This window comes from Chrysemys picta, chromosome 6, assembly GCF_011386835.1.
Source record: "Chrysemys picta bellii isolate R12L10 chromosome 6, ASM1138683v2, whole genome shotgun sequence".
NCBI classification, from domain to species: Eukaryota; Metazoa; Chordata; order Testudines; family Emydidae; genus Chrysemys; species Chrysemys picta.
The window spans coordinates 125,951,254-126,236,755 of NC_088796.1; the positions used below are offsets into that span (position 1 = coordinate 125,951,254).

The window sequence follows — 285,502 nt, forward strand, 5'->3', positions numbered from 1 at the left end:
AGTGTCCTGCAAACTGGTTATGCTGGTTTAAAAGACGTCAGGGTTAGCTTACGTTGGGTGTTGATATATGAAATAAATATTAAGCCTTCTGCATTGTAATTCTTGGCAAGACACATTTTCAGAGGTTGCTAAAGAGATCACCTGTTTCTTTGTGGAGAGATTCTTGTCAGGTTTAAATTACCTAAATAAAGAGCAAATTTAAAATTAATATCAGGAAAATAAACTGTCTGACGGTGAGGTCAATTATGTTAAGGAATGATTTCCCATGAGAAAATGGTGGAAGCCCCAGCACCTGGGCAGTCTAAAAATAAAATGGACAATGTATTGGAAATTGTGAGTAAGAATCCTATATTGGCGAGGGGCACAGAGGAAATCCTCTGCTCTACCAGCTCTTTCCTTATTCAATTTCTGTTACCTTTCATAGAGTTTAGGAGGTTCTTCAACCCAAAATCCTTTTGGAGCAGGCTGAAGATGTAATAATCACAGAGCTAACCAAATACAGATCCCACCCACTACGAAATACGTGATGCACCAAGGAAAGAAAAGGAACTGCCGGTACCTGGCTCGTTAAAAAGCCACCTAGTGGTGCAACTGTGGCATTAAGACTTGGATAAAGTCAGAAGAATGGCAACATTTATAGTTTGCTGAATCTGATGGCAGTGTAATCATTCCCTATCTGCCAACATCCTTAACGGTAAAAGGAGTCACTTGTAAAGTGGCACGTTTTCATAGATTTGCGTAAATTCAGACAAGCCACTAGCAGCATGTTCTGTCCAATTTTAATGTCAGACTGTAATATCCTCAAGTTAAGAAGGTAAGTGCATAGCAGCATTGTTTATAATTGCCATAGGTAAGAATAGGGCATATAAATATTTTTTCAGCAGTTTGTAGAGAGTAATATACAAAGGCCCCAAACAGGAGCTAAAGCCTGCACAGTGTTAAAAACTATACACAGGGGGATAGCTCAGTGGTTTGAGCATTGGCCTGCTAAACCCAGGGTTGTGAGCTCAATCCTTGAGGGGGCCATTTAGGGATCTGGGGCAAAAAAAATAGTTGGGAATTGGCCCTGCTTTGAGCAGGGGGTTGGACTAGATGATCTCCTGAGGTCCCTTCCAACCCTGATATTCTATGAGAGAAAATTCCTGACCTCTGATCCAACTTTAAAATACTTGTAAGTGATGTCTCTCTTGGGGAGAGGTAGGGGTTTACACTTTGGCAACATTTGAACCTTCTGCATCAGATCAACACTCCAGCATTGTGTCCTTAATCTACAATTGTCTGCTTCAGGGTTTCTTCTTTCAAAGCCAATACCAGCTGCTTTGAAAGAAGAAACCTGGAAGCAGACAATTGTAGACTAACCTGGTCCCAGGAAAAGTTTGTGCCTAGCTTCAAATAGTTACTTTGGCATATGCCCTACAGCATGAGATTGAATGTCCTTCCAAAATGTTATCAATTATAATTTTGGACATTTGTATTATCTATATAAATATTGAATCCATTTTTGAATCCTACTAAACTCTTGGCCTATCTTGCACCAATGAGTTCACATCTAATTGTGCATTGTATGAAAAGGTATTTTCTTTTTGGTTTTGAACTGGCAATCTTTCAGTCTCATTGAAAGTCACCTCATTCTGATGTGATCAGAAAGGGAGAATAGAATTTTTAATTTTTGAATTTGTACACTTCCATCATATTCCCTCATATTTGTCTCCTTCTTCTGCTAAACTTGCCCAATTTTTAAAATCTCTCTTCAAATGCAAGTGTTTCCAAGTCCCTCTTCATTTTCATCATCTGCCACTGAAACTCCCTGTGTCTCATCCATCCTTATTGAGAAGAATGATCAGAATTGATCATAGTATCATTGTAGAGGCGGGGTATACCCTTTATTTATATAATAGCACAATTTCTTCCACATTATTTTATCAGTCCTTAGGCATCCTCACTTTCTCTGTTTTCTGGACCTCAACTGAACATTGACTAGAGATAGTCCATTAGGATACCCATCTCTTTTCTTTGAGTATATAGTTAATTTAGGATCTAGTAAGATATATGAGCAGTTCAGATGATTGCCTTCAATAAGCATTAATTACTTGGTAGTTGTTAACAGGGACTTGTATATGGCATCATGTGGCTCATTAACTTAGGTTACTAAAGTTACTCAGTTTTCTTGGGTCTTTACTAATCTCATTTGTACCACCTGCAAGTTGCCACCTCACTTCTCACCTCTTTTCCAAATCATTAATACAGTAGAGCACTCTGGGCTCCTACTGAACTGGTACAAAGAGCTTACGGTCCATATCCAGTATTGGTCCGGTTCTCTTTGATGGTAAGAATCCTTGGCTTGAAAAGGAACAATTGATTTTTGGGAGTACTTAACTGACCCCCAGAACATCTAAAGAAAAGGCAGAAGCATTAAGCATTAAGCTCCTACAACATGGTTTAGAAAAGCTGCTTCTGGTACATAGAAAGGTATGGGACCTCATAGACTCATAGACTTTAAGGTCAGAAGGGACCATTATGATCATCTGGTCTGACCCCCTGCATGCTGCAGGCCACAAAACCGTCCCTACCCCTTCCCTTGACTCTGCTGTTGAAGTCCCCAAATCCTGTGTTTTAGTGACTTCAATTGGCAGAGAACCCTCCTGCTAGCGATCCCTGCCCCATGCTGCGGAGGAAGGCGAAAAACCTCCAGGGCCTCAGCCAATCTACCCTGGAGGAAAATTCCTTCCCGACCCCAAATATGGCGATCAGTAAAACCCCGAACATGTAGGCAAGAGTCTCCAGCCTGACCCCTGTTAGCCATTATACTATTTATCTACCATTGCTTGGTATTCCTTGGCTAATCTGTTTTACCATTAAACCATTCCCTCCATAAACTTATCTAACTTAATCTTAAAACCAGACAGGTCCCTCGCCCCCACCGTTTCCCTCGGAAGGCCGTTCCAATATTTCACCCCTCTGACGGTCAGAAACCTTCGTCTAATTTCAAGCCTGAACTTCCCCACGGCCAGTTTATATCCATTCGTTCTCGTGTCCACATTAGTACTAAGCTGGAATAATTCCTCTCCCTCCCTTGTATTTATCCCTCTGATATATTTAAAGAGAGCAATCATATCCCCCCTCAGCCTTCGCTTTGTCAGACTAAACAACCCGAGCTCCTCTAGTCTCCTTTCATACGACAGGTTTTCCATTCCTCTGATCATCCTAGTGGCCCTTCTCTGCACCCGTTCCAGTTTGAGTTCATCTTTTTTAAACATGGGAGACCAGAACTGCACACAGTACTCCAAATGAGGTCTCACCAGCGCCTTATACAACGGAAGCAGCACCTCCTTATCCCTACTAGATATACCTCACCTAATGCATCCCAAGACCGCATTGGCTTTTTTCACCGCCACGTCACATTGTCGACTCATAGTCATCCTGCGGTCTACAAGGACCCCTAGGTCCTTCTCCTCCTCCGTTACTTCTAACCAATGCGTCCCCAGCTTGTAACTAAAATTGTTGTTAGTCATCCCTAAATGCATCACCTTACACTTTTCACTATTAAATTTCATCCTATTTCTGATACTCCAATTCACAAGCTCATTCAAGTCTCCCTGCAGAATATCCCTATCCTCCTCCGAATTGGCAACGCCTCCCACCTTCGTATCATCCGCAAACTTTATCAGTCCACTCCTGCAATCGGTTCCGAGGTCAGTTATAAATAGATTAAATAAAATGGGTCCCAAAACCGAACCTTGAGGAACTCCACTGGTCACCTCCCTCCAACCTGACAGTTCACCCTTCAATACGACCCGCTGCCTAAAAAATGCAGTCTGATTTTTTCCCCCCTGAAAAAATGCTTGTTCTCGGACCGGGGGGAACAAGATGAACAATCCCAAGGTAACTCCCAGGAAGTTGTTGTCCAACCCTTCAAAGCTGAATGGGATTAATACAAGAAAACCTTTAAAACAATGGGCCAGATGCACAGCTGATTTAGAGCAACATAGCTCCATTCATTGCACCAACTTTAACTTCACCCCCACTGAGGATCTGGCCCACAAGAGAGGGTCTCTGGCTTTGCCTATTCTAAAGTAGGGGAGAAGACGTAAATTAAAGACTCCTCCTCAGCAGTGTTATTTGATTTTATTTCATTTATTAAACACCCACCAATTAGTCCCAGCTTTCCGATGCCATTTGCTTGCCCTGACTCTGCCAGCCGCCCTTTACCCCGAGGTCACCACTTCAAACCCAGGGCAGTTTGTTAGTGTCCGAGAGCTGACAGTTGATGGCAGGTCCAGAGCTTGCAACAGTTTTAGATCAGAGTGGATCTATCAATGTCCATTTAATTGGAGTTCATCCTGCTCTTTGTGGTGAATTTGCACTTGTTCCTCCTTGGGATGTTCATGCTCAGGCACAACCTCTAAATCCCTCCATTCCCAACATTAAACAAGGCCATTAACCTCTGCCCTACGGCCAAGGCTTTTTTCATACTGCAGCTTCTGGGGTCTTGTCCCAAAGTCCTCTGGGGAGTTTGCTGCCTGTCATGACTGTGATGCAAGAACCTCTCCCCTACCCTTCCCTCCCAGCATCTGTCCAGCTGCATGGAGCCTTACAAATCCTCCATTCTCCTGTTAAGCCACATATACCCCATGAGACAGAAACACTGCTGCTGAAACGACAAGGAGTCCATATGGCACCTTAGAGACTAACAAATTTATTTGGGAATAAGCTTTTGTGGGCTAAAACCCACTTCATCAGATGCATGGAATGGAAAATACAGTAGCAGGTATATATACACAGTACATGAAAAGATGGGAGTTGCCTCACCAAGTGGGAAGTGAGTGCTAACGAGACAATTCAATTAAAGTGGAAGTGAGCTATTCTCAACAGTAAAATACCAAAGAGGAGGAGGTTTCAGAGGGGTAGCCGTGTTAGTCTGTATCCGCAAAAAGAACCAGGAGTCCTTGTGGCACCTTAGAGACTAACAAATTTATTTGGGCATAAGCTTTCGTGGGCAAAAACCCACTTCATCAGATGCATGGAGTGGAAAATACAGTAGGAAGATATATATATAGAGAGAGAGAGATACAGAGAATATGAAAAGATGCGGGTTTCCATACCAACTCTAATGAGACAAATCCAATTAAGGTGGGCTATTATCAGCAGGAGAAAATAAAACTTTTGTAGTGATAATCAGGATGGCCTATTTCAAACAGTTGACAAGAAGGTGTGAGTAAGAGTGGGGGGAGGGAAATTAGCATGGGAAAATAATTTTTAGTTTTTGTAATGACCCATCCACTCCCAGTCTTTATTCAAGCCTAAATTAATGGTGTCTAGTTTGCAAATTAATTCCAGTTCTGCAGTTTCTCGTTGGAGTCTGTTTTTGAAGTTTTTTGTTGTTGAAGAATTGCGACTTTTAGGTCTGTAATTGAGTGTCCAGGGAGGTTGAAGTGTTCTCCGACTGGTTTTTGAATGTTATAATTCTTGATGTCTGATTTGTGTCCATGTATTCTTTTGCGTAGAGACTGTCCAGTTTGGCCAATGTACATGGCAGAGGGGAATTGCTGGCACATGATAGCATATATCACATTGGAGGAAAAATCACTTTTGTAGTGGTAATGAGGGTACTGTAATCAGGGTGGCCCATTTCAAATAGTTGACAAGAAGGTGTGAGTAACAGTAGGGGGAAATTAGTGTGGGGAAATTAGTTTCTGTAATGATGCCACTTTGAAAAATTCTTCCATGCATTCAAAAGCAGGTCACACCCTACTGCTTTACAGAGTCATCAAGAGATGGCCTTGCCTCATTTAATAGCAGGGGGCGGGGGAAGGAAGTTAAAAATACATCCTGTTTTCTAAGTCTGTATGTTTAATTAAACCTTCATTATACATCAATGCAGGGTAAGCACGGAGTCCCCTTAGTTTTTCAAGTCTGATGTTCCACTTGGATTTTTAAGCAGTTCAGACACAGGTGCTGCATATATTTGTTTTGATTGTAGAGGTCCTCCAGAATCCCAAACATTTCTCCTCATATCTCTGGGAAACCAACTTAATCAAGAGGATGGCAGTTTCCTTGTGCAATTTGCTAGTGACATTCTGCAAGATAGTCAGTCATCACTGCCAGCAACTACCAGAGACGGCAGCAGTTGAAGTGTGATTTAATTTCATCTGTATTTCAAGGGCAAAATCGAAGACCTTTGAGAAAATCTCTGTTAAAGGACTATTACCAGCTGTCAGTACCACACATCTGAGAGTAAGCTAGAAGGATCTGACACCAGTTTCACATTCAGAGCGGGCCAGGTTTGCATCTGCAGGTTGGATTCATACCCACGAAGTATTCTAGAACAGAGTGGGGGTGGGTAACTATGCCTATCTTCTTTAATAAAGGGAAGTTTTTCTTTACAAGAGGGACATATCATTATTAGCTTTAAAATAATGGCATTTAAGCCTTTTCTTCCCCCTTCCCCCAAAGAGTCCTCATCACTCTTAATTTGAGCCCAAGCCTGAATGATCTCTAACTTGCCCACTGTGACTAAGCCGCTAAGAAGACAGGCAGCTGTAAAACGGCAGGAAGAAATGCAAGGAAATTATCTAACAAGTATCAGTACAGATGGAAGTGGAGCCAGATGCAGACTGCTAGTCTTGAATGATGACCTGATCACAAAGCATAAGGTGGCTGTCTTTGGACCAGACATACCTTATTATAGATCCAGTCCTGCTCTGGGGGCAGTGTGAAGCCACAACCTCCTGGACTCTACCATGCCAGTTTGCAAGTTGGAGTTGTTTGTGAAATTAGAAGAGAACTTCTTGGACGTTTGGATTCTGGGAACTGGGGGGGAAATTTTTAAAAATACAAATGTGCTTCCTCCTGATAAGAAAACCGGGTTACATTTTTGACATCATACTCTAACACATACATATTTTTACTTCACGTTCTTCCATAAGCATCTAGTGTTTGGGCCTGATTCTCCACTGTTTTACACCTTCAGCTGTCACACCTGTGCATGATCGGTGTAAAAGGCTGCCAATTCAGAATCGTCCCAGTGCATCTTTAACCTACTTTGTACAGGTGTGACTACACAAGGTTTAAGGCAATGCATCATCAGGCTCTTTATCTCTGAATATCCAAAGCCATTCTAAGTGCCAGACACCTGCTCTCCCAGCAGCCAAACCTTCCCAGATTGTCTGCACCAAGGGACATGCCACAGCCCAAGCTGACAAACCCTCTCAGATCCCCTATTTAGAAGCATCACCCACTCCTGCCTCAGAAGCCAAACCTCTAACCTCCAGTGAGGCAGGCTAAATCTAACTCCCATCTCCTTTTCAATTTTGTCACCTGCCTCGTTCATCACACCCCACTTCCAGCTGTCAATCTTTCATATTCCCTCAACTCAGTTGCTAAGTGCTCATCCTAGCCTCCAAACTTAACCAACTGACTCCTACCCCTCCGAGGTGGGACGTGCTCTCCTGGTACCGTTGTTAAATTTAACACAAGTCTTAACTATTTCCTGATTTATTTATTTTTGCTTGTTTTCTCACCATTTGTATTAAGTAACATTTTTCAACATTATAGATTCATAGACTTTAAGGCCAGAACGGACCATCATGATCCTCTAGTCTGACCTCCTGCACATTGAAGGCCACAGAACCCCACCCACCCGCTTCTGTAATAGACCCCTAACTTCTGGCTGAGTTACTGAAGTCCTCAAATCATGATATAAAGACTTCAAGTTACAGAGAATCCTCCATTTACACTAGTTTAAACCTGCAAGGTACCCATGCCCCATGCTGCAGAGAAAGGCAAAAAAAAAACAAAAAAAACCAACCAGCGTCTCTGCCAGTCTGACCCGGGGAGAAAATTCCCTCCTGATCCCAAATATGGCAATCAGTTAGACCCTGAGCATGTGGGCAAGTCCCACCAGCTAGATACCTAGGAAAATTATCTGTAGCAACTCAGCCCTCCCCATCTAGTGTCCCATGCTGTTGAAGGTATTTGCTACTAGTATTTGCAGATTACAGAGAACTTAACTCCACCTCTCTTTGTAATACAAAACATTACAAGACATCTACTCCCCACCCCCCAAGACCTTCAGCCTTGCCACCATCTCAATATAATGAAACCTTTTCCTTGCCATCACTGAGCACTGGATTGACATCCTGCTGGATGAACGTGTGTTCAGCTCTGCAAAGGAAGGGAGTGGGCAGGACTAAGGCACTTGAGGGGCAAGGCTGAGGTTTGCAGTCACCAGAGAATGTTGGGTGGGTTCAGGGACCCACAAACCTTCTGCACTGCCCCACTCCAGCCCAGCTGAAGACTTGGATGTGGTAAGGGGCCAAACATATTTATGTGAAATTCAGCTAATCAATTCAGTTGGCACTAGGTTCTTTGGCCACCAGCTGGGGAAATCATTGGCTTTTCGGTTTGTGGCAGCTCTGAAAAGTTGAAAAAGAAATTGGGTGGGGGTTGAACCAGACTTGAGTTTTTTGGTGGAGCAAAGAAGTCTGTTTTGGGTCTGAGCTAGAACAGAGATTTGAACCTGCATCTCAGGTGACTGCTCTAGCCACTGGCCTCCAGCTAAGGAGGCTGAGAGCGGGAGGCCAGTGGCAACACCATAGTCACATTCATTTTGAGGATTGCCAGCTTTCAGAAGAACATGGTTTGGAGGGGTAATGCATTGTAAACTATTCGTTTGGTTACAAGCCTTTTGTATTATTGTTTGTGCAAGCAGACATTGTTTGTTTTATTGCCATTAAGGTCACCTGACTTGGGTGGTTCTGGTAACAAAACCTTGCATTCTGGGTTATTACACCAGAAAAGTTATGACAATCTTGGCAACACATTTCTTACACTCCAGCTGAGGTTGAAGCTCAAGAGAGGGGGGGAAACCAATTGTTATAGATCTGTAATCTAAGATGCCCGTAATGCTACCTCAATTAACGGAGACTGTCCTTTCTTATGATTCCAACTACATCCCAGGGTAAGAGTTTAATATTTACCCTTCGAACACTGGTCGCTAGTGGTGTGCAGCATCATTAATGAATGCAGTCCTGATATGTTATTAATAAATCTAACTAGATATCCTCTTACAAGTTTGTCTGTATAGGGAATAATGCTTCCCCCCATTGGATGTCTTCCTAAGCACAAGCTCTCAGTACTACACTAGAAGAAGATGAGAATTCAAATACAGTTTCTCAATAGCAGAGCTGGTTTTTCTTGGTAATTTTGAAGATCTATGAAGTTTTTACTAGGAGTAGGAGCAATCATTAACTCCCGTATTGTGAAACGATGTTTGTGCAATATTGGGTCAAGTTTTCCCTTCGGACGATTGCACAATTCCCGTTGCTTCCAGGGCAGTTGTGTGTTGATTGAAGCCAAGGGCTGAATTTGATCCCTTTTAATATTTGTTCTCTGCTTACAGATATCTCGTTCAAAAGAATTTAAGGGCTTGACACACTGTGGAAAGACTCCCATTGATTTCACTGGGGTTTGGGTCAGGCCCGTAGATACTGAACACCTACTACTAGACATGGTCTCGGTATAATTCAGAGGTGCTGATTTAATCCTTGGACGGTACCACACCGTGATTGTACATTAAGATAGCAGCTGCTTGCCATTCTGCTGTTAAGATCTTATTGCCTGATGAAGATGCATGATGAATTTGATATGTTCCCTCAACAGCAGGGTACTCAGCAGTGTTATCGTCTGCACCCGTAGAAGAAGAGTTGACTGCAGGGGGATACTCCTTCACTCTCCCTCTATACAGGTCTGACAGTAGATCCAGGCAAGCAACTGGAAAGCAGTGTGCACACATGCACACAGTAACCACCGTGATAAGTATGTTACCTTTTCACTCGCATTTGTTACCGGCACAAGGATAAAGCATGAAAATATGTAGCTTTTAGTGTACTATAGATGGCTCAAGGGGCAAGAAACAGTAACTGGACACAATTTTAATGTATGAAATTCTGAGCCAACGCTAGCTTGACAGCATCCCTTAAAGTTAAAATGAAGCAACAAGATTTCAATTGACACTAGATATAAAGTTCAGTACGGTTTCAAACACATCTGAGTCATTTCTTACTGCTCCTCGTAGCTGGCAGCTGTAGGAACTACGGTCTTGTTGTTCTTTCAGGATACTAATGGCAACCAGTTTGCACAAAGAGGTTACATCTAGGATGGCAACCCTGGAAGCATTTCTGCCATCCAGACAATAGAAGAAATCAAAGCAGAGATAAACACACAGAAATCAAGGAAGTCCACAAAGCCTAACAAAAACAGTCATCACAGTCCAAGCTCAACAGCCCACCACAACTCCCTGCAGAACCAAGGGGAACAATTAAGGTATCAGTTTTTAAACATCTATGACAAAGGTACTTGACAAGTAGAGGAAAATGCCAATGTCAACATGCTTATCCAATAGCAAATATTTGGAGTTTTCCTCTTTTTCCCTTCTGAATGACCATTTCTGGCACAGCGTGGTGTCAGAACAGGTAGGGAATATTAGTTTTTACTGGCCGGCTGCCAGGATCCCTGGGTGCTGAGCAAGGCAACCCAATGCCTTGCATTCCACGACCCCTTTGAAAACCACTGATCTACACTGAACAAGAGTAAGTAGAAATGATTTAACACTCAAAAGATGACATATTATAAAAGCTTCTCATATCCAGGAACACCTCTAATTCTGTTCACACTCACCACTGACTTCCAAAGGGGCAGATTCAGACCCATTGTTTTATACTATCTACAGTAATACTAGAGGTTAGCCACCCCAGCTGGACAAAGAATCCCGTTACCCATAATGTTTCCAGTGTTTTTCACCTCCAGGTCACTAGTTTAAATTTGGCCCTGGTTGGTAATGACCTGAAGTTGCTACAGTCTAATGGCTTTTGGCAGCCTAATGTAGAACGATTTGTTCCCTTTCAGTTCTTAGTAGGTTATTTAGCACCACAAGACAATACCATCACTACTGGCACTAGTGAGTACCTTTATTGGCTTCCCTCACAGGGAGGCCAAAGAGCAAACTGACATGGACCCTCTAATCCCTGGAGTTGGGCCTTCAAGGTCAAGATTAAGGCTCATTATCTTGCTTTGCTACTGTCCCTGCGGTACATGTTCTGGGGAGACTAAACTAACATCCAGAGTAATCATTCAAAACACCCATACTACCGGGCAAATCCTGCCCTTCCCCGACTTACAAGCACAGAGGGCCCTAGAAGCAGTAGAAGCTGGTGTGGTTCCATCTTCCTAGCATGATATTGAGAGCCTGGACTGGAGACTATACCCTGCTGCCCAGTGCACACTGAGTGACTGAGTGATGGGTGGAGCTGCACCACCACAACGACCACCATACATAGCCCTTCCCTTCCCTGCATGGGTGGAAGCCCACAAGACTACATTAGCAATCATGTGGGAGCTCTACTGCTGTTCTGTGGCCTGGTCAAGATTCCTTTGCATCCTCATTCTGCAGCAGATCTCCACTCATCACAACCTGTGTACAATGATGGCTGCACACACAAGTGAGGATTTGACCCTCAGAGATGGAGGGGCTGGCAGCTTTCTAGAAGAGAACTTCTGCAAACAGCACAGAGGCAATTTACTAGCTGAGGGAAGACTCACGACCTTTGATGTCAGAAGTGAATGTGACAAACTGATGCGTTTCCTTAGGACATCTACACCAGCATTAACTGGACAAGCATACAATGCCTGCTCAGTAAATGCACGATTTGTATTGCCTTCCAAAGTAACTTGATCACTGCAATATCCTGCCACCAAGGGCTGGGAGTCAAATGATTTGAGATCTCTTCCTATCCCTGTTACAGATGTGCTGGGTGGCCTGGACCAAGTCACTTTACTACCCTACACCTCAATTGTCATATCTGTAAAATACTTCCTGTTTCAACAGGCAGAGGAGACGTTTGTGCAAAGCACTTTGAGATCCTATGATGGAAGGCACTGTAGAAAGTAAACATTTTCATTTCTGCATTTGATACCTGGGATGAGTAACTACATTTCAGTATGTTTTCCTTTTGTTTTAGAGTAGCTTCCATCTTCTGCAACACTTAGCTCATATCCTGAGACCACCACCATAATGACCACATCAGAAACAAACCACAGGCAGTCCCATGAGAAAGCACCAACAACTGTTGTACCTGAGGGCAGGGGAAGACATTCAGAAGAGACAGCAATCTGATATATAGAACAGATTGTGGCCTTGTTTTGAATTATGCCAGCTATCTCCCAGGTAACACCTTCTAGCTTTCAGTTTGGTATTTTATACACATTCATGTACTACTTGCTTTAATAGATTATATTACAAACCTGAATCTATTTCACTGCAGAAGCTTAAAAGCAAAAACAAGAAATTAAAAATGGTTTATCCTCTTTCAGATAGAATCATAATTTATTTGATTGCTGGGTACTGACCTGTCAGATGAATTATCAGTTAGAAAAAAAAATACTTCCTCTACATAGGTTGATGTAATCCAAGTGCAGCATGATTTTAGAAGGGGGTGGGGGGAGAGAGAGAAAATTTCAGTCATTTAAGAAGAAAAATGTGTTTCTTTTGGGGGGAAAAAAAGTACAAATAAAAGCAATAAAGATCATCAATTCAGATACTTCAACGTCTACATTTTTTTATCCTTATAACTGACAGTATACCAGGGCCTAATGTGGAGGTAGATTCCTATGCCTTGACAGACAGTAACAAGGACAATAATGTATGGTAAGTTTTTTTTTTTTTAAGCCTACCATCTTAATTTTGTGTGTCAGCATTGCTGATTCTAAATAAGAGATCACTTAGGGAGGGGGAAGATCTTGACTAAAAATGCATGAGATCACATAGGAGGGGCAAACAAAAGCTACTATATGAACATAAAGTATCTTTCTAGGCCAAATTAGCACAACCAGTTCATCCTGCCTCCTTTTCTCCCCCGTTCCCAAGGAATATGGTCACTCCAGTAGAGGTTTGATTTTTACCTTTGATGCAGTAGTCATGGAATCATATTTTAATGTTTAAAGTCAGTGTGAAAACTTGCAACTCTTCCTAATTGAATTGATTGCTAAATGCTAGAACAAAAGCAGAAGGAATTTACCCTCTAAATAGTTTTATTATATGCCTGTTTCCTCATCCCAGGGAAGATCCTATACACAAAGTGCTACCAGGAAGGGGGAGATAAACAGACTGTCATTTTCAGGAGAGACTGAAAACCACACTCCCCCGATCTCTTGGTTTTGGTCTTGTAAAGAGGAAGTTGAAAATTTCTGGCTCATTTCTGGCTCCTAAACTGAACAACACTGGAGAGGAAGTGGCGGAACACTGCCTCAGCTATGGTGCTTGGAAACATTATGGGCCTGATTTTCCACGGCGATAGCTCCAGTTCAAGTCCATGGAAGTTGTAAGCGCTCAGCAGCTGTGCACTTTATGCCTTCAAAAAGCATAATGCCTTTTGAGTGCAAGGGTGCATGACCCCAAGCTGTAGTTCGTGTACCTCCCAGCAGACAGGACTTCAGCCAGCCCTGCCTGGCACCTTGCCACTTGGGGAGAGTCAGCACCTGCCCGTCTCCACCTCACATGATTATGCCTACCCTGAGCCCCGGCACATTAGAAGTGTGAGATCCTTGCAGCCTCCAACAAGTATAATATAGCCCTTAGATGCTTATGAAAACTCATCCCACAAGCAAAAAGTTGCGTGTAGAAAAGGAAGCATTATTCAATGTGAGGGAAGCAGAACATGAAGGATCAGACTGCTACAGCTTTTATTTCCCTTTTTGTACAAGTCCTCTTCTGCCATCCTACAAAGCAAGATTCCACACAGTAAGCCTAAGTGCGGTCATTGTACTACTTGCAATGGGCTTCTCTGAAGTCTGGAGAGCTCCATCACCAAGAATCTGCATCGTTGGAGCAGGATACGTCTAGTCAGAATGCTTACACTAGGAAAATTGCCCATTGTGCTGAGGGGCATCAGCAGAACTGGCTGATACCAACTGTAGGTACCAATTGTTCAGCATCATTTCAAGAACTTCAGCTGCATCCAATACCAACCCCTCATCAGCAACGGGGACTTTCCTAACATAGATGACACTGTTTAATTAGGATACCTTACATAAAATCAGTTATCCCCTCCCACCCCCCAGCCTTCTTTGCTTAAGAAATAGCGATGCCTCAAGGTCTGTGAGCAGATGTTTGCAGGAGAAAGCTTGCTTTTCCTCTGTTGGACATATTGATAGTTTTTTAAACCCATCGCATGATTTAGAAGCTCTTAAGCTCTTGTTTCTCATTTAGAACACTAGGTTTGGACTTTAATAAAAGTTGTGTGTGTGTGGGGGGGGTAAATAAAATTAGATAGTCCTCTTAACTAGACTGCAAATATCCCTGTGCACAGGAGTTAGTGGGTTGCAAGAAGAGGAAAGTAGTTTGATTTATACTCTGAAAGCTTCAGGAATGAAATCTAGTAACAAGTTTAAAATTGTGCCGTTGAGTTCTGTGGCTACTGGAGTCAGTTCCCCTGTGCACCTAGGAGAGGAGATGGCAACTAAAGGTCACTTTGATAGAAAGCAAATGGAGACAAACTGAAGTCCACGTTGCTTTTAAAACAGAACACCACTGGCCATCACGAACAGCCCCCAGCTAAAACCTCTGCAGCGCATCATGAACGATGTACAACCTATCCTGGTAAATGATCTCTCACTCTCACAGACTTTGGGAGACAGGCCAGTCCTTGCTTACAAACAGCCCCTCTACCTGAAGCAAATACTCACCAGCAACTACACACCACAGAAACACTAACTCAGGAACCTATCCTTGCAATAAACCCTGTTGCCTACTCTGTCCCCAGATCTACTGGAGCAACACCATCATAGGATCCAGCCACATCAGCCACACCATCAGGGGCTCATTCACCTGCACATGTACTAATGTGATATATACCATCATGAGCCAGCAATGCCCCTCTGCCATGTACATTGGCCAAACCGGACAGTCTCTACATAAAAAAATAACTAGACACAAATCAGACATCAGGAATGGTAACATACAAAAGCCAGTAGGAGAACACTTCAATCTCCCTGGACATTCTATAACAGATATTTAAAAGTAGCCATCCTTCAAAAAACAAACAAAAAACGCTTCAAAAACAGACTTCAAAGAGAAACTGCAATTTTCCCTCTCTTGGTATTGAGACCTCCTCCTCAATTATTGGGATATGGACCACATCCACCCTGACTGAATTGGCCTTTTCAACACTGGTTCTCCACTTGTAAGGTAATTCCCTTCTCTTCATGTAACAGTATATTTATGCCTGTATCCAGGGTGGATACAAATCAATGAAATTTTTTAAAATCAATTTTTAATTTAAATCAGATTTTTTTGATAAAATGTTTTCTTCCCTCAAAAAGCAATCTAAAGATAGTTTTAATTATGATACATTATAGCTCAAAGATCTCTCATCATGGAATAGGGATTATAAATTCTAATTCTATAGTATGAGACAATATATTGATGTAATCTTTAAGAAAAGTTTTGTAAATGCGTTCCAAAAATTCATGGATTAGGGACCCAATCTTATGGGTTTCCAGGGGCTTCTGTATAGATTCTTTAGGTTAATCTTTCTATCTATCCAATGGGACACAGTGCTCAGTCTAGAAGATACGATCAGAGATGCTTAGTTTTGCAATTCTCACACTGTGGATTTGTGTCTCCAAAGATAACATGCTTGTTAACAGCAAAAAAAGTTTTTAAAATAAATAAATATATAGAGGTGAGAAATAACAGACCTCAACCCTATTGTCTCTGCAAATTTGTGTACACGGAGTCAATCCCTTACCTCTCTATAAAAGTGCAAAGTTTCAAAAAGTTCAATGAATAGAAGATTGTTGGGGGCAGAATAGATCTGGACAAGGAGAAGAAGTCTAGAGATAAATGTGAGAAGGGAGGGACAGGCAGTAGAAACAAAAGTGAAACTGTTTGAGCAGCATATTCTAGAAGTTGAGGTCTTTCTGAGTATAGCCTTCATTGACTTGAGATCTACCATACCATTCTCTCACTCGAACGGAAAACCTATAATGGCAGCAGGCCATAAGAGAAACCCAGTTTGGGAAAATTTTAATGAAGTTCCTCTACCTGTGGGTAAGACAGGCAAGCATGCAAAATGCAAACAGTGCAACAACAAAAATGCAAGGCCTAATTGCCCGAATGAAACAACATCATGAGAAGTGTTCCTTCTTAGGAGGAAGCTGCATTAAAGATGATGAAAGGAACATGTCTGAACATGAAGGATCTTCAGGTTGGTAAACTTTTTTATTTCATACTTTTCTTAAGGACTGCCTGTCTTCCTTCTGGACTATTCTTGAATTCTCATGTTTGAGCAAAAAATATAGTTGTTACTCTATGGCACTATCAATTTTAGATGCAGATGTAATAAAAAATAAACAGCTGAAATAGGCAGATCTTCCTTGTACAACTTCACCTTTAAAGTAGTACTGAGTGTCAGTCAATGCAATGAGTAATACTAAATGAGCAGTATGGTAATAAACAAAATAAGTCAATGCAGTTATTTAATTAGGAGACTCCATCTTCAACATACAGGATTCTGAAGACTAACCACCTTTAAGATCACAATCATCTTCTATAGTTTCAGAGTTATCTGCCAATGACAGCGTTTCAGACATATCATGTATGTCACATAGCCACAGTATATCACCTGTAGCAAAAAGGAAAAAAAAAAAAAAAACCTCCATCATCCAGAATCAACCATAGATAAGTTTGTGATAAGAACCAGCAGATTAGAAAAAGAGGTAATTGATGAAAAAATTGCCCAGTTTGTTTATGCAACAAACTGTCCTTTCTGTATGATTGAGAACCCATACTTCATTAACATGGTTCAGTCATTAGGACCAGGATATAGTCCACCCAACAGACCAGATGTCACAGGCAAATTGTTGGATAAAGTGTATGAAAGAGAAATTGAGCAGTGTGCAAAAGATCTAGAGGGTGAAATTGTTAACCTGAGTCTTGATAGGTGGAGCAATGTCCACAATGATCCTGTTGTATGTGCTTGTGTGACAACAGAAGGGAATGTCTTCCTTACAGAAACAATTGATACATCAGGAAATGCGCACACAGCAGAACACTTACAAGTAGCAGCAGTAAAAGCTATAACAAACCGTGAAAAAAAAATTCAAATATCTAGTACGCAGCTTAGTCACAGACAATGCTGCAAATGTATCCAAGATGAGAAGAAATTATTTAGAAGAAAGTGAAGAGTCCCAAGCTAATAACATACGATTGCAGTGCTCATTTGATTCACCTCCTAGCCAAAGACTTCAGTGTTCCAGAAATAAAGGCTAATGTTGTTGAAATTGCAAAATACTTCCGAAACAACCACTTTGCAGCAGCTGCTCTGAAAAAAGTGGGAGGATCCAAGCTAACTCTCCCACAAGACGTGCGATGGAACTCAGTAGTGGACTGTTTGGAGCACTATATCAAGAACTGGCCTAATCTGATGACAGTTTGTGAACAAAATTGTGAACAAATAGATGGCACTGTCATAGCCAAAGTTCTCAACACTGGGCTTAAGAGAAATGTTGAACACATGCTGAGTACCCTGAAGCCTAGTTCTGTAGCCTTGAACAAAATGCAGGGAAATAGCTGTTTTATTGCTGACGCTGTTGAAATTTGGAAGGAACGGAGTGAAATCTTAAAGAGAGAAATATGCAGTGACAGTTAAATTACAAGCATTAAAAAAACGAATGGGACAAGCACTATCTCCAGCTCATTTTCTTGCAAATATTCTCAATACTTGGTACGAGGGTCAAACCTTAACTGCTGAAGAAGAGGAGTTGGCTATGACATGGACATCCAGCAATCATCCCTCCATAATGCCAACTATAATAAACTTCAGAGCTAAGGGTGAACCGTTCAAGAAATATATGTTTGCTGATGATGTTTTAAAGAAAGTCACACCCGTGAACTGGTGGAAGTCACTTCAGCACTTGGATTCCGAGACTGTTGAAGTGATAATCTCACTTTTAACAGCAGTAGCTTCTTCTGCCGGTGTAGAAAGAACGTTTTCTTCCTTTGGACTAATTCATTCCACACTGAGAAATTGTTTGGGACCTGAAAAAGCAGGAAAGCTTGTTTCTCTTTTTCAGATTATGATCAAACAGGAAAATGAAGGTGAAGACGACTGAATTAGCTGTAGAAGCCATTATTTTAAGTTTCTCATGTTGACCTGGCTGACATAGTCCATTTAAGGTTTTTTTTTTTTTAAATATAAACAATTTGAACAAAAACAAACCTGATTTTAAAAAACTTGAATATTTAACTAAATTCAAAAATTCATATGCTTGTTTTGTTAAAGTATGTTTGCTGTTGAAGAAAAAAAATCCAGAATATACAACATTGTTGTTTTAGTTAAATAAAACAATTTAAAATGTCTGTCTGGTGATGTTCTCCTCCTAATACAATATGGCAAAAAAATCCTCCAAATATTAATGATTCATATGTTGAATTGGAGATATTTATGAAGTCATCGGGAGGTGAACTATCTGCTTCTATTACCTTTGGTAAATGAAATAACCAAACAATCCTTCATTATGATATAGCTGTAAAACTAATCTGAAAAGTTTTCAAAATAAATCACTTAAAAAATGTATAGTGCGTACCTTCTAAAATCTATCTCTGAGTTGTAAAGAATATGTATTAAGATTATAACCAACAAGAATGAATTTTAATATAGAAATCCATGATTAAATCGAGTCTTCCTGACTAATGATTTAAAGCAAATCCACCCTGTCTGAATCTGTAATTTTCACTCCATACATATGAAGAAGTGGGTTTTTTACCCACAAAAGCTTATGCCCAAATAAATCTGTTAGTCTTTAAGGTGCCACCCGACTCCTCGTTGTTTTTGAAGCATTCTACTTCAAGAAAAACAAATTTCACAGCACGAGTAAAATTAAATATTGATCAATTTCCAAATTTGTTTTTAAAGTTTACTAATGCACCATGAAATGGCTCCTTCTCAGACAAATTACTATTTTTAATTTATGAATGCCAGCTGTTCCCTTTGAGTTACAAAACAGCATACAAAACAACAAAATGTGTTTTGCAAATACTGTAGACGCATGAGATTTTCTTCAGAACCAGGAAGTGGTATCCCATTGAAAACAGACATCTTGACTAGTGCAGCTTTTTATTTAAGAGCACAACACACATCTTTTTATTATTTCAATTGCTTTTCACAATCACACTATATACAATAAGAAATATTTAAACACACATTTTTATTTTAGCCACAACATTATCCAGATCTCCTCAAAGCAGTTCAGACGGTTTACTCACTAATGTGAAGGTACATTTTCAGTTCCAGACATGATATTAATATGATAAAGTAAAAGAGAAAGTAAACAAAGTTGCATTTAACAGCTCAGATGATTAGGGATTGTGATCACTTCATTTCAACTAAGGTTTTTTGTTTTTTTTTCTCCCCCCTTGCTTCGTAATTGCCTGCAAGGCTTGCTTAAAAAGCAACAATGTTTGAGAGTTAATTGCGTGACAGGGTAAAACAATTAGACAGAATAATTAAGTATACGAAACCCTGCAAATCTGAACTTCATGAAAGAGTTGAGACAGTTCAAAGGCTTGAATATAAATATTTTTTTTTAAAAAAAGGATTATGTTAGCACTCTAGAAAAAAACAAATGTTCATTAGTAGAACAAAATGAGCCAGTTCAATATCATGCAGCCACACGGCTAAAGAAAGACAAGGTAAATACTTGAACTGTAGACTAAGACTTGCAGATGTTTGGTTGGAGTGTTTTAAAGACTTCACTAATTCAACGTGTTACTTTTAAGTGCTACTTTCTATTTTTATTTTCTAGCTAGGAAATAGAGTTCAAGGTACAATTGTGGTGCCACATAAATCCATTGCATGTGCCAATTCGATTGCCGGAGTTAGTCAAGGCACTGGCATCAAGGGTACAGTGTAAGTCGTCTTCTCTCCCGTCTATGAAAATAGTTAAGAGCTCAAGTGCCACAAAAAAATGAGTTACCCCGGCATTTCAGAGGGTGCAGCAGCAGGTTCCTTAATATCTGTTCTCATTTACTGTAGAGTTGAAAATCCCACTGGTATTGCTAGTTTTCTTTGAAAGATCTTTCTGAAAATATTTAAGAAATGGTTAGGTAGATTAAGTAGTAACAAGACAACATTACTATATAATCACAGCACAGTCAGTGGTACACTCACCCAATTAAAGTGATCTAGGTAGGACAACCCCATCTTCCTGCTTTACCATACTTCTCAGTTGTCTCTTGCAAAAGGAAGTCTATGCTTCTTTCAAACTTAGCCTGCCTCACTTCCCTCCACCAATATTTTACTGAATGTATTTTTGTTGTTTAAATGAAGTGAGCCCAGCCTGATTTCCCCGAACCCCACCCCGACACCTCATTTTCCTTGATTTGTGTTCTTATTTAAGAACGTACTCATTTATGATTTAATACAGCTGTTAAAATCACCTGTTGCTGCCTTATCCAGTTAGAGTGCCCTCTTTTGATCCTTTCCTTGTGTTTTTCTGACCTGGACTTTTGTCCAACTCTGCAGTTGAGGATGCAGTAATACTATTTGTGATATGGTGACCAATACTATATATTCCTAAGAAGATTTAACAACTGCCTTACACAACAGCATTACTGCTTGTTTTCCATCCCACTATTAACACAGCCCAGTCTATTCACTAGAGCTAACAGTAACATCGCTCCACCAAACCCTTTTTCTGATTAGTGAAATCAGTTGTTGCTGCCTTGCTACCAGGACTCAATTTTAGTGTATTTTCTGAACTGAAATGCATTTGTTATCCCCTAAATAAGCCAAAACCTTGGAAGTCATTACATTTCCCTCATGCTGCTCAGATTTTAGTTTTCGTGAGAAAGACATCTTAACAAAACCCATGTTTGAGATATGAAGACAGATAAGAAAATAAATCCATAAATCCCCTGCTCCAGAAGTTCCATACTGTCAAAGTTCCTATCTATAGCTACCCTTTCTGTCCAGCTTCCTGGTTAGTCCTCGATTAGCTGTGGACTCTTGACCCTCCTACTCTCAATATCTATTGGGTAACTCTGAACTGAGAGTTCTCCGGACAATATCTTTAAAACAGAATTTGTTAGATTCCTCAAAGTGGCATAGAATTTGAGAATTTAGTTTCCTGTCCCTTGGATAAGTTTAAAATATCTAAGAGTGCAGTTTGCTATATGCCCACCACCTAATCTCATCCAAATCTAGTCAGTTTTCTACTCACCTCTCTAAAATTAGACTATATTTAAGTCACCAGACAAAAATAAGACATACCGTGAAGTCTAAATAGCTGAACTGATTGTTTGATTTGCTGGGTTGCTGGTTTTCTTTGCCCTCTTGTAATCGTGCTGGCTGCAGGGAATCTGGTGGTGTGCTTTTAGATGGTGTCTGCAAAATGTAATGTCATTATGTCTAGTGAGCTTTTCTACTACAGATTACGTACAACCTTGATTAAAAAGTACCAGATCTCTGACCAAGAAGATGTAGAATCATCAGGTGGAGAATCCGCTCAGTTACTTTTTATCATTAAATACACATTAATAATTCGGAACAAAAACTAGCCTAATTTAAACTTTTGAAACTGGCCTTTATGTCACTAACATCCCTATTTTAGAAAACACCCCCATTTTACAAAAGCAGGTATAAATATGCAGGCAAGAATCAGTCTAGATTCTTATAGACTAACAGAAGACTGATTCTTGCCTACATATTTATACCTGCCTCTGGAAATTTCCACCACATGCGTCTGACAAAGTGGGTATTCATCCACGAAAGTTTATGCTCCAATACTTCTGTTAGTCTATAAGGTGCCACAGGACTCTTTGTCGCTTTTTACAGATCCAGACTAACACGGCTACCCCTCTGATACTTGACCGCATTTTACAGATGACAATCGAGGCAAAGTGATTAAGTAACTTGCCCTAGGTCACAGAAGTCTGCAACAGATCTAGGAATTGAATCCAGGTTGAGACATTTCAGTGTTTTAACCATAAAGGCCATCCTTCCTCTCTCCTTTTATATGCATTCATAATGAATCTTGTAAAACATGCATCTATGAAGTGGCATGGGTGACTCAGATCTTTGGTGTTACATTCCCTTATACTGCAGTAAGGGTTTGACTTCTATCAATTCTTACCCAATGAAGGGGCTTTAGCCATGCTGCTCCCATTCATACGACTATAAGCAGGAAATGCTAGAAAGTTCAGTCAGCTTATTCAATAATCCTCTTGACAACCAGATCACTTCAATTTGACCAAAAGCAGCTGCCTGATAGCCATTAATGTTTAAGATCAAAGCCTGTATTAACGTTAGCATTAAGAGCTAGTTTCCTTATCTGTAATTTCTCTCATAATGGAGGCATTCATTGATCTTGACAGTTAACTTGTAGCGTAAAATATGAATTCATATTTTTTCCCAGGGACCCTCACAGCAGCTGCTCCACATACTAGAATTTAAGTCATTTGGGACTGAGTGCTGGCTAAGGATAAGGAAAGAGGTGGTCAATTTTTAACTCCAAAAAGGAAAAAAAACGTTTTCTACTTTCCAATTAATCTCAACTCGTTCATCACAAATATTAGTCTTTTAAAGTCTATATTTTGCCTGTTAAGAGTTGATAATACAGAAAGATTTTATTTAAGTTTATAATTCTGTAAGGAATGCACTTGGATTCTGGCTTTGTGGCCTGAAAGTTTCCATTAGAATATTTAAGTCCTTCTGGGAAAATCAAGAAGTTTGGAAGAAACATCCACTTGTCCTGGTCCAAGAATGGATGTGGTTACTTCTATATCCCCAACTTCAATATTTTTATAACCTCAAGTCCCGGAAGACTGGAAAGGGGAATAGAGAACTCTGCTTCCTCTACATGTGCAGACAGTCACACTGGTAGCATTCTAGAGCACTGGAAGCCAGTTTGATAAGTTAAAGTAATGAAACTAAAAAATTGAACCATTCTATTTGAAGAAGTACTGTCAAGTTTGACCTATTGCTCCCTCACTTGTTGAAAAAAAATGGATGTGTCGCTTATTGCTCCTCCCATAGAAATTAACTTTTATAGAAGATATTAAGTCCAACACTCCTACGCAATACTACCACTAGTGTGCTTGGTTGAGGGAAAACGTTTTTATTTGTACTTTCCAAAGAACTTACATGTGGAAGATTGATGGTTACATGCAATGGAATGTACCCTGAATAGGTCCTTGAAATGTGATGTGAAGTCACTCATCCAGCAATTAGACAAATGACAGCTGACCAGGCTGGTTCTGACACAACTCATACCATGGAACATTTCCCCCTGGAATTCTTTTTCTCACTGGTCATAGAGATTGCTTTTCCTTGATAGCACAGATTAAATCTTGGTTGTGTGCAAGTTACAAGACAAAGGAAAGAACGGGTATAAGAAGACAGTAAATGCTGGAACTTCAACAGAAGTCAATTTAAAGGTGAACTGGAGGTTTTCATAACCATTTACCAAACATTTGTAGTCTCCACTTCAACAGAGTGAAAGTTGAGGTTTAACTGAATAGCAGTTTGTTTCTAGTATGGCTTTATAAACACTGAACACTTTTGCCAGAAAAATGACATGATTGTTAAAGTGGAAAAATAAGTTCAGTCAAACCTTTGTAGTTCATATTCAAGTTTTGTGTATGTGTACACATATACAAATGTTCAGGGCTTGAGCCCTGCATAAAAATAGGGATAGTACCATTTATTCTGGGCCCACAAGAAGGGCTTTTATTATTGACAATAACTACAGTAGAATCAATCCAAGAGCTTAACTCACCTTACAAACTGGAATGGGTGTTCTGGCAACAGCTGCAGTCCCCGTGCTGGTCAGACTGATGCAGCTGGCTGCCCGCAGCACAGTTAAATTTGAGACTCCATGTAACTAAAGGTTAAAAATGAGACGCTTCAGATTTCTAACATTAAATACACAAAAGTTAGGCTAGTAAAGGGCACGCTGACCTTTAATTCCAGCAGCATCTATGAGGTGACAAAACATTTCAGACTAGTTTCTAGAAGGTATGCCAAGTTTTGTTTAAATACAGAACTGCTGTACAGCTTTTCTCCAGAGAAGCTATGCCTGATGCCCCATCCATTACTGGCTTCCTGCCATTTCAAACCTAGACTATATTAAGTTTGCGTAGTTTTGCTTCTTCAAACCACCAATCCTGCCAACAACTTGAAGGTCTCCAGTAAATCTGTCCCTTTTCTAGCTCACTCATCCCCAACAAAGCAATGAACCTCACTTTCCCATAGCACTCCAAAGCTGGCACAGCTATCAGAAGAAAACAGTAATATATGATGGCTCAAAGTTGCTAAGACTGAACTCCAATTGTCCCCTAGGAATAGGGTCTCAGTTTTACAGAGACTTTTTCAAACTCATTTTTATCTCCTAATTAAGGAGTAGGAATGAGTTCTTATGATTTCCTTCCATGAACGATGCAGTCCTACTCACATTTTCAAATACTTTTGCAGCTTTTTAAAATTAAGCATTGATTACAATGGTATCTATCATTACAACAGAATATACCAATTTTAACAAGAACTAGAAAAAAGTTTGAGCCAGTGCCTTTTTCCTTCATCTTTCTGAAAAAGCAAGGAGACAAGTGACAATTGTCTGGGAGAGCACCAGCTGACGTAAGGCGATTTGATTCAGAACTGACCTAGAAGTTACTTGCATGAAATATTAATGGCAGAAGCCAGGAAAAGGGAAATCCATAATACCCTTTTCCCTATGGATATTTGTCATTGTCTTTATAATGTAGAACCTCAGATTTGACAAGGTAAGGAAACTGTTTGTGCTTGTTTTATTTAAATTAAAAGCAGCATTTTTTTTCTGCATAGTAAAGTTTCAAAGCTGTATTAAGTCACTGTTCAGTTATAAAAACTTTTAAAAGAACAAGCATAAGATTTTGTTCAGAGTTACCAACATCTCAGGAATGAAGGTTGTTTGTAACTCTGAGATGTTGGTAACTCTGAACAAAATCTTATGGTTGTTCTTTTAAAAGTTTACAAGTGAACAGTGACTTAATACAACTTTGAAACTTTACTATGCAGAAAAAAATGCTTTTAATTTAAATGAAACAAGCACAGAAAGTTTCTTACCTTGTCAAATATTTTTTTAAACCCTCCCCCGCTCCCCCCTTTTGTTAACGTAGTTTATGTACTGTACAAATACTGTACTGTATTTGCTTTTTCTGGTCTCTGCTGCTATCTGATTGTGCACTTCTGGTTCCAAATGAGGTACATGGTTGACTGCTCAGTTCGTAACTCTGGTGTTTGTAACTCTGAGATTCTCCTGTATTTTTCAAAAGACCATATACTTGCCTTCCTTGTCTTAAGGGGAGTTTGAGTGGTTGAGCCAGCATGCCTTTTCATGGGTGTTTTCAGAACTGCAGAATCTTCCTTCTTTGTCAACTGCAATACAAAAGACTTGAATTTTATTTCACTGGTAGGTATATTGAAGGAGTGTACTAACTCACTAAAATTTTCCAGTTATGACTTGACTATGTCTATACCAGGGGTAGGCAACCTTTCAGAAGTGGTGTGCTGAGTCTTCATTTATTCACTTTAATTTAAGGTTTCGCGTGCCGGTAATACATGTTAACGTTTTTTAGAATGTGTCTCTCTCTATAAGTCTATATTATATAACTAAACTATTGTATGTAAAGTAAACAAGGTTTTCAAAATGTTTTAAGAAGCGTCATTTAAAATTAAATTAAAATGCTGATCTTACGCCGCCAGCCTGCTCAGCCCACTTCCAGCCTGGGGTTCTATTCACCTAGGCCTGCAGCGGGCTGAGCGGGGCGACTCGAGGTCAGGGCAGAGGGAAGAGGGTGTGTGGAGGTGCAGGGCAGAAGGCTGGGTGTTGGGGGGGCGTTCAGGGCAGAGGGTGTGTGGAGGTGCAGGGCAGAAGGCTGGGTGTTGGGGGCGACTCCAGGTCAGGGCAGAGGGCTGGAGGGGGGGTAGGGGGTGCAGGGCAGAAGGCTGGGTGTTGGGGGCGACTCGACGTCAGGGCAGAGGGCTGGAGGGGGTGGGGGTGTGTGGAGGTGCAGGGCAGAAGGCTGGGTGTTGTGGGCGACTCGAGGTCAGGGCAGAGGGCTGGAGGCGGTAGGGGGTGCAGGGCAGAAGGCTGGGTGTTGTGGGCGACTCGAGGTCAGGGCAGAGGGCTGGGGTGTGTGTGGAGGTGCAGGGCAGAAGGCTGGGTGTTGGGGGCGACTCGAGGTCAGGGCAGAGGGCTGGGGAGGTGGGGGTGCAGGGCAGAAGGCTGGGTGTTGGAGGGGTTCAGGGCAGAGGGTGTGTGGAGGTGCAGGGCAGAAGGCTGGGTGTTGGGGGCGACTCCAGGTCAGGGCAGAGGGCTGGAGGGGGTGGGGGGTGCAGGGCAGAAGGCTGGGTGTTGGGGGTGACTCGAGGTCAGGGCAGAGGGCTGGAGGGGGTGGGGGTGCAGGGCAGAGGGTTGGGGTGTGTGGAGGTGCAGGGCAGAAGGCTGGGTGTTGTGGGTGACTCGAGGTCAGGCCAGAGGGCTGGGGTGTGTGTGGAGGTGCAGGGCAGAAGGCTGGGTGTTGTGGGTGACTCGAGGTCAGGGCAGAGGGCTGGGGTGTGTGTGGAGGTGCAGGGCAGAAGGCTGGGTGTTGGGGGCGACTCGAGGTCAGGGCAGAAGGCTGGGTGTTGGGGGCGACTCGAGGTCAGGGCAGAAGGCTGGGGAGGGTGTGGAAGTGCAGGGCAGAGGGCTGGGGTGTTTGGCTCTTGGGGGTGCTCCCAGCCCCCTGCCCTGAGCGGCTCATGGCAGGGGGCTGGGAGGGATATGCCCTGTTCCACCCCCTTCCCCCAGGCCCGTCCCTACCTCTCTCTGCCTCCTTTACGGAGATGTGTGCACGCTGCCGCTCCTCCCCCTCCCCCTCGCAAGGGCCATCCCGGCAGGGAGAGGGAGGAGGAGGGGCAGAGGGGCCGGAGTGCACCACGCTGTGGGAAGAAGTGGGGGAGGAGGGAAGCTTGGCTGCCGCAGGACCAAGCTTCTGCTTCCTGCCCCTGCAAGGGAGAGCGGTGGGCGGGGGGGACTGAGTGGGGCGGGAGGCCGGGACCCCCCCCCCCACCGCTCTCCCCTGCCAGGGCAGGAGGCAGAAGCTTGGTATATTTCAAATTAATTGAAAATACAGTAGAATCTCAGAGTTATGAACACCTCGGGAATGGAGATTATAACTCTGAACAAAACGTTATGGTTATTCTTTCAAAAGTCTACAAAGGAACATTGACTTAATATAGCTTTGAAATTTTACTTATGCAGAAGAAAAATGCTGCTTTTAACTCTATTTAAATGAAACAAGCACAGAAACAGTTTCCTTACCTTGTCAAACCTTAAAAAAAACAACCTTTCCCTACAGCTTTTTAGTAATTTACATTTATCACAGTACTTGTAGTGTATTGGTGCGTTTTTAGTCTCTGCTGCTGCCAGATTGCATACTTCTGGTTCCAAATGAGGTGTGTGGTTGACCTGTCAGTTCATAACTCTGGTGTATGTAATGCTGAGGTTCTACTGTAGCGTAACACCAATCCCTTGTCTACTTTTAAGAAAAAACAAACTCACTCTCTCTTGTTCCTTTTTAAGTTTGTGCTGTTCCCACTGATTTGCCATGTAGTCCAGGAACCTTTGACCCTTGATCAGGAAGTTGCAACCTTGTTCTTTTTCCCAGCTTTCAATGCTCCTTTTCAGATCTTCTCCCAACTAAGTTTGCAAATGAAAAAAAAAAAAAAAGGTAGTTTGTCTGTATTTCACTATCCATTTGACCAGCTTAGGACAGTCAGCTTGAGGACTGGTTAGTTTCAGAGAGGTAGAAACAGGTTCCTTCAGGTACTGCACTTGCTTAAAACAGTCAATTGATAGTTTTACAATCACTACTATTTTACAAGTATTTTTCTTTCCACCTGCTGTGTGGTATATACCTATATAATTATGTGCAACTGCCACACAGCAGGTGGAAAGAGAAATACTTCTAAAATAGTAGTAATTGTAAAACTACAAATTGACAGACATTTAAGCAAGCGCAGTACTGTTTAGATTTGTTCAAATGCTTAACAATTGAACAAAACTGAACAGATTTTTCTCAAATATTTTAATTATATTAATGTTAGGTACTGCTTGTAGAACTAGTAGGTGTAATACTCAAAAACATGCTGACTATATCCTTTTAAAGTATTTCAAGTCCTGCCTCACCGTGAGGCTAAAAGCACAGTTCCAGGCCTTTTCATTTGCCTTATATTGTGCTAGCTAAAAAAAACGCCAAGAAATATGAGGTGGAGAAAGACCTGGAACCATTCAAGGTAAATGAAGGATTGGACATTGCCAGAGCATGAATTTAGCTGCTGCATATCAGACAGACTGAGGATGAGCATCAGAAGTTTCAGTAGTTCAGGATAGATGTTTTACAAAGTGTTACCCAGCAAAGTGACATTTAATTGACACCCATATTGACTCCTTGAACAGGCGTTTAGTATTGTGCAAGCAGTTTACAGCTTGAAGGCTGACACTCCCTTGTAGGCTGCTGAGTGGGGTTCTTTTTAGCATCTAAAAAGAGTGTCTAAGCATTAAATACGAAAGTTTGTTCACACTTAAGTATGTTTAAGGGTGACCATCACCACAAAAGTGGATCAACATCATTAGAAGGAATTGTATTTACTTCAGTTTCTATCCCTTAAGCATAAGAATTTCTGGAGTGTTACGGAAATCAGATCTATCACATGACAAATGAACTGACTCAGCATCCAGCCTCCTAAGAGAGAACTATAACAATAGCATATTATGTTCCATCAACTCAGACAAGTTTGCCTATATCGTATTGAAACGACTCAATTTTAACTCTTAATTTCAAGAGTGCATACATGCTAGCAGTGGTAGGGCTTACCTTTGTTAACAGCTTGTGGATCTTTGAGCGTTCTCTCTCTTCTTTCAATAGAGTGCCACCTCTGTTAACTAATCTGTTTGGATTTGTGGATTTTTTCTGAACAAAATAAATTTATTGAAATGGGAACATATACGTCAAGCCTTTTTTTTTTTCCTTCCAGAATGGCAAAGGGCCTTCAGGAGCAACACCAAGTAGTAATGTAATTCATTACATTTCCCACAAAACAGGCTATTCTGTACTCAATGCCAGGGAAGTTTCACTTATTCAATCCATGATTTCAGGAATGATCAGCAAAATATCTCCTCTCTCTGAAGAGATCATCAGTGATGACTTGTGAGTCATCATTTAGTCTGCTACAAAAGAATGAAAGCTATTTCCTCAGCACTAACACACAGTATTTACATCAACATGAGACAAGGGTGCTTGGAAATTGTTCGAGCCCAGATGGCTGTAAGTGGCAACAGGCTGCCTCAACGAGTCATAAGAGAAAAATTAAAGGAGAAAAGGTCTTTTAATAGCCATATTAATTGACAGCACTTGCCTTCTTTGGGAAAAAAATTAAAATATATTCAGTGTAATGAAGAAAAATTCTTAAATGCACCATGAAACGATTAAGATTTCTCAGATTAGTTATTTGCCAAAAACCTGTGCTGACAACACTCCTAAACAGGGTCTTGTAAAACTAACACCCAAAATGCTTTAGATACCAACTTGCACTTGGAACAAATGTTGACATGTGTCAAACACTGACATGTCATCCAGCTTCCCTTAAGTTTAGCATGGATAAATAGGACTGACAACTGACATACCACTGGGGTTATTTTGATATTGTGAAGTCAAAAGCTAAAATCTCACTAAGTAGACTGCTATCCCCAAAGACTGCCCATCTTTAATGGGAATTCTACTTAGACTCCCTCTGAAAGTTATTATGAACAGTCACTTTTCTAGCTGTTCAGATTTTGTACATTTACTTGACCTGATTTTCCAACCCCAATAGCCTTTTCCCCAACCCAACAGTCTTTTTCTGCTGATGTTGTTTATCATCAGTCCACTGCTCTTTAGAAAGTGTGCCCCATCGATTTAAGTTGCAGTACACAATTCTTCCACTTAGTGGCATCACTTCCCTTGCTCAAGCAAGGCCTTAGTGTAAACTAAATTTTCAGTAACTGGTACCTCCAACTCCATGAACTGTTTCCAGGTAGCTTCCCATTTAGCAATGCCATCATATAAAGCCTTGTTTTTCTCATAAAGGAGTTTCATTTTCATAACTTCCTCATCATGTTGGTTCAACAAATCTTCTGTAAAGTTATCTGGATTTGAAAAAAATTAGTTCATTCATTATTTGTGGTATAACATATTTCTGCAAAGTTACTCACATGTGATTTGAACTTTTCAATACTAGTTGCATAGTGGACATCAAAGCTCTAGTAATTTAAGTAATTTAGTAATGCATTTAAGTGAACCCTTTAAGGATTTACCTAGCATAACTCTCCTGGTTTTGTTGCTAATCCAAAACCCTGCCAAGGTCTGTGACTCTAGGCCCAGTTCCAAGTAGCTCCTCCCTTCCCAATAAATAGGATGTTTTAATTACAAAAGTCCACTGTTTCAGGGCTATCCTGCTTTGGGTTTTTTGCTGTTTTCCAACTGGTCAATGAGGATACAATCCCTAGCACCCCATCTGCTTGTTATAGTGAACTCTGGAGTAATACGGCTTATAAAACTAGAGTATGAAGACACTTATTCTGGTTGGTTTGGGGAACTACACTATTTAATAAACAGCCATCACTGAACATTTCTTTCATGTATAAAAAAAAAGACATAGGGAAACCAGCTGATAAAATGGCTAATGGTACATGGCCACTGATCTAGGCAAATCTGGAGTAAATGAAATTTACTAATGCAAGGTCATACACTTAGGGACAAACCACAAGAATTTTTGCCATAAGCCACGGACATATCAGTTGGAAATGACAGAGGAAGCAGAGAAAGTCTTGGATGTATTGGTCTATCCATAGGTGCTGGAACTAGGGGTGCTTCCACACCCCCTGGCTTGAAGTGGTTTCCATTATATACAGGGTTTACAGTTTGGGGTTCAAGGGCTCTCAGCACCCCCACTATAAAAATTTCTCCAGCACTGCTTGGTCCATCACAAGAGGACTACAAGCAATGTGATGCAGCCATGAAAAAGGCTAATGCAATCATAGGATGCATCATGCAAGGTATTTCCAGTAGAGATAGGGGAGTGTATTACCATTGAACAAGGCACTGGTGAGACCTCATCCAGAATACTATGTGCAATTCTGGTCTCCCACGTTTAAGAAAGATTAATTCAAACTGAAACAGGTGCAGAGAAGGCTACTAGGATGATCCGAGGAATAGAAAAACCTACCTTACAAGTGGAAGCTTAAGGAGCTTGGCTTGTTTAGCCTAATAAAACAAAGGCTAAGGGTAAATATGATTGCTCACTATAGATGCATCAGAAGGATAAACACCAGGTAGGGAGAGGTGTTAAGTTAAGGGCCAATGTCGGAACTAGAAGAAATGGATATAAACTGGCCATCAACAAGTTTAGGCTTGAAATTAGATGAAGGTTCCTAACCATCAGAGGAGGGAATTCCTGTAAAAGCCTTTCAAGGGGCTAAAAAAACCTAACTTGTTTCAAGATTGAGCTTGATACTTTTATGGAGAGGATGGTATGGAGGAGGTTGCCTACAATGGCATACGGCCCATCTGTGACAGCTATTGGCAAATATCTCCAATGGGCAAAGATGGGATGGTCTCTGAATTAAGTCCCGGATGTCTGTTTGGTGGGTCTCATCTACATGCTCAGGGTCTAACTAATCACCATATTTGGGGTTGGGAAGGAATTTTTCCTCAGGTCAGATTGGCAGCAACCCTCAGGATTTTTCGCCTTCCTCTGCAGCATGGGTCACTTACTGGTTTGAACTAGTGTAAATGGTGTAATTCTCTGTAACTTGAATTCTTTAAATCACGATTTGAGGACTTAAGTAACTTGCCAGAAGTTTGGGGCTATTACAGAAATGGGTGGGTAAGGTTCTGTGCCCTGCAATAGGCAAGAGGTCACACTAGATCAGGGATCTCAAACTCAAATGACCATGAGGGCCACAGGAGGACTAGTACATTGGCCCGAGGGCCGCATTACTGACACCTTCCCCGCCCTGCTGCCCTCAGCCCCGCCCCCACTCCACCCCATCCATGAGGCCCCACCCCTGCCCCGCCTCTTCCCACCCCTTCCCTGCCCCCATTCCAACCTCTTCCCCAAAATCCCCACCCCAACTCTGCCCCCTCCCTGCCCCCAGGGGGAGCAGGAGGGGTGTGGGGTGTGGTAGGGGCTCAGGGCAGGGAGTTGGGGTGTGGAGTGCAGGAGGAGTGAGGGGTACAGCAAGGTGCAGGGTGCAGCAGGGGGCTCAGGGCAGGGGGTTGGTGCAAGAGGAGTGCGGGATGCGGCAGGGGGTTCAGGGCAGGGGATCAGGGTGCAGGGTGTGGCAGGGGGCTCTGGGAAGCGGTCAGGGTGCAGGAGGGGTGAAGGGTATGGCAGGGGGTCAGGGTGCAGGAGGGGTGCGGCATGTGGCTCAGGGCAGTGGGTTGGGATGCAGGAGGGGTGCGGGGTGAGGCAGGGGGTCGGGTGCAGGGTATGGCGGGGGCTCAGGGCAGGGGTGCAGGGTACGGCAGGGGGTCGGGGTGCAGGGTACGGCAGGGGGTCGGGGTGCGGCATGTGGCTCAGGGCAGTAGGTTGGGATGCAGGAGGGGTGCGGGGTGAGGCAGGGGGTCGGGGTGCAGGGTATGGCAGGGGGTCAGGGTGCGGGTTGTGGCAGGGGGCTCAGAGCTGGGGGTTCGGCTGCAGGAGGGGTTCAGGGGGCAGGATCTGGTCCGGCGCGTACCGGGGCAGGGCAGGCTCCTTGCCTGCCGGCCTGCCCTGCCCCCACAAGAGGCTGGAATGTGGGGAAGGGGGGGCGGAGGAGCTGTGTGTTTCTGTTGCTTGAGGCACCGCCACCAGCAACTCCCATTGGCTGCGGTTCCCCGTTTCTGGCCAATTGGAGCTGCTGGGGGCACTGCCTAAAGCAATAGCCACACACAGCCCCTCCGCCCCCCCTTCCCCATGTTCCAGCCTCTTCCCGGAGCTGCGCAGGGCAGGCAGGCAGGCAGCATGCCCTGCTCCCGGTGCACGTCCAGCCGGAGGCGCTCTGGTAAACACTGGGGGAGGGCGGGGGGGCTGAGAGGGGCTCGCGGGCCGCAGAAAATCACCCCATGGGCCGCGTGTTTGAGACCCCTGCACTAGATGATCATGATAGTCCGTTCTGGCCTTCAAGTCTATATCAATCAATCCTTGCATATGAAATGGAAGAGTGGCAGGTCGGAGTGAAGATTTACCATCATAATATGGATGAAAGGCTGATTTCTGTTCTGTGCTATACAAACATTTTTCCCAGTAAAGGTCAAGCTCCTGTCTGACTTTTCCAATCACTCCCTTCAAGTTTTCTTTCTTCAGTTCCTCCAGACGCAGCAGCTCTTCTTCCCACTAGTGGAGAAAGTTATTTAAAATAATGTAATACATTGCATTAAGGCCAACAATGCATCTTCATAACATTCTTAGCACTCTTACTCATAGGATAGCATCACACTGTTTGTTTTAACATATCAGCAGCACAGCCTTTGAGCCTTTAGTGTTCTGGAAACTACTGTAGTACATGGCAGTATAGTGATTAGCAATTCACTTATCAAGTTAAAAGGAAAATAAAATAACCTAATAAAGTCAGTATTAGATGCAGGAAGAACATGAATGGCTAAAATAGGACAAACTTGAAATAGTAATCAAGTTCAGGCAAGTGTCTACACCCAGTCAGTCAAGTGGGAGGCATGGTTTCGGCACATCAACAGACAGAGGCCATAAAGCTTTGGTGACATGAGGCATTGATTACTGGACTGCTTGAAACATACTAAACGAGAATCTCTTAATAGATACAGCAGAGCACAAATGAGGTAAAAGTTACTCTCTCCAATATCTACATAAACTAAGCCTCCTAGAGCAGTACTTACATTATTCCAGCGGGGCATGGACTGCTGAGAGTTACCAGGTAAAGGGGTCACCAGGTCTAAAATTATCCTGAACCAAGTAAGCTCTTAAGAGGGGAGCCACTGGTTTAGCTGCAACTCTTCCTGCTCTGGTTATTACTTTACTCTAGCAGAGTTTAGTACTCTGAATATATGGCGGGATTAACATTGGAGCCTTGTTGCCATGTCTCTGACAAGTTAGCATTGCCTATAATCTGATCTTTATTGGTTCATAGAGCCAGACTTCTTGCTAATGACATCTAGTTCTCTTGACTCACAACTTGTATTGCTTACAATTAACATTTGGTGCTTTTTTGATACATCAAGAGATTCGTGAAAAGAGTCACTGACAAAGATTTTTGGCCTCTTGTGGTATTTGCACTTTGAATTTGACATTAGAGCAATTTAATTGTCCTGGACCGAGAACTCAATCAACCTCTGCTGCCTATAGATTGTAACAGGGAGTGGTGCACACACTTCTTATTCAGAGCCTTCAGGTTTCCTCCCAGTGTGATTTAGTTTTCTCTGCATTTGCCCTGATGCAGTCTAATGCTGTTTTAAATATTTCACTGTCCACTAGAATGTGTTCAAATTTGTGTGCCTAATGTTAGACTTAAGTGGCCTGATTTCCTGAAATACTGACACCACAGCTTCCACTTTTAATAAGAAGTTTCTATCCAATCACATGGGTCAATTTGCACAACAGGGTCTTGACCTGGTTGAGGCCTTCTAGGGGCTATACTGAATTTTAAGCAACCAAATTGAGTAAGAATTCTGCTTTATGTGGTATTTTGGTTATAATAAACTAACTAGACTACTGGCCTGAGTAAGAGAAGCGGGAGTTGCTCCATAAACTGAATGAATGGGATTTAGATATTGCATTTCCAGTCATAAAAGTGGCACTTGTCTTATATTTACATACTGAGAGGAGAGTCTCTTAGTAGACAGTCCATGCAGCCATAGAAGAATAAGACATGTTCCCATTTACCTCTTGCATCATCAATTAAATTAGCTAAATTCTGATGCTGATCACAGGCCCCTTGTCATGCTGCCAGTTAAAATAAATGTAAGCTTAAATAGTAAATTGAGCGCATTGATTATAAAAGACACGGAAACAGGATAAATGACTAAGAGCCTAATGACATCTGTTAATTTTCAGAGTATAACTGCACTTCAGAATAAAAGAAAAATTAGTATGGCTTAATAGATTTCTCTATGTAATTTGTATTGTTCTTCCATTATGTTCTCTGATCAGTAATGGAATTCATATACGTTATATTATATTGGAGGAGGGATAGCTCAGTAGTTTGAGCATTGGCCTGCTAAACCCAAGGTTGTGAGTTCAATCCTTGAGGGGGCCATTTAGGGATCTGGGGCAAAAATCTGTCAGGGACAGTACTTGGTCCTGCTGTGAAGGCAGGGGACTGGACTCGATGACCTTTCAAGGTCCCTTCTAGTTCTATGAGATAGGTATATCTCCATATAATAATAATCCAGAGACATGTTTCTGCCTCCAGAAGAAAGTGATGCCCTCTTTGAATCCAAGATGCCCTATGGGTATCTACTTAATTTCTATTCAGAAAACAATTACCACCACCAGAAACATTTGTTTAACATTTAGGCAACATCCAGGATTTTGATTAAGTGATCTCCCCACCACTCAAGGTCTTAGTAACATTAGCTGTTACAAAAACTGACACGGGATTTCAAGATTCAACTAATGGTCAAGTACAGACCAACATATCCTGAATGAGCTATTGCACACTAAACTAAAGAGCTTGTGATGCCTGGTGAGCACTGTGACAAGGCAAGGCATCACCCACATTTAGGTACCCAAGGGTGGGATTTTTAAAACCACTTACGTGAGAGAGATTTGTGCTTTAAGTCACTTCAAAGTGACGAGTATAGCTTGTTGAAATAGGTCAGCATTTTTAACTTGGAGAAATTCAATATATCAGAAAATGGTGCAGACTATAAACATAGCATGGGCTTTTATTCCCCTATTTTGTGTTCAAACTTGCATTCACACTATGGACTTGCCTTTTTCAGCATATAAACATTTTGAGTATGAAACATCTTGGCTGAAATAATCAATGTACAATCTGAAATTCTATCACCAACTAAGAAACCAATTGAACAAACTAGTACAAGACATCCAGTTTAGCAATTTAAGCCCATAAAATGGTAAAATAGTGAAGAAGTACTAACAGGTAAGTCAACCTCATTTAAAAAATAAATCTTGTTTTAAATAATGTTTTTTATCCACCCTGTCTGGAAACTGAACCAATAACTGCAAGGAACTCTAAAATCAAAGGGCAACTAAGTCATGCTCAAGTGTTGATGACTTCAGAAGACAGAGTTTCAACCTCAACTTGAAAGCAACAGTAGTACAAGGTCAATTGCCAGCAAAAATACTACTTTAAGGGGAATCTGAATATACATAAGGGCTTGCCTTCACGCAAAGTGAGTTCTCAGTGTAAACCTTGCATTTCTTATGTAGCTGGATTTTGTGACAAAGCTTGTCTATTTAAAGAAAAACCTAAAATAGTTTCTGTAAGAAGAAAGGCAGGGGAAGTAGTTTGATGAAAAATATGCAAGGTTTTGTCTTACCTTGGTAACTTCTTGAGTAATGGAGCCTTTAATATTCATTTTACATTGTTCCTGCTTCTCTACTGGCCAGCGCAGTCTGTTCCACAGAAGTCGTACCTTCTCCTTCAGAGCCTCCCGTGTTGAGATTACAGATTCTTTCTTCAACTGCAACTACAAGGCACATAGTATGACAGCATAAGGTAAACTTACTTCAGAGCGGATAGCTCCTTAATGTAGAAGAACGCTGAGAAATTACAGTATAGTAGCAAGGTGAACCAACCCACAATTATTCGGTAGGAAGAGAACTAATGTACAAGCTCCAGTAAAGATATGGAAAAAGGAAGAAAGCTTGTTCTTACAGCATTGCAGTGAGGACACCAAGTACGTGGGATCTGTACAGTTAAGTTAATAATGGGTCACTATTTTGATGCACGCTGTATACTCTTTAAAAAATATATTATGGTAATGTCCAAAGGTCTAGTTCATTCCTGACGTAAGCCATGAGAAAGACATCTTTAACGTATCAATACAAGCAGAAATCAAGAGTTTCCAGTAACCCTGCTATTTGGACATTAGTTATTCAATATAGCTATCGTTAAGAAGGGGCCTTGAGTTCCTGCGTATTTGGTTCTTGGTCTAGAAAAAGATCATAAGAAGTTCTTGCAGTTTTGTTCAGAATTGAGAAGAGGCAAACTGAACTGAATAAAGGAAAGCATGGTGCTACCTTTTTCTCCCCTGAATCCCCAAAGCACTCAAAAGAGTGTGAATAGGAGTGCTAGAAAAAACTAGTCAATCTACTCTGCTGCAGCTTCTCAGAAGCCTGATGGCTGCCTCATATATGCAAAGAAGAAGGGGGAAAATAGGCACTCTCTCCGCTCCTCTAGCCTTGCTCGGGCCCTAAGGGAGCACCAAGCACAGGATGACAATCCTGTCCATATAGCCACAAAGAGGAGGAGGGGAGACACTGATGAAAACTAACATTAATCCTGGCCAGAGAGAACCTGAATTTTCATAGAAGACAAAAAATTCATTGCCTGGCAGGAGATGCCCAATGGCCTGCAATGGGAAGAGGATCAATTGTCTGGCAGCTGGGAGGGAGACTGGAGCAGTGGAGCCGATCATCAGTTATCTAAGAAGAAAAGCTTAATTGGCTGGGAGAGGCAGAGGCTAAGAATGAAGTGTCTAGGAGACAGGGAAAGAGTAAATGGGGCAAAACTTTGATTACAGAGGATGGATTGGTTGGAATGTGGGGAAGGCAAATGATAGACTGATGAAGATGAGAGTGGATTGGTGGGAAGATGACCAGATTGTGCATTTCGTAGAGGGCTGAGGGAAGCACAACAACAATTAGTGGGCCTTGGATGTGCAGAGAATTGACTGAAAGCCACAGTTGCAGAGTGAAGGACTGACTGTAGACAAGGGAGAGCCAGATTTGAAAATCTTTGGGACAAAACAGAGGTTATGATCAGGAAAACAGAACATAGGATACAGAGAGGCATGGAGTGAAGAGAAGAAAGGAGAGTAATCAGGGAACAGGAGCAGAAGAGGACAAAAGGAAAACAACATAACATGGAGCAGGTGAGTGTTACAAGTGGGGGCCAGGAGTAAAAACTGGGTGTTTTTTCACCTTCTATTGAGGCATCTAGATCTGGCCACTGCCAGACAAAATACTAGACACAATGGATTACTACTGCTCTTGCATAGCAATTCCTATGTTCTTAAGGATGTAGGAAGTATTATAATGGCAATGCTTATACAGCCTAATTATAGGTGTCAGTGTTACATGTGATCGTTAAGAACAGTTACTATATTTTTTCTTAGGCACTTAAAAATCTAACCTTATTAACAAGTGTTTGAAGAGCTTCAATGTTCTTATTAGTAAGACAAAAAGGTTCCTCATCATCAGAGAGCGCCTCTTTTTCAAGAGTAGAATCAGGTGTGTGCCCAATCTCTTCATTATACTGCCTGATTTCGTTTCTTAGTTTGAGAAAAACTTCCAGACGTTGTTTCTATTGAAAAATTAAAACAAGCATTTTATATACAATTGCTTAGAATATTGTCTCATACTGAGGCTCTGTAGGTTAAGATACCACGTCAAGACGATAGCGAAGGTAGTATGATTTTGCTAGTTCAGGTAATTCCATTTTCTGTGTACGGATTGATAGTTTTTGTAGAGTATAGTTACAACGCTATCTAAAACTTAAAAGCACTGCACAGAAGCTGAAGTGTACGCCATCATCCAAATACTATCTGCTAATCACAAAGGGAGAAAAGGGAACTCAGTTCATAGAAACAGCATTTAAAATTTTAGTCTTAGACAATGTGAAGTTATACTTCATACAAAAATTTAAAAATTTCATCAGTATTATTTTCCATAATAACTTTTAAAGAACTCCTGAAACAGGGTGAGATGTCTCAGCTATATAATGCCTTTAAATATATATGGATAATCAGGCCATAATAGGATTTAATTAAACTGGATTAAAAAAATCAGTATTCAACTGAATACTGTAGTATTAGCAAAAAGAACAGGAGTACTTGTGGCACCTTAGAGACTAACAAATTTATTTGAGCATAAGCTTTCATGGGCTACACTTGGTGATCAGACAACACACTGCAACTAGCATTCTTTTCCAGTTAAAATGCAGAGATGGAAAACACTTTCTTCTACAGCCCCAAATCACATTTCATTTATTGGATTTTTTTTTCTTTCTTTTTAAAAAAAAAAACACCACATACCTTCTCATCTGAACGCATCCGAACATGTTCCTTTAACTCTTCCAGCTGTGAACGACTTGGAATGCTCCCAGTCGGTATATAGTAAGGGGTGGCAAAAAGCTCAGCACAGAGCTTTTCATCTTGCTGCTGAAGTTGCTTCAATTCCTCCAGCCTCTCATTTTTTTCTTTGAGCGTAGCGTCTAATGCCAGTCGTAGATCTTTCTCCATCTGAAGGATGGATATACCCTCTTCAGCCTGTAGAGTTTTTGAAGCATGTTTTGGAATCATAAGGATACATAATACCTTGTAACATTTGGTTGTGACTTGGCATCAGGAAAAGCCATCAGATACAATCAGTATGTGATAGACCAAAACTTCAGGGTGTGCTGCTAGAAGGGAAACAGACCTGTACTTCTGTTTGTTGAAGTTACTTACCTTCTCACATTCTAATTCTTGGGATCTTAGTTGCTTCACCTAAGACTGATAAAATTCCCTTACCCCAGAAGTATAACCCTTAGGGCAGGTATATAGACAGTCCCCTACCAGTCCCAGAGTCTGTGCCTATACAAGGAGCCGCATATTAACTTCTGAAAAGCCGCATGTGGCTTCGGAACCACAGGTTGGCCACCCCTACTTCAAGAGAACACCCTGTGTGCAGAATTTACACTCTTTAGTGCAAGAATCTCAAGGGATATTGCAGAAGAAAACAGCACAATTACAGTGAGGAGCAATATAGCCAACAGTATAAGCAGGTTTGTTTGGTTTTTTAAACTAGAGTTAAATAATGAGTATATGTATACCTGATCCAAACCTTCAAGATCTCTCAATATTCAAGCACAAGAGCCCACTTCTAAGAGTAAGCACTCAGGCAAAAGTCAGTCAACTGAGAATAAGGACCATCCAATTAAACAGGTTCTGGTTAGAAGATTTTGGCCATCTAACCCTGGGAACAAGTTCTGGAGCACAAGGAGTCCTATACAGAGAATCAATCCAAGCAACAGCACCTTGTGAATGTGAGAGGAGGGGAGCCTGTAAGCTGCTTGGCAAGTGTGTGATGGAAATATTCCTAAAGCAAGCTATGAACTCTTACCTCCAATTAAGCAAGTCTTGATTAACACGGTTTTGTCGTTTCCAGCCAACCAGGTCAAAGGAGTGTGAAACAGACATACACTTTGACATAGTCTTTTGGTAATTGCATTAACCAGCAAATTGGTATGAAAACCTTAGGCACTGGGTGGGCTTTAGTGTGCTCTAAGTAGATGTCCAAGGATTTTAACAGAGCATATGCAGGTGAGTCTCCCAGGATGGAGATGTAGGCTGTGACAAGTTGGGGATATATGTGTCAAATTGTGAAACCCATTTTGTTTGGTGAACCTCATTTTGTTTCATGGGGGTCTACTTTATGCTGCAACCTCCTTTATGGATTAGAGCATTTTGAAACAGGGGTCTGACACCTAGTGAAAAGACAGACACTGTGACAGAGCCTTGTTAAAGGGCAGTCAACATTCAAAGACTCTCTCCAACTGCAACAACGGGTTTTGAACTGGTAGAACCATTGACTTTGACACTGCACAGAAGCCAATGGGGCATGGGAGGTAGGCTGAGACTTGGAGCTCCCCTACCAAAGCATATGGGCAAAAGAGGGACAAAGACTATTAGAGAAGCACTCCTCTTAAAACAAAGTGGCCAGACAACCAGCATGTGCAAGACCACCAGGTTAAGGCAGACAGACAGTGCTTCCTGACCCTAACCTAGGAGTCACAGGAGTGGCAAGATCAGACAAGGAAGGAAGGGAGGTGGTGGCAGCAGCAATGTTCAAATTTATGTTTTTCAAATAAATCTAACACTAGCATGCTTTAAAAAGTTCACACAGGAGTTTCTTAACCAGATACCTAAGCCTGTGTTTTTGCCACATTGTCCCTGAAGCCAGAGTTGTGGAGCTCGCAAGACTCTAAGGAAAAAGTGTCTAAGCAATTGGTGGCTCAGGAGATCTGAGGTACTATTTTGGGGTCTAAGGTGGCCAAACTCTGGTATCCCACTGCCTAAGAAGAATGTCAGACATGGGGTCTGCACCTGGGAGTTGCCCGAAACCCCCAGCGTTAGGAAAAGGGACCAATCATTTGGGTCCAGCAGTTGGGTCCACTCACAAGACTGATGGCCATCCAGAGCTACTCTGGACCAGACTGACACAGGCATGGGAACACTGAGCAGAACAGCATCACTAATGTAGAACTCCTTTCTGAACTGAGTCTGCACCACCACATTATACTTAAGACTTGATTTAAATCAGATTAGTCACTGAGAGCACAAGTCACTGCTACCAGGAAAATGACTTCTCATCTAAGAAACAAACTTACATGGACCAAGGAACTCAAAGGCAACTTTATCAAGTTTGTCAGGACCAATGTCCCCTGTCGCAGGGGGCTTACTGCAAGAATACACAAGGATTAAGCTCCATGTGTACCAGACAACATGGAATTACGGAGACTGGTCTTCCTTGGACAAACTCGTGACAGCTCACAATGGTTGCTGAACATACCAGATGGAGATCATGTTTAAGTTATACTAAGGCAAGAGAAGGAAGTAGTCTAATATTTTTTGTGCAAGACAAGTAAACTGGTTTGAGGTTATGAAACACGTCCCAGTTCTCTCTCCAGCTTTCCCTGCCCCTCATATTCCTTCACACCTCACAGGGCTCCTCTGTACTCCTGAAGCAGTAGGGAGGGGCTGCAATCATTCCTGATATCAACGGGGTATCCTTCCCACTGGGAACAATAGGAGGCAGTGGTCATATTTGTCAAAGGCTTCGTAGGCTTCGTAAGCTTCCTCGTTTTCCTACTGTAGCAAAATGGCAACCATTTAACTGATGCGGCCTGAGTCCTCACAGTCTTCAGACACAGTAGCAGTAATTTTTAAATAGGCAATTCATGAATTTCTCTGAAGGGAGAGATTTGATGGCCTCTGCAGCTAGATTAACTGTTTGTTATGATAGACAGAAAAGTGACCCTAACCCTAATATTTTTCTATAAATTACTTGTTTTAGCAGATCTGCTCAGGATTGATCCCTATAGACCCACACTTATAATTTGTTTTTAAAATAGAAGTAGATGTTAGAAACCCTAATGAATTTCTGATAGAGACCAACTTTAGATTTCTTATGAAAACTGTATGGTGGGGGGGAAGGGTAGGAGGAGGCGACAAACACCAAAAAGGAAAAGAAAAAACCCAAAACATGTATAGAAAATTCAAAGAGCATAAATATTAACATTAAAATTTTACATCAAAAGACCACCTACATGGTAACATTTGATCCATATTTGAACAGTTTCAAACAGCAAATTTAACCTTGGAGTCAACTAGTAGATTGTGTGTCAGGCATAATAAACCTAGAGCCATCTTACCAGGTAGGGGTCCAGCGATAGTTCATTTCTCAGTGACGTCAATTCCTTTTTACGGCGTTCAATGCTGCTTTCGATTCTTTCCTTTAACTGGCATTCCTCTGTAATCATTTCGTTCAACAGATCCTGCCCAGGAAAGGGTACAAAATAATTATCAATAAGTAGGACAGATCAAACATACTTCACAGTAACCAAGCCCAACACTGGGCCCAGCACTAAACTATCAATATAATTTGTAAATTGCTGTACAACTTCTGGTTAATGTTATGACGTTGGCACAAGGAAAACTGCGGTATTATGAAATGCCTCTATTTCTGTGTAGCCAACATTGCTGACAGGACCTGTATCAGGAACACACCAGACTAAGGGCTTATCTACATTACAGGGACTACAGCAGCATAGCTTTGGCACCATAGCTACGCCAAACAAAGCCTGTAGCATAGATAAAAACTGTTTCTAACAATGGAAGTTTTTCCTATTGCTGTAGGTAATACACCTCCCTAAATGGTGGTAGCTAGGTCAACTGAATCATTCATCTATCAACCTAGCCACGTCTATGCCAAGGGTTAGGTTGGCATAGCTAACATCACGCCGGGTGTGAATTTTTTCACACCCCTAAGCAACGTAGCTAGATCAATTTCAATTTTAAGTGTAGGCCATAACAATGGAGGATCCCTAACTTTAATGTTTGTACTGTGACTAGCCAATAGCTATACTGATAGCTGGAGCCTAGGAGTAGCTACACTTCTGCCTACTCATTGGGCGGTGGAGGGGAAAATTTCCAAAGAGGACAGATAAGCAAGGGTTAAAAAGGACTATGTGTACACCTACACTATGGTCAGGGAGGTGCAATTGCAGCACATGTAGGCACTCCTAAGCTAGCCATGATAGAGCCAGCTGGCTCAAACTAGCCATGTAGGTGTGGCAGCACATGCTTGCTGCCCTACTACATACCCATGGTTCCTGGGTTACACTACTGCTTGAAGTGACTTGACTCAGAACTAGCTCAGCTATGTCTACATGTGCTGCAATCGCACCTCCTGTCTGCAGTGTAGATATACTCTCAGTGGGAAGACTGGGAGAGCCACACAGGAACTTGTGGGCAGGAGAGAGAAGTGTCCATGTTTCAGAACAAACCCTGCAGCAGAAGGACCCTGGACCAGCCCAGACGACTGACCCCAGCCCAAAGAATGCTCTGGAATGGTGAAGAAACTGCAGCAGACAAAGGAATGTAGGTTTTATTTTTGTACAGAACTGTATTTCCTCATGTGAGTAACAGCACTGGCTTTAGAATCCTGTGTAAAGTGTGTATTTGTGTTACACTATTCATATTCCCCTTGAGAAAGTAAACTATGAACCCAGAACATCCCAGAGCAGGAGCTCTGAAAGAGGGTATGTTTAAGCTATGGGGAGAGTCTAGTGGCCAGCACTGGTTCTAGGGACTGGGCAGCAGGTCACACGGTTTCAGCTCTCAGAAGAGAGCAGACACAGCGTCTGCACCCCGAGTGTGCCTAGAGGATCCAAGAAAACTGCTGTGCCTGAAGTCCAGTCAGATTCTGGAGGCTTAAGGCAGCTGGATTCCTGCACAGTACTCTGGTGAATGGCCAAGAGTGGCACTTGACTAGAGTTATGACAGTTGTTAAATCATGTTTCTTAGACACATGAAAACAATTTGGTGAAAGTCATTATTGCATCTGCAAAAGTGGGCATGCATTTTGAAACTCAATGATGTGCAAAATTAAGGGACATTAAGGGAACATAGGTCTAGATCAGGACCCATTTTAATGGGGTTGCCAGGGCTGGCTTTAGACTTGCTGGGGCCCGGGGACAAAGCCAAAGCCCAAGCCCAAGCCCAAGCCCCTGTGATGAGGGACGAAGCTGAAGTCCGATAGCTTCAGCCCTGGGCAGCAGGGCTCTGGTTACATGCCCTCTGCCCAGGGCTGAAGCCCTTGGGGTTGCCCCCCCCCCCACCTAAGGTGGTGGGGCTTGGGCTTTGGGCCCCCCAACCCAGGGCAGCAAGCTCAGGCTTCAGTCCCCACTCCTGGGGTCATGTAGTAATTTTTGTTGTCAGAAGGGGACCGCAGTGCAATGAAGAATCGTGGGCCTAGATATAGTCAGAAGCTTCATATGCTTAGAAAATAGTCTCAGAGAAAGAAAGAAAGAAAGAAAGAAAGAAAGAAAGAAAGAAAGAAGCAACCCATAGAAAATAGTCCTTGAGGATTGTTACCTTGCCTCTCAGGCCCTATTTTCTATGCACATTAAGGTTTTGACAAATCCTAGAAAGAACGGTTACTTACCTTCTGTAACTGTTGTTCTTCGAGATGTGTTGTTCACGTCCATTACACATTAGGTGTGCGCGCGCCGCGTGCACGGACGTCGGAAACTTTTTCCCTTAGCGGCTCCCGTCGGGCCGGCAGGGCCCCCTCCTTCCCGCCAGAGCGGCGCCCCGCTCCAGGGTATATATATCCCTGCCGACCCGACCCCTCCGGTTCCTTCTTGCCGGAGACTCCGACAGAGGGGAAGGAGGGTGGGAAGTGTAATGGACGTGAACAACACATCTCGAAGAACAACAGTTACAGAAGGTAAGTAACCGTTCTTTCTTCTTCGAGTGATTGTTCACGTCCATTACACATTAGGTGATTCCCAAGCTTACCATTGGAGGTGGATAGGAGTCAAGGTACAACTGACTGTAGCACAGCCCGACCGACCATCGCGTCCTCTCTGGTCTGATGATGGATCGCGTAGTGGGCTGTGAATGTATGCACGGACGACCGGGTGGCTGCCTTACAGATCTCCTGGATAGGGACCTGCGCCAAGAAGGCCGTTGAAGACGCTTGGGCTCTAGTCGAGTGGGCCCGGATCTCTGGGGCCGGAACATTGGCGAGCTCATAACAGGTGCGTATACAATGCACAATCCATGCCGACAAGCGCTGTGTCGAGATAGGCAAGCCTTTCATACGCTCCGCAATAGCAATGAACAGCTGGGGTGTTCTGCGGAACGACCTGGTCCGTTCCAGGTAAAATGCCAACGCCCTTCGGACATCCGGGGTATGTAGGCTGCGGTGGTGAGGGTCCGTATGGGGTTTAGGAAAAAACACCGGTAGGCAAATGTCCTGCCCCATGTGAAACTGTGATACCACCTTTGGGAGGAATTTGGGGTGCGGCCTCAGTTGCACCTTATCCTTATGGAACACTGTATAAGGTGGTTCCGAAGTGAGGGCCCTCAATTCCGATACCCTTCTGGCCGACGTGATGGCCACGAGAAACGCCACCTTCCACGAGAGGTGCGTGAGGGAGCAAGTGGCTAGGGGCTCAAAGGGGGGACTCATGAGTCTTGTTAGGACTAGGTTCAGACTCCACGCCGGGACAGGCGGGCGCGAGTAGGGAAACACCCTTTCCAGCCCCTTGAGGAATCGGGCCACTGTGGGGTTGGAGAACACTCACACTCCCAACTCTCCCGGATGGAAAGCCGAAATAGCGGCTAAGTGCACTCTAATTGAGGCGGGCGCAAGCCCTTGATTCTTGAGGTGCAGTAGGTAGTCCAAGATCGACGGAACTGAGGCTTGTAAAGGCTGTATGCGTTGAGGCTCACACCAGTGGGAGAACCTTTTCCATTTTGCCAGGTAGGTCGCTCTTGTAGAGGGCTTCCTACTATTAAGGAGGATTTGTTGAACTTGGTGAGAGCACCTGTGTTCTGCATCATTCAGCCAGAGAGATACCACGCCGTGAGATGTAGCGAAGACAGGTTCGGGTGGAGTAGGCGACCTTTGTCTTGCGTGACTAGGTCGCGATGGAGGGGGAGGGTGATTGGATCGGCTATGGACAGTTCCAGCAGGGACGTGAACCAATGCTGGCGTGGCCAGGCCGGGACAATAAGTATGATCGTCGCCCTGTCCCTGCGGGTCTTGAGGAGAACCTTGTGTATGAGTGGGAACGGAGGGAAGGCATATCTCAGGCTCCCTCCCCATGGGATCATGAAAGCATCTGCTAATGATCCGCGGCTGAGGTTCTGGAACGAACAGAACTGAGGGCATTGGCTGTTGTCCCTGGTGGCGAATAGATCCACCCGGGGAAAGCCCCACCTCCGGAAGATCGAATGCAGGACGTCTCGCCTCAACGTCCATTCGTGCATTCGGTAGGATCGGTGGTCTGCTAAGCCGTTTTGAATCCCTGGAAGATACGTCGCGATGAGGTGTATCGCATGGGCTATACAGAAGTTCCATAACTGGAGTGCCTCGCGACAGAGGGGAGAAGACCGGGACCCGCCCTGCTTGTTTATATAGAACATGGCGGTAGTGTTGTCCGTCAGGACTGCCACGCTGTGACCTTTTATGGTGGCTCGGAAGGTCTGACAGGCGAGGCGAACCGCTCTTAGCTCCTTCAGATTGAGGTGAAGCAGCTTGTCTTCTCTGGACCACAGCCCTTGGGTCCGCAGTTCCCCCAGGTGCGCCCCCCAACCCAGGTCCGATGCATCTGTTACCAACGTCAGAGTGGGCTGTGGGGCAGCGAAGGGGATCCCTTCGCATACCTGTTGGTGATCGAGCCACCAGCGTAGCGAGCTGAGCACCTGGTTTGGGATCGTGACTACTTGATCCAATGGGTCTCTGTTGGGGCGATGCGTGTGGGCGAACCACAACTGTAAAGGCCGGAGCCTCAGGCGGGCATGTCTGACCACGTGTGTGCAAGCTGCCATATGCCCCAGAAGCTACATGCAACACCTTGCCGTTGTCGTGGAGAATTTTTGGACCGAGCTTACGGCTCTCTGAATTGACATGAACCGTGCCTCTGGTAGGCTCGCCTGCGCGGTTACCGAGTCCAGGGTGGCACCTATGAAGTCCAGTCTCTGTGTGGGGACTAACGTGGACTTGGGCACATTGACCCGGAGGCCGAGCTGGTCGAACGTCTGCAAGGCCAGCGTCACGTGAGATCGGACTTCGGCCTCCGACCTGCCCGCGAGTAGCCAATTGTCCAGGTACGGGAACACACGCATCCTTCTTTTTCGAAGGAAGGCTGCTACCACGGACATGCACTTCGTAAACACTCGTGGTGCTGACGCCAGGCCGAAGGGCAGGACCGTAAATTGGAAATGGCGCTGATTGACAACGAAGCGCAGAAACCGTCTGTGGGCCGGATTGATTGCGATGTGAAAATAGGCATCTTTCATATCGAGGGCAGCATACCAATCCCCGGATCCAGGGATGGGATAATAGTTCCAAGGGAGACCATACGGAAGCGCGCTTTGATCAGGAACCTGTTTAGATCGCGCAGGTCCAAAATAGGACAGAGGCCCCCTTTCGCCTTGGGAATCAGGAAGTATCTGGAATAGAATCCTTTTCCCCTTAGGTCTGGTGGGACTTCTTCTACTGCTCCTGCAGCGAGAAGGGTCTGTACCTCCTGTATGAGGAGTTGCTCGTGAGAAGGGTCCCTGAAGAGGGACGGGGAAGGGGGATGGCAGGGAGGGGGCGAGGAAAACTGGAGGGTATAGCCCGCCTTCACTGTGCGCAGGACCCAGCGGTCCGATGTTATGCGCAACCAGGCCCGGTAGAAATGGGACAGGCGGTCCTTGAACCCCAGAGGAGGATCCGGTATATGAAGTGGTACGCTGTCCTCGGGCGTAGCTTCAAAAGCCTGGTTTATTCCCCGGCTGCGGCTTGCCCTGGCCATGACTCTGGCCTTGGTTAGGCGTATTGTTACGTCTCCGCCTGTTATCCCTGCCTCGACGGCGGTAAGGCTCGTGCCGGGGGTGAGGGTGATATTGCCTCTGCGGTGGCTGGGGCTTAAAGGGTTTACGCTGCGTTACCGGGGTGTGCATGCCCAACGACTTAAGGGTCGCACACGAGTCTTTAAGGCTATGCAGCCTGGCGTCCGTTTGGTCGGAGAACAAGCCCGAACCTTCAAATGGGAGGTCCTGCAGTGTGGTTTGCACCTCTGGTGGAAGACCTGAAGCCTGTAACCACGCCGAACGCCTCATCACGACTCCTGACGCGATTGTTCTAGCCGCAGCATCGGCTGAGTCGAGGGAGGCCTGCAATGAGGTCTTGGCCACCGCCATCCCCTCGTCCACCAGGGCCGTGAACTCCTGATGCGCGTCAGGTGGGAGGGAGTCCTTAAACTTGGCGACTGAAGCCCAAGAGTTAAAATTGTGCCTGTTCAGAATCGCCTGCTGATTGGCGATCCTCAGTTGAAGGCCCCCAGAGGAATAGACTTTCCTCCCGAACAAGCCCAGTCGCTTAGCTTCCTTGCCCTTGGGGGCCGGAGCTTGCTGGCCATGGCACTCTCTCTCGTTGACCACCGAGACCACTAGCGAACAAGGAGACGGGTGTAAAAAGAGGAAGTCGAACCCTCTAGATGGGGCGAAGTATTTCCTCTCCACGCCTCTTGCAGTCGGTGCACTGGAGGCCGGCGTCTGCCACACTGTCTTATAGTTGGACTGTACTGTCCGTATGATCGGGAGAGCGACTCTGGAGGGGCCCTCTGGGCTCAGGATATCGACCATGGGGTCTTCCTGTTCTACGGTCTCCTCCGCTTGCAAGCCCAAATTGAGGGCTACCCTGCGAAGCAGGTCTTGGTGTGCCCGATGGTCAATCGGGGGAGGGCCGGACACCATGGTGCCCGCTACTGCCTCATCTGGCGAGGAGGAAGAGGTCGGAGCCTTCTGCCCCTCCTCAGTGTCCTGCAACCCGGCATCGACCAGTTGCTCCTCTGGGGCCTGACCCGCAGTGTGGGACTGGGACGGTACCGTACTTGGTGCCGAGTCCACTCCTTCCCGCTCCGGAAGTCTAGAGACCGTTGCCTCCTTATGTGATGACGGGCGGTGCCGTGGGGAGCGGGATCGGTACCCCGGTGGCCTGGATCTCGAGGCCCTCGATGGGGGCCCTTGCTGGTGGTAGGCCCAGGGTGTCCAGAATGGCCATTGGCTCGGCTGGCCCCATTGAGAATGGCCATAGTCTCTGCTGGCCATATCCGCCGTACCGGTCCGAGTCGGTCCCCGAGACCACGGACGGTGACCTGGAAGGCCACGGTGGAGCCGTAGGATGGTGCCGGTCCGGGTTTGGGGAGTAGCGCCTCCGCGACCAGGATCTGGAATAGCGTCTCGCCGATCTGGACCTGGAACGGTACCGGCGGTCGCGGGGACCGGGAACGGCTACGGCTGGTCGGCCTCGGGTAATGTACCGCCGACATTTCGCGGTGCCGACTCGTGCTAGGTTGCTGAGTCGGTGCCGACCGCTTATTGAAGCCCGACTGCTGCGGTGCTTCCTGCGTCGAGGGCAACCAGGAGTCCACCGAAGCGGAGCTCGACCGGGACCGGTTCCCGAAACGGTGCCGAGACGGCGATCGTGACGGGCGCACCATCGCCGGCTTGCCTCTGTGCGGCAGCTTCGGCGGAGCGTCCTCAGCGCGTGCCGGGGCCTCGACGGACAATGCGATGAGGTCCTTAGCTGCCTCAAACGTGTCCAGAGTGGAGGGCTGTTCCAAGAGCTCCTCCAGCCCTTCATCTTCGCTCGATGCGCCCATCCCGGGGCTCGATGGGCCTTTCGGCACCAGAGCCACTACCGGGGTCTGTGCCGGGGCCGTACCGGCCTTAGGGGCACTCGAGGTCTTCACCGGTGCCGCCCTCTTGTGCGGGGAGCGTCCTCGGGCCTTAGGTTGGCCCTTCGCTTTTGCCGGCGAAGACGACCGGCGTCGTATATGACCCCGTTGGGTCGGTGCCGTGGGCTTCATGTGACCCGCCGGCGCCGGTTCCCGCACCGATGCCGGGGCGCTCCGCACGGAGGCAGACGGTGCCGCCGAAGTGGAGGGCTGTAATGCCGTCTCCATGAGCAGCTGCTTAAGACGAAAGTCTCTTTCTTTCTTGGTTCTGGGCTTAAAGTCCTTGCAGATCTTGCAGCGCTCTTTCTGGTGAGCCTCCCCAGGCAACGGAGACACGAGGCGTGGGGGTCGCTCAATGGCATAGGCCTGTGGCACGTGGCACAAGCCTTGAAGCCTTGGGCGTGCGGCATGCCCCGCCGCCCAGGGCCGGTGCCGGGGTTGAACAAACAACCACAGCAAGAACTTTAAGTACCCTAATGAGCTGTTAACTACTGCTCAACACTACAACAAACTAACTGATAACTGCTAGATAACACTAATGACTATTACTAAGGGACACTCTCAGACGAGAGACAGAGTTGTTCCAACGCCGCCACGGACGGTAAGAAGGAACTGGAGGGGTCGGGTCGGCAGGGATATATATACCCTGGAGCGGGGCGCCGCTCTGGCGGGAAGGAGGGGGCCCTGCCGGCCCGACGGGAGCCGCTAAGGGAAAAAGTTTCCGACGTCCGTGCACGCGGCGCGCGCACACCTAATGTGTAATGGACGTGAACAATCACTCGAAGAAGAACTATGTTCCCTTAATGTTACTAGATTTTGCACATCGAGTTTCAAGTTTCCACTTTTGCGGACGCTATAATGACTTTCATCAAATTCACTTCATCTGTTTCCTCATTTATAACATGGGGATAATTCTATCCTCCTCTGTAAAGCACTTCAATATCAACTGATTAAAAAGCTTTTATAAAAGCGAGAAATGATTAGATATTTCATAGAAGAAGAATCATAGAATATCAGGGTTGGAAGGAAACTCAGGAGGTCATCTAGTCCAACCCCCTGCTCAAAGAAGGACCAATCCCCAGACAGATTTTTGTCCCAGATCCCTACATGGCCCCCTCAAGGATTGAACTCACAACCTTGGGTTTAGGAGGCCAATCCTCAAACCACTGAGCTATCCTTTTTATCATTTACAGCCATCAACCAATTGCCATTTATGTAGACTGTCACAGCAATACACCATTTTAGTTATTTTCATTTTAAAAGACCTATCTTCAACACTAAGTCCCCACACCGACCCCAATCTAACAGGTTGACTTCATTAGTAATAGACTTCATTGCTAGGAATGGAAGGGACCTCAGTAGGTCATCTAGTCCAGTCCACTGCGCTCAAGGCAGGACCAAGTAATAACTAGACCATTCCTGACACGTTTGTCTAATCTGTTCTCAAAGACCTCCAATATCAGAGATTCCACAATCTCCCTAGGCAATTTATTCCAGTGCTTAACCACTCTAATAGTTAGGAAGCAACCTCCCTTGCTGCAATTTAAGACCGCGGCTTTTTGTCCTATTCTCAGAGGTTAAGGAAAACAATTTTTCACTCTCCTCCTTGTAACAACCTTTGATGTACTTGAAAACTGTTATAGCCTCCCTCAGTCTTTTCTCCAGACTAAACAAACCCAGCTTTTTCAGTCTTCCCTCATATGTCATGTTTTCTAGACCTTTAATTATTTTTGTTGCTCTCCTATGAACAAATTGGAGAAAGTCCAGATCTTTCCTGAAATGTGGCACCCAAAACTGGACACAATACGCCAACTGAGGCATAATCAGCATGGAGTCGAGTAAAAGATTTCTCATGTCTTGCTTACAACAACACTCCTGCTGATACATCCCAGTTAATTAATCAATGCTCCAGGAGAGGAGCTACGTTCCAAAGGTTCTGGAAATGCACAAGAGAACCTGAGAAAATGTCAGTGCAATGATCTGATTAGGTTAAGTATTTAGGAAAGTGCTGAAGACATGTTAAGGAGAACTCAATGTTTCCCTTTTGAACTTCGTTTTCAGTGACTTGTTTTAAGTTGTTCAAATTCAGATCATTCTGACAACTTCCAACCATTTGTAGATCAGGAAGGAAGTGGAATAGATCCCTAGGAATCTTTCAAAGCTTGCTACCTCAGACTGCCAAACCACTAAGCCGCAAATAGTCTATGTTTTACCATGTTCATGGAAATAGAAGAATAAATCAGCTCTAGGAGATTCTGCAGGATTCTGTTGTACAGCACTTGCTGCCTATATCCATCACCAGTTGATCCAGAAAGTTGGGAGCTACTTTGCATATGATCTCTGGGGCAATATAGGGCTAGCTACTGGAATACAGCTACAACTGGCTGCTGAAGCCTGCAGATGGCTGGATCAATACACGTTGGGTGTTTATATGGATGAGGACACCCACAATTACAAGATAGGATAAAAAGAAAGTGTTAGGAAGCAATACACCCTCAGGTTTAAGGGAATTAGCCAGCCTCTGAGGGACGTAATCAATTAAGTTGCCATAGGCCATGTATTCTATAATTGCCCATTTTGGGATTTCTAGCACCTTACTCTGATGCATCTGATAACAGCTGTTGTTAGGCAGGACACTAGTCCTGTGGACCACCAGCCCAACCCAGTATTTTAATCCTTGTTGTCATGTCTCACATTGGGTTGGGAAACTCGTCGAAGTAAGGGCCATGCGTTTCCATGTCATGTGTGATCCTAAGCACTACAAAGCACCTTAGCAGTGGTGAGAAGGTATGCCTATCAAGCATCTCTTATGAAGTTTGGTCTTACTTTTATTTCACTAGAATTTGGGCAGTTGGCTTTGCCTACATGAGAGATTTATTATCCATTTATGAAATCTGACCTAATGCACATTTTACCAATTCACGCCTAAGAGACCCTTGAAAAAGTCAAATGGTCTTTTCTTAGTTCCTTTGTAAAGATATAAATAGCTTCTTAGGGGACTACATATGGCATATTTCACTTTAGAGGCATTTAAGTGGTTTAAATCCAAGACAACTGACTCGCTGATAGGAGTCAATTAAAATTTGGGATTTATCCTGTATGCAGGAACCCTTCACTAATGAGTTAATGAAGTGTCAAAATTTTAGATGGACATGTAAATGGTCACAGCCTATTACAAGCAACTCTAAGGTTAGTACCTCATTTGAAAGGAGAGATTATTCAATAATTCTCAAATCCTTACTTAAATACAAACAGCGCTATTTTCTTCTGGGTGCATTTGGTATTGGCTATTGAAGTGCATTATAAAAACAGAGTAAGCACTTTGGATCAAGAATGGTCTTTGCCATACAGTACCTAGCACAACGGGGTCCTGGTCCATGACTGCGGCTCCTGCAGTATAGATAATAAATTCCATATAAGCATCCTGTTAGTAACTATGGTTACTAAGAAGGGTCTGATCTGGGTGAACAAACGTGGGCATCAACGTTTAGTTTTGTAGCCTGAACTTAAGTTACCATAAGTCACAAGGGAGAGGAGTTCACCAACTCAGCATGGATCCCTATCACTCGCCATCATGATCATGCAAGATCACGGTGGTAGTTACTTAACATGCAGCTTTGGTATTCTTGACTGCAGGTGGCCTCTACTTTGCTACACAAATGAGGTGTCAATACTCTCCAGCGGCCCCATCTCATTTTCTGATCATTTGGCACGGAGTCTGTAACTCTGCTACCCCTATTCCAGTCTCTCAGAAAGGCTGTTGTAGCAGTGAACTCCTGTCATAGTAAAGACCAAAACCTTCCTCCTATGTGGATGGAGAGCAGGTGATTACCACGCATTCAGGAAACCTATATGTATTATTTTTTCTTCTGGGAGCATCTATAAGACATCATATTGCCGATACGTTAGCTAGCAAGACACAGCTACTCTTAGTATCTCTGCTTGATCACTATACAGCCCCTGCTCCCTCTTCCTACTACTCCTGAGGGCATTCTGTGCCAAAAAAATAAAAATTCTGCACACAGTATTTTAAAATTCTGCAAATTTTATTTGTCAAATAAATGTGAGGCTCCAGCATGGCAGTGAGGAGCACAGGCCACTGGCTGCACAGGTGAGAGATCACTGTGCACGTTCCCCCTGGGACACGGACTCAGCGATGAGGCTGCGCCCAACCCTGACACAGTGCAAGGACTGAGCCTGGCCCAGAAACACCCCAGGGCCCTGCCCCTCTGTGCCAGGTGTGAGCAAGCAGCTTCAGCAAGGCAGGATCCAAGAGTGGAGGGATCCAGGTGTGGGTTGAGAGGGTTCTGTGTGGGGCAATCTGGGTGTGGGTGGCTCAGTGGGAGATCCAGGTGCGGGGGGGGGGGGGGGAGAGGGGGAGGAGGAAGAGGGGGAGATCCAGATGCACAGGGGCCTGTTGGGTGGGATCTGGGTGCAACAGAAATGGACTGTGCAGGGGGTCCAGGTGAAGGTAGTTGGTGCTCAGCCAAAGAGGTGTCTGGGGGTGGGGGGGGGCAGGGATAGAGCCCAGCAGGGGGGTCTGGGTGTGGGGAGCTCAGTGGTGGGGTCCAGATGCTGAGGGAGTGGGGCAAGGATCAGGTGCAGCTGGTTGGGGCTCGGTAGGGTGGGGATCCAGGTGCAGGTGGCTCAGGGTGGTCCATGTGCAGGGGGAGTAGGGCTTTTCGAGTGGGGTCTAGGTATGAGGGGATCTGGTTGCACAGAAGTTGGGTGGATTGGGGAAGCAGCTCCCTGTACAGCGATCCCTCCCCCTGCACCTGAGCGATGGGTGCAGGAAGCACAGGGGGGTGGGGGGTGAGAGGGAGTTTGCAGAGCTTCCTAAAGCCAGGGGGAAAATCTGGGGGTGGGTATGATAGCCCCAGAAGATGTGAAGGGGAAGTCCCATCCTCCCCAGCCCAACCACGACTAGCAGCTGAGCCCAGCGCAGGGTAGGAGCCACCCGCCAGGTCTTCCCCAGTCCCGCCCCTTGCCCCACAGTGATTTACTTCTCTGCCGGCTGCCCTGGGCACCTAAAATATACTGCTGGGGAGGGTCACATGACCGCTCTTGTGGCTTCCTTTTGCTTCCCTATCAGAAAGTCATTATTCTGCAGGGAAGCAAAGAAATCTGTGGGGGACATAAATTGTAAGCATGCGCAGTGGGACTGAATTCCCCAGGAGTCTCATATTTAGCCTCTAGGTACCCACGTAAGCAACCCAGCAACACTGAACAAGTGAAATCATGAAGAGGCATACAAATGTTTAGTATATTTGGCACATAAATACCTTGCCACGCCAGCTACAACAGTGCCATGCAAACACCTGTTCTCCCTTTCAGGTAACACTGTAAATAAGAAGTGGGCAGTATTATCTCCTGTAATTGTAAACAAACTTGTTTGTCTTAGCGATTGGCTGAACAAAAGTAGGACTAAGTGGACTTGTAGGCTCTGAAGTTTTATATTGTTTTGGAGTGCAGTTATGTAAAAATAATTCTACATTTGTAAGTTGCACTTTCATGAATAAGCGATTGCACTACAGTACATGTAGGAGGAGCTGAAAAATACTATTTTGTTCATCTTTTACAGTGCAAATATTTGTAATAAAAATAGTATAAAGTGAACACTACACTGTATTCTGTGTTGTGACTGAAATCATATTTAAAAGTGTAGGAAAAACATACAAAATATTTCTAATAATTTAATTGGTATTCTATTATTGTTTAACTGTGCAATTAAAACTGATTAATCATGACTTGTAATCTAGTTAATTTGTTTTGCATTAATCACTTGCATTAATTCCAATTGGCAGCCCTAATCAGAATCCATTTATATAATGGGATACTTGAGCACTCTTAGCAGTTCCTCGTTCGTGGTAGCACATGCTACTATTCCAAGCTTCTCAGATTCAATTTCTGTTTGTGTATTAGTGAAAGGAAACTACTTGAAATATAACTCTGCTCCAAAAAAGTAACTAAGAAAAATCAGATAAAACAGTATAGTGAGCATGAAAGAAGGTGTTTTAGCTTGGGTATTTTCTAAATAGTAGAATACAGAGCAACGTTTTATGCAGTTTGAGAGAAGCAGTAGAGATCTTTAATTCACATGAAAATGAGGAACATGACCATTTTTAAGAGACTCTTCTTAGTTACTGATCCTTGCAGCACGTTCTCACTCCTGCCTCCATACACCTAGACACTAGTTGCAAAGTTCAATATTAATTGTTGCGAGGAAAACAAAAAACTGCATGCCTGATGTTCCAGCATTTGTTATGTGACTCATCTATAATCCTTCCAGTTTTGAGTAGCACTTCACAAACTCCACAATCTATGTATTTCAGTGTATACATATGTTCATATATGCTTAACTTCAGTAAACCCCACCCCCAAAGCTTATCGGAGGTATGGTATTTTTGTCTTCCATGAACTGTAAGATTGTGACCCAACAGGTCTGTTCTGTCTCCATCATCAATGGAATTATAAGTCAAATCAATAATGCAGAGAATAAGATCAACTACCAATAGCATGAGCCTTCTCTCCACTACAGGATCCTAATAAGTTTCACTACTACTTTTCAGAAGTTGAGGGACAATGCTGCAGGATCATCTTGCCTGAAAGAAGAGCAACATGAAAGCAGACACCCAATGGAATGTTTGAATGTAAAAGATTTGGAGCAAGTTTAACGTTCTCCTGCTTAACTAGAAGGCAGTCATTTTAATTCACTTTAAAAAAAAAAAGGAAAAACTAATGGATATCTATATACACAGACGCCTCTCCTTCTACACTGCCCATATGTTCCTAACTAGTTTGTCCCTTCCCTCCACTATACCCATTACATAGTTGCTCCGTATCTGAAGACTAATTGCAGCCCAGACAGGGAGACAGTGGCCTCGAGACATCTCTACAGCTTACAAATGGAGAAAGGGAAAACTTTAGGCTTAAGCTCATCTCCTCAGGTTGCAGGATTGCAAGAGCTATTTACTTCAGCCTGGTCCAGTAGCTAACTTCAGACTGTCAATTAAACTGATATCCAGTGAGCTTCTAAGTGAGATACAACCCTCCATCCTGGTTACCAATAGACTGGATAAAATGTCAGCATAGTCAGATGAGCTCAGAGAAAGTCATGAGGCATTTGCTCGGATTATTCTAATCTATGGGGACACAATATAGCTACAACCTGGCAGAACTTCTGCACTCAATGCACTAGAACAGTACAGTATTTTAAAAAGGATACTAATTATTGTTACAAAATTATATCAAAGCCAATAGGACGAGGCACTTAAATTACAGGTGTTGAAGTCACACATTGACCTTCAGCATTTTCTGGTCCTCAAGCTTTACCATCTGTTCTGTGGCTAATCTGTTCAGACACACTTAGCTAAAAAAAATCATCAATATTAATCGCATGTTTAAGTCAGAAGTATATAGGCATCCATTGCTTTTTATGAAGGGCTCTCTTAATCTAATCATTAGTGACCTACCCTTTAATTCTAATCCTTCCCAATCTCTTTGAGCTCTTTAAGTCTAGCCAGCAATATCTGGTTTGTTTGCTTTAACAGGACAACAACTGGATGGTTTGTCAAGTATTGTGAACGTTCACTTGGTTTACAAGTCGCTCCCAAATGGAAATAAACTGTTTCAGTCTATGGGTCCTTTACTTTAGTATGCATGTAATCTTACAAGTCAAAACTGCCTACTATTGTGCTTCAGGGTAGCTTTGGCACAAGACAGCCTCAGTAATCGTACATGCTACCAATTCCCTAAGATATCTACAACCAATTTAGGAGCCCCGGTTCTCAAATGGCATGATCCTGGTTTACTTGGTCCAGGGTTGACTCAAAATAGAAGATACTGCAACATCTGACCCTGCACCTATCTTGTTTCTTATTTAAACTTGTTTGCAAGCCTGGGGGTCTGTAAGATTTAATCACTTTTCCTAAGTGCCTCTCTAGATCTTGCACAGGTCTAAATCTTTCCTCTGTGCTGTATTTTTAATAAGTTTTAAAGGCCAATGACTCTAAGCTCAGGACATGACTAGTCTTCAAGTAATAAGCCCGTATGAACCAAATCTTGCACCAAGATTTTACCTAAATTGAGTAAAGAAAACTTTACATCTGTGTAGTTCAAACTAGTTAGCCTGGACAAATTTTTTGTTGACTTAAGTGTCATCATGATCAGAAAAAACAGTAAAAATGTTCACTACCCGATCAGCAAAGCAGCTCCCTATGTGTATTTAGATTCAATGTACTGACCACCAATTAATTTATTGCTCCTTCCATCACTGCAGAGCTAGTATACTTACGTAGATGTAGTGAATTCCATGGTACAGAGCTGGCTGAATCCCCATAGGGGACAATCTGTTTTAACTGGACCCAACCACTGGATCGCACATGTTTCTGAAGCTGGGTCTAAGTGTGTGGAAGCTGCTGTTTCCATCTCTAGCCTCTAGGGTACTTCCGGGTGCAGATCTGTCAGGGCCACTTCCTTGGGCTGTAGGACTCCACAGTCCAACTCCCCTAGCTCCTAAGACCTCTAGCTCATTTTTGATTTGGCACCCGTTGCACTACTCCATACATTTAGAATGGCCATCCATACAGGGTATACCAAGCTTACATTCCCTTTCCAACCAACAACTTCTAAGGTTTCATTCTGGAAAGCTAGGATAACCATACAACCTCAGTCTGTTTTGTAGTAAGCTTGGTGTCAGCTCAAATCTCTATACTAATGTGAGGAGGCAGAAACTTAGGTGCTTTGTACAATTCAGTTTTAGCGCATCAATAACTACCACATACAAGAGTGTAGGAATGAAGGAAAATGTGTGCTTTGTAGTTTAAGTAAAACAAAAGTCAGTTAGCTATTGTGGGAAGTCTACAAGGAAAAATATGTAACTGGCAAGATAAGTTGTAAAAATGCCGAACTCAATGTAGCTCATAAGAGAAAAGAAGTTTCTAGTTATCAGAGCTGATTCTAATAGACAAAGAAAAGTTGATCCCTGACACACCAATGCTATCTTGAAGAAAAGGGCTCAGTTATAACTCTTGTTTATGCCAAGCAGAAGCGTTCCCAACCCGAAACTGGTTTTTAGCTAAAGTCAGGAATTGGCAATCACTTGTTTGTTAAAGGGTATAAAAAGATGAACTCTTGGGGGTTCATTACTAATATCTGCCTGACCAAGTTAGACCTATGTTAGTTTACTCTAAGCACCCCTGGATTTAGTCTATTTGTGTCTTAATTAAATGCTTATGAACATCTGTTACAGGTTGGATGTAGTAATTGCTTGTTATGTAGGCTTTTTAGACATGTTTAGAGCAATTGCATAAATATAATTTGGTCTTTGGATTTAATAAAGGAATTTATGATCAAATTGGAGTCATGGTGGTATCCTGTACCAATAATTATTCCAACAAAAAAAGTATAGTTTTAAAGATACCTGGAAGTTACTGTTCTAACCCTGTTCACAGTTGCTCAGCCTTCCAAAGCCTTTATCTTTCTATCTGAAGTTTTTCATGCATAGTCTGAACAAAACTTTTCCAGGCACAATACATGAGAAAAAACTTTTACCAACTTAAGTGTTGAAATGGCCAAGTAGAGTTGAAATTCTGCATAGAGTAGAGTGATTTTGAGTGTGCTGATAAAGATTTGTTTTATTTGACCAAGTTGCAACCCATTTAAAATTACTCTGTGCATGCACAGCTAAGGCAGCCAAACAGGACGTGCAGGTGACAAATCACAGAATATCAGGGTTGGAAGGGACCTCAGGAGGTCACCTATTCCACCCCCCTGCTCAAAGCAGGACCAACCCCAACTAAATCATCCCAGCCAGGGCTTTGTCAAACCAGGCCTTAAAAAGCTCTAAGGATGGAGATTCCACCACCTCCCTAGGTAACCCATTCCAGTGCTTCACCACCATCCTAGTGAAATAGTGTTTCTGAATATCCAACCTAGACCTCCCCCACGGCAACTTGAGACCATTGCTCCTTGTTCTGTCAAATCTTCCTGTGCTGTGAGAATTTGAGAGAAAATATTCCTAATGGTAGAGTCCTGTCTCATTGATCGTTTATTTTCTAAGGCAAGAGCTGCAGGGCTAGTGAGGTTTGGAGAAGGTTGAGGAGAGAGAAGGATCTAATATGGTAAGAAATGGCCTGCAAGGTGTGTAGGACACAGTGCTCTGCTTCTATGTAGCAGAACAGAAATGCTATAATGCAAAACTTTATTTTCAAAAGAGTTCATCTAAAAACTACATTGGAAATATCCCAGTTGCAAAATGAAGCACTCAAAGGTGTGAAAATGGTATTTATATGGCCCTCATTACAGTAGTATTTATAACCTTTAATGTATTTCTTCTCACAGGACCACTAGGAGATAAGGAAGTACTGTTATATCCATGTTAATCACACAAAAAAGCCCTTGGGGGAAATGTACAGGTCACACAAGAAGTCTGTGACAGAACAGGGAATTAAACCCAAACCTCCCAGGTGGGATGCTAGGGACTTACCCTTCCACTGCTGCCTCTGCATAGGGGGTTGAGAGTTGAGGCTACATACAAAGCTGCAGCTCTGGCATTCTCTGGCTTGCATGCTGGACAGATCAGGATGGGCAGGAGTGCCCAGGAAAGTGCATCCAGCAGCAGGTGGGCACCACTGCTTAAAGTGGGCCAGGTTGCAAACCAGGAAATAATATTTTTGAGATGGGAGATAGGTCATTGACAGGCACATGATTTTAGTGCCAGCTGGGAGAACTCCCCTGCTGTATGGCTGCTTTCCCCACTTGCCCACCTCCTGGAGCAGAGAAGACGGGTAGGGCTGGTGCAGGAAGGAGGCAGAGCCCCCCAGGGTGGGACTGCCATTCTCACAGGAAGCAAGAGCCCAGCAACTCAGCCCCTCCTGTTACCCCACCCCATTGTGAGCACTGGGTCTGGTCCTCTGCAACAGCCCGTCTGGGAAGGGGGAGGAGCAGAGGGGCCCCAGCTGCAGCCCCCACAAGCAGGGAAGAGCCCCAGGAGGAGGCAACAGGGGGGAGGCTGAGCAGAGCCCATTGAGGGGGAAACGAGGAGGGGAAATGGACAGGGGTGAGGACCCCCCCCACACACCCACACCCCGCCTCACCTCGATGTGCTGCTTGACGGCCTGCATGCGCTCCAGCTGCATCTCCTCCTTGATGCCGATCTGGTGCCAGATGTCCAGCAGCTTCCCCAGGGCGTGGTTGACGCTGCTCACCAGGGAGGAGGCCAGGACCTCGCTGAGGGGAAACACCTCGTCAGGCCGGGGAAGGGGGGCCGGGGTACGGAGGGAGACACGGGGGTCCCCCCAGCCCGGACGGGGGAGGGGCTGAGCAGGGGGCCCGGGGAGCGGTGGTCACCCAGGACAGGCAGCCCCGCCCCCCTTCCCGGGGGTCCCCCACTCACCTCTTGCGCGGGGTCCTCGGCATCCTCGCGGCGCGTGCGTGGGGGGGGGTCTCGGCCTCTCGGGCGCGCGGCTGAAGCGGCTCTCTCCCGGCTAACGAACCTAACGGCAGCCCCCGGGATTCAAACCGGCCGCACAACACGGAACCGCGCCTGGATTGGCCAAACACCCAGCCACGCCCAGCTCGTCTCTTGTGGAAATCCTCCCCCCCCCACCCTCGTGTGACGTACAGAGCGGTGCCCGGATGGAAGTCGGCGTTCTATGTTGGCCACGCCCACCATCAATCACACTGGGGAGCAGACATGACGTCAGGAAGTAAGGCGGGGCGCTCTGGGCAGGGGCCAATGGGAATCGAGATCCCTTGTTTTCCTTCTCGAAAAGAACCACGCGGAGGTGGGGTCGTGGGTAGAAGGTCATGTGACTAGGGAGGGGGGGGAGGAGGAATGTGGGATAGGAAATCTGCGAGGCACCGCGGGATTATGTAGGGTCTCTGGGGAGTATAGTGGGTGTCTATAGGGGATATGGGGTCTCTGGGGAGTATAGTAGGTGTATGTAGGGGATATGGGGTCTCTGGGGAGTACGTTGGTGTTTGTAGTGGTATAGGGTCTGGGGGCATGTACAGGTGATCGGGTGTCTGGGAGCATAATGAGTGTGTATAGGGTCTCTAGTGGGCTTGTGGGGGTTATAGGGTTTTGGGGGGCCATAGTGGGTGTAAGTAGGGGTATACAGTCTCAGGGGGGATGCATCCAGACCATACAGGGGAGAATGCCTGTGTGGGGTAGATTGGGGTGTTTGTAGAGGGGAGTGTAGGGAAGGGAGTTCTATGTAAAGATGTGTACAATGATGTAAACACACCTGGAGTTCCCCTCAAAGCCATTTAACTGCCCATCTGACCCTCCAGCAAGTATTCATATATAGCATCTGTCCCAAAATGCTGTCCTGTTCGTTGGGGTAGGAGACATTGCTCAGGAGGGTGAGAAATCCTACACCACTGAGTGGCGTACTTTAGCCAACCTAAGTCCCCGTCTAGACAGTGCTAGCTCTCTTGAAGAATTCTTTGGTCTAACTAGCTGCTGTCTCTTGGGAAAGTGGATTACCTATGCCAACAGGAGAATCTCTCCTGTCAGCATAGATAGTATCTATACTGAAGCCCTACAGCTGTAGTGTTTTAGGTGAAGATAAGCCCTCAGGAATAGTGGATAAAGGTTTCCTCTTTAGTAACCAGGGAAACCTGTGATGTGCATGCCTGGGCTTTGCAACCTGGGAACTCCCATTGTTTGCCCAAGCCTGCTTCTCATATACAAGGTGTTGCACCACGAAGCTCAACACACTGGCATTGCCGTCCTACCAGGGCACTACAGTGTTGCTTGAGTGACTCTATTCTTTCCTTTCTGACAAAAGCCAGAGAGTAGTACTGGGCAATTGACTATCTCCCCTGAAAGCTCTTTAATGCAGTCTGTAAGGCCTGGTCTACACTACAAAATTAAGTCGACTCAGTTAGGTTGACGTACAGCCACCACAGTAATTATTATGGTTTTTCATGTCCACACTATGCCCCCTCTGTTGGCAGTGCACATCCTCACCAGAAGTGCTTCTACCAATTTAACTGACAGTATAGGGCATTGTGGGGCACTGACAGCTCCCATGGGCTCCGGCAGTCAGCCCTGCATAGGGCTGAGAGCTCAGGCAGTCAGCCCTGGGTCAGTGGGGCTCCGGTGGTGAGCGCTGCGCAGGGTTCATAGCTCAGGCTCTCAAAGGCAGCAACAGGCCATGTAAGTTACGCATTGTGTACACCAGCGCTTCTCAACCTGTGGCCACAGGCGGCCCAATTAGCACTGGTCTGGTCTGGCAGGGGGCGGGGCTGCCTGAGGGGGAGACAGCATCTGGCAGCCTGTAAGAGCGCTCCTGCCATCCTGGGGCTGGTGAGAGCCATAGGCAGGCAGGGTGCAGGAGAGTGGGTCTCTGGGCAAGTTGGGGGGAGGAGCTCTGTGAACTAAGGGTTTGCAGGGGTGCTGCAGCACCCCCAGGTTTTAGGTGAGGCTCCACCCCAGCCCTGTGCCTTGCGCTCTGCACCTAGCCGGGTGCTGGAGGTCCTGGCTGCCTGGCCTGGTGCAGCAGGGTCCAGCTCCCGGCTGTCCAGTAGGTCCAGCGGCGGGGTACAGCTCTCAGCTGCCACCGGGCCCTGCATGGCAGGGTCCAAGTCCATCTGCTGCCCAGCGTGATCTGGGACGGGGCTGGCTGCTGCCTGGCCCCGCGTAGCAGCCAGCTGATGCCTGGCCCCACACAGCAGGGTCTGGGTGCTGGCTTCCACCTGGCCCACACAGACACTGTGTTGACTTAACTACATCAACCTAAGCGCTACGCCTCTCGTGGAGGTGGAGTTATTATGTCGGTGTAATGGGTGACTTACATCGGCAGGAGCAATGGTGTAGTATGGACATTTACAGAGTTAGGTCAACATAAGCTGCCTTACGTTGATCTACCAACAGAGGGTCCTGTGGCACCTTTAAGACTAACAGAAGTATTGGAGCATAAGCTTTCGTGGGTGAATGCCCACTTCAGACGCAAGACATACGTTGATCTAACACTAGTGTAGACCAGTCCTAAATGTACATCCAGTTAAGTCATAATGTACTTCTGGCAGTAGCTGAATCTGCGAAGGACAGAGCTGTCAGAAGCCCACAGCAGGACTCACCCAAACTGGACACCATCAAATTAGGCCAGAATAAAGACTGGGAGTGGATGGATCACTACAAGAACTAAAAAAACCCTAATTTCCCCCTACTGTTACTCACACCTTCTTGTTAACTGTTTGAAATGAGCCACCCTGATTACATTGCCCTCATTACCACTACAAAAGTGATTTTTCATCCTGTTGATAATAGCCCACTTTAATTGAACTGTCTCGACCCCCCACGTGGTAAGGCAACTCCCATCTTTTCATGTACTGCTATATATATCTTCCTACTGTATTTTCCACTCCATGAATCTGATGAAGTGGGTTCTAGCCCACGAAAGCTTTGGCCCAAATAAATTTGTTAGTCTCTAAGGTGTCACAAGGACTCCTTGTTGTTTTGTAAGTGTTTGTCTCTCGCCTTAGGTGAGTTTATTTTCCAGACACCCCTACAGTAATAGGACAGGAAGGATGTAGAAAGGGGGAGGGGATGGGAAAAACAAAGACAAAACCAGCAGAGATGATAAATACTGAAACAAAGTCAAGGAAATAGACAACACTGAGGAACTAAATGAAAAGAAGCAAAGTTAAAATGAAAAGTAAACTAAGCCATAACAGACAGATTCAAAGAGAAAGCAAAAATGCACCCCCTCCCTCCAAAATACAAAGGAAGAAAAAACCCACATTTAAAGATGGGAGGGAGGAAGATATGGAAAGACAGATACACTGAAAAGAAAGACACTATATAAAATCGCTTCAAAGTATTAAAGGGAAAAGGTGTGGTTACAGCACACAGCCACTGCAGATTATGTGGGAGCAGAAAACATCTTTATTTCTGCTTTGTTATGAAACCCGAATTCCTCTCTAACATACTTTTACAGTATTGCCCCATTTTTACTCTGGGGACAATATTACGTGTTTCATAACTAAAGTTTCTATTTAAGAATGTTTTCCTACCATACAAATCTATTATCCTGGAGCATTTGTAAAATACCTTTGCTTCTGCACCCTGAAATCCAGGGGGCTTCATAGGTAACACCGGATATACCTTACATAACACTTCGCTTCCACTCACTGCCAAGAATTACAATTCAAGTTTTCACACCATTTTGAAATACTCCGTTTCCTCATCCCTCCGCCCCATTCTCGACCCTGTGGCACGTCTCCATCCTCCTGGTTCGAGGGAACTGTTGCAAAGGTTTTCCCACCGGCCCCTGATGGCAGTGCTCCTCTACAAGCTGTTGAAAGCTTCTGAACTCGAGTGCCCCAGGAGGGCTACCGGGGTGTACTCCATCCGGGGTCCCTGCTTCTGGGTGAGCCAGCCACAGGACAACCCCTCTCTGCACAATCGGATCCACGAGTAAAGCACCGAATTGCTATCATAACCCCCCTCCAGGATCTGGTTCCAAGCACCTTTTCAGCCCAGCTGGCTTCCCCGCGGCGGGTTCCAGTCCCTGTTTCTTCCCTACGGGTGCAGGTCTGCCTTAACACGGCAGATCTGGAAAGCAGGAAGTAAGTAGGGAAACCATGTGTGTAACACGAAGAGGAGGGGAGGGGGGGGGGGGTGTCCAGGGCGCAGCTTTTGCTTTCGCTGCACTCGCTAAAGGGAGAATCTCTCCCACCCCTGGACCAGGAGAGCGGCGGACCTGCGAGCAGAGCCCCTGTGCCCAGGCCCCGCGGATGCCTGGCTGGGGGGGACCCCGTGGGACGAAGCCTGTTGGGGTGCCTGCTTCTCAGCGAGAGCTGCGAACCTGGGCCGGTGTGGCCCGTTTCCCATGGGGTCGGTTCGGAGCTGGGAGACCGGAGTAATAATCCTGCACCTGGTGCTCGGCGCGGGCTTGGGATCTTACGTGCTCCACGTGGATGTGTCGCAGTTTGAAAGGCCCCTGAAGCACTTCTGGAAAAGCACTGGCTTCTGGTAAGCGCCCTTTGCTTTCTGAACACACCCGCATCCAACTCCGGAGAAAACTTCCTCCTGAAGTTCCTGCCGCCTGTAGGAAAGCCCGGCTGCTCTGCCTTTCCATATTGCATTGATGCCCCGCAGGGGGTAGTCCAGGAGGGTTTTTCTTTATGGCCTAAACAGCCCCCGCAGATAAGCTAAACCGGGCTTGTAAATTGGAGAAGGCAGGTATCTAATTCAGATAGATTTTCAGGGTCTGCTTTGCAGACGTCAAAGCATCATATCCTGTCCCCCCCTCCAGCTCCCACACTTAGCTACTGATTGCTAGTTTCTTCTGGTGCAGGGGGGTTGCACAGCTGTAGCCGAGCAGAACATGGCCCAGTATTATATTCCTAGAGCTAAGTCTCAAGCAGCAAACTGGGTCTTAGGACAGGATAGAAGATTCAGCTGAAAGCTATTTTCCCCACCCCTTTCCGGGGGCCTGTGAACATGCAGGGCCTTCTCCCAGGACAGTACATGCTGGGTTAACAGTCAGAACTCATGCATCACTTTGGTGTTTTAATTGTGCTCAAAGCCCCACACCAACCATAGTCCACCTTTCTCCTGAGCTGACCTTTTCTAGGGGCTTTTCCCACCAAGTGCACCTCTCATCCCCTCACCTTGTTTTTGCCTTAGAGACTCTACATCTGTCTTCTTGCATTGGATAAATAGTCTGCCAGTCTGAGGCATCAGAACCTGCTCCATCTTGATGGGGGTCCAGGAACCCAGCATATTGTAACAGGCTCACCTATTTACGGCCCCCTCCATGGATAGGATTGTACTGCTCTGCCTGACCCCGAAGTAGACAGTCAAGCGAATATGTGGCATCTTACAGGAGTATCTATCACATTGCCTGAGAAATGTGGGATTCCTTTTCCAGTCAAGCATCCTAGGGAGCCAGCGTTCCCAATCCACACCATTGCCCCATTACTGGTATCAGAGCAGTGCCTTGGTTACTCTGCAGCTGGAAGTCTGTGATAGGTTAAGCTGGAGATAAGGTGGGGAAGGTCTTTTATTGGGGAGATATCTTTTATTGGAGCAATTTCTATTGGTAAGAGACGAGCTACACCAAGCTCTTCCTCCGGTGTGGGAAAGGCACTCAGAGTGTCTCAGATAAATACAAGGTATTTGTGACCATGTGACCTTATTACATTATGCTGGGTTCCAGGACCCGCCTGGAGATGGAGCAGGGTTCTGATGCCTCATGCTGGCAGACTATTTACAAGGTATTTAGCTGTGACACTCTGAGTGCCTTTCCCAGCCCTGAAGAAAAGCTCTATGTAAGCTCAAAAGGTCTTCTCTCTCACCCACAGAAGTTGGTCCAATAAAAGATATTGCCTTACCCACCTTGTCTCCTGAATCTCTAGGCATTGCCGGTGTTAGGAGACTGGAAAAACCTTGGAAGTGAAACCTGATAAAAATGGAAAGTGTTTTTTACTTAGACTGTTCAAATAACTCCTTAATTTACATACAATGTTCAACTCACACCAAGGGAACACTTGTAAGAAAGTCTGGAAGATTTTACATACTTCCCTCCCTCTCTTGAAATTAATAGCTAAGATCTCACATTTAAGATCACCCAGACAACAAGATGAGGGAAAGCTGGAGTCAACACTTGTGCTTTTAGAAATGCCAGAACATTAGAAGCACCATGGCCACCTATAAAATAAATAAAGTTAACAGTTGTTTATCCATCAGAAAATAGCAAAACAGGCACCTTCCCATTTTTTAATTTTGCAAGTCATCTTTAAAAGGTGTTTTTACTGCTCAGGAAGAATAGCAGATTAGCACCACTGGAAATGTGGTTTATCAAATGACCATGCACAGAGAGCAAAAAGTACAAACGTCCCTAATTTGCCAGTGTGCCTCAAGCCCAACCCAGGAGTGACTACTTCCAAGCGTGAGAGACTAGTTCAGATTTTGGGCCTCTTCAATATGTGGCCTCTCTGCTGAGACCGAGGGCAGCGTTGATTGTGTCCGTCATGTTTCTGGCGTGGACAGTCCATGTTATTGATTGTTTAGACATTGTCAAAGACACCAACTAGTTAGTGCTAAACGCCAAGATATTTTTACCACAGTTTAAGGTTTAACTTCTGAACCAAACCATGCTATAAAAACATTTATTTCATATTTCTAAGTATCAGAGGGGTAACCATGGATCTGTAAAAAGCAACAAAGAGTCCTGTGGCACCTTATTGAGTAACAGACATATTGGAGCATAAGCTTTCGTCGCTGAATACCCACTTCGTCAGATGCATGCGTCTGACGAAGTGGGTATTCATCCACGAAAGCTTATGCTCCAATATGTCTGTTAGTCTATAAGGTGCCACAGGACTCTTTGTTGCATATTTCTAAGTGTACAGGAAAAGAAAGTTAAAACCAGCTTTCTTAAACTTTTTCTTAAATGATGAGGTTATTATTACAATTAGCTGAAAACATCTTGGGAACAATTGATAAAGCTCCATTTACAGTTTCCCCAAAAGGAAAGAAAAACAGATTAAAAGGAAAGCAGAAAAGGTACAAACAACAGTTCTATTCAGGGCCGGTGCAACCCATTAGACGACCTAGGCGGTTGCCGAGGGTGCTGCATTTGGGGGGCGGCATTTCGGGTCTTTCGGCGGCAACCGTGGCAGCCGGATCTTCGGCTGCTCCGGTCATTGTTAGCATTTAGGTGGAGGGAGCTGGGGCACGGGGCGCGGGGAGGGCTGCCTGCAGCAAAAAAGAGGGGGGGGAGCGGCACGCAGGGGAATTCCCCGCTCCAGTTCACCTCTGCTCCGCCTCCTCCCCTGAGCACGCCGCCCCGCTCTGCTTCTCTCCCTCCCAGGCTTGTGGCACCAAACAGCTGATTGGCGCCACAAGTCTAGGAGGCGGGAGAAGTGGAGCAGTGACAGCGTGCTCGGGGAGGAGGTGGAGCAGAGGTGAGCTGGGGCGGGGAGCTGCCGCACGGCTCCCTGGGCCGGGGAGAGCTGCCACGGGGGGGGGGGGGGGGGGGCGCGCCTCAGGGTGGAGGGGCAGCTGCTGCAGGGGGGGCCTCAGGGTGGTGGGGGGGAGCTGCTGTGGTGGGGGCCCTTAGGGCGGGGGTGGGGGCAGAGAGCTGCCACAGGGGCTCGGGGAGGGGGGTGCGCAAGGTGGAAGTTTTGCCTAGGGCGCAAAACATCCTTGCACCCTCCCTGGTTCTGTTACATCAGGCCACAGTTCACATCTAGTCAGACAGGAACCCTGGTCAACCAAAAGGACTGAACTGGAAATCTGAATCAGAAGCAGGCTCTAGTTGTTGAATGTAGTTTCCTTTTTCCATGTCAGAATATCAGATGATCCGGCAGAGACCAGATTTGGAACCTGCTAGAGAACATGGATGAAACCTTAAACTCCAAGTTCTGAGATTCTATAGACTTGATATATTTAAACTAAAATGGAAAAGTAGAGGGAAAGGACAGATACCAGGACAACAAGCCAGAGGACAAAAGCTGTTGCTGAGATAGGATAACCCATGTTAAAGCCAGTGTAGGTCTTTGCCTCCTTCTAGAGGCGTGGCTAAATAAAGGGGTTTAGTAATGTGAAGCGGTGCTTGAGCTAAAGCAGGTGTTCTCAACCTTGTTCTTTCTGAGGCCCCCCTCAACATGCTACAAAGACTCCAGGGCCCAGCAGGGGGAGGGGTGACTCGGGGCTCCAGGCCAGGGGTAGGACCCTTGGGCAAGGGTGTAATTTAACTTCTATTTTTGGGGGTGGGGAGGGAGAAGAGGAGGGCAAGGGCCGGCAGGGCTTAGACCAGCTCCGCATAGCAGGTTCCAGGGAGGGAGCACCACCTTCACCTCCTGACCTATCTTGCAGGCCACCCACCTGCCTGTGTCAGGGCTTCAGCCTGCCGTTCCTGGCTTCAGCGTAGAGGTGGGGGGGAGCTTGGGGTTTCAGCTCCCTGCCACTCTGACTTCGGGGTTGGGGGAGGAAGGGAGAGGAGCTCGGGGATTCAGCCCCACATTGCTCCCGGCTTCAGCAGGGGGAAGAGGGGAGCTTGGGGTTTCAGCCCCACGCTGCTCCCGGCTTCGGGGGGGGAAGGGGAGCTCGGGATTTCAGCCCTGCGCTGCTCCCGGCTTCAGCCCCGCAGCAGGGGGGCAGCACCAGAGCTCGGAGTTTCAGCGGTGGGGCTCCGTGGCCCCCCTGAAAGGATTTGCGGACCGCCAGGGGGCCACAGACCCCTGGTTGAGAACCACTGAGCTAAAGCACTAGGATCGTTGGCTTGGAAGCAGTAGCAGATTCAAACCTGTATCTGGTCCAGCCGCTAGACGGCGACAACTACCCACAATGAGTTAGCATGCATTGCAATAGGTTCTTTAGGAGTATAATTAAGCTATGCTCCCATAACAAAATAAACCAGCACAATATACAGTTCTATTAAGTTTCATATGTATATAAAAAGTACGAAGTGTATCAGGATATATTTTACCCAAGTCTTGCAGTGATTTAGCATGTTGTTTCTTTTCTGTAAAAACGAAGAGAACTAGGGCATTCACAGGAGATCTGTATTTAGGAACACAGGACTGGAAAGGCCCTCCTGGGTCACTGTGTCCAGTCCCCTACTGTTGCCCCAACATTTAGCACTTAACCCAGCAAACTCAGAGCATATTCTAACTGTTAGAGAAAACACTTTCCCTCCACATGGTAGCTATTCTGTGTGGGTTCAAAAGTGGGGCAAAGGGTGCACGGAACCAGCCCCCTGTTAGTTTCAATGGAATAAGTGGGCCCCAGAGAGTCGGTGTTAACATGAGTGTTACTGTGCATCAACGAAGAGTTAAATATGGCTCAGGGTTTCTCAGCCTGCTCACTCCTATGGCAAACACCCCTGTGACAGGTGCCCAGGGGCGAGGCACAGTGTGGCAGTGGAGTGCATGCACTGAGAGACTTGTATGGCAGAACGTCCACAGCAGCATGTGCTTTCTTGAGGCCTGATCCAACTTGGTTGGTCAATGGACAGACCAAGCCCCTACATGACTTATGGAAGATTTTGGTTGGCTTCAGCAGAGGTGGGAGTCAGGCAGGCTGACGCTATGCTTAGAACAGTGTTAATTACTCCCAGGGAATTATCTCGTTGCCAATTTTCCTTATGCGTGTTTGTTGACTTTAAGTAACCCCAGACAAAATCTTCCTGCCCTGCTACTCACGGAATGATTCACGGTCCTGTACTCTGATGCTATATAAACCCAAGTCATGTTTCAATTTCCTCACTCCACTTTGCTGAGCTGCACTTACTACTCCAGCAAAAGCAGTGTATCCCCATGGACAGGACCCTGGATTGGGACTTAAGAGGCCTGGGTTTTATTCCTGGCTCTGGCATTGATCTGTTCTGTGACCTATTGTTTTTCCCACCTCCAGTCCTCCTCTACCTCACAGCAGAGCGGATTTATTTGACCTCAGTAAAGACCAAGAGCTGAACCTTGCCTATGTGTCTTCGGTACCGCATGGCGGCATTGAACAAGTTCGAATTCACTGGTTACTAGAACTCATTACCGTTGGGTGAGTGAACATTTCTGATACTCGACAATTAACAATGGAATGTGTTAGGGGGAAAAAAATCAAGTTTCCTGCTCTAGGAGCTCAGAGTTGCTTTGACTCATGCACATTGTCCAAAAAGACCTGTTAATACCTCTGACTTCAGCTCTTTAAATACCTCAACCTGTGTATTTTAGGTAAGTTGTACATTCTGTGACAAAGTTCCTCCTTTATCTTGGTGGTTCCTGCGCTTATTGGCAGATTTTCTTGCCTAAGAGATTCACCATGTGGGTTGGGGAACAGCCCAGAGACCTTCTCCTCTGGGAGAACCCACAGTCCAGGTCAATTGGGAGGTTTGGGGGGAATCCAGGCCCGCCCTCTACTCCGGGTTCCAGCCCAGGGCCCTGTGGACTGCAGCTGTCTATAGTGCCTCTTGTAACAGCTGCATGACAGCTACAACTCCCTGGGCTACTTCCCCATGGCCTCCTCCAAACATCTTCCTTAGTCTCACCACAGAACCTTCCTCCTGGTGTCTGATCACGCTTGTGCTCCTCAGTCCTCCAGCAGCAGCATTCACTCTCAGCTCCTTGCACTTCTTGCTCCCAGCTTCTGACACACACCACAAACTGAAGTGAGCTCTTTTTTAAAACCCAGGTGCCCTGATTAGCCTGCCTTAATTGATTCTAGCAGCTTCTTCTTAATTGGCTCCAGGTGTCCTAATTAGCCTGCCTGCCTTAACTGGTTCTAGCAGGTTCCTGATTACTCTAGTGCAGCCCCTGTTCTGGTCACTCAGGGAACAGAAAACTACTCATCCAGTGACCAGTAAATTTTCCCTCTACCAGACTCCTGTACCCCACTGGTCTGGGGTCTGTCACAGTTCCTATGTACACTTGGTAGGGTTGCTCTTCCCTAGAAGAAATGGAAATGCCTCTGTGATGTGAGAGAGCTGGGAGTGCATGAGAAACAGACATAGGGGAATTACTGTATTCAGCTGTGAACCCTTATGGCTAGACTGTGCCTTTAAATCCCAGTCATGACTAAGCGGTGATGTAGAGCTAAAAAGTTTCTCTTGGTGGGAAAAACTGTCAGTTGTGAGACATCACTAATCAGGGGCTGTTTGAAAACATCCCTTGCTTCCAGCCCGCAGCTGTAACCATTTCCTGTCTTTCCCCACACTGTATGTAAGGGCAGCTTTTTTGTTTCCAGGCTGAACTAATGTAGTTTTCTTTCCCCTTCGAGGTTGGGAGCTCCTCCCTTGCTACCTGTAGTTTGTTAAATATATAGTCCATGCCAAAGACACCATGCTTGACAAAAATTGTATGCCAGCTACACAAGAAAAGAGAGAGTCTCATATTAAGTATCTTATTCTAGTATTTACCAAACCCCAAGTCGTTGAGAATAGTATGAAACCACAGAGGAATTAAAAGCCCTTCACCAGCCACACACTGTGGTAGTATACCCTGCTGTGACGAACTGGGACTGTTCTTACTGTGGTCTTTAAATGCTGACAGGGGAGTGTGGCTAGGATAGTCTGCATTGGGGGATGGGAGACTGACCAATGGAGAATACCTGAGCATGTAACATGAGAACCCAGGAAGGGGTTACAGGCCAGGTGACACCTTTGCCAAGGAAGCTGGACAAAGGCTGAAGGGAGAGTTTTCAGAAGCTGGCTGGTGAGATGGCTGGGAGGCAGATGGGGCTCTGACCTCCCAAGGTGGCTGGAGCGCCCTGGGAGCCCAAGATGGACCTAACCGAGGGGGATCCTGTTGTCTGTGCCTGCAAGACCTGTCTTGGACTGTATTCTTGTCGTCTAAATAAACCATCTACTTTACTGGCTGGCTGAGAGTCATGGTGAATCGCCGGAAGCCGGGGGTGCAGGGCCTTGTGTCCCCCCACACTCCGTGACACCTGCCCTGACCCCTGACAGTAAGTGAACAGAAATAAAGCAGTTTTTAATCATAGAAAGTCATTTACAACCACAAACACTGTAACTTACATATAAGCCAGTTCCCAGAACTAACATTCAAAATGCAAATGGTTCCTGAAGTCTTTTCTGGTTGTTAAAACAACTTTTATCAGAGAGAAAAAAAGCAACCTGTTCTCCCCGCATCCCGCATCTTCATGCAGCTCTCCTTCTTCTACTGGGACGCTGCTCTGATAAATACTAAACAACCTGAAGAGCCTACCTTGCAAAGAGCCACCAGACTGCACCCCTTCCCAGCATGCTTTGTTAAAAAAAGATTGACAGATCAGCTTCTCTTCCCTTCTCCCTCTTTTGGGGGATTTGGGGGGCATGGGCTAGAACTCTAACTTTTTTTTTCAGGTAAGGATAAGTCTTAATTTTGTTCCCCAATTGCCTGCCTTCTTTCGGAAACCAGATTAGTTTCATAACATTAGGGGAAAGCTAAGCTGTATTTCTTCTCAAGGTTCTAGCTCTGGGGCTCAAACCAACAGAGTGAATAAGACTAGCTTGTTAAACAGCTTGCTCGTTTCTTCCCCAGTTGCTGTTAACTCCCAATTGTAGCCTGCTGAATCATACAGCGAAGTGTACTGGCCCCAGTCGCTTTGTGCTAGGCCCTGTATAGACATATGACAAAGCTGGCCCCTGACCAGCAAAGCATACATACTAAGTGGCTACAACAAACATTTCAGGAGAACACAAGGTAACAATGAGAAGATGGTAAGCTGTGGTCTTGGTACACCAGCTCTTTAATGGATGATGTCGTTGCACGTTAAATTGACTTTCCTGCAGAAAAACACGAATACTAAAAATGGTTGGTCAGTTCTGATCTCTTAACAGGGACATCAGTCAGGCCGGCTTTTCCAGAATTATTTTGTTACTGTTGACATCATGTGTTGTGATAATAGCACCAAGACATCACATGTGTTTTTGAATAAATGAGGCAAGCAGGGGAATTTCAGTACCTGACTACTAATCCTCATTAAAAATGTGTTTATAAAGGAGCCCCCACAAGTTTTTCCTCCAGAGGGTGAGAGAACCTGACCACACCCAGTTACTTGCACTGGGTGGCTCCCGCACAGGCCCCAATTCCTTACTTCTTACCAAGGGTCCTACCCCTTGCAGGCCTTCTTAAGTCTCTCCCTGGGAGTTCACTGCACTCCCCCCAGGGTGGGGGGTAGAGATCTCCTGGATGGGCATTCCCCAAGTGGCTCCAGTAGTCTTCTGCTTAGGGCAGTCTTGCTCCTCCCCCCTCAGTTGACTGCCATTTTCTCCTTTTTATACATGATTGACAAGGCCAGAGAGGCAGGGCTCGTCCTGTCCCCAGAGCTTCTCTGGCACCTCCCTCCTCAGTGTGGGATCTATACACCCCATCCCAGTGTTGCCCTCACTTCAGATAGAGTCAATCACCAGAATATCTCTATTTGGAAATGAGTTGCCCTTCCTTTATGAAAGGATTATTTGTTGTGGTGTTCCTAAATAGGGAAGGGGACATTGGAAAATCTGGAGACCTTTGCTTCGAATATCCTTGCCCTTGTTGATCTAGAGAGTGGAAATAAATTGCTTGGTACTGCTGTGTAGTGCTCTTAAACAAAATGTTGTGTATCGTGGCAAAGGGCTCGCTTTAAAAGTAGAATGAGACCAGTAGTCTCTTTAGAGACTACAGAGCAGTTATAGGACTGAGTATGTTTAAGGGCTTCTCTATTGGCTTCAATGGAGTTAGACTAAATGTAGCCCTGTAAGTAGTCCTCAAACCTGCATTTTCCCCACATTTCACTCATGGATGGAAGGAGCGTCTAACCCCAGGGAAAAGGATGGGAGAGGAAAGACAGTGAGAGCTACTGGGAAAGGGGAAGGTTCTGCCATTGAAATGGGGGTGGAGGGTCACACAAAATGGCCAAAACGAGAAAGGAAAAAAGCATCCAGGACCCGACGCTGAGATTCCTTATACTGCCCAGCGCCTGGCCTGTGGGATGGGACACGAGACGAGGGAGAAGCAGCTGCTGAATGAGCCGAAACTGTGCCCTTGGCTACCTCTTCAGATGAGCATTGGAGAAGCCACGCTGCCAAAGCCAAGTGTCAGAACTTCTGGTGGCAATTCAGCGCCGTCTGTTAAACTGACTTTTGGTCTAGCCCTATTTTACATATATTTTTGTACAGATACTGCACAAATAGTGTGATAGCTACCAAGGCATCTGATTTGCAGTGTGCTGTCTTTTAAATTGCCATTTGATATTACGGGGAATAAATAGTCATAGAAATTAATATAAAAATAACATATCCCGACTCTGCATAACAGCCTAGCCCTCTATTAGCTGTCGTTAGAAACCACAGAGTTACAAATTAACGTTATGGCCTGAAATGTATACAAATAGCGGGGGTACTCTGACAACATAATGAAATGAATGGTTTAAAAAAGTTCTGCTTCAGTCATTAGGCCACATTCTGACCCCGGTTACACCAGCGTAAAACTTCAATGGAGTTACTCCAGATTCAGACCCAGTTCAGAACCAGCCCGTTTCTCCCCTTCCCATCCCTATCTCAAGCTTCCCTTCTTGCATCTTTTCCCCTCCTCTGTCTCTTTCACTCCCATTTCTCCCCACTGCCCTGCACCCAGTCTGACAGTAACATTACAAAGATGATGTGCTTGGCCTGAATTCTAGGGTTTAAGCTTGAGATAGCTAAATTCCAGAAAGTCAGATTTGCCTCTCAGTTAAACTAGTGTAGCTATAAGATTTCTAATGAAAGCACTTCCCTTTTCTTAAATCGCTTTAAGTAATTTCACTAGCTACAGCAAATCTGAGTTTAATGGTCACACTTTTTTCTGCATCTTTAAGAGCAGAAATATCCCCTTAATAGGCTCTTTTTAATATGGATGATTCCATGGTAGCTTTGAGGGAGGTTTTGCTAAGGAATAATGAAACTGAGGGGAACACGTTTGTTATGGCTCATGGGCATGTGGGAAGGAGGTGCTACATCAGCCCAGCTGATGCTCCTAAGAAGTGTGTAGCAAACAGCGGGGTTGTCTAAAAGCCCGTTGAAACAAGAGCATGCCTGTAGTAGTGATATGATAAGGGAAAAGGCCTTACAGGCCAGAGTTTAAAAGATAGCCCTGTGGTGTGGCCAAGGAACCAGACCACAAGTGGTTTCTTGGAGACTGCTCTCCTGTACGCATAAACCAGCACATTCAAGGGAGACAGCTAGCCTTTTCTGCTCAGGCACTAGACAGACTTGCAGATACACCAGACCGGTGGTGCATAAGTTTGATGCGTGTAAGTTACTACAGTACAAGGGAGAAGTAACTCACAAGCTGTTTTACAGTCCAACATCTGCATTTTGAAGTGGCAGTTCAGGTGGTAACTGGGTGCACTCCTCACTCTTCCCATCTGGTCCTTGACCACACCCCTGTTTGCCCCGTCTGCAGACGTGATGCGGCGGTCCAGCACTGCACACCTTCTCATGGGAGAATGTCCTGTAGGCAGATGGCTCCTGCGTAGCAAGTGAGGTGTCTGCCGACTTCTAAGTGACTGCACCCTGTTCCCCTTTGTGCTGCACAGCAGAGGGAAACACATGGGCCTTTGAAACTAAACAGCCGAGCCATCTGCCAAAGGCTTTCTGTCTCTGGCAAACTGCACAGCACCGTGAATGCTATAGAACAGCAATTCGTGCATCTTTTTGCAGTCCTTCCCAAAGAAGTCCCCTCTTTTCAGAGAGTCAATCACTGAGGGGTTGCAGCAAGCCAGAAGAACAGTGATTTTTAGCTCGTTGTAATCTTTCCGTATTTCCTTTAATGTGATTATACCAGCTGTGTCCAGAAAAGTGACTGAGGAACAGTCTATGATGATGGTCTGGAAATCTACTTGTTTAGGGACCAGGCGTAAAGCTGTATCTGCCTGATCCGATCCCTTAACAATTGTGCCTCTGTTTCCCTCTTTCAAATGCTCTTTTTGCTTCTTCTCATTCTTTTTCCTTTTAGCAGCTTCCAGAGTAGGATCTAACCCAGTCATTCTGTAGAGAGACTTCAGAAAAAAGTCTTTATTTGCATAGTAAAGTGGTGCCTCAAAACGAAATATTTTGGCATTTGGAACAGGACAGAGATTTTCATATTCCCAGTCGTCTTCATAGAAGGCAGTGTTCTGGATCTGACCCAGCAGGGCAGTACGGGGTCGCTGCGTACGAACAACGATGCACAGCATGGAAAAGAGGACCCCAATCAAAAGCCCCATTTCTGTGCTGATCAGGGCAGATGAGAACGCAGTAACGCACCAGACCAGAGTGTCCACCTTGTTCACGTGATATCGCTGGGGCACGTCTCGAAACTTCCGAAGGGCTCCTCGGAGACTGACTATTATGATGCAAGCCAAAACACATTTTTGCAAAGAATAAAACAGCGGCGCGAGGAAGAGCAGCACCAACAGCACTACCACTGCGCTGATAACACTAGAGACCTGCGTCTGGCAGCCCGTAGAAGACTTCACAAGCGTTTTTGCAAGAGCTGCACTGGTTGCGAAACAATGGAAAAAGGATGGGATAATGTTACAGAATCCTATGGCAAACATTTCCTGATTGGCTCTGACAGTATAGGCATATTTCTTGGCGAACATTTCTGAGAGGGAGATTGTAAATGCAAAGCCAACTATGGCCAGGGGAACAGCATCTAGAGCCACGCGATGCATCATGTTAAAATTTGGCAGCTGAGGGGGAATAAATCCAGTTGGAATTGCCCCCGAAACACTGGATGCGTAAACTTCATTCAGCTTCCCGTAGTGTGAAACCAGCGTAGCCACAACAATAACCACCAGCTCTGTGGGCAGTGGGATTTTCAGCTTCTGCTTGTACCGATCTCCCAGTTCTTTGGCGGCAACTAGCACAGCAATGCAAACCCCGCTCGTGATTACATCGCACTGGTTCGCCTGAGAAATGTTTCGAAAAATATTAATCCAGGTCGTTAAGAGGATCCCGTGCCCTTGGCTGCGTGGGATTTTTATTCCAATAAGGTACTTAACTTGGGCTGTTAAAATGGTTAAAGAAGCACCAGTTGCAAATCCATCCAGCACAGACTCTGAAAGATACATAGAGACAAAGCCTAGACGAAAGACTCCCATCAGAACCTGAAAGAAAAGCAAGAGGGTGAGAACTAAAGGGTGCTGGAAAAAACGGAGCAAGCATCAGTTGCAGACAAATCCTTGAAAGTTGTAATTCTTAAAAGAGCTGGTAACTTGTTAGTTCAGGCCTGCTTTTACAATTGAGGGATTTGGTTTGCTACACCACGAGCTCTAGAGATAAATGAGCAGGTTTTTGAAGTGGACTAACTGGAACGGGTACCCCAGCATCAATTCAAATTAACTCCACACTGAAGTGATCTGCCACCTGACTGCGTTGATGCCGGTGTAAGTCAGTGGAGAATTTAGGCCAGAGCGCTTTCATTGTACTCAGAGCTGATAACTCAGCTCCGCTAACGGGAGTAGAAAAGCGTGGGGCCCTCCTTGCCATCCCTTTGTCAGCAGAACTCCCAGTGAGGACAATGGAGATTACTGCTTCAGCGGTAAGGGAAAACATGGCTCCTTTTTTGTTTTTTAACTAACAAGCTCATTTCTTGAGTTCAGGCCTGTTGCAGTCTGAAGTGGGATTGCTTTACAACCTGGGCACCGTGCCTTACATATTCAGCAGACAGTAGTGACTTTGAGTGCCTCAGGGCTTGGGTGGCCATTTTGAGATGCAGTAAAGAAGACTGACATGCAGAAAGTGCTGAGTATGTTCCCTCGGCAAATCAAGGCCCTTGAAGGTGACCTGCACTGGGCACCTGAGAACTTTCTATCCATAGCCCATCAGCATAGCAGCTGAGAACCTCACAGTCTTCAGTGCATTTATCTTCAGCAGGCCACCGAGGTAATGGTGTTAACCTCATTTTGCAGATGGAGGACTGAGACACAGAGGGACTAAGGGTATGTCTTCACTGCCAGTCGGATCGGCGGGCAGCGATCGATTCAGTGGGGGGGGTCGATTTATCGTATCTAGTCTAGACGCGATAAATCGACCCCCGAGCGCTCTCCCATCGACTCCTGTACTCCAGCGCCGCGAGAGGCGGAGGCGGAGTCAACGGGGGAGCGGGAGTGAAGACACCACGGTAAGTCGATCTAAGTACGTTGACTTCAGCTACGCTATTTACGTAGCTGAAGTTGTGTAAATTAGATTGATCCCCCCTCCCAGTGTAGACCAGGCCTAAGTGACTTGACCAAGGCCACACACACAAAGTCTGTGGCAGAGGAGGGATTTGAATCCAGGTCTTCCAAGTTCTAGGCTCGTGCCCTAACCCAGGGTTTCCCAAACCAGTAAGTTGCGGGACAGGTCTAGATGGGTTGCCTGTTACCGCCCACCCCGCATCACTCCCCACCCCATGCATGCCCATGGGGGGGGGAAGTTTGCCCTGGATCCCCCATTTGAGAGGGTCCCCAAACCAACTGGCATTGTGATCTGGTGCATGGGGCTGCAGTCCCACTCAGGTTTGGCCCGGCTGCCCCTCTGTCATGATGAAGGGGCAGCTGGGCCAAACCTGAGTGGCACTGCAACCCAATGCACCAGGACGCAATGTCTCGAGCAGGGCGCCGGCTGGGTCCAGTGCCATGGGACAGAAGCCACTGCTGCAGGATGAGGCTCTCTCTCCAACTCCTAGCCAGCTGGGGCTGCTGGGAGGGGGCAAAGTTGGGGCAGCGATAGCCAGGGGATTGTGGGGTGCCGAGCAGGGGGCTGGGAAAGGGAAGGGGAGCAGCTCTCCTCACCTTGATGCAGGCAAAGCCTGGGATTGTGTGGCCCCAGCCACATGAGGGACAGTGAAGCGAAGTTGTTAGAGGTGTTACCCTGTGTCTGTGTACCTGAAAATTCCCCCATGACCAGATCTGAGTGCCAGGTCTCTTTGTGCCCACAGGGCAGCATAAAGGGCCCACAATGCAATGGAGAATTGCACCCAGTGTAAGTAGAACTTGCACGGCGGCCAATAGGAATGTTACCCATGTTGGGTCCTGAGGATTGTGTTCCAAGTAACTAGCTAATAAACCCTATTGGTCAAACACTTTTAAAATAAACTTTATAACGTGCTGCCAGGATTCTCGGTGGAAGATAAATTTCAGTGACCATCTGACTGAGCTGACGTGTTAAAATTCCTTACAGTGGAAGTCAAAAGCCTGCAAAGGCACGCTAAGAGCTTCATATCCTCACCATAGGCGAGGCAGCAACTTACCTGATAAAATCCAGCCAGAAAAGTCAAGGCTGTAGCGACTCCAATAGCATAACAGTCTTTCCCACACTCAGTGCTCAACCCCCCCAGGGTAAGGTTGAAGGCGGTTACATTAGAATTGTTGCCGTTCCATTCGTAGCTGTTGCTGATGGCGTCATCATCATCGTTCAGGTCAAACCCTGCCAAGAGCAGCTCTCTGTCCACAACTTGCCCTACCATTAAACTTAACAGGCTGAAAATGCCAACAGACACGTGGCGAGAGGTGCCCATCAGGAAATAAATTATGTTGGCAAAGAATGACGTGTAAAGGCTATAAATAGGCTTCAGACCGGCTAGCAGAGAATATGCTATGGCTTGGGGTACCAAAATGATCCCAATCACCACCCCGGACATAACGTCCCCCCATATGTATTCTCTGCAGTGGTACTTGGGAAGCCATCGTAACACAGGGAAGAAGTCCATGACTATGTTCTTCAGTCTCTTAGTGGTGCAGGAACAGCTCTTCCTCAGTTTGGTTTGGATGATCTGTCTCCCGCCTATCTGGATGTGAACCTTTCTTTCCATTGGAAATGACGGAGAGGGGCCAATATCCATCTTGATAGTTTCTGTTTGACTTTCCATTTTCTGTGCGTTCACTTAATACATCAGTTCCTAAGATGTAAAGAAAGTGCTGGTTAGGTTCCATCTCAGCATGTTGTTGATGATGGCAGGATTTGTGCATTACAGTCCAAGAGGCCCAAAAGTTGAGTATTTCAGCACAAATATTTCTAACTCTAAATATTGACGATGGAAGTTCATTGCTTACTATTCATTATGCTTTTAATAAAGTCTAATTCAATCAGCTACTATAAACATTACCATACGACTTATTGAGTGATCAACCACACAAGACTAGTTAAGAAAACTGAAAAACAAAGTTGTAAAGAACCAACAGCTTAAAAATTATCTGGCAAATATTTAACAATAAATTCACATGAATCAGCTTTGGTCCAGGAAGCAAAAACAGAGCTGAATTAATAACCCTTTTTGATGATAAACAATTCGGTCTCCTCGTCTGAATAATGCCGCACAGTACGTGCCTCCCCATAGAAAAGCCACTTATTGAATGCTGTAATTCAATATAAACTTACAATTTGATATGCTGAATGCTCCCAATGCAGTGGGAGGGGCATTCAGTTTCTAAGAAAGCATTTGACCCTTGTTTTGGAAACAACACGCCTTGTGGTGATCCATAACGTCCAGATGTTCTCTGTCTACAGCAAGAGGGTTCAGTTAACAAAGCATTAAACTCAGCGTTAGAGCGAGTCAGTGTGCTCACCAGCATGCAGTGTCAGGGTGTGAGTTCTGAAGTCTTAAACTTTTTAAGTTTAGAACCTGTAGTCTCCCCAGCCTCGGCTATGCTGCAAAGTGCAGATATCCAGGGCCGGCTCCAGGCACCAGCATTCCAAGCAGGTGCTTGGGGCAGCAATCTGCAAGGGGCGGCAGTCCATGTGTTTTTGCCGCTCCAAGCAGCGTGCTGAATTGCCGCTGCGGATGGCGGGAGCAGTCCGTGTGCCGTTAGGGCGGCACGCGCGTTTCCGCGGCGGTGGCAATTCGGTGGCAGCTTCTATGTTCAGCTGCCCACAGGGGCAATTCGGCGGCTTCTGTCTTCCAGCTGAAGTGGAAACGCGTGTGCCGCCCTAACAGCACACGGACTGCCCCCGCCATCCGCAGTGGCAATTCGGCGCGCTGCTTGGGGCGGCAAAAACAGAGCTGGCCCTGCAGATATCAAGACAGATGGAAAAGTCAAAAAAAGGATGAGGAGGGCGGAAAATACCAAGCAGTTTATGCCAAGTTCCATTCCAGTCTGAGCCAAGCTATGTTTGCAGCGTAATGGCAAATCCTGTCCTCTTCTGCATACATTGGCAAGGGGTAGTAAGGAAGAGAATCATATGAAAAGCAATATATCTATCTATGTGTGTGCAGCTGGTGCTCTTTCCGTGTACGAGCTATGGGCCTCAAGAATAGGTTGTTCATAAGTCGGCAGGTTCAGTAGTGTTGCTGCACACTGCAAAGGATTTTCTGAGTCTAGCTCTTCACCGGCATCACAAGACGCAGGCTAAGATCTCTGCAGTACTTTAGGCCTTGCTAACGTTCTAACGATAAAAAATAATAATCGCAATTAATCGCAAGATTAACAAAAATAGTCATTCTTAATCACAGTTTTAATTTCACTGTTAAACAATCATAGAAAACCAATGGACATTTATTATAAATATTTGTGGATGTTTTTCTACATTTTCAAATATATTGATTTCAATTACAAACACAGAATACAAAGTGTACAGCGCTCTCTTTATATTATTATTTTTATTACAAATATTTGCACTGTAAAAAAGCTAAACAAAAGAAATAGCGTTTTTCAATTCACCTCTGTGAGGGGGTGGGACTCACCACTCTGGTGCCTCCTGCTGGCTGTTGTGGGAATTAGCTCTGCTCGCCAGTACATCTTCTGGCGGTGCCTCGCCACCATCACTTCTGCTCTGGGACCCGTGTCACTCCCAGGACCGCGGTGTCCACTCAGTGACACAGCCCTCCGGCCGTGCCGCACTGTGTGCTTCCCCCTTCTGAGGGAATGTTGCAGTCCGACAGTCCAGCCACTTCCTGAGTGGCGAGTGGGGCTGCGGGGAGGAGAACCCGGGCCCGCCCACTACTCTGGCTCCCGGCCCAGCGACCCTGTAGATGGCGCTGCTTGCAGAGCCCCCTCCGACTCCTCTGTAGATCTTCCTGGGCCATTTCCCCGCAGCCCCAGCACCCTCTTTGCTTGTGGCTCAGAGCCTCAGCCTAGAGATCCCTGCAGCCAGCCAGGAGCTGCCTTTAGCTCCCTGGGTCTCTGCTCGCAGCACTGCTCTGTCCAGGTGCTTGCTGCCTTCAGCCTGCAAGGCAGCCTGTCCTCCCTCCTCAAGCTCCAGGGGGTGACTGAAACTGCTCTATTCCACAGCCCATCTTATATGGGCCAGCCCAGCACTGATTGGTTGCTCCTTGTAGCCCCTCTTTAATTGGCTGCCTCCCTAGGGCTCCATAAACCCCTTATGGACCAGTGTGGGGCAGATGCCCCCATCACAACCTCATCCAAGTACTGTAGTGCAATCTCTTTATCCTGAAAGTGCAACTTAAAAATGTAGAATTATTTTTTTAACATAACTGCACTAAAACTTCAGAGCCTACAGGTCAAAGCACGAAGGGGCATACAAATGTTTAGCCTATCTGGCACATAAATACCTTGCAACACTGGCTACAACAGTGCCATGCGAATGCCCGTTCTCACTTTCAGGCGACATTGTAAATAAGAAGCCGGTAGCATTATCTCCTGCAAATGTAAACAAACTTGGCTGAACAAGAAGTAGGACTATTTGGTTTATCTTTTTTACAGTGCAAATATTTTGTATTCTGTGTTGTAACTGAAATCAATATATTTGAAAATGTAGAAAAATATCCAAAAATATTTATAATACATCTAAATTGGTATTCTATTATTTTTAACAGTGCGACTAAAACTGCAATTAATCACAACTATTTTTTAATCTAGTGAAGTTGTTTTGCATCAATCACTTGTGTTAACTGCGATTAATTGATAGCCCTAGTTCTAACATGTGCATTACCTCTTCAAGGCCATGTCTTGATGGGCCAAACAGGGTATGTTATTCAATTGTCAACTCAGTTCAGTCAGCAAAGCACAATTGAAAAAAAATCCTCATTACACTTGTTAAAGATGGAAATTAACGTGTTTGAAGGCATGATGTCTGGCACTGTTGCAGCCTAGGGAGAGCGTAAATTGGTTGTATTGAATAATCGTTAACTTCTACTAATATAACTCTGTAGATCGGGGTGGGCAAACTTTTTGCCTGAGGGCCACATCGGGGTTGCAAAACTGTATGGAGGGCCGGGTAGGGAAGGCTGTGCCTCCCCAAACAGCCTGGCCCCCGCCCCCTATCCGCCCCCTCTCATTCCTCCCCCCCGACTGCCCCCATCAGAACCCCCGACCCATCCAACCCCCGCTACTCCTTGTCTCCTGACCTCCCCCTCCTGAATCCCCCGCCCCTAACTGCCCCCCTGGGACCCAACCTCCTATCCAACACCCCCCTCCCCCGCTCCCTGTCCCCTGACTGCCCCAACCCCTATCCACACCTCTGCCCCCTGACAGGCCCCCTGGGACTCCCACACCTATCCAACCCCACTCCCTGTCCCCGACAACTCCGCCCCATCCAACTGCCCCCTGTTCCCTGTCCCCTGACTGCCCCCCAGGACCTCCTGCCCCTTATCCAACTCCCCGCTCCCCACCCCCTTACCATGCCGCTCAGAGCACCAGGACTGGCAGCCGTGCCGCCTGGCTGGAGCCAACCCCGCCGCAGCGCTGCCCGGCAGGAGCTCACAGCCCCGCCGCCCAGAGCGCTGGCGGCACGGCGAGCTGAGGCTGCGGGGGAGGGGGGACAGCAGGGGAGGGGCCGGGGGCTAGCCTCCCTGGCCGGGAGCTCAAGGGCCGGGCAGGACGGTTCCACAGGTCCGGATTTGGCCCGCGGGCTGTAGTTTGCCCACCTCTGCTGTAGATGCTTCTGAGTAATCTTTATCGTGCAAGATGATGTAATTTAGCAAACCGATGTTTATTTTCGCTTATAGTACTACCAGTCCTAAATCTGGGCTGCAACCTCCTGTGTACACTAAGCAAAATGTCTCTGGTCAGAATTTCCTTGGAGTAAACCAGTACAAAGATACATTTGAATGGAAGAATGAGAACAAAATAATACCAATTTCATATTTAAGATCATATGATCAAAGTTTACCAATAAGGAAAGAATGAAACAAACAAAGTAGTTGGCTACTAGCAAAGTTCAGTTTTTAAACACGGAGGAAAAGGAATACTTTCGTATGCCTTCTTACCTGAACGAGTGCTGAAAATGCAAGGATTGTACCCAAAGAATGCAAGGCCCATTAGACTTCCACTGACTTCTCACAGCCCAGTGAGCGCAGGCAGCCAGGCAACAAAGAGCACCGTGGCTTTAATCACAAACGAGCGGGCAGTTCCGTTATCAAACTGACACTTTTGATAAGATTACTTAGAAAGACTGAACTGGGATCCGTAAAGTAGACTGAAATGTCAGTGCACTGTTATTGCTAGTCTTCATCTAAGCTAACAATCCAGCTGTTTACTTTAAAATGTTACATTTCCCCCCCAAAATAAAATGGGTGATGATCACCTAAGTGCAGTATGTACAATTATCAGACTGAAGGATAATTACTGTGTTGGCTGTTGGAAGTTAATTTATCTGAGAATCTATTAAGCTGTCTTGAGTACAGATAGTGACTTAGTATTGTTGTTGGAAAACTGGAGGTGTCGCTATTTGCAAAAAGCAGCAATAACTGAATAAACAATAAACAGTGCTGGTTTAACATAGTATCACTAACAATCAGTGGCTTTGTATTTAAATTGGAGGAATGAGGCCATTGTATTGTATAAAATTGAGGCATGTGGTGATTAGACCACTTTGTTCAATTTACTTCATTATTGACTATTAGTTACTGTTTATAAAATCTCCCATAATTTCTGCTAGACTTGATACACCTTGAAGAGTCGTGTAAAGTAAATATGCTGGTTGTAATTCACTTGCTGTGATGTTTGGAGCTAGTGGTTTCAGTCGGTACTAGGCATCACTTACATGCTGTATAATCAAAATATTTCTGATCACTTTAAGGATTGAATGATCGTTTTTAGGATGTAACAAACCCAGTCCAAATAACAGATGTGCTAAATCCCCAGCAAAATATCACTCTGATCATGTACCCTATAATAAAAGGAGTCCCATCTTTGCTATTTGCTCTAAAAGTTGCGTCTGAAACAAAGTACTGCTCTGCTGATATCGTGTATTATGGCTCAATCCTGCTCCCATTTAAGTCACTGGATATTTTTTCACAGGTTTCCTTGGAAGTAAGATCTGCCTTTAAGTGAAGGCAAGGCTTCAGGTCTCTTACTTAAAGAGCCATTTTGTAGAGAGGGCACACAGCTGAAGCAACCATTGTTAAAGGCAACATGTAACTCTGATGCCCTTATAAGTTTCTACTTACATGCTTAGCGTCCAAATGCCGACCTCAGTTACACTGGTGTAGATGCACAGTTGACTGCATTAGAGTCACTCCCGACTTAAACCAATACAGAAAAGCTCAGAATATGGTATACTGTATTTCCTGGGGGTTGAAGATTCTAACCAAGATATTTGGACCCTGCTGCTGCATTCATCCCAAGTATTTAAAAATGTCAAGCCCAAAATTACAATGACCTAAAAAACCAACATTTATACAAATATACATTAGCATTAATAGATGTGTCATCTATTATACATATAATTAACAGTGATAAATAACTTGGGTTCTAATTTTTAGAACTTTTCTCCATAGTCAGGAGGGCAAGAAACTTAATTTTTAAAATAAAAGTTGAGATTCTCGTGATTCCAGAAGCAGTTATTTTAGGGAAGGCTCCAAATACCGTGAGAGTCGGCGACACGGCTGCTCTTTTACCCTTACATTGCTCATTTCTCCTTTGAAGTGCAGTGACTACGCTAGTTTGTGTTGTGGGATAAGGAAATGGCTAGGAACTTAGGTAGCAAGACAAGACCATTCAGGCCAACAAGCCGGCACACCTTTTAAGTGGCCTCAATCAGACCTTCCTTCCTGTCTCTTTACCAAGCCACTGAATTGACAAAAACACGTTGGAAAAGGGGAGACATTCACAAGGCCACGTTCAGCTGGGTTTCCACTGATTGAAATCCTGACAGACAATCCCTGTGATGGGAATGGGGCGGGGGAGGGGGGGGCGCTGTGGCTGTGCAAAGCAACCACAATCTCCTCTTTGTCCGTGCGATGGTTGTGCTGATAGACAGACAATTTATACCTCTCTGCACCAGCCTCTGAATTCGGTCTACAGAATCCTTACTACGATTTGGTGATTGTAGGAACAGGGTAGAATCCTTTTACTGTAAATACGTTGAGCCCTCTAGTGGTGCCCACTCTGTTCTGTTTTAGGAGCTGCCAGAAAGCAGCCAGAGCGGCAGTGTGTAGTTAGACCTGGCATTTGTGAGTATATTTAGTACATGCTGTGACTTGGGACCCAAACTATGACCATGTGGTTTCTTCATGTTTTTGTTCGGTAACGAGCAAGAGACACAGCAGCGATCCTGGCTGCTCCAGTTCAGCAAAGCAGGTAAGCAGGTCCTTAATTTTAAGCACACGTTTAAGTGCTTTGCTGAATCGTGGCCGTTAGTTGTTCTATCACATGAACTATCTTCCAGCTTTGCTGTTGCTATCTTAATGTAGCAGCGCTCCTCTGTTCTCCATGGGGTTTTGGAAGCATCTGTCAGAAATAACATAAGAACGGCCGTACTGGGTCAGACCAAAGGTCCATCCAGCCCAGTATCCTGTCTTCCGACAGTGGCCAATGCCAGGTGCCCCAGAGGGAGTGAACCTAACAGGTAATGATCAAGTGATCTCTCTCCTGCCGTCCATCTCCACCCTCTGACAAACAGAGGCTAGGGACACCATTCCTTAAATCTCTTAAATTAGTACCTTGCAAACAGTATTGTGTGGTCAGCTCCAGCCCTCAGGATCTAAATGCACTTGGTACCAGAGTTGAGTAAAATTTTTGTGACAAACCCATTTGTCAGAACATTGACTGAGCAAAGTTTTGAATGAGCGCAGGCAGAGTTTTGAATGAACCTGTGCTGCCTTGGTTTTTTTGGTTGGAAACCATATGTTCGCTTGTTTTTTATTCCTATTCTAGCAAAACATGGTAGCTTCAATGAATTTCACTTTGAGCTTCAGGATAATTTGATTTTTAAGTCAACGTGAAACTCATAGGTCATAAGCCTACATGGACCAAGGTTGGTAAAATCCCCTACAAACTAAAACCACACATTATTAGTCCAGAGTCATTTTCAGAGTAAAGCGAGATTGCCGTGATCTATGTTTCATTCTAATTAAAATGTTTACAAGTAAAACACTTTTTCTCTTTACTAATGCGGACTCTAAAATCTTAGCCTGGGACGTGGAAGTCAAGTTGGATCTTTCTAGCACGCACATCATCACCAGTAGCCACGACTCAGCTGATGTCTTACTAAAAGTGTAGTTAGTCTAGTTAAAGCGTACACTTCAGGGTGCAGATTTTGCATTGGTAGTTCCTTAACAGCTACAGAGATGATGGGCGAGCCAGAAAAGAATCCGGATAACTCTCCCGTTAGCTGTTATGATTATTTTCTCATGCCCATTACCATAGTATTCATAGATTTTTAAGGCCAGAAGGAAGCTCTCTAATCACCTAGTCTGATCTGTATAACACAGGCCAGAGACAGGACTTGCCTGAATTAATTCCTGTTTGATTAGAGCATATATTTTAGAGAAACATCCAGTCTTGATTTAAACATTTCCAGTGACGGAGAATTCTCACTGTGGAGAATTTGCACCTTATTTCCAGTCTGAATTTCTGTTTCTATCTGAGGTCCCTTGGAAGTGCTGTGAGTAGTCAGGATGGTTCTGCAGTACTAAAAAGAGGCAGACAGTTATTACAGAAAGCTCCCAGGAATCACCTGTCAAAAGTTTGCCATGCAATTGAAGGCAAGGTTGGGATGCCTTCTGTGCTTTGGATATCCAGTCCTCTCAGGATACTGCTTAAACTAACCTGGCCAAAGAGGTCTCCACTGTGCTCATAAAAACGTTCCTAAGAGCAAAAGACCAGGTTGTCCCAAATATTAGGTATTTGAAAAAAAATCCCAGAGGTTGACACCCTTACAGGGTCTTCATACCCAGTCTCACAAACTAAACAATGTGCTGTGGATAGTTTCCTACTATGTGCTCGTATTAGGTGTTTGTTTGCATAATTGTGCTGCCTCCTTAAATAGTTGTGGAGAAACCAAAGTAGATTTTCCAGTCCCCCTCTTCTCATTGAAAACAGGCACTCCAAAAATGACTATGAGGAATATTTTTAAGGAGATCTTATAAATAGTGTCAGCACATCACTGAATCAAACACCCCGCTTTAATGTGACACATTTGAGAGTCAGGTGAGTCTATTGCAGTGATAGTCAGACCTCAGTGGTCCAGGAGCCAAATCAGTGATCAACATTACCCAAAAGAGCCACAGTAGTATGAATTCATTGTTTCATTTACTACAGTACTATTAATGTTTAAACACTATGAGGGGAAATATTTAATTTATATATATAAATAAGTTAATAACTTAGTGCAAATTTATAACTTAATTGGTTAATAGCATAGTAAAAGCATCCCGATTGGTTATTAGCTTAGAGTGGTTAATAATTAAATCACACAGTGTTTTAAATCATGTATTGCCAAGAGCCACAGGAGACACATGAAAAAGCCACTTGTGGCTCATAAGCCGAGTGTGAATATCACAGGTCTATTCATAGAATCATAGAATCTCAGGGTTGGAAGGGACCTCAAGAGGTCATCTAGTCCAACCCCCTGCTCAAAGCAGGACCAATTCCCAACTAAATCATCCCAGCCAGGGCTTTGTCAAGCCTGACCTTAAAAACCTCTAAGGAAGGAGATTCCACCACCTCCCTAGGTAACCTGTTGGTACAGGCTACTTTTAAACAATATCTACCAGCCAACGTCTTAATTCAAGGACTGGGTTTTGCGGTGCAGATGGCTTGTCTATAGATCCCAGCGCATTGACAATATTTTACCACGACTGTTTCCAGCCCTGCTTTATTGACGAGTATAAGGAACATTTATGTAGCATATAAAGTTACCCAGATGAATGACCTGTTTTTTCAAAAGTAACAAAACCCCCTGCTTCCATAGCAGTTGATGGGAGCAGAACTGCTGCCTTGAAAACCACGCCATGAAACATTTCATTCCGAAAAAATTAACTCTTACCTGAATTGTATCATGAGGAGCATTTTCAGTGCACTGCTTCAAACTTGTCCCTTCAGTAAAGTCTTCAGCAAAGCTTTACTCTATGTGCCTAGTGATTAAATGTCATAACTATGCATTCGAGAATCATAAATCTCTCGTCATTCAGGCTATAAAGAGTCCTGTATGCCTTAGTGAAAGTTTAGGAATAAGTGCTGTGCACTCAAAGCAGCGGCGTTTAAATAATGGCTAAGATTATTGATTAACTGCTGATGATCTGAGAATTACGCTGAGCATCGGTCAGAATATCAATGGACTTTGCTCCCTCTTCCTAGTTCAGATTTTTTCTGCTTGGCTGAAGGATGGCTTTTGATTTTGTATATTGGATGAATGGGAATGAAGTGCGAGGCTAGTCCAAGAGCAGATACATCTTGTTAGCATTTAAAAGGGGAGTAGGGATGACTTGCTGATTAAGGTGCAGGATGGGATTCAAGGAGGTCTGGGTTCCATTAGTGGCTTTGCCGTAGACTGCCTGTGTGTGATGTACATTGCCTCAATCGCCTCATTTATAACATGAGGATAGTAAGACTTAGATTGCAGGCTCTTTGGGGCGGGGGCTGCCTCTTTGTTCTGTGTGTGCAGAGCCTAGCACAGTGGAGTTCTGGTCCATGACTGGGCTCCTCGGTGCTAACACAGATCAAATAATAAGACTAATTTACTAATGAGAAGTATCAGAGGGGTAGCCGTGTTAGTCTGGATCTGTAAAAAGCAGCAAAGAGTCCTGTGGCACCTTAAAGACTAACAGAAGTATTGGAGCATAAGCTTTCGTGGGTGAATACCCACTTCGTCAGACGTCTGATGAAGTGGGCATTCACCCACGAAAGCTTATGCTCCAATACATCTGTTAGTCTATAAGGCCTTGGCTACACTTACCCGCAAGTTCGACAGCTGGAAATCGAACTTCTGGGTTCGACTTATCGCGTCTAGTCTGGACGCGATAAGTCGAACCCGGAAGTGCTCGCCGTCGACTGCGGTACTCCAGCTCGCCGAGAGGAGTACCGCGGAGTCGACGGGGGAGCCTGCCTGCCGAGTGTGGACCAAGGTAAGTTTGAACTAATTCGAACTAAGGTACTTCGAACTTCAGCTACGTTATTCACGTAGCTGAAGTTGCGTACCTTAGTTCGAATTAGGGGGGGTAGTGTAGACCAAGCCTAAGGTGCCACAGGACTCTCTGTTGCTTTTTACTAATGGGAGTGTGTGAAGGAGTTTGTTTACCACTGGTGCCACCTGCTGGTCAGATGGGGGCATGAAAGGTCCTCTCCTTTCTGGGCACCCCCTGATGGCAGCTGCTCCAGCCCTACAGTGGTCTGTCTCTGTCATGATTCGGCCCTCTAGCCAGGTCACTCGATTTGTCTGCCCCTTTTGGGGTACATGAAGAATCCAGCAAAGGGGTAGCCCTCTGGATTAGGCGAGGGGCTGTGGGTTTCCCCTTGGGTTGGGGCCTCATGGTGTGGACCTTTCTGTCTTCTAGGCCTTCCCTCAACCGGATTCCCCACACCAGTGTAGTGTGCTGTCTTCAGCATTCCCCGGGGGTTGGCAGGGGAACCCGGACCCACCCTCTGCACAGAATTCCAATCCAGGGCCTGGGGGTAAGCAGCTATGTCCTGCACCCCTAAGTGCTAAAATGCTGCCTCCCTGGATCACTTCCTATCTGTCCCCTCGCTTCCCAGCAGATAAAGTCAGTAAATAACTGCACCCAGAGATAAAGGTTTGTCGCAAGTCTCTCCTTGGTTGGCTTGACCAAGCCGCTATTGCCGGGGCTCAGGAGTTCAGAGTGTAGGTGCCTTCACCTCCACTGTCTGCCAGTTCTTCTGCTCCCTTTTTAAGCTCCTTCTCCAGCCCCTGCCTGTTGTGCAGGTGTGTGGGACCTAGAACAGCTCTTTCACCCATTCCTTCAAAGTGTGGGATTTGTACACCCCATCACAGCGAGGCGAGATTTGGTTTTTAATGTTTATGCCTTGCAAGAAGGATCTCAGCTGGTAGGTACAGAGCAGTAAGACTAAAAAGCCATCTCATTGCCTAGTCAAAGGTGGTGCCTCCCTTCCTAGGCCTGCAAAATCACAGGGGGATGGAAGTAACATTAGTGAGCACTAAATGCAGCCAAGTCCGGCTCTCCTCAGACAGCCCAGGTCAAGAAGGGTTTGGGTTTTTTACGTGAATGAGGGTGCGGAGCGGAGATACATGGATTCTGTCGGTAAAACCATTCAGCTATTACCAGGCACTTGATCATTACCCCTTGTGACATTTCTCATTCTCATTTTCAGTCCAAAAGTTAATGGACTTGTCGACGTTGGAATAATACCATTTCTCCTGCTCTTTTCCTCTAGAACAGGCTTATTAAGGCCAAGCTAGAGTTCTCCAACCCCTTGGACTAGCTCACGGTGTGGACTACATGTTAATAACATTGACTAGTTCATCTTCTCGCCCACTTGCCATCCCAGTATTCCTGAGGTAACGATAGCCATTGATTATCTGAATAATAGAAAAGTATTGATACATTAGCTGCTCTTTAATGCTTTTTTGCCAGTTGGAAACTGTAAGCAGGTGGGTTCTCTCACTAGCCCATGCACCAAAGAAGCATGCTCTCCAGCCACAGGATTTCAGTCCTTTTCTGTAGGCCTTTTGGTTTTATTTCTTCAAAATAAAACTGTTCAACACAAGACCTCTGCTCTAGGGTCTTATCTGCTTCCACAGGATGACACTCTGCAGGCATCTGTCTGGCAGTCTCGTATGATCTTCTTTCCCTTGCCCTCAGGGCTTCCTCCAGGGGCCTGTCTGCTTTCTGCAGCTCTCCACACAACTGAGCTACTTGCTGGCAGTTATGAGGACCAGGTGATCTTCATGTTATCACTTGGGCCCTAGCCTCACAGCCTCAGTGGAGGCAGCTGATTAGACACCGTTGGGGTTAGGCCCACATCCCCTTAAAAAGAGCCCGCCACCATGTGACAGAAACACAGAGGAGAGCCAGCACTGCAGACAGATAGCTCTCTGCAAGCCACCCCCAGCCACTCCATGGACTAACAGCTGGAGAACTGCGGAGGGAGGCCAGATTTTTCAAGTGTCCAGCACCCAGAAACTCCAGTTGTGACACTAAGGCTGGATTCTCAAAAGTGCTTTGGACACAATGTGCTGAGCCCCATTTTGAAAATCTGGCCGCATAAATGTCTAAGTGGAAGCAGATGTCTCTTGACTATCTGGCCAATAATACTGTAGGATCTAGTTTTTCAGCAAGGTGACACAAATTAGAAAAAGGCAGTGGGATGTTCAGCATGAGATGTGTGCAATGCGGCCAGCTCTAGCAGCCATCGGAGGCCTTGGTGGATATACATGCTCTGCTGTTAGAAATCAAACTATCTATGGCTGAGAACTCAGCTAGGCCCTCCTTGAAGTTCTGGCTATCTTAGGAAGCTATATCATATTTTATGCCCATCTGATCTGTTCTCCTTGCTGGGCACGGTGTTTGTAGAGGAAAGGCCTTAACTGCTCAGAGACTAGGCACCACTCCTTGAAATCTGGACAAATCCAAAAGAGTTAATGGCTGTCCTGCTGACTTGGTACAACACTGAGCAAGTCAATTGGCCTTTCTCTGTCGGTTTCCCCATCTATAAAATGGGAATGCCACCTATATCACAGGGGTGGTTGGAGGCTTGTTTGTAAAGTCCTTCAAGATCCTTGGATGTACTACCGAAGTTCAGAATATTAACTATTAAAATGTTAGTTTAACACAGACTTGACAGTGGGGGAAAAACTCTTCATCTGGTTTGCATAAGTGGCAAGGAGGGGTTTAGAACTCAGAAAATTATTCTAGCTAAATGGATTCAAACATGCGTACAGGGAGCCTACATAGCAAATGGCCAACAGTGGTCTGGTCTGGGTTATTTAGTAAGATCCTCTGCCACCAGGTGAGTAGTGGAGAGGTGGAAAGGTACACTGGATGAGTGCTACAGAACTGAGCCTGTGCTGGGTCTCCAGTGTGCACAAGGCATGATCATATAAATACCTTTGCTTCAGTTGATGGCATGCCTTTGGGCACAGTCCTTCGGGCACTTCTGCCATGTAGAAGCCATCCTCAGTACCGGGTCAGCTATCTCACATCCAGTTAGTGTGGACTAACCTGAAACAGAACATTTTAATCCGCAAGTGGAACTGTTTGAACTGTTTCTAGTACAACTGCATGGCTCTCTCAAACGTTCATTGCAAATATTGATTTCAGTCTTAAACTGCATATGACCGTATGCTTACATCATCGCTTGACTTTTATACTACTGATTTATTGCTGTGCTAATGCCCGTATGTTCTGAACTATCACTTAGTTTTACTCTGATAAGGGCACTGGTGCAGCTCGGGAGTGGGAGTACTTTACCTGATGGATTTACGTTCTTCACTGTATTCAGATTTCTATTTATAGTAGATAATAAACTTCTCACCATAATGGCAGCCTAAGTTCTTCCCAGCTTTTACTCACAATATGCATTTAACTCAGCAGTACGTTTTCAAGTCCATCGAGACAGGCCTATTTGACCAATAACTGCTAACCAAATGTACTTATTTGAGGACTGTTTTATTGTGGTATAAATCACGGGTTCTCAACCCTTTTCTTTGAGGCACCTCCAACATGCTATAAACGCTCCAGGGCCCTGCGAGGCTGGGGCTCGGGGCTTCAGCCACGGAGTGGGGAGCTTGGGGCTCCGGACTTCAGCCACCAGGCTGGGTGGGGGGGGGGGGGAAGCCTTGGGGCTTCAGCCACCATGCTCAGGTCTTCTGCCTTGCAGAGTGCCAGGGCTCAGGGCTCCTGCAGGGGCACCAGGGCTTGTGGCTCTGGGTTTCAGCCCCGTGACTCCAGGCTTCAGGCTTCAGCCTAGTGAAGGCACCGCAGCACGTGACATGTGTGTGATGGAGCCTCTTTCTTGGAAACAGCTTGACTGTTTTTGCTGAAATATGCCAAAATTCAGCCTGGGACAAAGGGCAAGCAGGGAAAAGTTCATCCCAAATGGTTAAAGTTTGGAAAAGTAAGCCATTGAAAACAGTCTGATGATGGAAAGTATTAGATAACCTTGATCATAGACATTCTTGTCTGCTATAGTTCAGTATGATCTTGGTATAAATAATGGCTAAACATTAACTGCTGGCAACCCCAAAATTATATTGAGCTAAGTCAGAATATTGTTGAATTTAAAATCACTTTCCCAATTTGAATTTAGCTGTCGCTGCTTTGGGCAAGGATGGCTTTGGATTTTGAAAGGTAGATGAACGTGATCAAAATTCTTATGTAGTCACTCATGTGCTGTCTGAGACGAACTCAAGTCCTCATTCACTAGGGTAGCAGGGTTTGGAAGTGCTGCGGAGGAATCATATCTGGGGAACGGGAAGGGATGCCAAGTGGCTCCAGGTCTCTACAACATGAAAGTATGGAAGAGGGGAGCTGAAGGGGGCCAAAGAAAAGCAACTCAGACTGGGAAAATCCAGTTCCAAGATGGGTGGTTTCACCTGAGTGCTGTTAAGTTGAAACATCAGGGTTTCATTCCAAGACCCCGTTCTCAGAAGCTTACACTGTTCTGAAATTTCTCATTCTTCCAAGCCCCAAATGGTATTTCTTACTATTGGGGAGTGGAGGGGAGAAGTCAGTTCATCCATATCTAAACTATCAGAGCATGAATAAAGGGTTTCCTATGCACCGAACATTGCTCCAACTTTTTCTTGACCATCAGGTATTTCAAAACCTGCTTAATCTTTAACAGTTCTAACTTGGTGAGCATGCAGCCTTCAGAGACCTGGCTGAAATGTTAAATGCTTAAACTGAACCATAACCAAGGAGCTCAATAGTCACTTGAGGCAAGATTTCCCCTTGTGCAGAAGGCTAGCAGAGGTCTAGGGCAGGCTCTACTTTAGGCACATCTGTGACAGATCAAGCAGGACTTCAGAAGTGCATTAGCCTCTGCACAAAGAGGAATAACAAGCTTACAGTTTGTGGGCAATACACTACTTGTCAATCTAGCGTTTACAGTACACAACGATACAGTGCTCTGCTATATGCACCTGTAAACTCCATACCTGGAACATTCAAGTGCATTGAATTATTGAAATGTGAAGTGGAGCAGGCAGGCATTCATATAAACACATTAACCGCTATTTAAATCACATTTCACATTCAAGCAAACATATTACGCGCACTAGTTATTAACTATAATATTTATGTTGATGATACTCAACTGTACATAACTTTAATTACTTTCCTTGTTCACTCCGTCTCTGCCTCTCATGCACAAGGAAACATATGGTTTAGTATTAGCTTCCTTCAGTTAAATGTCTCAAAGATTCAGCTGTGACGACTTTAAGTAGCCTACAAGTACTTATGTAAGTGTATCCCAGCCACCTGAAATATTGACTCCCCTAATTAAAGTTCATATATGAAATGTTCTCCAGTCTGGGGACCTAGATGGAAAGGCCTGCTCCTTGTTAACGGTCAGAGGCAGCTCTTCTGAAAGTATTTTTCCCTTACCGAGCACAGCCTCCAAAAATGCACCACTTTCCTGCTTCAGTGTCAATAGGGTCCCTCAAATCAAGAGAAGCTAAAGTGCACTGTGAAAAGTGATTAAACCACCTACGTCTCCGCACTGCCAGAGTCACTGTGGCAAGAGTGGTCTTTCCTGAGCATCTCACGGGTAAAGGCTCTAGACAACAACTGAGCCAAACAGAGTCACAGAATCTGAAGTCTCGAGCTCCAGATAGAACTTCAGTATCTGAAGTTCAGATCAGACCCACCTCTGAGTGCCTTCCTGCTGCAGGAAGCTCCGAAGCAGACATGCCAAACCTGCGGGAAAAAATGCAGAAATTGGGCTTGGTTTTGGCTTAACTGGCTTGTGAGTTGTTTGTTGGCTAGTTTTTGGCTTGTAGCTTGTTGCTTCTTTTTTTTTATTGGCTCCCGGCAAGCAGGGTCAAGGTGTGGAGAGAGTCGGGATGCACAGTGGACCTATCACAGTCCCAGATTGCACGCCGGGGGGGGGTCTAGTCACAGAGAATGATGGGGTTCTTAGGGATTGGCTTGTTTTAGCCTTGTTTTGAAATGGGATTAGCTTGATTTTTGCCTTATTGTGAAAGTGGGGAGCTTATTTACTGTGTGAAAGTTGGCATGTGAAAGTTGGCTCCAAAGGTTCCTGCAGCTGGAGGAGGCTTGTGGACATGCATCAGATCTTCCCCTGCTGCTGGGAACTCCTAGCTACGAGTCCCGGCTGCCAGAAAAGGGACCCCCACAGTTAGAACACTATGAAATTTCAGATGTAAACATTAACTTGACCAATTAAAAAACCCTCTGGCCAAACTCCTGCAATTAAGGTTGTCCTGCAATCTTAATTTTCTTGTGCATACGCTCAGCTACGTGATGTCATACTATTTACTGTACAGGACCCCTGCTCCATTTGCAAGCTACGTTAAATTGAAAACTGTATGGGGTACTTGTCAGGTAAATGAACTGGCACAGAGATTAAAGTATCTAAACACTTGAATTAGGTTGTTTTAAGATGAGTTTTTTACGAGGCTCATAAGGGCTGAGAGAGCATAAGCTAGTTGGCCTGACAGCCTCCCTAACAGACGTAGCTTGGTGTGAGCCTACTCTCATTGCCTGCGGCAAGAGCTGCACAACGTGCACGTGTAGCATTAGCAATACTGCTGTATTCTTCAATTACTAAGATATTAGTGAATGCACAGGAATCTGAACTTTTTACTTATATATATATATAAAAAGTTCAGCCTTTTAAAAATGTAGCGAAGCACCCGTTCCTCTCTGTGATACACACACATAAGTTGGAACAACTGAAACCCATTTTTGAGCTGAGTGCAAGTTATCTAAATATTTTGTTCATCAACTAATCAATTAGTTTTCTCGGGATCTTAGTAATTGAAAAAGGTAAATTATATAGATAGATATATAAAATGAAGAATTGGGGCCCTTTTCAGCACCCAGGGTAGCTGCTGTGAAATACTACATGGGAACCAAAAGTTTGGAGTGAAAGTGCTATCTCCACTGTAATGACAGAGTCGCTAGCCGAATCTGCAGGACAGAAATGCCACGAATTGAGTCAGAATGGAAATAATGACTCTCTGACAACGGTTGAAAGTTTGGTTTGAAGTGAAGTTCTCTCACGTCAAATCTGTGTTTTATAGACTGTGGAACGTAATGCAGAGGATTTGTATTATAGCGCTGATTTTTAAGAGGCTTCCGCTGTTTTTACCTTTATAGTAGAACCTCACTAAACACTTCATAATCTGCACAAAACCAGTCCCCTCACCTCTCAACTAAGAGGCTATACTGAGCTGCCATATCACTAAGGCATGCACTTTACAAATTACCCTAGAGCATTTATTGTTTACCTTTTTGTTACTGCTCATTGCCAAATTTCAGTAAGTTGCAGTAGACCTCAGGCATTAATGTGAATTAGTGAGGTTCTGTTGTATAATTTTTGTTTTTTCTAACAGGGTACAAATGGGCAAATCAAATGTGAGAGGCCATGTAAAGGTTACCTGTACAGGTCATGGTAAAAGGAAAAAGTTGAAGGTATAAAACAGACTCCAGACAGGTGCAGGAAAGGCAAGTAGATCGTTATATGCAAAGTAGGCATTGTGGAAACAGTAGAGCTGGAAAACTTAGCCGCGTTACCATAAATCTTTACTCATTCACTTGTGAGCTAGGCTGTTAATATTTCATAGTATTGTTAGTTTGTCAGTTGTCCCTTGAGAGATTCCTAAGTGTGTTTCTCACTGAGAAGTTTGTATGTTTCTCCGTACACTTTGAAAAAATAAGATGCAAAGTAGTTAATAATCTCAAATTAAAAATGAAACAATCAGTGAATTAATGAAAAACTTAAAATCCGATCTTTCAAAGGGTTCTACAGGAGAAAAACCTTACAGCATCTGAAGTTCTGTTGGATGTGAGGATCTGCCTAAGCAGATGTTTGCAGGATTAGGCCGTTACACTGCATATGGCAAAAACACCTTTTAAAGATCTCTAGGTTTCTAACTACTTGAGGTACAACAGTTAGTAAGCTTTTCAACAAAACATACGTTTTGGAATTATACATTGATTTCAGCTAAAATTGACAAGTCAAATATTATAAAACTATCACTTACCAAAGGATAAAATTATATGAAAGATATAGAAGTTATTAAATGCAATACTACATAGTCTCATATGTTAATAAAACAAAAAAAAATTAAGTTTATACAGTACCATTCAGAGTCCATTACTCAGAAAATGAGATGCTAGGCTGTTTCATTTAATGCTGCATACTCAGTTCAGTAGCCACTTTAAAAGGGAATTTCAATAACCATTTTCACGGGCATGTTTAAAAATGCCGAGCTAAACGGAGAAGTTCAATAGCACAAAGGCAGTTAGACATCCAACTCAGTCTGGCAGCCGTAGTTGGGCACCCTAGCTACCATTTGTGCCTTTGAAAAAAATCTCCTTCTTAGTCTTTTGTCAGGGATGTATTGTTTTCCAGGGAGTGTATTCATGCAGAAAGCATATGTTACATCAGAATGTTGTTGGCAAGGTTAGTATAAAAATCACATTTAGCATTTTCTTGTAATCATGCATTGTAGAGACGTAGTTAGGCATCATATTCCCTAAATCAAATCTGATACTAGAAAAGTGTTAGCTCAGTAAATGCAGCGAGAGGACAGTGAATGTGCATAGCTTGAAATGCTACCCTAGATTTGTAGTGAAAAACTGTCAGAAGCTTTTGTTGCCGTGAAATCGCTCCTCCTATCATATGATAATATATCTTTGTAAAAAGAGGGGTGGAATCATGACTCTCTTTGTGACATGCTTGTATCCAAATGATCTGTGCTTAAATGGCCTGATTTGAAATGTGAATGTATCCGGTTATGAAAAGACCTTATACTGTAGACTAAACTGCTTCTTTTCTTAGCCTGTTTCCCCTTCCAAATCTTGAATTTGCTTTGTACGCTCTCTGTAAAAAATGACTAACAACATTTTCCTGGCAAAGAAACTCACCTCAGCACAGGGAGCTACTGATGCTTTGTCTCTGTCTCCCTCCCACCACAGCGCACCATTGCCGAGGGAAGGACGGAGGAGACGGAAGCAGGCTGAGTGAAAAGTGGTGAATCATAGGCCGTATCTTATCTGCTTGAAAGCTTGCATTGTTTGCTCACATTTCTGTATCTCTCCTGTATCCTGCTAAATGTACCCATATCATGGTGATTTATGACTTGAGGGACATAGTAAAGGTCAGTAATGCGGCTTTCAAAGGGGAATAAACGGTGTGACATGCGATATGTTAATGAACGTTGGCTTCAGTTTTAGCTTATTAAGAAAGACCTTGGCTCAATGCCCAACTTTCAGATGGTTTATGGAAAAGGCAGGAGCTTTGAAGAAGGAGTAGTAGTTCTGCTTTTTTAAGGGGCACCCTCACTTGTTTCTAAAATGCAAAAGATTTGTTCTGCTCCTTTGTTTCACACGTATCATGCTGGCCATTTGTATGGATAGATGAACTGTGACAAGCCATAGCAACAGGGAGGCTGAACATGGGATCACCGTATAGCATGTCTTGCACCTACCATCCGCAGGGCCGGCTCTGGCTTTTTTGCCGCCCCAGGCAAAAAAGCCTCCGGCCGCCCCCCCGTCCCCCCCAGCACGGCAGGGGAGGGCGGTGAGCCCCGGCCGGGGCTCCGCTCTCCCCGGCGGCCGGGGGGAGGGCACCGGGGGGAGGGTGGCCGGAGCCCTGGGAGGAGGGTGGAGTGCCCGGCCGGGGCTATGCTCTCCCCGGCGGGCAGCTCCGGCCGGGGGGAAGGCGGAGTGCCCGGCCGGGGGGAGGGCAGCGAGCCCCAGCCGGGGCTCCGCTCTCCCTGGTGGCCAGAGAGCCAGGGGGAGGGCGGCGAGCCTGGCCGTAGTCCTGCTCTCCCCAGCGGCCAGAGCCGGAGCGCCGCACCGCGCCGCCCCCCTCCAGGTGCCGCCCCAAGCACAAGCTTGGTGGGCTGGTGCCTGGAGCCAGCCCTGACCATCCGCATCATGTCCCTTGTTCATTGCTGCGTTAGCTCATTCTGTCAGTAACGGGGCCTAGTTATACGCAGCCAAGGCCCCATTCTGCCCTCTCATACAGGCACAGCTTTCACTGACGTCTGTGACAGGGTGCCTGCGTATCTGAGCTCCAAAAGTTCTGCTGGGTGTTAAACATCTAACTTTTTCTTCCAAATTCAGGTGAATGAAGGTGTTAAGTCTTCAGTTGACAACTGAAATTACTTCCTCAGAGTCTGATCCATACTTAGTGTTAATGGAAAAAAATCAGAAGATGATTTACTGGGGTTGGGTTGTTTTCAGTACAAGTACAGTACTACGTAGGCTTGCGATTATATTTAAGACTAGAGGTTAAGGGAAAATCCTATCTGCAGAAGAACCGAGAAACAGCACAAACTGTGCAATTCCTGTAGCCAAGTGGTCATCATGGAGTTAACTGAGTTACCCAGAATACTAGGGGATGGACCCATGCTCTTACCCCTCCCTATTTCAGATTTTGTCAGGGGGAATTTCTACCCCCTCCCCCCCTCTACACACACACACACACACACACACTTTGTGATGTGGCTAGATAAAGCAGGAAGTTCCCAGCCTGCAGTCCTGTCAGTTGATAAAGTGGACAGGGCTCAGAGAAATGTCACAGGAATGATTAAAGAATTAGAAAACATGCCTTGTAGTGATAGACTCAAAGAGTTCAATCTATTTAGCTTAACAAAGAGAAGGTTAAGTGGTGACTTGATCAAAGTACAGAAGAATCTACACGGGGAACAAATACGCCATGTAACAATGGGCTCTTCAGTCTAGCAGAGACAGGTATAACAGACCCATATGGCTGGAAGTTGAAGCTAGACAAGTTCAGTCTGGAAATAAGATGTGCATTTTTAACAATGCGAGTAGTTAACCACTGGAACAGTTTACCAAGAGTTGCGGTAAATTCTTCATCACTGACAATTTTAAAATCAAGATTGGGTGGTTTTCTAAAAAATCTGCTCTAGGAATGACTTTGAGGAAGTACAGGGGGTGGTCACCGCGGTCCCTTCTGGCCTGGGAATCTGAGGAGTGTTATTTTTGTTGCACTGAGTGATCCCTTTACAAAAGTTCCTCTGTGCACTGAGGAAGGGTCAGGACTCAGGAGCCCACACAGAGGTTCTGCACTGCTCCACAGGCAATCCCAGGTGCCACGATTCATGGGGATTTTGGAGGAGGGGCAAGGCCTGTGGATCTGCTACTGCTCAAACAGTGTCAGCTGGTGCCCAGAATAACTGGCATGTAGCAGCAGAGATGACAAGCAACGTGTGCAGCCGTCCTGGTGCCAGTGCGTGCAACTCCTTTGAGTGCGGATGAGCTGCACTTGCGGTCAGCAGTTCAGAACGGAATCCTTTACCCATTAAATAAACCCTTTCCCCCTTTCATTGCATACTGTTACTCATTAATACCGTCGCTTCCTTAAATCTACTCCGCAGCACTTTTTCGTGCCCACCTAGAGCTGAAGGAGTTGTCGCCTTACAAGGCACATGGAACAAAAACAGCCCTCTAAAGCGTGGGCGTTGATAAGATGCTGCGCCCATTCCAGGCTCTGGGGACCAGTTCCCCAAGGCACGGAGTTCCTTGGGATTTACCGTCAACGGGAGTTTTGAGTGCTCAGCCCTCTTGGAGCCAACAAGAGATTAGTAACAGCCTGAACTTTAAACCTGCCCAAGTTCACTCGTAATAGCAACCAAAAACAGAGTTAGGGACTTGGAAGGCAATCAGCAGCCCTAATGGAAAAAATAAACATATTAACTCAGTCTCTGCAGAGCTCTTGACCTTCCTCCTGAAATTCAGCAGGCAGAGAACCCAGGGTTTTCCTATCCCACATGCCTCTGGTAACGCCCTCCAGACTTGGATAATGTGCTTTCTCTGCTAAGGTGACCGAGACTGGCAAACTCAGCAGCAGAAGAGGTTGAGCGGGAATGGGATATTATGCTCTCAAATCCTTTCAGTGAACACTCCAAGAAGCACCCGCTCCAACAATTCTGCAAAGACGCAGACTCATAACCTGTTACCTTCTGCTAGTCTCCAGGTTGTTTGGAGATATAATATTAGGTGTCTCACTCCCAGTGGAATAGACACTGTTTGGGATTCCTGCAGTTTCCACAAAAGCATCATGACTTGACAAAGAACTGATCAATTCCTTGGGATGCCAGCTACAATGATGTCAAGTATCAGGGGGTAGCTGTGTTAGTCTCTATCCACAAAAATAAGAAGGAGTCTGGTGGCACCTTAAAGACTAACAGATTTATTTGGGCATAAGCTTTCATGGGTAAAAAACCTCACTTCAAGCGTATGCCCAAATAAATCCGTTAGTCTTTAAGGTGCTACCGGACTCCTTGTTGTTTTTGTAGCTACAATGATGTTCTTCAAGACCATTCTGTGACAGAGCATTTATTAACCTGCATATTAATGTTTTATCAAAACTGCAGCCATTGCAAAGTGTCCCCGGGTTTGAGGACAGTAGTGTTATTTCATTGAGGGTGAGAAAGATAGAGCTCAGGCCATAGTACCATGATAAATGGGACAAAAAAGATGAGAAGCAGGTGTCGTTTCTGCACAACCACACAACAAGTGTTGACACTTAAAGGGCCAGATTGTGAGGATGAAGTACTCTCACTGACAACTAACTGCTTATTAATGGGAGTGGGTTAGGGTGACCAGACGTCCCGATTTTATCGGGACTGTCCCGATATTTACTTGTTTGTCCCGCGTCCCGACCGATGTTTGGTCGGGACACTGGACAAAGAAGCAATTTCTGCCCTCCACTCCGGCTCGTGCCCCCCTCCCCGCCCCGACTCCACCCCTCCTTCCCCGATTGGATAGCTCCCCTGGCCCCGCCTCTTCCCCACGCACACCGCTTGCCCGCTGATCAGCTGTATGGCGGCGGCGCAAGCGCTGGAGGGAGGCCGGACACCAGCGTGTGTGGCGCGGCCGCCATGAAGATTAAGAGAGTGGTGCGGTGCAGCAGCTGCGCCTGGAGGCCAGCGGAGGAGGGATGTGTGGAGGGGGCATGGAAGGAGGGGGGTCGGGCAGTTGCTCCGAGTCTGCGCCTCTCTCTTGGCGCGGCGGCTGTGGGGGGTCTGGGGTGCGGGCGCTGTAACCCGAAACCTCCCACCCGTGAGTGGAGCGGAGGCGGCGGGGGAAGAAGGAAGCGGCTCGGCTCGGCAGTCCCACACACACCAAGGGGGGAGCGCTCCCCCCAAGCGTTTATTCACTGGAGCTTATGGCAGCTACAGGGTGGGGAAGGGGGGGTCTGTGCCTCCTTTGCGGGGCTCTCTCGGCCCCGGGTGGGTTCTCGCTGCCCCCTGCTCCTGCGGTCTTCCCGACCCCACCCCCCGGGACTTTGCCTCCTGCACCAGCCTTTGAGTGCAGAGGCGGGACAAGCCCGTGCCGGGAGGGAGGCTGGTTTTTAGGGCAGAGGAGCAGCCGAGCGCTGCATCTCTGATTGCAGAGCCGGGGGGCAGCCAGCGGCTCCAGAGGGTTGGGGCGGGGGCGGGGCTCTGGCAGCTTTAGTTTTTTTTTGCTCCGCCCCCCCCCCACCCCCCCCCCCCCCCGCGTCCCGATATTTCGTCTTTGGTATCTGGTCACCCTAGAGTGGGTTGCCCTAATCTGCCTCCAAGTAAGTCACGGTTCTGTTAATGCGGTTTACCGGCAGAAATAAATACAGAAAGGCTTCTATCTATATGCATGCAGCATCACTGAAATGCAGCCACTTCTCTAATGGATGGCAGCACACAATCTGCTTAAGAGGGAAGACAAGGGCCTTATTTTTTTTACAATGTATTCTGTTTGAATTAGACCCCTGAAGTCAGAAGGACACACTTCTGTTTTATTGTTTGAATTGTGTTTTCAGGTTTTTTGCATGAAAGTAAAGTTAATCATTGTTATACTTGCTGACTGCGTGTAAGCAAATATTTTAGTAGGACGCAAGGTGAAACTGGAAATATCGTTAATGGATCTGAGTGAGCAGAACTGCTCTTTGCAACAATCAAATTCAGCTTTGGACCTTGACTGTCAGACTTAATTTTTTTTTTTACCTGAATGCAGGTCAAAGGTGGTCCTGCACTGGTGAGGCTTCAGCTGGAGTACCGTGTCTGGCTTTGGGCACCACACATTAGGAGATGTGGACAAACTGGAGAGAGTCTAGAGGGGAGCAACAAAAATGATAAAAGGTTTAGAAAACCTGACCTAGGAGGAAAGGTTTAAAAAAACAGGGTCTGCTTAGTCTCGAGAAAAGAAGACTGATAATATAAGAACCTAAGAGCTGCCATACTGGGTCATAATGGTCCATCTTGCCCAGTATCCTGTCTCCAGCAGTGGCCCATGCCAAAGCTTCAGGGGGAGTGTACAGAACAGGGCAAGTATGTAGTGTTTCCTCCCAACAGTCAGAGGTTTAGGGTCGCCCCGAGCATGGGGTTGTGTCTCTGCCAATCTTGGCCAATAGCCATTGATAGACTGATCTTCCAGGAATTTGTCCAGTTCATTTTTGAACCCAGTGATGCTCTTGGCTGTCACAAGATTCCATGGCAGTGAGTTCCACAGGTTAACTTGGGATTTTGTGTGAAAAAGTACTTCCTCTTGTTTATATTAAACCTGCTATTAATTTCATCAGGTGACCCCCCATTTTTTTCTATTGCGTGAAAGAGAAAATAAAACATCTGTATTCACTTTTTTCCACACCATTCATGATTTTATAGACCTCTGTCATGTCCCCTCTCATTCATCTCTTTTCTAAGCTGAACAACCCTAATCTTTTTAGTCTCTCCTCATATGGAAACCGTTCCATACCTTTGATGATCTATGTTGCCCTTCTCTGAAACTTTTCCAGTTCCACTATGTCCTTTTTGAGATGGGGTTACCAGAACGGGACACAATATACAAGGTGTGGACATATCATGGATTTACATAGTGGCATTATGATATTTTCTATCCCTTTCCTAATGGTTCCTAACATTTTGTTAGTCTTTTTGACCACTGCTGTGCATCCGAGGTGAAGTTTTCAAAGAAGTATCCATGCTGACTCCAGGATCTCTTTCTTGCGTGGTAATAGCTAATTTAGAACCCATTACTGATTATGTATAGTTGGGATTATTTTTTTCCAATGTGCATTATTTTACACTTATCACCGTTGAAGTTCACCTGCCATTTTGTTGCTGAGTCACCCAGTTTTAGAAAGTTCCCCTGTAACTACTCGCAGTCAGCTTTGGACTTAACTATCTTGAATAATTTTGTATCGTCTGCAAACTTTGCCACTTCCCTGTTCACCCCCTTTTCCAGATCGTTCATGAATATGTTGAACGGCACAGGTTCAGGTATAGATCCTTGGGGTCGGGGGCACTGTTCATGTCTCTCCATTAGGAAAACTGACCATTTATTCCTATCTTTCAACTAGTTACTGATCTGTGAGAGGACCTTCCCTCTTATCCCAATGTGGACAGATTGGAGAGAGTCCAGCGGAGGGCAATGAAAATTATTAGGGGGCTCTAATAGATTGGTGAGGCAGGACTTCCCTTTACAAGAGGCGTGTTGACCCTTTCCCAACCAAGCGTGTTTATGTGTGTCTGATAATTCTGTTCTTTACTATAGTTTCCACCAATTTGACGGGGGACCTGACAACAGTCTTCAAATATGTTAACAGCTGTAATAAAGAGGACAATAATCAATTGTTCTCCATGTCCACTGAAGGTCGGATAAGTAGTAAAGGGCTTAATCTGCAGCAAGATTTAGGTTAAATATTAGGAAAAACTTTCTAACGGCAAGGATCGTTAAGTACAGGAATAGGCTTCCAAAGGAGGTTGGGGAATTCCTGTCACTGGTGGGGTTTAAGAACAGCTTAGACAAACACCTGTCAGGGATGGTCTAGCGAAACGTGGTCCTGCCTCAGCGTGGGGGAATGGACTAGGTCTCATCTAGCGCTACATGTCTGTGATTCTATCCTGACAGTCCTGGTTCCTCGTCAGGTCACCAACATCTTCTCTAGGTAGTTTTATAAATCCTCCTAGTTCATGCACTGCTCCAGGATCACTAAACTTCCAGGCTCTCCATTCAAATCTGCCCCATAAAGTTAAAGAAAAGAGGCAGAAGTTCCGTCTCTCAATTTCCCCTGCTACATGATTTAAAGAGTCCAATATTGGATTCCCTATCATGTTTACCACTTTTTGCCTTGCATTTCTATGCAGTATGCTCATCTCTTGCACTATGATCAATCCCTAAATGGTTAATTAACTAGTTACTCTGAATATGGTGTGAATCGGTTTTTACACACGCACAGGTCTTATGCCAAGGCAACAATAAATTACATTTTCAGAAGATTGTTACATAGGATTATAGTTATTCTTTTTCTGGACAATAGGTATGTGCCAGAACAACCAAGTGGAGATATTGTTATTAAAACCCTCCATGAATTTAAAAATCAAGTTTCAAATTTACCAAAGACAAATTTCAGGACCAAATATTCAGCCTGTAGGCAAAACAAAACAAAAAATAACCAATGCACACATACGCCTGGGCACATTTTGCAGATGAACATGAAAAATGCTGTTAGCGAGTGTTAATTTACACCTGCAAAATTAATTAGGACAAATGGATTTTGTGGGACAAATTATAATCCTTATGTGCAAGTGTTCAGATTGGGGTTCTGGCACAGGTCTGGACCTGCCAATGCTTGCCGAGTGTTATGCACATATAAGGAGGTGTAAGGCGGTCATGGCTATCCCTCCATCCATCTGGGAGGGAGGCCATGCCCCCTCACTGCAAGTCCTCTGAACAAGCACAATTCAGGGGGGGAATTAGCATGGGGTTCTCTGCCACTCGGCGGGGTAATCCAGAGCTGAGTCTAGGGGCCTGGTCCTCCAACTGGACAGGGCACCAAACAGTTAGGGGGCTCTAGCATACAGTCAAGGCAGAGCAGGAGTGTCCACAAGCCCTGGGCCTCTGGCAGGGCGAAGCAGCAAGCAGTTAGGTGGCCCTGGCCGGTATTCAGGACAGAGCAGCTAAGGAATCTGTTAGCCCAGGCCCTCGAACAGGGCAGGCAGCAAAGTCAGGAAGCCGAGGCCTGTACTCGGGACAGCGCAGTAACCAGTCTATTCGCCCAGGCCTTCAAACAGGGCGGGGCAGCAAACAGTCAGGGGTCCTAGCTCTGGTGGAACACTGACAAACGCAGACTTCTTGGCCTGTGGTGGGGTGGCAGGGGTTAGGGGGATGCGGGCCCACCCAACTCCACTGCCTCCCAGCCCAGGTCAGCGGGGAAATCCAGCCGCAACACGCTGGCTGGCTGTCAGTCAGTAACACAGCCGAACTATATTCAGCTCCCCATGGCTACTTCCTACACTCCTGTTTGAGCGGGGGTACCTGGGTCCCGGGGTCGTCGTCCATCTCACTGGGATAAATGGCTAATGGCAACCCCAGTAGTGGGTGAGAGATGTCCTTCTCCGCCAACAGCTCCTCTCTGACTGAGCTGGAGAGCTGGCCTTTTATATTTCTGGTTCCTGTCCCGCCCCTCTGCTTCCGGCGGTGCGGGCGTTGGTGTCCCGGCTCTGCCCACCGGGGGGGCTTGCGGCTGTCCCTCCGTTTGTCTCCGAGAGAGGCCACACCCGCTCGCTACAGGAGGTTAGAAGGAGACTCATCCAAAAATTTGGCCCTAGATGTAAGCCGGGAATGGCTTTTATGGCAGTCTTACATTCACACTATATATGGAAAATATTAAAGGCTGTTAAAATTTGAACACCGTTACTGTAGGTGTGTGCTTCCACAGGTGCAGGAAAGACCTTCTCACTTACCCAGCAAATATATTCATTAATCCTCAGCTGTGCCAAAAGCAATGAAGAATCCAGCTAAACAACCAGAGTAAGAATCAAAATCATGAGAATTAAACAGTCAGGCATATTTTCATTTTGGACCGGGGTGTACTAGGCAACAAGTTGGTGGCCGCAAGAAAGCAAGTGGAGTGGAGAAAATCTTGGTAAAGCTGCTTTGTACATGGGTAAGAAATTGGAGATTCAAATAACACAGGGTCCAAGTGAAAGCATGGGTAAAAAGCCCCTGCTCTCTCATCAGATCTGTTATGTTGCTTATGTTCCTGCCTCTGGGAGATGAAAATGCCATGGGCTGGGCAAGGAAAAGCCTGTGCTTAGATGCTATAGACACCTATCACTTTAAAAGAAAAAAATCTCATATGTAAATCCTTTAGAAGTATCATACTGGTCCTGTGTGCCCGAAGAGAATGGGCATCTTACCCAGACGTAATACAGCCTTCTTTCTACTGGAGCCACATGCTGGCTTTGTTAGAATAATCACATTATGGCAAAACTGTTTTAAAATCAGAATAAAGAATAACATATGTATTTCTAAACAACTGAAATGTTGCTGTGAATTATATAACTAAAGCAGTTGATCTATTTGAGACAAAGGTTTCGTTTATATTAAGTATACAAGTGATACAGTTTCATTATTTAACAAATGCTATTATTTGTTTTACAGTAGCACCTAGGGGTCAACCAAAAACGGGGCCCTGCACCAGTGTGTCACATGCTATATGAACAGTAATACAGTTGCTGGCCAGAAGAACTGACAATCAAAATTTAGTTAGGGACCTGCTTTGTCATGTTAATATTTCAGTCTCTCTTGCTTACTTTAGCTATTTTCTTTGTTTTGTATCTTTCGATTGCCTATATTCTTTAGCGTGACAAATGGAAAACTTCACTACAACTTTACCAGTCTGGATAACTTGATGGATCTTCTCTGGAAAAACAAACTCATTCCAGGTAAGGACAGCTTTTTCCTGGTCCGTTAAACATGTTGGATCAAATGTACAATCATCAGACTAAACAGCTTTTGCCAGAGCAGATGTTGGTCCAAAATTAGTTCGCTTCTACTTACACTTGACTCCCATTAATGTAAATGGAAATTCTGCACACAGAACACTGGGAATAATGTAAAGCAGCACATTAGGGCTTTACTGGTACGTGCTTTGGCATTAATCTGAGACTCTGAACTGGAAGCTGTGATTAACTCTCCTCGCTGAAATACGCTCAAGAAGAGACCAAAGAGGACACGTTCCTAAACTCATCTTGCTTTCACTACCCATATACAACTATACACACCTCCAGTACCTCTGAGTCACCCTCCAGTTCATAAGCTGAGATGGTAACTCCTAATACTGTTGATTTCATTGACAAGCAATGAGTTTGAACGACCTCAAGACCAAAGTAACTATTTGTGTGGAATTAGTGTGTGGCCTCAGGAAAGGTAGCCCATTTAATGTAACTAATTTCCTGTGTCTTGTGTAGTTTCAGATTCTTAAGTGTCAATAAGACTCAATGACTTCCTTAGCTAATCAAAAATAAACCAGTTCATGAAAATGGGGAGTTAGACTTCTTGTGTTTATTTAAGGATTTGAATTGATGGGAAGCCCTTCAGGATACTTTACAGATTTTGAAGACAAAAAACAGGTTATAAGATGGAGGAGCCTAATTGCACTTCTGGCCAAGAGATACATAGGTGAGTTATTAAATAATCATTGTTTAATCATCAGTCCTTTATTCTTCCAAAGTTCTGTGGTTTATACTTGATTTCAGGATGCATAGTAGCAATTGGGTAAATGGGAGAGGTTTGAGTGGGTTTATATAAGCCAGGGATCGGCAACGTTCGGCACGCGTCTCGCCAGGGTAAGCACCCTGGCGGGCCGGGCCAGTTTTATTTACCTGTTGATGTGGCAGGTTCGGCCGATCGCCGCCCCCACTGGCCGCGGTTCGCCGTCCCGGGCCAATGGGGGCGGCGTGAAACCGCGGCCAGCACATCGCTCGCCCGCGCCGCTTCTCGCCGCCCCCATTGGCCCGGGATGGCGAACCGCGGCCAGTGGGGGCCGCGATCGGCCGAACCTGCCGCATCAGCAGGTAAATAAAACTGGCCCAGCCCGCCAGGGTGTTTACCCTGGCGAGCCGCGTGCCGAACGTTGCCGACCCCTGGTTTAAGCAATACTAATTCTTGAACTCAATTTTGGAAAAAGCTTCCTAAAAGGCTGAGAGACTGAAACCACTTGAAACAAGTCATGGAGCTCAGTACTTTTAAGTTTCTTGCCCATTGAGTGAGGAGTTCTAATTGAGGCTGAGAATTATCTGCCCAGTTCCACTTCTTGTCTTTTTTTAGTTTCATTTTCACCACTCAACATTAGACAATACAACACTCAAAACAACAAATACAGTGTGTAGCCCAATAAAAAATTAGGCTAAGCCAAACTATGTAGGCTGAAATCATGAGGGAGGTGGTAGAATCTCCTTAGAGGTTTTTAAGATTAGGCTTGACAAAGCTGGGATGATTTAGTTGGTGTTGGTCCTGTTTTGAGCAGGGGGTTGGACTAGATGACCTCCTGAGGTCCCTTCCAACCCTGATATTCTATGAGTCTATGAGGATTAGCACTTCCACAGTGCTGTTCAACCACAGCTAAAAGCCCCGTACAAATAATGAACCTCTTAAGTCTCTCACATCCCTGGGAAATAGATAAAATAAATACCATTACCCCCATTTTCCAGATGGGTAAACTGAGGTACGGACAAGTTAAGTGACATGCCCAGGGTCACACCGGAAGTCAATGACCATGTCAGGAATGAGAACTGAAGAAGGGATGGATTTTGAAGACTGACCAAAAAGTGACATGATTTAGCAAAGTCCTGGTCAGGAGAGAAGAAGAGGGGCATCAAAGAGAACAAGGCTGCAAGTGTGGCTGTAGTTTATAGCAATTAGATAGCAAGTCTTTGAATAATTCATGGCCTTTAGCAGCCCTCTCTGTCTTTGCTTCGGAAGCTACCAGAGCTGTGCCAGGGCAGCCATGTGTTTATAGGTAGGAAGGCATTGCATGTTGTACATATGTAATGAACATTATCATTTGGATCCCACCATAGCCTTACGCTGGTTGTGTAAAGGGCAAGATAGACAACAGTGGTGGACAGGAAGAAAGCTGATGTTGATAGCCACAGAGAATGAGTGAAAGAGAAGCTACTTTTTAGTCACAGAGGATCAAATTCAGCCATTTGACCCAGGCATACCACGGCCATTGAAATCCATGGGAGCGGCACAGGCACCTCAAAGGGCAGAATTTAATCCACTATGTTTGGAAGGCGGCGGGTTGGTCCTGAGCTCTGTCCCTGAAGTGATGAATTATTCGTTACCACATGGAAGCGTACCGGGCAGTAATGAAAGGTAGTTTCATCTGCAGATAGATATGGATTGGAACATGTTGCCAAATGGAATTTTGAAACTTGGAACGAGCCAGATCACCATGACTTCGATAATGTGTCAATGAGTGTCAAAGGTAAGTTTGTTTCTTTTCACCTTGATTTAATTCGTGTGGGGGTGGAGTAGGGTAGGGACAGGTGGGTGATAAATAATAGGATATATACATGTATATTCTGTTTTATAAGGGATTGGCCCTGGGTGTGATCCACATAACTTCCATTAATAGCATTCCTGCCCTGAATTTCATGAAGTCTCAGGTTAGACTTTAACATGTGAGAAAACAGAAATGAGGGTGGGGAATGGGGAGAAAGGGTGACGCCAATACAATCATGTTTTTCACTGTTTGGTTATAAAGTAAAGTTGTGCTCTGAAGTTTTTTTTCTGCTTTAAAGCCGTGTGTTTTAATAGCTGTGTACCTTGGTAGCTTGCCCAGGCAAAATCCTTTAAAGGAGTTTCCTGTTGCTGAGACTGTGAAACCAAGGGAGGGGATTTCGAGACCCCTGTTGTGATCGATAATGGAGAGAGGAAGTGGAAAAAGGTGGCTTCAAACACATTTTATACTTTCTAATTGCTCACAGCCTGCTGTAGCAATATGAGGACCGTCCGTACTCTTCGGTAACTTGAATCGAGACATCGTTATAATTTTAAGCTGTAACCATGTACTGTATACGTAATTGCTCTGACTCTAGGGTTTCTCAATTATTACGACGCATGCTCAGAAGGGTTAAGAGAAGCTAGTTCTTTACTGAAATTTGGAGGCCCAGGAGATTCTTTCCATCCATTCCCAAAGTCGCCCATCTGCTGGAGTCTTCTACATCACTGCTACAATGGAACCAACTTCTTCACTGGAGCGACTGGTGTGAGGTTGGACTACATAGCCCTACATAAGAAGGTCAGTTCAAGGCTTTTAGCTGTTTAATAAAGAAAAGTGTACAGGAGAGTATTTCTTAATCCAATTTATTGCTAAGGTTGACTGTTTATGAAGTTCACTTTCAGAATTCTGCTCTGCCTGTACTGGGGTACATAACCATTACAATTCCAGAGGGCCTTTTAAAGTTGTTCTAACAGACAAACTTCCTTCCAAGCGGAATGCTTCCATATCTAGTCTCCACCTGAAAACAACTTTTCTGCTACTTTCACATGCGGAGAGTGGGGGGAAATATACAATTTTCCCCTATAAAACAATAGTCTTGACCGCTTGTCAACAGTTCTAGTGCCTGAGCAGATAGGGTAGAAATGTTAAATTTGACAGGCAAGTTGAGCAAGATGATATCTTTTATTGGACCAACTTCTGTTGGTGAGAGAGACAAGCTTTGGAGCCACGCAGAGCTCTTCTTCAGTTCCAATAAAAGATATTACCTCACTCACTTTGCCTCTCTAATAGCGTGGGACCGACACAGCTACAACACCGCACACAAATCTGACAGGGACATACGTGCTTGTGCTCTGTCTTTCATAGCAGAGGTTCTCAAACTGGCGTCCGGGCCCTCCTGAGGGGGCACAGAATGTATTCGGGGGCAGGGGGAGTGTGAGAAGCTTTAGGGAAAAAAACCTCACTGCACACATTTTACCCACAGCCATGAATAATTAGCAACGCTGACTCCTCCAGCCATACCAGGTCCTTAGATGGTGCTGTGCATTTTGGTGGATTTCTGTTAAGCTTGCCTAGCATTATACAAAGTCGGTGCCATCTGCACGTTAATCCGTTTGCTATGTCGCAGTGGGCATATTTAATGGTAAACGAATAGACCCCAATCGCAGTTTTGCTTTTGTTCTTATTACAATGAATCGTTGGCTCTGTTTGAATCAATGTTTCACTGTTTTTAATATTTAGTGAGAGTTGCATGTTGATTTTTTTTAATCGATATATGTACTTGGGGGGGGGGCCCAAGAAACTACTACAGACACAAAGATGGGAGGCCTAATCAAATAAACTTGAGAACCACTGTTCAGAGTACCGTACATGACACTTTGCTTCCTCACTTTGCATGAATGGGATGCCTGTTGTTACAGGGAGCTGGAAGTTCTCTTCACATCTTAGAGCAGGAAACAGAAGCAATGGAGCAAATTCAGAAGTTGTTCCCAAATTTCACCTCGGTTCCTGTATACAATGATGAAGCAGACCCACTCGTTGGATGGTCAGTTCCACAAACGTGGAGAGCTGATGTGACCTATGCAGCCATGGTGGTGAAGGTAACTCAACGCTCACTTAGTGTCCTCACCTAATAAGCTAATCTGCAGAGCAAGTGTGTTGCCAAAAGAATGTTTTATTAGGTTTCTGAATGGACTTCAGGAAAAAATTACAAGCCAAATCCTGAGGTTTGAATGCTCTCACACCAGGGTGTCAGGTGCTTTAACTTCACAGCTTTAGCGAATTCATCTTCCCTTTCCCGAGTGTCCCTGTAGAAAACAGCCCTATGAAAACTCCTCCTCCTATGAGAACTGGAGAATGTGCTGGGGACACTGTTACCGTGAATCCTTCTGCAGGATTGGCTAAACTCACTTTCCCTCATTCCCTGTAATAGGCTCGCCATTATCTTCTTGTGGTGCATTATACACCCACAACTACAAAAATCACCCTTTCCCAGAAAGCCCTAAGCACCACTACTGTCCTCCTTGACCGCTTAATGCAGTAGTTCTTGGACTTTGGGTGAGGTCTCTGCACGGAGGGCTGACATGACCTCATTACTACTTCCTGCACCAAGGGGCAGGCCATGCAATGGGCATATGGCCCTGAGTTAGGGGGGCAGTGCAGAACTACGTAACCATGGAGGCAACTGTAATGCTGGGGAAGAGACCACTTCCTCATGGGAGCATGCCAGTTGTACCAACCTGTGAATGTTCCCTGTGGTATCTGCTGAACCGTACCCTTGCAGTTGGAGAGGAGATGGGAGCAATTAGATGGATCTTCTAAGTCCCTGGAAAGCCCATGGGAGTATTGACCCGAAAAATCGACTGGGTTTGCACATTGGATGTGCACAAACCTCTAAGTGTGAGCTGGCGCATCTCGTTTCTCAAATACTTCCTGTCTGTGGTATACTTGTGATGGACAGAAACAAGCTTTCAGGCTTACACAGAGCCCTGCTTCAGGTCTGGGAAAGGTTGTTTAGCATAAGTAGTTAACACATGTTTCAATCTGTTCCACCCTGCATTTAGCAGTGTCACTGAGTACCTTGCCCAGACCTGAAGAAGAGCTCTGTGTCAGCTCAAAAGCTTGTCTCTCTCACCAACAGAAGTTGGGCCACGAAAAGATACTGGACCAACACGGCTATGACTACACTGTATACTTGTGATAGCTTTATCACTGCTTATGTCACACCATTTTTAGCTGACTCTTTCAAGAAAGCGAGTCTCCTCTCAGGCCCTTCACTGGCTCCTTATTATTACCCCGCAAAAAATTTAAACATTTGGGGGTTTTGCCTGCAGAACCCTTCACGTTTCTGCTCTGGCCTACGCTTTTGATCTGTCTCCTTGTTGCATTGTTGGACATTTTACAGAGGAATAAAAGGGGCATGCCCAAGGTCACTCAGCAAGGAATTGGAACTGGGGCCAAAGCCTGCACTTTGTTACATCGGTGTAAATCCAAAGCAACTCCACCGGGGTCAGTGGAGTTATTTAGTACTGTTCGAGTGTAAGCCCAGAGCGCTAGTCCAATACTTTGACCATAAGGCTACCTCTTGTATTGCAATTAATAGCATACATGGTCCATTAATGAATGATCCTCATCATGTCCCAATGATTCTAATTGGTGCAACAGTAAGGGCAAAACGCTGCTAAGTTCTTATACATGAAGTACAATGGGGTCACTAATGAAACATTACTTTGACAGAAAATGTGGATGGAAATCATATCTCTAATGAGAGCTCTTTACATAAGTACTAAAGGTGACAGGGAATAGCCAGCATGGATTTGTAAAGAACAAATCGTGTCAAACCAATCTGATAGCTTCTTTGATGGGATAACGAGTCTTGTGGATAAGGGAGAAGCTGTGGATGTGGTATACCTAGACTTTAATAAGGCATTTGATACGGTCTCGCATGATATTCTTATCGATAAACTAGGCAAATACAATTTAGATGGGGCTACTATAAGGTGGGTGCATAACTGGCTGGATAACCGTACTTAGAGAATTGTTATTAATGGTTCCCAATCCTGCTGGAAAGGCATAACAAGTGGGGTTCCGCAGGGGTCTGTTTTGGGACCGGCTCTGTTCAATATCTTCATTAACGACTTAGATATTGGCATAGAAAGTACGCTTATTAAGTTTGCAGATGATACCAAACTGGGAGGGATTGCAACTGCTTTGGAGGACAGGTCATAATTCAAAATGATCTGGACAAATTGGAGAAATGGTCTGAGGTAAACAGGATGAAGTTTAACAAAGACAAATGCAAAGTGCTCCACTTAGGAAGAAAAAATCAGTTTCACACATACAGAATGGGAAGAGACTGTCTAGGAAGGAGTACGGCAGAAAGGGATCTAGGGGTTATAGTGGACCACAAGCTAAATATGAGTCAACAGTGTGATGCTGTTGCAAAAAAAAGCAAACATGATTCTGGGATGTATTAACAGGTGTGTTGTGAGCAAGACACGAGAAGTCATTCTTCCGCTCTACTCTGCGCTGGTTAGGCCTCAGCTGGAGTATTGTGTCCAGTTCTGGGCACCGCATTTCAAGAAAGATGTGGAGAAATTGGAGAGGGTCCAGAGAAGAGCAACAAGAATGATTAAAGGTCTTGAGAACATGACCTATGAAGGAAGGCTGAAAGAATTGGGTTTGTTTAGTTTGGAAAAGAGAAGACTGAGAGGGGACATGATAGCAGTTTTCAGGTATCTAAAAGGGTGTCATAAGGAGGCGGGAGAAAACTTGTTCACCTTAGCCTCTAAGGATAGAACAAGAAGCAATGGGCTTAAACTGCAGCAAGGGAGGTTTAGGTTGGACATTAGGAAAAAGATCCTAACTGTCAGTGTGGTTAAACAATGGAATAAATTGCCGAGGGAGGTTGTGGAATCTCCATCTCTGGAGATATTTAAGAGTAGGTTAGATAAATGTATATCAGGGATGGTCTAGACAGTATTTGGTCCTGCCATGCGGGCAGGGGACTGGACTCGATGACCTCTCAAGGTCCCTTCCAGTACTAGAATCTATGAATCTGTGAAAACCACGCTAATAATTCCATCCTCTGGACACTTAAGACTTCACTTCCTGAGGAAATGTGTGTCCACCTTCACTATTAATAAAGAGTTTCTCAGGGATGTTGTGAAGTTTCCAGATTTTCCAAAAGGACTGCAGAACTCTCTTCAGAAATCTAGTAGAGCTATCTCCATTGACTGTAATCCCAGTGTCCAGCTAACATGGCTTGAGCCCCTTCACTGCCTGCTTACGCAGCGTGTCTAGAACTCTTCCTTTGTGCAGCGCTTGGCATTCTCACAGAGAACCCGCTGCTCCCCGTGCATTCTCACGGGTAGGGTTAATCCTTCACATCTGAGTCAACGCACTGCCGCAATCCTACTGATGCCCTGATGTTAGCCAACCTGAGAGCTTATGTGAACTAAAGCCACTCTGAGATGATCTTCATGAATTTTGAAGCCAAAATGTTGTATGCTTTTGCTTTCATTGCCTGTACAGATCTTCATCCTGCACACACGGGTGGCAGCGTAGGGATGAAACTAGTTCTGTAGCTTCACTACAGTATCCAAATGAAGCAAGGGTGCTCTACTCCGCTGTTTTCAGCGGGTAAACAAATGCACAGAAATGAGTTAAAGTGGCCCCAGGCAGAAGCAGCCCATCATGTAGAACTGCCACAGGATCACGTATGCTGACTATGCAGTTCAACAAAAATAAGACCGTTGGTTTTAAAATAGGATTCTATTCGTTAGAGTGTCAGCAAGAAGTGGTTTTTCCCCAGCATGACGGCCAGTTTTCCCCATTACTTTACAGGTAATCATCCAACATCAAAACCTGCTCATTTCCAAAGCCAACAACACTATCAACTACACTTTGCTGAGTAACGACAATGCCTTCATGAACTACCATCCGCATTACTTCACCCAGAGAACGCTGACTGCCCGATTTCAGATGAACAACACAAAGCCACCTCATGTCCAGATGGTGAGGAAGCCTGGGCTGACCGTAATGGGATTGCTGGCACTGCTAGGTATGGTAAATGTTTGTTTTAAGTGCCAGTCCCCAGTCACATGCAAGTTACGTGCTTAAAATCTATCAACAGGTCATCTACTCCATCTTCCTGCTAACGCGGGGTTATTCCCTCCTCCACATTTACTAGCAGTTTGTCCAGTCCAGTTGGATGTGTCACAAGGAATGGCGCTTCCACCCCTCCCCCTGGGAGATTAACAGTCTTGGTGTCAGACTGTTTTCCTGACAGTCTGTTATCCCTCAAAATCGGGGTGGCCGACCTGTGGCTCTGGAGCCACACGCGGCTCTTCAGAAGTTAATCTGCGGCTCCTTGTATAGGCACCGACTCCGGGGCTGGAGCTACAGGTGCCAACTTTCCAATGCGCCGGGGGGTGCTCCCTGCTCAACCCCTGGCTCTGCCCCAGGCCCTGCCCCCACTCCATCCCTTCCCGCCCCCTTCTCTGAGCCTGCCGTGCCCTTGCTCCTCCCCCTCCCCCCCAGAGCCTCCTGCACGCCACGAAACAGCTGATCAGAAGGGAGGGGGAGGCGCTGATCGGTGGGGCAGCCAGTGGGCAGGAGGCGCTGGGAGCATGGGGGGGGAGTTGGTGGAGGGGGCTGCTGACGTATTACTGTGGCTCTTTGGCAATGTACATTGGTAAATTCTGGCTCCTTCTCAGGCTCAGGCTCACCACCCCTGCTCTAAATTGATCCTATTGCTTCTATTTATACCCCCGTATGCCACCTCGGTCAGTACCTTTCCTTTTATATTTGTGGACTGGTATCCTCTCGGGCCAGGTCCATTCAAGCTATATTTCTCTTTAATAAGCTCTCCGGCCTCTCAATTCGTCTGAGCTCCTGCCAAGGTGTTAATCTAGGCCCTGATTCTCTTAAACACACGCTTAAGTCTTATTGACTTAAAACTGTTATTAGGCATTGTGACAAAGTTCCTCCTCTATCTTGGTGGGTCTTACGCTTATTGGCGGATTTTCTTGCCTCAGAGATTCACCATGTAGGTTGGGGAACAGCCCAGAGACCTTCCCCTCTGGAAGAACCCTCAATCCAGGTCAGTTGGGAGGTTTGGGGGGAACCCGGGCCCACCCTCTACTCCGGGTTTCAGCCCAGGGCCCTGTGGACTGTAGCTGTCTATAGTGCCTCCTGTAACAGCTGCATGACAGCTACAACTCCCTGGGCTACTTCCCCATGGCCTCCTCCAAACACCTTCCTTAGTCTCACCACAGGCCCTTCCTCCTGGTGTGTGATCACGCTTGTGCTCCTCAGTCCTCCAGCAGCGCACCCTCTGACTCTCAGCTCCTTGCGCCTCTTGCTCCCAGCTCCTCACACTCCCACCACAAACTGAAGTGAGCTCCTTTTTAAAACCCAGGTGCCCTGATTAGCCTGCCTGCCTTAACTGGTTCTAGCAGGTTCCTGATTACGCTAGTGCAGCCCCTGCTCTGGTCACTCAGGGAACAGAAAACTACTCATCCAGTGACCAGTATATTTTCCCTCTACCAGACTCCTGTACCCCACTGGTCTGGGTCTGTCACACATCCCTCCCCCCTGCTCAACGCCAAGGGATTGGGCAGCTTGGGACGCCAGACAGTGCACACGTGACAAGCCATCAGCGTTGCCATGACGGCTCCCTGCTCTGTGTTGCACATGGAACTGGAAAGGTTGGAGGGATAAGAACCATCTGGTCACCCTTGTGTTCTTCTCCTTGTTCCGCTGCGTCCATTGAAGAGGGGCATGGTCGGTCACGAGGACAAATCTGTGCCCGAGCAGGTAGTAGCGCAATGTTTCCATGGCCCATTTTACAGCGAGGCATTCTCTCTCCACCACTGCATATTTTTGTTCCCTTGGAAGGAGTTTCCGACTGAGGTATAGAATTGGGTGTTCCTCCTCCCCGACCATCTGTGATAGAACGGCCCCCAACCCTACTTCCGATGCATCCGTCTGCAGGATAGCCCCTGATTTCACCAAGGAGTTTATCAGTACAGGGTTACTGCAGAGGGCAGTGCGTAGGTCTGTGAATGCTTCCTCTGCTGCGTCAGACCATCTCACCAGATCAGGTCCACAGGCTTTCACTAGGTCTGTCAGGGGGCTTGCCCTTGTGGCAAAGTGGGGGATAAATCGTCGGTAATACCCCACCACACCTAGGAACGCCCGGACTTGTTTCTTGCGACTTGGTCGGGGCCAATTTTGGATGGCCTCTAACTTGTTCACTTGGGGTTTTACCAGACCTTTTCCCACAATGTAGCCAAGATATTTGGCCTCTGTAAACCCTACAGCGCACTTGGCAGGGTTTGCTGTAAGGCCAGCTCGCCTGAAGGTATCGAGGACTGCCTCCACCTTCTCCAGGTGGGTTTTCCAGTCTGGGGTATGAATGACCACATCGTCCAAGTAGGCAGCAGCATAACTGTTATGCGGGCGTAATAGCTTGTCCATGAGGCGCTGGAAGGTAGCTGGGGCCCCATGTAGTCCAAAAGGGAGGACAGTATATTGAAAAAGACCCTCTGGTGTAGAGAACGCAATCTTTTCCTTTGCGTCTTCCGCAAGGGGAATCTGCCAGTACCCCTTTGTCAAGTCTAGGGTAGTCAAGTACCGGGCATTACCCAGACGGTCCACTAGCTCATCTATGCGAGGTATGGGGTACATGTCGAACTGGGATACTTCGTTTAGTCGCCGGAAGTCGTTGCAAAATCTTGTGGTGCCATCTGGTTTGGGCACCAGCACGATTGGGCTGGACCACTGACTGTGGGATTCTTCGATGATCCCCAACTCCAGCGTTTTTTTTACTTCTGCTTTTATTTCCTCCCTTTTTGCCGCTGGCACCCGATAGGGCCTCATTGTTACTCTGGCCCCAGGGTTCGTGACCATGTGGTGATATGTCTCGGTTGCTCGACCCGGTTTTGTCAAGAACACATCTTGGTTCTGGAAGATCATCTCAGACACCTCATTCTTCTGGTCTGGTGTTAAATCGGGGACACTCTCACCTGTTTGGAAGGCTTGTTTTCCTGGGTTAGGTCTTTTTGGACTGTTGTGCATGCCTCTTGTGCATTCTAGGATTTCAGAAGGTTAACGTGATAAATCTGTTCTTGTTTTCTGCATCCTGGCTGCCGCACCTTGTAGGTTACTTCCCCCACGGGTTCAACTATCTGATAGGGCCCCTGCCATTGGGCCAGAAGCTTGTTTTCTGCCGTGGGTACCAAAACCATAACCCGATCCCCTGGTTGGAACTGTCGCACTTTTGCCTAGCGATTGTAATGGGTTCGCTGGGCCTCTTGTGCCTTCTCCAAATGTTCCCGTACAATAGGGGTAACCCGGGCTATCTGGTCTCACATCTGCATTACATGCTCTATTATATTTCTCCCCTCATTGGGTTCCTCTTCCCAGATCTCTTTGGCGATATCTAGTATGCCATGGGGGTGACGCCCGTATAATAACTCGAAGGGGGTGTGAAAGTGAAATGAATTCTATTAAAGAAACAGAATGAATTAAAGAATGCTGTATGTACCTTTAAGTAGAAATGAGAAATGCTGCAAGCCAGGGGGCAGGAAAGCAGACATTAACTGCTTAATGAATTGCCCCACTTAAGGGCAATTGGTGAAGCATTAGCCTTAGATTGATAAGAGTTAATAAGGAAGCAGGATATGCATATTGTGCCCTATGCAAATTTTACAATTTTGCTCTCTCTGTCCCTTTGTTTAGTTTGCACCCTTTTATCTGTATAAATAAGACTGTTTGAATCTTGCATGGGGGCTCACATTATCTGAATGTATTAGCAGAGCGCTGTGCTAATAAAACAGAGTGGTCTAACAAACTATGAGTCCTGAGTCTAACTTTGACAGGGGGAAAACCCCAGTTGAGGCCTGTGGTACCTCCCAGATAGCGAACATAAGGTAGGGTAGTAGGGTGTCCCAATCCTTCCCGTCCCGACTTACCACCTTCCTTATCATAGCCTTGAGAGTTCGGTTAAACCTTTCTACCAACCCCTCAGTCTGCGGATGGTAGACCGAAGTTCTCAGGGTATGTATATGGAGCAGCGTAGAGGTCCTTCATTAGCTTTGACATAAATGGGGTTCCTTGGTCGGTTAATATCTCCTTTGGTAGCCCCATTCGGGCAAAGATCCCCACCAGCTCTTTGGCTATAGTTTTAGAGGCCGTGTTCCGCAGGGGGACGGCTTCTGGGTAGCGAGTAGCATAGTCCAAAACAACAAGTATATATTGGTGGCCCCAAGCCGTCTTCTCCAGGGGTCCCACTATGTCCATGTCTATTCGCTCGAAGGGGACCTCTATGATGGGAAGGGGTACTAAAGGTGCCCTCAAGTGGGGACGGGGACTGTGCAGCTGACACTCCGGGCAGGAGGCCCAGTACTTCCGCACTTCTTCATGTACTCCGGGCCAGAAGAACCATCATAGGACTCGTGCCAGGGTCTTCTCTACCCCCCAAATGCCCCCCAAAAAGAGGACTATGAGCAAGACTTAATACAGCGTTCTGGTGTTTTTGAGATACTAGGATCTGCTGTACCTTCTGCCCCTGTACTGGTGCAACCCGGTATAAGAGATCCTTCTTCATTATGAAGTAGGGTCCTGGTCCCTGGGTTTTCCCTTCCACAGGGACCCCATCTCCCTAACTGCTCCGACTCTTTCTGGCTTCTGATGGGCCTTCAGCCTCTCTCTTTTTCCACCTGGGCCCTCCTGGTAGCCCAGTCACCCGAACTTTAGGGCTTGGTGCTGCTAGTTTAACCCGGGGTGCCTCTTCCTTAACTGGTCGGGTCAGCTCCCTCGCTGTCCTTCGCCTCTCTACCAGGGCGACAACCTCGTCATAGGTGGAGGGTTCATTCTGGCTTACCCAGGCACGAAGGTCTGGTGATAGTCCCCTCATGTATCGGTCGATGACCAGAACCACTAGTATCTCTTCCGGACTCCGGGATTCTGTTTGCAACCACTTTCATGCGAGATGGATGAGGTCATACAATTGGGACCGCGGGGTTTTGTCTTCCTGGTACCTCCAACCGTGATACTACTGGGCCCGCATTGCTGTCGTTACCCCAGATCTGGCCAGGATCTCTGCTTTCAGCTGGGGGTAGTCTGCCGCAGCCTCTTCAGGCAGATCATGGTAGGCCTTCTGGGCCTCCCCACACAGGAATGGGGCAAGGATGCCAGACCACTGATCTCGAGGCCAGGCCTCCCGTAGGGCTGTCCTCTCAAAGGCCAGAAGGTATGCCTCTACATCATCCTCCCGTGTCATTTTCTGCAGCCAATGGCTGGCCCGTATGAGCCGCGTTCCATCATGGCCGCGATTCAGCTCTGTAAGGGACTTTACCTGGTTTACCAGTTCCCGCAGCATAGCTCGATCTTGAGCAGCCTGGTCCATCAGCAGGCGATTAGTCTCTTGCTGCAGCCGCACTGTCTCCTGTTGGGCGGCTGCCTGGAGACGGGTAGCCTCCTGCTGGGCCGCCGTAGCATGTATCAGTGCCCGCACTACGTCATCCATTGTGGTGAAAAAAAAAATAAACCCCCTCCTTTTTTTTTTTTTTTTTTTTTAAATCACCCTCCTTCTTCCACTACACTGTGCACCCCAAGATCCCACCCCTGACACCAGTGTGACAAAGTTCCTCCTCTATCTTGGTGGGTCCTGCGCTTATTGGCGGATTTTCTTGCCTCAGAGATTCACCATGTGGGTTAGGGAACAGCCCAGAGACCTTCCCCTCTGGAAGAACCCACAGTCCAGGTCAATTGGGAGGTTTGGGGGGAACCCGGGCCCGCCCTCTACTCCGGGTTCCAGCCCAGGGCCCTGTGGACTGCAGCTGTCTATAGTGCCTCCTGTAACAGCTGCATGACAGCTACAACTCCCTGGGCTACTTCCCCATGGCCTCCTCCAAACATCTTCCTTAGTCTCACCACAGGACCTTCCTCTTGGTGTCTGATAACGCTTGTGCTCCTTAGTCCTCCAGTAGCACACCCTCTCACTCTCAGCTCCTTGCGCCTCTTGCTCCCAGCTCCTCACACTCACACCACAAACTGAAGTGAGCTCCTTTTCAAACCCAGGTGCCCTGATTAGCCTGCCTCAATTGATTCTAGCAGTTTCTTCTTAATTGGCTCCAGGTGTCCTAATTAGCCTGCCTGTCTTAACTGGTTCTAGCATGTTCCTGATTACTCTAGTGCAGCCCCTGCTCTGGTCACTCAGGGAACAGAAAACTACTCATCCAGTGACCAGTATATTTTCCCTCTACCAGACTCCTGTACCCCACTGGTCTGGGTCTGTCACAGCATGTAGTACCTAAAGGCCAAACAGGTTGGCGGACCACTGTGCCAGATGCTGTACAAACATAGTAAATGAGATTTATGCACATGCTGAAGTGCTTTGCAGAACCTGGGCTGTATTTCCAGAGCTGATCACCATGGGCAGTTTCAGTTATGGCAGGGTAAATTCAGTGACTTCACCAGTGCTCCTCCAAATTCATGCTGGTATAACCAAGTAATCTGTAGCTCAGCCCTGCGTATAGACAGTTCTGTGTTTCACCTCGTCACAGGTCTACCGCTGGTGTAGTTACCTGATGTGACAAAAATGTATTTTTACTTCCAGGGGAAAACCAAGTTTTTGCAGATATTATCAGCAAAGGCGAAAGTGCCGACACCGACACTGTTGGAGTACTAGCCACCGTGCACACTCCTGCGGAGCTACAGTCGTCAGACAGCTGGCAGGCCACCATACTGATCTACGCTAGTGATGACAACCGGACATCCTCTAACATCAGTGCTGTGACAGTGAACGTTACCCGTTTCCCCAGGCATGCAGGTAAATGGGCTGCGTGTGGGGATTTGGGTACTGAACCAGGAAAAGGTTCACGGCAAACATTTCCAAAGGGTTCATTTCACAACTGAGGTCACATCTAGAATTTGTATATTATCAAGCTAGAAATCTCTCCTTACCTGGCAGCCCCGGATTTTCTGGGGTCTAGGAGCACTGGATTAGGAAAGACTGTGGACCCTGATCCCAGAGTTGGGCCTGCCTCTGGCCTTGAAGGGATACAGGGAATTCTACACTTTCAGAAACTATTCAGCCCAGCTGCCCCTAAGCCAGGTCTCGCTGAGCAAAGAGCTCCCTCTGGGATTGATCATAATGTAATCTAGATATTGAACATTGCATGGTGTGTAGGATTTGCTGGTGTTGTCTTCAACAGTTGCTACTAGAGGTCAGCGTCTGTGAAAGTCAGGACACTTCTATTTAGGAGCGTAGATAGGAATTTAAGAGCATAACATTAAGGACCAAGGCTTGAAAATATTTAGTCTTAGGCACCTGTGAAAATTTTACCCCGAGTCCCGTTGACTTTCAGTGAGATTCAGGCTCTTAAGTCACTTTTGAAAATGGGACTTTGGCTCCTAAGTCATTTAAGTACTTTTGAAAGTTTGACCCTTTGTCTTTAAACCCAGATCCGGAGCTTTACAGGTTTCCTTTGTGTCTCCAAAGAGCTTGTGTATGTGACATACTACCTGGACAACAACCTAACCAATCCCTATTTGGAGTGGAAGAAAGTAGGAAGCCCCGATTTTCCTTCTGTAAAGCAATTCCAACAAATAAGGGATGCCGAGGTATGATGCATATGCGGTAAAAATTGTTCATGAACTGGTGACATTATGGCCAAGGAGCCTGATGACTGGTTTATGTTCTGGAGCAGCGTTTCGCAAATTGGGGTCCGCGGGCCCCGCTGATCAACTCCTCCCCCGCCCTCCCTCCCTCAACTCCTCCCCTTCCTTCCCAGCGCCTCCTGCACGCCCAGAGGTTGTAGGCGCTAAAAGTCCAGCAGAACAGCAGGACTAAGGCAGGTTCCCTGCCTCCCCAGGCTCCACGCTGCTCCTGGAAGCAGCTGGCATGTCCCTGCGGTCTCTGGGGGCGGGGGGGGTGGGGGTGGCAGTGGGTCTCCACGTGCTGCCCCTGCCCCGAGCGCTAATTCCACGGCTCCCATGGGCCGGGAACTGTGGCCAATGGGAGCTGTGGGGGCAGTGCCTGTGGGCAGGGGCAGTGCGCGGAGACCCCCCTCTCCCCTGCCTAGGAGCTGTTGCTTTCAGGAGCCGTCCAAAGTAAGCGCCACCTGGCCAGAACCTACACCTCAACCCCCTGCCTCATCCCAGAACCCACACCCAAATTCCCTCCCAGAGCCCGCACCCACTCCTACCCCCAACCCCCTACCCCAGCCCAGAACTCGCACCCCGCACCCAAACTCCCTCCCAGAGCTGCACCCTCTCCTACACCCCAACCCCCTGCCCCATCCCAGAACCGCACCCCACACCCAAACTCCCTCCCAGATCTCGCACCCCTTCCTACACCCCAACCCTCTGCCCCATCCCAGAACCCACACCCAAACTCCCTCCCAGAGCTGCACACCCTCCTACACCCCAACCCCCTGCCCCATCCCAGAACCGCACCCCACACCCAAACTGCCTCCCAGAGCCCGCACCCCCTCCTACACCTCAACCCCTTGCCCCATCCCAGAACCCACACCCTGAACCCAAACTCCCTCCCAGATCCCTCACCCCCTCCTATACCCCAACCCTCTGCCCCATCCCAGAACCCACACCCAAACTCCCTCCCAGAGTCCGCACCCCCTCCTATATCCCAACCCCCTGCCCAGCCCAGTGAAAGTGAGGGAGGGTGGGGGAGAGCGAGCGACAGAGGGCGGGGGGATGGAGTGAGTGGGGGACGGGAAGAGGAGGGGTAGGGGTGGGGACTTGGGGGAATGGGTGGAGTGGGGGCAGGGCCTGGGGCTGATCAAGGGGGCTTAGGAGTCCCTGAAAATTTTTTAATCAAAATGTGGGTCCTCTGGTTGCTAAAGTTTGAGAACTGCTGTTTCTGGAGGATTATTTAGATACTAAGTTTAGCATTGACTGAGTCATGTGGTTATCACCTCTTCCCTCCTTGATGACCATGATAAGCCTAGACAGGCAGCTGCATTACCGCTTGCTTGAAAGCTTTAAGACTGCTCAGGGACTGCAGAGATCAGTGGGAACCCTCTTGTTTGTGTCTGCTCTTTGCTTTTTACATTATATTTTAAATCTAAGTCCATAGTCGTACTGACCAGGGGAAAAATAAAATGTAGGACAAGTCTCAGATAGGTGGCTGTAAGTCAGTTAGCATGTGCAGCCCTCCAACCACCACAGATGGGCAATTCAAACACATTTGGCATTGTAGCAGCTTTTACTAAACATTCAGCCAATAGGACTGAGTGCAGATCACCAACCTGCCTTACCGATTGTCCGGCCGTTTAAGAAGCGACTGCCCTGCCGTGATCAAGCAGTAACAGATGTTTAAAGCAAGTAATCTCCTCTCTCATTCCTCTGAAGATAAATCCAAACCAGAAAGTGAACGTGACATTTTGGGAGAAATCCTGGCACCATTGGAGCCAGTGGCAAAACTCTCGTTGGCTTTAATACGGGCTGAATTTCACCTTTGTGGTTTTTTTAATGCCCTATTACAGAGTTTCTCAAGTTTCTGGAGCTGATAATAATTTACAGATTAAAGAATATCTGCAAACCCTCCCTCAAGACTTCTGATCCCTAACTATGACCAGGCCAAAGCGTGTAACTACCATGCTCTAATTAATTATACAAAATTCATGAAAGAGAAACATTGTACTCGGCACAGTGGAGAAACCTGTCTGGCTGCTGGAAGACAGTGCCGACTGGATTGGCTGAACAGACTTAAGGAACTGTGATTGACAGTCTACACAATTCTACACTTATCGCCACCATCTTAGAAACTTGACTGGCTGAACTACAAGGAGAAAAGTGGGATGAGATCTTACACCTTAGTCAGCCTCCTCCTTCCGAGCTATCCAAAGCTGGCTGAGGGCCTGGCCTGAATCTTGTTGCCAAGTGCTGCAACAGCTTAAAAGGGAGACAAAGTGTTTGGTGAGCCTCCTCTTTGTGTGTGGGAGATCAGGGAAGTACAGCTGGGTCTGAAATTCCCTCCAAATGCTGAGTTATCAGCTGCTCAGTTTCTTCAATAGAGTCTGAAACAAGAGGAAACGACTCCACTTGATTATCAGCTTCCGGGTGTTTTCTACAATGAGTGCGTCTGCCTTGTTACGCCTGGACAGAACATCGATATTCCCGGCTGGAGAGAAGAGTGAAGCTCAATGAAGTGCCCACGTACATCAGTAAATTAAACCCAGGATGAATTGGCGAAGGCGTCAGCAAGGGGAGAATGCTGATCACGCAGGAAAACCTGCACCTCTGTCCTTAAAATCAAGAGGAGAACGGGAACTTTGCCTCATGAAAGCCACCTCGCTAGTGTGAGAGGAGCTACTGGTGGTGGGAAACTAGGGCAATGCAAAAGCTCTCCATTCACTGGACAGCTTTCTGGGCAGGTCACTAGTTCAGAGCTTGATGAAGGACAAGTGCAGGTTTGCAGACACACAGCGTATGAAAGTGTGAGGCACTAGGTCGGATGTTTAGGATCCATACGATCATGTTGCTTCTAACTGTCATCGGCTGGGCTCTGTCCCCAAAGATTGCAATACGCCACTCGCACGGAAAGCAGAGATCTGCAGCTGCTTCATGGAAAGTCTCAAATAAGCACTCTGTATGTCCAAGGAGCTAGTGGAAGAGAGCTGACTGGCCACAGTAGGAACTAGACAGAAAAGCCGCTCACGGAGAGGTAGAGAGAACCCTTCCGTAACAAAACCAGCATCTTGTGCTGGATGTCAACAGCTGGGGTTAGATCCAGAGAGACAAAAATCAACATATCTGTAGGTCTCTCCCAGCCTTCCCTTCTTCCTTAGGGGGGTCTGGAGTTGCCCTTATTCACTGGGCATTTAAAGAGCTGGTGCCTTAAATTCAGAGGGCTGGGGACTGAGGACAGCTGGTCCCATCTGCCCACTGACTGTGTGAATGAACGGTCTGTAGCCTACACTTTCCTTCCCCTCAGGGAAAGCCTGCTGGCTTCCTTCTGTATTCTCAGGCCTAGGGGCTAAGTTAAGGGTGATGTGGGGTAATGCAACTCCCCCTTCTCAGTCCGAAGTAGATAGGAACTTCCCTTGGTTTGGGTATCCAGCACTCTCCCGCCAGACTGCTTTACTTATCGCTCAGGCATCCATGAGATCCTTGCTCTACCAGCTCTCTGAAATCTGCTTTCTCCCACTTATTCCCTCCAGCTGCAGAGGACACCCCCAGGCTTGAATTACCTGGCAGGTGTTATGAAGCAGAGCTAACTACAGGCTCTGTCTTCAGGCCAGACACTTAACCTATTCCTCCCCTGCCCAGTCGGCAGCTGTAAACGCCCTCACTGGCACGAAAGGGGCTGACGCTAGTTTCAAGCGAGTAGCTATTCCTATAATTCAGTCATTTCCACTGCGGGGGGAAGGTGCCTCTTTTGCACACCATGTGCACCTTGCACTGTGGCGAGCTTTGCAAAGATAGCTAATCAGAAGGGCGTTTCTGTGTCATTACTCAAACTGGCATGCAAGTGGCCTTGGTTTTCAGGCTCCCTCCTTAAAACCTCAGACTCCTTTCAGCGATGGATGTTTGGCTTCTAAAGATCACAGTGACTCTGCAGGCTTCGAACTCCGATGCAGCCCTTTGGAACAAACTGCACACGGCACTCACAAAACTAATAAACCATACATCATACGTGTCCATCCCATTTCCACATTGGCATAGAAACAGCCTAATGCTGCCCTTTCCACCAGTCGTCCCTCAACCAGAACTGAGCTCCGGTGAAGACCAAACAATGGCCAGTCCATGCGAGGCTCAGCCGTGCTCTTCAGGCTTGGCCAACTGCTCTGCTGCTCCAGTCCTGCAGTGGGGTTCGTGCATGGCGTCTTGCACTTCGTGTCGTCCCAAGGGCTCTTCGTGGGACTTGTCCTGTATCAGGCCCACACACACACTGGAAGAGGTCTAATACTCTTAGCTGTCTGCTGCGCCCACTCACATCCTGCGCTAATCTACACTGAACGGAGGTCCCAGCCATGGCTGGCCATATGGAACACATTACAAGGCTCTTGTGTGTCCTTTTTTTCCCCCTGTTTTCAACATTACCAAATTTGCAAACCTGGGCATCTTGTATGACCTTCTTTGACCCCTCCCCTCCCTGAGGTCACAACCCACATTTTGGGCATCTGGGTCCTAACTAATTAGCCAGGCAAACAGGCCCTACAATCACTGAACAGTTAGATAAAGGAGAGGAACAGATATTAGTCTCCTGTTTCACTGAGAAATGCTGCAAGTTATGATCTAGCAGGCTGTAAACTTTTTAAATGCCATTAAAAGTGGCAGTGCTAATTTAGAGGTACAGCAGCGTTACACTGCAGAATCAGCGCGGCTCTAAAATGAGTGTAGAAAGAATGGTGAATATTGATTTCTTTACACACCGCCTCCATTCGGCTTCGGTTTTGCAGGACCCGGTGGTGACCGGACCATTCCCATTTCCTGGGGACGGCCGCCTGATCTTGAAACAGGAACTCCCACTTCCGTCGGTCTTCCTCATCCATGTCTGTGCAAGACCTCACTCTGTTCCCAATCAAGTAGGTACCATGATTCAGTGTCAGGGGACTGAGTTTGTAACTGTTCCCGTACAGCCTGGTTGAATCCTACGGGCATGTCTACACTGCAGGGTCTGGCCTGTGCCAACTGACTTGGGCTTATGGGCTCAGGCAAAGGGGCTGTTTAACTGCAGTGTAGATGTTCGGGCTCAGGCTGGAGCCTGGGCTCTAGGATCCTGCGTGGGGGGAAGGCCCCAGACCTTGGGCTGCGGCCCAAGCCCGAACAGCTACACTGCAATTAAACAGCCCCAGACCCCAAGTCAGTTGGCAGCCGCAGGTGTGGGATTGCAGTATAGACATACCCTATTGGGCTATCAGACTTTAGTTAATGAAGGCAGCAATGCCTGAGTCTGCTCATTGTTAAAAGGTAGCATAGGAGAATTATTTAAACCAGGAGCCAAATTTTCCTGTGACAAAGCGATTCCATGACTCACGTTCCAGGATGAACATCCCCACAGCAGGTGGTGTGGGCAACCAACTGAGCTAAAAGTCAAACCTACCCATTCCTGGAAAAAATCATTAAGGAAATGATGGGAAGTACAGCATTTCCTAGCCTTGAAGATGGGTCGGATGCTTTAAGGCTTAAAAGCCAAGCATTAAAAATAACATTTCAGCTAAGCTGTTCAAATGTTTTATAATCACACATAAGACGCAGTCATAGCTGTGATGCCTGTTAGCCTGGTAAGCATGTCCTTTGAGGTGCCGAGTAGCCTTAACTGCCAGGGGACATATGGGGAGCTGAGAGCATTGGGCTACAGAACTGTGGGGCCAAGAAGTTGGAGCAAAAGGATCTAAAACTGAGTTTAAGTCCAGACTGAGGCATCAAAATAAGTGGAATGATTTTTTTTTTCAAGGTTCCCCCTGAAATCAAAGGGAGCTCCTTGGTGCTCACTACTTGGGAAAACCAGGCTACTTCATTTGAAGTCCATATTGAGGCACCGAAGTTTTAGCTACCCATCTACTTCAAAATAGTTAAGCCAAGACTACGTATTAAAGGGGTTAAATATGATCCAATGCTGCTGCACCATCAGTGTGTTGTCGTAGCAACGCACCTCTTCCCTCTATATTAATGTGGGCCTCTCTCTGTCTCAGGTGACAGGCGTTCACTTGATCCCTCTGACAAAGGGGCAGGTTGCAGTACTTTGGGACGATGAGTGCGTGGATTCCAAGTAAGTGTGTTTTTAAGACGGAGCTAGAGGTAAGACCAGGACATAGATGTAATCTTATCAGGCCTAGGTATTAAATAGCTAAGCAATGTTTACTCTCTCAGCGAAGTGATAGGCATTATCCCTGGCACTTTGTCAATGTTTCCCAAAGCACAGTAGCTTTAATCACCAGAACGACTGTTCGAACCCACGTGCGATCTCCCCGGGAGGAAATCTTGAGCAGGCTCTTGGCTACCCTGCCCGCTGAGCGTGAGCCGAGCTTGCAGCCTCACTAACACACGATGGCAATTCATCTGTGAAGCGGGTTTTAGCCCACGAAAGCTTACGCCCAAATAAATGTGTTAGTCTCTAAGGTGCCACAAGGACTCCTCGTTGTTTTTGATGGCAATTCAGGGTGACTTGCTCCCCTGGAGGCTCCACAAAAGCCCCCGTACTAAAAGATGCTGCTTTATCCAATCCTGTCCAAGTTGCCCAGATGTGAGTAACGAGGAATGCGGAGATAAACGGGGAGGACTGTGTCCAGGTCAGAAGAAGTAGCCGTCTGTCTGTAGACATGCTAGCCCAGAAACCAACCGATATCGACTGATGTGCAGACTGGGGACACAGGACAGCCAACTCAGTGCATCCTTTGGGGTTGGTTAGTGCACCTCAGTAAGTGCTGGCTTTCCTGCGTATTGGGCCTCCGTCTGTGAGATGCTGAATATCTCCACTGAGGTGCTTAGCCTTGTCTCTCCCCTTGGCGTCTGGGGAAGCTGAAGGGGCTCACCCGTTTGTCAAAGGCTCTGGTACTCTTTTGTGGCCTTTTCGAGTCATGACCCCTGCTCCTTGTGTTTGGAGGGTCTGCTGCAGCACAGGACTTCCCTGGTCAGTTGTGTGCAACGCCAAGCATTTCTCTTCCTCACCCTCCTGCACAGACGAGACAGGGATGGGGAGATGTGGCCATCCCGTGGTCACCAGCAGCCAGTTGAGGTGTTTGGTTTCTTTCCTAGATGTCTGAAAACATTCGAAGTTGAGTTTTCATCGGACGGAAAAGCATACAGACGGATTAATGCCAGAGACACGATCTTCACGCTCTGGGTCTACAGTCCAGGTAAAGCCAGCGCTCACACTCAGCTTAATCTGTCCCCTCAGCATTCTCACTCGGTTGAAAGTGGACTACGTTATATTTGTCATTCAGTTTAAGGAATACAGAGCTAGATGTGTTCAAAGCGCTTCATTGCCAAAAAAGAGACCAGGTTCCTCTCCTGGGGATCATACCCTTAGGGCTAGAGGATGCGCCCTTATTGTGAGTAAGTCCTGGTCACCATGGACAGTGGTTGCACCATCTGTCCCTAAGCATACGATCCTGAGGTCCTTGCTCAGTTTTCACTGAAGCAAACTCCCACTGAAGTCAACAGTGGCTTGAATGCTAGAAGCACCTCCATCCTTGGCCCCTGTGTTCCATTGCCACAGCACACGAGCAGGACGGACAGGGAAGGAAAGCTCACGCCAGATGTTGCTGTACTAAGTTATCCACACAGTTATTCACAGTAATATTCCTATCACTACATGCCGTGTGTGTATGTGGTTCTTTACAGCACCGGAGGGTATGGTCCTTGCCCTGGGCACTTACCCGGCACAGGCCTGATCCTGACTCTGCTATTGGCAATGGGAGTTTTGCCAGTGACTTCATCAGAAGCAGGGCAGACTCCCATTTTAGACAGGCCCCACAGATGACATCAGGGGCCAGATCAGCTGCTGTGCTTCAGTTCAAGGTGTAGGTGTGTGATACTCTCTTGGGATGCCCAGGCCTGTGAGTCACCTTGTTCCCCCGCCTCCTGTGTGAGGGAGTTTTGCTTGTGGAAGCTGGAGGTCAGCTCCGGGACCCCTCCAGCCACTCAAGCACTCTCCTCAGGGCTCTGCCAGCCCCTCCTTAATAGGCCCCCAAGCCACTCTGAAAGCATCCCCTGTAACGTGCAACCCGTGTTGCTGGACACTCACAGCCATGACCAGGTTCGTTACACCCAAGGGAACAGTAAACACTTGTTTGATTCAGTCGAGTATGAGCTGCAGCATAACAACACAGCACCGTAATCTATTGATAGAGAAAACAAATCTGTTTCTTAACCAAGGGAAATGAGATTGTGACCACGGGTAACCACAACAACAGGTTACAAATAACACAGAAACATCACCCGCTTGCACTAGACTCAGACTTAACGTTAACAGGAGGCTAACCTTGTCTAAAGCGATTTCTCACCTCAGCCCTGTCTTGCAGCATTTCAACCAAGGTTGACTGAGATCCTGTTTTTGTGGTGTAACTGCACTGCCCGGTCACCCCCCAAGTGCAAGATAAAAGAGGGGTCCTTGAGCTTTCCTCTTACACCCCAAAGTCCCTTGTTTCTGCCCCCAGGCTCAGGGTGACTGCCCTGTGGTTTCCTTCCAGGGGTGCCAGATACTCTTTCTTTCCCATCCCCCGTCCACCTGTTTTTCCTGTTGCCTCGCAGGTATAAATGGGACATCCTTTGGGTTGGCTTTGCAATGCTTGATTAACATATGAACGGAGGGCGGGTGACTTCACGTCCTTTTGTCTGGCAAAACCAACTTACCAAACCTGCCTGGGAGACGGTCTAAATCCACCTATTTTCAGTACATACACACAACTTCTTAAATGGCACCCGTACGTACACCACCCAATGCCTATGAGGCTCAATGTGACGTAAGCTTCCATTAGACACCTCACGCAAGCCTTTTGGGGTAAGTACTATGAAAGCAGTGTGTCAGGTGTAGTGAGTTTGTCAGGCCTGAGAGGAGTGCCTGTTACAGACTAGTGGACCCTTTGCCAGTTGGCACTGAGAGGGATTCTTAGGGTCACAAGGTGAACCACAGCATGGGCAAGGGGAAGAGGTCTTGCAGGAGCAGGGTCCCTGATTTTCTGCTGTGGTTGAAGTTAGAACATCTTGAGAGCTGCTTTTTATTTGCACCAGCTGCTACGTGTGCTGAACACAACATAGCCTCAGCCTTCCCATGGCTAACCGTGAGACCGTAGACAGCCCTAACAACATCAGGGCTGCTCCCTGCGAATCAGGGAACACGGCTGTTGAAGTCAGCAAGTATTTGGCCAAAGTAAGGGATAAGTGCTACAGCGACTGGCTCAGAGAAAGAAGCTGAAAACAATGCGGGATGACTATCTATAATACAGAGCGCTCCAGACCAAGTTTCTTGACTCAACTGCATATTTTTAGTTATATTAATAAAAACTGCTCAGGTTTGTATGGACTAGAGGAGAACTTGGCTTCTGAGTGACGTGCTCTAATGAGATACAGAGCCATCAACTGGAAACAGCACAACGTCATCGAGTACAACCAGTGGCATGCCATCCGTGTATGCTACGCATGCACTGCGTGCCACAGGACTAGCTGCGCTTGTGGGGCGATTTTCTCTGGCCCCCGGAACACCCATGCAAGTGGTCACACTTTGCATGCCAGTATAGAATTGCATGCCTTGCTGAAAATGTCACGGCACGCCCCTGAGTACGACACACTAAAATCAGGTGCTTTTTCAAATTCAAAAGGCTGTGTTCGTGCAAGTTCAAGTTGCACAGTTAAGCACAAAGAAAGGTAATGCCTTAGCGAAGACCCCAAGGGCAGTATGAACTGTTGCATATATGTTACCCACAGGATGTGTAGCTTAATCCAGTAAACTCTGCATTTTGACAGAAATAATTCCCCTCTGAGCAGCCTAGCTACCTTTTATGTTGCTGGAACGTTGGCTTATGCCTTACCTGGCTTATCACTTGCAGCTTTTTGCATTTACCTTTTCTCGTGTTTTTTAAAGACAATCCACAGCTATTCACTTCATCCCAGGTAAAATCGGATCCTGCCTTAGGATAGGGGAAATATTTGGAGCCACTCGGGAGAATACTACACTTAACTTCCTCAGGATTATCAGTTATAGCTGGCAGTAGAGCTGGCCAGGTACATGGGCTGGGAACAAATGGGCCATACTTACCAAGTATGTAGAACTCCTGTTAGAAGCCAGCCCCCAGTCACATCCCCGCTCCATCCCACCAATGCGTCTTTCACAGGAATAGGGATGGTCCCACACAGCAGATGTTGGTCTTTTGCAGTGACGGAGCTTTAACTTTTTTGTTGGCAGGAACCACGGTCTCGGGCTTTTACAGAGTGCGTGCCGTCGACTACTGGAGCAAGCCAGGCCGCTTCTCCATTCCTGTGCAGTACATTGAAGCTCTCGCATGAGTGCAAAACCATCCAACCGCCAGAAGAGAAATCTACATCTGTCTCCAGCGCGTAGCAGAGTGGGGTCATGCTGCTGGAAACGACAACCCGCTGATGAAACCCCAGCCTCACTAGTAAGAGAATTAGCGGGTTAGCCTACAACACTGCACTCCTGTTCTCGCTGCGAACCCTTTGGAGCTTGAAGACAAGTGTCGTCCCAAACAGTGTTTAAAAGTGAAGAAGAAATAATTGTGCCTTGGCCTGGCCTCTTATACGCTGGTGGAACTCAAGTGGTTGCAATAGAGCTAGTCCGCCCGAATACTGGGGTAACAGGAGCCTGGTGTCGATGTTTGGAGTCAGAGCCAACAACTCACGCCCCTGGGCCTAGAGGACAGTGTTCTCCTGGGAGGGGAGGGGAGGCTGGGACTGAATTTCCTCACCGGCTCTGCAGTCCTGGTTGGATGTGGGATACTGGCTGCTGCTGGGTCCAACGAGTGAACAGAACAGCCTCTTCTGTGGCTGGAGTTCTTCTCCCCGGCTCCCTGGATTAGTACAGTCCCTTTCCCCGGAGGATGCTGGGACTTCAGTGTAGTCTGTTGTCCCGCTATAGCAGGGAGTACAACGTTCCTCACCCCTTTGTGCAGCAGCTTCCAGGCAGCCATTTGCTCACTCTTGGGCCCCCGCCTGCGTGAGCAAAGTCCTTCCGCCTCAGGGGGTCTGCGGATACCTTCCCCCCGCCCGGCAGGGCCTCGCCAGCACAGACGCTGGCCTCTTTCATTCTCCCTTCTGCTCAGAAGGTTCAAGCCACCTTCCCTCGCTGGATGTTCAACCCCACTGGACTTCTCAGGCCCTGTCTCGGCCCCTCGCAGCAGGGAGCCCCATAGTGCCGGCTCAGAGCTGGGTCTCTGGAGAGTATCCCCAGACAGCGGCTGTTCTCACCTCACCTTCCTTTACACTGCACTTTTAAATCCTACTTCCCTCTTCCCAGCAGGCCTTGCTGCCTCCCTCCCAGTCACATGCTTCTGCTGCTGACTACAACCCCCAGTGTGCCTTGTCTTTAAACTAACCGAGGCCTTGTGACAGAAATCCTGGGCCATGGCTACCCTCATGGCCAGCAAGGCCTTGTGACAGAAATCCTGGGCCATGGCTACCCTCATGGCCAGCAAAATGTTTGTTAGAGAGGATCCCATTAGAGGCTTTTAGAAGTTTATCAGATTTGGGCATTACATGCTTTTGTATGTGACAGGTGGCTGGTAATGGACACGTTTTAACTAGAAAATCTACCCTTGGGAATGGTGTATTTTGCACTATTTTACAGCAGATTATAGCCTCACACAAAACAAAGGAGTAATGAATATTGAGTTCAGTAGAGATGGGGAATATTTGTCAGATTAAATTTTTTCACCAAAAATGGGTATTTGGGTCGAACAAAACGTCGCCTGAGTTCGTGTCAAATTTGCCAGATTGTTTTGGTCGGAAAAGAAAACAAAAAACCCCAAACAAATGGAACATGTTTCAAAACAAAACATTTGGATTTGGATTTAAAACAACTTTGTTCTGAATTTTGCTTCAGTTTTATTTCAAAAGGTAAAAACGCCAACAAAACAAAGTGTAGTTTGACCTTGAGCTGAAAGATTGTGGCCCCCAAACTGAAAAATCTGCTACTTTGCACAGTTCTAGGTGAGACCTCTGTGCACATGCTAATGACTATTTTATAACTCAAAGCGCTTTGTGGGTTTAATCTGGTCCCTCATAATTGGAGCACTTTGTATTGTGTTTTTTTAAAGTACTCAGAGAGGGAAAGATCATTGCAGTGAAAAGAGCTAGGCTATTTTACAATGGAGGAACAAGCCTCTGTTATGAACATATTCTCTGTGATGATATAAAATACCTCACCAGTATAACAAAGCACGCATACTTGAATTGCAATATGAAATCAGCGGTACAGTAAGATGGAGGAAGCATTTGGCATTGCGGATTCAAAGGCGATTGGTCCACCTCCACATTTGAGTGTCAGGATTGTGTGTCTGCCATCAGCAATCCCCCCCCCCCCCACCACCACCACCAATATGTGTTTTGTACCGCTACCTCATTGATAGGCCTAGGTAACAACCACTAAGATGGAGTTAAGATGGTTGAGAGCAGCGGTCATGTACTCCTTGTACACAGTAGGTTGCAGGACTGCTACTAGCGGGTCAGACGCCTGTACAAGATATGGACTGGTTATAGCACTTTCACCGTGGAGAGAGATACCAGAGATGTGTTCTCTTAACTATACAATGCACTGCCAGGTCTGGCTGTTCCCAGCTCAGGAAAGGTATGTTATGCAGGAGACCACCTAGTGGCTGAACATTATAATACCGTGTAAGCATTTCATCGCTGTAGAGCTCAGTAATTCAGAGGAAAATACGCTATAGGGATGTTGTACGTGTTCCCATACAGATCATCAAAACCAGAAAAGACAGTTACCGTTAAACTTAAAAGACATCCAACAATGTTAATGCATAGAAATGCAGAGTTAAGGCCCCTTAATTCTGCATCCTGAAGTGAGACCTTGCGGAGGGGGAAACTTTTAGCTTTCAAAAGAAATTATCCAATCAGGGGCCCCAAGCACTATACTAACCTTAATCAAGGTAGGTATTTCCCATAGTTTCTGCTGAAGGAGAATTTAAGTTAAGAATAGGGGGGAGCTGACACTCAAAATATTCAAGTGTAGCTCACGCCCAAGAGTCCAGTCAGTTAACTCCATGAGATGTTAGAAGAGTCTAACAGGGCAAAATTAAAGTTGAGTGGTTGTCCTAACTATGCACTTCCATACCTTAAAATACTCCTGCCTCTTCCTTCTTGCCATACACCTGTGTGTGCGTACAACCCAAATCCCTCTCCCTCCTGCACCTCTAGCTATACATACTTACACCCGAATACCCCGCTCCTGCCTGTATAACCACTTGGGGAGCTTTGAATGAGAAGCTTTTGAAAAGGTATTTAATGATAAGTTGCCATTATTTTCCATAACTGAAAGTTTGTCATGAAGAAAGGCCCACTTTCCGAATGGCCATTCATTGTTCTCAGCATGAGCAAAGCAACATCTGCCTGGAGGGAGGTAGGGGAGAGGTGGCAGGTTGGCAAGTCCGTGATGATGAAATGGTAGCACTTGGAAAGAGGGCGGTTCACTCTCGTCTCTCTCAGCCTCTGCTGACCAAGAAATAGAATTCTAGGAGCTTGGCTCTAATCCACAGATGGAGCAGCTAACATTCCTCAGACTACTCTACTTCAATGGGCAAGTGTCTTTCAAATCCTTAGCTAAATGCCACTGCAGGCGTATAATGCCATAGGCTGGTTCAGTGTTTATAGGAAGGCTGGCTTAGCCAGTGAATTCCATAGGGTGGTTTTTTCTTTATAAGTTCTGTAGTAATGAAACTATTATGATGTTCCCGTAAGGATCCGTCACAGGCTCCCGCTCCTTGAAATTCTATCCTGAACGGTTACTCTAGTGTTTCCTCCCTCCTATACACTGCTATGAGCTATACTGAATTTCCCCTCCCCCAGTGCTTCCTGACTTATAGACATGGGGGATTCCAGGAGCTCAGAGAATCCATAGCCCTGAATGGGAGTTGCAGGCGCTTAGCAGCTCTGAAAGCTCAGGCTTGGGGTTACCCTACTTCAAACATACTAGTGTAGCTTTTGCTGCATGGAAAATTTCAGCCCAAGTGGATAAAATCTAAAAGCACTGGAAACAGGCTATTATAATGGGCAGTGTCCAGCAACCTTCACCACAAGCATCGCTACCCACTCTTCCTATAATGCTTTTCATTATCTAAGCCCCTGCTGGGGAAGCCCTAAGCCCCCAGGATGGTGGCACCCTTATTCCTCCCTCCTCGGGGCTTCAGTGACTCACCATAAGAACAGTGGGTCCGAGGTTCTTTGTGCACAGTGCCTTCACCTGTGTGACAGACAACCGCTGTGATTTCTAGGACATCCCGGTTTATCGTGAGGGGATATCAAAGACAATAGAGAAGGATAAACAATGTTTGATTCTTGTAAAGGATGGGGATAAATTAAAAGACTAGATGGGAATTGGCTCCAGGATGTCAAATAACTGACCCATCCCATTGCACTCTGAAACATGCCCACTAACAATAATGCACAGGCTCCCCCCCCTCCCACAGGCTTAGCTGGATGTGAAGGGTGGGTGTCCCTTGCTGGGACACTGACAGCCCTTGCTTCTGGCTGCAATGGGCCTCTGGTGCCCTCAAGTCCTGGGCCCTGGCATAGGGGGTCTGCAGGGCACAGCAGATAGGCAGTTCTCGCCGGTGCAGCGGAGTGTTGGGGCGCAGTTGCTGTCATGGAGCTGGGAGATGTAAGTAATGCCAGGCACAGGGCTAAACACTCCGTACTCTTTCCCTGTCTGTTGAGGTCGTTCAGTGTTGGCGGGATTGTTTATCTGCTTAGCAGATTTGTTAATAAAGGGACTTGTGATAAATTGCAGTTGTTTCTCCAGTGCCCCTTGGGTCTCTTATTCTAATACCATTGGTAATCATTTTCCAGGTGCTGTAGCTGTTTAGGAGACTGAACTCTTACCAACCACTGGAGTCTAAGAAATTAATCAATACTCAATACACCAATTGGGCTACACCCAGGTCCTAATTATGTATGAGCCTTAAAGATCCCAGTTTTCCAGAAGGTGGCATATTGGTCCAAGGGTCTTCGCCAAAGGCCAACCTTCCTTTGCTTAAGACTTCAGCTTGCCTCATCAATTGAGATGGAGTCCTAAGTCCCCACAACTCATCCCTGATACTACCTTAAAGGACAGAGAGGCGATTAGTAAGGCGTTAAATCATTCCACTGACTACTGCATTAGTCCAGTATGACCAGGCGGACTGCGTAAGTTTATTCAGAACACAGGACAGTAGTTTACATACAGGTTACTAGTGTATCTAAATTGTTTTCCGGTCGGGAGTATCTATGCATTTCCTACTCCGGTTTAGGTTCTGCCCATGGCTTTAAACATGAGCTTTAGCAATCTTTCTCCCCTTCCTGACAATGGAAGACTCTCTTTGGAGGGCAGTGAACAGACTGTGCTATCCTCAACTAGCATACTTCTATTACAGCTAAATATCAGGGGCAATGCAGACTAGGGGCTTGGGGAGAACAAACCGCTTACCCTTTAGGGAGAGCTCACCACATTCCTGGTGCACTATCCGCACTCAAGCTAGAAGAGCCTTTAACAGGAATTTATATGCTATTTGCAACCAAGCTTTTCCCCAATTGTTCCCAACTGCCAGCCAACTGAAAAGTCAGTCATTTGCCAAGCACTAGGCAGTGCCAGTGTCTTACCATGCACTTTGGTTTGGCTGCAGTCTTATCCTAAGTAATTACTAGTCACAGAAAGATGCCCTTGCTACAGGGTTGCATGAGTCAGCATAACGTGGTCGTATATCAAGTCAGTGGGTTTAGCTTTCTTCACAGAAAACCACTAACATCTGAGGATCAGTCATGTCCCATGGAAAGGGAATTGTGTGACCGAGAAATGCCTTTTCAGGTCCCCGTCCCCCCCATCTTCCTAAGAGGAACGGTCTACTACCCATTACTTCTCTGACTCTCTGCACAGACAAAAGCAACTCCTGGGCCCAGATGATGAGACAGGAGGATGGAGGACAGTGGTGGGAAGAATTTTGATACCTACTGTTAGGACTAGTAGCCAGGAGATTGGATCAAGCAGCTGCACAGGGCTTGGATGAGGCGGAGCTTGTTCAACCCTTAAGAGGAACCAGGGATTCGGTATTCTGAGCTTTTAGAAAGCCAGCCTCTGGTGTGATCCCATATTGTGTTCTTAGTTTGAATCGGTTTGACGCCAGTTGTCTGACTCGAAACAGCCATCACAATGGGACCCCAACCCCAACTGGGGCATTTCAGCACTAATAGTTACTAGCAGTAAATGTATTAACTTGGAATGAGAGGATCACACTTTATCAATCTCACATCCGCCTTCTTGTCCCACCAGGCTTTGTTACTTGAAAATTAAAATATGAGGCTAGGTTAAATGAGACAGGCAGTAGATAGCAAAATTCATGTTTAGAGGTTTTTTTAAAAACATATCACGTTAACGTTATTCCTTTGAAAATTGCACTCGGGTTACAAAAAAACAACATTTTAACATGTTTTTCAGGAAAAAAACATTGGTCCAAACTATTTGATTTTTAAGAGACTGACAACTTCAAGACCCAGAGATCTAGTTTCTGGTCTTAGATATCGAATCACAAGTGTAATTCCTTAGCAGGCACCTGCAAAAAGAAGGAAGGAAAGAAAAAAAGAAAGAAAACTTTAGTTCATTTTTTCCATTCCATGCAAATGAATTTGTAGAGTCATCGCAGTGTTCTAATCCTCAGTTCAGCGACAGCTGCAGAAATTTGGGGGTACTCATAAAACAGAGTTCAGGGTTAGTGCCCAAAACTCTCACTTGTACTGTCTGGATCCTGCTCGGGGCATGGCTCTACCACATAATGTGTTAGAGCAGTCCTTAGGCTGCTCTAAGTTACTTCAGCCATCACTAGCCACAAAGGGCCATAACCTCAGCCTAGTATATCAATTTAGCACCAGACGTCCTGCCCAGTAACCAGTGCCCCTTTCTCAGCCACAGCCAGCAATGAGAGTTTGTAGTAAGAAGACTCTGGGTCAGCTCTTTGGGTGAACCTGGCTTACACTTCCCTGCTTTCCTGCTGCGTTGCCACAGCTTGTTTCTGTTTGTTCCTCGACTCACACCTGGGCAGTTTAACACGGTTACAAAGTTTGAACCTGCAGACTTTACCCAGGCAAAATTCCCGTTGACTTCAATAAGAGTTTTGCCCGAGTAAGGGCTGCAAGTCAAGATCAGGCCCAAAGATAGCACCTTACTTTGTGACTGAATGAGTCCTGTGACTGTCAGTTAATGAAGCATTGCATGCTGGGACCTGTACTCTCAATGAAGCACCTATTTTTAAGAGGGAGCTGGTTGGTCCCCCTATATTTAGGTGATCTAACACTTTCCATTTTAAGAGATTCTTGCACCCTTCTGACTGGAAAGCTTTCACCCACTTCATTGTGTGCAGCAGACCTTTGAAAAGCAGGAGGGGAATAGCCCTCTGGCTACTTAAGTGCCTTGTCTTCAACCCATTCAGCATTTTGGGGAGATGAACTGCTCGCCACCTTTCCCTCTCCTTTGGATTTTCAGGAAGAGTTTCTGACCGCCAGCCTGAATAACCCAACCCAATATTCTGGAGAGCCAGGTCTGCAGCCCCCACTGCGCTGAGAAGGGCCAAGACCTGCCGGAGCAGGACTTTGTGGGGCTGGGAGGAGGGAAGTGCACAGAGCTGGGCTTCCTCCCGACTCAGCACATTGCCTCAGTAGCCCATGCACCACACATGGGTTAGTAAGTCCCACACCTCTGGTGGAGGTCGGGTAAGCAAGCCAGGAAGAAGTCCCCTACCAAGAAGTCCTCCAGCATATGGCATCAAAGGGCCAGTTCTCCCACCCCCCGGGCACTCTCTGGGGCTAGAATGTCCCCAGCTCAAAGGAAAGATAACTACGCTAGGCTGCTCCCCAAGCACCCTTAAGATCCAGCACATGACTCATTAACATACCCGGAGAAACAGCCATCTCCTCCTGCCAGCTAATGCAGTTGGAAACGCAGCTCCAGTTATAGCAGTCTGTGCTGAAGGTTCAGGCTTCAAACCCCGCTTGCACCTCACGATGGGGAGAGGCTGTTAAGTACTGAAATCTGTTTTTCCCTTTTCCCTTTGTACAGGCAGGGAGTCGCAGGTCACTTAGAAGGACTTTATTTAGGTGGCCGAGTCAAACACTTGAAAGTTAGGAAATGCCAGACTTCCCGTTGCCCAGGCAACCTTAAATCTGCCCTTTTGTATGTATCCATTAGGATGGTCTAATGATGTGACATCCTGTTTTTCCACAGGATTATCAGCCTCATTACTGCATAGGATGGGGACGAGGGGCAGAATTAAGTTTGCACATCAACCCTAAATCTGGCATTTTTAACTTGTAAGTCTTTCACTTTGCAGCCACACTCTTACTTAATATTGCATACAAAAATGCTGTCAAAAGAACTGTTAATTAGGTTGCAACGACTTTGTTGCGTTAGGAAATATGCAACTGACTTTTACAGTAAGAGTCTGTTAGTATCTTAGCGTACCTGTCTGCAGCACTGGCTGGAACTGGCCAGACATGCAAATCTCTTCCTGCTTCTGACGCACAATGCGCTGGATGGCTGGTGGGAGCCCACGAGGGTTGCGTGAGAAGATAAGGGAGTATCCATCATCACAAGTGCCATCCTCTTTCAGGCTGCGGCAGGCATAAGTAATGGCATAGTTGTCATAATCGGTGTCAATCACCCAGTAGTTGTCCCCTGAAATATTAGAACAGCTCGTTAGTCATGGGCTGTAAGTAGCTACATAGGTGAAGATGTCTGAGCACTCCAATCTAGCGAACTCAGGCTTGACAAGAATCAGTGGTGGGAAGGTAAGTCAGCAAATTTCAAAGCGTGTGTGCGCACATATGTGAGCGTGAGTGAAACAACTGGAACCGATTCCTAAGGGATGAAGGATTCTACCACTCAGAGTCCTGACATCTGGATGGAACGGCTTTGTGTGAGAAACGCTCCCGTTCAGCCATGAGTCGAGCTTGATGCAGTCCACCCCATGATTAGCTGTGGCACACAGGAGGTGAGACTAGATGATAATGATCCTTTCTGACCTTCAACTATAAAATCCCTTTTCAACTTCTACCTGGAATGGGAAAAATTTCAATGGTTTTCACCACCACACTTTTTTTCTTGGCCCCTTTATGGACCTGCTCCACTGAAGTCTGTCCAAAACACCATTGGGAGCAAAACTGGGGCTTAGGGTAGAGAAGATTCACTGAAGCCTCATGAAACATCTTTTTGCACCAGAAGGTCACAGGCTTATTCTTGGACCATGGGGTAATTGAAAGAGCTTTGTTTGATGAAACACAGTTGAGCCTTCCTAATCTACATACCTTATTGTTCATGCCAAGGGTTTATTACAATACTATATGTTGTAATGAAGGTTTTTTCCTAGGTTTTCATTAACTTGGCTAGATATCAAGTATTAAAAACAAAACTAATTGTCTAAGTAATGGGCTTTTTTACAATTAGTATTTTTTTCTAGAGTATTTGGGTCTGGATTCTCCATGTTTAGCACACACAGAACTGATTTCAGTAGTAATTTTGTGTGAAAAAGGAATGCAGAATTGAGCCCTTAATTGATAACTCCTGAATCCAGTAATTCACTGTGGACTATGCAACTGAAATTAGTGAGGTTCTTCCATATGTTATGGAGACATTGGTTGATACTCTATAGTTAAGAAGTTGAATCCCTGCTATAAGTGCAAAAATGTATGAAAAGTTTAGTGGAGTTGATCTAGTATCTTCTCAAATTACAGCATTTACCAATGACCCAGAAAAATTATATATTTACTAGTACATCTGTTAGTTTAGCAATTCAAATTAAAAACAGGTCCTTTAGCACCCAGTGTCAGACTTTGCCTCTAATCTGATTAATAGACCAAACCAGCCTCTTTCATTAATCATAGAATATCAGGGTTGGAAGGGACTTCAGGAGGTCATCTAGTCCAACCCCCTGCTCAAAGCAGGACCAATCCCCAACTAAATCATCCAATTTTTTTGCCCCCGATCCCTAAAAGGCCCCCTCAAGGATTGAACTCACAGTTTAAATGGAGACCAGGCCCAAGATTTCAATGAGTTCAGATGAAATGGAGAGCTTGGTCATGTTTTCCCATTAGTCGTAAAATCCTCTGGCTCAGCAGATGCCGAATGATACAATGATCAGTTCCAGAATTCCATGAAGAACTGCCCTCTCTCCAAATGACTGCCATCACCCATTGTTCTCCAGGGGATTGAAGGCACAGCTGCCCTCAGTTTGTGGCCATTTTGAGAAGGGTGCCATTGTAATACCCTCACTTTTACCATTTGACAGTATAGAAAAGTCAAAGTGTTTCGTTTAAATTAGGAACAGCAGCAAGATCCAGATACAGCCTGTGACACAAGTCTGCCTTTATCATGTACACAGGGCCTGAACCAGCAAGAATTCTAGTCCAAGAATTTGCATAAAAGTAGTAAAGATTTAAAGACTGCCCCATTAAAACAAATTAGTCCGAGAAGGGATTTGGTTTCTCTTTCTATGGATTAGGCCAGCTCTTGGAATTCTCTGTGCAATTCCACTAACTACTGATGTGGCAGCGGTGATTCTGTAATTAGCATGAGTTGAGTTTTGCACTTGAAGTGGAGGTTCAGCATTGAAGAAGTTATATCTTCCCCTAAATTACAGCACTTGGCTGAGCACAGAATTTTCTGGAAATTTACCAGTTAAAATGGGCCCTTTAAGAAATTTAAAATCCAGCGTCAGACTTTTTTGCCGCTAATAATCGCAGACTAGCCCATTTTAAAAAACTTTTCAGTTAAAATGTACTGGAATCTTGAGGCTATAGAGTTATATTTATTTATTTTTAGATTCCATAGTAATTTTTTTCTGTTCTCAGTGAAAGTTTCTCCTAAAGCAGAGACTGACGGGAATAATGGTAGGCATAGAGAATTCAATGAAGAACTGCCCTCTGTCAAAATGGCTGCCATCTCCTCAGAGATGGTTGGCAGTTTTCCATTGAAAGGAATTTGATGAAAAATGCAGTTCCTGCCAAATTGAAGTTTCCTGTGGGAAAATTTAGATTTTGCCAGAGTTTTGCAGTTTTCTAGTGGGAAAATTGAAACATTTAGTTCTTGGTTGATTTGAGCTGAATACAAACTTTTCCATTTGTTGAACCAAGCTGTAATATTGGTTTCAAATCATCTTGACACTATGGCATATCTGCGTAAAGTGCGGCGGTGCCTCATGGGAGTTGTCGTTAGAGTGATTCATGTTCCCCATTCCCTACGGGCTGGGGCTCACTGACTAATTACATCTCCCATGATGAACCAAGATCTCTCCTATGACGGTGTCACATGGTGCTCCATTGGCGTCAAGGCATCAAGGAAGATGTAGTTCAGTCAGGGAGCAATGAGAGCATGATTCACCCAAATGACAACTTCCATGAGGCAACATGACAACTTAGCTTAATGTTGAACTTGTTTGGAACCAAATGTAACATTTTAATATTTCCAAATTGAAATTTCAGAACGTCACGTTCTGCAAGACATTCTAATACTTGGGCTTTTCACTCTAGTAGAGACAAAAACCAAATGCAAAATATCAATTTCCTGTGTGGTCGAAATTCTAATTTGTGCTCAGCTCTGCATGTCAATGAGACAGCGTCTCTGCCTTCTTACAGAATAGGGGGCACCATTTTCCTTTCAGGCAGCTATTGCTTCACTCATGCGGAGAACAATGGGAAATGGTGGCCATTTTGAAAGGGGCAATTTGACAAATTTTGCAGTGATGACAAATGGAAAGTATTGCGATTAATCCTAAAAAAAAAAAACCTCTACAAAAGGTACCTGTTGTACCAGAGCAACTCCACAGGTGCATCGGGTGGAGGGAAGGTGAAGGGAGCGAAATTAGAGTGTGTGTATAGGATAACAGAGAGAGTGGAGTGCAAGAGGTAACATTTTCAGTTTAAAAAGCAAGGAGATTCCCAGATGAGCAACATAAAAATGTAATTAAGGTTTAGTACTTATCACCAGTTTAGGGAAACTGCATTGCTGGGCTGTTATTATCTCCAAACCAAGTGTTATCAGCCCACAAAGTTAACACTCAAGAAAGAAATTCAAACATTTTGGGGTATGGAAATGCACAGTTAGGGCTCCCAAACAACCTTATCCCTGCCCGGTCATGACATCGCAAGGGGGAAGTAATGAAGAAGAGTAAATGATCTAGAAAAAATAATCAGTTTAATCTGGGCCCACAACCACAGTTAAGGCTAAATAAGTTTGGTATAGTGTCACTACAGCATACGAGCATTTCTGCTGAAGGAAAAACTTACTCTCCATAATTGAAACAGAGAAAAAGGGACAATTAATCCTAGCAGAAAAGAAAAGAAATGTAACTTAGGTAGAAAATTAAGGGAGCTTTAACTCTATGGGAAGTTTGAAGGGTCTGTTGGAACAGTGCATGGCGTCTGGATGCCCATGCAGTACAGATATGGAAATACACTCTGGATTTCTTAACAATTCAACTTTATCTGAATTTCCTAAGCCGATAATCCGTGGTCTTGGGATAATTACAATATCCCTGCAATTTAGTTTAACCTAAAGTAGTGATATGTCCTCTAGCCTTAACTCCATTTCATCTTGGGGTGTGTCTGGGAATATATCACAGGCAGACCAGCAGTAATGACTATATTAATGTTACTTAACACTTTCTAGGTTTTTCGTTTTCCTAAGATGTTGCCCCTGTTTTTACAGCTTTGTTCTTCCCTCCAGTATGTTTTGTTGTAATTTATTTAGCGGTGCACTAGGAAGATATTCCTTCAGCACTCACTAATGGGGAACCCTGTCCAGCCACCACAACTGCAGAGGGTCCTCAAGCAGGGGAAGGGATGTGGGAGGTGCATGCGGGAATTAGGCAGGTGTATACACCTGTCATGGCACAAAGAGTTCCTGGGGAGTGGGGCTTCAATCCTGAGGGCAGCTAAGGAATAACCATACAATTTTCCTCCCATCACCACCCGCCCAGCTGTTTTGGCCGTTGCTAGTAGGAGGATATGGGGATAAGTATCAAATCCCTTCCCCTCTGCACAGCTCAAGTTACCAGGCTGTGCGTGGGGAAGGCCTGCAGAGGCTAACAGGAGCAAGCACACCTCCGACTCCTGAAAAACATCATTTCCCAAGTCCAGACAGCCCAGAACTGTATTGATACCCATCTACTTCACAGCTTTGTGCTGTGACCCACCTTTGTAAAATAATTGGTAATAGCTTGGTCCTTAAGGGAGTCTCTGGCTCGTCTCTGTTTGGGAGGTAGAGAGCTCTCTTTTTCTTGGATTAGGCTTCCCCATCATGTTTTGGGGAGAAGGGGTTGGTTAGAGTAGAGAAGCAATGGGGAGCAAGGATTTGCAGTGTTCTCCAAAGATCAGCCTCTGGAGTTGTCTCCCAAAGTAGATTCCACAGCCAGATCCCCCCGTTCAACATTGCTGGGTTCCCAGCTCTCACGCACTCCACTCTAACCTGGGTGACCTGCAATGTCCCACATGAGTGCAGCGGTCTGGGCAGCTCATCCACTGAAACACGTAGGCCTCGACACCAACGAGCTCCAAGCCAACACAGCTAACCCAAGGGGATGAAATTCACTCACCTCCACTGGACAAGTAGCTAGCCAGACCTTGGTAACTCATGTACATCTTCGCTGGAGTGGTGGGGTCTGGGACTGTGTACTGAGCAGCCATATCTGCGCAGATCACCCAGAATCTGAAAGAGGAGCAGAGAGACCGAGGATGAGAATCTACAGTGTGTATGTTTCAATGCACCAAATAACAGCCCGGTTCAGGACTCATCCAGGTGCCTGACTTAATTCTGACAGACTTAGCAGGGCCAGGGGCACTGTTCCCATTTCAAAATAGTTCACCATTGAGTAAAAGCCACTCCACATCCTAGCACAGTGCTCCTTTCCCGGTCGCTACGCAGGAACGAGTCGTGGGCGGCACGGATTTCCAGAGAGGTGCTGGGAGTGCAGAGAGCTGATGGATCTGCTACCCACCTCCACACCACAGAGTAAGTCGTGTGCATCCCGAAACAGCAGGAAATGCATTCAGTGTATTGGAGTATGGCTCAGACAAAAATCAGACTCCCGCTGCGCTACGTGCCGCCCAGAAAAATAGGAGTAAGGGTCTCTGCTCCGCTCCTGCTGTTCCCACAGGATTCAAGCAGGCGGAGGACGAGGGAGAATGGCAGTGAAGAAAGGGCATGGTACAGGCTGCAGGCAGCTCTTACAGACTCTCGATCATTCAGAGGGATATCACCGGTTGCTTGGTTTCCGTTGAGCGTCATAAGTAGTGTCTCTCGAGGAATTTGAGGGTGGGGAGGGTAGCAGCCTTATGGACTAGTTTAAGGCAGGAATTCCCTATATAAGGAGAGCCAGGAAAACAATGCCAGTGGGCTACAGGAGGAATGGATTCCTGGACAGTGAAGGTGGGTGTGGCTGGCAGAGCAGGCACCAGAGATGTGATCTCATAGGTAGACAGGGGCATTGAAAATGACCGGAAGCTGCATTTCGCCTCTGGCTCCCCATTTTCCACACTGAGCTCAGGTGGGGGGAGCTTTGGCCAGAGGGCGCGCTCTTGTCCGCTACACCTCGCAGAGCCTGGTGGGAGCAGGCTGTTGCCATAGGCGGGGGAGGAGACGAGTTTCAGCCGTGTAGACAGTCAGATTCTGCAAGCTAGAGGGAAGAGCAGCAGGATGTGGGGTACGGGAGGAGGAGCTCAGAGGCCTGAGTCGTGCAGGAGGAGCAGGTCACCGGTAGCACACTCGTCTGGGACTAGCTCAGCATGCAGAGAGTGGCTGCAAGTCACAGCAGCCTCTAGGGAGGTCTGGCCTACCCTGGGGAAAGGGTAGCTAGCATAGTGCTCTGAGGCCAAGCAGGGCCATACAACGGGGTTCACAATGAGTGGAGATGTGTCACTTGTACCCACCCCCTGCAACCTTTGCAGAGGCCTTTCCCCCAGGTGTCACGTGAGCCCCAACGATCAACAAGGTGGGGAGGAACAGGTAGGTCCCTGTCAGGACAGACCCCTGGGCATATGCCAAAGCTTTCATCCCACCACATCGCTCCTCTCAGTTGCCCTCCACATGTCCGTGCGGCTACCACAGGGTGTCCAAGTGGGAAATGGAGGCCGACCAGGGCCAGGCCTGGGACCAGTAGTGGTCAGATGGGGAAAGCAGGCTAAAGAACTTGCAAGAGTCAAGAGACTGGACAGCCAAGGCCCCAGAGCATGTTCCAAGTCACATTCCCTGCAGTTCACTCCCCTCCTCACCCTCCCCATACACACATTCTGAGCAGACAAGGTGTTGGGGAGGGTAACTGTCCTCTGCCAGCTACAACAGGTTGCAGCCTCCCTACTAAATGATCTCCCCTGGTTTTCCTTTCTGCCGTGCGCCCATCCTTTTGTTAGCGGAGGTGCCACCTCAGCAGGGAGTGGGTTTTACTGCTCATTTGCTGAGGAATCGACGGCCACCACGCAAATGGCTGACTTGCACTAGCTTTTCCCATGGTTTGCTGCCAAGAACCCCCTGACTGAACTGTCCGGTGTCTGATCACAGGCAGGGAGAATTTGCTGCACCCTCACACTAGGATAGGAGTTCTCTGACCCTAATCCGTCGTCCCACTGCTGGATTTACACTGGGATGAGTTGCATGCTTAAAGCCTACGTAATAAAAGGAGTGTAACTTCAGCCATGAAGCAGATACATTCATGGCAACAGATGATTTCCCGGGTTTCTTGAGAGGCTACCCACAATTTACAACTCTGAGTAGCCGAACGTGTTCCTTCCCACATGCATTATGTAGTACTTGCCTACTGAACTTCACCTGGCCTTTTTCTCAAACGTCCTGGAGTGCTGTCCATTCTTCTCTCTTGACAAACCTAACGTTTGTGTCAGTGAGTTTTACCACCTCATAAGAACAGCCATACTGGGTCAGACCAAAGGTCCATCCAGCCCAGTATCCTGTCTGCCGACAGTGGCCAATGCCAGGTGCCCCAGAGGGAGTGAACCTAACAGGTAATGATCAAGTGATCTCTCTCCTGCCGTCCATCTCCATCCTCTGACAAACAGAGTCTAGGGACACTATTCCTTACCCATCCTGGCTAATAGCCATTAATGGACTTAACCTCCATGAACCTCAGTGCACCCATCATCCATATTGTTAGCTAATGTTGAACAGCACTGGAGCTAGTATTTATCTATGGAAGGTCTTGAGTTTTTTTTTTCTTTTTACACCGAGAAAACTATTTATTTCTACTCAGTTTAGTCTCTCAACCAAGCTGTAACCCCTTACAGTAGCCACAGATGACGGACAAAAATCTTTATTTGTTTCCATCTGTCTATCCAGTGCTCGCCCATATTATCTGAGGGCTTTTTGAGTCTTCCACAGAAGACTAACCAGTGTCAGGTGGAAAAATCCACTAACATAAAACCCACTTGGCCCCTTCAACCACCAAATCTTTCAGGGAAATCTAACCAATTAGAAGCAGTTTGCCTTTCCAAAAGCTACATTGGTTTATTTGACATTACCCTCACCGGACTGCTTTGCCACTCTACATTTAATGATTTTCTTAGCCATGCGTCTCTGTAAAGAAGCTATACCTGAGGTATAATTCTTAGGACCTCCGTTTGAATAAACAGGTTGAACGCTGTCAAACCTTCAATACAGAAATTGTTTTTAGGTTTTTTTGTTAATAGCTCAGCTCTTTTGTTCATTAGGTTCCTTAAAACACAGAAACTCCATCTGGGCCTATTGACTTGTTACCATTATTGAAAACTTAGCTTTGCAAGTCCTGGGCCTCTGAACACAGACTGTCAGATACATGAAAAGAACAGGAGTACTTGTGGCACCTTAGAGACTAACAAATTTATTAGAGCATAAGCTTTCGTGGACTACAGCCCACTTCTTCGGGTGCATATAGAGTGGAATAAATATTGAGCAGATACATGGTGATTTTGTGACAGGCACGAAAGAGACCAGGCTGGCTTTGAAGTCATCGTCACTGGTGGCCTAATTAGAAATAAAGCCAGGACCCTAGAAGCAGAAGGTTTGACGTTTTAACGTACTGAGCTTTATTAGCTTTTCCTTCTTGAACAAGGTACCCAGGTCACATCATGTGCCTCAGATACGTTCCCAGTCACAAGGCATACTAGTGCATTCAATCAGGCGCGCGAGTGGCAGATTCGCCAAGCACTTACCCAAAGAGCTTCACTCTGCCTTTGGAAGATGCAATCATTGTGCCATCCTCCTCGATGGTGTATTCAGCAGAGATGTTATCCTGAAGGAAGAGGCCTTCTGGGTCCTTCTTTGCTAGGGCATACCATTTCCCTGCATACTGAAATGAAAAGAAAATATCCCAATGAATTTTCATTGCATGGCATGAACATCAGGCATCTGTAACCACCCGTACTGCAGCAAGCTGGTGGCCAGAAAGCTTGTAGTTCAGTAGGTAGGTGCTATTAAAACCAGGGAAAGGCCTGTGCGTGCATTTGTTAGGGGCTTGGCGGAATGGTTCCATTGTGCATTTGCACCTTGTGACAGGAGCTGGGTTGGTAGCCCTGGATGCTGAAGTCCCAGTCATCTGCAGTGCAGGTAGCAGCAGCGTAAGCTTCCCTACACTGCCCTGCTTACGTGTCTCAGCCATATCCCAGACGAACCCCGGCTGTCAATCAAACATTCTCTGTTCAGTCCTTGGCCTCTTTGCAACACGTGAACCGGTTAGAGCAAATTGCATGAGGGTTTGGGGGGCCACTTTGCCATTCATAAATTGGTGGGAACGACCATCTCTTTTCACAGTTTCACTAAATAACCATTAGATGGCGACACGTGTCACTACTGAAAGGGACTGAATTTGATCCTTTGCTGGAGGTCCACACCATTGTTAAAGTTCCTATGCAGAGAGGCAAAAACCATCACGCTTACTCATTAGAAACAGAGGAAAAGAGGCGAGTTTGGTGGGGGCGCTGGTGTTCGTACATTTGATTGAGAAAGAAGAAAATGCCCAGGAAAAGCACCCCTGAAGACCTAGCAGCGTATGTCTTGAAAAGGAAAGGGAAACTAAGCCAGCATGGTCGGACCCACAAAGAGTTCACTCTAGAGGACTAACAGGAGTAATGCACAAGGCTGAACCCAAACAGAAGATGAACATCTGCCTACACTGTAACATCTTGCACCCCTGCTCTGGCGCTTATGAAAATTGGGACATATATGGGGGGTTTGTGTCTATAAAGGAACGTATGGAGTTAAGAAGCCAGGTGAGCTAGGAAATCACATGCCTGTTAGAGACTGAAATGGAGGCTGTAACTCAAGAACAGATAAATCAGGGGGATGCTCAACCTTTAGTCAGAGCACGGGTTCCCCCCAACCCTCCAGAGTTTATGTACATGTACACTTATAAGGCTTTGCATTGCCTCTCACCACCCAAGATGGGGGTCTAGCAGTGAAGTGGGGAAGGAACAACTCCTGCTCAGCCTTACTTGACCCTTCCATGGGCCACCAAAGGCCCCTTCTGGAAGAGGTTCTACCTAGGAGGGCTGCAAAGAGGTTTTGGAGTAGGGGAGGGTGGATTAGTCGAGTTGTTTGATCCTGCCTTAATCTTTTGCTGTCCTAGGGAGCCAAAACGTCAGATTAATGACTGAAACGGAGAGCCATACAAAATGGAGCAGAGCAGGAACGTTATCATCAAATGTAATAGTCTACAGCCTGGGGTACTTCTGTGACCCCAACGATTGTAGTGTCTGAGCACCTGCAATGCATTGATTCTCTCACCACTCTTAGGAGGTAGATTGAGGTAGATTTGGTGGGGGAGCCAGCACCCGACTGGGAAGGAGTGTCCTGGCAGTTCCAGGCCCCGTGGCAGCCGCTCCAAGTCCTGCTCTCACCTCTGCCCTCCCTCCAGTTCTGCCACCCCTGCTATTATCCCCATTTTACAGATGGGGAAATGAGGCACAGAGGCTCAAGGTCACATAGGAAGTCTGTGACAGAGCAGGGAAATTGCATCCTCCATCTCCGAAGTCCCAGGCTGGTGCCCTGGCCACGTCCAAACCCAGATTCTATTTGTTTCCTGTCCCAATGAATGGTTATCTATAGGTGGTCCTATTTGCTACCATAATTCAGCCAGAGTCTCAGAACCAATCTTGAGTAGCTGATTGATGGCTGATGTCAATGGGGCTACTCTAAGGGCCAATTTATCTCCCTTTGATTCGCTGTGAGGCGGCTCCAGCTCCCAAGGGCCCCTCCTGAGTGAGGATTTGCAGCTCACTAGCTTACTCTAGATTCAAAGGAGGCAAGTCTGCAATGCCGTTAACTTGGGGGAAATGACTGTCCTGTGTATTTAGAGTCAGGATGAGCCACTAATGGCAGCATATTAGGAGTCGGAGCTTTTCGACCTCCAGCAATTCAGCAGATGTTTCTAGGTCAAACAAGTTTCCTTAGGAGAGAAAATTAACCATCATTTTGGATTTTTTGGGCTGAGGTTCTTACTGAGCAGAAGGCAACGGGGGCTTAATCTGGTGAGTTAACAGCAAACTACGGAAACAGTGTTTGAGAGAATATATTTTACCTCTAAAACGAAAAGGTTCATTTCCCAGCTCACGCTGCATTGAATTAGTATATTATGCAAATTAAAGAAGTGATGTAAACTGTGTAGCTTCAACTGTTGCACTGTGCACAGCAGATGAAGCCGCGATAATTACCCTCTTTGGGTCGAAGTTGTCTTTCACAGAGAAAGAATCCACTGTACAACTTTGAGCCAGGCAGTGTTCAATACCGGAGAGGAGTGTTGCCAGGAAGACATACTGTGCATATTTCATTCTGGAAGACAAAAGCAAACATGAAGAGTTTCATACGGATGCAGATTCACAAATCTGAAGAAGGTTTTCGATCGAAGGCCAAAAACTAATCCAGATAGCATTTGAAATATACCAACTTCTGGGGGAGCATAGCCAATGGTCTTCTTTTAATTTAAGCAGTTGAGTGGTTTATACCTTTGTGTGGTTAATGGTACTACCAACCACGTTCTTGTCAATTGCATTTGGGGTGGGGATGAGGACAACAATCAATCTCACTTTTATCAGCAAATTCTGAGTTTTCTACCTGCATTAAGATATTCACTAAGATGGAAACAATGGTAATTATTAAATGTAAGGTCAAGTTTAAAGTAAAATGCCTGCTTCTGCATGCAACAACTGGGATAGCTAGTGCTATAAATATAGATTACAGGCTTCACATTTTTAAACTTGTTTCCTTTCATGTTACTCTACGTACAGTATTGGTCAAGTTAAAATGCCTAAAACAAGTCTGATTAGCACATCAGAGCACCTACAATAATTTTTGGTTTGCTAAATTAGTATTTTGCTTGCCACAAATACTGGCATTTATGCCGGCTATATTTTATTGATATGAATCTAGGAAAATGGATAGAATTGATCACATTTTCTGCTTTTCCATTAACATTTTGTTTTGATGAAAGTGTTCCAGTGAGCTCTAGTGAAGCCTCCTTTGTCAGAATTAAATTGTTTTTAAGTATTTACCAGCATTGATCCCTGGGACATCTCTATGTCCAACAGGGTTATTACCATTCATATGAGATTCTCACAACCTAACCAAATGTTTTCTAGTGAATTATTAAAACATGAAATGCATTTAACTTTTATACTAATCCCTCTCATAGTCTCGCCACCTCACATCTGAGAGACAATATTCAAATGCTGGATTACTGACCTGCCTTTAGAATATTACCACAAATTTGCCAAAGTAATCCCCATCTGCATTAACCGCTTAGCATATCCCAACTCATCCACACACCCACATTAAACTTAAATGCTTACAGGAAAAAAAAAGTCTTTAGTCCTTTTATTATTATTACAACTTTTTGCAGGATATCCAACCCTTGTATTCTGTTGTCACATCAAACAGCAAGTCATTTAGATCTTTTAAACTTCATAATCTTATCCCTGTGGAGCCTGAGCTACCATAGAATCATAGAATCGTAGAATATCAGGGTTGGAAGGGACCTCAGGAGGTCATCTAGTCCAACCCCCTGCTCAAATGCAGGACCAATCCCCAACTAAATCATCCAGATGGTCCCAAAGACATGCACAGTTAACTATTTTGCAGCTCAAGTTACACCTAGACGAACATATCATCAGATGCTACTTGCAGTTTTCTGAGGAATATTTCACATAAGATGCCAAGTACAGAGGCTGAAACGCGTGGCAGGAGATGCTGTTTCCTGAGCTGCTAACCTGCTTCTTTATTGAGAGAGACCTACCTGCTGGGATATTGTAGCTGGAGCCCTTCGAGCTTACTCCAAGTCAGTCCAGTTACTCAGTGGTCAGCTGGAGAGTGTGGTGTGAACTGCCCCCTGGCTGCCTTTAAATAATGAATCTGCAAAGTCACTAATTGGTTATTTTCGCTGGTGTGCCTGAATAAGACCCTTAATCTTGGATAATCCATTATGTAAAAACCAAGTGTAATCCTCACAGTGGTGTGTCTGCCTGCTTCACTAATACAAACACAGCTTTTCCATAATGGAAAAAGAAGGCCAGAGGGCTAATACGTCTGGGGAAGCAAGAGTAAGGACATCTCTGTCACATTCCACTGCCTGCCTCTTTAACATGTGTTGGGGGAAAACATGGACAGTTAGTTAATCAATCAGCAGACATGCGAATATGCACATGCCCCCGGTTATAGTCACTCACTCACCGGGGGTGAATATAATATCATTAATTTTTCCAATAAATGTGATGTGTCATCGGCTAAGACCCAAAACGATGAGTATAAAAATGAGGACTTTGCCCCAGGAGACTCACCGTGTCTGTGTCCGAGTCCTGGAGTCCCCCAGTTTTCCTCCACATGGAAACACCCCAAACACACACTATTCCCAGGTTTCAGAGTAGCAGCCGTGTTAGTCTGTATCCGCAAAAAGAACAGGAGTACTTGTGGCACCTTAGAGACTAACAAATTTATTAGAGCATAAGCTTTCGTGGACTACAGCCCACTTCTTCGGATGCATATAAAATGGTTGTCACACCAAGACCCCAGTGCATTTGCAATGACACCAATTCCACCTCTTTTCTCCTCACTCCGTGGCCCTATTAAAACCTTTCACCTGTTGGTGCTATACTTCACAGCAACTCAAACTAAGACCAAGTCAGAAGCTGCTTGAAAAAAAAATTATTTGTACCGATTTGTGTCCTCCTCAGCCTTATTCTCTCTTGTAGCCTCTTGCAGTTCCCACCTGCGTATCATGGGTGACCTGCTGCTTCCCATAGGTGGATGCTGATTTCAGGTGGAGGATATTACACCCTTCCATGGGTCAGCGCTGATGTGGGCCTCTCCGCATTTTCATGGGCTGCTGCAAAGATGAGCTTTTCAGGGGTTCGGAGCTGTGGGGGAGGGAGTTTTGGCTTTGGTAGTTTGTTAGGGGCACCTAGAGCAATGGACAGGTGCCCCTTTATGTACTGAAGTAAAGAGAATGCGCCTGTGGATCTTCCCTAGCTGTACATTGCAACTACGGAGCTCTGGCCTCGAGGTCTGTGCCCAGTACTGCCCAATTACGTGGGGAGTACAACTGCAGCCCTTGCTCCTTTGAGCACAAAGGTTGCTCTCTCCTCGCTGCTGCAAGGCACCTCAAAGGCGCCAGGGAACACACGGGGGTACGGCCCTGTGCAGCCTTCCCAGCCAGCAGAGCGACCGACTACAGAGACGAGGGCACGGTATACATCCTAAGCCATGATTCAGTGAGCTGCGTGTGGCGGCATTCTGCTGTGCCTTGCGGCAGGACAACCCATCCCAGAGCTCTCCCTGTTTCCACAGAGCTCTGCACGCACTGGTAACAAGTCGCTTGGGAGAGATGGTGGCACTTAAACACTGGCCCACGTTAGAGAGTTTGGGGAGTACAATGGCTCCCAGAGCTCCACAAAGGCCAGAGGGAGGAATGCCTATTTCAACCTCTTAGGGTCCCTTAGTGCTTCAGTCGTGCTTCCCCTCCGCACCCTTCAGCCAGGCTTTTGCCCATGGGGCACTACAAAAGAGCAGCCCCTGGATCTGGGGTGCACAGATATTAGTTGTGCCCAGCTGCTGTGTAAAATTCCTGTGCCTGCCACACCATCTCCATTTGCATCGACGGTGCCCCTTCATTGGGGCAGGTTTTTCAGTAGGCAAGGTGGTCTAATGGAAAATGCATTAGACTAGGAGTCAGACGTCCTGGCTCTGACACAGATGAGCCAGGTAACCTTGGGCAAGCTCCTTCACCTCCACGCCTGCATTTCCCTTCTTGCCCTTTGTAATCGCTGTTGGACAGGGACTACCTTGCTGTTTGTACAGCACCTCCCACAGCGAGCACCCCCTGACCCCACCTTATTCGGGACCTTAAAAGCACCACTTTAATTCGGGCACTGTTCTAAACCTTTGCCTGTTTTCTAGCAAGAGACCAAATGGTTGTTCTCAGAGCTAATCCTTCAGCCATTACACTTAGGGATAAAAGGTCACAGTGGGTACCAGATCTTGGAGCTCAGCAGTGACCCTGGAGAGAACACCCATAGCTACTTCTTCCACGCCAGACAGAGTGTCAAGATAACAAGCTCCGTTAATTCAGGCACAAGGCATTATCTAAGACACCATAAACAAATCCTTGTTCCCAGCTATTTGGTCAACTTCCTGGGGATGTGAAACATGTATATGTAGTGGAAAGGAAATGTTTAGTCAATAAGTGTCCATATAGGAACATGGGGCTTCTTAAAAAAGAGGCTTTTCATCAATTAGACCAGTTAACTGTTCTTTGCAACACAAAGGTATTATGTAACCAGAAGGTTATTTAGCAGTAAAAGAACGGTCACCTGAAACAAATACACAACCCAATAATTATGTTTTCTTCTAATACAAATAAAGTGGCTATTTCAGGACAAGTGAGTCTGGAATATTTTCTGTAAATTAGAAGCATTTGTAAAGAACATACCACTTAGGCCGTGTTTGCCAACCGAACCGATTAGTGTAGGTCCCTGCCAGACACGTGAAACCATACTTATGTGACATGTAATCCCATTGGCTTTATAGCCATGCTACTAATAGCTAATTACAACACAAGCTTTTGGTCTGTAGCGGTAACATCTGTCACTGCGCTATGTACAGTTTACAGCAAGGACATGTGTTTTGTTGGTATATTGTCTTCCAACCGCATCAAGGTGGTTCAGAAAAAGAAAGGAATCCAGAGAAGTGTCAAGATCAACGTTTCTAACTCACCGATGCACCGACCACGGCTGTCCAGTTTAATCTTGAATAGGATCAGTACAAAAGCGTCCCGGCAAAAGCATTATCTGCAAAAGGAGCTGAATGAAGGACGTGACTGCAGAACCCAGAGCATGTGGGGCCAGGGGAGAGGGGGCTAATGTAGACCCCTGCATATGCCTTTATCAGAACAAGCATTAGATAAACTGCTCTAGGATTTACTGGGATTGTTCTGCCTGCTCAGATTTAGCAACATGTGCTAGGTCAGCAGTGGAAGGCACAGTATGGGGTCCCTAAATCGGCTCCTCTGTCAGGCACTGAACTCCCTTTCCCCCCTCCCCCCGCAGTCCCCACGGCTAGCCATCAGGTGGTGTGTTTGTTCACCCGGGTCTGTGAAAGCAACTAAATATAGAAGCATTGTGAGTTGCCCTTGACAAATATTGTGGCGGTTATTGTACATTGGGATGAGAGGATTTCCTGCCTCAGCTTTAGCTTATCTAGATCTAATTCATATTCTTAAAGGGACTGGAATAAAGGCTGCAGTTAAGACACCAGGCCTGGGCATCGGGAGCAGGGCCGGCTCCAGGGTTTTGGCCGCCCCAAGCAGCCAAAAACAAACAAACAAACAAAAAAAGTCACGATCGCGATCTGCGGCGGCAATTCGGCGGGAGGTCCTTCACTCTGAGCAGGAGTGAGGGACCGTCCGCCGAATTACCGCCAAATAGCTGGACGTGCCGCCCCTCTCCGGAGCGGCCGCCCCAAGCACCTGCTTGCCAGGCTGGTGCCTGGAGCCGGCCCTGTTCAAGAGACCTGGGGTCTATGCCCAAGCCTGACCCATTGTAACTATGTCCCACTTATGGTGCTCATCCAGTGTGAAGTACTTGGTGATCATGGGGTGAGGAGTGCTGAATATTTTGCTTACAGCTCACTTACTCCGTTGTCCCGGTGAAAGAAGTGATGTAATTAACACAGACAGTAAGTCATTCGAAAGTTGTTCACATTTGGTTTGTGCGTAGGAGTCGTGGACTTGTTAGGCCTTCAGATGAAGCGCATCTAGTTCACTGCCCGGGCACTCGCAAGGAGACATTTAAAACATTTCAATTTTAATTACGTGAACTGAAATGCTTCTCCGTCCCCAATAAATGACTGTAGCTCTTGCGAAGTGCCCCGAGTGACAGTGCTGAAGGCTAAATCCCAGTGTTTGCCCGAAGACCAGATACGGCTTGAATAGAGGCAGTGCCGGTTTCTTAGCTGTAACCTACCAACGTGTCCTTGTGCAGAGACAGTGTCTCTATATAACACATCCATTCTGCTATGGCTTCTCTGCCAAGACTAGGGTGACCAGATGTCCCGATTTTATAGGGACAGTCCCAATATTTGGGGCTTTGTCTTATATAGGTGCCTATTTCCCCCCACCCCATGTCCCGATTTTTCACAGTTGCTGTCTGGTCACCCTAGCCAAGACTGCCAATTAGCATGGTGCAGTGGATGCCTGGTTACCAGGACCTGGACCTCAACCACCGGTTCACTTCCTCCCTGCCATATAACAGCTAAGAAAGGACTTCCAAGCCTGACTGCCCTGCCCTAGTCTTGAAGCAGTGATGTAAAAGGTTCCACAGCCCATAACCCCTCCTCTGCACTACCTCGTCCCCTCACACTTACGTTTTAATGAGTCCAGTGGCAGTTATACCCATACTCCCAAGGTCAGGATCGGACACTGCAAAGCCAGGTGAGTTCTAGGGTCTTTCATTTGCTTTTTCTGATAAGTCATTACTGCTTTTGAAACCTGTAAACGGTTCCAGTGCTGTGAAAGACGTATTTAAGCATAAACAACATGAAGTCAACAGTGTCAATTTCCAGCTGAGGAAGAGGCCAGAGAGCACAACAGAGCTGCTTGCTGTGCTTCATTTTAGCCTCCTTTTCCTGTCTCCATTGTTGTTACGGGCGGGTATATACTTTGCATTTCAAAAGTCCATTTTTTAAACTTCAAAGCAACTGCTGCAACTTGTTCCTTATTTGGAGGAGGAATTTAAACCACTGGCACTGAGCGAGTGCAGGGCATTTTAGTGGTTCTTTGAGTCTACTCAGTGTTTAATTAGGATCTGGATTAAAATTGATTCAAAATCTTGGAAGACGCTAAAGAAAGTTAACCCACCATGAATACAATAAAAAGATTACCATCGTACAGAAAGTGGCTAAAAACAGACTGAGTAAGAACTCTATGTACATCTGAAGTCATAAGGACCAGGTACTGTCCTTTTACTAATAGAAAGGAACCTATGGCTTGAGCTCAGACCTAGACAATGCTCCTATTTGTGGTTTTGGGACAGGTGGATTGATTTAAAATCAGAGAAAGTTAAAGCACAAAATTTAAAATTAGCAAGCAGGAAACCTTGATTTAAATCTTGTTTTGCTTTTGTATTTTTTATTTTCCAAAAGAAACATTGATTTTCATTGGTTGGTAACCATTAAAACATATTGATTTGCAACTAAATATAGCCTTCCCACTAAATTTGGTAATTTTTGCTAACTTGGCAGATATGCTATATCTACAGACGTTAAAGCAATTATATAGCTTAACTTACATTTATTTGTAGTTTTAATTTTTACATGACCATGTTAGAACTGGTGAACGATGCATTTCATATTTACTAGAGGATTAAATATTTGTTATTTGTGTCAAGCTCTATTTGTATGGAAACTTGGAAGTCAACACAAATGCTCTAAAACAGCATTAATTTTTGGGGGGGAGGGGTTTGGTTACTTAAATAAAACTAATTTAAAAGTGCTGGGTACATAAGAAAAGTTTATCAAAACATGTTTTGCATTTTGTTCTTTAAAAACAGTATCTGTAGTTAGTGAATCAAAGTTTCTGGTCATGATTGTAGCACTATTAGATCTCATCCTCTTACACTAGTTTAATTCATAGATCGGAATAGGACAACAAAATTTCCTGATTTTTCAGCTCCCAAGCAGTTTCTTAACTTGGAGTGAGCTAGTCATTGAACTGATCAAGTTGAATAAACTAAAATGAAGAAAATATTTCCTCTGCAACTGCAGAAGAGGCTACTGCTGTCACAAAACTGGTTTAGCACTTCAGCTGTTTCTGGTTTCTGCTGCTATACCAATGACTTGCAACAGCTCAGTGGTTTGATTTTCTTTAAAAATGCAGCAGCAAACATACTGCTTAAAATCATTTAAACTAAATGAAAAAAAAAAATAGATTATAGCAAGTTTAGGCCTTAACAGAGGCTGTCAATTTTAAACAGGTTTATTAAAAAGAAAAATGTATTTAATTTAAACTAAAAAACAACTTTTTTGTTATTGACCCAGTTCTGGGAAATAAAATGAAGTCTCCCAAGTCATTTTTGGAGGTGGTTTCCACCCCGGTCCCTCCATTCCCCTTATTGGGGAAATGAAAAATGGTCAAAATGGTCAAAAATATCAACCCATAGCTAGCCCATGCTGGCTGACTTGGGCTCATGGGGTTTGGGCTACGGGTCTGTTTAATATTGTGCAGACATTTAGGTTCAGGCTGGAGTCCAGGATCTAGGGCCTTGTGAGGTTGGAGGGTCCCAGAGCTCGGGCTGCAGCCCAAACATCTACACCACAATTAAACAGTCCTTTAGCCTGAACCCTGCGAGCCTGAGTCAGCTGGTGTGGGCCAGCCACGGGTGTCTAACGGCAATGTAGATATACCCTCAGAGTCTGTGGTAGTCAAGGGCTGGCTCTCCTCTGCTCCAATCCAGAGAGACCACTCCACTGCTAATGGTCTGATCAGGGCTTACTGCAGAATCCGCTCTGCTGCTGTTGGTCAGGTCCTCTCCTACATACTTGCTCTGCAGAGGGCACAGAGAGTCCAGGGAGAGAAAAAAAGAGCAGAATAGGATTGTTTGAGTCCCTCTTCCTTAGGAACAACTCCTGGACTCTAGAACAGAGCGCTTCTCCTCACCTCCTGTTGAGCTTGAGTTTCATCACCAAGCCAGTGTCCACCACATGAGAACTCAGGGTGTCTCGCCCACTCGAGGACATGTCCTGACAATTCTTACGGCCCTTCCTGAGTACAGAACTCAAAATATATTGTCATTTACACACACAAATTCCAACAAAAGCAACCAAACTCAGGAGGTTGACGTATAGGTAAGCATTGCACCATAATTCAGGTAGCTAAAGCTGGCTTTTCACCTTCTCCCCTAACCAGAAGCAGAGAGCTCTGTCTCTGTACGTCTTCTGCCCCTAGGGTTAAAGTACTACATTTTTTAATATGCAGAAAATGGAGAACTTAGCACTTCCAGTTTACTGAGAACAGATTAAAAGAATTGTCAGACACTGCCTTGAAGGAGAAGTTGATGGAAACATTTCCAAAAAAACAGAGACCACACTGCCATGGCAAGTGTCATTAAGTTCTGTGTATGCTACATGTAACTTGTTTTATTCACACAAACCCCGCTCCTGGAACAGGGGTGGTCATACAGCATGCAGGCAGTCCTTTCGTTCAGGTTTTGTTGGTTTTTTTTTTTAATGGACTCCAGAAACTGAGGCAATGATTACACGAGAATCTCATTTTAAGCCTTGGGCTGGACAGTGCTGCGTACTCTGGTATAACAGATCAGAGTATTAAATTCTCTACATTTACCACCTGGAGCCTTCAAAATGTATTATGCCCGGGCCATGTAGCAAAGAGAGCCTGAGACATAAGCCCTTGTGTGCAAGGCCTGAGGTCTGAACTAAAGTAGCGGTCAAGCCCTGCTAATATAAAACAAAGTTAGCAAGAGACAGCCTGTGAGCAAGCTCACAGAACCTGGCAAGAACAGGGCTGGACTTGCAAAACCACCCACATTCCTGAGACGTGCTGGGCACAGGACACTCGCGTGAACACATTCCAGAAGGGTGGTACCAGAACACCCTGATACCAAGATGGTACAAACACATTCCTCAGAGATAGCAGGGACACAGTGGCTTCTCTTAAAGAGAAGGTCAGGATGACAGTGTGATGGTGTAGAGAGGCGGCCTGGCTCCCAGCCGCCCCCGAGTGGTACGAGCCCCTCTGGATGCCAAAGTGGGCGGAGCCACTGGAGCCTGCACCCGCCCCCCAAAGGTCAAAGCGCAGGACAGGAAGTACAAAAGCCCCACCCCAGAGCTTAGAAGCTGCCTGGCCACCTGAGTCTTCTGCCGCTACTAGGGCCCCAGGCTGGGACGCAGTGGAGTGGGCGGGTCTGCGTCCCCCCTGCCACCCCACTCACGGTGGCAGATGCCCCCTCACCCCAGACCCGGGAGTCTGGGCTTGTTACTGAACTATTTGCTCAGCCCCTGCCTGAGGGTCTGAGCCCCTGTTTGTTTGCTGCCCCGCCCTGACCCAGGGCCTGGGCCTGATACTGAACTATTTTGCTCAGCCCCTGCCTGAGGGTCTGAGCTCCGGACTGTGTGTTGTCCTGCCCTGACCCAGGGCCTGATATTGAACTATTTGCTCAGCCCCTCCCTGGGGCCTGAGCTCTAGACTGTTTGTTTACCGCCCCGGCCTGACCCAGGGCCTGGGCTTGTTCTGGAACTATTCGCGCAGCCCCTGCCTGAGGGCCTGAGCCCTTGCCTGTTTCCTGCCTCACCCGGCTAGTTCCCTGACTCAGCGGACCTCAGTTAGGGTGACCAGATGTCCCGATTTTATAGGGACAGTCCCGATATTTGGGGCTTTTTCTTACATGGGTGCCTATTACCCCCCACTCTCTGTCCCGATTTTTCACACTTGCTATCTGGTCACCCTAACCTCAGTAGTCAGGTGGCCTGGCTCCCAGCCGCCCCAGAGAGGGGCGACCCTAACAAAACCCTTCTACAGACGGATAGAGAGGTTTTGATCGAACCAACACGTACAAGGTCTGGGTGGTAACAACCCATGTCAGGGGGCAGTAACTAGCCACATCCGAGGGGCGATACGCAACTTGTTTGTATCGAAGTATAAAATGGAGGCTCAGAGGGAGTGTCTCTGACCAGCCTAGGGGGCAGTGCCCATCACTGACTGAGCTGCATCCATTGTCACGGGCACACATGTGCTAGTGTAACAATAGACATTGAAGCATGGTTCTAGCTCCCTAGATCATCGGCAAGAAACCTGGCTGGGCATCTTTGCTACTGACGGGTCTTGTGGTCTCCTTAGGTGGTTCAGTTGAGGTCTGCTGTGCCATCTGTGCAGAGCTGGGACAGCACACAGAGAGAACAAACACGCAGCCAATGTCTGACGACAGGCCATATGTTCAATGTTCTTGAGGCTTTGTTTATATATTTTGTGGTTAGTTGTTTTTCTGTTCATGGAACTTTGGAGTTAGTCATCTTCCATACAGGAGTAAAGCCACAGCATTTAAATTACTGCGGAGCATGCTCTAAAAGTTAGGAATGTCTGCAATATATGATGGTATCTATACATGATCTACTTTAACTGCTTCCTCTGAGCTATTCCAGCATGCCTTATATAGCTCCTTGTCCTCCAGGTGCTTTACAAAATGGTATTTTTAGCAGCTTGAGTAGTTATGGATAAGCCAGGACGCACATGCATGTCCTGAGGTTGGATTTAAAGAACTAAAACTATGGTCAGAGACAAACTGCCAGAGGGAAAGGAATGCCCCATGTGCATGCATCAGCTAAATACCCTGGGCCAGACATCTTATTCTGATAAGCGTTAATGAACTCCACTTCAACCTGCAACAGAAGGCAGAAGCAGATAAGTCAGGAGGGTTGGGTCAGTCTCAGTGCCTTGCCAGCAGAGAGCAGTTTTGAACGGGAGATTTAACTGTTTAAGGGGTAACACAAACAGCTTGTTGAAATGCCAGCTCCCTGAACGCATTTCAGGGGCTCACGACATAGCTATGCTTTTGAAGCGAATCTGCAAAGAAAGGTTAGATGTGGGTCCTTGAGACCCTATAAAGATCTTTTTTCTTGAGCTGCATTTTTTTGCCTTAACCTCAGATATGTGGTTGTCCCTGGTTCCATATCTGAGATGTGGGTAGTAACCTTCCTCAGCTTCAAGTGAAGAGGTGGAAAGCATGGGTCTCTTTTAAAGTCATCTTTTCCTCCAAGTTCAAGAATTCACCTGGCACGTTGATTTGCATTACACTGATGCCCAGAAGCCACAATCGTTTACTGGAGTCCCACTGCACGAAGTGCTATGCAAACTCATAACACGCGTGCTCGTGACCCAGAGAGCTTGCAATTTAGTGTAAGACAACTTGTGTGAGGTGGATGTAACCAAACAAGTGGCAGGAGTAGAAGAGCACAGAACACAAGGACGCAGAGAAGAGTAAGATTGATTTACACAGGCACAGACTGGTTATTTGCATTATCACAGGGCTAGCTCAGGCAACAAGCATCAAGCTTTCATCCCTCACATAATTCCACTGAGAGATTCTCCCATTTAGACCTCTGCGGACCCACCATGATTACGTCAGCAAGTCCTACTTAGGTTCAGTATCCGTAGTTCTGCCCTTCAGGAGCTGTGACTAGTGGTATTTACAGGAGTGTTCACGCAGCCTTTTCAAAACACAAGATTATTTATTCTTCGGAGTAGGAACACCTAGGATAAGAGAAGAAGGATTTTAGAAATTAAAGCCTCTATATGCAGATTATGTACCGAGAGCTTCCCATTGCCCAATGTTAGCTAGGAAGGCCCATCTTCTTCAGAGGCCTGGTCTACACCTAAACCCTAAGTTGACCTAGCTACAATGCTCAGGGCTGTGAAAAATTTCCACACACTAAGACATAGTTAGGTCAACCCCTGGAAACGCAGCTAGATCGAAGGAAGAATTATTTTGTCCACCTAGCTACCACCTCTCAAAAAGGTGGATTAACTCCAGCGACAGAAAAATACCTTCCAACAACGTAGGACGTATCTACAGTACAGCGGTGCTGGAGCTGTGCCACTGTAGCGTAGACATACCCTACGTCTTGATGTTGCAGGACCAAGGCAGGTAGGCTCTTCTCAATTAATAGCCCAGTCATTAAGAAAATACTGACTCCGCAGTGTTTCATCCAGAGGCATCTCATCTCTAGTCATTGTTTTGTTTCCTGCTTGTTGTTTTTCCCTAGAGATGCCTTTTGGCTTAATTCTTAAGAGACAGAAAACATTGCTATAGCAACCAGACAATTATATAGCATTCATCAAATACAGAGCAGGCCCACATCTTTCACGGCACTATTAGCTTCTAGCAATCATCAACAGCTAGAACAAAACTCACTTTGTGTGGCTAGAACCTGATTAACTGAATGAGGAAGTCGCTAATGTGATATTCTCTTTGGCATTCCTGTAGGGTGAAAAAACCACGGTCCACACTAATTTAGCAAGATTAATCCATTTAGGACAATATACCGTCATCTTAATTAAAAGCACAAAATACAAGTGCGTAAGTAAAACAGATGAAGTAGGAAAGAACAGTGATCAGTTACCCGTCCTGGGGTGCAGATGGGCTGTTTCTCTCATCCTCACCAAATCTATACTGGTTTGATATTGGGGGGGGAAGAGGGATCCTACATAGCTCTGATTATTTTTAACAGTTCAAAACCTTTCATGCCTTTTACACTTCCATGACCCGTACATTCGTGCATGCCTGGGTCTAACTACTCATTCCCGTTGTCCATGTTTGATACATTTCATGCCATGTACATGCTGCATTTTTATACCAAAGCACTTCATATCAATCACATGCAAATCATGTGCAGCAGCATCTCAACCTAGTCAAATGTTTCTTATTTTTCTCAACATCAACTTTTGCATTTTGTTCTTATCCCTGACATTTTGGGCGTGAGGCACAAGCGTCCTTCTCAAGCATTTGATAGTTAGCAAACACCTGTTTCCCTTAGTGGTTAGTTAAGACTCACTCACAGTTTAGGACATTTGTTCTAACAGGGAATTATGCTAAATATTAGCCAACTACATTTTCCGCTCTTATTAAAGGTTACACAGCAGGTTTGGTTCACTGAACGATAGGCCTTAACTTAGCAATAGGTCCTTTGTCTTAATGGCAAACAGATTCAGGCCTTGTCTTAACTCTCACTCAATATACGTAATTAATAGGACCTCCAGCACGCCAGTCAGCCACTGAGTCTTTCAGGATAAAAAGGATCATTAAGACCTGAACAGGTATTGTTCAAATCCATGACAATGGCCAGTGTTCAGGAAGAGCCTACACAACTGCATTCCTGTGTGTGCCAATAGCAATTCCACCAGCAAGACAGGCACGGAGATGCACAGTTGCATGTGACTTTTCCTAATGATCTGGCCTATTGTGTCCTGATGGAGCTCTGTGTCAATGAGTGATGCTGCACTGTCACTCCTTTCTTCATTTATTTCCAAGGTTTTGGGGGTGAGGGGGGTGTTAAGTTGCTGTCGCTTCCCAACTACTCCTTTATGACAGGCTGGGCCTCTGTCTGGGGTCCCACTCAAACCAATATACTGGGTCACGACAATGGTACTCACATCCGGTTCCTCCCAACGTTCATGCAGCAAATCTAAAATCCCCAGAGGCTGACGCCCATACAATAGTTCAAAGGGGGAGAATCCCGTACAGGCCTCTGGGACCTCCCTTATGATGAAGAACAATAGAAGCAGTTCATCCCAGTGCTTATGGTCAGATCTGATGAAGTTCTTCAGCATTTCTTTTAGGGTTTTATTACATTTCTCTCTGACCTTCTGTCTGTGGACAGTATACAGAAGTTCAAGAATTTAACCTTCAAAACGGTACACAACTCCTGCATCTCTCAAGGCAAAGTTGGTCCCATAGTTGGTGAATATCTTGTGAGGGAACCCCGTGAGCAAAAAAGTTTAGTAAGTTCTGGTGTAATTGCACTTGCCTTTGCCATGCCAAGGGGATCAGCCTCCTGTTACCAGGTCATGTAGTCGATGACCACCAAGATGTACTGGTATCTGGAGGCACCCTGCTGTAGGGGCCTGACCACATCCATCCCTATCCTTTCAAAGGGCGTCTCAAATCAGTGGCAAAGGAATGAGGAGAGCTTTCAGGGCACCCTTGGTGGTGAACAGTTGGCATTCCAGGCAGGAGGAGCAATATTCCCTCACTTCCAGATGGATGCCAGGCCAATGGAAGCAAGCCAGTACCCCCAACAGCATCTTCTCCTGCCCCAAATGGCCAGCACAAAGGATGTCATGCGTGAGTTGCATCGCTGGTTGTTGGCAGATTTGCCTGGCACTAGTAGTTGTGGCCTTCTCTCCTCAGACTGTTGGTTTAACTCCATGAGGTACAAGTGCTCCATAACCACCAGAAAATGGCAATATTGCTTCAGGCGCTAAGGTTCTGTCATTTCTCTATTTATGGAGACCAGTTGCTCATAGCTGCAGCTTAACCTGGGATCGTCCCTTTGTTCCTGAGCAAAAAATTTCCAGCTTGCAGTAGGACCCTAAGCCTGGGGAGGGGGGAAATCTCTTTTCCTTCTCCACCTCTGACCTTGGTTAGGGGTGTTCTTGAGCTCTCCTCCCCCGGGTCTTCTGGTTCTTCAAGTCATGTTAGGCCTGCATCTTCTGTTAAAAGGCTAGTCTCGTCATTATTATTGGGTATGCCGATTCTCCAGCCACCGTGTGCACCCACAGTCCGTTGTAGCCGCCAGCTGGGGTAGGCTCTTGCGATCACGAACGTGTAGGGACAAATCAGGAAAGCCAAGGGATAGAATGAGTTACAACTGGCAAGAAATGTTAGAGACAACAAAAGGGGGTTCTACAACTACGTCAGGTTAAAAACAGAAAGATCCGGGACGGTGTGGGTCCACTACTCAATGGAGGAGGTAACAGAAGATGGGCTGCTATGCGAGAGCTGGCGGCCGTGGGGCATGTTTCTGACCTAAATCACTGGCAATGTGTCTCTTCATTAATATCTAAATAGTCTAGAATAGCAGCTTTCACTTGCCCTGTAGTCCTTGGCCTGTTCTTGGTCTAGGTTGCAATAGGTCGACTGTGCCTGTCCCATCAAACACGGTGCCAATATCAAAGCCCAGAGTTCGGGGGTAGGAGGGTACTGAGAGGCTAGTGCTACCCTCTCAAAGGTGGTCAAAAACGCCTCAGGGTCATCACCCGATCCCATCTTACTTAACTTCACTGGGGCCTGTGGGAGGGTTACCCGTGCAGAGAGGGGCCTTGCTGGGGGCCCCCGTGGAAGCAAGACTAGCATTAATTGTCGAACCAGGTCCTTCTGTAACTCTTTCTGAAGGTTTCAGAGTAGAAGCCGTGTTAGTCTGTATCCGCAAAAAGAAGAGGAGTACTTGTGGCACCTTAGAGACTAACAAATTTATTAGAGCATAAGCTTTCGTGGACTACAGCCCACTTTTTCGGATGCATATAGAATGGAACATATATTGAGGAGATATATATACACACATACAGAGAGCATGAACAGGTGGGAGTTGTCTTACCAACTCTGAGAGGCCAATTAAGTAAGAGAAAAAAAACTTTTGAAGTGATAATCAAGCTAGCCCAGTACAGACAGGTTGATAAGAAGTGTGAGAATACTTACAAGGGGAGAGAGATTCAATGTTTGTAATGGCTCAGCCATTCCCAGTCCTTATTCAATCCTTTGTTGATTGTGTCTAGTTTGCATATCAATTCTAGCTCAGCAGTCTCTCGTTTCACATTTGGGGACAATATATACCTTCAAGTCAGCGGCACTGCTATGGGTACCCGCGTGGCCCCACAATATGCCAACATTTTTATGGCTGACTTAGAACAACGCTTCCTTAGCTCTCGTCCCCTAACGCCCCTACTCTACTTGCGCTACATTGAGGACATCTTCATCATCTGGACCCATGGAAAAGAAGCCCTTGAGGAATTTCACCATGATTTCAATAATTTCCATCCCACCATCAACCTCAGCCTAGATCAATCCACACAAGCGGTCCATTTCCTGGACACTACTGTGCTAATAAGCGATGGTCACATCAATACCACCCTATACCGGAAACCTACTGACCGCTACACTTACCTACATGCCTCCAGCTTCCATCCAGGACACACCACACGATCCATTGTCTACAGCCAAGCTCTAAGATATAACCGCATTTGCTCCAATCCCTCGGATAGAGACAAGCACCTACAAGATCTCTATCAAGCATTCTTAAAACTACAATACCCACCTGCTGAAGTGAAAAAACAGATTGACAGAGCCAGACGAGTACCCAGAAGTCACCTCCTACAAGACAGGCCCAACAAAGAAAATAACAGAACACCACTAGCTGTCACCTTCAGCCCCCAACTAAAACCTCTCCAGCGCATCATCAGAGATCTACAACCTATCCTGAAAGATGATCCTTTACTCTCACAGATCTTGGGAGACAGACCTGTCCTCGCTTACAGACAACCCCCCAACCTAAAGCAAATACTCACCAGCAACCACACATCACTGAACAAAACCACTAACCCAGGAACCTATCCTTGTAACAAACCCCAATGCCAACTCTGTCCACATATCTATTCAAGTGACATCATCATAGGACCTAATCACATCGGCCATACCATCAGGGGCTCGTTCACTTGCACATCTACCAATGTGATATATGCCATCATGTGCCAGCAATGCCCCTCTGCCATGTACATTGGCCAAACCGGACAGTCTCTACGCAAAAGAATTAATGGACACAAATCTGACATCAGGAATCATAATACTCAAAAACCAGTGGGAGAACACTTTAACCTGTCTGGTCATTCAGTGACAGACCTGCGGGTGGCTATATTACAACAGAAAAACTTCAAAAACAGACTCCAACGAGAGACTGCTGAGCTAGAATTGATATGCAAACTAGACACAATCAACAAAGGATTGAATAAGGACTGGGAATGGCTGAGCCATTACAAACATTGAATCTCTCTCCCCTTGTAAGTATTCTCACACTTCTTATCAACCTGTCTGTACTGGGCTAGCTTGATTATCACTTCAAAAGTTTTTTTTCTCTTACTTAATTGGCCTCTCAGAGTTGGTAAGACAACTCCCACCTGTTCATGCTCTCTGTATGTGTGTATATATATCTCCTCAATATATGTTCCATTCTATATGCATCCGAAGAAGTGGGCTGTAGTCCATGAAAGCTTATGCTCTAATAAATTTGTTAGTCTCTAAGGTGCCACAAGTACACCTGTTCTTTCTGAAGGGTTAGCATCTCTCTCAACAGCTGTTGTTGCTGGGACGCTTGCATCTGCTGCTGTGTAGTCCACTGCGGCAGCAGCAGCTCCAACCACGGATGCCAGAGCTCTGGCTTCATCTCATGTAGAGCCCCTGCGTTTCTATTCTCTATGCAGTGTTTTAAAAAAAAAAAAAAAGAACACCCTTCTAGCAAGCGTGGTGGGTTATAGCCGCACTCTATACTGTTTTGTGATAGGCTGGGCTGTCTCCGGGTCACGCTCAGACAATTTCACAGTCTCATCTCCTTCCAAGTTCTCTCCTGCTTGAGAGCTTTACTCCAGCCTGTCTGGATTCTCTGCTGGTCTCCTGCTTAAGATGTTCAGTCTGAGTTTCCTCCTAAGAGGCCTGCTTTGTATATGGTGGTCTGGCACAACGGGACCTCAGGTCAGAGTTCACCTTCAAGCTCTACCCCATGGTGCTCCGCTTCTCCTGGGTCTCGTAGGTCTCGGGGGGGGGGGGGGGGGGGGCTTGGTGGCTGTTTCCCTCTCACCTGCTCTGCAGCAAGAGTCAGCCACTGCTGGGGCACAGCAGATTTCCTCCTGGTTGCCGCCCCTTCCTGTGAAAGGTCTCCCAGCCGGTGAAATCTCTGCAGCTGTCCCTATTTGGCAGCAGTCAAGCGCAGAGGAGTTGGTTAGAATTCTTCTGAGTGGGATGGGGGTGAATATCCCACCCCCTGATCGACAAAGTTACTCCGACATAAGCACTCGTGTGCACAGCGCTACGCTGGCTGATGCTACTGCGGGGGTGGGGTATTTATGCCGTCAGGAGAGCTCTCTCCCATCGGTAGAGATTGTTTTCCCCAGATGTGCCACTGCAGCCCTGGATGTGTAGATATGCCCTTAACCGTATTTGCCCTGGTCATTCCCTTGAGTTCCAGCATAGGCAATCGGCATTAATTTGCATGGATGAGCGTTACCGACTAACATTGGTGTTAAAGTACATGTAACGATAAGCACCTCAGATGACAGATGTGGTAGTATCTTCTGTTGATTTCCAGTTGACTCAGATTCAAATAGCAAGTTAGGTTATGGAGATTGGGACTATCAACCCCTAGATCTAAGTTGCCATAAAGCAATAGGGCTTCCATGAATGCTGCCTGATTTGTAGTAACAGCACTCAGTTGCTTTCAAACCCAGGCAGCTGCTTTCAAATTCTATCCGAGTAGTTAGCAATTAGCAGTTTGACTCAGACAGGCGTGGTTGTTTCGTGAGCCCAATCTCCTCAATGGTTTCTTCCAGCCAAAGCCACGCTCTGAGGTGCCATGAAGCAGCGTGTAACAGTGCAGTACGGATACAACAAAGAAATGGCAGCTTGTACAAAAGACAGCAGGAGCAATGCACCCACTTAGAAGGAAGGCACAGGATACATCGCTGTAGTATGCCAAACCGTCTATTGGCTTCCACAGCCACGCCTGCAACAGAACCCTCCAGGTTCTCCACCGACATCCAACCCCATGACCTGGTTTTGCACTTCCTCACACCTTGACTCGGCAGTGTTTTTACAAGCTTTGTACAAGAGGAAGTGACAACACAAAGTGCACCGTGCGGGGGGGGGGGGGGAACAAAACAAAACTGGCTTGTCAGGGGATGCTCCAGTCACCACTTGTCTGGCACCTCCTCCTGGGCACTCTGGGGATTAGCTCTGGGAGGTCGACGCCCCTTCTCACAGTTGCATGCCGCCACTCCATCTTTCTGGTCTGCAGCCCCTCTGTCACTCCAGGAACTGCAGCATTCTCCCCATGGCTCAGCCCTCTGGCCTGGACACTCAGCGTTCCCCCCTTCTGGGGTATATCAAAGTCTTCCCCCCAGCAATCCTAAGCAGTCTTCCCATTCACTGCCTCAGGTGCCATTCCTTCAGTGGCTGGTAGGGGAACCAGGCCCGTCCTCTACTCTGGGTTCCAGTCCAGGGACCCTCAACCCAGCAGTGCTGGGCTTTACTCTCCCAGCCCTCACTGCTCCTCCCCTCGACTGCTTCCTACCACACCGGGTTCCCCCACCCCTTTCCCTGGGTGCACCAGCTCCAAACCCTCCTCCCAGGGAGTGACTGCCCCTTCCCAGCAGCAGCCCCCATCTGTTCCCAGCTTCCTGGCTTTATAGGCCCCTCCTGTTCCTCCCTGGGTGAACGTGCTTGCAATCAGTTCCCTGCTCCCGGTCTCTTCCTCCAGGTACAGCCTGTGGAGTCAATAGGCCTACCTAGCCACCTTAACTCCATCCACACCACACCCCACCACAAGGCCTTACATTTTTTCATGACCCATTGTAACAGTTGAGCTCCTCTGGGCAAAGCAGCCAGCAGTGCCCTGGGTGAAGCACTCTGCAGTGAGAAATGAGGCACTCCCAGGAGAGGGCCTCCAATGGAGGACTATCTCAAAGAGAAGCGAAGACCAAGCCTGCGTGAGTTGAGAGCACGTTTCAAGATGCACCTTTTTGCAAAAGCCTGCCCAGTAACCAGAACCAAGCCGTTGTTTACAACATAGTAGTAAGACCTTGTGTGGCTGGGAGACAGTGATGCTATTTTCGTTTTGGCCCTGGGCACTGTGATAAGCATCCTAGAAATACCTAAACCAGACAGACACTGCTCCCCTTTCACCAGGATGTTAGCTGTTTCCTAGAACTTGGTCCTGCACAAACTACCCTTCAACTTCATACCACTAAGCATTTGCCTTCCTGATTTCAGCCTGAAAGCCACCTACCTTGGCACCCATTTTACCACAAGGTAGCAGTTTGGTAGCAGCCTGTATTGTAGGCAGAGCTGGTAATGATGCCTATAGTTAAGGTTGCCTGACACTTCCCATTATAAAGACCTTGTTTCAAGGGGCTTTTATCTTTGAAAGCTTCATCCTGAGGCAAGCCCCTCAGCATGGGAATTTTCAGCCCAAACAGGTAAAGTTTTATGGACAAAGTCACCTAGAACAGTGTAGCCATTTCAGAGAACGGTAGGGGAAAATGTGATTTGCCCAGGATATAAAGCATTTTGCACCCATTACACCCAGTGTCAGGGATGTGCTTTTTGCTGATCCTGTGAAAATTCACTCAGACTGAATTAAGTTAAGCCTCTGAGAACTTGCAGTTTGCAATGCTCAGTGGAGGTTTGAGTGTGGCAACTAAATTCTCTGAAGGTTCCATCTGCATTGTGCATGCTCCATCTCGAGGGGACAGAGGCTGAAAAGGAGTCGACAGTGTGACGTGGCGGTGAAAAAAGCCAATGCTGTCTTGGGATGCATTAGGCGAGGTATATCTAGTAGGGATAAGGAGGTCCTGCTTCCGTTGTACAAGGCGCTGGTGAGACCTCATTTGGAGTACTGTGTGCAGTTCTGGTCTCCCATGTTTAAAAAAGATGAACTCAAACTGGAACGGGTGCAGAGAAGGGCCACTAGGATGATCAGAGGAATGGAAAACCTGTCATATGAAAGGAGACTAGAGGAGCTTGGGTTGTTTAGTCTGACCAAGCGAAGGCTGAGGGGGGATATGATTGCTATCTTTAAATATATTAGAGGGATTAATACAAGGGAGGGAGAGGAATTATTCCAGCTTAGTACTAACGTGGATACGAGAACGAATGGATATAAACTGGCCGTGGGGAAGTTCAGGCTTGAAATTAGACGAAGGTTTCTGACCGTCAGAGGGGTGAAATATTGGAACGGCCTTCCGAGGGAAACGGTGGGGGCGAGGGACTTGTCTGGCTTTAAGATTAAGTTAGATAAGTTTATGGAGGGAATGGTTTAATGGTAAAACATAGTTGTCAAGGAAAACCAAGCAATGGTAGGTAAATAGCATAATGGCTAAAAGGGGACAGGATGGAGACTCTTGCCTATATGCTCGGGGTCTTACTGATCGCCATATTTGGGGTCGGGAAGGAATTTTCCTCCAGGGCAGATTGGCTGAGCCTCTGGAGGTTTTTCGCCTTCCTCCGCAGCATGTGGCAGGGATCTCTAGCAGGAGGGTCTCTGCCGATTGAGGCCACTAATAACAGGATTGGGGACTTCAGCAGCAGAGTCCAGGGAAGGGGCGGGGATGGTTTTATGGCCTGCAGCGTGCAGGGGGTCAGACCAGATGATCATAATGGTCCCTTCTGACCTTAAAGTCTATGAGTCTATGAGTCTATGAGACTTTTCCCTCAATCTGCTGCCAGGCCCTGAAACGGAGAGCACCCTTGCTTTTCTTCCTCTCAATGCTCCTGCTGCTGGCAGCCAGGCAGGATGGAGGAGGAGGAAGCTGCCCGACTTGAATACAGAACAGCGAGGAGCAGGGAATGGTGGTAAAAAGGCAGAAGGGTCCATAACCACTAGAGAACACTCCCCTCCAGAATCTGGTCTAGAACCCAGGATTCCAAGTCTCAACCTTCTTTTGCGGTCTATGAAATAGCTGTGAAATAAATTGGTTCGTCTCTAAGGTGCCACAAGTACTCCTGTTCTTTTTGCAGATACAGACTAACACGGCTGCTACCCTGAAACCTGAAAGCAGAGTGTTCTCATCCCCCTCTACTGGCAGGACATGGCTAACAGCATGCTATTGCTGCAAGTTACTCCGATCAAGTGGTGCTGGTCTGGGCTGTGGCTAGGGCTATAATTGTGCTGCTGACCCATGGGGTTAGTATAGTCCACATGCTGGAATTTCCTTTTAAAAATGCTAGCAAATATATATTCTATATATATATACACACACATATACATACACCCCCCCCCCCCACACACACACACCCCACGGCATTAGGATTATTAAGGTCGCCAAGTCAAGCACTCAGGATTACGAAGTGCCAGAATTTGCTTGTGCAACCTTAATTCAACCCCTTTGCCCATATATCCATTATGATACTGTCTTTAATTACATCATCCGATACAATTCCCCACCCCGCCACAGGGCTTCCTGCCTCATTTGTTGCATACATTAGGTGGCTAGTGAGTGAGGCCAGAGACTGCAAGAAGAGAAGGGAGGGTCTCACGGTTAAGCCAATTTAAATCCAGCCTGGAGAATTTGATTCTCTCTGCTTCTGCCACAGAGTTCCTAGGTGATGCTGGGCAAGTCACTTGAAGTGCATAGTTGACTGTGCTCCTCCTTTTTCCAGGGACCCAATTTGGGGTCTGATTTGCTGTAATATTGAACACTCAACTGCTCCTGCGGCCCAAGGGACTGGAGCGCTACTCCGCACACGGAGAGTGCTAGAAAACGCTACGTCTTGTAAAAAAAGAACAAGTCAGTGGGGCGACCAGACAGCAAATGTGAAAAACCGGGACGGGGGGAGGGGAGGTAATAGGAGCCTATATAAGAAAAAGACCCCAAAATTGGGACTGTCCCTACAAAACCGGGACATCTGGTCACTCTACAAGTCAGGCCCCTGGCTTCTCAAGTTGAGCACTTCTCAAGCTGGCCTTACTGTCTCTGCCTCAGTTCCCTGTATGTATAATGGGGGTAACAGTATGGCCAACCTCAAGGGATCAAAAATGATGAATCGGACATGCCCCCCCCCAACATACTTTTTTTTAATCTGCCTTTTGCTGTTTAACTCCCCCTGCCCACCTTCACTATTTGTATGACAATTAGTGTTGCCCACTCACCCAAATTTATTGGCCAAGGCTATTTAAGCCCCTGCTGCAGGTATTCTCACCCCCAGCTCAGCAATTAATTTTGCCCCCAACCGCCAAATTAATCCAGTCCCCCCACCCTCACCTCTGCTGCTCCTGGAGCTCTCCACTCACCTCTCCCAGGGCTGGGGGGGATGCAGCAGGGTCCCCTCTCTCCCTACCATGCTGGGTTGGGCATCTCCCAGGGCTCCCCCCCATCCCTTTGCAACACAGCCTAGAAAGGGGCAGAAGGGGGCAGGGGAGGAGCCTACTCATAGGAGGGTAGGGGAAGAGGGGGCGGAGCTCCTGAGCTGCTGACTTTTTCCATTCCTCCCCCCCCCCCGGCATCCCTCTTGAGAGGGCTTTTGGCTGAAGGAGATGGGCAGGGGCGGAGCTCTTCCTACAGCAGCTCTGATTGGTTGCTCTGCCCCAGGAGGAGGCAGGCAGCCAATCCAGGAGGTTCCCCCCCACAAACACACATACTTAAGGCTCATATTTACTTGTGGGCTGGTGCTTTGCACAGAGATACAGGCGCCTCACCCCAGCCAGAATCCTGTCACTCGTGAAAGAAGGTTGCAAGAACTGGAAATGTTGGGATAAAACCCCCTCACAGGGGCGTTGGGACGATAAATTCACTAGTAAGCACTAAGAGGTTTTGTAATGAGCAGCAAAGAGGAGGCTGGGGAAATGAGCAATTCGACACTCAGTGCAGGATTTGGATGTTGTACAGTAAAGATTGCAGGGGCAGCCACACTGAATGAAGATAAAAATATTGAATAGCTACCCCTTCAGTGAGCCCCATGAGCGTCCTGTGCACTGAATGAGGCCGGGGGCCTGTGGGGAGAAATAGTGTCTCATGCTGCATATGCACAAAGGGGACAAGTTAAGCTTGCATGGGCAACGTCAGTTCTGGCTCTCCTTACCCTGACTTCGCAGCCATCATGTTCTTTTCATGTCATTTTTAGATAACGGCTCCTCTGCACGTTTTCTGGCCCAGATCAGTACTTTCAGGAGGAGACGGCACTTGTTTCAACCAATGTTTCTGGTTCCCCTTCTCATTTTTTAACTTGGCTGCGTATTTACCTTTCTGAATAAGGTCAGTTGGAGAGTTGAGGTCAGTGTAGCTAAGAGCACTCGAGATAGCCAGGTGAAAGAGCAGCATACTCTTCTTGTCAGACTCGTTGCAGATATTACCACGCATCGGCCACTCCACTGTAATCATTAAAAACAAGCAGCATCCCTGCCAAAATTAAGAGCGTGTGGCCACCTACTGCTGATGCGAGGAGGAACCTTCAAACCACTCTCGCTCAGAGAAGATGTCTCTTAGGTCTGGTCTACACTAGGAGGTTATGTCAAATTTAGCAGCGTTAAATCGAATTAACCCTGCACCTGTCCACACAACGAAGCTATTTAGTTCGACATAGAGGTCTCTGAAATTCGACTTCTGTACTCCTCCCCAACGAGGGGAGTAGCGCTAAATTCGACATGGCCATGTCGAATTAGGGTAGGTTTGGATGGAAATCGACGCTAATAGCTCCGGGAGCTATCCCACAGTGCACCACTCTGACGCTCTGGACAGCAGTGCGAGCTCGGATGCTCTGACCAGACACACAGGAAAAGCCCCGGGAAATTTGAATTCCTTTTCCTGTCTGGGCAGTTTGAATCTCATTTCCTGTTTGGACATCGTGGCGAGCTCAGCAGCACTGGCAACGATGCAGAGCTCTCCAGCAGAGGTGGCCATGCAATCTCAGAATAGAAAGAGGGCCCCAGCATGGACTGATCGGGAAGTCTTGGAGCGGATCGCTGTGTGGGGCGATGAGTCCATGCTTTCGGAGCTGCGATCGAAAAGACGGAATGTAAAGATCTACGAGAAGATCTCAAAAGCCATGACAGAGAGAGGATACAGCCGGGATGCAACGCAGTGCCGCGTGAAAATCAAGGAGCTGAGACAAGCATACCAGAAGACCAAAGAGTCAAACGGATGCTCCGGATCCCAGCCCCAGACATGCTGTTTCTACGAGGCACTGCATTCCATCCTCGGTGCGGCCGCCACCACTACCCCACCACTGACCGTGGACTCAGAGGATGGGATATTGTCGACGGCCGCTTCCTCGGAGATGTTAGCGGACGGGGAAGATGAGGAGGACGAGGCAGTCGACAGCGCTTACAACGCTTACAACGCTGATTTCCCAGACAGCCAGGATCTCTTCATCACCCTCACAGAGATCCCCTACCAACCATCTCTAGGCGTTAACCCAGACCCTGAATCAGAGGAAGGATCAGTCGGTAAGTGTTTTAAACATGTAAACATTTATTTTGAACAGAACAGGAATATTAACAATGGGTTTTTCATGATTTGTTTGCCCTAGGCGCTTAACGTTTTAGTCCTTGGCAGTGCAGCTACTGGAAAAGAAGGTCTATATGTCCGGGGATAGAGCTGAAATCCTCATGGGACATCTCCACGAAGCTCTCCTGGAGGTAATTGGAAAGCCTTTGCATGAGGTTCCTGGGGAGAGCGGCCTTATTGTGTCCTCCGTGGTAGTATCATCAAGTACTCTGGGATCATTGCCTTGCAGAGCACGGCAGCATATGGCCCTGGTTTTTGCTGGCTTTCACGCAGCATGCATTCTCTCTCGGTCTCAGAAATTCTCAGCAGAGTGATGTCGCTCATGGTGACCTGCTTAGAATTAGGGGAATGTTACTATTGGGACTGCTTGCCTGTTCCTTTACAGAACTGTCACCGGCGGTTTACCGCCACGCGGTGGAGGCGGGAGAGGGGCAGCATACAGGGATCTTTCCCGGGGACAGCCGCGAGGGGTTGGGACAGGGACAGAGTTCATGCTTGCCGGATTGCCGACAGCAGGAACTGCCCAACGATAGGAGCATTGCTTTGAACGTGAAAGGAGGGCACTGCTATAATTTAAGTTTTAAGCAGCCACAAGTCTACGGCTTACCATGTCAGCCTGCTACCCAAATTCCGCTGTCCTGCCCCGCTTGTCTGATCTCCACTGCAAGACCCCAGACACTGAATGCGAAGGCCGAAAATTCGACCTTGTCCTAAGGGCGCATGTGATAGGTGCTGTGCATGGTCTTGTTCACAGAGAAAGACTATATTCATTGTTCACAATTAATTATCTTTGTGAGCAATTCTCTCCCTTTTTCCCATCCCACAGCTGCGACTGTCTCCTGACCTACCCCGGCATCCCCCTCGCAGAGGCTGGCGCAGATTAGGCGGAGAAAGAAAAGGACACGGGACGACATGTTCTCAGAACTTATGGGCTGCTCTCGAGCCGATGCGGCCCAGCAGATCCAGTGGAGGGAGAACATGTCACAATTCCAGCGAGCACACAGCGAACGGGAGGAGAGGTGGCGGCAGGAAGACCAGCAGGCGACTCAAACGCTGCTTGGACTAATGAGGGAGCAAACGGACACGCTCCGGCGCCTTGTGGATGTTCTGCAGGACCGGAGGCAGGAGGACAGAGCCCTGCTGCAGTCTATCTGTAACCGCCCTCCCCCGCCACAAAGTCCCATACCCCCCTCACCCAAAGTCCCAAGAAGGAGGGGCGGCAGGGGCCGTGAAAACTGTCACTCCACCCCTGCAGACTGCTCAAGTACCAGAAAGCTCTCATTCCCAAAAATTTGAGAAGTCCTTTCCTTCCCGCCTCACCCAAGCCCCTGTCCCAGTTTCATCCCCTAACTGTGTAGTTGCTAATAAAAGATACGTTTCTGTTAATTACTGTTTCCATCATGTTCTTTTAGAGGAGAGTGTGTGTGAAGGGGGAAAAGGGGGTTGGAAATTGGAGAGAATAGTCACCTTTACCAGGGTACAGACACGGGGGCAGGTTCAGCAGAAAGTCACACACACATTACACTCACTAGGCACCCTGGTCAGTCTGGGAGGTGGTTTTCATGTTCTGTAGGGGGGGGGGGCGGGGGGGCATGTGACTTTGTGGCAGGGGAGGGCGGATAGAGATCTTATGCAGCGGTCCTTATCCTGGGTCACAGAGTCACACAGCAGGGGATCTGTAACCGTCCTCCCCCGCCACAAAGTCACATAGCTCCCACACACAGAGTCCCGAAAAGGAGGGGTGGCAGGCTCCGTTGAAACAACCAGTCCACCACTGCGGACCTCTCTAGAAGCAGGAGCCTGTCATTCCTCGAGTTTAGAAGCGTTCTTTCCATCACTACGCCCGCTCCCCACCACAGTCTGTGTCCCAGTTTCAACACTTTACCACGAAATCCGTAATAAAGAAAACGGTGTTCATTAACAAAGTTGCATTTATTTTATTTTTAAATGTGTGTTGGAAGGGGGGGATGGGGTGAACGGGGTATGTAACTGCAGAGGATAGTCAACAGTAAGTGGGTAAAGAAACGGGGGCAGGTTCAGCTTCTCTTTAAACAAACTTAATAGTCACAGGTTACCCTGCTCACTGAGGAACCTAGCTTTCAAAGCCTCCCAGATGCACAGCGCGTCCCGCTGGGCTCTTCTAATCGCACAGCTGTCTGGCTGGGCGTAATCAGCAGCCAGGCTATTCACCTCAACCTCCCACCCCACCATAAAGGTCTCCCCCTTGCTCTCACAGAGATTGTGGAGAACACAACAAGCTGCAATAACAATGGGGATATTGGTTTCGCTGAGATCGGAGCAAGTCAGTAAGCTTCTCCATCTCCCCTTGAGATGTCCAAAAGCACACTCCACCACCACTCTGCACTTGCTCAGACGGTAGTTGAAGAGTTCGTTTTCAGTGTCCAGGGCGCCTGTATAGGGCTTCATGAGCCAGGGCATTAGCGGGTAGGTTGGGTCCCTGAGGATCACTATAGGCATCTCCACATCCCCAACAGTTATTTTCTGGTCCGAGAAGTAAATACCTTCCTGCAGCTGTCTAAACAGACCAGAGTTCCTGAAAACGCGAGCGTCATGAACCTTGCCCGGCCATCCTATGTTGATGTTTGTAAAACGTCCCCTATGGTCCACCAGTGCTTGCAGCACCATTGAAAAGTAGCCCTTTCGGTTAATGTACTGGCTGGCCTGGTGGTCCGGTCCCAGGATAGGGATGTGAGTTCCATCTATAGCCCCACCGCAGTTTGGGAATCCCATCGCGGCGAAGCCATCTATGATGACCTGAACGTTTCCAAGGGTCACTACCTTTGACAGCAGTAGCTCAACGATTGCATTGGCTACTTGCATCACAGCAACCCCCATGGTAGATTTGCCGACGCCAAAGTGATTCGCGACTGACCGGTAGCTGTCTGGCGTTGCAAGCTTCCAGAGGGCTATGGCCACTCGCTTCTGGACAGACAGGGCTGCTCGCATCCGGGTGTCCTTGCGCTTCAGGGCAGGGGACAGCAACTCACAAAGTTCCAGGAAAGTTCCCTTCCGCATACAAAAGTTTCGCAGCCACTGTGATTCATCCCAGACCCGCAGCACTATGCGGTCCCACCAGTCCGTGCTTGTTTCCCGGGCCCAGAATCGCCATTTCACAGCATCAACATGACCCATTACCACCATGATGTTCACGGCGTGGGGTCCTGTGCTTTGTGAGAGGTCTGTGCCACTCTGACTTCATGTCCTCACCGCGCTACCGTAGCCTCCTCGCCCGATTTCTCAGCATCTGCCTCTGGAAAAGGTGGATGATAAGGTGTGAGGTGTTGACAACGGCCATAACTGCAGCGATGGTCGCAGCGGGCTCCATGCTCGCAGTGCTGTGGCGTCCGCACTGTCACTCACCAGAAAAGTGCGCGAACTGATTGCCCGCCAGCGCTTTCAGGGAGGGAGGGCGGGATTGATGGTTGGATGACGACAGTTACCCAAAACCACCCTCGACACATTTTTTTCCCCAGCAGGCATTGGGGGCTCGACCCAGAATTCCAATGGGCAGCGGGGACTGCGGGAACTGTGGGATAGCTGCCCACAGTGCACCGCTTCCAATGTCGACGCTTGCCCCGTTAGTGTGGACTCACAAAGTCGAATTACTGTCCTTAGTGTGGATACACATGTTCCACTTTGTAATATCGATTCCACATACTCAATTTAAGTACAATCGAACTACTCTCGTAGTGTAGACATGCGCTAGACCCAAGTAAGGGTACCTGTGAGGATTTTGATACTAATTGGTCAAAGGTGTGCTTTTGAGCAGCAGCACATCAGTTCATTCAGCCATTGGGCATTAGGAAGACGTATATTATTTGCTATTAGTGAATGGAGCCGCAATTAGGCAGTTGTTAAGGTGATTACAGCCTTCAGACTTGGAGAACTGAATTTGTATGGCTCAGAGAAAAGAAGATAGAAATCAATAGCAGACACTTCAGTACTGCCAGAATCAGAGATGGAAGTTTACGTAATTGTTTTGCTCAAGTGCCATAGAACAGGGCTTGGAGATGGTCTTCTAGCCTCGTGAGTACAACGTTACCATTGGTAGAACCAAATCTCAATAAGGTATATTCCAAACAAGACTGAGCCTTCGGTCAAATTCTCTGCTGAGGTAACTCCATTGAAATAAGATGTGTTATGCCAAGAGATTTCGGCTTACTATAGCGTTGACCTGATCAACAACTCCCCCAAGCGCTATTCTGCTTGTCACAGCAAGAGGTGGATTCCTCAGCCAATTCCGTGACTGCCTCATGGCGGAACACATTGGACCCTGCATACGACTGAACAATACGGTTGCAGTGAGGAAGGTGTATAGCCTGGGTTGGGAGGTGCACTAGTCCATGAGGGTCTCTTCAGAAGAAATCCACCGTATGGAAAGTTTCTGGCCATTGGGTGCATAACAAATATTATAACGCCCACAGTAGGCAAGCTGTCATCTAAAATACTCCAACCCCTCAGCAGAGAAATCTTTCCAGCAATAATCTGTGGTGAAAAAAAGCTTGCCAAAAGAGCTATTCCCTGCATTGTACTCCAAACATCAATGAACACGGGGTCTGGAAGTCCTACAATTAAGGACCGGAACATTCCCCCCCCCCCCCCCAGGTTTTTAGCGTCCACAAGCAGGGACTGTCACAGCTAAGAGTCCTCAGCTGATCTCTGCAATTGTGATGTTGGAATGAGAGTCACCCTGACAACTTCAGCAAATTGCATTCAGGGTGGCTGCATTCTGTGTGAGTTGCAAAACCAACGCTAGAGAGCCTAATACTATAGGACTCAGGAACTTTGAGTGAAAGTTCCTTAGCAAATGAGATTAAGAGAGGATCTCAAGAGATTTATGTTATCGCGCCATCTAAAGGTTCTGGTGAGGAAATGGAGGGAATATCAGCCTAGAGGGTACTGTCTGAGGCCGCTGAATGAAGAACCTAACTTTTATTGACTGATCCTCCATTTAAAATAACAAAAAATGCAGAAGGCTACAAAAGCATCAACTGGATTACTAGTAAATTAGGAGATCCCAAAGTCAGGAGGTATAAGATTGTCAGGGCACAACAAGGATAGACGTCCACTGAATATGCACGGGTCCACACGAGACTTGAGAACCTAGCAGTATTATGCTTGGATAAGGCAAGTTGTATGATTTACCAAGTAACAGTGGTGGATAAGCTGCAGAGCTGTTATATCAATATAGCTAGCATATGACTGAACTGGAGGAGTGCAAATGGGGGTGTCAATATAGCACAGTTTGAAGATTATGCCTAATCAGGTTTGTCATTTCTTGCCTCAATCTCTTGGTTAAGAAAAGGACAGGGAGGGTGCTGATCCCATGAAAACAGGGAAAGTAAATGCACCCTCAGAGCTGGCAGGGGTTGGAGCAAGTACCTGCCATGAACCTGCCCGTAGAAAGGGCGGGGATTTGTAGCTTCTCATGGACCAAGGCCCACAGTGTGACCTGAAAATGCATGTCACTGTGGCATTACCTGTATTGTCATCTTGCAATGCAACGGGTTTGCCTTAGCAGGGGACAATCTTTTAACAGTGGTAGTGTTAGAACTGGAGGGATACAGGTCTCTTAGCCAGTGGGGCCTATTGTTCCCAGGCATTTCACTTTGTGATTTCCTCCCCCCCCCCCCCATGTGCACAAGTAAACCTCCAGAATAGCGCAAGCACCTTCCATTTTTATCTCATGGCACATTCATGGGGAGCAGCTAGCCACACCATAATTATGGCTGCTCAGTTGAAATTCATTTTTAAGGCACTTAAAGTAAATAAGTATAATCAGATCTGTTCAAAAATTGCTGGGCCAGTTGAGGTCCTGGGCTAGAGTTTGCAATACAAATTTGACATTTTCTCAAGATCTCTGTAGCAGATCAAGCACTCACCACCACGGCACCTTCTGCTGGTCATCTGGCTCAAATCCAGCACTCTGAGCACCTCCCGCTGGCCAGTGTCTTTCCTGGCTCAAGCCTCCCCCCCCCCATGTCCCTCCCAGACCCCAGTGCCCTTTACCTTGGGGTGCTGCCCCAGCAGTACCCCCCAGTCTGGGTCTCCCCTCCCAGGGGAACCCTCAACCCCCTATCCCCACCTTGCCTCAGTGGCTACTGCCAGTTGCCATCTAGCCCCCACTCACTGGGGCAGATGCAGTTTGTAATGGCCACTCATCATTGGCAAGGGGATTGGACCAGCTGCCTCTGCCCATCCTAGAGTGACCAGACAGCAAGTGTAGGGTTACCATATTTCAACAATCAAAAAAGAGGACGGGAGGAGCCCCACCCTAGCCCCGCCCCGGTCCGAGCCCCGCCCCCGTCCTGTCCTAGCCCCGCCCCTGCCCCTTCCACTCCCTCCCACTTCCTGCCCCTCCCCCCCACTCCTTATCCCCTGACTGCCCCCCAGGACTCCACCCCCTCCCTAAGCCTCCCTGCCTCTTGTCCCCTGAAGCCCCCCCCCCCCCAGAACTCCTGACCCATCTAAACCCCTCTGCTCCCTGTCCCCTGACTGCCCCCTCCTGGGACCCCTGCTCCTAACTGCCCTCCAGAACCCCACCCCCTATCTAAGACTCCCTGTTCCTTGTCCCCTAACTGCCCCCTCCTAAGACCCCCCCCAACTGTCCCCCAAGACCCTACCTCCTACCTGTACCCTGACTGCCCAAAACCTTATCCACCCTCCCCCAGAAAGCCCGCCCCGAACTCCCGACCCCCCCCCCCGCTCCTTGTCCCCTGACTGTCCCCTCCTGGGACCCCTGCTCCTAACTGCCCTCCAGAACCCCACCCCCTAAGCCTCCCTGTTTCTTGTCCCCTAACTGCCCCCTCCTGAGACCCCCCCCACCTGTACCCTGACTGCCCAAAACCTTACACCCCCAACCCCCAGACAGCCCCTCCCCCCCGAACTCCCTGACCCATCCAACCCTCCCCCCTGCTCCCTGTCTCTTGATTACCCCCCCCCCCCAGAACCTCCCTGCCGCTTCTCTGACCCCCGGCCCCCTTACTGTGCTGCAGAGCCGCGTGCTCGACAGCGGGGGAGGGCAGCAGGGTCGGAGCTCCAGGCGAACGGACGGCGATCTGTGAGTGCAGGGAGGGAGAGGAGGGGGGGTGTCAAATTTCAGGAGGGAGGAGGGGGAAGTGCAAGCAGGGCTCTGGCTTTGACTGTTGGAGCACCGGCTGCTTTGTAAGCCGCGCGCACGCTCTGCATGGGGGCGGGGGGGGGGGGGCCTGGGGTGTGTGTGCTGGGCTGTGAGGGGGCGGGGAAGATCTCTGTGTGTTGGGGCACTGGAGAGGAAGCAGTCCGGACATTGATAAATTCCCCCCGGACACTATTTTTAACCCGAAAAAGCCGGACATGTCCGGGGGAATCCGGACGAATGGTAACCCTAAGCAAGTGTGAAAAATTGGGACGGGGTGTGTGGCGGGGTAATAGGGATCTATATAAGAAAAAGCCCCAAATATCAGGACTGTCCCTATAAAATCAGGACATCTGGTCACCCTAGCCTATCCCCAGGCTGTACTTCTGCAGCCCCAGTACCTCCCTAGGCCTTAACAAGGCCTCAGCCTAGGGAGTTGCCAGGCTGGAGCTCCCCAGGTCCTCTTGCCTTTCCCCAGCACTGCTCTGCTTCCAGTACCCTGTGCTCCCAGGCAGCTAGGCCCTTCCCACTCCAATGCTGGAGTGAGATTGACCCAGTGCCTCCCTTAGCCCTTATATCAGGGCCAGCTGTGGTCTGATTGGATGTGGCCACAGCTGTGGCTGCCTCCCCAATCAGCCTTTAACCTTTTTCCCTAGGAGTGGGGTAACTGCCCCCTACAGTCTCACATTACAGGCCCCACCCTCCAAGAGTTTATAAAATTTCAGTATAATGCTGTTATGCAGATACCGGCATTCTAGCATGTATCTGGCTCCCCATCTCCTGGTTTTCTAACGTTGGAATTTCTGCAATTCATTTCCTGCAAGGACATGAGAAGCACTTGCAACTAGAGCTAAGTGAATAACTGATATTTTTTGTTCAGGGGCCAAATCAAAAAGAAAAATCTGAAAAACATTCAGTTTGGTTTTTTTTTTTTTTTTTTCATTTTTTGCCAAAAGCTTTTAAATAAATAAAAAAAAAAAATGGAGATGGCCAAAACAAAATATGGACTTTTGAAATGTTTTCCTCCATTTTTTTTCCAGCAAAACTTTACCCAAATTCACAAAAATACATTTTTTGTGAATTTAGTATTTGCTGAAAAATTTTGTACAGCTCTGCCTGCCGCCTTAACTCCATGATCAGTGTCTTGTGTGCAACTCTCTCATTCCTCCTCACGCTGCCACCAATGGGTTTACTCATGCAGCCTCTCTGCTTCCTCTCCAGGCCCCCCCTCCCCCCCCGCCCCAACCAGTGTTTGGTTCCAGAATGTTCATGGATGTTCATGATAATTCCGTTCTGGAAGTCTGACTCATCTTAATTTACTTGTTTCTGAAGAGTCTTCAACTTCACCATTTCCGTCCCCTTTGCATGGAAGTAATGTGGTTCAGTGCCAGGTTTACAATGGTGCCAGTGGTGCCATGGAGACAGGCCCATGCTCAGAAGGGGCCGTGGCCTGCTCTGCTTGCACTGCGCCCTGAGACCCCGCCAGCCTGCTCCTCTCAGCCTGCCCGCTGGCGGGCTGAGAGCTCCTCTCCACTCCCTGACCCCATCCGCTGGCTTCTCTCTGCCCCCTGGCCTGACTCCAGTGCACCTCCAGCTCCAGGCAGTCTCTGCTTCCCACCACCTGTGGGGCCCCACCTGTCTCCCCGGAGCTGAGCCGCCTGGGACTGGTGCAGAAGCCTGGTCAGTCTCGGTCAGTTTGGAGGGGGGGAGACACTGTGGGGGGCTTGGCTGGGCTGCTCCAGGCAAGTGGGTCCTGAGGGAACCCGGACGGGGCAGGCCCTGGCCTGGCTGATTGCGCCACTCCCAAGGGGCCGGTGTGATTTCCTGCCCTGGAACCCGCCCTAGCTGCACTGCTGGCTTAGCCTGGCAGCCACAGTCACCCCCCAGCAGGGCCGGTGACTGCGGCCGGGAGGCAGGGCGTGGGGGAGTGGGTTTCTGGAGGGCCTGGGGTGTGTGTGCTGGGCTGTGAGGGGGCGGGAAAGATCTCTGTGTGTTGGGGCACTGGGGAGTGAGGGTTCTGTGTCTGGGGGACTGTGGGCAGGGGGGGCGGTGGGCAGTGGTGGTGGTGTGCAGGGCGCTGTGCATTTGTGGCATGGTCTCGGGGGGGCTCTGGCCATAGGAAATCGGGGATGTGTGTGTGTGTTCTGGTGTTGGGTGTGGGGACTGTGTGGGGCGGCATTGGTCCATCCCCGAGGGGAAGGGGCATGCTGGCAGCGCTGTGCCAGGTGGGCCACTGTGCATCTGGCAACTGCCAGTTTGCAAATAGTGCCCTTGCACTAGGCTGGGCAGAGCGGGGCCGTCCCTGCCATGCCATGCTCCTGGCTGGCCCCTCACTCCAGGAACCGACACGCCCCCCCCCATGCCATGCTTCATTGCCTCCATGGGAGCCACAAATATGTTTGGCGCCAGGCCCACAAAACGTTAATCCGGCCCTGATGTGGTTCCTTTAGTCTACACACACACACACACACACACACACACACACGGTATAGGTTGCTTTGTTTTAAGGACAAGCTGCATAAAGTTTAACACACAGTAGCCAATAGAAAGTATTAGAGAAGTCACACAACACAAAACAGTTTACATTGTGTCTGGCCCAGACACATCTCAGCCGGGGCGCCCATAATGAAATCCCGTTGGAATGCCAATTGGATTGGGTTTCTAATGGAAATTTCAGTATCCCTACTTCATTTATTAGTGGTATTGCAGTCAGACCTAGAAGCCTCAGTAGTGAACCAGGCACTGTACAAACACAACAGAATCAATTCCATTGCTAAATGTCGTCTTAATAGATGCAAGCTGAGAATCCCAATATCAAAACTATTTCTTACGGCAAGAGTTTCTCTGTCCCTCATGTTTGATTTTATGATCTTTGAAGAGAAGAAAATCCAGAGTTCAAGATCAATATCATTGGTTTAATAAGTAACAAAGATTTGCTGGATAAAATATTTCCATTGTCCATGTATCTTGCTCACACTCACCACTCGGCCTACAGACTTATTTACCCTCTGACATCCAAAGAGAGCAAGTCAAACGTTTAAGTGAAACCCTTAGGAGGGGCGATGAAACACAGCCCGCCTGAAGAAACCAAGCTCTAACTTTACTTTAGTTTAAATCGAACAGCCCATCTCACGGCCTTCTCAATGTCCAGCTACAACTGGCACCGGTCTTAAGAGCACCAGGCTACAGCTGAACCAGGCAGGACCGTGCGGACGTTGGTAGGAAGAGAGGAGTGCTTTGATTAACTCGCTCTCTGTGACATTCCCCACTGGGGATAGCATTTGACCTCAAATTAAGCTGGTCTACAGCCTCTGGGTCTTTTTGATTCCTTGGTACCACTGTATGCAAATAGTCATGGCAACAAAAAATTAAAAAGTTTCCCTTTCTAACTGGCTGAAAGATTTGGCTCCATCTGGCAGAGACCTAGCTGAAGTAACCATGCAGTCACGGCATCCAGGCTTGTGTAGTTCAGCTCCTATAAAAATGATACCGCACAACCTGAAATGCTCCAACTGCTCCAAAACATGGTGGTCCTCCTGTTCAGCAAGAGGCCATTGTGAGCATGTCACTCTGGTTCTCCACGCTCAGTAGTGGCTCCCCATTTAATATCGGTTCCAGTTCAAGATCTGCCCTACCCATATTACATCCATTGTCATTAACAAGGCAGCGGCACACGTGGCAATGATGATGCGAGTCCTAGTGTAGACAGGGCTCAGTCACCTTTCCTATGTTATAAAGCCTGCTCTACGCTACTGGCTTAGTAGTAGTGCAGCTGCTAGACTATTGCTGTAGAAGAAAACCAGCCCCCCTGATTTCATAAAGAGACGAAGACCCACAAGCCTATCAACACGCAGATTACACAGCTCTACACAGGCTTCGGCACAAACACTGCTAATACCGCTACCGCTCAGTGCTTGGACAAGACCAGTCCATGAAGATCAGCTGGCTTTAGCTGAACCCAAGCAAGGCAGAGGGGATGCTAGTGGGCAGAGGAAAGCAGTCTGAGGTTTCGGAATGCTCCTGAATTCCTCTGTCACTAAACTCTCATACAGCAGCAATGTTAGATGTTACCATCTCCAGTTGGCTAGTAGAGTGCATCCCATCCTGGTGGAGGATGACCTGGCCTCAGTTATTCACACCTTTGTCACCTCTCAGCCAGACTACAGCAGCGTGATATACCTGGGTATGAAGCCTTCATCACTTACGAAACTCTTACTAGTACAGAATGCTGCAGCACATCTCAGCAACACTGGCTACTGCAAGCACGTCAGACCTGTCCTCCACCCCGTACACTGGTTTCTCACAGAATACCAAGTCAAGTTCAAGGTCTCAATCCTTACTTTCAAGGCACTCAGTGGGCTCGGCCTGGCAAATCTAAAAGATCATTCTGGAGCTTGAGGCGAGGACTGTGTTCGAGAGCTCTGCTCCTCAGGCACAATGCAACTCAACAATAAAAGGGAGAGAGTCCTCTATGGAGGAGAGGAAGTTCTCAAGGCTGGTGCGAGACTGTGGAACAGACTCCTTCAGGAAATAAGGACCATCACAAACTTCCCTTTCCACTCCCAGTGCAAGGCACACTTCTTCATCTTGCCTTGTCCATTTTAAGAGAATCCCACAAACCAAATCCTCCTTAAAACAGAAAACACTGCACTGTAAACACACCTTTCCTCTTTGGGAGAGGGGGAGAGAATGCACTTACACGTGACAGATGTTGGTCACATCACTTGATGCAGTACTGGAAGTTGCTCAGGTACCATGGTGATGACAACAGTATAAGTACACATACAGAACAATAATTGCCTGAGTACAGGAGGTTGCCAGACTCAAAACTATATAGGTTTCTACCTTGTTAATACTCTCAAGAGCACACTGTACTACTTCTCCCACAGTATTTCAAGAGGGTAACAAACCATGGCACCTATTTGTATGTCTAGCCAGCATAAAGGAATTTGTTTACCTTCGCAGATGTGTCACTGAAAGTTGACAGCATGAAGGGATCAACCTTTTTCCTCCAAAAGGTTGTATCATGAGCTAAAGATCCTTGTGATTTTTTTCCCCTTCAAGCGGCAACAAATACACAATTATGGTACCCAGAAAGTTGGGCTACAGCCCCCATAGAACATCTGCAAAGATGCTCATTTTGCTTGGACCGAGTACTGATTGGGAATGGACAGAGCATTTTGGATAAGTTAACTGTTTTGCTACTGAACTCAAGCCCAATCTGGACTGGAGCATTTGTGAACATTTGAGAGAGTAAATTGTTTGTGGCCAGGAACAGACATGTAAGTGCCGAAGCACCACAAGAAAGGCTGTTCATGGACTCATTTCTGTCTCAGCCAGCAGCAGAACGGTCTGTGTTTCCTACAAAGATAGTTGGCCCAATTTGCCACTCACTTTCAGTGACAAATGGCTGGTGTAGTGGGGATCCAATTTGTGAGGGCATCCAGGCTCTTATCTGATCAGAATCAAACCTCCAGTTGTTTTTAGGATCACTTATCTCTAACCTTAGTAGAGAAAAAAAAGACAGTGGCCAGTAAACATAGGGGTCTTGTCAACATGTTATGCCAAGCCTTTTATATTCAAGCTAAACAGATTCACTGACAGATTTAACGTTCACTGAAGTCTGTTTCTCTCAGATCTTCTACGAGCACAGGAATAATAAGATATGCACCTTGTTAGCTAGGGATTAGACCTGAGCAGTGTATATTTAATTAGAATCTAAAGAGATTATTTCAGTGTTAGAGAGGTCTACCAGAAAGAGAAAAAACAACATAACCATTTCAGGAAGATGGATACATCTGTGCCATCCAGGGAAAAGTGAGGGTGTTCTTAAATATTCTAAAAACATGTAAGGTAAAGGGAAAAAATTGACCTGAAGATTTAGTATGGGTCATTTAATCTGTTTGCTTAAGACCTGTCCTCCCACGGACTCACCTTCAACACTATTAACGAATAACTTTCCTAATGACATTCACTCTTCAAAAGTGTCCTCAACCCCTGGCCGTCCCAGGGGCAGCGTTGCAGAGCATTAGATCTCCTTGTTTGGGGAGCACACCGGAAGGAGGAACACTTTTCAGACAGACAGTATTCCTGGGATAACATATCCCAAGATCTGGGAATCTAAGAGGTTCACCATGAGTATCAAGGAAGATGATGTGGAGAAGTTTCTCGATGGTAACCCTGCTTTTGCCAAGCAATACTTTGATAAGAAACTGAGACCAGAGCCACTGAGCAGCAATCAGACATCAGAGGAGAGTGAGATACTTTTTGAGTTGATCCAAGACATGCAGGAAAGCATTAACATGGAGAAGGTTGTTTTCAAGACTCTAAGAAGAATCAGCTGTCTCATCCACGCAGACCGCTGCAGCCTTTTTATGTACAGGCAAAGGAACGGCACACCAGAGCTAGCTACCAGGCTTTTCAATATCGAGAAAGACAGCACGCTGGAGGAATGCTTGGTGGCGCCAGATTGTGAAATTGTCTATCCTTTGGACATGGGCATCGTGGGGCATGTTGCTCAAACCAAGAGAACTATGAACATCAAGGATGTCAATGAGGTAGGTTTTCCATTGGTTTGCTCCGTTAATGGAAGATTCATAAGAACTAGACTTTCTATCAGGGTTTGTAGAGTTAAGGAAAATGATGAACAGGCGTAAGAGAAATCAGTGCAGTAGAAGTCTCATTTACTGTACCAATGGTAAGGCTGGAAACCAAAGACATGGTTGGGATGGTTCCCTTTCAAAAAAAAAACTTTCCAATGTATTGTGTGAAATATTTCACGGGTATAAATGAATAACTGAGTTGTCAGACTGTTAGTGCGCTCTGAGAACAATGCCTTGTGTCACGTTTTATATTGGCTCAAAATGGAAAACTCACCTAATTAAAAAAAAAAAAGGTCATTTTAGAACAGCAACTCAGACACTTGCTACTGTCTAACCCTGCGCTGTCGACACCCTGAGGCACTGCACTGAAACTGCAAGCCCTTAGAGAGAGTCCAGAAATATTTTACCCCCCCAGGAACTTTTTCTGGCTCAAGTTTCTACCATCCAGTGCAGGCTCCTGCTCTTCAGAGATATTTTTGTGAGCCAAGGATTCGAGCCATCCTTAACACTGATATGTGAACTCTCATCAGAAGCAGTGAGATATAAACTTTGCTCACACATCTCACTATTCTTAAGGGACCTATAGCCAAGGAGTTTTATTTTTATAGCCTTATATATTCATATATGACCATTATATACCCTAGTTGAAGCATCTGAATCCAAACTGAAGCAGGCTAATCTGAGTTATAATCCATGTGACCCAAATATGATAGCTGGGATTACTTCATATATAGTTCTCTCATAACAACTCGGCCATCTGTCTATCCAGTCAGCCGAACCGCATCACTCTGTCTTACAGGATAGCATGTTAAGTGCTGGGGTTTTTTGTAACCATTCACTGCACTAAGAGCGAATCAGAGGAAAGTAATACGTTAACAGTCACATTTGCCATCATTCTCTAGTCTGCGTTTCAGAGCAGGGAGCCCTCTGAGAAAGCTCCATTTCTGTCAAGTTTCACCTTAACTATTGTCATTCCTTGTACCCAATGTGTGCACCCATGGTAGGTCCTGGTCATGGAGGGTGAAGAGCATCGTGTGGGAGGCCAGCGTAGGGGTTGATGCATGGCCGTAGTATGTTTGTGTAGGTCACTGCTGCTTACAATGCAGACTGCAGCCTATTGAAACAATTTGGGCTTCAAGGTTCCTGCTTTGAGTCCTAACTACAGTGCATTGCTGAGAGAGCCACCAGGGCAGCCAAAGGAAGTAGACACAGCAGGCAGAGATGCCATCTATCTACCTGGTAGCACAGGGAAGGCTGGGAGGACTCAAGAAGGTTGTTTAGATCAGTATTTCTCATGCTTTTTTGATACCAGGGACCGGCTTGCTGCCTTCCTGAACTGTTTCAGGGAGATCTCAGGGACTGGCACCAGTCCACAGACCGGTCGTTGAGAAACACTGGTCTAGATGACTGGGGGCCACAGCTCCAACAAAAGGTGCTATCTCATTGGCTAGCTCTTCATAATGTTTTTCCATCTCTTCTCCCCCCAGCATCCCTTCGTGCCAGCATCCTTTCTTTGTCCAGAAGACAGTTTTATTTTAGACCAGTGATACCCAGACCTCAGTGGTTCAGGAGCCAAAATTAGCGATCAACATTACCCAAGAGAGCCACAGTAGTGTGAATTCATTGTTTCATTTACTACGGTACTAAATATTCAAATGTAAACAGTATGACAGGGGAAATGTTTTTATATATGTACTCATTCTCATAGCAAAATGACTGACCAAGTATTATTATTTTATCAACTACAATTGGTTAACGATATTGTAAAAGCCTCCTGATTGGTTAATAACTTAGATTGGTTAATACTTAAATCCCACGGTGGTTTAATATCACGTGCTGCAAACAGCCGCAGGAGACACATGAAAAAGCCCCTTGTGGCTCGCGAGCCTCTGGCTGAGTATCTCTGCTTTAGACGCTGGGAGACAGTGACATGCATATAGGGTATTCCTGCGCACTGCTGCTGGAGCAGTGCCAAGGGGACTTAGGGCTGCCCTCTAGGGGCAGCTGGGGATTCCCCTCCTGTAGAATCCCTGGGTGATGCAAAGCCAACTCTGTGCTATCCAGTCCCAGCACACACACCCCAGCCACCATGTTCCAGAGGTGGAACTGGGTGTGGCCTTTATGGGGTTTGGCAGAATGCTCTGGTGATCCTGGGCTGTCTGAACAGCTCGTTGACACACAATCTGGCCCCATATTTATGAGAGCCCAGCACGATGCTGCTTCATTCCAACACACAATTCTCTGCTCCCCAGAGGGTAGTAACTAAGTTACTGCTGGGTTATAAACAGCAGCACTTCCCCGTCTTCAGCAGCTTGGCTTTTCCAGCCAGCACACTGGCAGTGGAGTGAAGGCTCAGCTCACACCCCACCCTGCCCACATGCATAGGGTTACCATATTTCAGCAAGCAAAAAAGAGGACGGGAGGAGCCCCGCCCTAGCCCCGCCCCTGCCCCTCCCACTTCCCGCCCCCCCAGAACCCCCAACCCTCCCCCCGTTCCTTGTCCCCTGACTGCCCCCTCCTGGGACCCCTGCCCCTAACTGCCCCCCAGGACTCCACTCCCTATCTAAGCCTCCCTGCCTCTTGTCCCCTGACTGCCCCAACCCTTATCCACACCCCCACCCCCAGACAGACCCCTGGGACTCCCACGCCCCATCCAACCACTCCCCACCCCCTGACAGCCCCCCCCAGAACTCCCAACCCATCTAAACCCCTCTGCTCCCTGTCCCCTGACTGCTCCGATCCCTCTCCCCACTCCTGCCCCCTGACAGCCCCCCCCAGAACTCCCAACCCATCTAAACCCCTCTGCTCCCTGTCCCCTGACTGCTCCGATCCCTCTCCGCACTCCTGCCCCCTGACAGCCCCCCCCAGAACTCCCAACCCATCTAAACCCCTCTGCTCCCTGTCCCCTGACTGCTCCGATCCCTCTCCGCACTCCTGCCCCCTGACAGCCCCCCCCCAGAACTCCCAACCCATCTAAACCCCTCTGCTCCCTGTCCCCTGACTGCTCCGATCCCTCTCCCCACTCCTGCCCCCTGACAGCTCCCCCCCAGAACTCTCAGCCCCCCACCCCGCTCCTTGTCCCCTGACTGCCCCCTCCTGGGACCCCTGCTCCTAACTGCCCTCCAGAACCCCACCCCCTACCTAAGATTCCCTGTTCCTTGTCCCCTAACTGCCCCCTCCTAAGACCCCCCCAACTGCCCCCCAGGACCCTACCCCCTACCTGTACCCTGACTGCCCAAAACTTTCTCCACTCCCCCCAAAAAGCCCCCCCCCCGTTTCTTGACTGCCACCTCCAGAACCTTCCTGGCCCCCTTACCCTGCTGCTCAGAACAGGGTGTTGGGCTCTGTGCGAGCCGGACACGTGGCTGAGCTCCCCAGCACAACAAAACCGGGTCCCTGGCCCTGCACAACAAAACCCGGTCCCTGGCCCGGACCGGACTGCAGGGGAGAGCTGCCCTTGTATCAGCACAAAGTGCTCTCGCTCCCGTTTTGCTACGCTGCATGGCAGAAACCGCTCCCAGTTGCAAAAGGGGAGGGCTGCACTTTGTGCTGATACACTTGCTCAGAATGCAGGGCGGATCCGGCTCCTCTACAGCTGCTCCGGAGTCCAGCCCGGGACTTCCCTGCAGCCCTCCCAGCCGCTCGCTCTGCTCTGCCTGGGGGGGAAATCCCGGACATTGTGAGTGCTTTACAAATTCCCCCCGGACGCTATTTTTAGTACAAAAAGGAGGACATGTCCGGGTAAATCCGGACGAATGGTAACCCTACACATGCACCCAGGGAAGGGGGCATAGCACTCCTTAACCCTTCTGCTCCTGGGAGCAAGTCGACCACAGACACGTAAAGGGGTCCTCACAGGGAGGTTGTCCAAATGACAAAGGAGATCACAGACCCGCACCTGGGAGCTGTGGGTACTCAGCAGCTTGGGGGGCGGGGTGGGGCGGGTCAGGTGGAAGGAGACTAAAACTGGAGTCAAAATGAACCTACCATGATTGCAACTTATGAGTTTTTCTGGAGAGAATTTCCTGGTCCTTGGTCTTTCAGATAGGGACCACTGCTAAAATCTCTCAAATGGGTGAGGTCTTTCCAAAACAAGTTACATGACAACTGTAGGAAAATAAACATTGGCGTTTAATAAACTCTGAATGCATGTTCAACCACCTCTATTCTTGTTAACGTGACGCTATTCCCTATGCCTCAAAATATACTTTAGGCCAAGCTTCCTTTAGGTGGCTTCACCGAGGAGATTTTCTGGCTTTAAGACTGCTCACATTTTGGACTGTGCTTTGTTTTTCATTTTTCCCTCTTTTAAACAGTGCACTCAGTTCAGCAGATTTGTTGATGAACTCACCCAATACACTACAAGGAACATCCTTGCAACTCCCATCACGAATGGCAAAGATCTAGTTGCTGTGATCATGGCCATTAATAAGATGCATGGCCCATTCTTCACCAGCTCCGATGAAAGTGTAAGTGTCCAAAAGATCCAATGTAGGTCAGTTTCTATTGTGCATGTATCTTACTTGGGGTGACCAGATAGCAAGTATGAAAAATCAGGACTGTAATAGGCACCTATATAAGAAAAATCCCCAAATATCGGGACTGTCCCTATAAAATCAGGACATCTGGTCACCCTAATCTTACTATGCATAATATATAGGCTCATCTGGACTAGGGTTGTTTGCAATAGCGTAGCTACACTGGTGCCAATTCCCTTACTGTAGACCAGTGGTTTTCAACATGTGGTCTGGGGACCCCTAGGGGCCCACAGACTATGTTTAAGGGTCTCTGAAAGGTGACTATGAAAATAAAGTTTCAGACCCCAGAAAAGGCATTCTGTTTTTCTGATCAATCAAAAGCATGTGTATAGCCCCACCTACAGGTCTAAACCTGTAAGTGTTGTCGTTACCTCAGAAGCCCACAGTTTAGCGCTCTTTCTCACACTGTGTCAAATGCTGTGCCAAGCATGTGCAACATTTATAACTGAATTCTGTTCAGTCACTTTTCAGTCTAAAACTTCTATAGTAAGGATCCGCGGACCACCGGTTGAATGTCCACATTCAAAATTTGTTTGGGGTCTGCAAATGAAACAAGTTTGACAACCACTGCTGTATTGTAAAATGGGCTTACATGGGTGCAGCTTACCTCAATAAATTACCAGGGCAAGTCACACTGGTAACAAGCCTCCCCTTATATCAGCACAAAGCAAAGTATTGACACGGGTTGGTTGGTGTGAGTTTGAGCAACAGACTAACGTAGTTGCAGTGGTACTATGAAATCCAGTACCCCCAGGGCCACTGTTTGGTTCAACTCAACACTGTCTGTTTTCCATTTCAGCTTTTCCTGAAGTATCTGAATTTTGCCTCCTTAAACCTGAAAATTTATCATTTGAGTTATCTTCACAATTGTGAGACTCGAAGAGGCCAGGTAAGATAAAGAGGCGGATCCCAGTAACTGTTTCATTGTCTAGGTTCAGAGCTATTTCTCCTGTACCATCAGCCAGGCTGAATATCTCATTGACTAGAGAAATAGGGATAAAGACCCCAGAGTAGCCATCCTCTCAAATTCACTCGGCTCCACATGGGTACAAGTGTCTGAGTGCACAGCTGAGGGCAAAATTAGGGATTCGTTTTTCTGAGTGGTAGAACCATTTGTCCATTCTATTAATAATTCTTATTGATGAGATTACTCAGTATTAGCATTACTTGCTCTTTAATTCAGCTGAACAAAAATGTTAATTACACATAATTACTAAGAAACTGAATTTCTTAGTAATGCTAAATTATCCAGTTAATGATTAACTAATATGCATTAATACTGGAGGTTTAGCTGTAGCAGTGGGGGTTGATAGGAGCAGGGGAGCAAGAATAGAGAAGGGCGGAAGGGGAATATATCCTAGTATAGTCCCTTTCAAAATCTGCAACTGAACCCAGGAATCATGAGTCTCTACACTCCTCTACTATCAGCAAATAGCTGCGCTACTATAGGCAAAGTCATCCCCACCTGATGGAACTTGGGTTTTGGTTTTTGAGTGAGTTATTTTTGGGATGCAACTTCCTAGCCTAAAAGAACTTTAAGGTTGCAAAAGTCTTCAAGTTTGAAAATGCTAGAATTAACCTTGCCTGTGCAACCCTAATTTGACCTCCTTGTGTATATGCCAAATTAGGGATGTCCAGGCAACATTAATTCTAGCATTCCCAGCTTCTAACTGAAAACTTTGCAACCTTAATGTTAGTTTAGTATATAGTTTGGGGGATGTCATATTTTACTGACTTACAGAACAGCCAATTGCCACTGCTAAGTGAATTTTAAAACAGTAGGTAATTTATTCAATTTCGGACTATTCAATTCTGCATTACACAGCTTGAACGTGGGATTTTACAAAATGCTGAATGTTGGCTTAACGCTGTTCTCAATGAAGTCAATGAAAAAGGTCGCACCCTCCTAACCGAGCTGGAACAAGCAGAGTTAGCAGACCCTAAAATACCGTACTGTTGCATTTCTAGGAATCTGTGATATCTAAATATTAGTCACATATTGTCTCAAATATACTTAGCTTTCCAGAAGGAACGGTCTACAGAATTGGTTTTATTCTTCAGGTGCTGTTGTGGTCGGCTAATAAGGTATTTGAGGAGCTGACGGACATCGAGAGGCAGTTCCACAAAGCTTTTTACACAGTGAGAGCATATTTGAACTGTGATAGATATTCAGTGGGCCTTCTGGATAGGACCAAACAGAAGGTAAGCATTCGTGTGTATGGCAAGATAACACAGCAAGGGTCTTTAGGTTGCTGCTAAACGTGAATTGGGCAATTTCTGGCATTAACTTTTGTCTTAACAGTGTATGAAATTCCAGGGTGTAGTCCAGACCAGTGGGGAGCAGTATCACCCCTGCCCTGCAACCTGGGGCACCTCACAATGCTTTGTTGTTGTAGCTTCCAGCTTGGGTGGCTCACAGACAGCCTGTCAGCATGCTGGTCACACCCTGAATGTCTGTGTGTAACCACAGCCTGGTCCAGAAGCTCTGACCCCAGCAGCCTGTCAGCACACACCAGCCAGCCTCTGGCTTCCACCAGCCTTGGTTCTTACTTGCAGGGTGACCCCAACACAGTCCTGGATTTTCCACAAAAACCCGTGTTTAGCACTCTCCAGCCCTCTCCTGGACAGTCTAGCTATAGGTCTTGTCTGCAGAGATGTTTGTTCCTGGCCCCCTTCCTTGCCAAAGAATGGCCACTTCATAGGTGATGGCCCATCAGAGGTGATGACACCTGGCTAGAGGCATCAACTTGTCCTTTGTTTAAGAACTTGGGGCAAGATGGGTTTGAACATGCGCCACCAACGTAATTTGGGTGGAAATTCATAACTTTACATATTATGTTGCTACATATGTTCTACCCTGATATTATTGACCAGCACGTTATTAGTTTTCAAATGATACTTTACAAGGCCTATTTTGGACAAAGATTATTCTGAGTGGGTGGGGTGTGAGTACAGGGGTGTGAGTACAGGGGTGTGAGTACAGGGGTGCATCTGGTCACACCATGAAAATACAAATCAGTTCTGGATCATGATTATCTGAATGGAAAGTATAATGCAAAAAATGCCCCTCTAGCCCCCTAAGAACCTAATGCGGGAGGGGGTAGAAACTGTGACTGGGAGTTGGGGAAGGGACTACAAGTTATGGGGAGTAGGGACAGGGACAAGGAGACAGGACAAAGATGTTGAAGGGCATGGGGCAGAAGGGTCCAACCTCTAGACAACACTCTCTCCAGAGCCTGGAATGGAACCTAAGATCCCAGAGTCTCACCATTCCTGCTGTCAGCAAATATCTCTGAAAACCCAAGGCAAAGGGTCCCATCCCCCTCTAGCACTGGTCCGCCCAGCAATAGTAGGTTGTTCTCCTCCGTCAGTTGCTCCATTTGCTGAAGTGACAGGGGGTTGTGCCGTGGATCTAGAGTCCCACCTTGGCTCCAAAGTGGTTCAATAGCAACGTGATGCTACCTGATGAAGTTTGTTTTTTCAGTTTGCTTTTTAAAAACCTAGACAATTACATGAACTACACTGAAATGCCAGCAAGGTTACCCAGTCAAGTACTCCAAAGACAGGAAGTGCCAGAATGAACTTTAATTAAATTCCCTTGTGCATATGCATGAGGATACACTCTTTAATTATATGATCACAAACTTATCTCCAAATGACCCCTGCCTCATTCAGTGCACAAGATGGATCTGCTCCGGGGGTGAATCAGGGTTGTGTGGGGAAGGAAGCTGCTGTCTGTAGGACCCCTGGCCTGGCTGGTTGCAGAATTTGGAAGATGCTTAGTGAATGAGGCAGAGGTTTTCAGGAAGACAAAGGATGGCTACTTCAGCTGAACGCGTCTCTGGGAAATTGGATTCTCTTCCTGCCTCTGCTACAGAATTCCTGTGTGAGGTTGGGCAACTCCCTTGCATCAGACTTTTCACAGACGGTCACTAATTGCGTGTTTCGCATTTTCTGGGGGCTTGACTTGAGGTCCTTGTGTCAGATTTGCAGAAGTGCCGAGCACTCACAGCTGCGACTGCAGCCAACAGGAGCTGTGCTGGGAACCCATGAAGTGCTCCATGATGCGAAGTACTCTGAAAACTCAGATCCTAGGCATCTTCAGCTGGGCACCCAAATTACGTTAATCTCTGTACCTTGGTTCCCCATCTCTACTGTGTGGATAATAGCCCCACTCAGCTCACAGGCATTGCTGTATGTGAAGCACTCAGATACTATTGTGATGAGAACCATAGAAAAGCCTGGGAGGAAATTAATAATTCTGCCTTCAGAAGAGGGTTTGAGTAGTGTTCGGTACAGGAGGCCTGGGGCCATACACTGAACAAGGAGGAGAAAACAAAATAGTGAATAATTGCTCATTAAGTGAGCACCATCCATCCTGTGCACTGACTGAGAGGGGTCCTGTGGAAATGAGACAGTCTCATCACATCACATACTGTCTTATGCATATGTACAAGGGGGCCAAATTAAAGGTTACCTTAACTCTGGCATTTTCCTAACATCTGAGTGCTTGAATTGGCAACATTAATGTTTTTCACGTAAGTTTTGGTTTAATGTAGAGAGCATCGTAGAGGTGCATGGCAAATTATAATAGCGGTAGTAGAACCCCGCCTGTTTCTATATCCTACCACAGGTACACTTATTTATACGTATTAAAATTAAAAGTGTTGGGTTTTTTTTTAAAACAGGAATTTTTCGACGTGTGGCCAGTTCTAATGGGTGAAGTTCCACCTTATTCCGGCCCCCGGACTCCAGATGGCAGAGTAAGTGGATGACCTAGTATCCTCCCCATCCCCCAACTGTTTACTCTCACCACAAGCTTGAACCAGGATTTTTTTCTTTGTAGGAAATAGTCTTTTACAAAGTCGTCGATTATATCCTACACGGAAAGGAAGATATTAAAGTTACCCCGTGAGTAAGCGAAGCTTTAGTACCATGTCTAGAGCTATTTCTATTGCCTCTGTGTAGCACAGACTGATAGGATATGTGTCTGAAAATGAAGGTCTCCCATGAGCTAATAAACAGCTGAAGGAACAATGGAACATGGGATTGTAGGGTTAAACACGTATCAGTATTTGTTGGTTGCTTCTATTTAGCAGGAATTCAGATTAGAATGTAACAAGCAGGCCACTGCATCACTGTGGTAGCACCCACTCACAGGTAAAGTCACCACTTCTGTAGATACACAAGCCCACCTTTCCATTCCTAGCCCCTTCTGCCCAGTCCTGCATCACCAGTTGTCCAATCCTCCCATTCAAACATCCTCTCTCCTGCCTTTCTCATTCACTGCCGGGTCCTCTGTCCACCCTGTCGCATAGGCTCCGCCTCAAAGCCAACTTTCACGCTTCTTCCTCCCATGCCCTACATCCAGGTGCAGTAATTCCTGTCGCTTTGACACGTCTAGAAACCATCCTCTATTCTTGCCATGAGATCTTTCATGTCGGCCTTTGTCATCTCTTGACTTGATGCCTGTAACAGCCTCCTGCTTTAGCTTGCCCTGCGAACTTTCCTCACCTTCCAAATTATTGCTGCCGAGAAATGCCTCTCCTAGTTTGAACCAGGTCAGTCCCTTCCCTGAACCCATCACTAGCATCCCCTAGCCACCCACTTCACATAAAATGTTTGTTTTCCCTCTCATAATTCCCCTTATAGCTGCCCTCATTGACTGCACGCCACCCTTTGAGATGCCTGCCCGTGTACCATGCTGCCTGCCTTATCAGCCCTGGGTTGCCTCCTTCCACTTTGGTCTCTGCCCTCCTCCATGCAGTCCCCTACACATGGCATGTCCCCGCACTCTCAGTTCTTCAAGATAGCTGCCTCTCCTTGTGCAAATCCCTCCTTAGTCAGAGCACACAATGCTAGTGCACCAGTGTGCAACAGGGAGTATGTCACCTAGCCTAGTTTTAAAAAAATCTAGGGCTGTAAGTCTTGACTACCTCTTGGTCATTTATTGCTTTGTATCTGTTTAATTCTGATGGTGAGCTCTTCCACAAGGCTCTGCAAGATTAGACCTGTTACATTTCCCTTCTTCCCATTGCCCTATTTTTCTTTCTTTCTTTTTTCTTTCGCATATTGAAATTTAGAACCATTAAATACACCCCCAGTCCTATTTCATATCTAGTTACACTCAAGATGAAAAACTGGGAACTGATTGGAATACGCCATGCAATACTGAACCCTTTGAATCCTCTAACTCATCTATTGCCCCATCTGTTGATAATGAGAGTCTGATCCTATGAATTTTAACGCATGTGAGTAATCCTTGTTCACACAAGAAGATCCTTTGAAATCAACAGGACTACCTGGCTGACTAAGGATTAGCCGTGTATAGGGTGACCAGACAGCAAATGTGAAAAATCGGGACGGGGGTCGGGGGGTAATAGGAGCCTATATAAGAAAAAGACCCAAAAATCGGAACTGTCCCTATAAAATCAGGACATCTGGTCACCTTAGCCGTGTACATGCGTGCTGCATGATTAACCAGATATGTTCCAGCTCTACAAAAATCTCCAGGAAATATATGTAATCTCCATCTTTAATTTTTATTATACACACACTTTTGTTTCATTCAGAAATCCCACAGCAGATCACTGGGCACTTGCTACTGGACTCCCAACGTATGTAGCGGAAAGTGGCTTTGTAAGTATTTGACGAGAGCGTCATTGAGGGTTTCAGAAAGTCAAATTAATGTTTACTTTCAACTATGGAAGACTTATCAATTTAGCTGCTTTAACTAGATTTAAAATTGAGTATTTTAGAAAGGAGTTTATTGAACTTTATGCTACCCATTTGTAAAACGAAATATTTTTATGATCTTCTAGATCTGCAACATTATGAATGCTGCTGCAGATGAGATGTTTAAATTTCAGGTACTGTGAAAGCTGTCATAGCTGTTAAAAACAGACTTGTTAAAATAAATGTAATATAGATTCATTTTTTTTTTACATACAAATTCCTGTAACTTGTTGCATTACCGAGTTCACTTAAGAAAAGCACTGATGCATTTAGAAAATACATTTTATATATTCAACATCTTTCTGCTTGCTGTTGCTTCAAGGAAGGTCCTGTAGATGACTCAGGATGGACTATCAAAAATGTATTATCGATGCCAATAGTAAATAAAAAAGAAGAAATTGTTGGTGTTGCCACATTTTACAACAGAAAAGACGGGAAGCCATTCGATGAACAGGATGAGACCCTCATGGAGGTACAAGTGCTTACCAGCTCCGAAAGTAGCTTAGGTGTTAAATGGGAACCCTGCCTAAGACCAATAATTCTTAGCAGTACATGTGGTCTCCAATGTTTTGCAGCCCCCCATATTTTCTTTGATTGTGGAGGTGTAACTCAGTAGCTCTGGGTCTAAGAAATTGATTCATAGAGAGATTTTAGGCCATTGCAGATTTAGTGGTGACATGCCCAGCTTCTGAAGGGAATGGTACAACACCTGACAAGCATTTTCAAGATCTAGATCCTGTACACTCAAACAGAACTAGCAAGATCATTTGCAATATCAGCATCTAGGCAATCCAATAATGTACATGAGCTGCAGAAGAGACTATGGAACGGAGAATGTTGACACACTGAAACTACGGTAGGAACATGTGTTTCACACCCAACTCTGGTTTAAGCATTCTTATGATGGCAGACACTGAACAGAAGCCTGCCCAAGACTCGCATCACCTTCGATATTTACAGCGAAAAATGTAATATTTAAGTTGAAGGGGGCTGGAGGGCACCTCTACCGTGATTTCATAAAATAGGCCAAATCCGTAGCTAGCTTGAGCAGTCATAATTCCACTGAGGTCAGTAATTGCATCTACCTACAGCCGGTGTAACTTGAACCACTGTTGTTAAGAAATGGGGGGAAATCATGCTGCTAGCTTTATTCCTTTCTATATAGCCAGCTCTTGGCTGTTTCATGGCAAGGAGATTTATTCTTGAAAGATTTAAGTGTTTTGTTAACTAGGAAGTAGACAGATGACCAATTCATTTCACATAAGCCATTGAACAGCTGAAGGCAAAAGTCTTTGGGTCACTTGGGGTATGTCTACACTATAATAAGACATGTGCAGCTGGCCTGTGTTAGCTGACTTGGGCTTGCACTGCGGGGCTACACAATTGCAATGCAGATGTTTGGGCTCGGGCTGGAGCCTGGGCTCCGGGACGCTCCCTGCTCAGCTGTCATGGGCCAGGAATGGGTGTTTTATTGTAATGTAGACGTACCCTAGCAGCATGGCACAGATCTGAACCAGAGACCAAGAAGGCAGTGAATACCTTTGCATCCTTTTCCAAATCGTGAAGCGCCCAGTCTTGTTCTCACAGTTCTCAGTATTTTCCTTTCCCAGCTGCACAGTGTATCACCAATCCTTATCCACACCGGATTCACTTTCGATTGGGGGCCAAATCCTGGCTCCTTGACCCTCTACAGTACAGACACATTGTGCAGCATGGCCAGACATCTCAGCTAAGGAGTTGAGTGTATCCCGAGAGTAAACGCCTCGTTGGGCAGCTGCAGAGCGCCTATGCTTTCAAGGAGTTTTTATACTGAGGCCTGTTGATTTATTTCCAGCCAACTAGTGTAACGATTGTTCCCCTAAAGGATGAGGCCTTTGGCTGTTTAGATAATTGTAACAAAAGGGAAGTCAAGAGAGAAACATAGTTCCAGTAATGTCTAGACGTAACTTTGTTAAACAACCTGTTAGGTCCTCAGTCTGTGTCCCAGTATCTCTGCTGAATGACTCGTCTTGCGGTGCTAATGTCTCCCTAGAGAACACATGAATGTTACCGTTAAAGTTTTAAGCTTGATCCTGTAACCCTTACTCACAAGTAATCATTACTCACACGATTAGTCACAAAGGCTAGCAAGGTATTACTCACTCAAGCAAGCAGTTCTCACTCAGAGTTTGCAAGAACAGGCCCTCTTTACTACTTCAGCAAGGGGAAAGGTTCTCATTTGTCAGAGAGCAACTTGGAACACCAATGCATTTAATGGCAGAATGTCAGTTTCAGTCTCAGACTAAAAACACCTGACTGGCTATTTAAAGGTTTTGGGCCATATATACTAAGCCAGAGTGTGCTGTGTTTTGCTATAAGCTCTGGGAGGCAGGGCATTTTGTTCACATCCATCTATAAACCTATTGGTAATAAGATGTGTTAGACTATGAGGATGTTTTCCCTAGAAATAAACCAATAGCAATCAATGAGATACTTTAATGTGCTTAAGGAGGGTTCCCCTGTTTCATGGTTTCTTTTCTTTTTTTAAGTCTTTGACCCAGTTCCTGGGCTGGTCTGTCCTCAACACGGATACTTATGATAAGATAAACAAGCTGGAGAATCGCAAGGACATTGCTCAGGACATGGTGCTGTACCACGTGAAGTGCGATAAGGATGAAATTCAGGAAATCCTGGTACTGCTTTTCAGTTTATAATCAGCGTACAAACGGTGAATGCTTAAATAGCAACTGAGCCTGAGAGAACTTGCATTTATGTAGCATGTGTTGTCCCAAAGTGTTGTATTTTACTACATGCATTTCTAAGGCACCCATCACCACAGAGTGAGCTTCCATTACGTAGTGGCCCATCAACCTACTAGTATATTGGCCATAGTCTCTCCTGCCCCACCCTTGTCAGCGCTGTGATACCACCTTCAATAGGGACAGATCCACATAGCTACTTCCCAGGAGCTTCCAGAGCTCCACTTACCTAAGGCCTGCACAGAGAGATGGCTCGTGATATGTGCCTTGAAGATGGTAATGCTTCCGCTCAACCAGAGCTGACCAGAAAGAATTGCATTGCTGAAGAACTTCTGCAATTAATTTTAAACAAGCTGCATACGTACAGGTACACTTTACCATTGAGATGCAGTCACCTCTGGGGTGGGAGGGCAGCTGCCAGGTGGACAATGGTTGGGCAGGGTGGCAAGACCTTAGCTAAGGAAAAGCAAATGGTCATTGCTTAGTATTAAAAATGTATTTCAGTGCTAGCCCTGCAAACTCACTATAGGCTCTGAGAGGTAAGATGGGTTCTTTCCTTCTTGGGCATTATCAGGGGTAAGCAGCTTTGCGGGACAAATCAAGTCCTCACTACATCTGTGCAACTCCAGTAGCCATAGCTGGGTTTCCACCGATTTCACCAAAAGCACAGTCTGATGACAGTGACGTTGAATGGGCGTAGCTGAGCCTACAGGACTTCTACTCCTTGTGATGATGCTTGAGACAGAGAACCCAGCTTGAGTGTCAATCCCCAGAGTGAGTTTGGAGGACAAACAGTTTTTTCACTCAACAATGGAGCAATGCGGGGAGGGATAGCTCAGTGGTTTGCGCATTAGCCTGCTAAACCCAGGGTTGTGACTTCAATCCTTGAGGGGGCCATTTAGGGATCTGGGGCAAAGATCTGTCTGGTGATTGGTCCTGCTTTGAGCAGGGGGTTGGACTAGATGACCTCCTGAGGTCCCTTCCAACCCTGATATTCTATGATCAGAGAGATGCCTTGCATATGGGAACCCACCCCCACCACTGTCAGAGTCACTTTATAAGTCAGAACTGCCCCTTAAGATCAGAAATGTAAGTAAGGTTCAGAAGAGAACATGTGTTTGGAAGTTGGACTAGATACCACCCCAAACGTATGCAGCTTTAGTGCTGATTGTGGAGCAGCTGGTAAAATTAACATGTACGTGATCTCTGTAGCCAACACGAGAGAGGCTGGGGAAAGAACCAATGGAATGTGAAGAAGACCAATTGACGGTACTACTGGTGAGTGCCCATGCACCATTGACTTGACAGTAAAGGCAAATAAGAATCTGTTTGGCAGAAGTGGGAGAACACTATCCAGGTTCTTATAGTGACACCCCTCAGCATGGTATCTGGTGACCTCCCAACAGAAAGAACAGAACTCCCTCCTTCCCAGCCATACAGGCACGTGGCGTAGCCTAGGATAGTATCATTACAGGGCATGCCTTCCAAAGCTCTCGGGAACAAACCCCTGGCACAAGGCATTACCTAACCAGCACAACTGAGCCCCTACAGAACAAACCCTACTGAGAACCAGCTCAACCGCTAGGATCCTCCACTCATTTCGCTACCCAGAGCCAATACAGACCTAGGGCCGCCACTGGCCTCTTTCACCAGTCCATGACCGTTTTCAACTCTGACACATGAAATCCACTTGGGGAGGCAGATCTCTTCTGCTAAATCCCAGCAGAGAAACCAAAATGGACTGTCGCTGGAAGAAGCACTTTTGCCTTTATTGTTACCTAAAAAGCATGTTACAGTACTGATCTCTGAGTAATCTGAAAGAATGCAGCAGCTAGGGTAACCAGATGTCCCGATTTTATAGGGACAGTCCCAATTTTGAGGTCTTTTTCTTATATAGGGTCCTATTACCCCCCACCCCCGTCCCGATTTTTCACACTTGCTGTCTGGTCACCCTAGAGACAACCCATGTGTGGCTTTTTGTGGAATGGCATGCCCCGCATGGAAACAAGCCAATCTGTTTCTCTTTCAGAAAGAAGAACTGCCAGATCCCATTCAGTCTGAGATCTACGAGTTCCACTTCTGTGATTTCAAGTGCACCGAACTAGAGCTTGTGAAGTGTGGAATTCAGATGTACTACGAGCTTGGGGTGGTGAAAAAGTTCCAGATTCCACAAGAGGTAGGTGTTGGTTTCTGGTGAGATGATACAGAATGATGCCTGGGGACTCCCAACCTAGTTAGATCCCCCTGGGAGGGAACAGTGGCTATTGATTTACAGGTTTCAGAGTGGTAGCCATGTTAGTCTGTATCCACAGAAAGAACAGGAGTACTTGTGGCACCTTAGAGACTAACAAATTTATTTGAGCATAAGCTTTTGTGGGCTAAAATCCACTTCATTGGATGCATGCAGTGGAAAATACAGTAGGAAGAGATATATACACAGAGAACATGAAAAAATGGGTGTTGCCATACCAACTCTAACGAGACTAATCAATTAAGGTGGGCTATTATCAACAGGAGAAAAAAAACTTTTGTAGTGATAATCAGGATGGCCCATTTATAACATTCAAAAACCAGTCGGAGAACACTTCAACCTCCCTGGACACTCAATTACAGACCTAAAAGTCGCAATTCTCCAACAAAAAAATTTCAAAAACAGACTCCAACGAGAAACTGCAGAATTGGAATTAATTTGCAAACTGGACACCATTAAATTAGGCTTGAATTAAGAGTGGGAATGGATGGGTTGTTACACAAAGTAAAACTATTTCCCCATGCTAATTTTTCCCCTACTGTTACTTGGGATACCCACTTAGAGCTTCTTGGACCTTCACCAGAAGCATCTGCTACCAGTCACTGTCAGACACAGGATAGCAGACAAGAAGGGACCACTCATCTGATCTTTCTTATTAACATTACAACTTGATACTAAAAAGTAGGCTTCCTACTTGGGCCAAGAACTGCAGCTGTACTGGCTAAGTTTTCAGCGCTAACTTGCTCTGAGCTATCACAAGAATCACTGCCTTTTTATTACTCATGTGCACAATTCACCGCCCATGCCTTTGCAACAGAGCCTGGAAAAGAGAGAGAGAGAGAGACTGGTTCTGAACCAGGGTCATGCCTGTACTTAACATATTACTTTGCTACTCTACTGCCAGACACAGAAGAGCCTTCTGAAGCATCTAGTGCATAGTCTGAAAACCTTAATTCTTCACATTACTGTTGAATCCCACCTTACTGTAAAGAGTTAATAACAGTCATACATGGATTATTTCACTTTTTAAACAAGATATTATGGTTATAAAATATGGGGTCTATAAAGAGAAAATAAAACAAAATGTTAAAAGTTTATTTCTAAGTGCATTAGATTACCATCACTAGGTTAGGCAATTGCTTTTGTCAGCTGTAACTCCTAGCTGGCTATGGAGCCATACACATCTTTCAAAAGAAGAATCTAGTTCATTAATCACACAACTGAAATGGTAGGAGAAAAGATAACAGAAAATGGAGCTCAGGGGTGGGATTAAGAAACAATAGTTATCCCCATTCAACACTAGACTACATATAGAAACCAATGCCACCAAAGTATCCAACCCTTTTCTATTATACAACCCTGACCTGACGTTTTCCTCAGAGTTATTTCCCCTCATTCTTTCCATACGTCCATCAGACAGCTTTCTCCCTAATACTAACTAAGAAAACAGAGCACCTACATTTTCAAGACCCCAGACTCCTCTGCTTCCCAGCATGCTTTGCTAGAAGACTGAGAGGGAGGCTCCCCCTCCTTAACTTGGCATAAGAAAGGCTAATACTTTTTTTTATCATCTATGAACAAGTTTTGCCACTGCCTTTTCCTGTAATTCTTATCTGAAGCTATATTATCTTAGTTTTGTACAACTAAGGAAAAACCTTGATTTCTCTCCCCCCCCCGAGGGCTCAAGGAAAATAAACACCGTTTGTTGAAGAGTCTCTCTTTAAAAAAAATCAAAAAACCTTGAGGGTCTTTCCTAATTCTTAGTGACCACTTGTTCTGTTACAGGCTATACGATAATAAAAGCAACTCTATAATATTGATTTGTAGCTGATTGCTTTTGCTTCAAGAACTGTTTTTTACTAATTCTTTATTCTCATACATTTGTTCCCCCATCGCTCCCAAGCACTATAAACTAGTTTGCTTCTGAGGCAAATCTGTTAACATTCTGATCAAATGCTCTCCAATTTGTGCAGGTGCTGGTGAGATTCATGTATTCCGTCAGCAAGGGTTACAGGAAGGTTACTTACCACAACTGGCGGCACGGCTTCAATGTGGCACAGACCATGTTCACGCTTTTAATGGTATATCTTATGTACGACTACTATGTTTTCCCTCTTAACTCCAAAGCATAGTTTTATTTACAGGGACTCTTATGTAGTGAATAGAAATCTTATGTGTTTTCTTACAAGTCTCTGCCAAAGCCCTTTTTTGAAAAAGTCTTGTTAAGAAAAAATACAAAACTTAATCTAGAGAGTAATTCACACAAGGCAAGTGGGTCTCGGTCCCCCTCTAGTGGCTGGTCCACATAAATTTATGACCCTGATATTACTTCTAGCTCAGGGGTAGGTAACCTATGGCACGAGTGCCGAAGGCGGCACGCGAGCTGATTTTCAGTGGCACTCACACTGCCTGGGTCCTGGCCACCGGTCCAGGGGGCTCTGCATTTTAATTTAATTTTAAATGAAGCTTCTTAAACATTTTAAAAACCTTATTTACTTTACATACAACAATAGTTTAGTTATATATTATAGACTTATAGAAAGAGACTTTCTAAAACATTAAAATGTATGACTGGCACGCGAAACCTTAAATTAGAGTGAATAAATGAAGACTCGGCACACCACTTCTGAAAGGTTGCCGACCCCTGTTCTAGCTGATGAACGTACAGTAGTCCTTTAGCGCTAACAGCAGAGCTGTGATACTGCAGCCCCCAAGTTCAGACCCAAGAACAGCTGTTTATAGCAGGACCTTTCCCTTCAAGGAGTTAACATTTTACGAACAATAGCAGCCCAACTGGAGCGGTCTTAAATGGTTCAACACAGACCTGTGCCCAGCCGGTTTCAGCCCACCTTTGGGAGGTGCTTGTCCTCTGACTCCATCTCAGGAGGGGATGGGGGAAGATATATGAGTTGAGGTTAGTACGGCATTCAGATGCTACGGTGATAAGTAACACCGACACGTAAGGATCTCTCATATATGTAACTAAGACACACACACATGCTCTGATCTTGAAATGTTTTCCCCCTTCCCTTTCTGCAATTCTTGTGCTAATTCTAGAGTGTGTCTTGTATGTAGCTTCACAAATTCCATGTTTAGTTCTTTAATTGTGTTTAGCGTAATAGACTCCTACTCACCTAGCAGACTCACTCCGATTTATTTTCTATCAGAAATACTAACGAAAGCATGTGATTCTCTCCCCCTAGACTGGCAAACTGAAGCGTTACTACACAGACCTTGAAGCCCTTGCTATGGTAACTGCAGCTTTGTGTCATGATATTGATCACAGGGGCACCAACAACCTGTATCAGATGAAGTAGGCACTTTTCTATTGCTTTAAATGATTCCATTCACTGTGCGCGTGTAGTGGTGGAGTGGGATCTAACCGAATTCACACCACATCCTGTTCCCACTGACTCTATCTGACGGCTGCAGAAGCTGTAGTTTGATAGCGCAGACCAGGCTATTGTAGCAATCGGTGTTTGGCCAAAGCAGCAGTTCGTTTTTTAAGAGGGGACATTAAGCTAGAGAGATACTGGAGGTCGGGGGGAAATGCTATGCATGACCCCCAAAACTTGAGCTTCAAAGTGGGAGCCAGGAGTGAGCTGGTCACAACCCCTGCTGGGTTTCTAAGCAGCAAGCGGGGTCAGCGTGTCATGGGTGGTTACTCTTTGCTATTACATCAGACATTCTGCTCATGCTTATAGTCTAGGGCAGAGGTGGGCAAACTACAGCCCACGGGCCACATCCGTCCCACAGGACCGTCCTGCCCGGCCCTTGAGCTCCCGGCCAGGGAGGCTAGCCCCCAATCCCTCCCTGGTGTCCCTCCTCCCCCGCAGCCTCAGCTTGCCGTGCCGCCAGCGCTCTAGGCGGCAGGGCTGTGAGCTCCTGCCGGGCAGCGTGGCTATGAGGGCTGCTGGCCTGCCCCAGTGCTCTAGACTGCGCGGGGGCGTGGCTGGCGCCGGCTGGGCGGCACGGCTGCCAGTCCTGGTGCTCTGAGCGGCATGGTAAGGGTGTGGGGAGCAGAGGGGTCGGATAAAGGGCAGGAGGTTCCGGGGGACAGTCAGGGGGCAGGGGTGTGGATAGGAGTTGGAGCAGTCAGGACAGGGAGCAGGGGGGGTTGGATAGGGGGTGGAGTCCTGGAGGGGGCAGTTATGGGCAGGGGATTCCAGGAGGGGGAGGTCAGGGGACAAAGAGCGGGGGGGTTGGGGGCAGGCAGTGGGAGGGGACAGATGGGGGCGGGGCCAGGCTGTTTGGGGAGGCACAGCCTTCCCTACCTGGCCCTCCATACAGTTTCAGAACCCCAATGTGGCCCTCAGGCCAAAAAAGTTTGCCCACCCCTGGTCTAGGGGAAAGCATACAGCTGAGCTAACCACAGCACACAACCTCACTACTTCAGTGGCTAGTCATGCCCCTCCTACACAGGTAATGCACCCGCACGCCGTGGTGCTTGCTGGCTTCATTGCTCTAATGCTCTCATGAGCTGGTGGGCCTCTCTCACTCCCCCTCCCTGTAAGGATTTAGCTGTGTGCAAGGATTTGACTGTCAGGGCTTTGCACTGGGATTTCACAGATGTTCTATAAAATCTAGGAAACTGTGCAAGGGCTACTGCTTTTCCTGTTGTTTTAAATCAATAAAATACGTTGAGTTCCTAAAGCAGAGTAAACCTGCTCACACATTACAATAAGGGCCATTTATTAAGGGCTAATAAATGATTCAAAGCACGTTAGACATGAGTAGGTGTTTAGATGGTTTATAAGTACTGCAGCGAAAAATGTTACAGCTGGTTAAAAGCCTAAGAATCGTTTGATCAATTGATAAGCCATTTATTTAAAATAACAACTATTACCCCTTTATCCGCTAGCTAAACCTAGATATAAAGCGTGATAAACTGAAATATTAAAAGAAGACACTGTAAAACTCCCTTGTTCATTAGTGTTGTACTAACTTTTGAATTTTTAATTTACACAATTAGATCTCAACATCCTTTAGCAAAACTTCATGGTTCATCAATTTTAGAGAGACACCACTTGGAATTTGGAAAGTTCTTGCTTTCAGAAGAGGTTTGTAATGCACATTATTAATGGAGGAGTTTGGTTGATTTGCTGTCAGCTGAATTTTAATTGTTCAGTACTCTGAAGTTTCACTTTGCAGGGGTCTGTGCCAATATTTTATTTGGGTTCAGATCTCTGAGGACTTGAATTTATTCCACCAGTTCACTTTAAAGTTACATATGAACCAACTCCAAAGTCAAAGTGAGATTCGGTTAAAATGGCAGAGTTTCTCTTGGGTTAGTGGTGAAATCATGCAGAACTAAAAAGTTCACCTGCTTTCCTTGCAAAACTCTGGTGCACGAACTGTTTTACAGGGCCTACCATAATGGGGCTTCAGGCGCTACCACCATATAAAAGCTAAACAAATCAGCCCGAGCTTGCTCTTGAGTAGGGTTATCATATTTCAGCAAGCAAAAAAGAGGACGGGAGGAGCCCCACCCTAGCCCGCCCCATCCTGCCCTAGCCCTGCCCCTCCCACTTCCCCCCCTCAGAACCCCTAACCCTCCCCCCGCTCCTTGTTCCCTGACTGCACCCTCCTGGGACCCCTGCTCCTAACTGCCCTCCAGGACCCCACCCCCTACCTAAGCCTCCCTATTCCTTGTCCCCTAACTGCCCCCTCCTAAGACCCCCCCAACTGCCCCCCAGGACCCTACCCCCTACCTGTACTCTGACTGCCCAAAACCTTATCCACGCCCCCCAGAAAGCCACCCCCCCAAACTCCCGACCCCACCCCACCCCCGTCTCTTGACTGCCCCATCCAAAACCTCCCTGCCCCTTCTCCGACCCCCTGGCCCCCTTGTTGTTGGCCTTTGCCTAACGTCTCTGTGAGCTTGCTCAGGAACGGCCGGAGCCATTCGTCCCGGCACGCTGGGCAGCAGGGGAGGAGGAGCTCCAGACTGCCGGAGGCGATCTGCGAATGCAGGGAGGGAGGGAGGGAGGGAGTGATCTCTGCTGCAGGGGAGAGGAGGAGGGGTCTCTCTGGCTGTCGGAGTCCCATGTAAGTGGCACCATCCGGCCGGCTGCCCTGTTAGCCGCGCGCATTCTGCATGGGGCGGGGGGGAAGTCCGGACATTTACAAATTCCCCCCAGACGCTATTTTTAGCTCAAAAAGCCGGACATGTCCGGGGGAATCCGGACGAATGGTAACCCTACTCTTGAGATTCGTGAGCCTCTTCCCTGAACATAGTCTGTGTGTGATGAAACTGAAACCAGACATGAGGTTCACGCAGCCCTAATCCTGTAAAGGAGAATCTTCAACTCCCATGTTTTATCAGGCACTTCCAAATATCTGAAGCCTTTGAATACTTCCCTGTACTGCAGACATTCCTTCTAATGCGTACTTTCAATCCTCTAGCTAGGGACAGTGAAAGACATATCTCCAGTCTGCCTCTACCTTCTGTAATTTGGTATGTTCATCATATACATAAAAATACTTTTCACCTACACAGCACTCTCCATCTGAGGTTCTCCCGGCACTTTACTGGCTTGCCTCACCACTGCCTAGTGAGGTAGGCCAGTGTTGTTGCAGTTCTACAGATAAGGGGGAAATGGAGGTGCAGAAGTTAAGTGACTTGCCCAAGTTTTCACAAGGCATCTGTGACAGAACCAGGGAGAGACCTTGAATCAAAGCTAACAGGTTTCTTAAGTAAGAGAACTCAGAACCCATAATGCCCATTGACTGGCTTTAATCATCCTTCCCCCACTATGGGCCAAATCCTGACAAATTCATTCGGTTAAACTTTTACTTCAGGCAAACACCCATTGAAAACAATAGGAGTCCAGTTATATGCTGAGTAACTACTTCAGGGTACTGGCCCCATCCAATGCCCATTTAAATCATTGGGTGTCATTCCATGGACCATGGGAATTGGATTGAGCCCTCAGCCCTGCATTTTAACTGTAGCTGAAGATGTTACACAACGAATTAATACCCATATTCTGAGATGAACAATCCACGGGATGTCCAGAATCACGTACTAAACTTTGTTTTCCTTTAGTCCCTGAATATCTACCAGAATCTCAACAGACGACAGTTTGAGCATGTGAATCATTTGATGGAAATTGCTATCATAGCAACTGACTTAGCGCTTTACTTCAAGTAAGTGAGTCGTGTATTTCAGCAAGCACATTGCAAATAGCTGGTCACATTAGTCTAAAACATCACAACTGATTGTCCAGGCTCTCTGTGGGCAGAACTCCTATTAACAGCGGCTGTGTCTTCAGGAGACCATGTGTGTGCTGTCAAATATTACTTAATTTAAAATCATTTTAAAACACTGATTTTGATTTTTGTGAGTTTTAAATTGCTAACAGAGTGATTTTGTTTTCCTGGTTTCTTTAGTTAGTTTCCTTATTAATGTTTCTGTTAGTCTTAAAGGTGCCACAGGACCCTCTGTTGCTTATTAATACATTACACTTCAGATTTTACACTAACAGTTTCACACTAAAAATACTGATCAGTGCCAAAGAACAGTCCTTGGTCTTGTTAACATCCATTTGAGAATAGCATAGCCTCAAACAGAACATAGACAAGCAAATGGCCCATGCTATATTTGCAACTAACCTTCCAATATAATTAATTTCCGCAAGTCGTGACCGGGCTATACTGATCCATCAGGGTCTGCAGTATGAAGTCAGAGACCTGGGCTCCTAAGCCGGGCCGGATTTCCAATTAGGCACAGTAGGCATGTGCCATGGGGCACTGGTGTTTTAGGGACACCTTACCTCTTTAAAACTGTGTGCAACACGAAGGTCAGCTATAGGCGGGGGAGTGGCGGGGGGGCGGGCAGCACTGAAGATCCCATGCCTAGGGACGTGTAAGGTGTAAATCCGGCCCTGCCCCAAAGTCATCCAGTTGTTCTGGAAAACACAGTCCTTCATTGCCTAAATACGGGCTTATCTTTATGTTTTGAAAATGTCGGACAGCGTATAAGAATGTTCATAATAACTTTAATGTACTGAAAGTGTAGCTTCACTGTTAGCACTGAAGCAGTTTTATTTAGAAGTGAACATTTTATGCCACTAAGAAATACTGTTGGAGCGATGGTGTTCTTTCTGATATTTCCATGGCAAGGATTTGTAAATTTGTTAAGGCACACGAACAGTCCCAGTGAAGGCTGGTTACCTGCTTAAGGATGAGAGTCAGTACTTTGGCTTTTGGCTAGGGCAGTATGGCGCTATATGATAGTAGCATTTATAATTTAGTTCAGTATAAGTTTTAATCTAAAGTTGCAATAGCACAACTTTTCAAGCTGTATTTACAAAGCCTCAACCTGACTAAAACGGATTTTTGCAACATTTAAGTGCTTTACAATTATTTAAAACACTCTGTCCTATTTAAAAGATTCAAATAACAATACATTGTTGTGGTGGTCACTTGGCTGGGGGAAAGCCCGGGCAGCAATTGTTGGAGTGAGGGATTGCTCACGTGCAGTGTTTCCATGGGAAATCAAAATGAGAGCTGCTAACTCCATATTTAATGCATTCATTTCCCTACCTCTTTGGGTTTTTTGAAGAAAGAGAACTATGTTTCAGAAGATTGTTGATGAGTCCAAGACGTATGACAACGAAAATTCCTGGACTGAATATTTGTCTCTGGAGACCACAAGAAAAGAGATTGTCATGTGAGTAAATAAAAACCTCTTGATAGGCAAATGGTGAAGTGACAACTACGCCCCTATTAAATAAGTGTCTACTAAGAACCGACTGCATAGTTTAGCATAGCATGCGATATTTTCCTATAAGGGATATTAAGACAACATTTTAGTATTTAATGAACTTGGAGCCAAAGTATAGTGGCTTTGCATTCTGGGCTATTCTTGAAGGGTAGCCATATAAAAAGATATTAAAACAAAAGCCAAATCTCTTTCTAACTTCCTCTATACTAAAGAATTATATGGAAACATAGCAGAATTTTTTTTTAAGTGTGTGAATAGGATGAAGTCACATCTAGGTTAGGGTGACCAGATGTCCCGATTTTAAAGGGACAGTCCCGATTTTTGGGTCTTTATCTTATATAGACTCCTATTACCCCCCACCCCGTCCCGGTTTTTCACATTTGCTGTCTGGTCACCCTAATCTAGATAAGTGTCAAGTAAACGTTATATTCAAATTCTAATTGCAAGTATCCACGTTTCTAATTTAAATTGTTTATTCTGCTTGGATGTATTTATGGCAACTTTCAAGATTAACAGAATCCTATGAGTTTTACGGAGCAGACATCCAATGACAAAAACTGAAATTATTGTAAGCCCCACACAGAACCAGAGAGCCCACTGATGAAGAGTTGCAAGAAGTCTGCTTTGGCTTAAACGGTAAGGGAGGCCAAAGCCTCCCTATTGATGAAATCAAGGATAAGAGTTTGAAAGCAGGGTGCCATCCAGTATGAATCTGAAGCCTGGTCTACATCTAAAACTTACTAACAATAGCTGCTCCGCTCAGGAGTATGAAAACTTCACACCTCAGAGACGTAGTTAAGCTGACCTAAGCCCTGTGGTAGACACTGCTTCTTCCATTGACCTAGCTACCACCTCTCAAGGGGGTGGAATTACTACAGCAAGGGGGTGGAATTACTACCCTTCCATTGCTGTAGCAAGTATCTACACCACTGCAGCATAGAGAGCTTCAGTTGCGCACACTCTGAGTAACCTACTCTTGCAAAGTAGCCAGAAAACTCCTCTCCATGAGAAACCTTTTACTCTGCTTCACAGCTCAGATTCAGAATGCACTCATCGGGATTGCATGGATGCTCTGGAGAAAGAAGCTTTCCTCTGCACCATCGGAGCCACAGCATAAGTAGGGCCCTACCAAAGTCACAGCCATGAAAAACACATCACGGACTGTGAAATCTGGTTTCCCCCTGTGAAATCTGGTCTTTTATGTGCTTTCACCCTGTACTACACAGATTTCACGGGGAGACCAGCATTTCTCAAACTGGGAGGTCCTGACCCAAAAGGGAGTTGCAGGGGGGTCACAAGGTTATTTTAGGGGGGGGGTCGCAGTATTGCCACCCTTACTTCTGCGCTGCCTTCAGAGCTGGGCGGCTGGAGAGCTGCACCTGTTGGCAGGGCCGGCTCCAGCATTTCTGCCACCCCATGCAAAAACAAACAAACAAAAGCCGCAATCGCGATCGGCGGCGGCAGTTAGAGGGAAAAAAAAAAGCTGCGATTGACAGCGGCAGGTCCTTCGCTCCTAGAGGGAGTGAGGGACCTGCCGCCCCCGAATTGCCGCAGGTGCCGCCCCTCTCCCTTGGCTGCCCCAAGCACCTGCTTGTTAAGCTTGTGCCTGGAGCCGGCCCTGCCTGTTGGCCAGGTGCCCAGCTCTGAAGGCGTCCACCCTTATTTCTGTGCTGCTGCTGGCGGCAGCTCTGCCTTCAGAGCTGGGCTCCCGCCAGCAGCCACCGCTCTCCAGCTGCCCAGCTCTGAAGGCAGCACCGCTACCAGAGGCAGCACAGAAGTAAGGGTAGCAGTACCGCAAGCCCCTCTACAATAACCTTGTGACACACACACACACCACTCCTTTTTGGGTCAGGACCCTACAATTACAACACTGTGAAATTTCAGATTTAAATAGCTGAAATAATGAAATTTACGATTTTTAAAATCCCATGACTGTAAAATTGACCAAAATGGACCCTGAATTTGGTAGGGCCCTAAGCATATGACTTAGAACAGGGGTCCCCAATGCTGTGCCTGTGGGTGCCATGGCGCCCGCCAGGGCATCCATGTGCGACCGCCTACTGGCCGCCGGACAAGCAGACGCCAAAATGCCGTCGAGAAGTGGCGACGTTAAGAATGCCGAATTTGGCGGCATTTCAGCGGCAACACCTCTTGATGACGCTGCTTCACGGCGGCATTTCAGCGGCTGCTTGTCCGGCGGCCATGTCCTTGGCGGCTAGTCGTCCGGCACCCGCCCCACGGGAAAGGTTGGGGACCACTGACTTAGAAGATTCTCTGTTCTGTAACAGGTCGTGTTCGGAACATGGCTTTCAGCAGACAGCCCTCTGGCTTCCTCTTTCCTTCACACGTCCTTTGTACAGACCATTTACATGCCAAGACTTCCTCTGAGGCTTGTGCACAGGGAGCCTTCAGAATCTGGAGTTAAGACTTAAGAGCGACCATCTCAATAGCTGAAAACAAACTACAGTTACAACAACCGAACAGGTCCATCAGTGGAGTGGGTTGTTGTCTGAATAGTATTTTTAGGCACAGAGCTTTGGGGTCTGATTGAGACAGCCCACTGAGTATCAACTCTTCTGACAGGCTAAAGCAATTTCTAACAAATTTTAAGCCTTTATTAGTCCTTTTTATTATGGTTGCAAAAAACAAAACAAAAAACCCACCAATCCCCACCCACCCCAAAATACCCACACTCATCCTAAATGCAGTGTTGGCAACTTTCAAATTTGTAGCACCAGTCTTGCAATGTTTGGTGTTTTTCTGGAAGCCCTAGGCCCAGAGAGAGTATCAATGGGATCTTGGCTTCAAAGTGCCTAAAACAGTTAGGTGTTGTAATACTGAGCACAGCAACACCTTTAAAAATCTAGGCCCCAGTTCCTAAGGCAGGTGATTAGGGGAGAAACTTAGATTCTTAAAAAAAAAAAAAAAGCCAAGAGGTTAACGCAGCCATGGTGCTACCCAAGTACAATGCTGGATGTTGTTTGCTGGCCTGGGGATGGAGATCATGGCCAGTGGGTTATGGCTAAACCACTCTTCCTCCTGTCTGAGGTCAGGGCTCACCTTTGTTCCTGCTGGTGGAGAAGGAGGAGCTTTCATTACATTGGCTGCACTGACAGTAAGGAAACTAGTTGAGTTTCAGAGCTATGTGGAGGTCAGACTGGGGAGGAAGGGGTGGTATGTCTCAAGCACAGCACTAAAGCCTGTATTAGCTGGATGTTTCTGCTAAACTGATAAGCAATGAAACAGTTATCCACTTTGACTTTAAGTGCTCATTATGGCTGGAGAGAAAAGCTTGAAAACATGAAGCAAGTACACCCTGAAGGTTCACACTAGACGGCAAATAAAAAGAATCCCAAACTTACTTTTTAAAAAAATCAAGATTTTTAAGCTAATATGATTTCTGAATCCTTGGAATTAACAGTACCAGACAGATAGAATGAAACAATAGCACAGGGGCCTGAATGCTGACCCCCTCTATAGAAGTGAGGCCCTCACCGTAGGGTGGGGAAGAGGCATGCTCTGTGAAGGGATTGTATTTGTGGCAGAACAGGCCAGTGCAAAGTGTGGGTTCCTGATGCTGATCGACAGATCTAAACTGACTGCTAGGAGAATGTGCAGGGATCCTACTTACCAAAGTCCAGGGTCTCCCTGTAGTAGCATTAGATAGGGTTCTTCATTCCACAAAGGTGCTGGGTTTGGAGCGGAGGAATCCTTTTCTCCCAATCCTTCTTGGATCCCTTGCATAAGTGGTTTTGTTCTCGGCGTGGGGAGTGTAGCATTAGCACTGACAGAAATGCTACCTATCATTTAAATGAGGTGTTACTGCTGCAGCGCTGCCTTCAGAGCTGGGCACCTACCAACAGCTGCTGCTCCAGCCGCCCAGCTCTGAAGTCAATGTAGAAGTAAGGGTGGCAATACCGTGACTACCTAAAATAACCTTGTGATGCCCCTGGAACTCCCTTTTGGGTCAGGACCCCCAATTTGAGACATGTTGGTTTCCTTGTAAAATCTGTGTAGTATAGGGTAAAAGCACACAAAAAAGACCAGATTTCACGGGGGGAGACCAGATTTCACAGTCTGTGAGGCGTTTTTTAAGGCCATGAATTTGGTAGAGCCCTACATATGAGAGACTAAAAAGACAGACTATTCAGCTTGGAAAAGAGATGACTAAGGGGGGCATGACAGAGGTCTATAAAATCGTGACTGATGTGGAGAAAGTAAGTGTTATTTACCCCTTCACAAGAACTGGGGGTCACCAATGAAATTAATAGGCAGCAGGATTAAAAAAAGGAAGTACTTCTTCACACAACACACAGTCAACCTGTGGAACTCATTGCCAGGGGATGCTCTGGAGGCCAAAATTATATATAGTGGATTAAAAAAAGAATTAGATAAATTCATGGAGGACAGGTCCATCAACGGCTATTAGCCAAGATGGTCAGGGATGTAACCCATCCTCTGGGTGTCCCTAAGCCTCTGACTGTCAGAAGCTGGGAATGGATCACTCAGTAATGCCCTGTTCTGTTCATTCCCTCTGAAGAATTGACCACTGTCAGCAGACAGGATACTGGGCTAGATGGACCACTGGTCTGACCCAGTATAGCCGTTCTTATGTTCATTAAATTCTGACAAGTGTCTAGTTGTAATAATTGATACTGGATAGTGGTCTAGCATATGCTCTGTAGTACTTAGAATAATTAAACACAGACATAAAACTTCACTGCAGTCTCTGCTATTAAATCTTTGCTAAGAAGTTGCATGAGATTTTTGAGAATTAGCATAGCAGTAAGACCTAAAAAGCAAACCCATCTGATCAAAGAAAAGTACAGTAATCACAAAACTGTTTTGGTGGCAGGCAAGAAACACAGATACACTAGGTTTAACTCAAGATACTACTGCATACTGTCTGTCCCTGCTTTACAAAATGGTTCTCCTCAATCTTTAATGCTTAGCGGGGGAGAGGAGAGAAGTGGAAAAGTGTAGTTAAATTACAGTATAGGCCCTGGATTCGGTGGGAACAGGAGTGAGTGCTTCAGAATAGAAACTAATTCCAGTTCTGGTTCTGTTCTCCAGGGCCATGATGATGACTGCCTGTGACTTATCTGCGATCGCTAAACCCTGGGAAGTGCAGAGTAAGGTCAGACGCCTGATACACAATGTACTCCAATATATTGAAACACGTTCTGTTGTTTGAAGCCTGCATGAAAGAGGCTTCTCCTTACTTATCCTGGCCAAGTTTCCAGTAATGCTGGTAGAAATGATATTTTTAGATTGAGGAGCCAAGACCTTTTAGCTTGATGTTATTTTATTAGCAATGATGTAAGAGCTGAAGCGTCAGGGCTTACTAACATCACCTCTTCCCTCCTAGTGTTTCCATAGAAGGTTTTTATGGAGTTGTATAAAGTTTAAGACATTTATATACAACTGGACAGTTGTTAACATTGGACTGTCGCAGTAATAGTTACTGTGCTGAATGTAAAAGTAGGTAAATAAATGTAAAAGCAAACGTATCTAGAGACCGCACCCAGTGCTATGAATCACTAGGACAGTTAGCATCACACAAAGGGGCAGCAGGGAAAACAGTGCTGGCAACTCTGACTTTATTGCCAGTCTCATAACACTCAGGGTTTTTCTTAAAGCCCCCGCTCCTGGAATCATGTGGCTGAGAATCTCCAGTAACTTTCACTTTAAAAAGCATTTAGTCCTCATTGTTACAGAAAGTTTAGAAATAAAAAACCCAACTGCACAAAACCATAAGACAAACTCCAACATTCATATTTTAAAACCTCACTTTTTAAGGGTTGGGGAGGAAGAGTCGTGGAAGCTTCAGATTGGTAATACTGGGAAAGGGCAACTGTGTCTTGGGGAATGTGGCAAAGAATCCACTGATGCTGTGACTGTCTCCACCCTTATCCTCATTGTAAAGTCCTGCTAAGGAGCAGCGGGGAGCTGTTCATTGACTGACACGAAGGAGCAGTAGACCGAAGTCTACTGCCAGAGTCACAGAGTTTGATTCTGCATTTCATAGCCCCAGGGTGATTCCACTGATCTCAGCCGTGCGATCCTGCTGTGAATTTGTTAACCAAGGGCTTGTCTACACAGCAAGCAAGGGTGTGAATCTACAGCACCACCACTCCCATGTGCAACAACATCCTACGTGGGACATTGCTACAGATCAATAGCAGCGTCCCCATGGGACATTACTGTGTGGCAAGCTGGCATGCTGCAGATTCACACCCTGGTTTGCCATTCAGTAACTCATCGTGTAGACAAACTGAGTAGAGAATCAGATGCAGCGTGCTAAGAGGATCACTTGGCTGTAGTCTGGGATTTGACAGACAAGATTGCAGGGTAAAGGAGCAGGGACTGTAACTCTCCGCTTCATGGAGACAAACTGTTTCAGATTAAAATCCCCGAACTGACTGTAGCTTTTATTCCAATGTAGGTAGCTCTCCTAGTAGCAGCTGAATTCTGGGAACAGGGAGACTTGGAAATAAGTGTACTCCAGCAGCAGCCTATTGTAAGTAGCACATGAGCTGCGGAAAGCTCAAGTTCATTCATTTCCTTCTAACAAACCTCTTCAGTGACAGCAATACATGAACAGGGCTGGAAGCTTTGACAACATGGGAGACTCTGGGGAAAAAACCAAAAAGCTACCCCTGTAATAGACAGGAAAGTTGAGATCAGTGACATACATGTCACAGTTTCTAAAATCTAGCTCTGCTAATGAATGTGCTTTTTTTTTTAAGTGAAATGTTTGTTTAGTTAATTTAAGGAACTTTAGGTTCCCCTTAGCATTTATTCAGAATACAAAGATCCTTCCATCTGGTACTATGGTGAGGGGCACAATAGAAAACAGTATCTAGGGACCGAAGTGGAGAAGAGAGACTGTAGCTTGCTAAAGAAAAATGATGAAAATCCCTAGCCCAATAATTTCATTGTTTGTGTGGGAGAAGGAAGCGGTCTGGAAAGGAAAGCTCTTGAGAATGATACAGCAGAAGCGTTAGGCTGATTGGCGACATCCCTCAAGGCAGAATAGTTCTAAAGGGAAAACAGACAGATGTGGCATTTAAGTGTTCTCCAAAGAAATCCTGTTCTCTTCCAGCCTATGATGGACAGGAAAAAAGCACCGGAGCTTCCAAAGCTTCAAGTCGGTTTCATTGACTTTGTGTGCACATTTGTCTATAAGGTAAGTGATTTGCACAGCAAAGAAGGAACGCTTGCTGATGCAGCAACAGTCACGCTTTTAAAAACCACTTACGCTAGCAAAAATTAGATAAGCAAATTTCTCTCCGATCAGTGAGACTTGGCCAATACCTAGAAGGTTAATCAACAAGACACCCGCTCGTCTTTCCCCTGACCAAAGACACTGCAGGCCGTAAATTAGGAAACTGGGATAAGCCTACGCTGTAAGCAGGAAAACTCCCACCATTACAGTACCAACATGCACTAGGATTGTTACATACATTATTTAATACACCTTACGTTTTGCTACGTGGGATCACATCTTCTGCTCAGCAAAGCAGCTTCGCATCACACGGCAGTGCAGGGCAGCCTTGAACCCAGCTCAGAGGGCATCCAGAGCTATCGCTAGTGGAACGCAGAGCAGCCTCACAGGGCCCGACAACCCCAGGACCAGTCAATTGTATAGAGCCGTCTTTGCACCTCTAGTCATGAGCGGCACTGGGCACAGCAGATTCAAGCCAAGATTCCACATCCAACTACATATGGGGCAGTGGAGTAACGGGTGGGCCGGGTACACAATTCCACTCCTGTTGAAATGTAAGGGCACAGAGTGGGCTCAGGGTATCTCTTGAGGGGCCCACAGGATCTGGTCCAAGAGGTAACTATAGCTGAACCGCTCGGTAATGATGACCCTACTGTAATTAAATGTAGCATCCTCGTAGGGCTACAGAAAACTCGCCGCAGTAACATTTAACTATAAAAACGGGGACTACGCAAAAGTGAGGGCGCTTGTTAGATGGAAACTAAAAGGAGCTCCCAGAAGGGTTAAATGCCTGCAAGCAGCATGGGGACTATTTAAAACATCAGCTCAGACTAAAGATATACCCCAAATCATAAAGGACAAGAAGAGGAACAAAAGAATGCCACCATGGCTAAACAGCAGAGTAATAGAGGCCATTCGAGGCAAAAAGGCATCCTTTAATATTTGGGAGTGAATTCCTAGTGAGGGTAACTGGAAGGTGCACAAACTCTGGCAGGCTAAGGGTAATAAGGCAGGCCAAGAAAGAACTTGCTAAAGATGCAAGAACTAAGAGTAAGAATTCTTTCAAGTACATCAGCAGCAAGAAGCTTGCCCAATAGGCAGTGGAGACCCTAGATGACAAAGGCGCTAAAGGAGCGCTCAAGGAAGACAAGGCCATTGCAGAGAAGCTAAATGAATTCTTTGCATCGGTCCTTACTGCAAAAGGATATGGGGGAGATACTCACACCAGAGACATGCTTCCTGGGCGACAAAATGGAAGTAGAGTCCCACATTGATATGTCCGCAGAAGAGGTTTTCGAACAAATTAAACAGTAATAAGACACCAGGACCACATGGTATTCCCCCAAGAGTTCTGAAGGAACTCAGATATGAAATTGCAGAACTACTAACTGTAGTATGTAACCTACTACTGAAACAAACCTCTGTACCAGATGACTGGAGACTAGCTAACATAATGCTGATTCTTAGAAAGGGCTCCAGCAATTACAGACCAGTGAGCCTAATCTCATATAAACTATAGGGGAAGTTGCGGGAAGAGTCAACACAGCTTTTGTAAAAGGGAAGTTATGTCTCACCAATCTATCAGAATTCTCTGAGGGTGTCAATAAGCATGTGGACAAAGGAAAAAGATAGGAAACAAAGGGTACGAATAAATGGTCAGTTTTCAAAAAGGAGAGGGGTAAATAGCAGGGTCCCCCCAAGGGTCTGTGGTGTTCAGTATATTCATTAATGATCTGGAAAAGAGGGTAAACAGTGAAGTGGCAAAGTTTCCTGACAATGCAAAATTATGCAAGGTAGTTAAGTCCAAAGATGACTGCAAGGAGCTAGAAGGGGATCTTGGGTGACTGGGCAACAAAATGGCAGATGAAATCAAGAGTGGTAAATGTAAAGCAACGCACATGGAAAAAATAATCCCATTACACGTACAAAATTAGCTGTTATCACTCAAGAACGAGACCTTAGAATCATCGTGGCTAGTCCTTTGAAAACTTCGATCCAATGCACAGCTGCGGTAAAAAAAGCTAACGGTATGTTAGGAACTATTAGGAAAGGGACAGAAAATATCAAAATGCCACTATATAAATCCATGGTGCACCCACACCTTGAATACTGTGTCCCGTTCTGGTCACCCCATCTCTAAAAAGATATAATGGAACTAGAAAAGCTTCAGAGAAGGGCAAAAAAGACGATCAAGGGTATGGAGAGTACAAGCAGAGACTAAAGATTAAGGCTGTTCAGCTTAGAAAAGAGACAACTAAGAGGGGATATGATAGAGGTCTGTATAATCATGAATGGTGTGGATAAAATGAAGCATTATTTACCCTTTCCCACAGTACAAAAACCAGGAGTCACCCGGTGAAATTAATAGGCAGCAGATTTAATACAAACAAGATGAAGTACTTTTTAACCTAATGTACAGTTAACGTGTGGAACTCATTACCATGTGACTGCTAAAAGTATAACTGGGTTCAAGAAAAAAACTGGATAAATGAATAGAGGATAGGTCCATCAATGGCTATTAGCCAAGATGGTCAGGGATGTAACCCCAGGCTCCGGGTGTCCCTAGCCTCTGACGGCCAGAAGCCAGGAGGTAAAATTGTCCTGTTCTGTACACTCCCCCTGAAGCTCTGGGACTGGCAACTGTCGGCAGACAGGACACTGGGCTGGATGGACCATCGGTCTGACCTTGTCTGGCCGTTCTTATAAAAATCTTCTAAAGATCTGGGATGAAAACCAGGGAGGACAACTCTGCTCCTCTGGCACAATGGACCGTTCCACCCTAAGGGTGAAGGTTGTCTGTGCAGACGACAGAGCTTGCTTAGAGGCCAGCCCAAGACTATAGAATGAACTCCCCCCAGGAACAAAGGCCCATCACAAACCTCCCCACCTTCCACGCCGAGTGCATGGCACATTTCTTTGGCTTCTCAAACATATGGCAGCACGTGTCTATTATTTTTAAAAAAATCCAAGAGACTGCAGTGAACACACTTCTCCCCTGGGGGGCAGGATGAAAGAACAAACACATGACGGATGTTAGACACCGTTGCCTGAGGCACTGTCGGAAGGCCCTCAGATACTGTGGCGATGAGAACGTACATGGACTAGAATAGGAGTATGACACTGGAATACACCTTGGGGTTTTGCTAATGAACTTACACTAAGTAACAGCTATGCAAATGTGGCACACACCTGGCAGCATCTGACAAAAGTTCAGTAATACTTATTCGTATTACTCTGCCTACGTTTGCCTTTGGTGCATCTGAGTCTCTGGTCACAGTGTGGGGGTTTCCAGCTCCCTTCTCAGTGTGGGCAGGGGTCCCAATGCTGTGGGGAGTACATGCCAGCTCTTCTTCTACTCCCCATCCCCACGGGGACCCTGGCCACCCCCAGGGAGAGGCACAGGAAGCCCCTTCACCATCCCCACTTGCTGCAGTTGTGTGTGTGTAAGGGTAATGTAAATGGGGTGGGTGTGACTTCCTCCTGTTCCCTTGCCTGAGGCTAGGTGTGGCCTCTCCCTCCATGCCCCTTCCAATCTTCCCCTCCTTCCTGTTATAAAGTAGGGAAGCGAAATCCCCAGAGAAGAGCAGATTTTTGATGGGGGAGAGAGAAATCTTTCTTTTCCCTACTGGCCCCTCTCTGCCTCCTAAAATACCAGCACTTCTGCCAGTTCAAACAGCAATTCTAAAACCCCATGCAAACCCACAGGGATCTCCAATTCACTCTGCAGCAACCCCCTCCCCCCCACAATCCAGCCCCCATACCTCTTCATAGGACATGTGGTTCCTGCGCTTTTCCTGGCGCATCTGCCTTTCTGCTCCAGCTGCTGTCCTCCCGGGGGGCATCAGTGGCAGGCTCTTCTGCTCTCAGAGGCCCACTAGGGCTGCTAGTGCCAAGAGTCCTGTATTAGAAGGGACCTCACATTCCTTATGTAAATAACAATCGCTTGCCCGCTACTAAGTCAGTACAGGATGTTTTTTATCCCATGTTTCAACCAGGACGGTCCAGCATGTCACTCTGACACGAAATCTAGGCTGGAGGGGTGCTCTGGCACTTTACTTTGCAATGTGCCAGGCTTTGGCAACGTGACCCGACACATGGGGTCACAACGCCACTCAAATTTAGCCCAGCCACCGCTGGGCCGCCCCTGGACGTTGCCCCCATTGAAATTGGAAGTGACACCCCTGCTGGCTGCTGTGTTTCTCCCCCTTCTGCCAACCCCCCCACCCCCGGCAGGGCACAGCTCTATAGTAAGTGGACATGAGTAACTGCAGCCTCCCACTTCACAGTGACTGCCTGGCCTGGTGCCTGGAGCTCTGGGTTCTCTGCAGCACCAGAGCTGGAGACAGCGGGAGCAGGCCCTGGGCAAGGGATGGGGAGGAGAAGTCAAGCCCGGGGACATTAGAAGGCTGTCCCATATTTCTGAAATACTGCATTGGCAGCCCTACCCAATGGTATGGGGGCAGCATCAGGACCCGCTTCGCTCCCTGGCGGGCATGGGAGAGAGGGAGAGGCCTACAGCAGCAGGCTCTGAGCCCCAGCCCTGAGGCAATGGGACAGAGGAAGAGAGAACTACTGCAGAGATGAAGGAGGAGGCTACCCCTCAGGCCTGACTGCATGTACCTCCTAGCAGGCCTGTCAGTACTCATCTGCCCCAGTGATTCCTCAGCTAGGTTTGGTGGGGGAGCAACTCGATCTAGGACAGGGGTCTCAAACATGCGGCCCGGGGGCCGCATGCAGCCCGCGGGGTTATTTTCTGCGGCCCGCGAGCTCCTCACGGCCCCCCCCGCCCTCCCCCAGCATTTACCTAGAGCGGCTCCGGCCTGATGCGCACCGGGGGCCGGGCAGGCTCCCTGCCTGCCTGCCCTGCTCCCGCGCCGCGCGGGGAAGCCGACGGAACCTGGGGAAGGAGGGGCACAGGGGTGTGTGTGGCTGTTGCTTCAGGCATCGCCCCCAGCAGCTCCCATTGGCTGCGAATCCCCCGACCCCCTGCCGCACCCCATACCCCAACCCCCTGCCCTGAGCCCCTGCCACACCCCTGGGGGCAGGGAGGGGGCAGCGTTGGGGTGGGGATTTCAGGGAAGGGGTGGGAAGAGGCGGGGCAGGGGCGAGGCCTCGTGGAAGGGGTGGAGTGGGGGCAGGGCCGAGGGCGGCGAGGTGGAGGTGTCAGTAAATGGGGCCCAATGTACTAGTCCTCATGTGGCCCTCGTGGTCATTTGAGTTTGAGACCCCTGATCTAGGAGGATCTCCTGAAACAAGCTGCTTCCCTCTCCCTGCTGATAGGCTCTGAACCCAGGTGTAAACACGCCCTCTAATTACCTGGCTCTCCTGTCCAGGGCCAGACCTGTAGCTGGCACCCTGCTTCAGGAAATTAACCCCTTCCCAGCCTGAACTAGCCACAGGGGCATGCAGCCGGTGGCACAGATATCTTGGATGAGCAGCCCTGGCTAAGTCACTGTTGTACTGTTTGTTGGGTGTCCTTGGGGCAGGAATTTTCACGTTTCCACGAGGAAATTCAGCCGATGTATGAGAGATTGCTGAACAACAGAAAGGAATGGAAGGCTCTTGGTGATGAGTATGATGCAAAAATGAAAGTGCTGGAAGAAGAGAAGAAAAAAGAGGAGGAAAAAATGGCTGCAAAGCAAGGTCAGAAATACTTAAAATGTTAATACCTCAGAATCTACTCCTATGGCTAACTCCCCTACCCCACCAGTCCCCTGTGTAAATTAACTTCTCCAAACTCCCCGCTCTTCCCTCACTTGTGAATTTGGTCCAGTAGTTAAAGCAAAGGGTTGGATACAGGGGAAATCCTCAATCTGAGTGGGGGCCTATGACTCAGGTCATAATAGTGAATGGCTTCAAAACATACACGTGACATCTCAGACTGTTACACACCTCCAGAAAGGCCATCTGCATAAACTCCTCCGTGGAGGAGATCTCCTGTGGTAATGGGCGGGTTAACACCTGTAAGGCCAGATCAACACGCAGTGTGGCAAATGGTGCTGAACACTGCTGATCCTTGTCTGTACTTGCAGCTCAGCTACATGTGTTGTCCGCACTGAGTCAGCTTTGTAGTGTAGTGAGTCTATGGGCGGGAGGACATGTGCTTGAGAATACAGAGGCTGTGGCTAACATGCTGCCTAATGGGCCCAGGGAAAAACAATGAACTCACTAGAAATAAGATGAAGCATTGCCGTTACTCCCAAGTGTACCTTTCTAGCCAAACTTTTGCTGATCATAAGACTAGTTATTACAGCTTCCAACGAAGGTTGTGGAGTCCCTATCATTGGAAGCTTTCAAAAACAAGTTGGACAAAGTACACCTGCCAGAGATAGTCTAGGTTTACTTGGTCCTGCCACAGCATGGGGGGGTTGGACTTGATGACTTTTTGAGGACCCTTCCAGCCCTCCATTGCTAGGATTCTATGCATGCAGATGGTTTGGTTGTAAGGTTTTTTCCCTGGGCCCAGCCCAATTCCCATTTAAGTCAATGGAAACTGGACTGAGGCCTTCATTCTTAATACATTTTTGTGGTTAAGACAAGACCATTCATGTCTGAGATTGTCTCCACCTCAGACAAGGTACTGACCTCTTGAGAAAGGCAGTCAGGGAGATCATTCTCCTGAAGCATTTTGGAGCAAGAACTGTTTTGTGTAGAAAACGGCTCTGAGCACATTGGTAGCACGTCAGAATATCTAGGAATTTATCCCAGCTTCGTCACTGAGAGCCTTCCAAGGGTTAAAATGTAAAATGACTCAGTTAAAGACTAAAGGATTTCAAATTACAGTGAGTTTATAGCAGCTGCAAATGTATCTCTAATTACTTGTTTCCTCTCATACAGCCGCTATGATGACAACTTGCAATGGAGGAACAACCCCCCCATCTAGAACCTGTTGTATCATTTAAACCTATTTCTGCTGGCATATGAACTACACACCCTGGGAAAGATCTTGTAAGAGAAAAAAGTTCCAGTGTACAAATATAAATTCTTGATTTAACCCTTTAATTACCCAAACTGGGCTCATCACCTAGTCATGGAAGGGGCTAGTTTTGTTTACCTGACCCATGTGAGCACCCTTACTGAGGACAATGCACCAAATTCTGCTCTCTTTCTCACTCCATACAATGCCACTGAAGTCACTGGGTTGTACTGTTTAAGACAGGGCAAAATTTGGTCCCATGAATCTACTTGCATGACTAATGGCTGAAGTCTGAATTCCCCTACTCCAAACCCCCATGCATATATTTACAGGGCCAGATGGATGGTGAACGGACTTTGTGCTCAGTTCAACTGTGATTTACCTAGCGTGCAGCCAGAGGTTACATGGTGGGTAAATTGAGGCAGAATTAACTCCTTGAATGTATCTTGCAGGACCACATGGACAAACCAGCAATATGTAAAAGGATCACATCCATTCATCTCATAGGGAGAAAGATTCCCTTTATCCAAACATTTATGCTGAGATTCTGATCTCAGTTACGCCGGTACAGCTATGGAGTTATTCCACGGAAGTCAGACTGATGCCCCTAGAGCTGAGTTCAGAATGTGGGCTTTCACCTAGAACAGTGAATCAGAGCACAAGAGTGTGTTAACAATAGAACTGTTAAATCATCTGTCCTTCTCACACATCCATAAACTTTATCTTTTGAAGGAACTGAGCCAAATTCAGATCTGGTCTAAACAATTGCAACTCCACTGAAGCCAAAGAAACACCCATGAGGACAAGAATAATTCTGTAGCAGGGTTTGAATAGTATGCAGTCACTGCTACATGGGGCCACATATTGCAGGATGAGGAGAAAACAAAATATCGAAAAGCTGCTCACTCCCTGAGCTTGATCAGTTTTGTGCACGGAATGAGGCAGGGATCCTGGGGAAAACATAGCATGTGATCATGTAATGAGAGTGTGTGTCAATGCATAGGCACAAGGGCACTAAATTAAAGTTGCAAAAGCAACCTTAATTCTGGCATTCCTTGAGTGTGTGACTTTGCAACATTCATATTATTTTAATATAGTTTGTTCATAATGTAACCTGCCTGACCAAAAAGTAGGCCTATTTTGATCAAAATTATGGAAAACAAGAATATGATCAAGCTTGGGGTAGGTGCTACACTTAGACCTCTTTCTGGTTTTGGAATATCCCCCATTGTTGTTTGCAGTGTTGATCCCAGGCTATTAGAGACACAAGGTAGGTGAGAGAATATCTAGAAGTGGGTCCAATAAAATATATTCCCTTACCCACCTTGTTTCTTTGGGACACCCCTGCATTCCCCACCACCTCTGAAATGCTGACAGCTGAATTAGAGAAACAAATTCTAACCTGTGGCTTCAGAGTGGTCTGTGCAGCCACACTTACAAGAACACGGCAAAAGAAATGATAGGGGAAGGATGTAAGGAGATAGCCTGCTCTCCTCTCGGTCAAGGTCACTCCCCCCCCCCCCCCCTTTGCACAAGTCAGTTTTATGAGAGATTTACTATAGTTAAGTCATGTTCTGTTCGCTTTTGTAAAAATAAATAAATAAACAAACATACCACCTTGGTACTCGTCATCTCCCGCGCTTTTACACTTGTGACTCACTTACATCTATAGCTACTCCTAACTGAAGAGAAAGGAGAATTGGGTCCACAAGGATCTCTGATTCTCATTGAATGTCAGTAATGCCTAATTTACACCAGTGAAGGAGACTGGCTGTTTTTTGTTTTTAATAAAGGTATATGCTCTGTATATTTATTCCTTTATTTTCACCTTCCCATTTTGTGGTAACCCTTCTCCCCCCCCCCGGAATTCAGGTTTCCAATTTCTCTCATCACTCATTTCCCCCCATAAATCCTCCCCCTCTCTTTTCTCATCTTCCCCCACTCTCTCACTACCTTTCTGCTCCATCCCAATGCATACTCAGAGGTATTGCCCTCTGCTACAGCAGAGAATGGGATATAGAAATCCCTCTTCCCCTACCTCAGTGCTCCCCCAACTTTTCACATCACACACCACCAGGAACCGTGATCAGGGGCCAGGAGCGGGGCTGGGGCTCCTGGGGGAGGGATGGACAGGGGTAAGAGGGCAGAGGCTGGGGCCAGAGCAGAAGGTGGGGAGGGAGCACCACAGCCCTTGCCACCCCCCAGAACATTCCTCGGCATGCCCCACAGTTTGGGGAACACTGCCCTAGCCTCATGTAAGAGAGGAAACATCCTACCCCCAAAGGGAAAGGCACAGAGCTAAGTCTTGAGACAAGGTGGTCTGAGCACAGCTCTAACATACAAGTGTTGGGTTTACAGGAGCTCATACTATTCTTTCTGTGTTAGTTTGCTATTAAATTGTGTTCAACAAACATAGGATTATTCAGGCAGCACTATGGCCTAAATATGTTCAATGTATGTTTATTGAAAGCAAGGGAATTCATCTACCTTTACAGTGGTTATCTAAACAATATAATGCCTCTCTGCAGAAGATGGACAGTACAGCAAAAAAGGCAGGGAGTTAACAACAACAGTTAAATTTTGCTCAGTTGCCTTATTCTCAGCACGTTAGCCACACCTTGCAGTGAAGAAAACAGGAATCTGCAAGAATAAGAGGGTGATTAGCAGATTCATTAATGCATATGCATCAGTAGATAGCTAAAGTGCTGAAGACAATATTTAGTCTGATATGTTCAAATTTCCTTATGTGGCTGTTCTTACAGATATACTAGAGTGCTGGCTCTCCAAAACAGATACTTTAAACTGAAGGTGACCGCACTCCATAGTTCACAGCAGCACTGGAAGGATGTCTTTTTCAGAAAGTAAGTTAGCATTAAATGTCAATTGATTTGAAGTGTAAATGGCAACTCCTTTCAGCTGTTTCCCCGGCCCCCACCACCCTCTCAATCTTTTATTAGGTGAACTTTTGACATGAAAAGAGTTTAACATCAGATGTTCACTTTAAGAGATAGGTGGTTATACTGATAGCCATATGTTAGTTCAAACTAGATATGGTTGTACAAAAAAAAAGTTAGTGATCTTGAAAATATTAAACACTTTATACGTTAGGCTAAACATTTAATCCATTGGGTGTTTACAGGTGTTAAGTTAGGTCCACCATTAGGAAAAAATTAAGAGTAAAAAGAAACTGAATACAAGACCCCAAGTTGACACTGTTCAGTCCATAACAGTTACAGATGCAAAGTTTCCTGAGTTAGACTATAAGATATGCCCATTACAATGTTAAGTATGAGAGGGGTAGCCATGTTTGTTGCTTTTTACAGATCCAGACTAAGAGTCCTTTGGCACCTTATAGACTAACAGACGTATTGGAGCATAAGCTTTCGTGGGTGAATGCATCTGACGAAGTGGGCATTCACCCACGAAAGCTTATGCTCCAATACATCTATTAATCTATAAGGTGCCACAGGACTCTTTGTTGCCCATTACAATGTTGTCTCTTTTGATTTACTCATTAGAAAAACTCATTTTCAAGACAGTTTTAGAAACACCCATCACTCAGTAACATAATGAGAACTGTGTCTTCCCAACAGGCAGTCCAATCTGGTGTTTGACACTGGAAAAGCAGTTCTGAATTTGAATACATGGTTAAATACAGAAGTTGTAGGCTTATGCTGTAGCAATGATTTTAACCATGGTTAAACTGGCTTTCACCCATCAAGTCAGAGCCACAATTAGTGACTCTGCATTTTTAGACATGTTGGGGTCACTTTAGCATGAGGGATGTTATTGATTCGTTACCAGATACACAAGGGAATATCTGCTTCTTCCTACATTACATCAATACCTCTTACTTGTACTTTGTACAGTATATGCAAAAATCAATGAATTAATATGGTTCACAAGTATTTATTGACAGAAACAGTAAATATAGTGCTTAAATGAACTTAACATAGCTAATTCAAGGCTTCAGATTTTGCTGAAGATGAAAATGAGGTCCAATGCAATTTGTTCATTTCAGTATAGAGTCCTCACTGGCTGAAAGGGAATAAAGAGAGTCAGGTTAACTCACTGCTAATGTTTCAAAGTTTCAAATACAGACATCCCCAAACTGTAGTCTGCATAGCAAATTGGACCACATGCTGCTGACTCTCTTCACTTCTAGTAGCTAACCTGCATTCAGTGAAGCTAATAATATATGGAAAAGTAAGTATTTAATGCAAGTAACTGTTCTACTTACCACAGGGATGTTAGGCAATTGTTAATGGGAAGCAAGCAGTTTACCTATCTTCCCGTTCTCAATTACGTAATCCATGATATACTTTCTGAAAATGAAGGACCCTACCATAAGAAAAAAGTCTGGTAACCTCTGTACGAATAAAATGTGCGAGGTTTCAAGATTCATGTTCAGTCTCTCTGAAGGCGTTGCTGCTCCCAGGAACGCACTTAACCACATTTAAATTTTGTGTACCTAAAATTCCACACAAGTCCCATTAATTTAATTTTTAAGTAGGCTGTTCCACAGTCAAGGCCAACCAACAGAGTCTGCAAGTGTTAAAAATAATTTTATGTAACCATTCCATTACTGTCTCTACATCCAGAACCTGAGAAGTAATTTGTGTTATTACACCAATACGTCAAAACTGACCTAGCAGCTTCTCCCTAATATTTAGAGCCCATTCTGTGCTGGCATAATCTAGATGAGAGAAGACAGTTAAGTCTTGTGGGCAAAATTTCAGCTGATACTTTAATATCTGGGGCTTATTAGTACAGACTTAATATGAAGTGAAAACAGACAGAATGAGAAGGATCTTGCCATCATCTAGTTCAGCCTGTCCTCTAATAAAAATCTTCCCAAAGAGACTCTTCTTCCAATGAAAAGACTCAAAGTTTGAATATTTTATTCTCCTTACTTTAAATTAAATAGGATTTATAAAACTATTTGCCTGTAATATAAAGACTCACTATTGAGTACTTGAAAATAACTACCGGTAGTTTGTCACCATTTCTGCTGTTTAGGACTGTACTATACAGTGTCTGCATTGTGTTTCAGCTTGGACAACTATATTAAAATAGGTTTTTTTCCTGGTAATCATGCACTAACACAATGATGTCTGTATTTTCTACCATGCTGGTATTAGTTTTAATAAAGACATTTCAATGAAAAGCCATATATGAAAACATTTTCATCTAAGCCACTTGACAGTGTCTATTTGAAAAACAAAACAAAACAAAAACATTTATGTTCAAACATTGTTTTTCGAGGTACTTTTAGGGCATAGAAAGGGTATGCTAATATTTAAAAAAATACCTTCTGCCAGTTCTTTCGCAATTCGTTCCAATTCTTCACGCTTCTTTTTCTCTTCACTCTCTATTCTCCTTTCCTCTTCAGCAACAGGCTTTAGGTAGTCTGTCATTGAACAAAAATGTTATGTATCCATAACCTTTTATCTAAGGCACTCTACACATAAGACTTTTAGAAACTACCTGCTCAACGGGAAGAAAAAAAGAAAATCTCGCTTGGGCAGCAGGACTTAGAAAATTTACATACAACTGACTCCAGTTTTAAGTTAATTATCACTAAACACTTTAGAATTTTGCATTTTCAAGTCAGTGAAGAAATATATTTCATCCTCCACAAGTGAAAACTCTTTTTGCAAGAAGAAGCAATATTTCAGGTCTACCCCAGGCATTTAATGCAGATTCATCATCCTAAGACTGAAGGACTTTGACCTTGTATACGTCTTTGCACCAGTACAAAAATCTTGTGTAGACATACTATACTGGTGTAAAACTTTGGTGTAAAACTACATTAACTCTTTACACCAGTGCAGCATATGTACGCTAGGAGTTTATACTGGATCAGCTATACCGGTGCAACAAACCAACCCCCTTCTGACAACAAAAATTACTATACAACCCCAGGAGGGGAACCAAAGCCTGAGCCCACCCGAGTCCCACCGTCCCAGGCGGGTGTGTGTGGAGAGCGGGGGGGGGGGGGGGGAAGGGCCGGGGCAAAGGGCTTCAGCCCTGGGGGGGGGGAGAGAAGGGGGGGAGCCTGTAACCTGAGCCCTGCTGCCCAGGCTGAAGCCCTCCAGCTCGGGCTTTGGCCTAGGGCCCCAGCAAGTCTAATTCCAGCCCTGGCAAGCCCATTAAAAAGGGTTTGAGAACAGTTTGAGAATTGCTGACTTAGGGCACACAAACCCTCAACAGTGCTGTTGACGACTTATTCTCTTCCATTTTCCCTTTCTTTCTGTGAAACAGTGACTTAACTAAGATAAAAAACTGATTTAGTCAGAGTGGTTCAATCCCCTATTGCACACAGCTTTGCACAGGTTACTCAAATGCCAATCTCTGATTGGCCAGTGATAACAGCCTCCCTCACCAGTTAGGTTTTCAAACAAGCACCTTTGTGCTATTCTCCTTTACTGCCCTTGGGAGAAGCTTCCTGAAAAATAAACTTCAAAGCTACCTCATATTCCTCCTTCAGGCTCTTCTTTGCCATGTCTACAAGAAGCTTGCTGTGCTCAAACCGATGCCCATCAAGCTGGCCAATACTGTCTCATTGTTTCCTCCTACTCCCCTGCCTGTGTGTATATTCATCTGCTGTTGAGTGTTTTATACTTAAATCGTAAGCTCCCAGGAGCCGGAGCCATCTTTTATCCTGGGATTGTCTAGCTTCAACTTCCAGCCATTGGATCTTGTTACTAAGCACTATGATAATACAAAGATGTTTTTACCAAAACAAGCTATACCAATACACACACATTCATACCAGGGTAACTGTGCCCATCCCAGGCAATTGTACAGATTTCACATCATTAGGTGTTTTTTTTTTTTTAAACCCATTTAGTTAAATCAGTGGGTAGACAAATCCTTATTCCTGCTTTTAGTCAAGGCAGACTGATATGACCCTCAAAGACTTGAACTACTGTCTGACCTTCAGACAGGTCATTCTTCAGTAGTACACATCACAAACTCAAATCAGCATAGAGTACCATGACAGTGCATACCTTAGAGGTCTGTGTTCAGATAACACAAACCTTGGACCCTAAATTTAACACTAACAAGAACTTTATATACATGCCAGACAACATGCTGATCAATTTCAAGGTGCCACACAAAATATATAATTAAAAGCTTAATTTTTTATATATCCTCATGTGTGATCACTTTACTATTCAAGACATCAAACTAAGTAGACAAATTACCAATATTTAATTATACCTAATCCTTTTTCTATTGACTGGATTTAGCAAACATTAACCCAAACACGCCAGCATCAATAAAGACTAATAAATGTCCGACTGATAACTTACGTCATTTCAAAGTTTATTTTGTAACAAAAATAATGGTAATAAACTGTTTTTACATTCAAGCCGAAAAGAAAAGGTGGATGGAGTAATCTCTTTATTGGACCAACTTCAGGTCACTGAAAAAGAGCGCTGGGTAGCTCAAATGCTTGTCTATTTCACCAACAGAAATTTGTCCAATAAAATATATTCTCTCACCAACCTTGTCTCTCTCATCTGGGATCAAAGCTGCAAAGAAATGAACACAGACCGATGTCTTATTCTGCTCATTACAGTAGGAACTGATCGGTCAAAACAGACAGTCACAGAGTTTAAGGCCAGAAGGGACTAGCACATCATCTAGCTTGACCTATACACCACAGGGCACCAGACTAGAACAGGGTCTTAGATATTAGTGGCCAGTGAGTTAAATTTAATATCAAAGAGGTAGCCGTGTTAGTCTGGATCTGTAAAAGCAGCAAAGAGTCCTGTGGCACCTTATAGACTAACAGACATATAGGAGCATGAGCTTTCGTGGGTGAATATCGACTTCTTCGGATGCATCAAAAAGAAGTGGGTACTCGCCCACGAGAGCTCATGCTCCTATACGTCTGTTAGTCTATACGGTGCCACAGGACTCTTTGCTGGTTTTCAATTTAATAGTTTCTCCTGCCGCCATAAAGGCAGTTTCGGCACTTACCATATCGCTTCTTGCCATACAGCATCCCAACCAGCAGCGCCGAGTACCGGGTGAACTGCGGAAGGAAGGAAGGCAGGAAATACTTTACTTTGCATACAGAGGGAGGCTGGTTTTCAGGCTGCAGGACAGCGGAACACGCTGGATGGTACCTGGGCTTGGGCTGAGATCCCAGGGACCCCCCACCACCGGGCGGAGGAACAGGGCTGCCCCCCTTTGCAGCGCCGCTCGGGAGAGTTTCCTGCACCCCGGCCCCGAGCCCGCAGCCGGGTCAGAGACACGAGCTAGGGCAGTGGGGGAGGGGCCGATCCCCGCCAGGCCCAGCTCTGACCTCCCCCGGGGTCACCTTCCCGCGCCCGGCCCGCGCCCGGGTCGGCTCCGCCCCAGGGGCCTGGCGGGGCCGGGGCAGCCGGCTCGAGCCCCGGACAACGCCCCCAGCCCCGTTACCTTGATGAGCGGCGACACCTGCACCGGGGGCACCATCTCGGCGAAACCGGAAGGAGTCGGAAATGACGCAAAAAAGAGAGCCGCCCCCCCGCGCAGAATTATGGGAACGTGGAGGCGGACGAGTGTGTGCGTGCGCGTGCCGGATAAGGGCGCGCGCACGCGCGGTGATCCCGCGGCTCCCTGTCGCACGCGCTGGTGCCGCAGGGGTTGCTGGGCGCGAGGGTGACGGCAGCGCTCCTTTCTTGGAGCGGGCGGAGAGCGGCGCCCTGTGAGTCTGCCTAGCCCCGCCCCCAGCGCCTCACAACGAGGCGGGAAGCACCCCCCGCGTGTGGCGGGGAGAGCCGCCCAGAGCGGGGGCGGGGCAGCCTGGCAGAGCGCGCGCCCCGCCCCGCCCCGCCCCGCCGGCAGAGCCGTTAGCCGCGCGCGCGCCTAACGTTAGCGGGGCCCCAAGGCTGCCCCGGCGGTAAAGGTGCAAGCCCCGCCCCCGAGACTTGCCCCCAGCGCCGCCCGACTCCATTTTGGCACCTGAGGCGGGCGCTCGACTGAGGCCCCCTCGCTTGGGCCTAAGCGTTGGAAGGTCTCCGAGGAACAAACAACGGAAAGTGCCTTGCTCAGACATGTTCAGTGACACGGAACGGGCAAACGCCTGCCCGGCCAATGTGACTGGCCTTGTCTGCAGAGCAAACACTGGCATGTCTGTCTGTTTGAATGATCAAAGTGGTGCTTTCCGGGCCGTCCTGGTTGCAGAGATTTGATCCGCTTCCTGAAGGGGCACCGTCTGGACCAGCTCATGCTCTGTTGAGGTGGTGGCATGGGCAAGGCCGACCAGCCTCTCCTGTGTCATTGTGGAGCGTAGATGTGTTTTTATTAACTTCAGCTTGGAGAAGCTGCATTCTCCTCTAGCAACTGTTACAGGAAGTGTTAGAAGTATGCGCAGAGCAACAAAAGCATTTGGAAAGAAGGGGGTCATCTTATTTGTGGACATGTATTCCAGAACAGCCTTTGGAGTTGATCCTGCTGAAATGTATCAGTTCATCACCTAAATCACTTGCATCAATATCACGCATACCATCAGGTGTTAACACGGTCTCTAGTGCCCTGCATTGCTGGTGTAGGTCCTCTTCAGGTATAGTGAGGAGTTTTGGAGTATCCTACAACATCCCAAATAGACTGCTGTGTTCCTTGAGCTGCATGAAACGTTCTTCAACTGACTGTATTGCACAATCTAGCAGCTGGTTAAAGAATTCAACTTTGAATTGTTATTTGGGGTCTCTTCTGGGATTATCCCATTTCTCGTAATCAAAATGTCTTCTTCTTTGGTGACTCTTGTATTCTTAAATGGGTGGGAAAATAGCTTCAGTGTGAAGTTCCTCTGCTAACTTCTGTGCACTCTTCAGAACGTTTTGAAATCCCTCATCTGACCGGTAAGACTGTAGGTGTGACTTTGCTTTGTCCAGTTGTTCCATTGCTCCAGATATATCAAGGTCAACACTTTGGAGTCTCTTGCTTACAACGTTTATTTCAAACAGTATGTCATGCCACAACACTAAGCCACACAGAAATTTGAAGTTATGTATGTTTCTGGTAATTCCATTTCCCTCTGCCACTGTTCTCCTACGAACAGTTCCTGTCATAGCGTTATTCTCCATAATGCCAACTATGGCATCATCTTTCTTCCCAATTTGGTGTTTGATAGGCTTTATCACCTCCACTCGACTTTCCCATCGTGTGGCACTCAGTGGTTTCAGTGTCAGAGAGGATGTTCCCAGATATTGCTTCAAAATTTGCCATCGATGAGTTGATGCAGAGAAAAATACATACATGCTTTGAATTACATTAAAAAATTCAGCAGCCTCACTAGAAGCTGATGCTGCATCACTGACCACCAAGTTCAATGTATGAGAACTGGGACAAAAAAACCTCGAGGGTTTAACTTTCGGATCCGTGTCTGCACTCTGTTCTTTCCTCTCATGTTGGCACCATTATCGTAGCCCTGACCTCTCATGTCAGCTATCGCAATTCCCGTATCTTCCAGCTTTTTAAGAAGCACATTTGTCACACCAGCTCCTGTCGTATCATCAATGTCAATACATTCTAGAAAATGCTCTCTGACAGTCACCATTGCAGGGACATTTTCACTAGGTTCCGTTGTTAGAAAACGCACCATTAAAGTCATTTGTTCCGTATGGCTGATGTCAGGTGTGCAGTCCAGAATAACAGAGTAATCTCTTACTGACTTCAGATCTGAAATCTGCTGTTTGACTTTTGTTGCCAGTAACTATATGATCTCATTTTGAATAATTTTTCCAAGGTAGTGGTGTGTGTACATTTCTTGGGTGGGGATTCTTCTTAGATGCTCCTAGAGTTCAGCATCAAACTCAGCCATCAGCTCCACAATTTTAAGGAAGTTTCCATTGTTTGGCAAATACAAGTGCCACGCAGTGCTAGGTTTTGGGTAGCAAGCATTCTCACAATAGCAATGAGCCTTTTCAGAACATTTTGCCAGTAAAGAGACTCTGATGCAATCTTCTGTTGATGATGATCATCTATGGTGGCCTTTAACCTTAGTCTCATCTCAAGCTCTTTCCACCTATGGAATGCTCTCTGGTGATTTGCTGCTTCCTCATGGCATGCCAGATTTCTAGCCAGATTTTTCCAGTCCTTTGTTCCTGTAGAACCCAATGTGGCTGGAACATTAGATTGGAAGAGTTTGCAACAAAAACAGTATGCAGCATTCTTGGTTTTTGAGTACATAAGCCATAGCCTCTCCACCGTGAACATTTGTGTCTATGTATCTCAGGAGAGCTCCTTCCTGCTTGGATAGAAAAGCTTCCTTTGCTTGCTTGCTTTTTCTGAATGCTGTCCCAGAGGGACATTTTCTTCTTTCACTCATGACTGCTGTTCTGTGCCAGCTATAGTGGCTCTCAACACTCATTGAAGGGGACAAATAAGCAGGTAGCAGGGCCTGAGTGAGGGAAGAGATCAGTGTCTTAAGGGCCTAACTAGCTCCTACTACTTCAGTTGACTGCCTGTTCTCCTCAAGTGGGTTCAGGGAAGCAGCAGGAAACAGGAAGCTCCCTGAGAAGCTGGTGTTAATCAGCCCAGGCTCCTGGGGGTTCCTAGAGAGGGACATAAGAGGCTCTTCCTCCTCTCTCCCTGCAGCTCCTGCTGCTTTCTGTTATTCCCTCTCACCTTTTCTCCTGCCTGCCTGTTATGTCTCTTGTCCTCCTTCCACCGACACAGCACTCCACCATCTCTGTGCATCTAGAGCAGAGAGAATACATATGCACCAGCAGCAGACAGAATTTTCTACACTCTGGGTCCTAGTGGCACCCTCCTCCCCCCAGTCTGGCACCTGAGGCGGCCGTCTCAGTTTGCCTCATGGTAGGGCTAGCCCTGCCTCCCCCGACACCCAACATGGACAGACTTACACATGCAACTGACACACACACACCTCACACCCTTGCCACACGCACACCAGAGTCCCACCCCAACACAACACCCCCCCGACGCTTGCACATCACACACCCACACACAAGATCTCTCATGCCTCCACATATGTGTCACACAGCAGTTTTGAGCATTGGGCTTGCAGACATCTCTGCCGTTTAGCACATTTTACCCAGGCCCTGAATCCCATGGAGGCAGTGGCCACCTCTGCATTGCTTATCAGTCACTCCCCTGGGCACCTCTTCTGTGCAGGGAAAACAACAGAGGGCTTGCATCTGTCAGATGGTGTGTGCGCGCCAAGGACACGGAGTGCAGGGTCCTGAACCCTGTGTGGGTTACAACCCACTTACTTCATGGTGTGTGCAAATAAGGAAAGGTATATTCATCACCTATACACAGAAGGGTATCACGTCACATAAAATCACCAGATTTCTAGAACTGCGCCTGCAAAATGGCTGAGAAATTACATTACAGAAATGGTGGCCTCATGCAGTAACAACCAGCAGGTATTTTTTATTCATTTATTTCTATTTACCTCTAAACTCCTTTTATTCCATATGAAAGAAATTCTAGGTGACTTTTTAAAAAAATAAAAATAAAATAAATATATAAAACCTGTTCCTGCAGCAGCTCTCTTAGCTTGAATTACCAAAGGTGTGATGACAGGCTAAAACAGTTAAGCTCTATTCCAAATGCCATTGAATCTAGAGGTGCAGATGAGTGTATTGTCTCCAACTTGAAGAAGAAGTACTGTATGAAATCCGTCTACAGACATTTTTATGTAAATGACAAACAAAACATGTTTACAAGTGTTTCCCTTTGGTGCCTACTCCTGCACTGTGAACAACTAACACAGACCAACATGGCCGGACAGGATATCATTAATGTTAATGGGATTCCTCAAGAATATAAACACCTCTGGTACTAGAGTCCAGTGCAGAATTGAAGTATAACTTACATATGGTGGAAGGCACATGTGTATTATAAGAAAGTGTAGTATATTAGAATTTTTTGTGTGTCTTAGCACTCCACACTATCTGTGAGAGAAGCAGTCTCTCATCTCATCTCTTAGTAGCAGAGGCAGCTGCAAGCACATTTGCTAATTATGCTGTATTCTGATAGTCTCTGAGGGCCCTAGTTTAAGGACTGGTGTGTTATCTTTAGATTTTGCCATTCCATGCTTCCTGCTCATCCAATGTAAGAAACTATTTTTAAATAAAGGACTCTGAAAAATCATCTCACTATACATTCTTAGAATAGCTTGAGGGAAAGCTAGACTGATTACATAGTTCCTTGCACAATTTCATACTAATTATGTTAATTAAGTACAGATAAAAGCAAAATGTCTCTCATTAACAGGTACTTTGGATAGTTTATATTTGCATTTTAAAAAGCTTTATCCTGTGAGTTCTAGGGAAATATTCAGATAGCTATATTAAAATATACAAAACCCCTACAATTATGCATTTATATCCACAACTTAATTCTAGATTGTTTCAAGAGGCTCTAATGCATGCTGGAATTATATTTTAAAATCCTCTTTATGCCTTTTTGTTTGCCTTTTTCAGTCCACGGCTATCATCATTTTAATATTTTCTGTGCAATGGGTTCTGAAAGTCAATTAAACAGAATAAGAATGAATTAGCCCTTCGCTGTGAGGCACTATTGGAGTCTTGCCTATTAGAGTTCCCATCTTCAATACAGCACAAGTTAACCATACCACACATAACATTTCTTCTCCTTTGTAAGCTTATGTCTTCAACCTGGCTGGAAGTTCAAGCTGTTTTTTCTAAACGTCTTTTACTTATGTTTATTTAAACTAACCTGAGTTTAAAATGGAGGCGTCAAATCACATTTTTGCAAAACAGAAATTTGCAACCTATTTGTGTGTGTAGAGGGGCAGTGTATGTTATTTACATAGTTCCTTGCTCACTTTTGAAGATAATTCAAAGGTGAACAAAACCTCCAGGGAGCAGCTGCATTTTCCCATGGTGGTGGCAGCAGACCTGATTTTCTATTGTACTGCACCCTTGTGTAGTCATTCTCATGGAGCACTGGTGTAGATGACAATCAGCTTCAGGGCAATGGAGAATCAGGTTCAGCATTTCCTACTTCTGTCCCGTAAAACAAGAACAAAATGGTACTTGATGAAATTAAAGCGCAACAAGTTTAGAAGGGATAAAAGGAATGACTGCTACACATAATGTAGAATTAAGCCATGAAACCCTCTGTCAGTATTGTTGCAACAAAACTTTTAAAAGATTAGATATTTTTATAAATAGGAATGGCATCTGTAGCTATATAAACTAGGCCTGGTCTACACTACGGGTTTAGGTCGACTTTAGCAGCGTTAAACCGAATTAAGCCTGGACACGTCCACACAACGAGGCCCTTTCTTTCGACTTAAAGGGCCCTTTAAACCGGTTTCTTTACACCACCTCCGACGAGGGGATTAGCGATAAAACCGGCCTTTGCGGGTCGGAATTGGGGTAGTGTGGACGGAATTCGATGTTATTGGCCTCCGGGAGCTATCCCACAGTGCTTCATTGTGACCGCTCTGGACAGCGCTCTCAACTCAGATGCACTGACCAGGTAGACAGGAAAAGACCCGCGAAGGTTTGAATTTCATTTCCTGTTTGCCCAGCGTGGAGAGCACAGGTGACCACGCAGAGCTCATCAGCACAGGTAACCGTCATGGAGTCCTCCCAGGATCGCAAAAGAGCTCCAGCATGGACCGAACGGGAGGTACGAGATCTGCTCGCCATATGGGGAGATGAAGCAGTGATAGCTGAACTCCGTAGCAGTAAAAGAAATGGAAAAGTATTAGAAAAGATCTCCAAGGCCATGAAGGACCGAGGCCATAACAGGGACACACAGCAGTGCCGCGTGAAAATTAAGGAGCTACGGCAAGCCTACCACAAAGCCAGAGAAGCAAACGGAAGGTCCGGGGCAGAGCCGCAAACTTGCCGCTACTACGCGGAGCTGCATGCGATCCTAGGGGGTGCAGCCACCACTACCCCAACCGTGTGCTATGACTCTCTCACTGGAGAAACACACAGGGAAGACGGTTCGGGGAACGAGGAAGATGACGATGGAGGTACTGTAGGTAGCTCACAGCAGCAAGGAAGCGGAGAAACCGTTTTCCCCAACAGCCAGGATATGTTTGTGACCCTGGACCTGGAACCAGTAACCCCCGAACTCACCCAAGACCCTCAGGGCACACAGGAGACCTCTGGTGAGTGTAACTTTGTAAATATTTGTAAACATTACAAAAAAAAAGCAAGCAAGTCTGTTAACGTGTATGGGGATGGAGCGGAAATCCTCCAGGGACATCTCCAGAAAGCTCTCCTGGTTGAAATGGGGTGATTTTATTAAGGGGGACATTCAGAGGCGCCCGTTCCTGCTATTCTGACCAGAAATGTTCCCCGCTGTTAACCACGCGGTGGGGGGGAGGGGTGAAGTGATCATCCCAGAGAATCGTGTGTGTGTGGGGGGGGGGGGGGGGTTTACTTGTGTTTGTGCCGCATGTTAACTGGGAAACCGCAGCCCCCTCCTTTTACATTGAAACCCCATTTTAAATGGACAACCCAATTCATCCTTGATATGGGAAATGCGCTGCTGTTTGCAACCTTTCCCGCATGTTAAGAAGGTTAAAAAAGCCAAAACACTGTGGCCTACGATGGCTGCCTGCAAGCCGAAATATGCGACCTTGTAATGAAAGAGTGTACCCATTGTTCCCTAAAATGTGTCTTTTTTAACCACCTCTCCCTTCTCCTCCACCAGCTGCAAATGTTTCTCCTTCGCAGAGGCTCGTGAACATTAGAAAGAGAAAACGTAAGACGAGGGACGAGATGTTCACGGAGCTGCAGATGTCCTCCCACGCTGATAGAGCACAGCAGAATGCGTGGAGGCAGTCAATGTCGGAGATGAGAAAAGCCCAACATGAACGAGAGGAGAGGTGGCGGGCTGAAGACGATAGGTGGCGTCAGCTTGCAGACAGACGGCAAGAGGCAATGCTCCGTCTGCTGGAGCATCAAAGTGATATGCTCGAGCGTATGGTTGAGTTGCAGGAAAGGCAGCAGGAGCAGAGACCGCCGCTACAGCCCCTGTGTAACCAACAGCCCTCCTCCCCAAGTTCCATAGCCTCCTCACCCAGACGCCCAAGAACACGGTGGGGGGGCCTCCGTCCACCCAGTCACTCCACCCCAGATGATCGCCCAAGCATCAGAAGGCTGGGCTTCAATAAGAGTTAAAGTTTTAAAATGCAGTATGTCCTTTTCCATCCCTCCTCCCCCACCCATCCCAGCTACCTTGGCAATTATCCCCCTACCTCTGTAAGGAACTAATAAAGAATGCATGAATGTGAAAAAACAATGACTTTATTGCCTCTGCAAGCGGGAGGGGAGGGGAGGGTGGGGTGGGGTGGTTGGTTTACAGGGAAGTAGAGTGAACCGGGTCGGGGGGGGGGGGGGGGTTGGAGGGTTCATCAAGGAGAAACAAACAGAAGTTTCACACAGTAGCCTGGCCAGTCACAAAACTCGTTTTCAAAGCTTCTCTGATGCGCACCGCGCCCTGCTGTGCTCCTCTAACCGCCCTGGTGTCTGGCTGCGCGTAATCAGCGGCCAGGCGAGTTGCCTCAACCTCCCACCCCGCCATAAAGGTCTCCCCCTTACTCTCACAGATATTGTGGAGCGCACAGCAAGCAGCAATAACAATGGGGATATTCTTTTCGCTGAGGTCTGAGCGAGTCAGTAAGCTGCGCCAGCGCGCTTTTAAACGTCCAAATGCACATTCCACCACCATTCGGCACTTGCTCAGCCTGTAGTTGAACAGGTCCTGACTCCTGTCCAGGCTGCCTGTGTACGGCTTCATGAGCCATGGCATTAAGGGGTAGGCTGGGTCCCCAAGGATCATGATAGGCATTTCAACATCCCCAATGGTCACTTTCTGGTCCGGGAAGAAAGTCCCTTCCTCCAGCTTTCGAAACAGAGCAGAGTTCCTGAAGACGCGAGCATCATGTACCTTTCCCGGCCATCCCACGTTGATGTTGGTGAAACGTCCCTTGTGATCCACCAGGGCTTGCAGCAGCATTGAAAAGTACCCCTTGCGGTTTACGTAGTCGGTGGCTTGGTGCTCCGGTGACAAGATAGGGATATGGGTTCCGTCTATGGCCCCGCCACAGTTTGGGAATCCCATTTCAGCAAAACCATCCACTATTGACTGCACGTTGCCCAGAGTCACTACCCTTGCTATCACCAGGTCTTTCATTGCCCTGGCAAATTGGATCACAGCAGCCCCCACAGTAGATTTGCCCACTCCAAATTGATTCCCGACTGACCGGTAGCTGTCTGGCGTTGCAAGCTTCCACAGGGCTATCGCCACTCGCTTCTCAACTGTGAGGGCTGCTCTCATCTTGGTATCCTGGCGTTTCAGGGCAGGGGAAAGCAAGTCACAAAGTTCCATGAAAGTGCCCTTACGCATGCGAAAGTTTCGCAGCCACTGGGAATCGTCCCACACCTGCAGCACGATGCGGTCCCACCAGTCTGTGCTTGTTTCCCGGGCCCAGAATCGGCGTTCCACGGTATCAACCTGCCCCAGTAACACCATGATTTCCACATTGCTGGGGCCTGTGCCTTGTGAGAGGTCTATGGCCATGTCAATTTCCTCATCACTCTCGTCGCCGCGCTGCAATCGCCTCCTCGCCTGGTCCGGGTTTCGCCTTGGCATGTTCTGGCTCTGCATATACTCCAGGACAATGCCCGTGGTGTTCATAGTGCTCATAATTGCCGCGGTGATCTGAGCGGGCTCCATGATCCCAGTGCTAGCTATGGCGCCTGGTCAGAAAAAAGGCGCGAAAGTAGTATCTGATGGACCAGGAGAAGGAGGGCGGGAGGGAGGGAGGGAGGGAGGGAGGGCCGAGTGACGACATGGCGTACAGGTACAGGAACAGGGAGAAACACAAACAACTGTCACACAGAATGGTGCCCCCAAAGATTAAACTGGAAACCCTGGGCTTAGCAGGCCGTTGATTTCACGGAGGAAGGGGAAGCAAATGAACACAGAACAAATCTATTTTTTACATCTTAAGGTGGCAGCCGACGCTGCAGCATGAGTGACAGCCATACCAATACGACGACGATGGGTACCAATCATAAAATACCATCATCTGCCAAAAGGCAAGGGGCTGCTGCTGTGTAGCAATGCAGCCCCACGTCTGCCAGCCCCACGTCCGCCAGCACCCAGCATCGCCCTCGGCCTCTTCTGGGTGCTTAGCAGACAATACTGGGCAATTGGCAGAAAATAGTATATTATGACTGGTAACCGTCATCATCAAAACAGTAGCATGTCTGCCCAGGTGGCCATGATTGACAGCCATACCAGTATGACGACGATGGGTACCAGTCATAATATACCATCGCCTGGAAGGGGCTGGTGCAATGCAGCACTACGGCTGCCAGCCCCACGGCTATCACTCATGCTACACTGTCTACCGCCAAAAGGCAGTTAGCAGCTGCTGCTGTGTAGCAATGCAGTCCCACGTCTGCCGGCACCCAGAGGACATATGGTGACGGTGAGCTCAGCTGAGCTGAGCGGGCTCCATGCTTGCCGTGGTATGTTGTCTGCACAGGTAACCCAGGTAAATAGGCGCGAATCTATTGTCTGCTGTTGCTGTGACGAGGGGGGAGGGGCCTGACGACATGTACCCAGAACCGCCCGCGACACTGTTTTGCATCATCCGGGCATTGGGATCTCAACCCAGAATTCAAAGAAAAGGCGCGAACCGCTTCTCGGCTCGAGCTGTGGCGCAAACGTAGTATCTGACGGCCTAGGGGAAGGAGGGAGGGGGGCCGAGTGACGACATGGCGTACAGGCACAGGGAATTAAAATAAAGAATGGTGGCTGTGCATCAGGGAGAGACACAAACAACTGTCACAGACTGGTCCCCCCCAAAGATTAAACTGAAAACCCTGGGTTTAGCAGGCCGTTGATTTGACGGAGGGAGGGGGAAGGAAATGAATACAGAGAAAATCTATTTTTTTACATCTTAAGACGACGGTGCAGCGTGACTGATAGCCCTCGGCATCTTTCTGGGTGCTTGGCAGCAAATACGGGGCGGTGTATGACGATGGTCTTCAGGCCTATTGCACAATCGGCTGCTCGGGGAAGACTCTGCTAATGTGCGATGACCCGACTTGTAATAGGCCGGCTAACAGTCATAATACACCATTTACTGCCAAAAGGCAAGCCCCACGGCTGCCAGCACCCAGATCGCCGATGAAGGCTACCAGTCTACTGCACCGTCTACCGCCAAAAGGCAGTTAGCAGCTGCTGCTGTGTAGCAATGCAGTCCCACGTCTGCCGGCACCAAGAGGACATATGGTGACGGTGAGCTCAGCTGTGCTGAGCGGGCTCCATGTTGTCTGCACAGGTAACCCAGGTAACCCAGATAAAAAGGCGCGAATCTATTGTCTGCCGTTGCTGTGACGGGGGAGGGAGGGGCCTGACGACATGTACCCAGAACCGCCCGCGACACTGTTTTGCATCATCCGGGCATTGGGATCTCAACCCAGAATTCCAAGGGGCGGCGGAGACTGCGGGAACTGTGGGATAGCTGTGGGATAGCTACCCATAGTGCAATGCTCCGGAAGTCGACGCTAGCCTCGTACTGTGGACGCGGTCTGCCGACTAGAGCACCTAGAGCATTTTATGTGTGGACATACACAATCGGCTGTATACAACCGATTTCAATAAAACCGGCTTCTATAAATTCGAACTAATTTCGTAGTGTAGACATACCCCTAGATTATCAAATCAAAGAGCTCTCAATGAATCAAGGCATAAACTGGTCACTAGCTAGGTTCAAGAAGAAATATTCCCCCCGGGGAATAGATTATGTAGTTAAATGAAAGCACAACACATCTTTCTCCGATGCTCTGCCATAAATCACTGAAAAAGAATGGGCTAAATGGACAATTGATCTGTTACTGTGTGGCAATACCTATGTTCTTCACAATGTACACAGCTTAGAATGTCCTGTTATAAACTGCACCCTGGATGTACTGCAACTGTGGTAAAATTCAACTTCTGTTTTTCTCCTGTGCTCTTGGGAGGCAATCCTCAGTCCATGAACCAGCCTGGCTGCAGGGGAGCTTGTCCCTGTCACAAATCTGCAGAGCTGCTAAGGGAGGCTACTTCAGCCCTCCTCGAGACAAGAGCTGTGGAGCATACACACAGAAACCAATCCTGTCACCCCACCACCCTCAAACATCCCATCCTGAGTGATCATGCACATGAAGCCTCTAGCTGACTCAATTCCACAAGATTCAGAGTGGGAGCCGTGTTAGTCTATCAGCAAAAAGAACAGGAGTACTTGTGGCATCTTAGAGTCTAACAAATTTATTTGAGCATAAGCTTTCGTGGGCTAAAGCCCACTTCATCGGATGGCCTTTAGAATCCATCCCCTCTATGGAACAATGGAACTGCACTGCCGCAGAGGCAGGGGCTTCGCAGAACATGAGAAATACTAATATTCACAGTACTGCTTTTAAAACCTACTGACAAAATATTTAATAGAGCTATATAGCTTTACTGATATCTTGAGAACAGAGCACTATTCTTTTCCCCCCCACTAAATATCAATACTAAGTTTCCAGTAAAAATAAAGTTACTGGCAAAATTAGGCAAAGGTCAAGTTATGTATAAAAATATCCCACAAAGCACCCACTGTAATGAGAGGATATGGATAACTCTCTAACCAGTAATTTAATTATTTCCCTCACTTTTAGATATTTGCATGCATAGAGTTGATGCACTATTTTGATTTCCAGAGTGTGTTGTGAATGCTAACTAATGATAATATAAAATGAAATTCATTTAATTAACTGACATTTCACAGGTAATTTCACACTAGGCTGAGTTCACTCAAAAAGCTTGGAAATGTGAATTGCATTTATCTTTTATGAAAGGATCAGTTCAGTTGAATCATGATTCTTTTATTTCTCACTTTGAAGTTGTTTCACAAAACACACTAACCTCTAATAGAGCTATGACTGAAATTGTCAGAGCATGTTTTTTAATGACAGTACTATATTTTTGAGCATCGAGGGTAGTGCTAGAAATGAAGTTATATAGTTTACATTTAGTTATAATTTTGAATGTCTTAAGATCATTTGTATATTTATGTGTTGTATTTGTACAATTGGTATGTATTTTGTGTACCGATATGTTAGTTATATGAGAGAAATGGGAGCAGCGCCTTCAAAAATATGGTTGGAGCAGGTGGAATGGGCTCTTGGAGGGACATGTGAGCATTGTGTGCTCTGTGTCGAGAGGTCTGCATGTAGCTTGGTAGGGGGGAAGGAGGAATTTAATTTAATTTGGAGGAAACCCCCCCATCAAAAAGTGAGAACTCAAACAACAATTAAGTTCTTCAAAAATAAAAGTCCTCATTGAAGGTGTATGCCATGACGTGATTATTTGTTTCTGATAGCACCCGCAGCAACTTGCTGTATCTGTAAATCAACCATTCAAAAGACAAAGAATGCAATACATCTGAAGGAGGAAAAGGGTAACATTTTTCCAAAATAATTATTTTTAAAGTCTTTTAAATCCCATATCTCTGCAATTAAGAGACACATACATTTAGGAGAATCCAGAGAAATTTACCATTACTGAGTACAGCTGCTATGCAGTGTTATGTATAGTAACATCATAGTGTGTGTGCTACCATCACTATTTTAGCTCATCACCAGTAATCTAGACAGCAGATCACTTAAGGAGATTTCAAGTATAAGCAACAGTTGTTTATCCACTAGAGACCAGGGGATATGTTGGAAGTCTGTCCATGTATGGAGCAGGTCTTGTGAGCCAGAAGTTTGACATCTCCTTTGGGACATGCTAGCTGCAAAGATGAACCCCTCCCCTCCATATGAGAGGCACTTTATAAAGTAAGATTCCCAAAGACAACAAGGCACAGCAGCTCTCTCCAGTAACGATGGTAAGTTCAACACGTGTGGGAAACCATCGTTCAGGTGGGAGACCAGGGCATTTATCTGCATGATACTCCTAGGAAAAGTACTATGGTTTGAAGGAGTGCATTGTGTTTGCAGTAATTTTGAAATCTAAAGTATGAATGTTTAAGAGTTGTATCTTAGCAAAGAAAGAAAGTTTTAACTTATGTTTTGCTGATCTTCAAGTATTAATTGGAGTGTGTATTTCAGAAGAACAACGGAGTAAATGATATGTTTATTCTTTCCCAGTGTAGATCAAAGTTATTCTTTCATCTCTTTTCAGGCTAGCAGAAAAACCAAAAAGAAGGAAGGTGGTGCCAAACGTGCTCAGAGAGCGTCTTCTAATGTCTTCTCCAACTTTGAGCAGACACAGATCCAAGAATTTAAGGAAGTAAGACAATATAGGAGGCATATATATATATATATATATTTGAATAAGATTGGTCACAGGTACAGAGTTAGGACCATATAAGATCTCTCTCTCTCTCTGCATATATATAGTTGGTTACATATAATTAGGGACAGGTCACAGGTACAGAATTGGGACCTGAACTTCTCAAAGGTTGTACATGTTCAGAAATGGGGTTCTAGCCAGCTTGTTATATAAAGCACATTCATGACTTAGAGTTAAACAGGATGGGATGGATTCTGGTCTGTGCCTTTGGTTTAGACCCCTCTCCACATAATATGAGGATATCCCGTGTCTTTGTCTCTGCCAAAGCAACAGTTCATATCGTGTGCAGTGGTACTTAATCTCTGGCTTCAGCAATGCACTTAGCTCTTGGTTGGGAGTAGTCTTGTGCTGTCTTATCTCCACCAGAACAACCAGAGCACAGATCAATCACAAAGGATTTTCTATGGTACCTTACACATGGTACCTGACGTTACACCAGGGGTCAGCAACCTTTCAGAAGTGCTGTGCTGAGTCTTCATTTATTCACTCTAATTTAAGGTTTTGCGTGCCAGTCATACATTTTAACGTTTTTAGAAGGTCTCTTTCTCTAAGTCTATAATATATAACTAAACTATTGTTGTATGTAAAGTAAATAAGGTTTTTAAAATGTTTAAGAAGCTTCATTTAAAATTAAATTAAAATGCAGAGCCCCCCCGGACTGGGGGCCAGGACCTGGGCAGTGTGAGTGGCACTGAAAATCAGCTCACGTGCCGCCTTTGGCACGCGTGCCATAGGTTGCCTGCCCCTGTGTTACACACAGTGCTCAGCAAGCAAATATGGAGTGGGGAAAGGCAGACAAGCCAAGAAACAGGTGTCGCGTGCACCTCCTCACTGCCAGCAACAAGAAAAAGTTAAGGAACAGGAAAGAGTGTTAAACAGAGTCATAGTCACAATATAATCTGAGTGAACAGACTTGCATCTGAAGAAGTGAGATTCTTACCCACGAAAGCTTATGCTCCCAATACTTCTGTTAGTCTCAAAGGTGCCACAGGACCCTCTGTTGCTTTTTTCAGAATATAATATTTGTGTCACATTGTTGTATTACTGTGCAATGAAGCTGAGATGCAACAACAAAACACAATGTCTAAACATCAGTGTGACTGTCTTCTGGTTCTCAACGTCTGTTCAATGATCAGCAGTTCAAAGTGAGTAATATTGTTCTGGAAAATATTCAGCACCGTAGTATAAGAGTTGTTTTAAAAAGAATTCATACTCACTTTACATTTCTTATTAAAAGAGAGGGATTTGCAGTTTAAAGTATGATTAAGAGACAAAACCAAACCATCACTTTTTAGTAAGTAATGAAATGAAAAACTGAAATATGACAAGTAAAAGCTTAACAGGCTGGGCATACACATTTTTCATGTAACTTTTTACTAAAGAATGTGTATTTACTGTAAAAAAAAAAATAGGGAAATACAGTTCCCTCTCAATTCAAACTTGTATTGAACACAGGTATACATGAAGCTTTTCTAAAGCTACAACTGATAAAAACATGAATATATTCTATGTATATTCATTCTTTCATGTAGGCTTTCACCTTAATTGATCAGAACAGAGATGGATTTATAGATAAAGAAGACTTGAAAGACATCTATGCTTCTTTGGGTAAGTACACTAGAGCAGAGATATACTTTGCTAATATATACTTACTCACTTTAAACTCGTAGTTGTAAGTGCCAAGTGGTGGATTATTTAACACTGTAAATATTTGAATTTGTAGACCTAATAGAGACAGAATATAACCAGAGTTCCAGAGACCCAACCCCTTTTAACTTTGGAAGCAGGTGGGATTGTAAACTGAATTCCAATTTCGCAGTTTGCTCCTCTCTCTATTAGGCCAAATCAGCCCCCCAGAACTCAAACAACCTTGAACTTTAGGGTTTTAAAGTCGAGAGCCAGGCTTAATTTCCCTCAGAATGAGATCTGTTAGACAGTAAATAGTAGGGAAGCATCCTGATGCAAATGGTGCATGGTATTTTCCCAGATAAAAATACAGTACAGTATTCTACAGTAATTTCTCCAAACACTGTATCAGGATTAAGCTAGTGTCACACTATTAGTGCAGAAAATTGAAGGTTTCTTTTTAAAGTGTTGAAATATTTTAGGACTATAACTCCCACATTTTCAATAATATTTGAGCTCCACTAACCCAACCTTAGAAACCTGCCGTTTAAAAAAGTGTAAATTAATATATTTTACGGCCAGAAGGGACAGCTGTGATCATCTGGTCTGATTTCTTGCATGACACAGGCTACAGAACCTCACCCAGTGATTCCTGCATAAAGCCCATAACTTCTGGTTGAGCTATACTGTCTCTTCTAGAAAGCTATCCAATCTTGATTTGAAGACTGCAAGTGATGGAGAATCCACTGTATCACTGCCTAAGTTGTTCCAATGGGTAATTACCCTCACTGGCAAAAAATATTGCATCTTCTAAATTTGTCTAGCTTCAGTTTCCAACGACTTTTCTGCTAGATTAAAGAGCCATCTGCTGTAAGGAGGAAAGTCTTATGAAACCTGCAACCATGTATTACCTAAAACCAGTCCATTTTGCATGCTCTCCCTTTAAGCCTCTTCTGTTTTTTTTCTAGTTTACACCTGCAGGTCTGGTTGGTGGTCACGCCTCCATTAGTGGTGCCTCATGTATACATTTTCCCCATAATTATCCTGTAATTGGAAGGAGTGATTTGTACAGCCATACAGCTTTATCAACTCCTTTTGACAGATTTTTGCAGATCTTCTTTTCAGAAGCCAACTACAGCTATTGAAGTCCATCCCTCACCCACTACAAAGATTCCCTTCATTTGGCCAAGACTGAGTTTGTAGAGCATTAGAAGTGCTATGGTTCTAAAAGTCATTTAAAGAGCGGATTCTATTTAAAGAATTGTAGAAAGCTACAAAGCAAAATGAAGAAAATAAGTGGAAAGCTGTATTGAAATGGTTCAAGTAGTTTGGGGGGCAATCATACAGCTAGTACGTGGTAGGAAAGGTGCCTAGAACCAAAGACAGGTGCTTTGTCTATTATAACTCTAAATAGTATGGGTATTTGTACACTGAAAGACCTTTTCCTTTAATTTAGGTAAAACAAATGTAAAAGATGAGGAGCTAGAATCCATGCTCAAGGAAGCCACTGGACCCATTAATTTCACAATGTTTTTGAATCTCTTTGGAGCAAAGTTACTTGGTGAGTTTAATACGATCTATATCAGGGATGGGCAAACTTTTTGGCCACATCTGGGAATAGAAATTGTATGGTGGTCCATGAATGCTCACAAAATTGGGGTGTGGGAGGGGATGCGGGCTCTGGAGTGGGGCTGGGAATGAGGAGTTTGGGGTGTAGAAGAGTGCTCCGAGCTGGGACTGAGGGATTTGGAGGGCGGGAGGGAGATCAGGGCTGGGGCAGAGGTGCGGGAAGGGGTGCAAGTTCTGGCTGGGGGTGCAGGCTCTGGGGTGGGACTGGAGAGAGGCTTGGGGTGCAGGAGGCTGCTCCAGGCTGGGATCGAGGGGTTTGGAGAGCAGGAGGGGGATCAGGGGTGGGGCGTGGGGAGAGGTGCAGGCTCTGAGCGGTGCTTACCTCAAGTGGCTCCCGGAAGCAGTGGCATGTCCCCTCTCTGGCTCCTATGCGGAGCCACAGCCAGGCAGCTCTGCATGCTGCCCCATCCACAGGCACCGCCCCTGCAGCTCCCATTGGAGCACGTAGGAGCCGGAGCGGGGCCATGCTGTAGCTTCTGGGAGCCACGTGGTGCAGCCTCCAACCCCGTGCCCCGTCTGGAGCGCCAGGGCGGGGCCGAGCCGCGTGGTGCAGCCCCCGACCCAGCACCCCGGCTGGAGCGGGGCAAGCCCCAGACCCTGCTCCCCAGCGGGATCTCACGGGCCGTAGGTTGCCCACCCCTGCTCTATATAGACCGTTATTGAGAAGTTCCTTAGGGCATGTGTATAATAAAAGACGTATGTCAATGTCAGGTAGACTTAGAGTTGCCGCATCCTCCCCAGGAGCACTTCCACCGACAGGAGAGGGGCAGTGTGGGGAGCTGAGAGCCAGGGCTCAGCTCTGCACAGTTCCCCGACACGGGCTCTCAGCTCCCCACTTCCAGCTGGAGACGGGGGCAGCTCCCTGAGCAGAGAGTGGGGCAGGCACAGCCAGTGGGAGCAAGGAGCTGGGGGCCGCTGGGCTAGAGCTCCCCGGCTGTCTCGTCAATGTCCTGGCCATGGAGCTATGACATTGACAAGACAGCCACCAGCTCACGTGAATAAGGCAGTGCAACTACATGGACATGAGCCCTGGGCCTTTAGTGGCGATGGGGTTATGTCAGGGCAGGAGGGCACTTACCTTGGCCGGACAAGGCTGTAATGTGTACACTGATGTAATTAGGTCGACGGAAGCTGCCTTACATCAACCGAACTCTGTAGTGCAGTAGACCAAGTCTTAATCTGAACGTCCCATATGTCCAGTTCCTTTTTGAAAAGGCTTTAATCATTTACTTCAACTTTACTGCTCAGAGAACATTCTTAAGCTTGGTAATTCTGAATGATAGTCAAAGCTCCCCTGCATCAGAGACCTGATTAGGTATTTGTCAATTAAAATGTCTAGGCACGTAGCAAGAGTAAGTCCTTACTCCATGGCAATTATGACGTGTATTTGAAAATGAAATTAGGGATTAACATTGACGTGGTCCAGCTGACATCTGCTAGAGAGAGTGTTCTAACACGAGCTCCAGTTTTTGCTAGTAATTCTTTAAGGTTTTGTTTTTACACTGCCTGCAGAGAAACCTCTGTGAAACTTGTAATGCCATTTCGAGACCCTGGCAGAGCTTGCCCAGCTGTAGGGATGGATCTGACTTCTCCCGAAACTGTCTTGCCATGCAAAACTCTCTCCAGAGCAGACCCCTCTATCCCCAGTGTTGTTTCCTGGCTGCCACTCCGCTCTGTTTCCTGGGGACTTCGTAAAGCCTGTCAGGCCCTCCTCCCCGCACCACACTTTACACCAATACAACAGCTATACAGAAATAGATAACAGCAGCTGGCTTCTCAGCACTTTTGAAATATCTAACCAATTATTTAGACAGCTAACGATGGACTTGAGGCTGTTTTTAGCTACCTATTTTTGTTTTTAGTTTGGCCTTGCAACTCTAATTTTTATTCTTTTTATTATTAATTTACATAATAGAATTGTCTCATATTTCTTAGGATTTCAAACTGATTTTCAAAATAACAATGTAAGTATAGTGTTCCCTGACTGCAAATTATACTACTGCCTGATATTGCAGAGCCGGCTATAATTCAGTGAAGTCAGATTGACCACTAAACATGTCATTTCTTAAAGGATCCTAGACTAATTTACATCTGAGCAGACATCAGAAATGAAAAGGTGACCTCCATTTGCTGTCTCAAAGAGGAGGTATACGCACACCTACTATTCAGAAGAGGCAGTCTCACCCTCTCTTTTAAAAAAAAAAAGTCTTAAAATTTTCACTCCCCCTTAAAATTGCTCAGTCAGCTCCATTTATTCCAACAGAATCCAAATATGTTCTCTCATTTTTTCCTCCTCAAGCACACCTCTATAGCAATCAAATGCTGTTACGTGTAGAGACAGCACTTCCAGTACCATAGAACCATTGTACTACTGTGCCTGAGTACTGTTCTTGTGAAAGATTCCAACCAGGGGGAAGTGTGTTATCAGCTGGGACACACTGGCATGTTATTTTCTGCAGGTATGGATGGGGAAGAGACCATACTAAACGCATTCAGAATGTTTGATCCAGATGGTAAAGGACACATTCACAAAGACTAGTAAGTTTACTTCTGTGTTTATTATCAAGCCTATCAAGAATCACGATAGTCACATTATAGTAGGCAGTTGAGATCTAAGTACATCTCTACCCTGATATAACGCGACCTGCTAGAACATGAATTCAGATATAACACAGTAAAGCAGTGCTCCGGGGGGGCGGCACTGTGCACTCCGGTGGATCAAAGTAAGTTCGATATAACGCGGTTTCACCTATAACGCAGTAAGATTTTTTGGCTCCCGAGGACAACGCTATATCAGGGTAGAGGTGTATTTTGGATTATATTGAGTATTAACTGATAAATTAACAGGTTTATTCCTTCCTTTTTTCAGCTCACTAGCTTTATAATTTTCAAATTACTACATATTGTTAAATTAATAAAGTGCATGAACAGAATGCAAGATGAGAGTAAATGACTGACATTGTAATAATGCCCAGGAAGATAATTACGGGTGCTTTTCCCCACTAAGCAAAGCAGATACCGTTGAAAAACCTTATATGTGTGTCAGAAAGTTGTGTTCCACACATTTGTACAAGTGGACAACACTGAATTAAACTGTTGTATATTGAATGACAAAACTATTAAAAGAGTTTTCCTGCAGGGATAAAGCATGGCAAGTGTACTTTCCATTCTCCTCTCTAGGGAGCATGCCAGAGACATTTTTTGTTTTTTAAATATTAGCCTGCATATTTAAGCTGTTTGCAGAAGAAGCATCTTGAACTTTTTTTTTTTTTACTGATAGTGGGCTTTGTGGTGTATAAACCTGAGACAAGTGAACTCCTCAGTCCCTCCCTCCCCTCCACACTGTATCACCCCCACGCCCCACCAGATCCAGATCCTCCTTTATATCCTTCTTAATTCTGCAAAGGGCAGTAGCATGACTCATCTAGGGATGCTTTCCAGCCAGATGCACCAGTTCTCTTCTTGCTCCAACATACAGGTGATCCTGCCCTATCCCTGCTAGGGCTTGACTGCACACTGATTTGCACCAATTTAACTAGATCAGTCTACCTAGTTAAACTGGTACAACCCCACTACAAATTGCTACAGCTGCATGCTTACGTGTTTAGATCAGGATAGCGCGTGCCTGTAAATTTACCAATATTAACCAGGTTTAAACCAGTCTCGGAATAGCCACACAACGTTGTACTGTTTTAATTAAACTGCTATTAAATTGCTCCGTTAGTTAAAGCATTACAGCTTTGTATGTAGATTGGCCCTAACTCCAAACCTACAGAATGAGTAGAGAACAGCTGATGTGGAGTGTAAAGACTCATTCTGAGCAGGAAGTAGGGCAGGACTCTTGCCCAAAGGACACTCGCTGTCCTTCCCAACTGGTACCTCCAGAGCTAAAACCACAACTGAACATGTGCAGGTGGTATCCAGTTGGGAACTAGCCAGCTGTCTGAGGGGAAACAATTTAACAACACAGTAAATAGAATGGTAGTAGCGAGTTTTTTTTCTGCAACTTAAAAATTTTTCAAAGACAAGGTTGCAAAATAAAGTATTCTAGAATTATTTCATTGTGAGGAACTGTGACTGTGCTATCCTTACTCTGACTTAAAGAGGCATCTAACTAATCTTCTCTCTGCGTCTGTTTTAACTAGCTTAAAACGCATGATGATGACACAGGCTGACAAATTCACTGCTGAAGAGGTTTGTATACTACTGTATCTGTCACTCAAGTGCATGTTGGTATATAACAACAATTGCTTCCTAGAAAGGCAGCAAGACTATTCTGTTATACAAGTTTAAAATAACCTCTTTTGGATAAGGGAAAGGAGTGTTTTGAAATCCTTTTACTCAGTGGCTTTAGGAATTACCACTAACCCATTGTTACAGCATTCACCTTGCAGAGGCCTACTGAATTACTAGCTAACAGAGCATCATCTGTTTCAAGCTGTTAAATGCTCTCTATTAATTTTTCAAAATAATTCAGAAATAAGAATGAGTAAGTGGCTGCAGATACTTGCTTCCATGCTGGAGTTTGAAGTTGAAGGTTGCTAAAACACTGCTTTGGAAAAACATAACATTGTTCTTTTCTTTTAATGCTATACAGATAGACCAGATGTTCAAGAGTTCCCCTATCGATGCAGCAGGAAACTTGGATTACAAGTCTTTCTGCTACACTATCACACATGGAGAGGAAAAGGAAGAATAAAGAGCGCACACTTGTTAGTTGCACTAAATTCTCACATTGGGTTAATAAATAAAAAATGAACTCATTTTTTTTACCCAGCTGAAGTGATAACTCAGTTATCCACTGCTCATGCAATTTAAAAATAGCTATGTCCTAATCTCCATTATTTTGGAGGGCCCCTGGTGAAAACTGCATCTTTTACCATGCTTTTGCATAGCAATAGTTTTGTTTTTGTGCTAACTCCATTCTCCCTAGCCCACTGCAGAGACATTTCATTTCAAAGTTATGCTAGACAAAATAAACAGAAAGATGTGCTAGCAGATTCTTAGAAACTGCAAACAACCTATGAACAGGTAGCTATTAATGGCATCTACCTCTTTGTACACCGTGATAGGGAATTATAAAAGTGGCCATCGTTGTGGGATCACAGTTGCATTACACAGGAGCAGGAGAGAGAGAACATTTGCAGAGGTCAACCACACATTGCTATTGCTTGTTCCAGGCCGACTATTCTACTTTAGGGGCAAATGAGGTTCTCTGAAGCAGTCAGTATTGCCAGAGCCACAACTTTCATCTTCCCCGGAAATGAACACACAATCCTACTTGTAAACATTTTCACTTCCAAGAAATAACGACTTGTTTTTATATGGATTAAAAATGGATAACATTCTTTGGTACAATCTTTAATTCTGAGTTGTCCATTTTCATTAGAGCAAAAGCAACATTTATAAAAACAGTTAAGAGTTTCAAAAAGAAAGAGGTGTAATCCTTACTGATTTTGGGTAGAAACCTGCTGTAAAAAGGTGGAGTTTAAACTGTCCCATCTGCTTGACAGTCATGGAGTCCACAGTTCCTGTTCATTTGAAAATGCAGCTTGTTTCATAAGAACTTACAAAGAGATACGTCAGACCAATCTAAAGCCAACACTCTTCCCTCTTAAAGGAACTTTCAGGTCAAGTTTGTCCCCAAATGTAGTGGTTTGGAAAATTAAGTTGAACCATACCTGAATGGCTAATTTGAATTGTGAACTGGGTTACAAGTAGAAAAATGCTCTCTGTGGAAGGGACTCTTAAATCTTTGCTAGCCACCACTCTTCCAATATAATTGGGGTTCAAAACAAAGGTGGTATTTAATCAACATGATTATGTCCGGCAGTGAGTTAATCTAGTTTCATTCACTGCTCTTGTAGAGCAGGAACAAAAACGGTTTGTAGGACATGCTGCACTGGAGTGCGGCTGCTTATTTTTCATACTAATCTTCAGTCACAGCCAGAGGTTAGGGGTCTATTACAGGAGTGGTGGGGGTGAGGTTCTGAGGCCGCACTGTGCAGGAGGTCAGGCTAGATGATCATGATGTCCCTTCTGGCCTTAAAGTCTATGAACCTATGAGTCTAAACCATTTTATCTTTCAACTACTAAATCTAGCCTCACAAGAGAGTCAGGATTTCTTCAAATTTAGTGGGATTGATGTTAGCATCAAAGCTTTACTGAACACATATTTCCTGCATTAGACCAGGTTTGTATGCCCTGCTTCCTCATCTTCTTAGACCAAACTCTCCCTCTAATGCATAAGTAGACTTCTCACGTAAGTCCATGAGTTCACAAACATGTAGGAGTACATGGCTCCAATTTATTTAACATCATTGGTGACTAGAGACAGTTTGCTGAAGGGGAAAAAGAATGGTTAAAGGAATATAAAAAAAGCACCCTACAGATTCACCCTCTGGCCAAAACACATCAGTGTTCTAAGTAGATTTATCCCATTACATGAATTAAGACTCCAGTCCAAAGATGCTAAAGTTAAAGATGGAACAATAATATTTTTCCAAGAAAATAAAGACATATTCCCAATACATTGTTTCAATTTTAATCATCAGGTTTTGATTTAATCTGAACAAAAATACATTAGATGCTTTGATTTTTAACTGATCTGAAATTATTACAAATACAAATATATCAATTGCATAGCAGCATTAAAACCAATGAGAACAAAAACAGAACCAAAACTGCTTTTATCAGATCTCACACTGAACAGCAATATGCAACATAATACACAACCCCACTGTAAGCTATTCACCATAAACCAGGTACAAAAAACCCCAAACAAACTGATATTCCCCAAGACACAGCCCTTCAGAATAGGGTGCAGAATACCAACTGCTACATTTTGGTACTAAAGTGCACTGTACTAAAAGGAGAGGTGCTTTCAATGCAATCTGAACTGGGCTAACTTTTTAAAGTGGTTTTCAATAAGATTTATTCTACTTACTTGCAATAGTGTTTAAGAGTAAACATGATTCCTCACATAGTTTTAAATAGAGCAGAAGTATGAGGCACAGACATTTCACAATGCAAGCTAATGACTCTATCCAAGAGAAATATGTAGCCTGCAGACTTCTTCAGGGGAAAGGTGTCCCTGCGGCACATGGCCCAAAGTAACAACTTCCTTCCACACATAGAAGAGGGTGGGGGAACTAAGAGAAAGGAGTTCCCTTCCACCTAGGCACTGTAACTCCTCCTGCTGGGTCAGTTCTCCTTGTTCTCTCCTAGAGCTGTGCAGCCTATGGGAGTTATCCTATTAACCCCCTGGGCAGCCTCTAGATAGGGAAAGGGCCAACTCCCTCACATACCTAGGAATTAGGTTAAGAACAGCAGCTGCATGCTCCCAGTGTCCCCTAAATCACATTTCCCGCTGCAGATTGTTGTTGGGGAGTTTCCCCTGGGGGCTAATAGGATAATGGAGAAAAGTGCAGAAACGTCTTTCATCTCTGGCTGGCAGCTTTGTTTCAGAGCTGAAGACAAAACTACTTCAGGTCCCACAGCTCTTAACATTCTTCCCAGGAGGAGGTGAATATGGCTGGTTCACACCCTGAAATGATAACTATTCACATGAATCCTGTCAGGTTAAGAAATATTTTTTAAAAACAACACCACGTGATTGACTTAATGGATTTGTGTTTGTGTTAGGGTCGTCTGGGAAATATTGTGTATGGGCCACACATTCCCTTCCAGCCTGCACATGCTCAGTAGAGCAACCCAAAAGACAAGCAACTTTTGAAGTGCAGCCACAGAATTGGTGACTTTGCGGAAGGGCCACAGAAGGAAAATAAAGGGACGCTGGCATTCTACATGGGTAGGACAAAGGTTTTTTGAGGATTCCCCCACCTGGGTGCCGAGAGGGAGTCTCCTTCACAATTTCCAGCCCCCTCCCTCCGCCTTCAATAGCGGCACAATCAGCTTCCAACCATTCTGATGGTGGTTGCCATGTTACTGACTTTCATAATGTATATCAGAGCAACAGGTTAATGCTGCTTATTTTCTGATGTGTTTCTAGTGCATTATCACTGCAGTAATGCTTCAAGCAGTATTTTTGCCTCGTGGGTAGTCCGTTAAGGAGGGAGATCCTGCTGTTCTTTGGCTCCTCCACTCACCCAAGTAACAGAAATACTTATATTTCTAAAGAAAGGGACATGAGATCCTTTAGCTAAACATTAAAGATGCCCCAGTTATGGCCAACGTAGACTTTCATATAGACCAGTCATCTACTATGTTAGAACACCACCAGTTAGAATTAGAAATAATGTTACAATTTCACATGCGCTGCATGGAAATCTATGAGAGTGTTTCAGCAGGAGACAAACATGTTTCCTCTTCATCTAACACTACGTTCTTCCGTCTGGAGAGGGACAACATTGACTTCATAATTGCCAAAGAAATCCTGACAAGGATGCGCAGGGCAAGGAAAGCAAAGGGGACTACAATCTGCATGATGTGAAAAATCGCTGTGCTGAACTTACTTAACAAGCAGGTTAGAAAGAAGGCCCCCAGGCTGACACAAGGGTAGAGAGCAAGCTTAGCAAACATAAAAGCATGTTCCTTGCCGCCATACCTCGCCAAAGGATGCAAGGTTTCCCTTTCGTGGAACAGAGCTGTGATCCATATAGCAAACTGAAAGATGCTGGCAAAGAAAGTGATTACACAGCTGACCTGAATAGCTTCTATTTCATTGTGAGACTTCTCTGCAAATTCACTGGTCAGCTGGTAAGCGAGAGGAAGCCCTCCAATGAAAGCCAATGAAAATGTGTTGAGCAGTCCCATAAATCGAGTTGTTTTTGTTATGTAAAGAAAGAGCGAGTGGTGGACAAACCAGAGAAGACCAGTTGTTACAAAGGAGGCAAAGTAGGCAAGGAAGTTTGGTCCATATTCACTTAAAGCTTCAATGAGACGGTTATGGAATTTGTCTTTAACTTCTTTGGAATCAGGGACATTGTCCTCACTGTTGAGGAAAAAAAATTATTTTAGTTTGCATATTAGTGATATAATGGTGCAATCTGAGAGCAGTAAGCATGTAGTTCCACTGTGAAGAGTAACTACGAATAGCATCATAGGCTTCCCGCTTTATTGTGCTTCTGTGATCCCCCAGCTTACAAGTTAAAAAGCAATTCTTATAATTGACTGCTCTGCAAATTCATCCTAGGATCTGAAAGCTTCCTGGATCATGTAATGTCAGTACAAAGTTCTCCTGCAGAGCTTCGTTATCATTTCTGTTGATGATATAAGAACCAGAACAAAATTCAGCTTCCTAACTCTTTGCCTGACAGAGCCAGCATCTGACTTTCTAAATATGTGGCTAGATCGGCTTTTCCAAACATCTGAGAATGGTGTATGCGAAGCCTGGTATAATTGCGTTAAAGAGGGGTAGGGTTTATTGATTCACACATGGAGAGGGGAGAAGAGTTCTTTGTTAATAGTTTGGTTGTATGATTTGTTTACATTTGTTTGTAACTAGGATAAGAGGATTGGTGCAATTGTTTGTACAAGTCAAAATAAAATAAGTCCATTCTCTTTCAACACCTGACAACGTATGTACCCACATACAGCCCCATGAGGACTTGGAAGACCCCAGTTCAATTCCCGGCTTCGCCACAGACAACCTGCGTGACTCTGGGCAAATCATTAGCCTCTCTGTGCTTCAGTTCCCATCTGTACAATGGGGATAAGAGCCCTGTGCTACTTCACAGGGGGGCTGAGCGGATACATATATTCAAGACTGTGAAGCCTTTGAGATGCACTGATGAAAAGCGCTACGTAAGAGGTAGGTATTATTACCACCATTACATTTATATCAGACAATTCAGGGTGTGTCAATCAGCACAAAGTCTTACCATATATCCAAAATGAGCAGGGTTGCTACAATAGCATACACACCGTCACTGAAGGCCTCCACTCGTTCCTTACTCAAAGGTTCATTGAGGTAAAAAGTGAAGGCCTCTAAGCGATGAGACTCCTCATCCTCTTTTGGACCTGCCAACCATAAGTCATGAGTTTAGTTTATGTTCTGTATAAATCAAAACATTAAACAAGCATTACACTAGAATTTCACCAGTCTAGTCTGATGCTCCTGCTCTCTCAAATCTCAAACTTGTGGAAGTAACAAGGCACTGGTCAATCTGACAATTCAATCACGCTGCTTTCCACTGCAGCCATCCCTTTCCTGAGGCTTATGTTAAGAAGGCCTTCAGGGAAGGGGACTCGTCTTAGAAGCACCTCACACACTGTTGCTACCAGGTGAACAATGACTCAATGTTAGTGTTTTAGTTTAATATTTTGATAACTCACATGACAGAAACCCTGTTACAGCTCAGGAAGGTCTAATGGATCTTGGGGCTCTGGTCTGAGTAGAGGACTTCCATTAGTCATTTTTTATTAGCCCTTTCTCTGTCTCTGGAAGATAGAGCTCTAGTGCTACTCCAAATTAGATGGTCAGTTAAGTACACCTCTACCTCGATATAACACGAATTCGGATACAACGCGGTAAAGCAGTGCTCCACGGGGGCGGGGCTGCACACTCCGGTGGATCAAAGCAAGTTCAATATAACATGGTTTCACCTATAACGCGGTAAGACTTTTTGGCTCCCGAGGACAGCGTTATATCGAGGTAGAGGTGTATTTAGTCCCAGGTGCACTAAATACAGAAGAGCTACCGATATCAAAAAACCCTTCCAGATTCAGAGAAGTAATCAGGCATTTCCAGGAATCAAAGGAAAACACATATTTGAAAGCTAAATGAGTCAAACACAACTAAAGTTACCAAAATGCCATGAAGAAAAAGTGCATACAAACAATATCCTCTTTTTCCTTAGTTTTTATAGTTGTATTAAGTGTTTTATTACATGTCATTTTGATATGAGCAAGAAAGAGGGTAACCATATAAACTGAGGGATATAGCTAGTGAAAAATATGCAATAAAGCTGGATTTTCAAAGTAGCCTAAACTAATCAGGTGCCCAAATCTCACTGAGATTCAGTGGGAGTTAAATGCCTTTAAAATTGCGGTCTAAATCTTGCAGGAAAGCTACCCTGGTCCCCACCTCTCTGGAGCAGCAAGATCTTTTGGCATGATTGGGGACAGGGAAGGGTACAGCTGCTAATGGCCTATATCTTCAAACCAAAGAAAGCAAGAGCCTGTGTCTACATCTCCACACACAACCACCCCATGTGCTCCCAACCTACAGGCACCCACTTAGGCAACACCTCCCATATGTGCACTTCCTTGCCTGGGTCTATCCTCGCCCATGATACCCCTCACCTGAGGGCCGTTCCTGTCTCAATCCCCATGACATAGCTGCTTCTCAGGAGCCGCACAGTCCCACGGGGCACTCATCACACACTCTCACTCCTTTCCATTGCACAATGGACCTCCCCTTCTCCTAGCCCCAGCTCAGCAAACAGCTCCTCTGGAAAGGCCTGGGGCACGTCGACACACAGCGGGCATCCCGCAGTGGCTATAAGTAGTATGGGGAAAGCACTACAGCGTGGCTGCAGTTCTATTAGTATAAAGGGGCTTATCCCAGTATAACTATTTCTGCACAGCAAAAGGAATAAGCTATCCCCAGCATAAGGCACCTTCATACAGGTATAACTACGTCCACACTACGGGTTTAGCTCTTGGAATAAAAAAATAATTGAACGGACAAAATAACAAATCTCACACCCTAACAGAGCTTGCGAGCCCAGTACAAAACCGGCCTGCAGGCCAGGGCTTTCGGGGCCTTGCGGCGGGGAGCACTCACCAGCAGCCCTGCCTGCATTCTGCCTTTGCCTCGGTGGGAGAATTTCACTCTGCTGCCCAGGAAGGCTGAGTGCTTACTGAGCTGGGGCCAAGCTCTTCAGCCACTCAGCCCCCTGGGAGCTCAATAGCTCTCCCAAGCCAGCAGCCACCCACATGGGGAGGAAGGAGTCCCATGTGCTCAGTGGAGGCCTTCAATCCTGTCCTACACAGTTTGTCCGCAGCAGCTAGGGAAGCTGCCTTCTTCCCCCCAAATCCAGTCTTTGGTCAGGAGAAGGGGTGCTTGGGCTTTGCAAGAAGTAAGCTCCCAGCTCTTCCCACAAGGCTGGACTCTATGCTCGGCAGCCAGTTCTGGGAGGGGAACAGGGACCTTAGAGCCTTAGACGAGCGCACCCCAACTAAGGACGGGGTGGGAGAACTGAAAGGACAACAGAGGGGTGTATTAAGAATAAGGGTAAGCAAATCTCATGCTTCAAGGCATTAAAGGATTGTTGCCAGTGAGAGAAAAATATCTGCCCTTGCCCCACTCACAGTGCACTATGGAAAACCTTTTGCTTCCTCTGAAGCATTAGGTGTTGGCAACTGGCAGAGGCAAACCCCCGGCATTTGTGAAACAATGATCTCGCTCTGTATGGCAATCCTGTGTTCCAATACGCTCCCCCCGTCTTCACCTTGGCTTACCGCCACCCCCTGCCCTCTGACCCTCTTCGCCCCTGCCCTGTCACCCTCCGCCCCTTTCCTCTTACCTGATCCCTTCCTAACTAAATTCTCTCTCTCACACACACAAAGTAGTGGACAGCATGCCATTAGCTGCTATCACATTGCTCAGTCTGCTGTGTGTTATACCCCTTCCCGCACCTGTGTCTGTCTGGTCTATATCTATTATAGACTCTTGGGGTAAGTGACCATGTACTACCCTATGAGGGCTTACCAGAATAGGTCCCCATTCTTGGATGGTCCTTAGGCACAACCATAATAAACATGAAGAAGAAGAATACAGTACTTGTCTATCACCAGTGTTTCTCCTCTCCAAGTAGCTGACACTGCCCCCTGGCATACTTTGCTTGTAGCTGTTCTATATACAACAGATTCTGTGATATTTTTTAAATATGAATTTGGGGAGGGGGAAGATACTACTACTGGGGCCAGGGCCAGTGATCAGAGAGAGATCTCACTTCTGAAATTATTCAGTTATTATGCTCTTTTCCAAAGGGGGTCAGAGGAGAGACTTGATGCAGTGTGTTCTTCAGGTATAGCCCAAAGTAGGTAAAGCCAGGAAAAAGGTTCTCAGAAAGAGGCAGAATGGAAGGCCAGAACTAAAAGTTTATCAGTGGGTTCCTAATAGGAACAGTGGAACTAGAATTACTAACAAACTTGCCGTGGATTCTACTGCACCTTAGATCTTTTAAAACAGCTTCATTCAAATTTGTGACAACAAAGGGGACTGTGAAATAAATCATATTTTAATATATGAGCTGAACAATATAGTAGAGTATCTAAAATTAAATGCACTCCTTTTGGATACTGTTACTTACCAACAGTCTTGTTTTTACACCAAATAATTAACCGAGTGATGTGTGGCAAAAAGATAACAAGCCCAAGCAGAACATAAGACTATAGAAAGAAATGAAAACAGCTTTAGTTTTCAGTTACTGCAAGATAAATACAAGTATTTTGTTCCAAGTTAAAAATTATTCTTTTTATCCTTCATGAACATGTTGATTTAACATGCAACTCATGAATTTGCAACATTGAAATACCCTGACTGTAATAGAAAGTATACATTTTATGACAGTGATTGTACTGAACAATCACTACATTAACACATTTATCCAACAAATACATGAACACTACAATGTCAGTAGTGGAGTTTCTCTAGACTAGACTAATCTTCATCTTGAATAGTATGAGTACACTCTAATATTTACCTCCTCCACTTCCTGTACCAAGTTCAATATCTGTAATTGGGAGGTACTGAGACTGGAAAGAATATAAAAATTCTGCGAAGCCTATGACACAAAAATTTAGTTAACATTTGTATGGAACTTAGTGGACTTGTGAGCCCAAGGGTCCCTGTGCTACTTGTCATTTGCCATTCAAAGTCTGCAATGGCTCAGGTATCACATCAAAGAAGACAATGATGTTTGTTATGCTTACTTTGTCAGTTACAAACTTTATACAACATACATGAAACTTTGATTGCTCTAAAGGAACCAGTAATCAATTGCATCGAAGCAGATGTGTTAAAAAGTCTTGTAACGTTTTGCGCGCACGCGCGGGGGGGGGGGAGGGAGGGGGGGAGAGAGAGAAGAGAGGGAGGAAAATGTACTTCCCTTAAATTTTGATTGAAATTTAAACTGGACTACCTCTGCACAGGTTTAACCAAAAACGACACATTCCTAACACAGAATACCTGTCTGCACAATTGTGTTTTAAAATCTTTTACTGCTTCTAAGCCCTAATATTTCCAGTCCTTAGGGTAAATTCATCCATGTAGAACAGTGGTTCCCAAACGGGGGTTCGTGAACTGTTACAGGGGGTTCTCGGGGAAAAAAAAAATCCCTAATGGCGGACAGAGCTGTCCCTAGGGGCCCCGGGCAGCACGGGGCCAGCAGCCCAGAGCCCCTGGACTTCCAAGAGCTAAACAGATCAAAGCAAGCAAATCTATCACACTGAGGAGATTTAAACTTCACAACTCCTTATAAGAAATGGAGAGGGAAGTGGATAATTTTTGCTGTTTTTCAGATGAAATAGGCAGCTTGTATTGTTTTTAAAATTATTATGAAGAATGAGTTTAAGCTTTGTTGTAACGTGCGTTGTTTGCCTGGACTGCTCAAGACCTGAATGCTGGTGTAGGAGGAACTCTGAGTTGGCTTCTTAAATACCTTCCTGCTGTTTCACATCTGATACTCCTTGATGAAACATAGGAGCCTTGTCTTATAACAGGCTTATTCAAAGTGATACAAGCTACAAAAGTGAGATCTTGGAAGAGTGTTGCTGTTTTCATAATGTAATAAAAATACTGCAATGATAAATTAATTAATTTTAGTGTGTAATAAGCATGTCATAAAAACAAAATTGTATATTTCCAAGGTCACTGCTTTTATAATTTATACTCAGGTAAAGGAGAAAATCCCTGGAAATATTCATTTTGAGGAGGGGGTTCGCGAGACTTGACATTTTAGTGAAAGGGGTTCACGGGTTGTTAGTTTGGGAACCACTGATGTACAAGACCAGTGTGGCACTGGCAGATCAGATGTCAGCTCAGGTCAGAGACAGGTCAATTCTCTTGTGTATCAGTGTAGATCAAAGCAATTGTTAAATTTATGAGTATGTTTGGTGTTTAAACCATATTAGCATAGATCAAAGTAACTGTTATATGTACAAGTGTGTATTCAGATGTTTAAACTTCATGAAAACTAGTGGAATGTTACATTACAACAGGAACAATACAAGTAACAGCAATCATTTACCTTATGTACACCCTGTGTCTAAATGACCCATCAAACTACAAAGAAGCTTTGTGAAAGGCAAATGAAGAACTTTCATGGTCATAGCGTGTGGTGACTGGAGATCAAAAGACTCCAAATGTATTCCTCGCAGTCATAAAAGCAAAAGTCCACCTGGATAGAGACACTGTCAGCTTTTTTTCCCCCTCTAAGGAGGAACTATAAATATGGATTCAAAAAAGATCCTGCATCTCTAGACTATTTGGATTCTTACAGGGAATGCAAAGCAGAGATCCCCAGACACCTTCTGGGTTCCCTGGAAAGACTTTTGGGAAACTGCCAGTTTGTTACATCACTGCCGCTATTTGGATTTACAAACTATAACTCACCTGTGCATATATTTTAACTGCTTTAATTTTTCAATAACTCATTTCCTTTTCTTAGCTAATAAACCTACAGTTTACTAGAGAAATGGCTACCGGTGTTGTCTTTGTTGTAAAATCCAGAGTACCAACTGATCTGGGGTAAGTGACTGGTCTCTTGGGACTGGGAGCAATCTTATGTGGTGTGATTTTTGGTTTGAGTGAACTTTTAATCACAGAGTTCAGTTTGTCTGGGTAGTAAGATAGCCTGGAGAGTCTAGCAGGGGTAATCAATTATTTTTTGTCAAGATCCAAATTTCTTGGTGAAGGTATAGTCAAGGTCGAGACTCCAGAGAAAATCATACAAAAACAACAACAACGATAATAAGCAAATAAAAATATTTTGAGGTCCATTCAAAAGCATCTGGCGGTCTGGATTTGGCCCCCCGTCTGCCTATTGACACACCAACACTTTGGGCTGTGTGTCCTGTTTTTTTGCCCTGAGGTAGGCACTCACAGTTGTGAGCCATTCCAGACAGCGTGATAACCAGCACAAGAATTACTTCAGTCCTCCAAATGGGGCCTAAAAGAGCACAGGATGTGGGCTAGCCCCTTGCACAGGAGTAAATTGGTGCATGACTCATTCTGGATTGTGTATAATGGAAATTGTGTGTGTGGGGAGGGGGGGGGAGGGGTCAGAGAAGGGGAAAAGAGCTTATTTTAAATTAAGCTCTCAAGTTTTTGCATACTATGTAATTCAAGATTACTATTATGAAGACAAGTCATCTCAACCCTGTGAATATATCAAAAGGTTGATGCAGTCTGGAAGTCTCAAGAAAAAGTCAAACGAAAGCAGTACAAAATGCCTGAAGGGGCATCAAGCAGAAGCAGCTCCATCAAGAGACTTTGTTTAGAGGACTCTGTCTGTGGATGCTGAGAGCTGGCGGGAGCTCAGCTCGTCACTGGTTTCCATTTAATGAAGATGGAATAGGAGTTGGCTGTAAGGCCTGGGATTCAGCCAGAGGCGTTTGTTTTGGGATGGTAAGTCTGATAATTAGCTGCTGACTGATCTACTTACTCTGTTCTTGGGCCGTGTTAATGGCAGGAACTATATTTGTCAGGCTTTTTAGCCAGTTTTTTATGTAATTTGATGTTTATTTTACCTACCCTCACACGTTAATTTTGTTCCATCTGTTTATGATCAGCAACCTGCTGCCTTAAAGTTACTGTTAGCCTGAAAGATCTTCCTCTGAAGTGTGTCCAGACCTGAGAAGCTAAAACAAATAGACAAGGATAGCAGCAGAGCATTTTTCTGATGTCCATGCCACATTATCATACTGCTTCCTGTGATCTAAAAGCCTTCACGGCATGACAGTGGTTCTGATTAAGCCACGTGACAGCAGGTAACCAAGAAACAAACCAGTGTTCTGGAAATTCCGTGGCACAGAAATTTGACATGGGAAAGACTTTAAATCACTGAGTCTATGGGTTCCCAACGTGGGGGGTTTCAGTCAGCCCTAGGGAGTTGCGACCTAGATGGGAGTCATGACGCAACCGTCTTTTCAGCTGTACTGATTTGGGAGGGAACGAGAACCACTGACTTAATCCACTCGTTAGCTGGTGTCAGAGCATCTCCTGTGTTACAATATCTAGCGCTTTGTGTGGACGTGCTTTAAATCTGCTCAGTGACGGGGCTTCAACTGCTGAATTATACAAGATTACAGGTTGTGTATTATGATTAGTATGATACTTTATTAGGCAGAATACTGAATGTGACTAATGAAGTTTGTCAGGTCACACTTTCAACTAGCACAGTGGTTCCCAAACTTCAACAACCTGTGAACCCCTTTCACTAAAATGTCAAGTCTTACAAACCCCCTCCTCAAAATGAATTTTTCCCGGGATTTTCTCCTTTATCTGAGTATAAATTATAAAAGCAGTGATCTGGGAAATATAAAATTTGTTTTTATGACATGCATATTACACACTATTTATTATTAAAGCAACAAAGGGTCCTGTGGCATCTTTGAGACTAACAGATGTATTGGAGCATAAGCTTTCCTGGGTGAATGCCCACTTTGTCAGACATGTGTCTGACGAAGTGGGCATTCACCCACGAATGTTTTTACAGATCCAGACTAACACGGCTACCCCTCTGATATTTATTATTAATTATTATTATTACAGTATTTTTATTACATTATGAAAATGGTGACACTCTTCTAATATCTCACTTTTGTAGCTTGTATCACTTTGAATAAGCCTGTTATAAGACAAGGCTCCTGTGTTTCATCAAGGAGTATCAGATGTGAAACAGCACGAAGGTATTTAAGAAGCCAACTCAAAGAGCTCCTCCTACACAAGCATTCAGGTCTTGAGCAGTCCAGGCAAACAATGCACATTACAACAAAGCTTAAACTTGTTCTTCATAATAATTAAAAAAAAAAAAAAAACAACAAAAAAAGCCAATATTAGCTGCCTATTTAATTTTAAAAATAGCAAACAATATCCACCTCCCTTTCCATTTCTTAGAAGGAGTCTTGAAGTTTAAATCTCCTCAGTGTGATAGATAGGCTTGCTTTGATCTGCTTAGCTCTTGGAAGTCCAGGGGCTCTGAGGCTGCTGGTCCCGTGCTGCCCGGAGTCCCTAGGGCCAGCTCTGTCCGCCATTAGGGAATTTTTCCCCGAGAACCCCCTGTAACATTTCGTGAACCCCCAGGGTTCACAAACCCCAGTTTGGGAACCACTCAACTAGCACAACATGTTTTTTAGAACGATGGTTGTTTAAAGAACTTACCATTGGGATAAAGAAAAAGGAGAAGATGGCAGCTAAGAAGCAGAGTACCGGTCCTCTTAGAATGATCTGCAAGATATGATGTTTGTAGAAGACCTGGTTTTCAGACACCTGTATCTGGTGATTCAGCAAGTAGGGATGATAAAAGCCATAGGCTACTATCACGGCCTGCAGAGAGGAGAAAATTATTGATACTGGTTTACAGTGGATATTTAGGCCTGGTCTACACTACGACTTTAATTCGGATTTATCAGCTTTAATTCGAATTAACCCTGTAACCGTCCACACAACGACGCCATTTAATTCGATGTAAAGGGCCCTTTAAATCGATTTCTGTACTCCACCCCAACGAGCGGAGTAGCGCCAAAATCGATTTTAGCAATTCGAATTAGGGTTAGTGTGGCCGCAATTCGATGGTATTGGCCTCCGGGAGCTATCCCACAGTGCATCATTGTGACCGCTCTGGACAGCAATCCGAACTCGGATGCACTGGCCAGGTAGACAGGAAAAGCCCCGCGAACATTTGAACTTCATTTCCTGTTTGCCCAGCATGGAGAGCACAGGTGACCACAGATACCTCATCAGCACAGGTAACCATGCAGGCTGATAATCGAAAAAGAGCACCAGCATGGACCGTGAGGGAGGTACTGGATCTGATCGCTGTATGGGGAGAGGATTCAGTGCTTGCAGAACTTCGTTCTAAAAGACGAAATGCAAAAACTTTTGAAAAAATTTCCAAGGGCATGATGGAGAGAGGCCACAATAGGGACTCTGAGCAGTGCCGCGTGAAGGTCAAGGAGCTCAGACAAGCCTATCAAAAAACAAAGGAGGCAAACGGTCGCTCCGGGTCAGAGCCGCGGACATGCCGCTACTACGCCGAGCTGCATGCAATTCTAGGGGGGGCTGCCACCACTACCCCACCTTTGTTCGTGGATTCTGGGTCGGGGATAGTCTCGACGCCTGAGGATTCTGCCGATGGGGTAGAGGAGGAGGAGGAGGAGGAGGATGAGCTTGCAGAGAGCACACAGCACTCCCTTCTCCCCAACAGCCAGGATCTTTTTATCACCCTGACTGAAGTACCCTCCCAAGCCTCCCAAGCCAGTACCCAAGACTCTGACCCCATGGAAGGGACCTCAGGTGAGTTTACCTTTTAAAATATAAAACTTGTTTTAAAAGCAAACGGTTTTTAATGATTACTTTGCCTGACTTTGCATTCGCGGTCAGTTCAGCTACTGGAAAAGTCTGTAGCTACTGGAAAAGTCTGTTAACGTGTCTGGGGATGGAGCGGAAATCCTCCAGGGACATCTCAATGAAGCTCTCCTGGAGGTACTCCGAAAGCCTTGCCAGAAGGTTTCTGGGCAGTGCATCTTTATTCCCTCCTCCATGGTAGGACACTTGACCACGCCATGCTTGCAGCAAGTAATCTGGTATCATTGCCTGACAAAGCCTGGCAGCGTATGGTCCCGGTGTTTGCTGGCATTCAAGCAACATCCGTTCTTTATCTTGTTGTGTAATCCTCAGGAGAGTGATATCACTCCTGGTAACCTGGTTGAAATACGGGAACTTAATTAAGGGGACAGAGGTGGCCGTTCCTACTGGGCTGTTTGCCTGTGGCGGAAAATAAATCCTTCCCTGCAGTTAGCCAAGCGCAGATGGGAAATTGGCCCTGAGTTTTTCGCGTTTGGCTAGCAGGGATCTTCCCTGTTACCAGCCACGCGGTGGGGGGAGGGTACCGTGATCATCCCAGAGAATTCATGGCGAGGGGGGGGGGGGTCGGCGGCGGGGGGGGGGGTAGTTTGGTGCCTGCAGGGATCTTCCCTGATACCAGCCACGCGGTGGGGGGAGGGGTACCGTGATCATCCCAGAGAATTCATGGCGAGGGGGGGGGGGGTTAGTTTGTTTTCTGGTGCTGCTGAATGTTAACAGAAAAACCGCAGCACTCTACTTGCCTGAAGGGGCCCAGACAAGCCCCACCACACTGCCCCCCCCCCCCCCCCAACTGGCTGAGATTGGCCAGGCTTCTGCAGCACTCTACAAGCTATGCTTGGTATGTGGGAAAGGAGGGTGCAGAAGCTGTAAAACAATGGCTTACCATGGCCGCATGCAAGCCGAATTCTGTTGCCCAGACCTGTGATCTCTAGCAGCAAAGCCACAGGCACTCAGCATTAAGAGGCAAAATGCGACCTTGCACAGAAATCACATGTGCTATGTAATGTGAACAGTGTTGGTCACCGTGAAAGAGTATAAGCATTGTTCTGCAAAATGTAGCTTTTAAAACAATTCTCTCTTTTTTCCCCTCCCTACAGCAGCTGCAAATTCCTCAAGCCTCCCTCCTCCATCCCGAAGGTTATCACAGATAAGGCGTCGTAAGAAGAAGACGCGGGAGGACATGTTTTCTGAAATTATGCAATCCAGCAGGAGTGACAGAGCTCATCTGAATGAGTGGAAGGAAACAGTTTCAAAGTATAGGAAAGAAGTCAGTGATCGTGAGGACAGGAGGGACCAACGTGAGGAGAGGAGGGACCAACGTGAGGAGAGGAGGGACGATCGAGATGAGAGATGGCGGCAGGAAGACCAGAGGATGAAGGATGCAACGCTGGGGCTGCTCCGGCGTCTGGTGGAGGTTCAGGAACGGCTGCTGGAAAACAGACTGCCGCTTCAGCCCCTGTTCCACCCTCCCCCCTCCCCATGTTCCGTATCCTCCTCACCCAGACGTGTAAGAACGCGGGGGGGGAGGCTCCGTACACCTTCCCATTCCACCCCAGTAGACAGCCCAAGCAAAAGGCTGTCATTTTTTTAACCTTTTCTTTGTGGCTTTTTCCTTCCCAGCAATCCTCCTCCCAAATACCACCCGGGTTCCCTCCCTCTTTTTCTAATCTATTAATAAAGAATAAATGATTTTTAAATGATAGTGACTTTATTTGGTTTGAAAGAAAGCTGGGGGAAGGGGCAGGGTGGGTTCCTTACAGAAAATCAGTCAGTAAAGGGGGAGGGTTTTCATGAAGGAGAAACAAACAGATATTTCACACGGTAGCCTGGCCAGCCATGAAACTGGTTTTCAAAGCTTCTCTGATGCACAGCGCTTCATGGTGTGATCTTCTAATCGCCCTGGTGTCTGGCTGCGCGTAATCAGCAGCCAGGCGATTTGCCTCAGCCTCCCACCCCGCCATAAAGGTCTCCCCCTTACTTTCACAGAGATTGTGGAGCACACAGCAAGCAGAAATAACAATGGGGAGATTTCTTTGGCTGAGGTCAGAGCGAGTCAATAATGAACGCCAGCGACCTTTTAAACGGCCAAATGCACATTCTACCACCATTCTGCACTTGCTTAGCCTGTAGTTAAACAGCTCCTGACTCCTGTCCAGGCTGCCTGTGTATGGCTTCATAAGCCATGGCATTAAGGGGTAGGCTGGGTCCCCAAGAATAACTATGGGCATTTCAACATCCCCAACGGTTATTTTCTGGTCCGGAAAGTAAGTCCCTTGCTGCAGCCCTTTAAACAGAGTAGTGTTCCTGAAGACGCGAGCGTCATGAACCCTTCCCGCCCAGCCCGCGTTGATGTTGGTGAAACGTCCCTTGTGATCCACAAGTGCTTGCAGCACCATTGAAAAGTACCCCTTGCGGTTTATGTACTCGGTGGCTTGGTGCTCCGGTGCCAAGATAGGGATATGGGTTCCGTCTATTGCCCCACCACAGTTAGGGAATCCCATTGCAGCAAAACCATCCACTATCGCCTGCACATTTCCCAGAGTCACTAACTTTCGTAGCAGCACCTGAGTGATTGCTTTGGCTACTTGCATCACAGCAGCCCCCACAGTAGATTTGCCCACTCCAAATTGATTCCCGACTGACCGGTAGCTGTCTGGCGTTGCAAGCTTCCACAGGGCTATCGCCACGCGCTTCTCAACTGTGAGGGCTGCTCTCATCTTGGTATTCTGGCGTTTCAGGGCAGGGGACAGCAAGTCACAAAGTTCCATGAAAGTGCCCTTACGCATGCGAAAGTTCCGCAGCCACTGGGAATCGTCCCAGACCTGCAACACTATGCGGTCCCACCAGTCTGTGCTTGTTTCCCTTGCCCAGAATCGGCGTTCCATGGATAGAATCTGCCCCATTAACAACATGATCTCCAAAGCACCGGGGCCTGTGGTTTCACTGAATTCTGTGTCCGTGTCCGTGTCCATGTCCTCATCATGCTTGTCGCTGCGCTGCCGCCGCCGCTGCCTCCTCTCCTCGTTTTTCTGGTCCTGGCTGAGCATAAACTCCACGAGAACGCGCGAGGTGTTTGCAATATTCATGAGTGCTGTCTTGACCTCAGCGGGCTCCATGCTTGCCGTGGTATGGAGTCTGCAGTGTTCACCCACCCAGGAAAAAAGGCGCGAAAATGGTTGTCTGCCGTCCGTTGCTTTCATGCAGGGAGGGAGGGAGGGAGGAAGTGAGGCTGTACCCAGAACCACCTGCGACGATGTTTTTTGTCCCATCAGGCACTGGGATCTTAACCCACAATCCCAATGGGCGCGGGAGACTGCGGGAACTATGGGATAGCTATGGAATTGCTACCCACAGTGCAACGGTGCAGAAATCGACGCTAGCCCCGGTACTTGGACGCACACCACCGAATTACTGTGCTAGTGTGGCCGCACTCATTTCGACTTTATACAACCTGTTTCTCAAATCCGAATTATCTAAATTCGGATTAATCCCGTAGTGTAGACATACCCTTAGACAAGTCAAAGCTGTAATTCTAAATTTGGACCCAAAAACAATAGAAAACCTCTAATACAACAAGCCCCAGAGCATGCTAACCTCTGCTCTCCTGAGAAGGGCTGATCTGACAGGAATGGAGAGGGGAATCTCACAGGCTCTGGCACCGCAGAACACTAAGGTTACGTCTGCACTGCTGCTGGGACCGAGCCTCCAGCCCGGCTAGACAGACTGGCTCTAGCTCTGCTGAAGTCAGTGCACTAGCGGCATGGGCTGCGGCTCAGGATAGCCACCTGAACTCCGATCCAGGGAGTCAGGCGGGCCTGGACGGGGGCGGTTAGCCTGAGTCGCTGCCCACACGGCTATTTCTGGTGTGCTAACTTGTACAGAGCTAGTGGGAGTCTGTCGACCTGGGCTGAGAGGCTCGCTGCCAGCTGCAATGTAGATTACCCTAACGTGCCTGGTGCAGGGGCTAATGGAGGACGTATACATCACCACCTCTGCACAGATAAGCAAGACCCTGGGCCTTATTATTCTGAAGTGCAAGGAGACCCACCCCAGCAACTAGCAGGCAGCTAGGCATTCCCCCAGAAGAAACCACATGCCGCAGGTCAGGGGAAAGTGGGACCTATAGAGAGGAAAGGGATTTGTGAAGGTTTGAAGAGGTCAGTCCCAAAGGGTTTAGGTAAATACTTGAACTTCAGATATGTATCTAAACCAGTCTCTGAACTTTTCCACTGACATTAGATTGTGCCTATGACTCCACTGTGCTAGGCGCTGTACAAACTTGAAACAAAAGCATGGTTCTGCCCCCCAGAAGCTTTCAATCTAATGAATATCTTTCCATCTTTAACCTGTTCACCAAATCATTTAAACACACACACACACACACACACACACACACACACACACACACGAATGTTTCACTGCCCACTCCCGCTAGCCCAAGGTCACCCCACTTTGGTAAGAAAGTGACGGGATCTTTCAGACAGTATTTCTGCCCCACATGGATAAATACAAATTGACAATTTTACCCGAAGAGAAGAATGTAATCATTTCTACTAATTGAAATCTGTTTGCTTGTGCAAATGACAAGATTTCACCCAACAATTTGCAATTACTGAAGAAACCATCTGGTTTGGCAAACCAACCGACGGTGAAACGAACAGGCTGGCCAAGCTGTACCAACTGCTTTCCACGCTCTTCATGCCAACGGAGGCTGGAAATGGTGCGTGAAGTCAGGAATCCATTTTTTTTCTTCTGATAACTACTGCAGGACCAGGTGCTTAGAAACACTTTCAGGACCAGAAACCACTTTAACTGGTTCCTTGCCATGGCAGGCCATGAGCTATTGCACTTACTAAATCAGGGAGAGGGCTAGTGGCTTGAGAGGAAGTGTGAGTCAGAAGGCTGGGTATTTTTCAGCCTCTGCCACAGACTCGTTGTTGTACCTAGTTATAACACCTAGTTATGCAGAGATTTTGTATTCTTCCCCCACCACCACACCCCATATGACATTTTTGTTGTGTGTTTGCACTGCGCCTAGCACAATGGGGTCCTGCTCCATGAGTGAGGCTCCTTGTGCAAAGTAAGTCCAGAGGCAGGTACAGATGTTAAAAATGCTGGACAATCTAGCAGCACCGAACTCGGTCTC

The 285,502-nt window shown here is 46.1% G+C and overlaps 9 protein-coding genes and 1 long non-coding RNA gene across 30 annotated transcripts in view; 5 read left to right on the top strand and 5 right to left on the bottom strand.

The window, feature by feature from the left end:
• Positions 1-19,159: 19,159 nt before the first annotated feature.
• LOC101946266 (protein regulator of cytokinesis 1-like) lies at positions 19,160-63,022 on the bottom strand. Of its 4 annotated transcripts, none has more exons than XM_065549792.1 (15): positions 61,715-61,893; positions 61,416-61,548; positions 53,674-53,709; positions 42,733-42,855; positions 39,353-39,586; positions 38,452-38,622; positions 36,635-36,784; positions 33,344-33,491; positions 30,125-30,261; positions 28,952-29,047; positions 27,637-27,774; positions 25,380-25,469; positions 23,833-23,937; positions 21,327-21,440; positions 19,160-20,136 (listed from the first exon to the last, which is right to left on the bottom strand). In XM_065549792.1, the coding sequence occupies exons 4-15, from the start codon at positions 42,838-42,840 to the stop codon at positions 20,065-20,067; spliced, it is 1,563 nt and encodes a 520-aa protein (XP_065405864.1). In that variant the 5' UTR covers positions 42,841-42,855; positions 53,674-53,709; positions 61,416-61,548; positions 61,715-61,893; the 3' UTR covers positions 19,160-20,064. The 4 variants fall into 4 exon arrangements, with proteins under 4 accessions (XP_065405864.1, XP_065405865.1, XP_023966539.2 ...); XM_065549793.1 differs by having other exon boundaries at positions 19,160-20,132; positions 61,715-61,866; XM_024110771.3 differs by lacking the exon at positions 53,674-53,709 and having other exon boundaries at positions 19,160-20,132; positions 61,715-63,022.
• Positions 63,023-65,602: 2,580 nt separating this feature from the next.
• Positions 65,603-138,873, top strand: IDUA (alpha-L-iduronidase). Of its 3 annotated transcripts, XM_065549790.1 has the most exons (14): positions 65,603-66,304; positions 71,696-71,836; positions 110,704-110,786; positions 111,415-111,522; positions 113,237-113,332; positions 113,946-114,148; positions 115,270-115,449; positions 119,195-119,411; positions 125,976-126,188; positions 126,861-126,982; positions 131,785-131,910; positions 133,021-133,097; positions 134,084-134,184; positions 137,232-138,873. In XM_065549790.1, exons 1-14 carry the CDS (start codon positions 66,162-66,164, stop codon positions 137,330-137,332), a joined length of 1,911 nt encoding a protein of 636 aa, XP_065405862.1. In that variant the 5' UTR covers positions 65,603-66,161; the 3' UTR covers positions 137,333-138,873. The 3 variants fall into 3 exon arrangements, with proteins under 3 accessions (XP_065405862.1, XP_065405863.1, XP_042701306.2); XM_042845372.2 differs by lacking the exons at positions 65,603-66,304; positions 71,696-71,836 and adding an exon at positions 101,063-101,204; XM_065549791.1 differs by lacking the exons at positions 131,785-131,910; positions 133,021-133,097; positions 134,084-134,184 and having other exon boundaries at positions 65,646-66,304; positions 137,232-138,722.
• SLC26A1 (solute carrier family 26 member 1) lies at positions 73,744-137,224 on the bottom strand. Of its 4 annotated transcripts, XM_024110767.3 has the most exons (5): positions 137,085-137,224; positions 106,062-106,167; positions 94,963-95,076; positions 81,010-81,657; positions 73,744-78,883 (listed from the first exon to the last, which is right to left on the bottom strand). In XM_024110767.3, exons 4-5 carry the CDS (start codon positions 81,625-81,627, stop codon positions 77,357-77,359), a joined length of 2,145 nt encoding a protein of 714 aa, XP_023966535.2. In that variant the 5' UTR covers positions 81,628-81,657; positions 94,963-95,076; positions 106,062-106,167; positions 137,085-137,224; the 3' UTR covers positions 73,744-77,356. The 4 variants fall into 4 exon arrangements, with proteins under 4 accessions (XP_023966535.2, XP_065405860.1, XP_005309029.2 ...); XM_065549788.1 differs by lacking the exons at positions 106,062-106,167; positions 137,085-137,224 and adding an exon at positions 100,972-101,080; XM_005308972.4 differs by lacking the exons at positions 94,963-95,076; positions 106,062-106,167; positions 137,085-137,224 and adding an exon at positions 90,927-91,066.
• A 3,295-nt stretch (positions 138,874-142,168) lies between the features above and the next one.
• On the bottom strand, positions 142,169-168,810 carry LOC101945785 (purpurin). Of its 7 annotated transcripts, XM_024110769.3 has the most exons (7): positions 161,268-161,373; positions 158,837-158,936; positions 156,719-156,836; positions 154,223-154,359; positions 150,622-150,734; positions 145,497-145,709; positions 142,169-143,595 (listed from the first exon to the last, which is right to left on the bottom strand). In XM_024110769.3, exons 3-7 carry the CDS (start codon positions 156,833-156,835, stop codon positions 143,585-143,587), a joined length of 591 nt encoding a protein of 196 aa, XP_023966537.1. In that variant the 5' UTR covers position 156,836; positions 158,837-158,936; positions 161,268-161,373; the 3' UTR covers positions 142,169-143,584. The 7 variants fall into 7 exon arrangements, with proteins under 7 accessions (XP_023966537.1, XP_065405868.1, XP_065405867.1 ...); XM_065549796.1 differs by lacking the exons at positions 158,837-158,936; positions 161,268-161,373 and adding an exon at positions 168,672-168,810; XM_065549795.1 differs by lacking the exons at positions 158,837-158,936; positions 161,268-161,373 and adding an exon at positions 158,296-158,403.
• A 26,699-nt stretch (positions 168,811-195,509) lies between these two features.
• Positions 195,510-236,962, top strand: PDE6B (phosphodiesterase 6B). Its single transcript, XM_065549800.1, has 22 exons — positions 195,510-196,014; positions 200,376-200,528; positions 201,397-201,486; positions 202,659-202,799; positions 205,286-205,360; positions 205,444-205,508; positions 207,170-207,236; positions 207,419-207,466; positions 207,655-207,804; positions 209,861-210,004; positions 211,283-211,348; positions 212,100-212,246; positions 214,295-214,402; positions 215,525-215,634; positions 217,294-217,381; positions 219,370-219,470; positions 220,888-220,995; positions 226,123-226,186; positions 227,495-227,569; positions 228,155-228,238; positions 233,764-233,920; positions 235,115-236,962. Exons 1-22 carry the CDS (start codon positions 195,592-195,594, stop codon positions 235,177-235,179), a joined length of 2,529 nt encoding a protein of 842 aa, XP_065405872.1. The 5' UTR covers positions 195,510-195,591; the 3' UTR covers positions 235,180-236,962.
• A 675-nt stretch (positions 236,963-237,637) lies between these two features.
• ATP5ME (ATP synthase membrane subunit e) lies at positions 237,638-243,916 on the bottom strand. 2 transcript variants are annotated; one of them, XR_509543.4, is made up of 5 exons: positions 243,630-243,916; positions 243,186-243,240; positions 240,505-240,603; positions 239,146-239,231; positions 237,638-237,833 (listed from the first exon to the last, which is right to left on the bottom strand). XR_509543.4 is itself a non-coding variant. In XM_008174202.4 (4 exons), the coding sequence occupies exons 1-4, from the start codon at positions 243,663-243,665 to the stop codon at positions 239,206-239,208; spliced, it is 216 nt and encodes a 71-aa protein (XP_008172424.1). In that variant the 5' UTR covers positions 243,666-243,916; the 3' UTR covers positions 239,087-239,205. The 2 variants fall into 2 exon arrangements, 1 of the variants encoding a protein (XP_008172424.1); XM_008174202.4 differs by lacking the exon at positions 237,638-237,833 and having other exon boundaries at positions 239,087-239,231.
• A 99-nt stretch (positions 243,917-244,015) lies between these two features.
• MYL5 (myosin light chain 5) lies at positions 244,016-268,387 on the top strand. Of its 4 annotated transcripts, none has more exons than XM_005308967.5 (8): positions 244,016-247,585; positions 256,895-257,076; positions 257,373-257,480; positions 259,076-259,151; positions 260,626-260,730; positions 263,258-263,336; positions 264,944-264,992; positions 265,396-268,387. In XM_005308967.5, the coding sequence occupies exons 2-8, from the start codon at positions 257,074-257,076 to the stop codon at positions 265,495-265,497; spliced, it is 522 nt and encodes a 173-aa protein (XP_005309024.1). In that variant the 5' UTR covers positions 244,016-247,585; positions 256,895-257,073; the 3' UTR covers positions 265,498-268,387. The 4 variants fall into 4 exon arrangements, with proteins under 4 accessions (XP_005309024.1, XP_005309022.1, XP_065405871.1 ...); XM_005308965.5 differs by lacking the exon at positions 256,895-257,076 and having other exon boundaries at positions 265,396-265,510; positions 265,871-268,387; XM_065549799.1 differs by having other exon boundaries at positions 244,016-245,053.
• Positions 247,803-251,450, top strand: LOC135972302 (uncharacterized). The gene is made up of 2 exons (XM_065549797.1): positions 247,803-250,314; positions 250,863-251,450. The coding sequence occupies exons 1-2, from the start codon at positions 249,774-249,776 to the stop codon at positions 251,330-251,332; spliced, it is 1,011 nt and encodes a 336-aa protein (XP_065405869.1). The 5' UTR covers positions 247,803-249,773; the 3' UTR covers positions 251,333-251,450.
• TMEM175 (transmembrane protein 175) overlaps positions 267,329-285,502 on the bottom strand; it is a 44,330-nt gene continuing 26,156 nt past the window's right edge. For all 3 annotated transcript variants that reach the window (XM_024110762.3, XM_008174220.4, XM_042845380.2), the window contains 4 exons: positions 279,151-279,315; positions 274,079-274,157; positions 270,641-270,779; positions 267,329-269,751 (listed from right to left, as the gene is read on the bottom strand). In XM_024110762.3, the coding sequence (XP_023966530.2) occupies positions 269,088-269,751; positions 270,641-270,779; positions 274,079-274,157; positions 279,151-279,315 (1,047 nt within the window). In that variant the 3' untranslated portion in view covers positions 267,329-269,087. The remainder of the gene's footprint in view (positions 269,752-270,640; positions 270,780-274,078; positions 274,158-279,150; positions 279,316-285,502) is intronic.
• LOC135972303 (uncharacterized) lies at positions 279,312-281,637 on the top strand. The gene is made up of 2 exons (XR_010588728.1): positions 279,312-280,284; positions 281,454-281,637. It is a non-coding gene; the product is annotated as an uncharacterized LOC135972303 (long non-coding RNA).

What these genes read in the sequence shown, in the direction of transcription:
- LOC135972302 (XM_065549797.1), top strand. Translation starts at nt 249,774, where the DNA reads ATGGAGTCCTCCCAGGATCGCAAAAGAGCTCCAGCATGGACCGAACGG. An exon ending in GGGCACACAGGAGACCTCTG is followed by an intron (nt 250,315 to 250,862) that starts GTGAGTGTAACT and finishes CTCCTCCACCAG; the next exon opens with CTGCAAATGTTTCTCCTTCG.
- ATP5ME (XM_008174202.4), bottom strand. Translation starts at nt 243,665, where the DNA reads ATGGTGCCCCCGGTGCAGGTGTCGCCGCTCATCAAG. An exon ending in AGGTGTCGCCGCTCATCAAG is followed by an intron (nt 243,241 to 243,629) that starts GTAACGGGGCTG and finishes TTCCTTCCGCAG; the next exon opens with TTCACCCGGTACTCGGCGCT. An exon ending in TGCGAAAGAACTGGCAGAAG is followed by an intron (nt 239,232 to 240,504) that starts GTATTTTTTTAA and finishes ATTCCCTTTCAG; the next exon opens with CCAGTGAGGACTCTATACTG.
- SLC26A1 (XM_024110767.3), bottom strand. Translation starts at nt 81,627, where the DNA reads ATGGAAAGTCAAACAGAAACTATCAAGATGGATATTGGCCCCTCTCCG. An exon ending in TTCTGGCTGGATTTTATCAG is followed by an intron (nt 78,884 to 81,009) that starts GTAAGTTGCTGC and finishes CTTTTCTTTCAG; the next exon opens with GTTCTGATGGGAGTCTTTCG.
- LOC101946266 (XM_005308971.4), bottom strand. Translation starts at nt 61,737, where the DNA reads ATGCCGAGGACCCCGCGCAAGAG. An exon ending in CACCCATTCCAGTTTGTAAG is followed by an intron (nt 21,441 to 23,832) that starts GTGAGTTAAGCT and finishes TACATTTTGCAG; the next exon opens with ACACCATCTAAAAGCACACC. An exon ending in TCAGCTATTTAGACTTCACG is followed by an intron (nt 20,137 to 21,326) that starts GTATGTCTTATT and finishes AAATATTTTCAG; the next exon opens with AAAGATCTTTCAAAGAAAAC.
- MYL5 (XM_005308964.5), top strand. Translation starts at nt 247,556, where the DNA reads ATGGTGGCCTCATGCAGTAACAACCAGCAG. An exon ending in AGATCCAAGAATTTAAGGAA is followed by an intron (nt 257,481 to 259,075) that starts GTAAGACAATAT and finishes TCTTTCATGTAG; the next exon opens with GCTTTCACCTTAATTGATCA. An exon ending in CTTTGGAGCAAAGTTACTTG is followed by an intron (nt 260,731 to 263,257) that starts GTGAGTTTAATA and finishes TATTTTCTGCAG; the next exon opens with GTATGGATGGGGAAGAGACC.
- LOC101945785 (XM_065549794.1), bottom strand. Translation starts at nt 156,835, where the DNA reads ATGAAATATGCACAGTATGTCTTCCTGGCAACACTCCTCTCCGGTATT. An exon ending in ACAACTTCGACCCAAAGAGG is followed by an intron (nt 154,360 to 156,718) that starts GTAATTATCGCG and finishes TTTTCATTTCAG; the next exon opens with TATGCAGGGAAATGGTATGC. An exon ending in GGCAGAGTGAAGCTCTTTGG is followed by an intron (nt 150,735 to 154,222) that starts GTAAGTGCTTGG and finishes CTCCTCTTTCAG; the next exon opens with ATTCTGGGTGATCTGCGCAG.
- PDE6B (XM_065549800.1), top strand. Translation starts at nt 195,592, where the DNA reads ATGAGTATCAAGGAAGATGATGTGGAGAAGTTTCTCGATGGTAACCCT. An exon ending in AGTTCTTGCTTTCAGAAGAG is followed by an intron (nt 217,382 to 219,369) that starts GTTTGTAATGCA and finishes GTTTTCCTTTAG; the next exon opens with TCCCTGAATATCTACCAGAA. An exon ending in ACAAGAAAAGAGATTGTCAT is followed by an intron (nt 220,996 to 226,122) that starts GTGAGTAAATAA and finishes TCTGTTCTCCAG; the next exon opens with GGCCATGATGATGACTGCCT.
- IDUA (XM_065549790.1), top strand. Translation starts at nt 66,162, where the DNA reads ATGGGGTCGGTTCGGAGCTGGGAGACCGGAGTAATAATCCTGCACCTG. An exon ending in GAAAAACAAACTCATTCCAG is followed by an intron (nt 110,787 to 111,414) that starts GTAAGGACAGCT and finishes TGTTTATTTAAG; the next exon opens with GATTTGAATTGATGGGAAGC. An exon ending in GATGAGTGCGTGGATTCCAA is followed by an intron (nt 133,098 to 134,083) that starts GTAAGTGTGTTT and finishes TTTCTTTCCTAG; the next exon opens with ATGTCTGAAAACATTCGAAG.